General features: G+C 40.0%; 40 protein-coding genes, 4 long non-coding RNA genes and 1 other non-coding gene across 76 annotated transcripts in view; 27 read left to right on the top strand and 18 right to left on the bottom strand.

The window, feature by feature from the left end:
• The window catches only part of LOC135679450 (protein ASYMMETRIC LEAVES 2-like), a 1,718-nt gene extending 1,582 nt beyond the window's left edge, over positions 1–136 (bottom strand). Inside the window, exon 1 of the mRNA XM_065193214.1 lies at positions 50–136. The gene's annotated coding sequence lies outside the window, so the exon portion shown is untranslated. The remainder of the gene's footprint in view (positions 1–49) is intronic.
• A 466-nt stretch (positions 137–602) lies between these two features.
• Positions 603–5,877, top strand: LOC103992659 (uncharacterized). 5 transcript variants are annotated; one of them, XR_001979158.2, is made up of 4 exons: positions 603–767; positions 2,974–3,142; positions 3,388–5,280; positions 5,509–5,877. It is a non-coding gene; the product is annotated as an uncharacterized LOC103992659 (long non-coding RNA). The 5 variants fall into 5 exon arrangements; XR_001979155.2 differs by having other exon boundaries at positions 3,269–5,280; XR_010515260.1 differs by having other exon boundaries at positions 2,974–4,713; positions 4,793–5,280.
• A 2,678-nt stretch (positions 5,878–8,555) lies between these two features.
• On the top strand, positions 8,556–14,251 carry LOC135679449 (agamous-like MADS-box protein AGL11). 4 transcript variants are annotated; one of them, XM_065193213.1, is made up of 8 exons: positions 8,556–8,684; positions 9,226–9,422; positions 12,556–12,637; positions 13,294–13,358; positions 13,442–13,541; positions 13,614–13,655; positions 13,733–13,774; positions 13,872–14,251. In XM_065193213.1, exons 2-8 carry the CDS (start codon positions 9,241–9,243, stop codon positions 14,076–14,078), a joined length of 720 nt encoding a protein of 239 aa, XP_065049285.1. In that variant the 5' UTR covers positions 8,556–8,684; positions 9,226–9,240; the 3' UTR covers positions 14,079–14,251. The 4 variants fall into 4 exon arrangements, with proteins under 4 accessions (XP_065049285.1, XP_065049281.1, XP_065049283.1 ...); XM_065193212.1 differs by adding an exon at positions 8,947–9,038 and having other exon boundaries at positions 8,590–8,684; positions 13,442–13,655; XM_065193209.1 differs by having other exon boundaries at positions 13,442–13,655.
• A 616-nt stretch (positions 14,252–14,867) lies between these two features.
• On the top strand, positions 14,868–16,405 carry LOC103992657 (peroxidase 47-like). The gene is made up of 4 exons (XM_009412453.3): positions 14,868–15,257; positions 15,343–15,531; positions 15,600–15,762; positions 15,836–16,405. Exons 1-4 carry the CDS (start codon positions 15,042–15,044, stop codon positions 16,231–16,233), a joined length of 966 nt encoding a protein of 321 aa, XP_009410728.2. The 5' UTR covers positions 14,868–15,041; the 3' UTR covers positions 16,234–16,405.
• Positions 16,406–16,643: 238 nt separating this feature from the next.
• LOC135679447 (2-C-methyl-D-erythritol 4-phosphate cytidylyltransferase, chloroplastic-like) lies at positions 16,644–21,885 on the top strand. Of its 2 annotated transcripts, none has more exons than XM_065193208.1 (12): positions 16,644–16,899; positions 16,980–17,056; positions 17,153–17,221; positions 17,892–17,941; positions 18,055–18,134; positions 18,249–18,331; positions 18,842–18,919; positions 19,948–20,016; positions 20,551–20,619; positions 20,692–20,738; positions 21,214–21,304; positions 21,536–21,885. In XM_065193208.1, exons 1-12 carry the CDS (start codon positions 16,647–16,649, stop codon positions 21,602–21,604), a joined length of 1,035 nt encoding a protein of 344 aa, XP_065049280.1. In that variant the 5' UTR covers positions 16,644–16,646; the 3' UTR covers positions 21,605–21,885. The 2 variants fall into 2 exon arrangements, with proteins under 2 accessions (XP_065049280.1, XP_065049279.1); XM_065193207.1 differs by having other exon boundaries at positions 16,647–16,899; positions 17,892–17,947.
• A 141-nt stretch (positions 21,886–22,026) lies between these two features.
• On the bottom strand, positions 22,027–24,104 carry LOC135679446 (probable methyltransferase At1g29790). Its single transcript, XM_065193206.1, has one exon. It carries the CDS (start codon positions 23,455–23,457, stop codon positions 22,144–22,146), a length of 1,314 nt encoding a protein of 437 aa, XP_065049278.1. The 5' UTR covers positions 23,458–24,104; the 3' UTR covers positions 22,027–22,143.
• Positions 24,105–31,696: 7,592 nt separating this feature from the next.
• LOC135679445 (NAC domain-containing protein 35-like) lies at positions 31,697–33,675 on the top strand. Of its 2 annotated transcripts, none has more exons than XM_065193205.1 (3): positions 31,697–32,074; positions 32,146–32,414; positions 32,931–33,675. In XM_065193205.1, the coding sequence occupies exons 1-3, from the start codon at positions 31,879–31,881 to the stop codon at positions 33,498–33,500; spliced, it is 1,035 nt and encodes a 344-aa protein (XP_065049277.1). In that variant the 5' UTR covers positions 31,697–31,878; the 3' UTR covers positions 33,501–33,675. The 2 variants fall into 2 exon arrangements, with proteins under 2 accessions (XP_065049277.1, XP_065049276.1); XM_065193204.1 differs by having other exon boundaries at positions 31,700–32,074; positions 32,919–33,675.
• Positions 33,676–36,516: 2,841 nt separating this feature from the next.
• LOC135679443 (MLO-like protein 1) lies at positions 36,517–43,519 on the top strand. Of its 2 annotated transcripts, none has more exons than XM_065193202.1 (14): positions 36,517–36,806; positions 36,876–36,933; positions 37,030–37,259; positions 38,729–38,845; positions 38,947–39,001; positions 39,118–39,209; positions 40,294–40,368; positions 40,536–40,624; positions 40,770–40,819; positions 41,715–41,755; positions 42,346–42,555; positions 42,727–42,794; positions 42,877–42,937; positions 43,015–43,519. In XM_065193202.1, exons 1-14 carry the CDS (start codon positions 36,666–36,668, stop codon positions 43,234–43,236), a joined length of 1,509 nt encoding a protein of 502 aa, XP_065049274.1. In that variant the 5' UTR covers positions 36,517–36,665; the 3' UTR covers positions 43,237–43,519. The 2 variants fall into 2 exon arrangements, with proteins under 2 accessions (XP_065049274.1, XP_065049273.1); XM_065193201.1 differs by having other exon boundaries at positions 36,518–36,806; positions 39,112–39,209.
• A 350-nt stretch (positions 43,520–43,869) lies between these two features.
• Positions 43,870–51,499, bottom strand: LOC135679444 (guanosine nucleotide diphosphate dissociation inhibitor 2). The gene is made up of 13 exons (XM_065193203.1): positions 51,285–51,499; positions 49,142–49,204; positions 48,679–48,762; positions 48,079–48,186; positions 47,792–47,964; positions 46,382–46,493; positions 45,518–45,598; positions 45,377–45,439; positions 45,125–45,226; positions 44,707–44,831; positions 44,365–44,575; positions 44,215–44,289; positions 43,870–44,135 (listed from the first exon to the last, which is right to left on the bottom strand). Exons 1-13 carry the CDS (start codon positions 51,369–51,371, stop codon positions 44,085–44,087), a joined length of 1,335 nt encoding a protein of 444 aa, XP_065049275.1. The 5' UTR covers positions 51,372–51,499; the 3' UTR covers positions 43,870–44,084.
• A 4,996-nt stretch (positions 51,500–56,495) lies between these two features.
• On the top strand, positions 56,496–56,813 carry LOC103992651 (uncharacterized). Its single transcript, XM_065193760.1, has one exon. It carries the CDS (start codon positions 56,496–56,498, stop codon positions 56,811–56,813), a length of 318 nt encoding a protein of 105 aa, XP_065049832.1.
• Positions 56,814–58,342: 1,529 nt separating this feature from the next.
• Positions 58,343–61,047, top strand: LOC135680044 (ras-related protein RABA2a-like). Its single transcript, XM_065194034.1, has 2 exons — positions 58,343–58,619; positions 60,417–61,047. Exons 1-2 carry the CDS (start codon positions 58,449–58,451, stop codon positions 60,909–60,911), a joined length of 666 nt encoding a protein of 221 aa, XP_065050106.1. The 5' UTR covers positions 58,343–58,448; the 3' UTR covers positions 60,912–61,047.
• Positions 61,048–66,401: 5,354 nt separating this feature from the next.
• LOC135679442 (leucine--tRNA ligase, cytoplasmic-like) lies at positions 66,402–72,526 on the top strand. The gene is made up of 3 exons (XM_065193200.1): positions 66,402–66,538; positions 67,650–70,998; positions 72,170–72,526. Exon 2 carries the CDS (start codon positions 67,654–67,656, stop codon positions 70,954–70,956), a length of 3,303 nt encoding a protein of 1,100 aa, XP_065049272.1. The 5' UTR covers positions 66,402–66,538; positions 67,650–67,653; the 3' UTR covers positions 70,957–70,998; positions 72,170–72,526.
• Positions 72,527–74,373: 1,847 nt separating this feature from the next.
• LOC135679441 (inorganic pyrophosphatase TTM1-like) lies at positions 74,374–84,296 on the bottom strand. Of its 2 annotated transcripts, XM_065193197.1 has the most exons (12): positions 84,112–84,296; positions 83,196–83,557; positions 81,477–81,591; positions 81,153–81,348; positions 80,798–80,911; positions 80,489–80,662; positions 77,984–78,178; positions 76,588–76,710; positions 76,362–76,483; positions 75,742–75,859; positions 75,318–75,581; positions 74,374–74,918 (listed from the first exon to the last, which is right to left on the bottom strand). In XM_065193197.1, exons 2-12 carry the CDS (start codon positions 83,530–83,532, stop codon positions 74,709–74,711), a joined length of 1,968 nt encoding a protein of 655 aa, XP_065049269.1. In that variant the 5' UTR covers positions 83,533–83,557; positions 84,112–84,296; the 3' UTR covers positions 74,374–74,708. The 2 variants fall into 2 exon arrangements, with proteins under 2 accessions (XP_065049269.1, XP_065049270.1); XM_065193198.1 differs by lacking the exons at positions 74,374–74,918; positions 75,742–75,859 and having other exon boundaries at positions 75,395–75,581.
• Positions 84,297–86,092: 1,796 nt separating this feature from the next.
• Positions 86,093–96,925, top strand: LOC135679437 (protein WVD2-like 7). Of its 4 annotated transcripts, XM_065193191.1 has the most exons (12): positions 86,093–86,325; positions 88,187–88,321; positions 88,463–88,947; positions 91,669–91,811; positions 92,164–92,901; positions 93,347–93,685; positions 94,087–94,187; positions 94,253–94,351; positions 94,519–94,609; positions 96,139–96,228; positions 96,443–96,528; positions 96,629–96,925. In XM_065193191.1, the coding sequence occupies exons 4-12, from the start codon at positions 91,740–91,742 to the stop codon at positions 96,654–96,656; spliced, it is 1,644 nt and encodes a 547-aa protein (XP_065049263.1). In that variant the 5' UTR covers positions 86,093–86,325; positions 88,187–88,321; positions 88,463–88,947; positions 91,669–91,739; the 3' UTR covers positions 96,657–96,925. The 4 variants fall into 4 exon arrangements, with proteins under 4 accessions (XP_065049263.1, XP_065049264.1, XP_065049265.1 ...); XM_065193192.1 differs by lacking the exons at positions 86,093–86,325; positions 88,187–88,321 and having other exon boundaries at positions 88,388–88,947; positions 96,632–96,925; XM_065193193.1 differs by lacking the exons at positions 86,093–86,325; positions 88,187–88,321 and having other exon boundaries at positions 88,396–88,947; positions 94,087–94,151.
• A 731-nt stretch (positions 96,926–97,656) lies between these two features.
• Positions 97,657–100,544, top strand: LOC103992645 (uncharacterized). Its single transcript, XM_009412434.3, has 2 exons — positions 97,657–97,922; positions 98,972–100,544. Exon 2 carries the CDS (start codon positions 99,285–99,287, stop codon positions 100,464–100,466), a length of 1,182 nt encoding a protein of 393 aa, XP_009410709.2. The 5' UTR covers positions 97,657–97,922; positions 98,972–99,284; the 3' UTR covers positions 100,467–100,544.
• Positions 100,545–101,535: 991 nt separating this feature from the next.
• LOC135679440 (cytochrome c-like) lies at positions 101,536–103,672 on the top strand. The gene is made up of 3 exons (XM_065193196.1): positions 101,536–101,754; positions 102,124–102,257; positions 103,395–103,672. Exons 1-3 carry the CDS (start codon positions 101,643–101,645, stop codon positions 103,485–103,487), a joined length of 339 nt encoding a protein of 112 aa, XP_065049268.1. The 5' UTR covers positions 101,536–101,642; the 3' UTR covers positions 103,488–103,672.
• Positions 103,673–104,774: 1,102 nt separating this feature from the next.
• Positions 104,775–107,799, top strand: LOC135679438 (uncharacterized). Its single transcript, XM_065193195.1, has 2 exons — positions 104,775–105,960; positions 107,516–107,799. The coding sequence occupies exons 1-2, from the start codon at positions 105,184–105,186 to the stop codon at positions 107,645–107,647; spliced, it is 909 nt and encodes a 302-aa protein (XP_065049267.1). The 5' UTR covers positions 104,775–105,183; the 3' UTR covers positions 107,648–107,799.
• A 545-nt stretch (positions 107,800–108,344) lies between these two features.
• On the top strand, positions 108,345–108,426 carry TRNAS-AGA (transfer RNA serine (anticodon AGA)). Its single transcript has one exon. It is a non-coding gene; the product is annotated as a tRNA-Ser (tRNA).
• Positions 108,427–108,954: 528 nt separating this feature from the next.
• LOC103992641 (glycosyltransferase BC10) lies at positions 108,955–111,873 on the bottom strand. Its single transcript, XM_009412431.3, has 3 exons — positions 111,715–111,873; positions 110,761–111,364; positions 108,955–110,057 (listed from the first exon to the last, which is right to left on the bottom strand). Exons 2-3 carry the CDS (start codon positions 111,292–111,294, stop codon positions 109,416–109,418), a joined length of 1,176 nt encoding a protein of 391 aa, XP_009410706.1. The 5' UTR covers positions 111,295–111,364; positions 111,715–111,873; the 3' UTR covers positions 108,955–109,415.
• A 10,564-nt stretch (positions 111,874–122,437) lies between these two features.
• Positions 122,438–124,907, top strand: LOC135679435 (serine/threonine-protein kinase-like protein CCR4). Its single transcript, XM_065193187.1, has one exon. The coding sequence runs from the start codon at positions 122,438–122,440 to the stop codon at positions 124,751–124,753; it is 2,316 nt and encodes a 771-aa protein (XP_065049259.1). The 3' UTR covers positions 124,754–124,907.
• Positions 124,908–125,106: 199 nt separating this feature from the next.
• LOC135679436 (bromodomain-containing factor 1-like) lies at positions 125,107–134,720 on the bottom strand. Of its 2 annotated transcripts, none has more exons than XM_065193189.1 (8): positions 134,589–134,720; positions 131,566–132,460; positions 131,380–131,457; positions 130,434–130,665; positions 128,299–128,395; positions 127,614–127,743; positions 125,718–126,080; positions 125,107–125,539 (listed from the first exon to the last, which is right to left on the bottom strand). In XM_065193189.1, exons 2-8 carry the CDS (start codon positions 132,418–132,420, stop codon positions 125,354–125,356), a joined length of 1,941 nt encoding a protein of 646 aa, XP_065049261.1. In that variant the 5' UTR covers positions 132,421–132,460; positions 134,589–134,720; the 3' UTR covers positions 125,107–125,353. The 2 variants fall into 2 exon arrangements, with proteins under 2 accessions (XP_065049261.1, XP_065049262.1); XM_065193190.1 differs by having other exon boundaries at positions 125,297–125,524.
• Positions 134,721–138,896: 4,176 nt separating this feature from the next.
• LOC135679431 (adenylate kinase, chloroplastic-like) lies at positions 138,897–143,255 on the top strand. Its single transcript, XM_065193185.1, has 7 exons — positions 138,897–139,286; positions 139,599–139,697; positions 140,257–140,385; positions 140,472–140,606; positions 141,274–141,420; positions 141,594–141,668; positions 142,936–143,255. Exons 1-7 carry the CDS (start codon positions 138,912–138,914, stop codon positions 143,053–143,055), a joined length of 1,080 nt encoding a protein of 359 aa, XP_065049257.1. The 5' UTR covers positions 138,897–138,911; the 3' UTR covers positions 143,056–143,255.
• Positions 143,256–143,944: 689 nt separating this feature from the next.
• LOC135679433 (MICOS complex subunit MIC10-like) lies at positions 143,945–146,408 on the top strand. Its single transcript, XM_065193186.1, has 3 exons — positions 143,945–144,196; positions 144,895–145,037; positions 146,231–146,408. The coding sequence occupies exons 1-3, from the start codon at positions 144,022–144,024 to the stop codon at positions 146,240–146,242; spliced, it is 330 nt and encodes a 109-aa protein (XP_065049258.1). The 5' UTR covers positions 143,945–144,021; the 3' UTR covers positions 146,243–146,408.
• Positions 146,409–147,248: 840 nt separating this feature from the next.
• Positions 147,249–150,763, top strand: LOC135679434 (uncharacterized). The gene is made up of 4 exons (XR_010515258.1): positions 147,249–148,466; positions 148,922–149,021; positions 149,121–149,263; positions 150,518–150,763. It is a non-coding gene; the product is annotated as an uncharacterized LOC135679434 (long non-coding RNA).
• A 776-nt stretch (positions 150,764–151,539) lies between these two features.
• LOC135586534 (phospholipase D delta-like) lies at positions 151,540–159,897 on the top strand. Of its 3 annotated transcripts, none has more exons than XM_065193183.1 (13): positions 151,540–151,832; positions 152,314–152,376; positions 152,475–152,587; positions 152,677–153,658; positions 154,006–154,122; positions 155,191–155,385; positions 156,537–156,800; positions 156,874–156,942; positions 157,118–157,265; positions 158,104–158,252; positions 158,463–158,633; positions 158,777–158,974; positions 159,384–159,897. In XM_065193183.1, exons 4-13 carry the CDS (start codon positions 152,741–152,743, stop codon positions 159,675–159,677), a joined length of 2,523 nt encoding a protein of 840 aa, XP_065049255.1. In that variant the 5' UTR covers positions 151,540–151,832; positions 152,314–152,376; positions 152,475–152,587; positions 152,677–152,740; the 3' UTR covers positions 159,678–159,897. The 3 variants fall into 3 exon arrangements, with proteins under 3 accessions (XP_065049255.1, XP_065049256.1, XP_065049254.1); XM_065193184.1 differs by having other exon boundaries at positions 151,540–151,939; positions 152,314–152,344; XM_065193182.1 differs by having other exon boundaries at positions 151,540–151,939.
• Positions 159,898–163,426: 3,529 nt separating this feature from the next.
• LOC135679430 (TOM1-like protein 5) lies at positions 163,427–173,023 on the bottom strand. 3 transcript variants are annotated; one of them, XM_065193179.1, is made up of 10 exons: positions 172,864–173,023; positions 172,224–172,331; positions 172,023–172,101; positions 171,816–171,914; positions 171,598–171,711; positions 170,209–170,363; positions 167,741–167,816; positions 167,380–167,465; positions 164,773–164,934; positions 163,427–164,083 (listed from the first exon to the last, which is right to left on the bottom strand). In XM_065193179.1, exons 1-10 carry the CDS (start codon positions 172,878–172,880, stop codon positions 163,708–163,710), a joined length of 1,272 nt encoding a protein of 423 aa, XP_065049251.1. In that variant the 5' UTR covers positions 172,881–173,023; the 3' UTR covers positions 163,427–163,707. The 3 variants fall into 3 exon arrangements, with proteins under 3 accessions (XP_065049251.1, XP_065049252.1, XP_065049253.1); XM_065193180.1 differs by lacking the exon at positions 172,864–173,023 and adding an exon at positions 172,715–172,857; XM_065193181.1 differs by lacking the exon at positions 172,864–173,023 and adding an exon at positions 172,652–172,806.
• Positions 173,024–174,364: 1,341 nt separating this feature from the next.
• On the top strand, positions 174,365–178,097 carry LOC135679429 (LRR receptor-like serine/threonine-protein kinase RGI1). Its single transcript, XM_065193178.1, has 2 exons — positions 174,365–177,429; positions 177,542–178,097. Exons 1-2 carry the CDS (start codon positions 174,615–174,617, stop codon positions 178,000–178,002), a joined length of 3,276 nt encoding a protein of 1,091 aa, XP_065049250.1. The 5' UTR covers positions 174,365–174,614; the 3' UTR covers positions 178,003–178,097.
• Positions 178,098–180,656: 2,559 nt separating this feature from the next.
• On the bottom strand, positions 180,657–181,175 carry LOC135679776 (dirigent protein 1-like). The gene has a single exon (XM_065193759.1). It carries the CDS (start codon positions 181,173–181,175, stop codon positions 180,657–180,659), a length of 519 nt encoding a protein of 172 aa, XP_065049831.1.
• Positions 181,176–190,718: 9,543 nt separating this feature from the next.
• On the top strand, positions 190,719–193,288 carry LOC103993000 (putative UDP-glucuronate:xylan alpha-glucuronosyltransferase 3). The gene is made up of 3 exons (XM_018828976.2): positions 190,719–191,098; positions 191,165–191,808; positions 191,910–193,288. Exons 1-3 carry the CDS (start codon positions 191,034–191,036, stop codon positions 192,908–192,910), a joined length of 1,710 nt encoding a protein of 569 aa, XP_018684521.2. The 5' UTR covers positions 190,719–191,033; the 3' UTR covers positions 192,911–193,288.
• Positions 193,289–193,741: 453 nt separating this feature from the next.
• On the bottom strand, positions 193,742–200,162 carry LOC135585197 (transcription factor HEC3-like). 4 transcript variants are annotated; one of them, XM_065193174.1, is made up of 5 exons: positions 199,829–200,162; positions 199,613–199,752; positions 198,299–198,370; positions 195,718–195,790; positions 193,742–195,066 (listed from the first exon to the last, which is right to left on the bottom strand). In XM_065193174.1, the coding sequence occupies exon 5, from the start codon at positions 194,601–194,603 to the stop codon at positions 194,058–194,060; it is 546 nt and encodes a 181-aa protein (XP_065049246.1). In that variant the 5' UTR covers positions 194,604–195,066; positions 195,718–195,790; positions 198,299–198,370; positions 199,613–199,752; positions 199,829–200,162; the 3' UTR covers positions 193,742–194,057. The 4 variants fall into 4 exon arrangements, 3 of the variants coding, with proteins under 3 accessions (XP_065049246.1, XP_065049247.1, XP_065049248.1); XM_065193175.1 differs by lacking the exon at positions 198,299–198,370; XM_065193176.1 differs by lacking the exons at positions 199,613–199,752; positions 199,829–200,162 and having other exon boundaries at positions 198,299–198,758.
• A 646-nt stretch (positions 200,163–200,808) lies between these two features.
• On the bottom strand, positions 200,809–206,146 carry LOC135679427 (probable glucuronosyltransferase GUT1). Its single transcript, XM_065193169.1, has 8 exons — positions 205,768–206,146; positions 205,425–205,571; positions 205,079–205,143; positions 204,910–204,979; positions 202,789–203,010; positions 202,059–202,202; positions 201,355–201,490; positions 200,809–201,276 (listed from the first exon to the last, which is right to left on the bottom strand). Exons 1-8 carry the CDS (start codon positions 206,134–206,136, stop codon positions 201,047–201,049), a joined length of 1,383 nt encoding a protein of 460 aa, XP_065049241.1. The 5' UTR covers positions 206,137–206,146; the 3' UTR covers positions 200,809–201,046.
• Positions 206,147–208,088, bottom strand: LOC135679426 (pentatricopeptide repeat-containing protein At3g21470-like). The gene is made up of 2 exons (XM_065193168.1): positions 206,486–208,088; positions 206,147–206,285 (listed from the first exon to the last, which is right to left on the bottom strand). Exons 1-2 carry the CDS (start codon positions 208,086–208,088, stop codon positions 206,251–206,253), a joined length of 1,638 nt encoding a protein of 545 aa, XP_065049240.1. The 3' UTR covers positions 206,147–206,250.
• Positions 208,089–208,096: 8 nt separating this feature from the next.
• LOC103992629 (pentatricopeptide repeat-containing protein At3g29230-like) lies at positions 208,097–210,118 on the top strand. Its single transcript, XM_009412415.3, has one exon. The coding sequence runs from the start codon at positions 208,097–208,099 to the stop codon at positions 210,107–210,109; it is 2,013 nt and encodes a 670-aa protein (XP_009410690.3). The 3' UTR covers positions 210,110–210,118.
• Positions 210,119–211,401: 1,283 nt separating this feature from the next.
• On the top strand, positions 211,402–217,015 carry LOC103992628 (chitinase 2-like). 4 transcript variants are annotated; one of them, XM_065193172.1, is made up of 6 exons: positions 212,918–213,071; positions 213,768–214,228; positions 214,512–214,789; positions 215,318–215,647; positions 215,740–216,150; positions 216,270–217,015. In XM_065193172.1, the coding sequence occupies exons 2-6, from the start codon at positions 214,072–214,074 to the stop codon at positions 216,318–216,320; spliced, it is 1,227 nt and encodes a 408-aa protein (XP_065049244.1). In that variant the 5' UTR covers positions 212,918–213,071; positions 213,768–214,071; the 3' UTR covers positions 216,321–217,015. The 4 variants fall into 4 exon arrangements, with proteins under 4 accessions (XP_065049245.1, XP_065049244.1, XP_065049242.1 ...); XM_065193170.1 differs by having other exon boundaries at positions 214,512–214,819; XM_065193171.1 differs by having other exon boundaries at positions 214,512–214,819; positions 216,263–217,015.
• Positions 217,016–220,816: 3,801 nt separating this feature from the next.
• On the bottom strand, positions 220,817–224,041 carry LOC135585184 (U-box domain-containing protein 26-like). 2 transcript variants are annotated; one of them, XM_065193166.1, is made up of 4 exons: positions 223,706–224,041; positions 222,850–223,627; positions 222,243–222,692; positions 220,817–222,069 (listed from the first exon to the last, which is right to left on the bottom strand). In XM_065193166.1, the coding sequence occupies exon 4, from the start codon at positions 222,057–222,059 to the stop codon at positions 220,863–220,865; it is 1,197 nt and encodes a 398-aa protein (XP_065049238.1). In that variant the 5' UTR covers positions 222,060–222,069; positions 222,243–222,692; positions 222,850–223,627; positions 223,706–224,041; the 3' UTR covers positions 220,817–220,862. The 2 variants fall into 2 exon arrangements, with proteins under 2 accessions (XP_065049238.1, XP_065049237.1); XM_065193165.1 differs by having other exon boundaries at positions 222,850–224,041.
• A 315-nt stretch (positions 224,042–224,356) lies between these two features.
• LOC108951133 (pentatricopeptide repeat-containing protein At1g52640, mitochondrial) lies at positions 224,357–226,152 on the bottom strand. The gene has a single exon (XM_018828961.2). The coding sequence runs from the start codon at positions 226,150–226,152 to the stop codon at positions 224,641–224,643; it is 1,512 nt and encodes a 503-aa protein (XP_018684506.2). The 3' UTR covers positions 224,357–224,640.
• A 190-nt stretch (positions 226,153–226,342) lies between these two features.
• Positions 226,343–227,199, top strand: LOC135679425 (protein DMP3-like). The gene has a single exon (XM_065193167.1). It carries the CDS (start codon positions 226,434–226,436, stop codon positions 227,088–227,090), a length of 657 nt encoding a protein of 218 aa, XP_065049239.1. The 5' UTR covers positions 226,343–226,433; the 3' UTR covers positions 227,091–227,199.
• A 3,823-nt stretch (positions 227,200–231,022) lies between these two features.
• Positions 231,023–234,825, top strand: LOC135679421 (protein kinase STUNTED-like). Its single transcript, XM_065193160.1, has 10 exons — positions 231,023–231,627; positions 231,702–231,823; positions 231,910–232,016; positions 232,169–232,792; positions 232,874–233,122; positions 233,224–233,390; positions 233,479–233,555; positions 233,644–233,791; positions 233,938–234,087; positions 234,335–234,825. Exons 1-10 carry the CDS (start codon positions 231,268–231,270, stop codon positions 234,593–234,595), a joined length of 2,265 nt encoding a protein of 754 aa, XP_065049232.1. The 5' UTR covers positions 231,023–231,267; the 3' UTR covers positions 234,596–234,825.
• On the bottom strand, positions 234,068–236,088 carry LOC135679424 (uncharacterized). The gene is made up of 3 exons (XR_010515256.1): positions 235,931–236,088; positions 234,306–235,801; positions 234,068–234,204 (listed from the first exon to the last, which is right to left on the bottom strand). It is a non-coding gene; the product is annotated as an uncharacterized LOC135679424 (long non-coding RNA).
• A 449-nt stretch (positions 236,089–236,537) lies between these two features.
• On the top strand, positions 236,538–241,826 carry LOC135679422 (F-box protein At5g39450-like). 5 transcript variants are annotated; one of them, XR_010515255.1, is made up of 3 exons: positions 236,854–239,121; positions 239,699–240,474; positions 240,577–241,305. XR_010515255.1 is itself a non-coding variant. In XM_065193161.1 (2 exons), the coding sequence occupies exons 1-2, from the start codon at positions 237,288–237,290 to the stop codon at positions 241,514–241,516; spliced, it is 1,917 nt and encodes a 638-aa protein (XP_065049233.1). In that variant the 5' UTR covers positions 236,538–237,287; the 3' UTR covers positions 241,517–241,826. The 5 variants fall into 5 exon arrangements, 4 of the variants coding, with proteins under 4 accessions (XP_065049233.1, XP_065049234.1, XP_065049235.1 ...); XM_065193161.1 differs by lacking the exons at positions 239,699–240,474; positions 240,577–241,305 and adding an exon at positions 241,434–241,826 and having other exon boundaries at positions 236,538–239,121; XM_065193162.1 differs by lacking the exons at positions 239,699–240,474; positions 240,577–241,305 and adding an exon at positions 239,468–239,641 and having other exon boundaries at positions 236,847–239,121.
• Positions 241,827–242,307: 481 nt separating this feature from the next.
• On the top strand, positions 242,308–254,088 carry LOC135679420 (SNF2 domain-containing protein ENL1-like). 2 transcript variants are annotated; one of them, XM_065193159.1, is made up of 20 exons: positions 242,309–242,555; positions 242,633–243,339; positions 244,428–244,558; positions 244,664–244,718; positions 244,936–245,172; positions 245,277–245,332; positions 245,417–245,507; positions 245,827–245,964; positions 246,073–246,150; positions 247,097–247,306; positions 247,392–247,463; positions 248,802–248,882; positions 248,968–249,086; positions 250,672–250,783; positions 251,452–251,520; positions 251,654–251,748; positions 251,922–252,050; positions 253,277–253,327; positions 253,399–253,540; positions 253,619–254,088. In XM_065193159.1, the coding sequence occupies exons 1-20, from the start codon at positions 242,366–242,368 to the stop codon at positions 253,787–253,789; spliced, it is 2,934 nt and encodes a 977-aa protein (XP_065049231.1). In that variant the 5' UTR covers positions 242,309–242,365; the 3' UTR covers positions 253,790–254,088. The 2 variants fall into 2 exon arrangements, 1 of the variants encoding a protein (XP_065049231.1); XR_010515254.1 differs by lacking the exons at positions 253,277–253,327; positions 253,399–253,540; positions 253,619–254,088 and having other exon boundaries at positions 242,308–242,555; positions 251,626–251,748.
• A 312-nt stretch (positions 254,089–254,400) lies between these two features.
• Positions 254,401–260,498, bottom strand: LOC103992619 (probable methyltransferase PMT26). The gene is made up of 9 exons (XM_009412404.3): positions 260,343–260,498; positions 258,444–259,455; positions 258,214–258,363; positions 257,302–257,572; positions 257,122–257,232; positions 256,584–256,758; positions 256,216–256,488; positions 255,228–255,422; positions 254,401–254,894 (listed from the first exon to the last, which is right to left on the bottom strand). The coding sequence occupies exons 2-9, from the start codon at positions 259,431–259,433 to the stop codon at positions 254,666–254,668; spliced, it is 2,394 nt and encodes a 797-aa protein (XP_009410679.2). The 5' UTR covers positions 259,434–259,455; positions 260,343–260,498; the 3' UTR covers positions 254,401–254,665.
• Positions 260,499–261,473: 975 nt separating this feature from the next.
• Positions 261,474–263,039, bottom strand: LOC103992618 (NAC domain-containing protein 48). Its single transcript, XM_009412403.3, has 3 exons — positions 262,797–263,039; positions 262,441–262,715; positions 261,474–262,128 (listed from the first exon to the last, which is right to left on the bottom strand). The coding sequence occupies exons 1-3, from the start codon at positions 262,984–262,986 to the stop codon at positions 261,649–261,651; spliced, it is 945 nt and encodes a 314-aa protein (XP_009410678.2). The 5' UTR covers positions 262,987–263,039; the 3' UTR covers positions 261,474–261,648.
• A 635-nt stretch (positions 263,040–263,674) lies between these two features.
• On the bottom strand, positions 263,675–267,785 carry LOC135680043 (uncharacterized). Its single transcript, XR_010515399.1, has 4 exons — positions 267,657–267,785; positions 266,606–266,651; positions 264,294–264,328; positions 263,675–264,064 (listed from the first exon to the last, which is right to left on the bottom strand). It is a non-coding gene; the product is annotated as an uncharacterized LOC135680043 (long non-coding RNA).
• A 1,485-nt stretch (positions 267,786–269,270) lies between these two features.
• On the bottom strand, positions 269,271–271,557 carry LOC135679419 (protein DETOXIFICATION 54-like). The gene is made up of 2 exons (XM_065193158.1): positions 270,561–271,557; positions 269,271–270,194 (listed from the first exon to the last, which is right to left on the bottom strand). Exons 1-2 carry the CDS (start codon positions 271,497–271,499, stop codon positions 269,646–269,648), a joined length of 1,488 nt encoding a protein of 495 aa, XP_065049230.1. The 5' UTR covers positions 271,500–271,557; the 3' UTR covers positions 269,271–269,645.
• Between the last annotated feature and the right edge of the window lie 3,870 nt (positions 271,558–275,427).

The following is a 275,427-nucleotide window of genomic DNA, read 5'->3' as shown; positions in this document are numbered from 1 at the left end:
GTAATAGTATGGAAGGAGGAGATCATGCACGCGATGTAACAAAGCTTACCTTCCTTTCTCAGATTTGTCTCACGCTGCTGATGCAGAAGGCAGGAGAAGCATGTGGGAACAAAGCAGCAGCAAGATATATACTCACAAATCGATGGTGAGGACAGAGAGAGAGAGAGAGAGAGAGAGAGAGAGAGAGAGAGGTTTAATTACGTGGGATATGAGACAGAGAAGGATTGGAATAAGAGGCACGAGAATGTCTTGATTCAGACCTTTCTACTATCATCAAGAGATGTACTTATGTCATTATATATTAATACGATAAGAAAGAACAATACAATCTCTAAGGAAGGTTGTGCATTTAATGCCATGGTGGTCACTGCTACTCTTACGTACCCCCACACTCTTACAACCTAATGATGACTCACATTTAATAACCCAAATCTTTCAACCTAATATTTATCCCAATTGGAAATTACACGTATTTTACTGTATATGGCCGAATTTTTTGGTTTCGATATTTACCGGCTCACTCCCGTGGCCCCCACCGGTGGGTTTCACCGACATCAAATGGTATGGTATTCTAGTCGTTCATCGCGTCAACGAGGAGATCCAACGAGGGTGGGAATGGGGTGGCGGCGGAGGGCTCGGATTCGTCGTCGAATGGGGATCTTGGGAAGGCACGACGAGCAACTTTGCCTTCTTTCACCACTGCAGGAATGTGGACCGACGACGACGTCGAAGTGTTCGACGCCTTCGATCCGTTCTGAGGCCCCCAGGTTTTACTCGGTCTCTGTTCGTCCGATTCTTATTCGCTTTTTCGGTCCGGGATTGTTGGTCTTGTTCTTGTCCTAATCATTCTCTTGGAATGCTTCCGTAATATGGGTTCGGAAACAAGTAAAGATCCGATCTTTTCTTCTTCGACGATTGCGATTGATGATTTCTCCTCTATTTTATCTGATTATATCGTGTCGCGGGGGATTTGTTCGGATGCTGATAATCAGTGCCCCCTTTGTCCCACATCTCTATAATGCTTAATTACTGCATAGGTTTTCGTTTCTTTCGACGCTGGATTGTTCGGTTGGGAATCTATAGATTGGTTTTGTCAATGTGGCATATGCAGAAGGAATGTGTTAAGGATGTCGTAGTGCAGTAAATGGTGCGTTTTGTCTGCATGTTAGAGGAAATCACTCTCTTCCCGAGTCGTAGGTGTGTAAAACACGACAAAATTGAAGGGACAGTGTGGATGTAGAAAAGGGAAGATATTTAGGAGGCTTAAGGGTTCTAGAAAAAGAAAGAAGAGTAAACATAGGTGAAGAGAGGAACGGGGAAATGATGCAATGAAAAGAGGATGCTTTTGTCGGCTTATTTTGTTTTAGATAAAGTACTTGAAAAGGCAAATAATATTCTTTGGCATATGTTACTTCGAGGATTGTTACTTGGTAATATATTTGTTTACTTTTTGTCTGACATCATTTTCACTGAAAACAAAAAAAATAACAAATTTATATATCATTTCATTAGTCAATAATAAAGGTGCTCAAATAGTATAGATTAATATATCTGGGATTTGAAATCAGATTAGTTTCCATATACCAAGTATAAACATCATGAAATTTCGTTTGTTTTCTCTACTTTTTGTTTGAACTTTCTTTCAAGTATTTACTTGTCAATATTATATCTTTAAACGTGTGTTCTTTTTCAGTTGTTCATTATTTTTTGAATATAGCTACAAAGAACAAACAAGACCTTAATTAGCCATATGTATTTTTTATCAGCATTAAGATTTAGGCAAGTGGAACTGAGATAACCAAGTTAAGTGGGTTGGTTACTAGTTTTCATTTTTTCCGCATTTGAACTGACTTGCATTTGGTCTGACTCAAGGTTGACTAGATTTATAAATCTGGCCCAATTTGCCTGAATCAGTACCAGTATTGGGTCAAAGTCGGAAGATTAGAGAACTGTTTCTGTGTTTTATCATTTTCTCACCATTATGTTCTACATCTTCTACGAAATGCTAAAAAGTTCAATGCAATATGCTACCCGGGTTTTGGATAATTTATAATTTCTAGATGCATTATGGTTTGTTTGTTGATGCTGTTGTTATGATTGATAGGTGACATGACTTTACAGATATGTTTAATATGTCAAAAGAGTGAGTGAACTCCATTATGACTTTATCAGATGCATGGTGCAAACAGACTCTAATATCAGGATTTCGAAATATGGGTGTCTTAGAAGGCTTGGATCAACTATAATGTGTTGGTTACATTTGTGTCCTTGATGCATGCGAGATATTTTATGAATACATGAAAGTTCTTGGCAAATGGATGCAATGTGACCTGCAGTTATATCGAAAAGTTGATCTCAAGGACGCCTCATATGTTTTTCATGCATGATCATCTTTTATGCATCCATAAGAGAACTTTTTAAGGTTTCCCTAAATTTGGATATAGAACATGGGGTAATATATAGAGCCATGTATAAGCATCTACCTGGAACCAGATGTCCAAAACTTTGACTTTCTGTTTCTTTCCTGCATTTTCTATGCTTTGTTAGTTTATCTTATGCTTGTACTGACTAATACGTGTGCTGGGTCTGAAGAAATTTACTTCCTAATTGTTGCTGAAGTCATCCATTTTTTCCTACCTGTCTATGTTTTCCCTTATTTTGTGACGTATATGCTCATCTACGGGAAATCAAAGGAAATTAATGGAACTGATATTCCGTCAGGCTGCTTTGTATGGTGCATGTTGAACCTACTTAACAGAGTGAAACTTGCCTGGAAAGTAGTTATTTGGAGAAGTTCATTTCCTTTGTTACATATCTTTTATAATAAAATTGTAGCTATAATTCCTATGTCCAGTTTCAGGGAACAAACTTTGTTGGTGCATCTTTTAGTTAATCCCAGTATTTGAGCACTTCGAGTGATTCATAGCTTTGATTAATATATGGACAGTTGATTAGCCTATCACTCATTTGCAGGCTACTGGTTTAGATCCATGGACCTGCTCAAAGCTTTGGCAAATCATCAAAACCATGGTGAAAAACTGAGATTAACCTAAAGTGTTTACTTGGGTCACCCAGAAATGTTGTATACACTGTCAACATATACCGTCTTTGATGCACGAATGGAGGAGTACATGATGCACATGTAACACAGTTATCTCACAATAGATTAATTTCAGAATTCTCTTCTGCTGCATGATGTTCATGTCTATGAGACATGGATGCCATATTTTTGACAGCACATCATATGATTTTTTGTGTGTTCATGTAGGAGAACTGTTGGATTCCACATGCAAGTTCCTTTTGTAGGTAGCATGAAAGACACTCTTATAATGCTCCATTCTAATTCTGCTGATAGAATTTTTTGACTATATCATGTGCTGGGACAAGTGGACGAGTTCTAAGAGACGGAGAAAAGAAGCTGAAAAAGGGGCATATCGATTGTTCCAGGACTGAGAACCCACTGCCCTGCCACTGTGGGAGATTCCATCCATGGCTATGGACCATTCAACAAAAGATAGTATCACTGTGCATCAATAGAGTTCCAACTTCTTTTTGCAAATTGAGGGTGGAGGGAGCAAGTTGTCAACATCTATAGGGTGCTCCAAAAGCCTTCCAACCAAAACCAGGAAATTGCTTGAACCCCAAGGCAAAACACTTAAGAGGTCACAAGATCTAAAGAAATGGAGGAAACCGGTTCAAAGTGCATATTATAGAAGTTTTTAGGGAAATATCGCAGCTGAAATTTAGAAGGAAATCTTATGATAGGGTCTCCTGCATTTGTGCTGTTATGATTGCTCAGGAGTAAAGGGAAACATTGATCTCCATGAACTTCTTCACTCTTTAGGTTATCTCCATTTAGGTTTGGAGTTTATAAGAATATTTCATATCAATCACCTAATATGGTGCCTCTCTCCTTGTGAACTTCTGATAATGCACAGAGTCTTTCTCTGACCTTCATATGGAAGATCATATGAATCTGGAGTCTGATAAGTACTTTTTTTTCTGTTGAACTATGATATCACTCAGCTCAATAAAAAGGCAAGTGGCCTTCTGCATTATAAAGGCACTGCCTTGGAGGTGTTCACCAAATCCTTATTCGACAATCAAGGAACAGTGGATTTATGCAAACTTTAGGTTAATTAATTTTAGTATTAAGCTATCTCTTTATTAATACAAAAAAAGATAAGAAGGAATTTAAGAAACTATGATTATACAGTTTATCCTAAGAGGAAATCCAACATCTACTTTATCTCCGTATCAGATACAGAAGGAGAATTTGGTTGGTTTATGAGGTTGGATAAATCTTTTATATTAACTGGGAATTAAGTATTTTGGGACAGTGTTCTTTAAGCATAACATAAATTATTGCTCCTTAAAAAATTTCCTAATTTTAGTAAATAATTAAAGTGGCTCCATGGTACATGGTTAATTTTAGTTCAACATTGTATCATTTCACAAAGATGCACCTTAAATAACTCTATGCTGTATGGTTTTAGCTTGGATGATGTAGGGAACGACTATACCTCTCTGCTCACTATGCATGTCCAAGAGTTTGTGACTAAAGAACCTTGAACTCCATGAAACTTAAAATTCATGGTTTTTCTTTCCTCGCTGTCAATCTCGAAATCTGTGATCCAGTTCTTCAAACACCTGAGACCCGGTTGATTCTGTTGGATAAGGTCAGCGGGTGAGATCACCATCACCATTCTTCAGGTCAGTAATCCATTAAATTTTGCAGATTTATATGCGGAGAGCGTATAACAATTCTTCTGGTTTTGTCATGTGTTCTTAGATCCCTCATCAATGCACAGTCAGACTGCACTTGTCAAGCTGCTTGTATTGGAGGGCAGTACTCTGAAAATTTTCCATGGTAACCTCACATGGAATCTAACACACTGTCTTCATTCTCCAGCTTGGGAGGCTCTGTCCATGTCCCAGTGGCACTACTACCCTTTCAATTAATATCCTTTTTATGATCACAACTGCCTTTTTGCCATTCTTTGGGTTTTGTGGTCTCCATGGCCCCATGCCTGATGCATTTGCTGCACTGGTAAACCTGGAAACTTGAGGTCGACTTGCAACAACAAGCTTTTCACTGCCTGCAGGTGGTGGATGGCTTCAGCTGTTACCAATATCTATTCCATTGATTGTGCTACACATGAACCCCTGCTATGCTGGATGGAGTTGGGAGTTCTGAGTTGGATGTTAAACCTGTTGGTGTTGCACTTCTTCTATCTGATCTTTCTTTCTCAGGGATGGCACCAGACCATATCTTTTCAGGTACCTGCTCCTACCCGACCTGCTTAAGCATGATCAGAATATTCGTTAAATAGGTTTGCGATGAGTTGAGATGGAAAAATAGGTATCCAAGTTGGAGCTGAGATATAAACTTCACCAACCTGTTTCCAAATTCAAATCCAACTCGGATACCTATTTTTCAATTCACACTCGTCAAAAACCTGAATGGTAGGTACTCTAATCCTGTTTAATCTGGTTGGATATGTGCAGGTGCCGTAGAAACCTAAGCCAGTGTCATCGCTAGATGATTCTAATTAAAGGTGCGATAAGAGAGGATTGTGCCATTTTGAAGTAGACACATGATGGATACTGAAGCAATGTACTTGATCCATCCATGTCATGATGTAAATGAGAGGTAGATGGTATCACCTAACATGCTACTATTGAAGCATTTCACTTGTACTTATGTAACCAAAGATGGTCGGCAGACTAAGAAAACGGAAGAACCGGAAAACCCTGCTAACTTATTATTGTATCAAATGTTGTATTGAGAATTTCTCATTCACAAGATCCTTCCTGTTCCTGTACCTTGATTTTTTTTATGGATTGCTGTTAAGAAAGTATAATTCCTTTCCTGTATTTTTGACTTGATCTTGTGCCTTGTGCCTGCAAGAGGTTCCTATGTTTTTGACTTGTGACATCTTCATATTTACCTCATGTTCAGTAGCTTGATTGAATACATGACAAAACAGAACATATGTGAAATTTGCCATGTACCAGAATGAAGGTTTGTTTCAAATAAATCATGCCCAATGTACCACATTTTGGTCAAGATGCTTAAATTTTTTTCAAATGCAGAAGCTTGATGTAGCTGATTTCTTCAACAATGGCAATGTTAGCATGAAATCTGAATTAAATGAGACAAAATTATGCAACATAAACCAAGTGCAGACTTATTTGAATTGAAGGGAGAGAGAAAAAAAAAAACAATACAAAATTATTTTTAAAGGACAGAGTTGTTGGAGAAAAGAAAAACAAAGAAGAAGAAAAATCTATAATAATATCACTTGCCTCTCAAATGTCAATTGGAAAATGGGAAGGTATATTTCTAATGTGGTAACCAAGTAAAGAATATTTCACACAGTTGGATCTTTACCATAACCAAACAACATTTCACATGGTTCGATCCTTTTGATCTCTTGTACAAAAGAGACTTGCATCACCCAAAGGTTAACTTCCACTTATAGTCTGTGGGCTTCTCCCCCACACAAACCTAAATAGAAAGAGATGGTATCATGGAACATGAAAGGAGTCATTTGGTTGATCTACACATGACTTGGGGGTAAAAAATTGCCTATAAATATATATGTCCTCAAATACTTGTATTATACTTGTTTATACTTGGAAAAAATATTTGATTGTATTATTTTTATGAGTCATTTTTCATAGATCTTATTTAAACCCATGGTGCTTACTTAATATTAGGATGATAAAATTATATCTTTTTATTTGACAGAAAAGATAACTATCATGTGAAACCTTAATCAAGGTTTATACTGATAATTTGGCATGGATTCTTGATTTTGTAACATAAGATTTTAATTCATGTAAGCATAAGAGTTTAGAAATGTAGATTACATCAATCTCCATTAATCAACAAATTAATCAACAACTAACTTAGTTAGTAAAGAATTTAAAGTAATAAGTCAAGACCAATTATGTTTTATGTATTATGACTTTGATCAACATCAAGATATATATATATTATGTATAATGACATCTAGACTGCAGAGTCAATGAATGATATCATAATCCCTAAATCCATGTTTACAAGTTTTGGGTTGGTGTAAAAAAGCTTCATTGCATGAGAGATCAAATCTTTTGGTCCCCCAAATTGTTCATAGATAGATCATCAACCAAAAATAGGAAATGCTACTATGTTTGGGATGGTTGGAACATGTGGATTTATTCCCATACCCCAACATATCAGTTCACCTACTCATCATCCAATGCAATGGGTGTGTGGTCCATCAAAATGGGTAAATGGGTGGTGTGGTCCTGTTCTTGATAGGGATGGAAGAACCACTGCACATAATTGTTGTCATGTAGTTGGGCAATGACTTGATGCTTGTTCATGGTTGATGTTATTGGATTCTTCTTCACATACTTCTTCTTTGTATCATCCATCCTTCTCCCCTCCCCACCCCCCTTTTATATGAATATTTACATGAACTTTGGAAGTATATGCATAATATTTCTAATGTTATTATGACAGTCAATGAATTTTAGAGATGACATTTCATGCTTCACAAGATTATATATGAAATTATGTATGATCATAGAGATTGTATAAAAATATTTGGATAGTCTTTGGTAATTGAAGAATATTCAGATTGCATGGTTAGAATATGATGCAAGAATACTCCAATATACCTCAATGTTTCAACACAGCTCATACTGTACTTAGGACTCAATTAGAAACTCACTGTACACTATTATATTGTATTTTACAATATGTGTCATCCAGTTATGTAAACAAAAATTAATAATAATGTAAAGATATTGTTATAGTTTTCTTTAAAAAAAATCAGATGCATGTCCAAAATAGTTTTAGTCACACAAATATGCTGTAATTTGTGGATCTTAAAGTAAAAGTAAAATGTCATGAGCTCTTTGTTCTAATACAAATATCCTTTTATATATTTAACAAGCATTATAAGTAATTTTTTTCCCAATTGATTGGTGATTTTTGTGAACCCATTCTTGTAAAAAAAACATTAAGAGGATAGATAATTAATTTCATTAATATATATATATATATATATATATATAAATATATATAAAGATTACTGATAATAGCTTATTAAAACATGCTACTATATAATGGTCTTGGAATTAGATTTGAGCACATGAACTAGGTCACGTGCAAAAGGTGTGAGGAGGCGGGGTCCATCTGACAAGCATCCACTCCGTCGCCCTCGTCCGGGCGTAACGTGTTCCCGCCATGGGTCTGCTGTTTTCGACAGTCACAGCACGGCGGAGACCCACCGCGCAGTTGATGGTAAAAGCGATCCGCGGGGATAAGTTAACGGAGAGCCCGCTTCTTACCGAAGTCACGTGCGAAAGGTCACAGGAGGCGGAGATGATGTCACAAGCATCCGCTCCATCGCCCTCTTCCGCGGCTAACGTGCTCCGTTTTTGGCTTCTACGCCCAGGGCGGGGGCGGAGACCTCCGCGCGGTCGGTGATAAAGGAGATCCGCAGGGATAAGGTAACAGAGAGCCCGCTTCTTTAAGAGGAAAGCCACAAGATCCGATGCCAACCGCATGCAGTGCCCATTTCCTTCTCCCATTGTTCTCACCAGCTCAAGCTCTCCCCTTCCTTCCCCCTTCGTTGCCTCGGAACTCGCGAGTCTTTTCCCGTCGTTGCCGGTGATCTCAGCCTGTGGTAATGCTACAATCCGATTTCTTGCCTTCTTTTTCCGATTATTTCTTGCAGGTCTGTCTTCTTGGACTTCCTTCCTCCTTTGTCTGAAGTAGATCCGCGAGATATCTGAAGTCGCCTGCGCTCTTCGGTTCTTGGATTTGCAAAACAGCTTCTTGTGCTACGAATCTCTCGTTGTTTTGAGGCAAAGAAGGGAACTTTCTGATGGTTTCTTCCCATTTCTTCTGCCTTACATCTGTTTCTTTCTGGCTTTCCCTTGGTGGAGTTGCGCATGCTTGGTTATTCGACGGAAGAAGCTGGACTCTCAGTAAGAGAAAGCGAAGCTCAGACCGCAGTTGTTGTTACAACACGGATTAGGTAGCCGTGTGTTCTTGAACCTCAGAACATCTATGCACTCTTCTCGGAAACAAATCCCTGCAGGGTTTCCCTTGTTCTTCTCGGTGTGCTGTCTTCTAACCCTAACATTGTGGGGTTTGATCTGAGCTTAAGAGAAAGATTGAGTAACCCTAGCTGATGCATCCCTGTTGGTTCTTGTTGATGCAAGGAGAGGAAGGGAAACATGGGGAGAGGAAAGATCGAGATCAAGCGGATCGAGAACAACACGAGCCGCCAGGTCACCTTCTGCAAGCGCCGGAACGGGTTGCTCAAGAAAGCCTATGAATTGTCCGTCCTCTGCGACGCCGAGATCGCGCTCATCGTCTTCTCCAGTCGTGGCCGCCTCTACGAGTACTCCAACAACAGGTCTCTTTCCGGTTAACCCACCCACCCCTCTTTCTCCACCATTACGCAAGTACGCAGCTTTCTCGTCTTCCTTCAACCTCGTTCATGGATGGCAGTACATGCACACAACTTCATTCACAACATCATTTGACAGGGATCATTCAAGGGGACAAACTAAGCATACACCCTCTTTTTCTCCCTTCCTTTTTCACGATGATATAGAATTTCTAGTATGAACTCTCAACTCTTTCATTATTCTCCTGATAGAAAAGTCATCCTTGTTGACCTACATGCCCGTTCCTTTTTCAACCTGCCAGTTGACGTTGTCCTACCTCCATCATCCTCATTCTGCATGCAGCAGCATATCCGTCTTCAACAAAATCCAGTGGTGACCTGCTGATGAGCCATGGTATGATCTTTTGCCCAACAAAAAAGGGCATTTCTTAGGGTGTGGCGGATTTAGGGTTTTCTTCTTCCCTTTCCTGCCTCTTTGCCTCCTCTTTCTTGTGTTAGTTTCTGCCAGGGGGAACTTATCTTTACATCACCTGTTCATATATATATACATAGAGAGAGAGAGAGAGAGAGAGAGAGAGAGAGAGAGAGAGACCAAGAACTCCCTTTAAACATCATCTGACAGTAGGATGGGAACTACGGCCTTTCCCTGCCTGATTCCTATTTGATGTTAAATTGCTGCCAACCTGAAGTTCTCCTTCCTGTTTGAAGTTAGCTTGCTACCAGTGGGACATGTGTGCATGATGATGATGATTATTATTATTGCTTTTAAGATGTTTGCTTCATTATGAACACTAGTTCAATCCATTCGTCTCAGTTCCAAGATCTCCTTTTTATTTTATTTTCTATCATCTGACATCAGGTTTGCCTGAAACTTCCTCCGAGGCTTTCTCTCATCCTTGTCTCCAACATGATGAGCAAAAAAAGCTTTCTTCTCACTGAGCTGGAAATTTCATCATCTAATTTATTTTTTAGCATGAATCTGGGCAGGTCCAGAGGGACACCATAATTTTCTGTACTTCCACAACAAGAAGCCACCTCTAGCTTCAGTGCCCAGCATGTCTTGTCTTCTTCCCATGTATGCTTTGTCAGCAACTCAAAGATTCTGCCCTTTGATGCGACTTAACTGCCGGCTATCTATCTCCCTCCCTGCAAACCAGCATTTATACATGACACTGTGTTGTTTAGGAAGCCATCCATCATGTTGAATACCTTTGGGTGGGATCAAACTTTACATACATGTGGAGTCATTTTAAGATTTGGAAGTTGGTTGATTGACAAAGTGAAGAAAATAATACCAACTTATGTTGCAAATAAATTTGGTCTTATATCAAGAAGAGCATGTAAAATATTGTGAAAAATGGTCTTTAAACTATGTCGATTTTTTGGTAGGGAAACTAAAGACTCTACAAAGAATTTGTTAATGTTACTAATAATTAAAAAAATATAATTTTTTTTATCTTGTAATAAAAATCCTATCTATGGATTCGCTTGATCTAATAAAGTTATGTATACCTAAAATTTGATGCTTAAGCAACAACTCGACGCGAATTTAGGGTCTACTAATTTGCATGAACCGCATGATTTTGTATAAACGCGTATCTATTCATTTTTATGAAGACAACTCATGTTGCAAACTAATTACAGTAATAAGTTACGTCTAATCTAGGTATGTTAGATGCAATGCAAATGCTTTGCAAACTGAAAGTATTTCGTAATTTCAATCGACCAAGCACGGGAGATCGCTTGTTTAGTAGTTTATGAAGCATTCAGATGCGATGTTAGATGTGTTACTAATAATGCTAGCACATCTATTTAATCATTTCCAAGCAAAGCATATCAATTTTCACAGTTCTTATAGAATAATTTGTTTTTGTTATCGTTCATGCTATATAAAAAATCATTAATGCTATCTTCACATCACACTATCCAAACATTCATTTATTTCATGACCTCAATATCATGTTCACTCTTGTTTGCTTATTTGATCTCTAATAATGCCTCATGATTCTTTTCGGATGATCGTCCGAGCCAATTCGTTCTAGCAGATCCAATCCAATCCCATATATTTATATTTTTAAAGGCTAATTTTAGTTCTGATCCTGACTTGCTCGATCTGTACTATGTTCTAAAAGGTAAATGGAATTGAAGAACACAAAATATAAAGTTTTTACCTTATGGAGGACATTTGATTTGTTATTACACATGACTACAATGTTTCATTTTACACAGATTGTGATTTCTCAATATCATAGCCCATCATACATTTGCATTAGCAAGTAGCATTCTGATTAAACTTGGATGTGGGGATGTGCATGCGCATATTTGTATGGATTTATGGAATGGCAATATGTAAAAGGAACTCATTTTTGCCATGAGAATTGATTTGATGGATTAGCACCATTTGTAATTCCATTGAATAGAACACATATTTGTGGTATTGGTTTCTTTTTGTGGATTTTTAGAATGAAGAATCATGCTCGAAAACACAAATCTTTGGGTTTATTGAATATAATAGTGGATGGATCGCGGAAATTACTTCTTACTTGAAATATCCGAGTTTATTACTTGGAGCCTATTATTGCTTTTACACTCTTATTAGGTACATAAAGACTTTATTATATATTTATTTAGCATCATGCCATTTTGGAGGCATTCTATCATCCTTGTTTTAAAGGTGTTATGTCTTTCGTCTCAATATTTGAAAAAAAAAATAATAATAAATCGAAGATTTAATTAAAGATGAACCAAAGGAGTTCAAGCAGCTGATTATATTAGAAAGATCAAAAGGGAAAGGAAAATTCCACATGCAAGTGTTAGAAACTCTCTCTCAAAAATTCCACCATGCACTTTTATCCATTTTAGAGCTTCAGTCATGACAGATTGTAATATCTTGAAATTGCCTCACATTGAAATGTTAGAAAAAGTTTATGATTGCATGTCTTGTGATTAAAGGAGTCAGTTTGCACATCAAAAAACATGGTTTGACAACAATGCAAGTTGTTGGTTTTTAGCTCTTTCCAAACTCTCTCTCATGTTGAACACCTACTATTTCATGGTTTCATACTATCATGCTGAAGCTTTATTATCAGATTCTAACTCTCTCCATCTTTGAACTGCTGCTGCTGCTGCTGCTGCTTAGCATTAAATCGACCATCGAGAGGTACAAGAAAGCATATGCCAACACTTCCAATTCAAGCTGCACTATAGACACCAATTCACAGGTATGTAGTTCCAACTTCACCTCAGTTATCAATCAGTTCTTTTAGGACAATATCCCATGAACATATGTATGCTTTTAGCAATATGTACTACTTGTCTGAATTGACCTATTTACATTTGATCAGACATGTTATCCTATTTAGAATCGAACCAAATATGTGAGAATATGTGAGAATAAAATATATATATATATATATATATATATATATATATATATATATATATTTGAGTTTCATTCTCTTTTCTCCTTTATAATAAAGAGACTCAAATATCCTTAAGAAATTTAAATATCTTTGGTAATAAATGAAGAGTTGAGGATATTTCAATTGTATTTAAAGTCAAATAGACTATAACTTGTTAGTGTTTATATATCATGTAAACTGTAGTAGCTCTCATAAAACACAGCAAACAAGATAGCTGTAGATCCTCCACATTTTTTTTTCTCTCTTTTTCCTGAGAAAGAAGAAGAAGCTCATGCATTTCAATAGCTTCAGAATGGTACAGAAATCCCCAGCAGAGAAGTAAAGAGAAAAGCAAAACAAAAAGATAAAGTGAAAGGAAAAAAGAAGAAGAATACCTCATCTTTGTTAACTGCATCAGTGGAGTCACCACAAGTGAAATCATCATTGCTTTCCCTTTAATTTGACTGTGATTGCAGCAATACTACCAGCAAGAAGCAGCAAAGCTGCGCCACCAGATACAGATTCTACAAAATGCAAACAAGTGAGTCGTCTGACTCAAACCCTCATATCTGCCTTACAATCTCAAGCTTGCGGCTAAATGGACTATAAAATGTTTACCCTCAGGCACTTGATGGGTGAATCCCTGAGCTCTCTGAGCGTGAAGGAGCTCAAGCAGCTGGAGAACAGACTCGAAAGAGGCATCACAAGGATCAGATCAAAGAAGGTAAACCATCTGTCTGCCAAACATTCAGTGCAGCTTCTCTATTGTCCTAACGAGTTCAAGTTTTCTTCCCAGCATGAGCTGCTGTTTGCAGAGATCGAGTACATGCAGAAAAGGGTAAAAGGCTCTTGCGATCTTATCGGTTATTCCAATCGTTCGATCTCTTGTTAATTGCTTCTCCCACTGGAATGCAGGAAGTCGAGCTTCAAAATGACAACATCTACCTCAGAGCCAAGGTAACATCGGCAGAAGAACCCTAGAAACTCCCCCTCACTTCTTCCTAAGTTTCAGAGTACCATTCAGTCTTCTATCTTTTACTTTGGGAATTCTCAGGTAGCAGAGAATGAGCGGGCGCAGCAAGAAGTTATCGTGTCGACCGGAGCCGAATTCGATGCTCTTCCAACTTATGATTCGAGGAACTATTACCATGTCAACAACATGTTGGAGGCAGCATCCCACTACTCTCACCATCAAGATCAGACAGCCCTCCATCTTGGTTACGAAATGAAGGACAGTTCTGCTGCAAAGAACATGATATGAGCATGTCTGGTTCGTGAGGACTGTAGCTAGTAACCCTGCGCGTGCTTAATGCTAAGAGGAATGTGTGAGAGCTGTTACTTGACTCTGTAATGTACGTAGACGCTTCTCTATTTGTACTGTGCCAATAAAAGGTATCGAACCAGTGGCTACTACCCCATCGTTTCACTCTTTAATCGTTGTTCTGGTGATTTAGTATGCTAAGATCCATGAGCTGAATACTGTTTCCCTTTTTCCTGGTCGAAAAGGTCGATGCCAAATCTCCTCATCATTCACAAGCTACATCATGCTGTGGTTATACAGCATGCAACGAAGTCTGCTGGTATATATTCTCCTCTCGTGTGATGTAATAAAGCATGTCATGCTTAGTGTGAAGACTACAGTGCAACTCTGAGTTCAGAACTCATATGTGGGCATGCCTTCCAAGTTGCTGTTTGGTCATCATTACGCATCGCCATGGCCCCTGTGGTGCTCACAAGAGTGACTCCAATACCTTAGAGGACGATGAGAAGGTGAGAGAAAAAAGAGCATTGGGAACATGGGAACCAGCTGCAGCAGCTGCCCCACTTGTGTTGACTTTTGGACCGACTCAACCCTCTGCACCCTTTCTTTATTAAAGTTCTTCATCCCAAAAGCTTCCCGTAGATCAGATGTGCCCCATTCTAGAATGCGTCATGCAGTTCTGGTGGTCTTGCTGGTACCCACTACCGCTGCTACCGGTACTCTACTTGGATCATGTCGAGAGCAAACAAGTGGAGTGCGCACAAAGTTGGCTGCCCGATGAAGTGTGGCACCACTGTTGACCTCTGGTGGAGTATGGTTTCTTCATCCCCAATATCGGCATTGATCTCTTGGGGGAGAAGTTGCAGATATATAGACGCACCCAGATCATTCGTTCACAGAAGTTGCAGTAGCTCCTTGCTGTTCTCCTCCTGCTCTCGTGGCTAGAAATCCGGATCAGAGAAGATGGTTGCTTCTTATGTGGCGAAGTTGATCTTGCTGATTGCGTTGCTCGGGTGTGGAGCTAAGCTTGGTGCAGATGCCTTGAGCATGGATTACTACATGATGAGTTGCCCCTTCATGGATCAGATGGTGAGGAGCACAGTGTATCAAGCCCTGCGCAGAGATCCCACACTTGCTGCGGCGCTTCTGAGGTTGCACTTCCATGATTGCTTCGTCCAGGTTTCTTACAGACTGCTCTTCGATCGATAACCTAACGTAACACACTTTATTAGCCTGACTTGCTTTTCTGGCTGCACGCATGCAGGGATGCGATGCGTCGGTTCTCATCGATTCCACAGAGGACAACACCGCGGAGAAGGACTCTCCTGCAAACCTGAGCTTACGTGGTTACGAGGTCATCGATCGAGCCAAGCAGCTGATCGAGGATCAGTGTCCGGGAGTTGTTTCATGCGCCGACATCGTCGCGATGGCCGCTCGAGATGCCGTCTTCTGGGTAATATAACCATCATGTCTTCTCCTGCATCCAAGATCTCTGCCATTGACACCTCGTTTGGTTCTTAGGCCGGAGGTCCATTTTATGAGATACCAAAGGGCAGAAAGGACGGCTGGAGGTCCAAAATAGAAGACACCGTCAACCTTCCTGCACCCACCCTCAACGTCACAGTCCTCGTCAAGATGTTTGGTCAGCATGGATTTGATGCACAGGAGCTGGTGGCTTTGTCAGGTATGCAGTAATAAAAATAATAATAATAATTCTCAGTCAGTATCTGAGAATTTATGATGTGGGGGTGTTGGAGGGGCACACACGTTGGGGGCTGCAAGCTGCGCATCGTTCAAGAACAGGCTGAGCAATTTCGACTCCGACAACGGCGTGGACCCGACGCTGGACACCGACATGGCCAGGACGCTGTGGAGGGCATGCGCCGCCGGGGACGGATCCCGAGTGCCGTTCGACCGCAGCAGCTACACCTTCGACAGCGGCTACTTCAACGCATTGCGGCGGGGGCTGGGCCTGCTCTCCTCCGACCAGGCCCTCTTTGCCGACCCCCGTACGCGGCCCGTCGTCAACGCCTACGCCATGAACGACGCCATGTTCTTCCTCGACTTCCAGCAGGCCATTCTCAAGATGGGGTTGCTCGACGTCAAGGAGGGCGGTCGGGGAGAGGTCCGCCGGGACTGCCGCAGGGTCAACTGATCAATGCAGGAAATTAGCCTCCTGCATCGAGCTACTTATGTGTTCGTTTATGTATCATACACGCTATCTATAACTTGTTGCAGCGATCACTCTTGCATTTCCGAAAGCTCTTGAGCTGTAACTATGTGGATGTTGAGTTCATGAAGTCGATCTAATTCTCACTGTTCTTTCAGATACTTTAAAGTGATACCCGTTGCATTACCCGCCTTTTTGTGGCTAATGTCTCTTCTTTATTGTCCGGTCCTACCACACTGGTTGGCAATTCGAAGGGTACGAAAGTGTTTTGAGTGTAACTTGGACGTGTCGAAATAATTTTGTACTCGTCCACGCCGAGAGCTGGTCAAGCAGTCAACAGTCACGACAAATGATGCCAACGGACGGCTCGGATTCGTTTGGGAGATGAGACCGTCCGAATGCACTCACCCAACAGTGTTCTTCCTCCCCGACTCATCCTCTCTCTCGCTCGCTCAAGCTCGGGCTTCCGCGTCTCCCCCCGATTCTTTGAGCCAATACGAAGCCGCAGGAACCCTAGCAAGATGGCGCTTCGATTCGACATCCCGCTCTGCCGCCGCCTCGCCAGCCTCCCTTCATCCCCGAAACCCAATCCACCGCCTCCGTTTCCGGCGATTTCGATGCCCCCTCGGTCTGCCCGCCGTCGTGTTGCAGGCGAGCCCTCTTTTTGTCCAAGCTTGTTCTCTGAGTGAAGGTTTGGTGAAAAGATCGTTTCTTTCTCGCGTTTTCTTCAGGCGTAGAGGCCGGGTTCAACAAGGACCGGAATCGAAGCCGGATTAATTGCATTGCAGAGGGCGATGGAAGAAGCCAAGTCTGTTTACCAACTTGAAAAGGAGTAATTCTTGGTATCTGGTTCTTTTTCCCAGTTTAGTGTTAGAGTTTTGATTCAAGCAATTGTTTCTGGTAGAATGAAGCTGTGAAAGAGAGGAGCGTCTCAGTGGTTCTTTTGGCAGGAGGACAGGGGAAGAGGATGGGAGTAAATTTTCCTTCTTTTCACCTTTTCTTTTTCTCTCAACTTTATTAACATCACAAAGGATGTCCAGATATCAGTAGTCGGTTATAAATTTATGATTTAGCTGAAAACTAGCCATCTACTTATGTATTACCATTGTATTCAACTTTCTATGAACTATATACTGCTGCTATTCTGATCTTGGTCATGAAATAGACTTGTCAATTTTGTGTACCTGATCGTGTCATTGACTGATAGACTGGTGTAAGCCTCATCAATATTGACAAGTATATAATGCGAGTGAATTTTTTAATGCAATAAATAGAATGTTGCACATTAAGAAAATGATCTAGATGGTTCCAGTAACATATTCATGTGAAGAAAAGAATTCCAGAAATAACAGGATCAATCAGATCATTCAATTAAATTTATTTTTATTCATGTACCAGAGGTGATTTCACCATCATATTGCATTTCACACATTTTCTAAACTTTCCAAGTAGCCTTAATCAGGAAATCTGTCATCGGCCCTGTCAATAGGCTTCATGATTAGGTGCTGATCATAAAGTTCTAGATTCCATGTTGTTATTGTTGTTGTAATTAAAGTGATGCTTTGAATAGAATCCCAAGTAATTTATATTCTTTGATTTGGTTGTCACATAGATATCTTTTCCCTTTTCTGTTTATTCCACAGGCAAGCATGCCAAAGCAATACCTTCCCCTCTTAGGACAACCAATTGCACTGTACAGGTTCCACACTATGTTCATTACATTTGAAATTTCTTTGTAGTTTTTAATACAAATTCTACACTTACCTACTGGTACATGAGCAAGCTGTGGCCTTTTTTCTTTCTCAGTTTCTATACTTTCTCCCAGATGACCGAAGTTAAGGAAATAGTTGTAGTGTGTGATCCATCATACAAAGATGTATTTGAAGGTTTGAAAGTCTCATGGCACCCTTCTTAAACTTTGAAACCTTTTGAGCTTCATATAAGCTACTCTGATGCCCATTTTGGGGAGCAATGGAAATTAATGCTATTCTTTATTTCAGATGCTAGCGAAAAATTAAACGTAGACCTTAAGTTTGCACTTCCAGGGAAGGAGAGACAAGATTCTGTTTTCAGTGGTTTTCAGGTATACACCGACTTAGTTCTGTCTTTTGGTTTTAGAAGCACAGAAAGCAGTTTCTATCTCTTTACTGTCATTATACTGCTAAAATACAGTGTTTAGCTATGTATCTCATCTTTATACTTCCAATGAAGGTCTCCTTTTAGACTGCTAAAATACAGTGTGTAGCTACGTATCTCATCTTTATACTTCCAATGAAGGCCTCCTTTTAGATTTGAAATAACGGCATCTCCTTTTAGATCAGAGATTATTTTTTTCTTCTCTTATCATCTTACTGCAGTTCTTTTTTGCCAGCCACTATAACATTCAGATCAGAAAGTGATTCTTCATGTCCTGCCATTCTCCTTCATAACTATAATTTCATTAAATTGGAAAGCTGCACTTTGTTTAATTATTCTTTGTCAAATAATTACTTTAAAAGTTAAAACATAGTCAGCCATCTGCTATGATCAACAGCTTGTTTTTCTAGGTGTTATGTTTTATGTTCATTTATAGAGTGATTCTGGCAATTCACAGGAAATTGACGGAAGTTCAGAACTTGTCTGCATACATGATTCAGCTAGGCCACTTGTTTCATCTGGAGATATCAAGAAGGTTTTCATATCTTTTCTGTACAATCTGGGATGCTAAGATACGTTAGTCATTATATGTTTTGTTTGTATGCCTTGCTAACCAATTTAATATCCTAGTACCCTTTTCTGTTACTATTACAGTTTGAAAAGTGGTACAGAAATCCACTGTTCTGTGCTTCTTCCATTCATGTAATCTCCCTTCCTCCCAGATAGTGATCAGGGGCAGCGGTCAATAAGAAGTCAAAGCTGTTGCTAGCAGTGTTTGAAGACATGTTCGTTGTCATGGATGAAGGACTTCTAATAGGGAATAGAGGGGTATGCCTAGAAAAAGAAACAGGACACACGAATGGTGCGAATAAAGGGTTTCTCGCTTTGAATGAGTACTATAACCATATAATATTTTAGCCAGGTTTCATTGAAATTGTCTTGGATCTCATGACCACGTGGAATATTATTTCATGATGTACATTTCTTGTGATACCATTGATCTACGGTGTTGACAAACAGGATTATAGTGTGGAATAAGAGTTCTGGGTAATTGATAATGAGAGAGGCCTGCCGTATTTCCTAAAATTTCACTGATTGACATGAGTCATGACCTTTCTCTTTAACTCAAAGGCTAATAGGAAATGAGTATATGCTTGAAATGAATCCAAAGGGTATGTAAGTATGTATTTGGAATCTTATCTGCAGAGAAATTTTCTGCTATATAGTGAACTTGCAAACTAAAAGCCATAATTATAGCTTCTACAACTTCACAAGTCATACAGAGGACATATTTGGAGGGTAATGCTGTAACATGATTTTTCTTCAATATTTACATGGTTAAATGAGCATCTTAAATTGTTGTGATTCATTCTGCTTGATTAAGCTATGGAGTATTCCAGTTTAAATTACCATCTGGAGTTTATGTTTTGGGTCTTATTTGCCATCATCAACGTAACTTGCTAAAACTGTGATGTCTTTGACTGAATATTCTCTTGCAGCTTTTTCTTCCACAGAAGTCTATGCCTAATGCCGTAGTTAAAGACGTATTTTGCTAATTGCTAGGTTGTACAAGATGCTTGGGTGGTAGGTGCAGCTGTTCTTGGAGTTCCTGTAAAAGCTACCATAAAAGAGGTACCATAAAGCTTGTACTCAATAGATGATTATGGGAAAGATTGTTCAAGTTCCTTCTGAGTACAGAAATTTTTATATTGGTTTGAGGCTTCAATACTTTTTGATGCTTGTAAATAAGGGTATAATACATTGATAATTATGTGTTAATAATATTACAAACATATGGCAATGTAGACATATATCGCCAAAATCGAGCGATACATTCATAAAAGGTATAGTGGTATATATCGCCAGGTGAGACTTTGAATCAGCAGACATTTGTCAATGTAGAACTGTGAAGACTTAAAGTTTTGTGGTGCTGATGCAATAGGTAGAGATTGCAGGCCCTGCTGTCTTGTCATATATCATTATTTCTGTATTTTACTTTTCTCTCAACGTGTGAGTTGTGACTGTATCAGAAACTATGATCACATGATATGCTGCCGAAAAAATGTTTTCCTTTTCATTTTAAGGTTGGTGAGTTCATGGCATGAAACTAGTCTTATTTCGGAATAAGTTTTTTGCAGTCCTTATTTTCATAAGTGTGATTTTCAGGCAAACAAGGATTCCTTTGTGGTGAAAACACTTGATAGAAAAACCCTCTGGGAAATGCAAACTCCGCAGGTAGCTTGGTTAATGTTAAAAATATTAACATATGAGTTGGATTGTTCCTGAAGATCTTTGTTGCTTTTGTAGGTTATCAAGCCTGAATTGCTCAAAAGCGGCTTTGAGGTTGTGAACAGGTACCAGTATCGTAGTACCGATGGACTTATATTAACTGGTTGATAAAATGAAAAAATGAGGAATAAACTAGTGTTTTCATGCCTGCTCTTGTAACTAGAATTTGATGTTCTTCTGTGTTTAGTGCATTAAAGTAACAACAATTTTTTCACATATCTTTAACTCTTCCGAACATGTGTTTTCTTATAAGATATTTACCAAAGAACTTAAATATCCATGTTGGCTCACAAGTTCTTCATTTGATCTGTGTCATATTACCTAGTTTTGCTTATTTGAAATAACCTAGTTCGGAATAGTCATAGAACCAGGGTCGATGTCAAGCTGTACAAGATCAATATTGCATTTGGAATGCATGATGTCTTTCTATAAGAATTGCTAGTGAGTGCTGGCAATCACTAAAAAGTATCTATAAATAAAAGAGTATCTATAAATCAGATACTGATAGACCTTTGTTTGCAATTTGTAACCACAAAACAGGGAAGGTCTTGAAGTCACTGATGATGTCTCCATCGTGGAACACCTTAAGCATCCGGTCTTTATAACAGAAGGTTCATATACAAACATCAAGGTAGCTTACTTGTTCTCTTTGCTTGTTTGTGATACAAAATAGTCTGCTACTACACTGGTCCAGTGCAGACATACAACTCTCAATATAAGGTGTCTTAGTCTGAACCGGCAATGAAGGCAGCTCTCTGACATCACGTTTTTTAAGCAAATTGTGGCTTGTGACAGCGTCTGATTCCACTTCAGATGTGCAAATGATCTTATAAGCCTGTGCTTTTTCGTGTATTTGATGCAGGTTACAACCCCAGATGATCTTTTGTTGGCAGAGAGGATACTGAATATGGAAATAGCAGTAGCTTCTTAAGTCCCTGTTGTTCTCTCTCTCTCTCTTTCTCTCTCTCTCTCTCAACAACATCACAAAGTTGATTTTTTTGGAATTTTGTTGTAGATCAATTGTGTCTGTTGTTCAGTATAGATCGATTCAGTTGGTCACATATTTTAATTGAACCTTCAAAGAAATCAATTGTCAAGCCATTGTATGTTTCCAGTGGTTTCATCACATAAGTTACAGTCATGGTTGTCATATTATTCAAGTTCACAGAACTTACAGTAATATTATGTCCTTTGGAAAACAGATTTAGACTAGATTCTTTGAGCAAGATCTTGTTTGTTTCATCGTTCGTAGATTTATTCTGGTGCATAAATCTTTTGGAATCTTATGATCTAACTGGATGTCATTTTTGTCACCAAGATTTAAGAGGAATGGAGATAGGAATGCGGACGAGGGGGGCCAAAAGGAAGAGGTAATGTATGTATGAAGAGGAGCAATGCAAGAACAAGATGAAGGATGTCAGTCGAAAGCAACACATGGTAGCACTGTGGCATCAGCTCGTCGACTCTGGTCTATGTCGTGGGCTTCTCCAGCAGAGCAGAGAGGTACCACTCGTTCTTATCGAGACCGCGGTCCAGCTTGCGGCCGGCGCTCCATCGGAGCTTCTTGAAGCCGATGCGTTGGAACATGGGCACGTAGGTGGCGTTGAGCTGCGTGCCGAGGCAGAAGAAGTGGTCGAGCCAGAAGAGACCGCCGGGGCGCAGCACGCGGTGGATGTCGAAGAGCGCGAACTCCAGCATGGAGTCCGGGATCCAGTTGCTGAGGACGTGCATGGAGTGGACGATGTCGAGGGTGTTGTCGAAGAAGGGAAGGCGATGGGCGACGCTGATGTGCAGCGGCAGCAGCCCCCGCGAGGCGATGAAGTTGTTGAAGGGCCCGTCGAAGTTCATGGAGCTCGTCACGATGGTCACGTTGCGCTCCCTCATCCTGGCCGCGAACGACCCCGTGCCGCCGCCGATGTCGAGCCCGATGCGGACGCTGCCGTGCTTCGCCTCCAGGACCTCGTCGATCCCGTAGTCCAGCTCCCCGTTCTCGTACAGCCACCGGTCCTTCTCCCGCCCGCTCAGGTCGAAGCAGTCCTTGCAGTCGTAGGTCCCCTTCTCCATCTTGCGGTGGACCAAGCACGCGTAGTTCTTGCAGGTGTACGCGTCCCAGGTGATGCTGGCGTCGGGCGGGATGGACCAGAGGCTCTCTGGGAACGGAGTGGGCTCGACGTAGCCCACCGGGGACTTCGGGTGGCACCGGCGTCGGGGGAGCGGCTCGCACCCCTTCAGCATCAGCCGCTGCGCGAATGCCTCGTCGGACGGGCACTCCCCGCCCACCTCGTAGCTCATGTACTGGGTCAGCTCCTCCTGGTAGCGTCGGCAAGCCGTGCCGAGCGTCGGGTAGAGCTCGTCGGAGCCGAGGTTGGGGGTATAGCCTAGGGGTAGCTTGTGTGGCCCCACCGCCAGCTTGAGCTCCCCGGTGAGCTGGTGCGCCCACCCCTCCAGGTCCTGTTCCGCCGCCTCGTCGCGCCGGGCCTTGCCGACGTCGGTGAGGAGGGTCTCGAGCAGGGTGTTGGTGGTGGACAGCCGCCTGCTGAGCAGCATTACCTCGGCCTGGCTGGCCGAGAGCAGACCCTGGGTCTCGTTCAGCTCGCGGAGCAGCGCGCCGGAGTCCCAGAGGTGGGTAGCCGGCGGCAGCCAATTGATGCGGCCGGAGGAGCCGGAGAACAAGTAGATGGAGAGGAGGTTGGTCAACACCAGCACCAGCAGGATCTTGAGCTTCGACCGCATCGGACTCTGGCTCTGGCTCGGCTTCCTCGGGTAGTCATCCATGCTACCCATCTCCTCCTCTCGGTGCCGAAGATGCAAACAAAGTCTGCTATCAAGACCGATATCTTATCTCTACCTACACATCGTCCCAAAGAACAAGAACAGATGAACAGCTCAAGAAATTCTCGATCAGGAGAGGGAGAGAGCACGCATTGGTTGGTTCTAAGGAAGGAAGAGGGCGAGGACGAGATCTTAAAGGGACGGTGGCGTCGAGCACATGGTTACTGACTCGAGCTCAATAGGTGTAGGAGAAGGATGACCGTGAAGTTTCCCATGCCACGGCTTTCCCTCTACTTCGCCTTTTTCCCAGGGCCAGCTGTTTGAGACGGAAGCAATGGGGCGGCAGAGGCGGGTCTAAGACGCCCGCATCCCCATTTTCTATTCCTTCTCCCCCTCCTCGCACACCGCACCGCGGCGGTTGCCCCGTTCGAGGCGGGTCGGTGAGCGACGACTGACGGCCAAGCTCGCTCTGTTCTCGCGGGTGTCTACTATGCGGCTCGTCTGTGTCGGCCGAGCCATCGATCAGCGAAGGTTGCCTTCCCATTGGCCGATGAAGCTTCCGTAGCCAATGGAAACGCGCTCTTTCCTGATTGGCGTCTCGGAGGAGACGCCAAATCCGGCTCGGAGGTGGGCGGAGGGCACTACTGGGGAAGGAAAAGGCTCTGACCTACGTACTATTTGTTAATGTACATTATGGAGTTGTCATCGAACCTCTTAGGTAGATGGCGTATTATATGTACATGGTTTTAGATTCATGACACCATATTAAACAGGATCTTGAATTTGGAGGCACTACAATTATAAAATAATATCACATGTAATATAATCTATTAGGACAAACTATTCAAATGTCCCAATTAATTATATTGTGGGATCTGGTCTTGGTCATGTTATTTAACATCTGGCCAAGAAATCAGATCTCTGACTCATCTGATCATTAGACTCAGCTAGTAATTTAGAATCTAAAAGCATGTTTAACATGCAAAACAATTTTGCATTGGCTTCCTCCATGATCATGTATCTTTTTTGAGAATCTAAATATGCATATTTGGAAGTCTACAGAATAATCCTTCAAGAGATAATATAGTATTCTAATCATGCTGACTTCTTAATCAAGAAGTCAACAAACTGAGAGAAAGTATATCATGAATTTAGGATTATTTTTTCTTGAATAATTAAATTTTAGGTTATGGTAAAATGTGTTACTATAATAATAATGTTTATTATTATTAGAAAAAACATGAACATATGTTTTTTTGGCAAATTCTTAGTTCTTTTTTAAATATTTTTTTTTACTGTTATAAAATAATTAAGATATCCTTCTTATAAATATATTATCAGAATCTAAGATTTCATTAGAATTTTGTAGAATTAGATGCAAACATCACTCCACTAAGTTATATGATGCATGCACACACATTGAGTCATTCATATTGAGCCGGACCGGACAGGGCCGGGCCGGGCCTTATTATTTATGGGTCGGACGGTCTTAATAGGAAGAGTTGACCAACAACTCATTTCTGCGAGTCAAAGACGGTCAACGGTGTCAAGGTTCTGTTTGGGTGGTGCTGTAGTCAACGTCCAGCCCGCTCGACCAGACCCCCCCACTCTCTCTCTCTCTCTGTCTCTCTGAACCATTACGATGGGCGGCAGCCGCACCAACCCGACCGCCGGCTATAACTGCCGCCGCTGCTTCTGCTGCTGTTGCTACTGCCACGGTCAACTGGGTGGTAATGCAGACAGCGCGAAGCGAACCATCCCACCGCAGGCATTGAATGCCTCCAAGTAGTCCTACCACTTGCTTTCAATTCTCTCTCTCTCGCTCTCTCTCTCTCTCTCTCTCTCTCTCTTCTCATGAGGTCGGATTATTGATTGCAGACCTTGTGGTGTTGTACTACCATTTCAGACAATGCATTGATAAGCTCACAACCAAGCGTACGTCAACACATACGTGTATCTGCATGTAAATGTGAGATTACATGTAGAAAAGACTTCTAGGGTTACATTCTGTAGGCTGCAAAGTGAAGAACTGCACACTGGAGATATTTAATGAGTATTGCTCCTTGTTCTTATCAGGGACTGCATGCATATGTACATGAACTGACAAGAAGGAAAACAAATCAATGTGATTGCCAACACTGTAAACCATAAAAATCTTTCACCAACACCGATCGACAACCATCTTGATAAAAGTATACAACGGTCCTAATGGCGTGCCGTCCACGAACTCCGAACGCGTTCTTGGAACACATTATATGAACATGTCATGTCGAAAACAACCTAATAGCGAGCGAAAGAATCCAATTAATTGATGATAGCTATCGGTGTACGACCCAAGTTTTGAGCCATTCACTGCATTATTCAACACTATTAACTCGAAAGAGAATTTTTGCTGCAATTATAGTGACACCACTTGATACAAGTCTGTCATGATTCTGAACGAAGAAAAAAAAGAGAAGGTGTGCATCGATCACCAGCTAAGTGCATAACATGCATGGTAAATGATGTTATCTTGTGGATGCTGGACCAGTGCAAGCACACAGGCATGAACTGAGAGAGAGAGAGGGGGGGGGGAGAGAGAAGAGGGTTGGATGTTTGTGTGAAGTCCAAGCACACGAAAACAAATAAATGATCCATATGTATGTGAAGAAGACAGTGAGGAAACATGTATATGGCTCCTGGAGGCACAAGACTCCAGCGGAGTATGTGTCATTGACCTGTCAGTCTATTGATTGCTTGGCTTGGCTTCTCACTCAGCACAAAACGCGTGGGGTTTTGGTCCATTATTTCCAGTGGCTGAGCACTCACAGGACTATGCCATCTTAAATATCTTAGAGAAGATGGTAGTCTCTCAGCTAGGGTTTGTCATATCACTCTCAGGTTCAGTGCACTCTACACCTTCACATGAGTGTTCTTCACATAGATGATCTTTTGTTTCTTATTGCAATGCTCCATCAGCAGACTGTTGAACTGAGATACAGCAAGTGAAAGAAAGAAAAGCCATGTCTGAAGGAAGTCACTTAATAGTGTTAAATCTTTGGCTACAGAACTTAGGATGGGTTGTTCATCCTCTGAACCCTGGCTTTTGGGAGTTGCTTTCCTAATCTTGTTTGACATCTACATCCATCACTTGTTTTATGTGAATGACATGTTAAAATGAAATGACATAGCTATAGTAGCTATTGTTTTCTTTGGAGCAAGTGGACATGAGTTGTATGCTTTTTTCTTTTCTTCTTTCTGAGTAGACAGTTCAACAGATTTCAACTACAATGAATGCAATGGACAAAATGATGGGATAGAAATGAGAACTTACACTGTAGAAGGCACTACTGATCCAAAGTCCTCATCTTCTGCACTTACCCTCCAAAGACTGCTTGCTTATAGTTTGTGAAAGAGAGAGAGAGAAGCAAGACACAAATATAACATGGTAACATAACTTTGTGTTGCTCTAATTGAGGATCCTTAATTTGTTCTTTCTTTTAGCCTCTGTATGAGTGTTGATGCAACTATTTACACTTAGTGTTTCTTGTCCTGTTCATGAATTGCTTGTACAAAAATGCCTTCCTAAGGCCACCATGGCAATATCCAACTAGTTAAAATCTGATCAATAGCATGTGCATAGAAATTTCTACCAAGAGTGATGGTGACACCACTTGAAAAGCTAAAGAAATCAGGACTTTGGGTGGAGAGATCTAACTTGTCCTTCACCTAGGACAGATTCTTAGATAAGCCTTTAGTAGTTCTTATTAATTGCATCATGAGTCCAAGTAAAGACTATACATACATACATACGTACATACATACATACATACATACATACATACATACATACATACATACATACATATATATATATATATATATATATATATATATATATATATATATATATCTACAGAGGTTACATATGAGTAATTATACAGTGGATTCATTGTTCTTTTCTACAGAAGCTAACATTTGACCAAAAAATGATTACATTTTAATCATGAGAGGATCTTAAAAGCTTGCCTTATGTGCATGTAGTTGTTCTATATACATAACCTGTTGAGCTGCCTTTTGCTGAAATCTTCCTCTTCTGTTTATTAAGCTAAAAATGCACCAAATATGTACGAGCAGTTCAATCGATTCTGATGTAGATATTACAGTACATGAATAGGAAAAGATCATTCCTATCGAAAATGGCCACATTTCAATCAATGGGACGATGCTAATCCGCATTGAATCCATCTTGCATTTCTCTTCATTTATGTTTCTGTCCACTGCATGAATCTGAAAGATGAATGACACCAAACCAACGGAAGAATAAAAGGAAGTGTGTCATAAGTCTACTGTTGCTTGACATTGCCTTCCTCTCCACGAATTATTCTCTCCCTCTAGAAAGGAAGAGAAGAGGCGAGGCTTTTGCGGTGGTCACCTCTGCACAAAAGAGAGATGCATGGACCTTGAGAGGACCACTGCTTCTCGAGAGCATTCAATGGTGGTGACCTCTCAATCCTTCATCTTTTGTCTCCCTCTTCCTCTTTACCCACTTAATGACACTGATATGGTGCACGCGCCGAAGCCACCGAAGTCACTAAATTAGCTTCTTCAACGTCTGTCATTCACCACCACTTCCATCTGTTCATTGCTCTGCCATAAATCATGCAGCAAACTTGATGAATGCAAAGGTTGTACACAAGTGGAATAGGAAAAGTGATCTCGTATTGCATGGAATCCAATGTAATTTGAAAGAAGCTGTCTTTGTGTTACATACAGGCCATAGATTAGTTTTGTGATCAATTGCCTCTTCCTGTAGGTGCTGACTTCTCCTATGTCCTATATGCTTACTTTGATCTAGGTCAAATTGACTGGTGTCCATATGAATCTTTGGTACCCAAAGAAAAAAGTCTTTCAGTCATTTTCGGTCGATGATGTTGGAGCAAAAACAATCCCTACAAGATCTTGTTCCTCTTTTGGAGTCAAATTGACTGATACCAACTACAAGCAATGAAGCTTTATGATCCTTAGTGAAGTATGTTCAAACTTCACAAAAGTTGTAGGGCCATATTGATTTGTGGTCTGTAAAGCTAGCTTTGCATCCATTATGGATCGAACCACCTAATACGAAAGCTCCAAGCTACCAAACATTTCAGGCCACAATCTCACTATCATTTGTCTTCATCTCAATGCTCCAAAAGTTGTAAAATCTTTTGCAACTATAACTCTAAATTGTGTTGCTTGTGATAGTATGAAGCACCATTTATGGCTGTTTGTGTTACAATTCAATGAGATTGTATTATCTTAATCCAGTGTGCATATCCCTTGATTAATCTCCACAATATGATGAAAGAAACCCACACATCTGTTGTGCTTTGGCCACTTTTTTCCTAATAAAAAAGCCTGCCTTCACTTGGTTTATTTTCTTATTATTTTTGTGTCTTGAATAGGAAAGAAGAGAGAAGTTGGACAATCAAAATGAACACAGAGAGAGAAAGAGAGAGAGAAAGGATACAAGACAAGTATGCTTGTTGACAAAAGTGGGGTTTGACTTGGCATTATGTAATTATTACAGCATCTGCATTTTTCCAACAATATAAGGTTGAGGATACTAAAAGAAAAGAAGATGAATTTACATTATTATTGTTATTATCATCATCATCATCATCATCATGGTCCCATGACATGGGTTCTTGAAATCATGCTGCACAAGAATGGTATCTTTGTCTGCATGCTTTGATTATTTTCGGTCATGTGGCCGACATGAATGTCAATTAATGTCGAGGAGCTGAGCCATTGGGAAAATGATAAGAACCGAATCACTGCCTAATGTTTTGACTGCTTATTATCTTCATCTCTTACTACTAAATCATAGGCATACTCAAGGTTTTTTGCAGTCTAAATCTGCCACTTTATTCTTTCAGTGAACTTTAAGCTTTAAAGCAAGTCTTTGGATTTGATAGAGAGCAAACACTCAGAGGAAGTGATGAAAACTCATTTTTATTCCACATGATATATATTGCATGATAATGAGACCAAATTACTTTAATTCCTTATGTGCAGTCACAAGACTCAAGTCTTTGGAGCATTGCCAGATAAAAGATCTATGATCACAAGGAACTTTGACTTACGGATTGCCAAAGTCTTGGAATGCAAATGACTCCTTTCAATATCTTCTTCTCCCAAATGCACAACAAGTCCTTTTCATTGGAAAATCTTGTGAATTATGATGGCTATCCATTCTAAGTTTGTGGAGAAGATTTGTGGAATTCTTGTTGCTTCTTCCCATTTCCTTCATTGAAAGGCCCAAGCCAGCATGCTGTGACCTAGAAAAGACATCATCTCCCATATCATCACTAGAGTTCCTACTCCAAGGATAGAGTTCTCATGATGAGAACATATAATATGAGTTGGGATACCCCCATGGCTTGTTGTAGACCACATTTGCAGCTGCAGATCCTCTAAAAATTCCAAGATGCTTAGCCATCAAGTGATGGATGCATGTGTGGTGGCAGTAGAAGAAGGTAAGAAGAACATTCAAGGGAAAGCAATGCCTTGTGGTCGTCTTCTATCAACTTGTTGGACCCATTTAATGCAAAAAGGGTTATTTGAGACCTCAGTGAATTTTTTTTCTTAGTCTTTTTTCTTGTATTATTTCATCATTCATGCTCACACCCACGTCATGAGATCAAATAAAGGGAGAAAAATTAGGACTTAATTTTTCTATGTTTAAAGAAAAATCCGGTTTGATAAGAACAAAAGGTTTGTATAGATTGTTAAGAGGCAAAAGATAGTAGTAAAGAATTGAGCGAATTCTTAAAAGAAAAATCTCTCTTTTAATTTTTTTTTCTCATTTTCATAATTTTCTAATTGTATTTTTTTTTTTCATAATATCCGAAATAACCTTGACCACTTTTTCTTTGGTTATAGAAGAGTCCATTGGTCCAATTACAATATGTTCACACTGTATTTAGTATTTTTAGCAATACTAAAAAAATATTATAATGTAGTTATAGTGTTTCTTTTTAGTATCGCTGAAAATATTATAATATTATTTTTATAAAATTTGTATAAAATATTATGTTATTGTGTTTTCTTGAAAACAACATAATTATACCACTTTAGAGAGGAAAAAAAAGATGGCTGATTGATTGTTAAGTTAGTATGTATACAACCGAATACTGTGAATAAAAGAGAATTGTAACACATATTATGATTGAACAGATATGCATTCAATATAGTGACTCAAAATAAAAAATATTTAAACACGAAAGGTTTTATTATTAGATAATTCAATAATAGAATCTTTGTCTTTATGCCTCATTCTCACTCTTTTCATGGATGTGCTAGAATTCATATTGTTGCTTGGGGCCACTGTACTCTGATCCTTGATTCTCGTTGGTATTGTACCCAACGAGGTTCAAGAGCTTATCGACCTTAGTGAATAACGAGAGCACTATGACAGAAGTGACGATGTAGTGATCGGGCAACTACCATCGGCCAAGGTGGGGATGATGGGGCGACGGGAGAGCAATGCAGGTGTGGGAGTCGAGTAGTATAGGAGCGACAACAATCAAGCGGGTCTAGTGTGACTGTGGCTAGCAATGCAGGAAGGGCACTAACCGGGTGGTGCAAGACCGACGACGATCAAGCAATGTAAGAGCGATGGTAGTCGAATGGTGCAGGAGCAGTGATGATTGAGTGGGTCCGATGCGATAGGATTGAGCGGTGCAGGAGTGACAATGGCAAGCAGTGTAGGTACAACGACAACGAATGTTGCAAGTGTGGTGACAGTCGAGCGATTCAAGAGCAATGACGATCGAGCAAATTTGGTGGGTGAGTGACGAGCAAGTAAGTAGGAAAGAGGAGAGGGAGAGAAATCAATCAAGGCGAGAAGTATATATAATTATCCTTTTTATTCATTTATTTTTCACATGACACCACGTGCGATTATTTTCATCGACTAAGTTAATGACATGAGAAGAATTATGATTAAATATTTTCTCATATTATTTCGAATTTGAAAAGGATGGATGCTTTCTCAGAGAAACCTAAAAAGAGAAGCTTTTCTCGATAATTCGCCCTAAAAAAATTCATAGTAGTAAAGAGAATGGATATGTAAAAGTCCAATGAAGAATGGTGCGTACATGCAGCTGCGAAAGGGTTACTTCTCTCACGAGTCCTGTGAGGAGAGACAGAGACAAGACTGGTGATCTCGAAGACCAGGAAGGCATAACAGTGGGCGTGACATTAACCAGGCAGCAGTTTTCCCACTCCACAATCAGTAACACTGTTATACTATCCATTTGTGTTGTGAGAGTTCTGCCTGTTGTTATCGTCTTCCTCCCACTTGCACCGCGGCGAGGGTACGATTCACTTGTAACCACGTATTTATAGGATAGAGGATAGAGACGACGGGGGAGATCAAGGCATGTATCACAACAGGGTCACCGGTGCATGGTAATCGTTGCATCGGCCATGGGCGCAGGCGACGCTCACGAGCAGGACCTTCTCATGCCTGGATTCCGCTTCCACCCGACCGAGGAGGAGCTGATCGAGTTCTATCTCCGCCGGAAGGTGGAAGGCAAACGCTTCAATGTGGAGCTCATAACGTTCCTCGATCTCTACCGCTACGATCCCTGGGAGCTTCCAGGTTTGAGACCTCCGACCTGATCTGCATGGCTGTGTCTCGAACTGCAGCTCGCTGATGGATTCTGGACACAGCGTACGCGGCGATCGGGGAGAAGGAGTGGTTCTTCTATGTTCCTAGAGATCGGAAGTACAGGAACGGTGATCGGCCCAACCGCGTGACCGCCTCGGGCTACTGGAAGGCCACGGGAGCCGACCGTGTGATCCGGAACGAGAACAACCGGTCGATCGGGCTGAAGAAGACCCTCGTCTTCTACTCCGGCAAAGCTCCCAAAGGCCTCCGAACCAGTTGGATCATGAACGAGTACCGGTTGCCGCAGAGCGAGACGGATCAGTACCGCAAGGTAATTAGGGGAAGAACAGAGGTCACTGCTCTCCGGAACATTCACGCATGGCTTTGCTTCATGTTCGCTGCAACACAACTGAATTAGGGTTTCCTTCGTGCCACTGCTTCCATCAATTGTCAACTGCTACTCTCTCTCTCTCTCTCTCTCTCTCTCTCTCTCTCTCTCGTTCTCTCTCGTTCTTCATGCTTCCCCCTTAAGCGACCACTTCTTGTTGATCAAAGAAAACAAATTGAATGTGGACTATGCAGTAATTCTTGTCCTGTTCAGTTCTCCTGCATAAGAAAGAAGGAGAACAACAATCTCCTGCACTCATATCAAACCTAATAATTCCTCCTCATGTGGACTAGCCTTCTGTTTCCTTCATTCTTCTCACCAATATCACAAGTATGCAATAAGGTTATCTGCTACTTTCTTTTCCTTCTACGATTTGTCGTGAACTGTCTTGTGTTCTCCAACCATTGTTCTTTTACAGAAGAAAGGAACTGAAGGATAAAAGATCAGATTTTTTTGCAGGTCGAGATCTCAATCTGCCGCGTCTACAAAAGGCCCGGAGTTGAAGACCGTCCCCGACTCCCCGGCACGCTTGGTTCGAAGCCGTCAACGTCTCGAGGGACTGGAATGAACAGGAAGCACAACACTTCTCATCATCAGATTGGAGGAGACTCGCAAGAAGTTCGAGATGGAAGCAGCACTAGTCTGCCGTCATCCTCCTTACAACCTAAACCTACCGTCCATGGTTCCACGACAGCTTCGGTGGCTTCACTGAGCTCAACCACGTCCACCGAAGAAGATGGAACTTCGTTCCTCCAATCCAACAACATGAGTGGTGTAACCCCGACATGCTCACTCCTTCCTCACACCAGTCCGTCCATGGCCACTCAGATGATCGATGAACTCAACAGGTTAGTAGGTTTCAACCAGAATCGCATGAACAACCCCAGCCAGTTCCTCCATCCGCCTTCCCAAACCCAACTCCAGCTTCCCTTCAATGCTTTGCCTATGTCACTGACAACCGCCTCAGACAAGCTTTGGGAGTGGAGTGCCCTTCAAGAGACTGGTAGGGAATACACCGACTTCGAGTGATCATTCGTGACAGGCCAAAATTATTCGCATTATAGATCGATTTCTATACCAATATATGTGAAACTGTAGCATGTACTATTGTGGGTGAGTCCTTACTGTAGGAGGTTAGACATGTAACTGAACCAAACCTTTGTAAGCTCATAAAGCTATGTGGTGTGTTTTAAGTTTCTTCTTCTTTTGGATCTTCCATAATGTCTGTCTGTCACAGCTTCCGGAGGAAGAAGAGTAAGATGGGAGTCGATGAATGAGCTCAAATCTAGATCACCAATGTTTGTGTTTTGCCCATGAAATAATGATGCCATGGTTGGTACAAGACTTGCAGAGAGTTGTCCTCAGAGCGGGACATGCAACTGCAGGCATGTGATTGCAGCATTGTCTTCTTCGTTTCAGAAAATGGACGCGACCTACTGACATGCTAAGTGGTGGTAGCCAAAGTTGTGGGGATGAGACAATGCATGCAGCTTAATTCAGGTAGCTGCAGGTGTCTAAACCCTAACGCAATGCTAGTTCATATATACTACTGTATATTATTCTCAGTTTGGAACCTCTTTCTTTCAGGGATTGAGTATAGGATTTTGTGATGGTTTGGTTTGTTCATACCGATCATTTGTTCTTAAAACTTTCCTTAAGCTGTCTTAGAAATACATCTGCATATTTAGAGCTTATCATTATCTTCTGCTGGAAAGCATTTTAGAAAGAACAATAATGAAACAAAACTAGAGTGGATGAAGTAGGAAATTATTTTGTTGAGACTTTGCTTGCCTGACATTAGAAGCAGGAGAAAGAAATGCCGAAGGATAGAACTCATTGTGCTTTGATGTTTTTATAGATTTTGGAAACATGAATTATATCATATGCTGTGTACTTGTTGTTGGAATTTATCTATATTTGAAGAACAGAAGACATATCTGAAGAGCTTGTTTCTAGGACCTTATAGTCCGAGACTCTTTATCTTTCCTGATCACAAAAAAAGATAGGAAGTAATGATGCTAGGAGACGAAAGATGAGGAATGCCAGGGCTGAGGGTCATGCATTCTTGAAACATCCAACTCACAAGTATATTATGTACACTGATCTCTGACAGGTCTTTCACTGACTGCAGTTTGGAACTTCTCCATTGTCAAGGGGGGTGGGGGGCTGCATGGGTTGTGTCAGCACAAGGCAACAAGGCCAGGTGGTTGGACCAACTCAGGTTCCCACCTGGCACTTCCTGCCAGGTCAGACTCAATCTGAGAGTGTCAGATCCCCTGTCTGAAACTTCAATTCCCAGGATCAGATCTTCCTGCATGATCCAAATGTCCTTTATTAGCAAACTCAATCTTGTTCTGGATCTCCATATACTTCCTTTTTTTATCGCTATTGAACTACGTAAAAAGTTAATAAAAAAATTTATTTACAGTTTTTAGTAAAATATTTTGAGATTTTTTTTATATCTTTTATTTTATATCGTATGTCTCCTTAATTTATCTTCGTATCATCATAAATGATTTTTTCTCATCTTATTTTGTATGTCGAGACATTGAATCGAAACATACAAAATCTCTAAAGATTGGCCCGAGATGGGACAAGAACAGGCCTAAGCCCAAGAGGATATGTTGATGGCTTGGCATGTCTGTTTACTTGAGGTTCAACATTAGGTTCGATTCGATTGGCAACATTATGATGCCAATTGTGGTGGTGAAACTTAAAATATTGTTTCATCTCTGTGATCGACTTAGATAATTTGGCTAGTCAATCAAAAGAAAAGATGGTTGGATGAGTTGCATTTGGATTACCGTATCTCATTGAATTTGGTCGGGAATCAATTATGTTGGTGTTTGGCACATCAGCCATCGCGGAGGTCGCCATTGCTTTGAGATCCACGAATGGCGTTGATGATCACTAAAACCATATCTGACCACTAAAATTTCGCCTTTTTGAGCTATTAGCAGTCTCAAGATGCGGGTGACGTCACTGTGCGTGGCGTAGCGTAGCGTATACTCGTTATAACGATCGAGGACGACATATACGACACGTTACGTTGCGTCGAGTAGCGTGTACTCATTGTAACGGGTATCGTTTCGGGTACGAGAAACCCCGCGCCGTGGATTGAGGGGGACCCCCCGCCCGGCGGGACCCACTCGGACGTCATGGTCGGCGTGAAGGTGTCATCGCCCGCGTACGCTCACCGAACGAACCCGCGTCGCGTCTCCTCACGTCTTGTCTTCGTACGCTTACTCAAATCAAACAGCGACGGTCACGGGATCCACTCTTTCCGTCAAAACAGTACTCGTCGTGTCCTTCACGTGCTACCCACCGGTATACACGGCCGACGATTACGTTCCCGGTGGGGGGACCCACATCACGCGTCGTGCGTACGCTTTAGGTGCGTAGGCGCAGGATACAGCTGGGTGCGCCGAACCAACGTTCTAGAGAAGTGGGTGTGTCTCTCAAACGAATTATTGCACAATTAAATCGATATTTTTATTCGTTAAATTATATTTATATCAGTCACCTTCTATTTTATTTTTTTGACTTAGTGCTTTGAATTTAAGAAATATTTAAATTATTCCTAAAAATACTATAAATAATCTAAACAAACTTTTAACCTCAACTAAACTAATTATATGTATAAAAATATAACATTATAATGATAAGTAATAACAATAAAATAGGTGTGATATAATATCATTTATAATAGTTATTATGTTTTCAATATATCAACAAATTATTACAAATATTATTAAAAATATCATAAATGAGTTAAATAAAAATACTATAACATTTAAAATTGATAAAAGAAAGGGTAAAAAAATTTGATATGAAAAATTTTCAGTGATATTTTGAATATTTTTTGAATTAGGGATATTATTTGAAAAAAAATGTATCTTGTGAAAAATATGCAGAATATAAATATTTTCTTTATATATATATATATATATATATATATATATATATATATATATAATTTGCGATAATTTTCGCTGCATTTTGGCGAGAAAATAAAAGGCGAGTTCTTTTCCCAACCAAATAAGACACCCCAACGTCTCTTCTCGCTCCGTCGCTGATTCGGTAGCGTTTGGCTTCCTAAATTTTGGTCTCTTGTCAAGATCATCTCTGGAAACAGCTTTGGATCCTCTCGTCCAACTTGCTTCGACCGAGTGAGGAGACTCAGGAAGCGTGGGAATGGCGGAGGAAGGTGAAGCAGCAGCTGCGGGGGTCGAGATGAAGCTGGAGTTCACTCCCACGTGGATTGTGGCCGCCGTTTGCTCCCTCATCGTTGTCATCTCCCTCGTCGCCGAGCGCCTCCTCCATCGCCTCGGAAAGGTCCTTCCTTTCTCTCGACTCTGACCGCTTCTTGAACTCCCTGCATTGCTTAATTTGCTGATCTCTCAGGTTCTCAAGAGGAAAAACCAGAAGCCGCTCTTCGACGCTCTCCAGAAGGTGAAAGAAGGTGCCTCTCGCCTCCATCTCCCTTCGTTTCTCCCTCTTTTGTCGATTTATGGGTTGTCGTTTATGAAAGCTGGGATCTTGGGGGTTACATGAGCAGAATTAATGCTTTTGGGGTTCATTTCGCTGCTGCTGACGGTGTTCCAAGGAGTCATTCAAGGGATCTGCATCCCCGAAGGATGGAGCCTTCACATGCTCCCCTGCAAGAAAGAAGAAAGGATCACCAAGGCCCACTTCCAGACCGCCTTTTCTGCTGGCCATTTTGGAGGCGTCGGTCGGCGGCTGCTCACAGGAGGTGGTTCTGGCGCCGCCGCTCATTGCTTGAGCAAGGTTTGTTTGAAGCAATCCACGTTTATTCCTGTACATACTGTTTCGCTGCTCTGCATAATTATACTTCAGATATGGGATAAAGAAAATTTAATGAGTTCTTGAACAAATTCACAAAAGCCCCGCAATGGGAGCTTTGTTATTTCTCGAAAGATCGATCAAGGTTCTTGGTATTAAACTTAAGCTAGTTTCAGTGTCTCCTAATGTTGTTTTTGTGCAAAATCATAGTTTGCGAAGTCAATTGTGAAAGTCGGTTCTTTTTGCATCAGTAATGGTAATTTCATAAATAGTGACATGAAAAGACATGAAGATGTGGTTTAAAGAGATGGTTAATATATTTCGTTGTGAGAAAATGACGTTATGGTATCTTTAGATCTGTGATCAGGATGAAGGAATGTCGGGGACGGCTCATAGTATGATGTTTGGCAGGCAACTTTTATGTACCACAAGATGCTTGGTTATGCTTGTGTTGAATTTGGGGAAAACATATATAATAAGTTGGAGAAACCATATTGAACTGGAACCTAATGTTGATATAAAGTTAGGGTAATCTGTGCATGCATTTGTCAAATTTTAAGATAGCAGATGTTAGAGTAAAATGAGTAACTCAATTTGTAGTGCTTTGGTCGTATTCAGAAAAGATATGTTTGTACAGCAAATCATTTCAGACTAGAAGTCTCATGACATGTAAAAGAAAATTAAAACAAAATGTTTTGGTTAGGAAAAGCAAGAAAGGCTATAGAAGTTATAATGTGGTAATATTTGCCTCAATGGACCAGCCTCATATTGTTGGGATTTACAGCTTAAATGCTGCCACCGTCGAAGCTTAAGACTTTGTGGAACTCGTGATCCTATCGTTTGATGTGCTTTCTCTAAAAAAAACAAATGCTAGAAGCAACCTGAGGCAAGTTACATACAGGTATATGATGTACAATAAAGCTTTTTGTGTGTTTTTCATGAAACCTATACTAAGAAATTTTGAGTATGTGAATGGCAAAAGAAATTGTAATTCTTAGCCCTTGGTTCATGAGTAGAGGGTCTAGAGAAAAGAAACTAAGAAAGAACACTCACCTTCATATTCAGGTGAAGATTATATGCACCCATTTTATCTGTAACAGTTATGAAACATTCTTATTGATGAAAAAGAACTCCACTAGTGTTGTATGGTAGTGAATTGGATGCATGGATAACTCAATAGAAGTATATGCACCACTCTCCCTTTTAAAGATAGTAATTGTACTATGCCAAAAAGAATAAACGAAAACCTTTTAGGTTCTTCACTGGTACATATAACCAGATACTGAACATACTTTGGTGGTGGCTGACATAGCCTACCATTCAGATTATTCTATAATCACAAATTGCATGACATATCTTACTTCATATTATCCTTCTCCACCTTCAAAGTGACTCTTCAATTATGAACTATTTTGCAGTAGCACGTTTTTCCTGATCTCTTCTTTCTTTTTCAGGGAAAAGTCCCACTCTTGTCTCTTGAGGCAATTCATCAATTGCATATCTTTATTTTCGTCCTCGCGGTCACTCATGTTGCTTTTAGTGCCCTAACTATGCTTTTAGGAGGAGCAAAGGTATATTCTTTCATCAGTTTACTTGTCAGTTATTTTATGGATATGCTATGAAGATTTAAATTGAAGTATGCTAAGTATTAAGCCTTCTGTTTGTTTATCAGATACGTCAGTGGAAACAGTGGGAGGATTCAATCCAGAAAGAAATCACGGGAGATGGTATGGTTGGACTTTTTAGCTCAGTGTTGGATTATTGAAGTATTTTACCTTGTGATCTTGGATAGGTATCTGAGACCAAACTTTAGTTGCTGACATTAGTAAGCTACTAGGTGCAGCTCCTAAACAGGTCACCCATGTAAATCAGTTTCAATTTATCAGAGACCGCTTCAATGGCATTGGTGCAGATTCAGTGTTCACAAGTTGGTTGGTAAGTAATACATGATATACACAAGTGTTGACTCATCATAACTGTCTTGATACTGGTTCATCATGCTTAAAATATTTTCCTAAATTTGGACTAACTTTATTATTTCTCCTTGGTCAAATAAGAAAAAAATGAATTTGGAACGCGAATGTTGCATATTAACAAATGTGAAACAGTCTTGTCTATGATTTTAAGTACTCAGCTTGAATGCCTGTTTGAGGTATCAAATTATGTATGTCATAATAAAATGTATCATTGACCCAACTACCTTCACCGAACCTCCGGCTTTGTACATTCTATTATATTCCCTGTTCACAGGAGCAATACATATTTCGTAGAAATTTATGAGACTGATGAAAAGTTTATCCATCTTTGAGTTACACTCGTACACTCACCAAACAAGAACAGGCAAGCCATCAAATTGTCTTTAAGACATAATTAACGCATCTTTTCTTGTTTTCAAGTCTCTGACACTTTTGTCACAGTTCTACATGTATACTAGCAGTTCAATTTTCGTATCATCTTTGAACAGTACTTCCATGTTAACCTTCCTCACTCCATCATCCTTATAAATCTCCTTGCACATTGAATCCGTCTTTCATTCCTTTATGAGGCTTTGAAATTTTAGAAGTATCTTCTAGAACAAGTGAGTGTCATACTCTCAGAATAAACTACAACAACTTAAAGCTGGTGTTCACCAAAGTTTTCAATTTATTTATCTTTTCATGAATCATCACTAAATTTAGAAATACCAAGATCTCTTTCTGTATAGAGATTTAGTTTTTTGGTACATTTTTACATGTAGTTATCATCAATTTTCAGGAAAATTTACAAAAGTTACAATTCAGAATGATGCTATTTAGTCAGGTCCAATGCCCCAAATTTCAGCAGCAATTTTTTGTTTTCTGATATTAAATTCTATTTATGCATATAAGCTAATTTATTCTTGTCAAAGATCCAGCTTACAACTACAATATTGCTTGGATGAAGTTGTTCTTGATGTATTTGTTAATCATAAGATTTCTTCCAATTAACTGGACAAGAGACTCGAGAATTACCTTACTAATATATTTTGTTTTGCTTTCAGCATTCTTTTGTCAAACAGTTCTATGGATCTGTGACTAAATCAGATTACACCACAATGAGACTTGGCTTCATCATGGTAAGAAATTGTCTTGAATGCCAAAATATATTATCTATCCTTTTTTTTTTATGGTCCTTAAATTCACATTAAGTTGGATTGCTAACTGAAACTTTTCAAGTACATGCAAAGCTAATTTTGAAGTCTTGTATATCTTTTACTTAAACTTGAAATCCTTCTGCTCTTAGACTCATTGCCAAGGAAATCCAAAATTTAACTTCCACAAGTACATGATCCGGACACTTGAAGCTGATTTCAAGAAAGTTGTTGGTATAAGGTAATTATAATTATAGAATACTTGTTCTTGCTTAAACCTGTAATGCTGATTAGATTGAATTAAATCATTAGCATTTTAAATGACAATCTGATGCTGTTCAAGAATTTTTATCATCCTGGTTCTTATGTTTTTCCTTTCATTTCAGTTGGTATCTGTGGGTGTTTGTCTTCATTTTCTTGTTGCTGAATGTCAATGGTAAGTTACCACCATCTCATACCTTTCTTTCTGCTGGCCATTGCAGTACATAGTTCCTTCTTGTTTCCCGCTTTATTAAACTTGTAAACTGAATTCAAGATCATACAAATTCATATAATTTTTGTTTCTTACAATTATAAACTTCAGGTCCTCTCTAATTAATCAATGTTATTTGGTATAGATAAAAGAAAGAGGTTGGCTTTCTTTGTGCCAAAATGATATTGTCTTGTTTACATATTCTTTTTCTTTTCCAACGTGAACATTTTTGTTATGTTAAATAAGCATGTGATGATATATAGGACTAACGGAATCGCTGTCTGAATCAGCTTAACCATAAGAAATAGATAACATGTTTTTTCAATTTCCAGATAAAAGAAATGGGTTTTCTTACTGCATTTTGATCTGTCTAATTCCATATGTAATTTTTTGACTTTCTACTTTTCAGAAGTCTTGTGCAAGAGATATCAAGCATTTGTTGCATTTTTTTTAGCATAAATTTGTCTTTGTCTTATTGTAGCTAAAGAGAGAAATGATTTGATGCTCGTTATGATTGAATGGATCAAATTCATTGGAAGTACAATTTCATCTACTCTTTGACCTTCCAAAGAATATCAAATGATTAGTTGTCTGCATTTGCTGATCAAGTCAAGTCTATTATAAGATAGATTCCATGTAGGAAGCCTAATAGTAGGTATTTTGTTGTTTTGCAAACCGAGGACACCCTGTTGCCTTTATTGCTCTAGGCTAGGAAGTCAAAGATATTTATGTAGTGCTGCTCAAAGGGGATTTCAATTCAACTGCCGATTTGTCTTTTGCCTATTATGTTCATGAAAACGATTTGACTTCTAATTAATGCACATAAATGGCATCTTATGCATCTGTTTTGCCTGTGCAGGTTGGCACACATATTTTTGGATATCATTTATTCCTTTGATTGTAAGTATTCTTTTACAATAGCTTATAGATGTGGTATGCTCCATGTGATTAGTTTTACTCTGAATATGTGGAGTTTGGATATTCTTCAGAACAAGGTTTTAGATGCCACTAGGAGAACCATGTTGGTTGGTGCTGTATGGTATGATATTTAAAAGCATGTTTTAATAGTATGAGTTGCCTTGATAGAACTTGAGACATTGAAATCATTAATTAAGGAATGTTCAGGATCATGTGCCTGTAGAGCACCAAACACAATGCCCTTTTCGACGAACATCTCATGCGTCGATTGGTACTGGAAATAATAGTAATCACTGGAAGCACAGAGTCGTCTACTATTTCTAGGCAGCATGTATAAACTATATTTTTTAGCACAACTTCAGGTTTGATCTGATTTTCATCTCTTATTTGTTCTGAGGAAATCATATGAATAATCTGATCTGACAATTGGCTTTGAGAGCCGTTATGAGGCTTTCTTGATAATGCTTTATAATCGAGAGCCGCCCACCATGATTAGAGGTTGCTTGTTGGTGTTCTCACCAAATATTGCTAAGCAACTTATTAATCTTGCCTTGTTTGCTTGACTTTTGCAGCTTCTGCTTGCTGTTGGGACTAAATTGGAGCATATCATCACTCAGTTGGCTCATGAGGTTGCTGAAAAACATTCTGCAATTCAAGGCGATTTGGTGGTTAAGCCCTCGGATGATCACTTCTGGTTCCGCCGGCCCCGAATTGTCCTTAACTTGATTCACTTTATCCTGTTTCAGAATGCCTTTGAGATCGCATTTTTCTTCTGGATATTAGTAAGCAGCTTAGAAACGATTCACTTTTCTTTAAGCAAATCAGTATCATACTTCTCATCATAGATGATCAAATCCTCTATGAATTTGCACTGTGGTTTAGCATTTGGCTTCTGTACTTCTCTCTACAATAATTAGAAAGAAAGAAACTAATGGATTCCTCTTTCTGTGCAGACCACATTTGGCTTTGATTCCTGCATCATGGATCAAATTAGGTTTATCGTCCCCAGGCTTGTGATCGGGTAGCTTGCAGCTTCTCACCTTCTTGCTTTGAATATACTGGCTCTGTTATTGTTCTAAACCACATATTTCCGTCCTTTGTAGGGTTGTGATTCAGCTCCTCTGCAGCTACAGCACTCTGCCGCTCTATGCTATCGTCACCCAGGTAACAACACCACCAGTTAGCTGTTACTTTAATCGACTCGAATGATGCCGGCGCTGATCTTTTTCTTTGTAACAAAGATGGGGAGTTACTTCAAGAAAGCTATATTTGATGAGCATGTGCAAGAGGGGCTAATGGACTGGGCTCAAAAGGTAAAGAGGCGAAAGGGCAACGGACACGTCAGATCGAGCCAAGGACAGGATGAACCTTCGAGGAAGATCGAGCTGCAGAAGCTGGTTCAACAGACAGAATCCGACTTGGAAGAGGGAAGATCTGCGACCACCAGTGCAAATGTGTCCTGAACCGTTCCCTCTCTAGCTAGCAACTGCCTGGAGTTACATGCCCAGATATCATACTTGTACTCTTGTATATTTGTCATGACACAACATATGAGAGAAGTCATATATATCATGAGTTAGATTTCCAAGTTTGAGAAAGTTATACATGGGCATCACTTTTGTGATGGAGGTGATGGGAGGATGCCTCAAGTTGCTTATAAATGCAAGTACAGGAGATATACCTATGTGAATATTCCAGTTGGAGCTGTTCTATTAGTATCAGTACCAACATCCCTTTTTCTTCCAATTGCATCTTATGCCATGCTTGTAAATGCAGCAAAGACTGCATTGACTTTTTCTTCTCCTGTATTTCTTCGAGATTGACAATCTTTTGTGTTTTCTGAACACACATACATATATACATGCACACATGTTCGAAGAGTCTTGGAAGACTTATTTTGAAACGACTTTCTTATGATCCATCACCATCCAAGAAGGTGCTCAAATACATGCCGAACTTGATAATTTTATCAGCTTGTTCCTCAAATTTCAGATAGGAAAAGAGAATGTTTGGCATATACCATAGTAACTGGAGACGAGAAGAATATGTTCTCAAAAGGGCATGGAATCAGAGCACCACAGGAGCATGAATCAATATGAGATGGTAGCAAAGGTCCATTGTTAAGTACTTCAAATGATTCAACATATCACTATTTAGAAAAGCATTTGTAAGTCCCCATGATAAAATGAAACAACCAACCCAGCTTCACTTGTTTTTTCTTTTTTTGAGTGCCACAGGTCGTCAAATTGTCTTGTGAAATAACATAGTGAGAGCTCGATCAAGAAAAATTATCATGCACAAGTTGCGGCCCTCATTCCTCAGCAGCACTAGCGGCACTCAGATCCACGCTGAGATCAACAGTCTGTGGCGAAATGAAGGGCCTAAGAACTTGTTCAAATTCAATAGAAATTGAAATCAATAGAACCTTGCAAAAGTGGTACCTTTCCAGTGATCATCGTATACATTGAAAGTACGTCGGTGACAGTTGATTCAAAGTGGCTTGTTGCATCATAACTCTGCATTATTAGACTTGTTAAACCGTCACCAATTTAAATAAAAAAATGTAACAAAGAAATATCATGGGCACTTACGGCTGAGATGAAGCAATGATCCAGTGAAGGTTCATTGACAGGTTCATATCGATCATAAGTCTCAAAAAATAACTCATCTACTGGTCCAAGTAGGTCAATCCCGGGCTTCAGCTCCACCTCTGGCCTATCAGTCTCAGCTTCTGTGGAGACAAAGGCAATAAACTTCCCTTTGGGGGCAACATTATGAGAGTAAGAACAACAGAATAGATACCTGTCAAACCAAAAGAAATGGAATCATGAAATATAATGAACTGAAAAATTAAATAATAAAAAGGAAGATGTATTGCAGAAAGAATTTGATTGCATATGAAAAGAGAAATGATTTGATCTGGGAAGTCTCACATGTCAGACTTGCGTCCAAGTTGCTTCTGTGGCAATATAACCTGCACTGAATGAGACTCATCTGTATTTGGGATCGGATGGCTCATAATGGCGATTGCCCTTGCAACCTTTCCCACCTTCCTAACCTATCAATTGATAGCCGCTTAGCAATATGTTTAACAACTTCGAATCTTATATTAGCAAATTTGACATCACACTAGTCCGTTACAGCAGTCTCAGTAGCAATTATTCACCAAAGCAAGTACTTTGCAACTATACCACAATTATCCTCCTACCACCAACTATTAAACTACATTTCAATAGAAACTGAAGATGATTTACCTTGTTTGTACCTTGCAACTATACCATGGCTATCCCAGTGGATCTACCACCCACTATTAAACTAACTTCATTTAAATGTAAACTGAAGATGCTTTACCTTGTTTGGTAAGTAGGAAGGATCACATACAACTTTCTTGCATCGAGCTGTTTCCCCTTCTGATGTCACACCACAAGCTTTTCCTTCCATATCAAATTCAACCTGGATTGGTCAAAAAAATATTAGCTATGACAATGCAAAAACTAAATTAACCAGAGCATGGGTACTGTAGCAATAAAGATGACAATCTGGTGCCTTTTGCCTCCATAATATGTGAAGCAATGATAAGCATAAAGTGACACCAACAGATACCTTGCATTCTGGCTTGTTCAACATGTATGTCCCACCATAAACAGCACTAAGGCGAGCAAAAGCCTGTAAGTCCAGTGAGAACACAAGAAAATCAGAAGAATATTTTCTCATAATGCAGGATTGTGAAATTGAATGACAAACCTGTGGTAACTCTCCTAGTCCATATAAAGGATATATGTATGGTGAGCCTCCTTGAAAACGAGCTAAGGATTCTGCATAGAGCTATTACATGTAGCGATACCAACATTAGTACCAGCAACACACCACAACGAGCAACAAATCAAGTCAGTCTCATTAAGAAAAATCAGCAGTTCTCACTTAGAAAAACAACACGAAATATGCAGATGTGCATTAATTTGAATATAAAGCAGATAACTACAAAACAAACTAATAGACATACAGACACCAGACAAGAAGGACAAATCACTGAGTGCAAATGAAATTGACAAGGAAAAAAATCTAAATAAGCACATAGTAACAGCTACAGAGCAATTTTTTTATGCATCTCTGTGTAGTACCATAAGAAGGATTGTTTTCAAGTAAACAAAGAATCAGAACAAGATTTACATTGTTTAAGCTACTTGAAGTATTCAACTCTCTTCCCAAAATTATGTATATAGCTATTGTTAATTGTTGGTGATGCTTGTACATTTTCCAACCCATTTAGCAGTCTCATCTGTGAGTTAAGATAATAAAGAATGCCACTTTCTGTTGTTTTTCCAACCCACTTAGCAGTCTCATCTGTGAGTTAAGATAATAAAGAATGCCACTTTCTGTTGACTGGTTTGTGTTTGAATCCGAATAATGAAAGGAATCAAGATTGGTAGCACAAAGATTTTGACAAATATGGTGTATTTCTTTTACTAATACATTCAGTATTTTTTTCTAAATGTATGAAAAATAAATAAGTAATGAACCCACTGTTCAACAGAAATTGACAGGAACGATGATATGATAGTAATTGACTCCTAAATAACTTTGTATCATGGACATGGCAATAAGTACCTTCATCCTTTTCACAGTATCAAGTGCAGGTTCATACAGATATCGATCATCTCTATGAAGGGCCAAGGCGTGTCCAATGAAATCAATTGTGTTGTCATCCAAACCATACTTTCTGGCCAACAAAGAAACATCACATTTAGTTGCTAGTGCGAGGAACTAGGTACATTGTTATGACAGAAATGGTTAAGTGAACTGATGATTTCTAATGAAACAGATCAACAGTATACAAGTGATAATTCTCTGTCAAAAAGCAATGAAGAAAAAAATTTCAACAATCAAAAACCATAATCGAGATAGCAAATCTCAATTTATTGCTGCAAGATGGAGAACCCAATTTTAATTTAAGGTTCTCAAAAATTAAAAAAATGTCCCAAACCAAGGAGATTTTTAAATCCTAGACCCAAGTTGCAAGTATATAGAATTATTAAAAAAATATTATTGTTATTTATCATCCTTTCTGACGGACTGGGAAAAAATACAAAAAATTCAACATGCAAGGAAACCACTGATCAACTAAAATGTAACAGCAATTTCACAATGATAAACAAAATAGTAGTTACTGAAAGGATTAAGTGAATGGTAACAGATTTAACTAGTATCACGTAGACAGTACAAACTGTCCTTGCCAAGAAATTGACAACTACACAAAATTAACTCCTGGAGGAAGATTTAGTCATTAGTAGTTACCACATAAATTTTTCTTGTATTTCTTTTCATATTAAAAGTCATCTTCATAGTCTAACATTACATAGAAAAAGATATTGCTAAGAATCTAAATAGTGGACAACCAACTTCAGAGTGTTTACCTCCCAAAGTCTCTAAAGGGACAAACCCCCTCTGATTAAACAAAACTCTTAGTATCAAATCGAGAAAAAGAAGACATTCTGTTTGCTGTATGGCAAAACCCAACATCCAAGTCCTTCTTTAGAAAAAGTGATCCATCGAAACACTCCCACTTATGGTGTATGATACTGTACAATCTATCATTCATTTAGAAGAAAATTTATCCTTAAGAATTACTCTCCGTATGAGTTTAATTTGCCATTTGCCAAATCATTTGAGAGCATAATAGGTTATATACATTACTCTTTGCTTCTTCTTTCTGGCACGTATATGCATTGTTTAAAAAAGATCTTTGTCAATATCAAAGACTTATCCAAAACAAACAGAAAACCTCTTACATTTCTACTTGTCCGCTAGAAGTGTCTTATAATTACAACTCTTCTGATAAAACAATTATACCTTATATAGGAAGGTAAAACATAAAGGATGTTGAAGAATAAAACAGCATGTGAAGCTGCAGATAAACTTTCATTTACCAGAACTGCATCAATTAATACTATTAATGCAAAGACAAGAACTTCCTGCGATTGTACTAATAAATGCAATCAATGATTAAAGGATACCCACGAGATAAGTTCTTTTGTTGTCACTCTTGTAAGGTCCAAACCTTCATGCGTCTTAGGGTCATTTTCATCATAATCTTGCACATAGATGAAGAATTTTCGAGCTCGACGCTTCTCAAACAAGCCCATTAAAGGAGATCTCAATGCCTCCATGTCAGTGGCAGGAACCTTGTGGATCTATACCAACAGAAAAAGGAGCAGCAGATATTATATGTAAGCATTTTGAGAAGCCAGAAAGTGTGACAAATAACAACTTAATGATGACAGAAAAAGAACAAAGATGAATAATACCTTTCCTTTATTGAAGACGTAGCTACCATCCACAGCTTTGAAAGATAGATATTTCGTGACATCAGTATGTATAAGTGTGCGAACCAAAATACCATTGGCCATCATAAACTAGCAACAGGATGATTAATATGTTACTTTCAAAATCACAACAGAACATGCAGACTAACTGTGAGAAAAAACTGTAGAGTTTAAAGACTAAACCAAACAGTTACATCAAGAACTCCAGCACTTCGCCTAGGTGTTCAAACAGGTGAGGGACGTAAGGCAAGGCCCAAGCACCTCATATGGCCCTGAGGGAGGCACCTTCGACTAGCCCTAGTGGAGCCACCCTCGATTGAGGCTCTAGGCATCCCAGGCACCCCCTTGAAGTAGCCCAAGCAACCCAAATCACCAAACCCAATCCAAACACAATTCCCTCACCTAGCCCCCAATCCAATAAAAATCGGGACCAATTCCCACACCCTCCCCCAACAAAATCCAAATCTAACCCCCCTCATGCTCTAGCACCTCATTTTGATGTAATATTTTACCAAAGAGCATGTAATACAATGTTAATCTATGTGATAATCATGCTTAGAGAAATGAAAAAAAGGAACAAACCTTTGGAATCATATCAACATTGTAATCTCTACTAGCTCCTAGATGTGCTGGAGGCTTATCACTACCTCTGAACCTTTTCCAGAGCTGCCAAAGAAAGGAACAGTATAGGAAGTTCAGGAAAATGTAAGATAATTAATAATCAATTGATTGTCACTTCAAGTGTAACTCTAGATGAAAACAATATTGTAGAGAATAATTACATAATCCAATCTCCTTTTCTTAATGATCTCAGTACAAACAACTACTGACTCATAGCAATCCCTTTTCTTCTTTAAAATCACTGGAGAACCACCATCCTTTTTCATCTTAGGGTGAAATGGCTTCTCTTTTTATCAATTAAAAAATTCGATCTAGCATAGTTATGTAAGATCGGAGTGTTTGACAGTGACATCTAGGCAGGTCCAATCATTGCACTGGTTTATGATCTATAACATCCAATGAGATCTAGAATTCAGTTGCATGCCTGGACAAGATTGAGTGAGGTTGACTCTCCTCCATAGTAATCATTTCTATCCATGTGTAGAACCTGTAACACATGCAAGTAAATATGGTTTAGCAAATTACAAAAAAAACTGCTAAGAAGAAGAATATGCACATTTAAGATCATTCTCATGATTTCTCAGCAGAATATCTACATGTTTTTCCCCATACAAAAGTGACTTGCATGCCTTAATAGTATGATATAAAGCCAGTAAATAGAAGTTCAATAACAACATATATCCTCCTTTTTTATCTCAAACACTAGGAAAGCTGCTCTTCTTACTGGAAGATGAGGGCAAAAAGTATATCTTACATCAGCTAAGAGCCAACAAAAGAGCAAAATATTAAGAACAAAGTTAGAACTAACAATTTCCTCATGACAAACTTTCTGTAACTATATCATACTTTGACAAGGAAAAGGATGCTATATGGCTGCGATCTTATAAAAGCAAAAGATCACCAGATTTGGAGTAAAAGATTCCACAGATGTGGCATTACCCTCACTTATTTGCAACCAAGAAAGCATTTACACATATTTGCATACTGGCATCAAAAGTTCATCATTCATGGTATGAAATGCAACCAGCAAAAGGAATTAGAAGTTTGCAAGTATTTGATTGAATTAAAGAGTAGTTACTGGAACTTGAAATAAAAGCATACTTTCTTTGAGGCAGAACCTAAAACAATGGATACTAATTTTGACTCTGCAGCATGAAGTTGGAAGTGACATATTGTGAAGTCAAGAACTGTTTTGATCATACAATGAATTAGAAATAATAATCAACAAACTTTTTCATGCCTTTGCACCTCAATGAAAACAATGAATACATTATTTTAAGAGGAAGAACAAAAAAATAGATTCAGATTATATATATATATATATATATATATATATATATATATATATATATATATATATATATATATATATATATATAGCCAAGTTATGATGCTGGATCATGATCAAATAAATATTTATTTATCAGTATCGACAAGTTTGCAGAAAATGTCATTAAAAAATGTTCAACAACCTTTTTCTCAGTATCTTTGGAAGTTCAGCAAATTTATATTCTATAAACAACAAGAACAATAAAAATGGACCCAGCAACAATTGAATATACTAAGAAAATAATAAGACAGCTTGGTTAACAATTTAAGGCCAAGCAAGGGTAAGATGTTAACTCATATTTAAGAATACAGCAAATCTGCTGCAGTAGCTTCAAAAATAAATTAAAAAATGGAAAGTAAATAGAAACTGCAAATGCCTAATTGTTGGTGAAGCCATGGAATCTTTTCAGTGGGGGTAACAATTGAGTTGACTGTAAGTTCAAATGATAACAAGTTGCGATAAAATGGAAGTTTTATGAAGTCTACATAAAAATCAAACAAGCACCAAACTAAAGGAACATATTAATTGAAACAACACGACGAGCAGTTCTGTTCCTACTTCTCAAGCTTAACGATGACTACCATTGTTGAAGCTGCACCAAACAGAAGGATCGATACAATCATAATTGCATTTATAATGCATAACAATCAACTTCGGGTTGAAATCAACTCAAGTGATCAAGCACTTGTCAGAAGCAGCCATAAAGAACATCGTACTTCTACAGCTTTTGTTATAAATTTCTCGCCAGATCGATCCAACAACGCATTTCTAAACCCTTGCATCTAAAGGACATGTTGACCCCAAGTATGGTCTAGAATCCCGCTTCAAAATGAAGTCAAAGAAGCAACATGAAGTCCAGATGAAGCAGAGAAGACGCCCGCTTGGCAGAACATATCAAGATCCAATCATTCGAGGTAAATTCAGCGACGTAACATCAAGATCCGATCTGTGAAGGTAACTTCAGCGGCTTAACATCAAGATCCGATCTTCCAAGGTGAATTCAGCGACTCAACGAAACAACACCGGAACAAGCAGAAAGTGCCACCAAACTATCTGCGAGAAACAAACAATTCCAGAACACGACACCTAGACCAACACCAAGAAAACAGGGAACCCATGAACGAATCTTGGTCGTTGAAAAGGGGTCCTAGCCGGCGGACGAGCGTGACCATGGCCGAATCCAAACAACAGATTGAAACCCTAAAGAAAAGAAATCAGATCAAGAGAGGGGCGGGACCTTGAGGCCATCGACGGAGAGGAGGCCGCTGAGGATGCACTCCTTGAGCCCGGTCCCGAGGACGATCACGTCGTACTCCTCATCCATGGCGAGATCGAGAGAGCGACACACACGGCAAGGAGATCTCTCTGCTAGAGACTAAACGGAGAAGACGAAGGGGAGGCGACAGAACACAAGATGCCTGCTTTGCTCCGAGAGCAGGAATGACGACTCCTCCACGAAGGAAGAGACTCTTCTTCTTTATTACGGGTCCCTTTTGGGCTAAATTACGCATATATCCCCACCATATATTTCCGTATTATCTCTTTAGTTGAAACTCTAATTGATATAAATGTGATAAAAAAATAAAAAATAGTTCATTCATTTTAATTATCTTACATTAAAATTATTATTTTTACATTAATGATTAGTAGTGACTGATGTGAGTATAGATCTTAATATTTGAAGAGAATATATGATATATCCCTATGTTCCAAGGGTAAATAGGTCATTTTCGAGACGAGTAAGGAGACAGGAAAAAGGAAGGAAGCGAAGGAAGCGGCGTTTAAAAAGATGGGAATGGGGAAACGGATTGGCCTAAAGAGAGGTGACAGGGAAACGGATTCCATGAGCCCATTAGGCAAATGGGTTGGGCTGGGCCTTTTTAAGTCTTTTAACATATCATTTAATAATAACTTAAATTCTGATGTAGTTAATACAAACTAAAATATATTGAGGTAAATATGATCTCTGTAAAATAAAATATTGATTTACCCTCCAAAATTTGAACTTGACAATAATTTTGGATGATGTGGCATATATATTGAAATTAAGTTTTCATGGTTGAATCATCCCCTACTATGTATCATTCATTATTATATTTAATTTAAATCTTATTCATAATAATTTTATGTCTAAAAATCATCAACTTCTATCTATGTGAGAGTATACCTTTTCATATAAAAATATGTATATTGTCATTCAAAATGATTTATGCTGACTTATTCCATTATAACCTAATGGGATAATTGACTTATTAATTTGTTATATTTAAATTATTAATTTAAAATATTTAAATCTAGATAGTATACTCGTCAAATTCTTATGAACTTATTTTAGACCATAATAGAGTATACCTTTTCATATAAAAATATATATGCTATCTTTCAAGATGATTCAAATCTATCACAATCCGAATTGATGGGATAATCAACTCATTAATTTGTTAAAAATAAATTAATTCAATTCTTCTTTCATTTTTTATATTGGATTAAATTGGCACCACTTCATAGAATTCTGACACTAATAGTCAAATGATTCTTTTCCCTTCAAAAATATAATTATATGAGTTCAGTAAATACTTCATTCATCATACAAACTCATGATAGAGTCCAATCTTCCTTGAACGCTATGTTCATGATGTCAACAAAGAAGACTTCTGGTTGATCCCCTTGACATCTCCATGACACTCAAAAAGTTTGCCTTCCCTGATGCAGGTCAAGTCAGGACCACTAATTGTTGAGGAGAGAGAGGCTGAGATTGGTGAAGTGCATGACAGAGGCATGCTATCAGCACTATGACTTCTTCCCGTTGCAGACATCAAAATGTGCTTGAGGGGATTTCTGAGGGCATAATTATGTGGAAAGTGTCACAGTGTGGTAGGATGTCTCTGTTCTTCTCACACACCTAGAATCATTGTACAACAATCATCAGCTGGCAATACTGAGATGACAAACCATACTGTAATGGTCTTGTAAGAAATCACAAATGTCAACTTTGTCATCATCATAAATCTTGATTAGCCTCATACATACTTTACAGAGAAACACAAATTACAATCTGAGACAAGATCTATCACTTGTCCATAATAATTAAGAATTACTAAGAAGAATAAACTCGTCAAGGTCTTCACTTGTCTAAGAAAGCCATGGCAGAAGGTTCATTGCCTACACATGCACCAGAGCCTGAAGCTTCCAACCATTGTCGACAATGGAAGGACTGATCACATGCATCTACAAAGCAATCAGGAGATCAAGGAGGAGACACCAGTGCTTGAAATTCATCCCCTTCAAGTGCCACGCATTGGTTCAGCAGAAATAACAGCTTCAAGATCATGCGACCACCACCGATCAAGCTTGGAAACTTCAAGGGAGATCACAAGAGCCACCGGACTCGCAGCTCGTCAGAAGACATCTCCCTGGAGGCCAGAAAGTATGGAAGCCCCTGTTTCGTTGCATGCATTAATGGTACTCGATGATCTGCATTGTGCTGCTGCCTGCCATTTGTGTTATAAGTTTATCTCCTCTTTCAGCACCAAGAAAAAAGAAAGATAGGCTGCATATCAGATCTTCCACTTGTTTTCTTGTTCTTTTTTGTGCAGGAAAGAAGTTATTCTTTTCTCAACTGTGAAAGAAGAAGCCTTTTCCTGTGACTAAATCCAATTGTTTCATGGTCTTTACAATGATACACATGGCTTTCATTTTGATTTTACAACAGCATACAATATTTATGTGCATGATTTGTCCTGATCCTTAGCGACAAGCCTGTGAATTCATGAATGACTGTAACTCATGAGAAAGATCTGTCTATTAGTTGCTATATACTTGGTTATTAAAAATTAAAAAGCAATAAACATGTAAATGCACACTTGATTTCCATAATCTTTTGCTTAATTTTATCATTGGAGAGACATATTGGTCTTACAAGAAGAACTTGTGGTTTATATTTTTCTTCCTAATCACTATTCAAGGACAAAAAAATGTACAATCTATTCTCAGTTAGAATTTAAGCTTTGGGGAACAATGTCAGAGCTTTTCATATCTTGAAAATTTGGAAACTCTGCAAGATCAGGTAGAAGAAAATGGAAAACACAAAATTAGCTGACTCGGAAATTTAAACAACTGTATTATGTTAAATAATAGGAATCCAAGAAGTTGTGTGTCACTAAGATTTGTCAGAGTTTTATCAAAGAAGAGAAGATTTATCAGAGTTGTTTAACAGTGAAAGAGTGGCAACAGTTGAGAGACTTTGGAACGTAAAGGCATTTCAGATAAACACTAATGAAGGGTTGAGGGAAAAAAGACAATTGCACATGACAAGAGCAAAAAAACTGTAGCATATAACAAACTCTTAATTGGAGGATAATGGTTGAGGAAGAAAAGACAATTGTAAATTAGCCAAATAATTCTCAAATGGGCATCCATTATCTGTGGCATTTTACGAGTTCTTAATCGGAGGGTCACAGGAACATACATTTCTGAGAGATAGAATCAATTTATCAGATTGCCATCTAAATAGTAAATACATAGTAGTCTTTAGTGTGTCTTCATGTTTGTGTGTATTATATATATCTTCGCACGTATAATATCAGTGCACAATCAGTACTTGTGAATGCCAAAAAGGAAAAATTGTTCTGAACTTCATGGCAATATGGCAATCACAACATGATGTGATAAGATTTCAAACTCACCTTTAACATGGAAAAATTCCAGAATTGATCTGACTATAAAAGTATCTCAGATTTTTTTGTTTTTTTAGGTGCAGATGCAGATCTTTGTTCTCCAAGAATCAGTTTGATGTTGAGTACACCAGTCAATAACATATTTAAATGGACAAGAAAAGGAAGAACAATCAACTCCTACACATTTCTCACTAACAACCATATGCAATGACTTAAATTTCACAAATCTTTTAAAGGATAAATTAATTAAAGGTAACTATAGAAAGGAGTAGAGGTCTTAAAAGGGTTTATATCTAATGCAGCACTGAGACTTAACAATAGACAGGAAGGTGTGATTGCATGAAGAGGTTGAACTGAAGGTCATAGACTAAGCAGGGAGAGATTTTAAGGGAACTAATACTAAGTAACCTCTTTGGTGTCAATGAGGATGGAGGAAGACCACCAGAGCTGGTATGTTGCCCTCTAAGTTGTGTTTCTGCCCTAAGATTCAGAGACTGGAGTGCATCCACCAATCAATTTAGTTCACAATCACTTCTCATCCAAACTCCACCCTAATTCTTCCTTCTTTATCAGATAAATTGCATGTCCAGTCCATTCTATCCAGCATGGAATGGGGTCCCGATGACTCATCGAGCATGCTTCATTGATGAAACAACAACATCCGCAGGACAAAGCAGGATCCTTTCAGGCATGTGCTACGTAAAAGGACATGTCAAACAGTTCCAGTTCTAGATTTCTTCTACTTACTTTCCACCGACCATGGAGTCTGCTTGCGTCTCGTCAACATCATCGAGTTTCTTTCTTGTTTCCTTTGTATGTTTTCCTTCTGTGCACATTCTTCCTTTGGTTCTTCAGTAAATCTTTGACTGGGTTAATTCGTCCCCACCTTTCAGTCGACGAATCTCTGATCCTTGCACACCCCATCCTAGTCCGTCCTCCTTCATACATTCCCTAGCCAGATCGATCCGTTGAACATCGACTCTTTTGAAGCATGCCATGGTTCTCAGGCTATATATACAGCACCCGGAAAGCCACACCAAACCTTGCGCCAAAGGAAGCCTTCCCCTGTAGCGAAGTTGTCGAGATGATCTTGAGAGAGCTCTCAGGAATCTCGCCGATGGCGAACAATGGCTGGGGTTGGGGCTGTGCTCCGTGGCAATAAAGAAGGGAAAGTGTCCACTATAACGTTCAGCTCTGCAGAGTTAGTACAACGCATGGTGACACCGACCATTAGGACAATCCCTTGCCGTCGGATAGGACACGCGTCGAGCGCTTAGTCCATCTGGGTCGAGCTCCAGCCAGTCCTGGATCACGGCTAAAGCCTTCTTCTCTTGCAGGCAAGCTTGCAGAAACCCCACCTTTTCGCCAAAAGCCGCTCATTTCCCCTCTTCTTTGCCTCTGAAATCCTGATATTGCTACCGAATCTCCATTGAAGGGTCTTAGGGATTGATTTGGCGAGGGTTGCAGTGGGGTTACGGTAGTTCTTTGGAGTTCGAGGAGCTCAGTTTGAGCTCCAAAGAAGCCAAAAAGGAAAAAAGATCTCGTTTTGCCAACAGGTTTCTTTTCAATCTTCCTCAAAATCCAGAATTCGTTTTGTCGCCTTTCCAGGCCTTGTTTGCGCCGGGAATCTGTTCAAAGTCTGATTTTTTTCGGCCTATTTGCATCAAGATACCATTTTTTTTTGTGGTTTGCCAATCCAAAGATCCGTTCTTTTTGTGCCATTACACTACGTGGCTGCGAAAGATCGAGTTTTCAGGGTTCTTTTTCTTCGGATGTCGCTCCCATTCCAGCAGTTGCAGCCGCCTCCGCCGCCGCTGTACGTGGAGACCTACAGATCCCACGGCGGGTCCGTTGGGCCGGTGATCGCCGTGCTGGCGGTGATCATGGTGCTGGGGGTGATCGCGGGGATCGTGGGGCGGCTGTGCTCCGGCCGGACCATCATGGGGTACGGGCACTACGACCTGGAGGGGTGGTTCGAGCGGAGATGCGCTCCCTGCATCGACGGTAGGCTGGAGGCGCCCACGCCGCAGCCGAGGGCTCCCGGGACCGGTGGCGGTGCAGCAGCCGAAGCAGGCGGAGCGGCGGCCTGAGACCCCAGCTGAGGGCCGTGGAATCGTGAACTAAGACAGTGGCAGTCTACTAAAGCTTTCCATGTTCAAAAAAGTCACCTTTTCCCCCTATTTTTTTCTCTTTACTATTTTTTTTTCTGTGCTATTTTCTTCAGTATTCTTATTTTCTCTCTCTCTCTCTCTCTCTCTCTCTCTCTTTGCTCTTTGGCTATTTGGATATGGAAATCATGGAATGAAAAAACAAAAAATTGAGTTCTTTTAATGGATGTTTAGTTGGAAACATAGAACAGTGATCTTTTTTCTACTCAACTCACTCATCAATCTCACTCTTATCATTTTTTTTTCTTTCAATTTACTCCTTTAATTCAAATAATACATAATACTTCCGGTCTTGTGTGGTTGTGAACCATATAAATTCTTGGTGTCAATGTATACAGCTAAACAATATTTCCTTGTTTGTGGTGTTTCTTTTATCAGCTCTGTTATATTTAAATGAAAGAAGCATTTACCATTACAGTACTATTAATTATGTTGCATTATTATCTCTCTCTCTCTCTCTCTCTCTCTCTCTCTCTCCTCTTTTCCAATGTGTAAAATTTTTGTACTTTGATGCCTTGTTTTGCTTCCATTCAAGTTTAATTTGAAAAATAACCTCACGAAAGAATGATATTAAAAAATTAGTGAGACTTTCTTTTTTTTCTTTATTTTGCCCTAATTTTGAGGTCATTAATCTGAAAAAAATTTGCACACTCATTTATATCTTATGTGCTCAAAATCTGCCAACTTATCTCTCAACACTTGTCTTATTTATTTATGATAGGAAAGAAATAAATTCTGTCTTACAAATTTGTATGGGAGATTGCCAATTTCATCCTCATTTTCTCAATCATTTCATGTAAGACTTTGTATTATATCTCTATAGCATAATAAATAATACATAAATAGATTTTGATCAATTTAAACTCAACATTTAATCATAGTTGTCATATAAATATATAAGAATACATTTCAAAATATTTTTATTTAACAAACATTCCCTACATCACCTATATAATTTTTTTAAGATATTCATCTTACTTATTAACAAATTAATTTTTAATAAAAATAAATGATGAAGATAAGATTTGAATTCAAAATATTATCAAAATTTTTACCAATTAAATAAATTAGTATCTTCATCTTATTATTTTGCCATACTAATTTAATTACAGCTCAGTAACAAACTTATCTATTTGTTCATTGAACTATTAACAGCAAATTGATGCAAAAAATATATATCCTCAAACTGATGGCAACAAACAAACAATAAAAAGACAAAAATAGGCACATGCACGTCCTAAACTTCTAAACTTAACCGCAATGATATCCGAGACATGACTGGCGGAGTAGTTCGGGACCCGCATGGGTCCCAATGGACAATCCAATCACCACGCGTGTAAGGCGTATGCTTGGAAGGCAGCGAGTGGGGACGGATATTTTTGGAGCTCCATGCGAACTCGCTGATGCCAATGTCGGCGATGTATTTATCGGAGGAAGATGGCAATGGGGGGATACGATTTCGAACACGAGGCCTCTCTCATCCGACCCGAACCGATCCGAGTCTCGCGACCTTGACGACGAGGAGGAGCGATACGGAGGAGGAGAGACGGGAGAGCGATGGCGACGCGAGGGGAATCGGAGGATGAGTTCGATTACCTGTTCAAGGTGGTGTTGATTGGCGACTCCGGCGTCGGCAAATCCAACCTCCTCTACCGCTTCACTCGCAACCACTTCTCCCTCGACTCCAAGTCCACCATCGGCGTCGAATTCGCCACTCGCACCCTCCAGGTCGGATCCCTCCCCCCCAATTTCGTCTACCAGCTTCTCAATGCGGTTCCTATTTGATCTCTCGCAGCATTTCGTGCTTCCCTCGTTTAATTCCTATGCGTTTCTTCGAGCCTAATCGAGTTTCCATACCAATGTCGATATAAAGATTGGTTCTTTATATGATTTTACTGATTCTTGAATCCAGAAACTCGTTTTTTGATAGGTATCTCTAGTTGATGTGATTGAATTTGAAGTTTTTTCGTTTGATTTGTTACCTGACTATCCTGTCTTCTTTCTTTTTTATCGAATGGAGGTTCATGGATAATTCTACTTGATAATTCTACTAGATTATTGTAAACCAAAAGGCCACAGGATGGTATGTCAAACATGAAATTTACCTTTTTTGTCAACAAACATAATACCTGGTTCAGTGTTTTGCTTCCTTCGGGATGTTGCCTTCAAAGAATAATTGCTATGGAATTTATCTCTAGCAACTCTTCTGAGGCCTTACAAACTAAGATGTCCAAACAAGTGGCTGGGGCTGTGTCCACAATATAAATGCATTACTTCTCCTTTTTTTCTTGGCCAATTATTGTGTTGCTTACACAGAGTCATTCTGTTGTTGCACATACTTTATGTACTGAATGTTGCCTATTAGTTTGTTCAGACCCAAGACCAAAAGAACCTTTACCTTCCATGAGTGTTTGGCTGAAATCTATAGTGTGATTCTAGAACTGTCCTGGAGTTCAGATTATCTACCTAGAAAATACAACTGTATCAAGAAATGAATTAAAAGGTGTAGTGGTCATTCAAAATCTACAGATACAAGTGACATTCTTCAATGGTATGTGTTTGGGGGATGAGATCCAGGAGAAACATCAAGAATAACAATGCTAGAGCTAATAAGGAATCAAATCGATATTGGTCCATATATGCATACTAAACTCTGAGCCATGATGGTTTAAGTTTTATGTATCTATATCAAGCTGAATCACAATAAAAAATGAAATTTGATTGACATTATCTTTCTTATTCTGTAAACATGTTAGATGTTTGACCCATATGCATACTGAGAATACTGTTGCATGTAATGGAGGTTGCCGAACTGATTAGACAGTTTATCAAATTCTTGTTTCTTCATCTAGCTTTTTGTACTTAAATTTGGAAAATGGAACTGTCGGCATAAAGCTTGTAGCTTCTTTTTCTGCAGGGCATGTATCTGTGTATAAGCATATTGCTTGCTTTTTCCCTCAGAATGTGCTATGTTCAAGACAGCAAAATTTTCTTTTTAATTTATAACATTAACCATCACATATAATTAATTGTTGAAGAGAATCCACTAGGAAATATGACACAAATTCACCATCTTGTGCACTTGCTTTATTTAAGGCCATAGTGAACATATGAGTCTCCTTCGAATCTAATATCTAAATGCTAAGAAAAGCTTTTCTAATTCTAACATTTGTTCGGTTATATTCATGGAGGTGTTTATTGTGGCTCAGTTGGTTGTATGTATCTTCTTGAACTGCTAGATTGTCATTTTTCTGCCCATTGTAGAAATATTTTTTCTCCAAATACTCCTGCTCTCTTGCCTCCTACACCTTCCAAATGCCCTCACTGGACTTTGCATGGGCAGTTTATTTCATCAAATAAGTAACAATCAATACTATTAGCAACTGAATTGGTCTCGAGCAAGTACCAAGCTGCTTTGTTGTGTTTGCATGTTGAAGGTTTCATAATTACTATTAGCAGTTTTGTTGTATTTGCATGTGAAATTTAATACTATTAGCAACATATCTGTATTCGTGTCTTTCTCAGGTAGAAGGCAGGATGGTGAAAGCACAAATATGGGACACAGCAGGCCAAGAACGATACCGAGCAATTACAAGTGCTTACTATCGTGGTGCCCTTGGGGCACTCCTCGTCTACGATGTAACCAAACCCAAGTCCTTTGAGAATGCCAATCAGTGGCTCAAGGAGCTACGTGATCATGCAGACTCCAACATCGTCATCATGCTTATCGGTAACAAAACTGATCTCAAGCACCTTCGTGCGATCGCCTCAGAGGATGCACAAAGCTTTGCTGAGAAGGAAGGCATCTCCTTCCTTGAGACATCTGCCCTCGAGGCCATAAATGTGGAGAAGGCCTTTCAGATCATTCTTACAGAGATATATCGAATCATCAGTAAGAAGCCCTTGTCCTCTTCTACAAATCTCAAGCCACGACCTGTTGAAAGCATCAAAGAGGGTAACACGATTGTGGTTTCAGGGTCTGATGTTAACAATTCACAATCTCGATGTTGCTCCACATAGATGCGCTACATCTTATGACTCAAAAATCAAATCTAATAGACAAATCCAAGAACGATGCTAAAGAGTCTCTCTTTTATCTTCTAATTTCTCATGAGTTGTAGAGATGTCAATGTAAGCATAAAACTATAATCATATTATAGTTATGCAAAAAAATAATAATATCAAAATCTGAAAGTAAATAATAATATATTAAATTTAGAATACATATCTATCTCTTGATGTCATTCAGAATATATTTCTTCTGATGTGTAAATGTGTTATTGTGATCTAATGTTTCATTTATGGGTAATTTTATATTTACCAATATTTTTTTATTACAAAATTGATATCTAATTTAGTATATACTTAAGCATATAATAGATTTTTAATTATATATAAAATATTAGGGCATTGACTTTGATTAAAATTTTTATCTATAGTAATAGGTGTATTATTAATTAAATAAAAATTATATATTAAATCTTTCAATGATTTATTCATATTGAGATGCTCTTAACAATCTTTGAAATCTATTCATAAATATCTTAATACTAATGACTTTCAATATAATACACTTATTCTCACCGACTTGATTTCTTTCAAGTGAAGGAATATTTTTACGTTAGATCGTTAGATCGTATCCATTTCGTATGAGCAGAAACAATGGGAGTATTTTCTTTAAATCTGAAGAAAGCAATAATATCATATAATTTTATATACCAAAAGTTTGTTTAAATTCATAATTAAAATTTTTAATTTTATAAATTAAGATTTTCTTTTATATTTGCTTATCTTTTAGATTATTCAATATAAATTTTCTCATCTACATCTTCATTCATAAAATTTATTTTTACATCTATATAATATAACTTCAAATCATAATAAGTTACTAATATCATGATAATTTTTAATAAGTCCATTTTAAAACTAAAAAAATATCTTTGATATCTTTTTTATGAGTAAAATCTTTAATTATAAATCTAGCTTTATTATTCGATATTATTCTTTACTTTTTTTAAAGATCAATTGATAATTGACTCTTTTATAATTTTAACTCTTCTTTTATTACATTACTTTTTAAAATCTTCATTTTTCATAACTTATTAAAATAATTAGATAAACTTTTGATTCTTGATTTACTAATATTTTATATCAAAAAAATATAAAATAAATTCATAATTTATATTTTTTTAATACTATATAGAATCCTAAATTACGTTAATTAACCATATTTAATTGAACAAACTCATGATTGACTTATCAAAATTGGTCTCATAGATTTATGCCAAGCATCAACCCAATTAAGCTAATCAAGATTAGAGATAAATAAGATCAAAATTAGGGTTTAATTAAAAAAAGTTGATCAACATCAAAATTAGTCAAAAACTTAAATTCTAACCAAATTAAGTCTAAATCGGGCTATAGTTATAATAACAAATTCAATCATAAATTAGGATTGACCATGGTCAAAATTTAAATTTCTAACTTATGTCAAAATTAAAATCCATATGATTGATTTGAGGTTCAAACTAAATTTTGACTAAGTCAAAATGAAGATAAGGTCAAAAATCAAATTTTAGGTAAGATTTGGTTAAAATTGATCTTAACCATAATCCCGTAGTAGCCTAGTTCCCAACGATTAATTCTTCTGCATGGCTTTTCTATGGCATAGATTGCATCATCATCCACCAAATAGCGAACCATCCAAATTATCATCGTCCATCGTAATACAATAATCCATTGTCTACCCTATGTGCTGGTGCTAGTCATAGATGTCCTGTAAGCTAATTACGTGAGTGATGACACATGTGACATGATACATACTCTTATTATTATTATTATTTTGTGTTACTTATTGTATATATTGTGATGTTCATGAATCTGTGCAATATGAATGAAATCATCATGATAATAAGACCAATTCACCTTTAAATATAGATCATAAATAATCTCAGTCATAGGTTACTCAAGATGGACATCGAGATGATTGGATAAACTAGTGTGTTGTATACTCGTCCATATGATAGAGGTAACTAATCTTATAGCTGCTTGTATTGGGATACTAAGGATATAGTATATGTGCTCATTGTAGAATGAGTTCATTGATTGATTCACTCATGGAATGCTTGATGGTTGATGATATCTCATTATCAGACAATAATTTTATCGTTCTAATTATGTATCTGGTCCTTAGACTTGAGACACCAAGAATATCTTATATGAGTACTTCACTCTTTAATATCGGACTTATATGTTTGAAAGTTTTAATTCTAGCGTAATCGATTATCAAGAAAATATAATCAATCTTATGTGGACAATTGAGTATCAATAAAAGATCATCCATTATTTGTGTCATAAGGAAAATATTATATGTATTCTTACTTAAGCAAATCCTTAGTCAAGGTTATTCGAATTAAGAAAGAAAGAGTTATTCGAGAGAATCTAAGTAGAGCAAGACTTGAGTAGAAACTATATATGCTTGATAGCATCATGCCCAGTCTATGATCTCTACAATATTAGATGGATGAAGGAGACTATATATATATATATATATATATTAATTGATGACAGACAAGTCCAATGAATTAGATTCTCCTGTATCATTTGGGGATTACAACGTAATGGCCTAGTACATTCGTAATCGATAAGTCGAGTGAATTATTATAAAGATAATAATCCATTAAGTCAGAAGGAGTTCTAATAAGTATGACTCACAGCCAGCTCAATATTGGGTCTAGAGAGTCACACATGTATGATATGTATTGCGATAAATAGAGATACGAATATGAGATATCTACTAAAGTCTCACTTTTATTGGATATCCAATATGCTTTTGAATTAATGGATCCTATGAATGAGATCCAATAAGAGTCAATAAGATCCACTAATCCAAGAGGCTTGGGTATTAGATGGAGATCCAAAGAGCAGAATTCATTAGAGTTATGTTGACATGAGACATTTATAAATAAGATGGAACCAAATGGTCATCAGCTAGACCCTTTTTGGCTACTACCTCCTGTACTCCTCTCTCTCTCTTCTTCTTAGTTGATAACCCCAATTAGAGGGCGTGTGTATAGTAAGAAGGGTCAATCTTTTTTTGATCATATAGTATATATGGAAAGGAGGATTGTGTAACAATTTGAGGAGCAAATTTACAACGCCTACCGTGTGGATCGCCACTAGAGAGGACAATTGACCTCCTTCATTCTCTTTTATAGATCTGCAAGTTTTCATAGATATACGATCTACCTAGATAACACATCTTTTATATATATATATATATATATATATATATATATATATATATATATATATATATATATATATATATATATATATATATATATATATATATATATATATATATATATATATATATATATATATATATATATATTTATTTATTTTGTAAGTTTTTTGTGCACCAATCTTCCCACAACAATGATAAACTTTTTATATGAGAAATATGAGAATTTATTTTCTATTCTTCCACTGCTCATAAGAAGCCCCTCATCACTACCTAAGGTGTTGCAACTGCTTATGCCCAACCAATGTCACACACAACTATCTCACCATGACATCTTTATCGTGTGATTACCACGTGACCATCGCCCTTTTACCAAAATGTTGGGCTAATGTCTATGAGCAACACTCAGCCTTGTGGCCTTTGATGACCCTACCATAGACAAGCACATGTTTAGAAAAAATCCTCCGATTGTGCACCTTATCTGTGACATCTAGATTATGTCGATAACTTTCCTATCATGATATCTCTTACCTCACTACAACATCTAGTGTCCTGCAATGACACTTCCATGACGACACCTAACAACACTCCTTCCCTATGATGGTCATGAGACTCTTTATCTTAGCTCCTAATGTCGTGATGCCGCCATCACCCTCGTCCACCACTAAAACCAACTTAGTGCTAGTGGCTAGAGTCCTATTATCATGACTTCCTAGGATGCCACTAATAGTCGTTTGCTGCCCATAACAGGATTGACGACAAAGCAGGTCATCACCCTATGTCGTACTAATGTAGATAGTAAGTCATTTGTCGACACAAGTGGTCGCTCACCAATGACCACCTATCATGGAACCCTCAACATAACCACCCTTAGATGCCACCACACACAATACCACTATGGCTTATGCAATAGCTACATGCAGTATTGTCGCCTACATAATTATCGCATACGATAGAGCCAATGACCAAGATAGGTTGTTATATCATTGTTAATAATAAACTACCGACATAGCCCATCACCAAGATTAAGTAACAATTTTCTATCTACGATTCTATCTGTGTGAGCGAAAAACCTTCATCGCACGTAAGCAGGTGACTACGAGATAAATAAAATAAATTAGATCACTTTGCTTATATAACTTAAAACAAATCTAATACAAAATAGATCTAATGTTTTTATGATTTTAGGTATTTAATTTCAAAATAATCTTTAATATTAATTATAAGTGTAAAATTTATAATTATGAAAAAATTTAATGTCAAAATTTGAAAGCAAATAAAATAGACTAAGTTTAGGACATATACCTCTCGATATTATTCATAAAATTTTTCTTTTGATATGTAAACATATCACCATCCGACCAAAAGAAAGACCAAAAGGAAATAACTAAGAAATGTAGTAAGAGATGTAAGTAAGACTCTTAGGTTATTCTTTCTTTTTCTATCCAAGACTATTATCTATTCTTCATAGAATCATTATAAGAGATGTAAGAACTAAGAAAAAATAAAAAAAATTTATAATTTCTATTATGCATATAATCCTATCGATTTACAACTAAGAGCAAATGATCTATTATAAATAATTAAAAGAGTTTCTTCCATTAAAATCAGTCTAAACCCATAACATTCTTTTTATTTATCGATAATCCTTGTCAAAATTCAACCAAAAATTTAATATATCTTATTCAATTAAATAGACGACTACCTAATCTAATAATAAATCATTATATATCTTGTTAATATATTGTTAACTTGTTGGATTCTGTCTCATTGACGAGAAAACATCATCTACAGCAACAAGAAGGTCGCAAAATCTAAATTATACATCATCTATCATGTCCATCTATTACGTCCTGATTAGATAAAGAAGAATGATATTTTAACCATTGTTAGATTAGATGTTTCTCTTTCTACTTTATTAGGGTTGGGAAATGAAGTCAATTTAGCTTATTTTCATACCTTATTTTCATTCCACGGCAGTGACTCGATGTCACGATCAAATCTGACCTCATCAGATAACATTATTGGTTACTGTCTTGTCGAAGAGAACAGATTTAAGATTCAATTGCGGGCTTTCAGTTTGGATTTAAGATTTAAGATTCGGTTTGGATTTAAGATTTAAGATTTAAGATTCGGTTTGGATCGACCGAAAGCCCCAGATCGACCCGGTCTGAGACTTGATATTAAACGCTTCGGTTCGGTTCGGTTCGATAAGCCGAGTCAAGCTCCGGTCCAACCGCTGTCCGTTCGCTGGGCCGGAAACGCTCGTCATATCCCCTCCGCAAACCCTAAGTCAAAACGCCACCCCACTCGTCTCTCTCCTGGCGCCGTCTCACCTCCGCTGGGGAATCCTCCGGAGACCCGTCGCTTTGCTCAGATTCTCGAATCGGATTCATTCTCGGTGCGAAAATTGTTCTCCTCTCTGTCTTTGGATTCTCTTCGCGTTAGTCGGTTGCCTCGCGTAGCATAACTGAGATGTTTTTTTCACTTTGATTTGTGCTGTGATGTTAGATCTTCCTGCTTATGTTGTCGTTCTGCTCTTCTTCTAGTTGTTGTTGGTGAGAAGGGAAAGCAAGTACGTGCTGTTGTGCAATCGGTTGCAATATATGTGATGATATTATGTACTTTTATGACTACGGTGTTGTTTGTGTGGAAAACCTGTCTGAGTTCGTGTTGGTTTTAAGTGTTGTTTCCAATTGTGGATTGGATCGACTCATACGCATATTTGGTGAGCAAACACAGTTTCCGGATCATTCTTGGTTTGTGTTGCCGTTTTGCTTATAAATGAGATAGAATAGCACTGCGGCCTAACAGCCAAATGAAACTAGCAATAATTGAGTGGACGAATTTTTATTGACCATCCATTTCTTTGAGGTTGGTTTCATCCAATTTACTTTGTTGATGTTATTGCTGCCATTTCCTGTACTCTGATTTTGCAACCCGGTGATTAGAACTTATATTCTTTAAGATGATGAGAAACAACCCAAACTTATCGTTTGCTTGTACTTGTTATCCGTCTGTGGAGATATTGCAATTGAGCATTGCTTGATGAAACAAAAGTTGTCTGAAGAAAAATCTTTTCTTCACTATAGTTTGGATCTTTTTTGTTTGTTGGAGATCAGAAGTAGACCCTAACAATAGCTTTTTTTTTTGCACTGTTATTGGAGTTGTAGTTATTATGGTCTTGTGTCTTTAATAGGTTAGGTTTCTTAAACAAAGCGGTTCACTTTCATTCTGTTACCTTTCCTCTTGTAACAGAGCTGCTTATTGGAGTTTTAAATTGGATGTTCTTGGTAGAAACTAGAAAGTGTGAACAAAGTTGGAAGAGATTTATATAGCCTTAGTTGTCTTGATCTTTCACATTTTGTGGTTTTTTTCTCTGTGGCGCTTTGTTACTTGTTTCTCTCAGAAAGGTCCTGTGTTTTACATTGAGTTGAGAAAGACCTTTAGAGTGATAATTATTATGTATCTCCACATGCTCATTTTGTCTAAACTCACACCGTTGTATTTAGAGAAATGACCTCGAATGCTGAGGAAGGTAGGAGCTATGCCAGGAGAGACCAACTGCTTAAGATACAGTCAGAGGTCCAAAAAAGATGGGAAGCCCACAAGATTTTTGAGGCTGATGCTGGAAGTAAGCCTCCCAAGAAGGGTGAGAAGTTCTTTGGGAACTTCCCATACCCTTACATGAATGGCCTGCTGCATCTGGGACATGCCTTTACTGTTTCCAAGCTTGAATTTGGTGCTGCCTACCACAGGCTACGTGGTTGTAATGTACTCTTGCCGTTTGCTTTCCATTGCACTGGAATGCCTATCAAGGCATCTGCTGACAAGCTTGCACGAGAGGTTGAATTATATGGGAATCCTCCAGTGTTTCCTTCTGTAGAGGAGGATTCCAAAACGGAAGGTCCTGATGAGAACAAATCTGAAGAGGGTAACGTGGTTGCCCCTGATAAATTCAAAAGCAAGAGGTCTAAGGCTGCTGCAAAATCTGGTGGATACAAGTCTCAGTGGGATATTATGAGGAGTTTTGGTCTTTCAGATGATGAGATTGCTAAATTCCAAGATCCATGTCACTGGCTAAGCTATTTTCCACCTCTAGCAAAAGAAGATCTTAAGGCTTTTGGATTGGGCTGTGATTGGAGGCGTTCTTTCATAACTACAGACATGAACCCATTTTATGATTCCTTTGTTAGATGGCAGATGAAGAAGCTAAAAGACATGGGAAAGATTGTGAAGGATATGAGATACACAATATACTCTCCATTGGATGGCCAACCATGTGCAGATCATGACCGAGCTTCGGGCGAGGGTGTTCAACCGCAGGATTATGTTCTGATCAAGATGGAAGTACTCCCTCCTTTCAGAACAAAGTTGAAAGTTTTGGAAGGTAGAAGAGTATACTTAGCAGCTGCAACATTGAGACCTGAGACGATGTATGGGCAAACAAATGCATGGGTACTGCCAGATGGTGAGTATGGTGCCTTTGAGATCAATGAAACCGATGTTTTTATTGTAACATACCGAGCTGCTTTGAACCTTGCATATCAGAATCTGTCACGGATTCCGGAGAAGCCAACTTGTCTGCTCGAGCTGTCTGGTCATGATCTTATTGGTTTGCCCTTGAGGTCTCCTCTCGCCTTTAATGAAGTCATTTACTCACTTCCGATGCTTACAATTTTGACAGATAAGGGTACGGGCATTGTCACCAGTGTGCCCAGTGATTCACCGGATGATTACATGGCATTGAATGATTTGAAACTGAAACCTGCTCTGAGATCAAAGTTTGGAGTCAAAGATGAGTGGGTTCTTCCATTTGAGGTTATACCAATCATTAATATTCCAGAATTTGGAGACAAATCTGCAGAGAAGGTGTGTGTTGATCTTAAGATCAAGAGTCAGAACGACAAAGAGAAGCTTGCAGAGGCAAAAAAGCTAACCTATTTGAAAGGATTTACTGATGGTACAATGCTGGTAGGGGATTTTAAAGGAGTGAAAGTTCAGGAAGCAAAGCCATTGATAAGGAACAAACTTTTAGAAACAGGAGATGGAGTGATGTACAGCGAGCCTGAAAAGAAAGTTATGTCTAGGTCGGGTGATGAGTGTGTTGTGGCTCTAACGGATCAGTGGTACATTACTTATGGTGAGGCTGAGTGGAAGAAGGAGGCAGAGGATTGTTTAGCCCAAATGAATCTCTACTGTAAAGAAACAAGAAACGGTTTTGAGCATACACTAAGCTGGCTGAATCAGTGGGCATGTTCACGGTCTTTTGGACTTGGTACCCGTCTTCCCTGGGACGAGCAATTCCTAGTTGAATCACTTTCTGATTCAACTCTCTACATGGCCTTCTATACCATTGCACATCTTTTGCAAGGTCCTGATATGTATGGCTCTGATCATTCGTCTGTGAAGCCTGAGCAAATGACTGATGATGTCTGGGATTATGTCTTTTGTGGTGGTCCGCTTCCAAAAACTGACATCCCTGTATCTCTTCTTAACAAGATGAAGCTAGAATTTGAGTATTGGTACCCATTTGATTTACGTGTATCTGGTAAAGATCTTATACAAAACCACCTCACTTTTTGCATTTATAACCATACAGCACTTTTGCCGGAACATCATTGGCCTCGTGGTTTCCGGTGCAATGGTCACCTTATGCTGAATTCTGAGAAGATGTCAAAATCAACTGGAAATTTCAGGACCCTTCGTCAGGCCATAGAGGAATTCTCCTCTGATGCCACTAGATTTTCCCTTGCAGATGCTGGTGATGGAATGGATGATGCAAATTTTGTTTTTGAAACAGCGAATGCTGCAATTTTGAGGCTCACTAAGGAAATTGCCTGGATGGAAGAAGTGTTGGCTGCTGAGTCAACTTTGCGAGTTGAACCCCCTACTACTTATGCTGATTTTGTATTTGCCAATGAAATAAATATTGCAGTCAAGTCAACTGAACAACACTACAATGATTTCATGTTCAGGGACGGTTTGAAGTCAGGTTTTTACGACCTTCAGGCTGCCAGAGATGAATACAGGTTCTCTTGTGGAGCAGGAGGTATGAACCATGACCTGTTATGGCGGTTCATGGATGTTCAGACTAGGCTCATTGCTCCAATTTGTCCACACTATTCTGAGCATGTTTGGACGAATATTCTGAAAAAGGATGGCTTTGTAGTAAATGCTGGTTGGCCCCTGTATGATGCCCCTGATCTTACCCTTAAGATTGCTAACAAGTATTTGCAGGATTCAATAGTGTTAATGAGGAAGTTGCTCCAGAAGCAAGCATCCGGTCCTAAGAAGGCTAAAAAAGGGATTGCAGTTCCTGTAGCAGAAGAAAACAAATTGACAATAGGTCTTATATATGTAAACGAGCAATTTGATGGTTGGAAAGAAGAATGCTTGAGGATACTTCAAAGCAAGTTTGATGGAGATCGACGTGCATTTGCACCTGATCAGGAAATACTGGAAGCATTAAAACAGAGTGCTGTTGGACAGGCTGCAAACTTTAAGCAGATCCAGAAACTCTGCATGCCTTTTCTAAAGTTCAAGAAGGATGAAGCATTGTCTGTTGGTCCACAGGCCCTGGAATTGAAACTGCCTTTTGGTGAAATACAGGTTCTTCAGGAGAATTCTGACTTGATAAAGAGGCAACTGGGTCTTGAACAGGTTGAAATCCTGTCTGCATCAGACGAGGTTGCACGAAGCAAAGCAGGTCCACATGTATCATTGCTGACTCAGAATCCCCCTTCACCTGGCAACCCTATTGCCATATATATGAGCAAGTTGGAGTATTCTACGGCGGAACTTCACATTGTCTCCTAAAGAAGCATTCCCGGAAATTTTTGCTACGAAAGACTGCTAGAGGTTTGCATATCATTTCTGTATTTGTTTTCCAGATTGAAATTCATAGCTTTTATAGTCTGGAGCTTTCATGTTATGACTACTGATAATGTTTGTTTTCTCATATTAATAACATGGTTGCTGAATTTTTATGTGTATCTTTTATTGTAAAAGTACGTTATAGATGCTGTCTTATGGTATGAATATCATCTACATTTCAGCAACAGTTGTTATGATTACTTAACCACAAATGTGGAAGCATATGCCCAATTACGCTCTGCTGTTTCTGATTTGTACAAGCTAAATATACTGCATATTTGGATTATATTTCGTAACTTATTCTTATTCCTGTTATTGTTTACTATTACATTTATAGAAATGCTACATTGGTATTTCTAATCAATATCCATCTCTTATCGGAGTATCACTTCAGTAGGTTCTTAAATGATTATAAACATTTTGCCATACTTGATAAAACTCTGAATATGGCCAAAGCTTAATCGAACCTCTTTTAATTCTAAATGCTTTTTGCTTTTAGATGATAGGCTATTGTGTGAATGTCTCGTTATGAATGACTGCTTTATGGCCGGTACCTGTACCATTCATTACAATTACTTTCTAGCACATTATTAATGACACTTGATTTTGAAGTACACCATTCTCAAAATATTACCTAGATTCAAGCCAACTTTAGCAGACACTGTGACTAAAAATATAAAATGTTAGTTTCACGATTTTGGAAATATTTGTACTCGGATAAATTTTCAAAAAGGCAAGGCATACAATCTGGCGTTACCTTTCTTTTTTCCGTTAAAGAACTTCCAAAATTAGTTTTTCGATTTGGGAAATAACATGAGCTGCCAACCAAAATTAGTCATACTAAGAGCTATCTTGTTTACATTTCTATGCATATAATCAAATTGTACCGCACTAACATTTTGAACAGACTTCAAAACATCAGCTATAATGAACCTTAGGCGCTAGGAAACTCTGCCGGTATCATTAATAGAGTAGTTCCTCCAGTCCTTGATTCACTCTTCTCAATCACTGTATGATGATGCATTGTGCCAATAAAGAATGCAATAGAAAGCTATTATGGTGATGCATCTCTACCTGCATCTAGTTCTAAAGATTGTAATTTAACTTCCCGAATTGTAGTCCTATGTTAATTCTCTGCTTATGTCTTTTTTATCAGTGCATGAAAAAGAATTTTCACCAATCCAGAATTGGATGGATTGTTGGTAATACCTGCGTGAAATTTGGTTCCTGCATGCTGGCTTCACCTATTTATCCCTACACCTGACCAGCCATATCCATGTTCTCTGGATCTATTAAAATGCACAATGGATTTGTTTTGATCTTTGCAACTATGGAGCTTTGGGGTATGTTTTTGTGTTGGCAGCGTAAGTATTGTTTAAAGATTGGCTCTTGTAAATTAGAGCTTACTGCAGTGGGTGTGTATTTAGGGCTAACAATTAAGCTTTTATAAGTTCGATGTTTTTTTTTTAAATATAATTGTGTTATGGATCCAAATAAAATCCTTTTTGTGTTATTATCCGATTTATGAGTTGTAAAGTTTCTTGCATTCAAATGCTTGTGATGCACAACATAACCTACGTTTTTACGCGGTAACCGACTGATATTATCATTATTATGTGATCCAATGATTATGTTAGCCTTACTAAATCCATTATATATGCATACGTTTTTATGCGGTAACTCTCTCTCCTTACTAAATCCATTATATATGCATACATTTTGAAAAGAAAGAAGTGTGTATATGTAATGGATTTTTTTAGAGTGATAAATGTGTATCATTATACATGTATGAATGTTCCATCGAGTTAGGTACTCTGAACAGGTTATTGGTGATAAGCTGGAGAAAGATAACGATGACATCAAGTTATCATGCCCCCTTATGACTTGGGCGACACACGTGTGTTATGATGGTTGGGACGATGGGTCGCGATCCCGTTAAGGGTGGTCTAATCCCAACAATTGGAATCGTTAATAATCATCGATCAATCATACGACGATATCTTTTATTAGAAATATTTTTAAAATATTTTTTCTCAAACAACGCTCTAATTTAAAAAGTATTTATATATTGAATTACAACTAATATGTCAATAAAAGTATAAATAATATGTATATGTTACCCTCACTTCATAATTTGTGATGTTTATGATTTATGAATATGATAAATTACATGTTTATGTTTTCGATTTTTAAGATTGAAATATATTTTTTAAATATTATTATATAAAAATATAATAATTATGATAAAAATATTTTATATGTATGCATATATATATGATGATGTGCGATATAAAAGTGCTCATGCATAGATATATTATTATGTGGAATGCACGTATATTTTACAATGATGTAAGAGTATACATATATTCTATTCTATGCGGAGAGCATATATGTATTATGACATATAATATAAGAGTGCACATATATATTTTATAACGTAAAATATAAGTGTACATATATACAGTATGATATGCAGTATGAAATTATTTATTATGACGTAAGATATGAGAATGCACATATATATGCTATGATATAAGATGTAAAAATTCATAAATTTACTATATTTCCTACATGTATATATAAATATTTTAAATTATTTTGACATTAAATTATACACTTACTTTACATATATATTATGTTATAGAATTATGTTTACTAAAGTTATAAAATAAAGCGTTTATTATTAATTATTTTATAATAATAATTTTAAAATATAATATACATGACATAATGCATGCTCAAATGAATAAAATCATAAAAGCTGATACTTACTAAGTAATTACTCAATATAAATCATATTTTATAGGTATAGATATTAATACCTCATTCAAGTGATTTGGTAAAAAATTAAACACATAAAAGCCCATGCTAATATAGATATAAACAATGATATAAACATTAGGTGTGCATATAAATTTTGGATATGTTATGCTTATATTTTTCTTTGGTTAAATGATATAAATATGTATATATATCAAAAACACTACATACAAAAAAAAAAATCATTTTATTTAATAATTAAAATATATTAATTTTAAGATTATCTATTTTTTTATTATATTTAATAATATCAACAAAAAATATAATATCCTTTGTTCTGATTGAAACTAAGACTAGGACTGTGTTACACAACATCACTAGACTTGCAGGAAACAAGAAATCTGTAAACATTACGCTCCGATGTGAGATCCCAATACAACCGATGAAGAATCATAGGTTGCGAAAAATCCTTCAATCCATAGAAGCTGATTACCAGTGCATTTATTAAAAATTTAACAGCAGTAAGCTCCATTCTCAGCTCAGGAAACTACTACGGTGCTCAAGAATATGCTCAGGAAACTAATATGGTGCTCAAGAATATGCATGGAAGAGAAAAGGAACAGTAGTCAGCATAGGATCCTTTATCAAATGTATAGCAGTAATTGTCCCTGCAGACTTTCTTAACCATCAGTCATATATATATATATATATATGTGAGTGAGAGAGAGGAAAATATACTTCTACATCCGAAATGTACAAATTGTAGTTGAAGCTCTTCATAAAAGAAAATAACTCCTACAAAATTTTATCATCTGTTAGTTCACTCTGGACCTTCAAGCTGAGATATTATACCTTATAAAAGTAATGAATTAAGACTTCAATGGGAAATTCTCAAGAGTATCTGGTGAGACTGAAGTGGTGCTTGAGGCTCCAATTTAATTCCTGTTCAGATTTTTGAACAGGAAAATGCCAATGCCACCTATTGCCAGTATGAGAACGGGAGTTCCAATCTTCATATCAAGCAATCTATTTCCATTATCAGTTCTGCCTTGCAGGGTTAGTACAGCCAAACGGTCATGAACTAAGTTAGAGAGGTTATCCAACTGATGCATAATTTGACGTTGTCCTCGGGTGATGAGCATTAGCTGCAAATGGCAAGAAATGACAACATCATGTCAAATATTGATAGCATATCCAATCAACAAACAAAAATTTTAACACAGCATGATTACTTCAAGTCTCTACCCCATAAATTCAGTTACTATTATGGTTACTGTAATTCTGCAACCATATGCCTGCCCCATTGCAAACAAAGGATTGGTGAATGTGTAGGATTCAGTTGTTCTCTTCAAGACAAAGCAATTCCATTTTATCTAAGGGTGTCCAAAATGGGTTAACAAACACCATCAAATGTCAAGACTTGGGTAATCTTGGAATTAAGTACAATACTTGTAACATAGCCTAAAAGAGGATTATTATCAAATACCAGAATGCGGCTACGGCAATTCATTTCTGAAGCAAAAACTGATCAAACTTGTCCTTACCTCCTCCATGAGGGGAGAATCCTTATTCAGTTGGGTGTAAGATGATGAACTGGGCAAAAGGGTACCATTGCCCAGGTTAGACACAAACACCGATGTTGGGCCAGAGCCATTACAAGCTTCAGTTTGGAGGGCCAGGTTCTGTTGGCTCATGGAATTACTTTGTGAACTAACTATTGTATTAAAATCTTCAATTTGTGAGCTCAAATCATCCATCCTTTCATTTAAAGTTGATAACTGCTCTGAGAGTTGGTTAACGGCAGCATCCTGCATAGGATTGATTGGTAAAAATACAAGAAGCACAATACATCATTAAATAATTTGCAGTATTAAGTATAAACCGTTGCAAAATAATCCAAATTTAACTTGTATCAGTAAAGTTGGAATTTTGAATCTCTCCTAGATGCCTGATCAAGGACAAGCGCACCTGGTTGATTGCAGGTGAATCTGGAGTTTGTCTATCAAACCTTCTACTGTTGACTGCAAGTCTAGTGAGTTTGGCAATATTCTTGTCCCTTTGCGTTGAAAAGGAGTGGGACATTCCACTGAAAACATCACAAATGTTAAAATAATGACAAGCATTACAACTACGAGAATTTAGACACAATCATAGAAACCATCATGACTAGTGGCACCAGATACGGAAGAAATATCTAACGGAATTTTAATTTGGTCAGATCTCTTCTGCAGCATCATTCTATCAAGATGTTTCTTGTACTATGTCCACAATGACCAGACCATACAATAATTTTGGCAAGACTAAATGCATGATTAATCCCAGACATTGTAAGAGATATTAATATACAGGGCCAGATGAGACTATTACCAACATGCACTTAAGTATTCAAAGTCCATGTTATTAGATCATAGGTCTAGACTATATCAAGAAATATTTGATCTGGAAGTTACTTAAGTATAATTCTACAGAACAAATGAATTCAGAATTATTTTCAAGTGTACATCTGAAGTAAGGTAGTGCTTTGATCAAGTTACTTGTATTCGAAGCTAGGTAATGCTTTAATCAAGTTAACTAAAATTGAAATGAACCTTTTAAGATGTTTAGTTCTCATAGCAACCCTATCAGCAGATGCCCGCGAAAGTGCTTCTCTTGGACTGGAAACCAGATCATCATCTATACTGAGCTTTGTCCTCAAATCATCTGGCAATGCCTGCACATTAAGAAAAAACCAATATGTGCATAACTAGAATTAAAAAAAAACTAAAATATCATTGAAACTTAATCCAGAATGAACTTTACTGAAAGAAATAATACCATGACTTCATTCACAAGCTTTTCTAATTGAATCTGCTCTATGTAAGTACGTGGAATGTAAGCGCCTTCCAAACCCAGTTGCTCTGCTACTTGCGCAACTAACAGACGCTCTTTTCCTTGCACCTTCTCATAAATATAACAAAGTTTTAATTGAAAGAATAACTAGTTTATGACAAACAAAATGGATGTTAAGCTAAAAAATATTAGTCGATAGGTAATGTAATTGGGCCAAAATGCTAGTAGAAAGGCTATGTAAATTAGAAAATATAAATGATATTAATAACAACATATAAACAAGGTAAGTCTTCTTTTCTTCAGAAAGATCAACCTGACCATGAAAAATGGTCATGAAAAACATAAGACATGCTCTGCAATACTTCGGATTGGTGGATCATGAAAAATGGCTAAAATTCATATGAAGCACCAAATTCTTGCATGAGGCATCACAGGGTATAGAATTCCTTTGCTATAATGCAACAGAAAATATAAGACATGCTCTGCAATTCTCTATAAATATTATATGTAAAATACTTTTAAAAAGCAATCAAGTTATAACAAAAGACCGAGCAACAATTTCTCCAAGAACTGGAGCTTAACCCACAAAACAATTATACAATGAATGTCATAAATGAAAAGAAGTTCAATTTAAACATAAACTACATTTTTTAAAATAAATATTGCAAGACTTATACTATTGCAGGATACTGCTTTAAATGTCACATATATTTAAAAAGGTTTCCTTCAAATGATGAAATATCTCACTACTTTCCTTCACATGATCAAAAAATTTTAGGCATCCACAGGTAATATTTCAAGCTGTCTTAATTTCTTCTCAAGCTGACTAGGATATATTTGTCCACTTCATCATCTAGAACAAAGGATTACAATAATTTATTATTTTACTTATAAAAATGATTGGATATGTTCTTAAAGACATGATGTGACACTTGGCTGATTATGGCATCTGCCAAAAGTTCCATGAAATAACAAGAGTCCATTATTTTCACCAAGTCCAATTAACAGAGATTTGTTTTCATCAAATATTGCTGAAATTTGCATTAATACTTAGATTAATATAGGCTCGTTCTATAATGATGTCATCACTTAATATTGAAACTGAAGAATACATTACAGTTTGACACACAGAGGTTCCTACTATAAGATCACATCAAGAAATTATTGAATAGCGAATTAGTAAAAGTTACATCATGGTCAGTAAACTAAACTACAGAATGGTAGATTTGGTAAATACCAATTACTAGAACATATTAATGCATCTTCCATTTATATCATAGTCAATGCATCTTATATACACAAAAACAAGTAATGCATGAGCATGATTTTAAGTGGCTCAAAAAATATAGCATAATTCACAATAAATGCAAGATCTAGTTACCTGTATGTAAGTACGTTTAAGTTGTTCTAACCAATCAATTTTCACGATCACCCTGTCGTCAGAGAACACATGGCTGCTTCTTTTCAGAATGGCTGCAATGGTATAGCCTAGTGCCATTAACCCACCAAGAAGTCGCACACTTACTTCAAAAGTGATTCTTGGTGATATAATGAAGGGACTGTCCGTTACCCATTCCTGAAAAAGGTCCAAGAGTCAAATTAATTAACTGATTTTATCAGAATGGATACAGTGAAAAGGTCTAGTGATCAATCAAAACACATACAAATAACAAGCATGTGAAATGTATAGATTTCCTAAAATGTGACACTGCTATATACAAAGTCATTCATCAAGGCCAGAATCCCGATGATATCCCATCGGGCATCAGCACATGGGAATGCCGAATACATGTTGATTGAATAAAAAAGCAATAAGTAATTATTTCTAGATAACATGAATTTACATGATTCACGGTGGCTTCTCCTAGAAATTAGGAGCTGCTATTAATAAAACTTCAAAAAGAACCAAACACACTGAACAAAAAGGTGTAATATGAAGTATAAGGCATGACAAAGGGGATCAAGATAATCTTAATGTCTTGCAGTAACCTTTACGGAGTGTTACCCTTCAAATATCAAGAGATGAGATAAGCATGATCAACAAGAATACAAACCTGAAAGCTGCCATTTTTAAGAATATTGGCTCAAAAGGCATGTATGGCATACTAAACCTGCTGTATTGCAGGTGGTATCACCGAACCTTGGGGCAATCAGCATATTTTCTCACCATCTTAAACCATGTGTGTTATCTAGAGTCATCAGCAGATCTTTCTCAATGCACATCAGTAGGGCAGGCTTATCAAACAATTTTTATGTCAAAACAAACAAAATAATAAATAGTTACTCAGATTATAAAGAGCACTGATATGGATTGTCACAACTCACAAGAGTATTTCAAACTAAATGCTTATTAGTTCAATCAATTAAGAGGAGAAAATCTTGGGAACAGGGATCTGGAACATATGTGGTCTGTGCAGTTTGTCAAACTTGAAAAACAAAATTGATCTAAACTGGACTGAAGGATGGCCTTTGGTGCAGTTATAAGCATGATAGCCAGCAACACCAACAATGTTACTCTGAAGAAAATTATGGAATTTATATGATTTAAATTCAACCTAGATGAAAGAATTACAAAAATTATTCACCCAATAATTAACATAGCTCATGTGCCCCTAGGAAATTAGAGTAAATGATAATTCAACTTCATTCTTGTGCATTAAAATTCCACCACAATCCTCAAGATACAATCTTTCCAGCTATGTGGAGGACAAAACAGGTTGACTGTGAGCAGCTCACAGAAGATGCCAATCTTACAGGATCATAAACTGATTGATAAATTTGTCATCTCATCAATGGGATACATATTTTGGTGAAAGTTTCGATCAATTTACAATATTTTTCAAAAGAAAAAATTGTTACAGCACAAAATTACATTACATGCCTACAGTACATCAGATAAAACTCATGCAAAAATACAAGTGAGTTTTGTTGGTTGCATATCAGATTGAACTACAGTCAATAACTAATTTTCAAGACCAACGGCACATACTAGTATCAGGCTTCAAATGCTGCCAAGCATTTGTGGACTCTATATTTCAAAATCAAGCATACAATCTCTTCCCACATTAGTTGCAAGTGTTTATTTTCGTGCGAAGAAATGATAGAAATCCACATCTTATATAATGTAATATGCTGCAATTGCAGCCTACAACTAGAACAGTCAGTCCTCTAAAACAGGAGGGAAATTGCATCCTATGAAAAGTAACTAGAGATGCACACACTCAATTCTGTTGAAATATAATTTTAATTTGTAGTAAATCACAAAAGTAACCACAAGATTTCCATGATATATGTGTATCTCAAGTGCATGCATAAAGTATTATTCATATGAGATTCCCATAATTGCAGCATTACACCGTTAGTTGTTATCCGTAGGAGACCAAGAACCCAACCATGAATGCACCAAGTTTTACATGAAGCTGAGAGCCCATATATGACCTCATGGATGATCACAGAGATGTAATTTTCATGATTACCTAATTAATTAAAATAGAGGTTAGAAAGGAAAAGTGGAAGAGTGTGATCCATGTGATCCATTCACTTCTTGATGAAGCTATTGCACCTATCTCCAAGCTGAACTCCATTTGGTGAAGCAGGACCAAGTTTATCTAACAACTATTGCAACTACAACTTGAGACCATCTTAGGGTCGACAGTTCTAGAAGCTTACAAAGTTGAACAAAAGAGACACAAACAGCTCGAATATCTAGGTTAGTCAGAATTAGTAAAAATGCACAAAAAATTCAAGTCCACCTAAAAAACACAGAATTTTGATATCCATGATCAAAAGCAAATTTAAATTTATAGATATTCTAAAACAATGACATTATTTCAGGTCTCAAATTTAAACTCAGCATAGGAAATAATATATCAATTAAACAACAAACCTCAAACATAAGATTGTACTTCCCATCCCTGTTTCTCATTCTGAGATAAGATTGGCATGCTTCAGGATCTTCGCCTGGTGGCAATAGATACATGTCGTATGTTTCCTCTGTACCTTCATTGTGTTCTTTGGAAAGCACAGCCTTGATCTGGTCCACCGAAACAGTCCTTGATGACTACAATAATAGAAACCAGAAAGCACTTAGTGCTACAAGAAAAAATAAAAAGATACATCAGTATAAAGCACAGTTTATTAATTCATTTGTGACATTAGCAACCAAATTTGCAACAAAACAAAAATAAAAAATAACCTTTAAAATATAAGTTGGGTTCTGGAAGCCTGTGAAAGGATTGAACTTGTTGGAGATTTTTATATGCGCTGTTCGCAAGTCTGGCTCAATGAATGCCTTGTACATTGGATAAACCTGCATAAATTATAAAGTAATCAAGATACTACATATGGGTAACTTCAATACTTAATTAAAGATAGAACAGAAACAATAAAGATTTAGCAATAAACTAGGAATTCCATTGAAATTAATGCTCCAAGAATAAGGGATTCAAGAACATGCAATTCTATCAGTGTCATAGCTACTTCGTTCCAGCAGAAGCATCAGCTATAATTTAAATTTTATATTAATGAAAACAAAAATGAAGATAAATAACCGTTTCTGAAATTTGATGAATTATTTCTTCGGGTTCTTGTCCAGCACGCTGTATGTCCCTCAGAACCCTTTTAACAAGATCAAAATGTACACCACCAGTCACAGAAACACGCAGATCAAGCAAAGGGCGCAACTTCTCACTCAGAGCATAGATGCCTTCGAGAATGACAATTCGAGAGCTAGGGACATCAACGGTCCTGTCAGGAAGACAATCAAAGGCCACATACATTTATCCCAAGAAGAGATATCTGACAGCCCTGATGTACTAAAAGATTCACTATGATGATTTAATAAAAAGGAGCAACTGACTGTCTAAAAAGGTTACCTGTATCCAATGCGACTGCTCAACTTGAAATCATACATTGGCACCTGAACAGATTTCCCCTCTTTTAGTCCATGAATGTTTTCCAGTAAAGTGTCATAATCTGTGAGCCGCGGGTCTGCTCAAAAATTACATGTATTAGAATTTTTTATTACTTAAATATAAATTATTTGATAAACCTAACAGGTGCAAAATGAATATCAATTTTAAGGATATTTTAAATGTCTTCACATACGGTTAACGTCAGGTTATTAAACAAATAAATAATGCATAAAAGTCTCCCATGAACTGATAAAACAAGAAGAATAAATCACTAATTAATTAACACACAAGAAATTATGTACAAAACTGAATGAGTGTTCAGTTAAAAAAAACTCAATAAACTAGCCATAAGTACCAAATTCAGATGATAGCATGTAATATTCAAGGTCTACAGGCAACAGATGGGGCATTCGTAATGTACAACTCCCATCTTGTATGCAATATATCAATAAGTAAATAGATTTGACATCAGAAACCAAAATAAAACCACATTTAAACAGCAGATATTATCCCCATAACCTGTGTGCAAGTTCCAATTTCCACCACCTTAGTTGTCCATCGACATCATGTCCAATTAGACAAAATTAGAATTCAAATTCATTTTTTTTACAAGTTCTTGATAATATAAACTTCAACAGACTACTTCAGAACTTCTTAAGCAACCAGATTTTGCCAAATGTTACCAGTTAAAGACTATACAGCTTTCAACCTCTTAAAGATCAAGATACATAAAAAGATGAACATCAGCAAGCATTTTGTTGCTTAAGCATTCAGTGCAAGGAACACTTAACTGAATAGAAGTGAAAAACTTTTTTTTTTAAATCTGTTCCTACCCTCAAAAGTACATAGGTTGCACCATTTTTCGTATTGTTAAAAAAAAAACACCTATGCTTGTTAACTCCTTTTAAATATCCTGCCTAGCTCGAGCATCAAAGGAAACTGAGACTGCACTCTCAAGTCTATTGCGTTCCTTGCATTTAATTACCATGGTGTACTGAACTCTTTTTCTCAATGTCCAATAAACTAAGAAGGAGCTGCACAACTTCCTCCTAAATGAGCAACACTTTTTCCCATACTTACAAAGATGTTTTAACCCCTACAACTACATTACTTTTGTAATATGTGTCTGCCAAAAGAAGCATCAGAGTCAAACTGCCACTGAGTAGAACTCACTAATGTCCACATCTAGTCCCTAATAAAAACATAATAAACATGATATGACAGTTAAATTCCCTATTCAAAAGGTACAGCATATTAGAGAAGTTCTAAAGCGATCAACATGGAATATATGCTTTACTTAAAGAATAGCCACAAAAATTTAGGTCAAAGCATCAGAATAGAACATCTTATATAATCATGATTTACAATAATTTTAAAGTAAAAGACAGCAAATTATGAAACTTCCATTCTTCTAATCAAGCCTGTGCCTAGAAAATAGCTACATGAGTGTCTAATTTGCATAATTGGATCAAAAATCAATAAGAATGCATCAGTAAATAATCGACGACAATCAATCAAATTTCCATGTTTAAAGAATTAAGCAATAGATATCCAAAAATAAGGCGGTCAATATCATCAAGAGAATTCAATATGTTCAACTGGTATATAGGAAAAAAAAATGTAATATAGCAAATGCAAAATGATCCAAAGAAATAAGATTTCTTAGAGAGCAGGAGTCACCATCAAAATTTCCATCAATGATACGACTTGAGTCATTGTAGTTGTCCATGGATATGATAGCAATGTTTGGCATGAAATTGAGAACCTTCTCTGTGAAAACAGTCTTTCCAGCCCCAGAAGGGCCAGCTATGCCCACAAAAATGATTCCATCATTTTTCTGGGCCAACAACTGGCACGCACGAATTACAATATAGAAACCTTTTTCGAAAGATAATGGCTCTTGAATCGGAACGATTTCATAGCGACCAGAGTCCTTTCTCTTTACCAACTGAACTTGGTCCCGTAAGAGACCTTGCCTTCGGCGAGGTGAATCAATGGAAGCATCGCCATCAGCCATTTACAGAAACAAACGTGGAATATTTCTGCAATGAAAATAAACCAAGCATCAACATAAGTAAAATGTAATGAAACAGCCGTATGGAAAACTAATTATAGAATATGAACAGCATTCCATAACCCACCACTACTATATACCAATCTCAGTAAAACCATTAATAGATGGCAATCTGAGCGTATAAAGGCCACGGTTGATTCCACACATGAATGAAATATTACCCAAAAAAACATTCTCTGTCTATGCAATTATCTATTCGAAATACAAGAACTACAAACCGTTAAAAGGGGAAAATAGACATAGAAATATATAGACACATCGCCCATCAAATCCATAAGACCGAGGGGCGCACAGACAAATAAAAGGTTTGAGCACGCGAGAATCCACCGAATAGAACGAACACGTCTCTCGAATCAGAGACCGCCGCCAATGATTATCTCACGGAAATCATATAAGCGATAAAACCAACAAAAGACCTTCGTAACCTAATTTAACGGACGATTCGACTGCTGCGAAAATTCTCCCCCATTGTCCAAAAAAATCAGGAACAGATAATTGATCAAACACGAGTAATCAACTTACAGCCGCTGATATGAGGATCGCCACCGGAACCCGGAGAAGTTACTCTACACCGTTCCCTAGAAGCGGCGCAAGCGACGAGGCGAAGGCGGTGGGCAGGATATTTTAGGGGCGGGCGTAGGCGGAGGCGGCGGTCGGGTGGGATCGGCACAGCAGTAGAGAGCGGGGGGATCGCGAGGAGATTCCGAACCCTCTCAATCGTTGGCGTTACGAACCCATGGTGGCCCTTTAAAGAGCCCTTCTTGGTCAAAAAGTTAGTTTTCGTACCCATTTACTTACCCGCTCAATGGGGTATGCGTAATGATTGCACAACAAGATGGGACCCCGCTTTGTAGTCGTAGAAGCATGGACGTGGGTCCGATTCTTCAAATACGGAGAATACCGTTCCTGTTGGGTTTTACTGTGAGAGGACTCCGAACCAACGGGATAAGTGATCAAAATATACACTGGTGCATTTATCGTCCCAATGTCCATACCAAGAAGTTTCGCGCCCCACGTGGCGCTAGCATCGAGCTGGATTGTGGGACCCTTAAGTTGGATTTGTGAGAGCCGAGAAAGCTCGTGGGACGAATCTTTGGTGGGTAAGGTGTCTCGAGAATAGGAGTTGGGTCGGATCAAACCGGAAAGACGCGGTCCGGTTTGGACTCGCACAAAGGTGACTAACTCCCAAAATATCTTTCGTCCAAAAAACGTAATGCCAATTATAATATGAAATTGACCTCCTTTCATTTTGTTCCTCGGACTGCACGCGATACACGCCAACCAAGAAGTCAAGTCAACCTGACCATCGTCTATCATTAAAGCCGCAGCTTATCGATGTTGATTTGACTGGAAATTTCAACCATGTTAGGTGGGGCTTTGTCATAATTATCATATCACTTGGAAGACGATATATCAACATCAACCGACTACCATGGTAGACATACTGTCATTTCTCAATTATCCATGTTTATATCATATTTTAAGTTATCTTAGGCATAGGAAGAACTTCACGAGAAGTGTCTTCGATGTAATTTAGTTCTTTTTTTGGATCTATTAATCTAATATCACTTGATTCAAAAGCAAACATACAGTTATAAATAAGAAATTATAGAGACATATTCTAACCATGTGGTGATGCATGATTGATCGGACGACCATTCTAATCTCGTGATTAATGTATAAGATTTTAAGAATACGTTCACAATTTAGATTGGACTAATTATTGTGAGCATCGGATGGATGCGATGAACACATCGACATGATTAAACTAAAAAACCTAAGATACATCTTAAAACTGAACAATTCTTCTCGTTAGTATAATTCGATCGATCTAAACTCAAAACTAATTTTAATTGTCAATGAGGTATTTGTGGGCAACATCGATTATAATTTAATATTGTTGAATTTGATGATGTCAAACATGATATAGATCAAATTATACGACGTTCGAGGAAGAGAATCAGAATTATTTATTGAGCAAGATCCTTTTTTTATTACCTTAGACATCTCAATCGACGATCATAGGATATTTTTCTATATCGGGCCGATTAGATGAACAACTTTCGTTATGATTTGATGGTAACATGACAGGCGAGTTTGTCAACGTTCAACAGTTTTTGATTGAGGTCAAACACTCCTTTATTCAACTTCGATACCAGAGTCAAAGTAGATGTTTCAGTTTGATCGTGGAAGGTGAGGAACGGTTCTTAGAAGATAAACCGAACCGGTCAATTACGCCGGTTCATAGAAGAACTGGTTCGGCTCATCAAAAGCAACGATTGTATGAAGTGTGATTCTTCTGAATTAATCGTCATACAAATCTACTAATTAATGCATAATTATTTTAATATTATCTTTATTTAAGAGAAAAAACTATCTAATTGTGCACGAGAGGAGTGGAAAGGACGGCTGTGCCCTCCCGCTGAGAGAGGCTCCTGGAACCCTGTGGAAGAGGCCTTTGCCGGTTTCTACTCTCTCCGCCTCCGTTTCCTGTTCCTCAATGTGTCCACAGCCTAATCTTCATGCTCTCGACGTCTTCCTCGGGTTCCAAAACCACATATTTTCTCTTTCCCAGGCTCATCTCCTCCTACTCCGCTGCCAATCTTCTCACCAACGCCCGTTGCATACCCGAAAGCTGGAGCAAGAACATACCTCTAGTTCGGGACCTCCTCCAATCCGTGCCTGCCCTCCCTGGCTGGCTCTGCAAAGACGCGATTTTTTTTCTACAAAATAAAAGTGAGTACTCGTCTGTTCTGCGAGCTTGCGAGCTAGACGGGCGATTTGGGTTAGGATGGGTGAAATCATGCTTTTTATATATGCGCGCCGAATTGCACTTCGATTTGTATGTTTGGATTTCTTGGGTGAAGTTTCACGAGGACGGTGTTTGATGGAATGCCGGTGAGAGATGAGGTTGGTGAATTTGCAGGCCCAGGAGCAGAGGAAGGGTGGGGACAACGATGAGGACTTGGGGGGGGGTCAGGAAAGCGCCCAGTTTGGCTTGGGCTGACTTGGGCAATGGATTTCGTCCGTTCCTAGTGGGGGATATGAGTGTGTCGAACGTACATATTGGCACCTGAGATCTAGAAATGTGGATTTACTTTTAGGATCTGATGGTAGGAGAGAAACAAGGCTGAGATGAATTCTTGGTTCCCAGCTTCTTCAAATGGTGTCTCTGGAGAATGTGATTGAAGAATATTCTTAGACCATCTTTTGCTGAAAATTTTAGACGCATGCATGTCGAGCTTGATTTGGATAATCTACAGAGGCATTATACTACGTGGAGATTTCCACATGGAGCCAAATTAATACATTTGTTAGTATTATTCATCTGCATACTGATGACTGATGCATCGTCTACTGTGTTCTTCAGGAGTCGTGTGTTGCAGATTCACAAGCAGTGCAAGGAAAATGACTACTGCCTCATTGTGATTGAGTAGATTGATCTTCTTTTTTTAGAGAAAGCAGCGGGGCACTGTTTAGTGGCTGATCTGAGAGTCTTTATGGTGGGGATACAACAATAGTTACTCCCTCATACACTGATTCTAGTGCTGTAAAAAAGAAAAAGCAAATGGACAATGTTTGTAGGACCTATGGTAACATGCCCTATTTTAGAAAAGATGATGACAATATTCCATGAACTTAAGGAATTATGATCGGTATGTGGATCTAGATGCCCAATTGATACTGCTGTGACCAATGCTTGCACCCCAGACTTGGGAAGTAGCAAACAAGAAGGTGATAGATGAAGTCACTGCTTTGTTTATATCTGAGAATAGGACACAATCCAACCACTCCATAGTTTAAGTGGGTTATGAATCTTTTACAATATTCCAGTAGATGCTGATATTTTTATGTGGATAATAAAATTAAAAGCATCTAAGATATTAATTACTTGAGATGTTCCTCTCTCAAGCAGAGGCAAGCATTGATTTGAAGACTGTACTGCTGTCTATAAATCTAAAATGCAAGTGCTCTCACTCTGGATCATCATGTGATTACTTGTTTTATTAGTTGTACTGCTAATTGATCAAGTTGTTTAATGCAGTCTCAAATCCTCATCTATAGGTTCCTCATTCATTTTTCAATGTAGCAAGATTCTTACATCTCAACTGAAGCATATTATTCAAGATTGTCTTATGTTCCACACTGTAAATTCAAGCACTTGAAAAATCCTCCTCTTGCTATGATTAGATTAAGCATGGATATTAACTGTATGTTTTTGGGAATTGCATGATTGTGTGTGCATTTGGAACTTGGTCAAAATCACTCATTAAGAATAGAATGTGCATCATCTTCCAGATCCAACTTATGAGCCACACATGAACTGATGTCATGTTTACCAAAGTTGGTGGTTAAACTGGTTTTCTGCAGTAATTAGATGTCTTACCTGAGAAATATATTTCCCTTGCAGCAACAAGTTCCAAAAGCTCAGGTAGGTTATTCTTAACTCAAGATGTTTTATATTTAGAACATGAGTTGGATATGTAATTTCATGTTTCCAGTCATTCTGCCTGGTTGCAAAACAGTATACATTCAGGTGAATCCTACCAATCATGGTGGTGGCTTAAAAGGTTGCTGTTGTGATGGGCCATGACAGGAAACGACAGTTGTTGATGAGAAGATTGCTGCATTGGCCTAACATGAAGATTTCAAGCCAAGTAAGCTTCCATGTCAATTCAACCATTTCATAACTTGAGCTCAAATCAATGTACAGTCCTGAATCCCAACTAAGGTAAGTAACAATCAATTTCTCAATCATAGGGTGCTTTGCCTGTCTGGGACACAATTTTATCTTTCACATAGGTGGGGAAGACTATAATTCTCTTGTCATAATTAATGAAGATATTACTTCTGATTTTTCATGCTTTTTAAGATCCAGAACAAAGCAGTGGATAGCAGAGGATGTTGCAGAGTACATCACAATAAATAAGTCACAGGGCACATGGGTTCAACCAGGGTGAGCTCTCGGGCATCTCGGGTCAAAGAAATGTGGTCCCCGATGCGTCTGTTCACAAGCAACGCAAGAAGTACACCCCTCGGATCCGACGACGCAGCGCGACCCACCCCTCGAGATCCGCTGCATCGACGGTCAGATCTCTACCGTCTCTCCTTCCTCCCGCCTTTGATCTCCGTCTCCCCCATCTATATATCAACAGCTCTCTCTCAAGTCCATCGCTGAGATCACACAGCTCTCCCCATTCCACTTGGGTCTCCCCCCTCCCTCTCCCTCTCTCTTTCTCTCTGCTCGAAGACTGACTTCGAGGTTTTAAGTTCTTCTTTCTCCTCCCTGGGCTCGGATGCCGGATGCAAGTGCTCTTCGTCTGCTCTTCGTCGGATCACATCTCTTTCTCCAAGAAGGTACGCGATCTCCGGATCTCTCATCATTCTTGTTTTTAGTTGCAGTTGGAATTGCACATATTTCTTTCTCTGGTCTTGGATCAAACTACCTGGTTTCTTGCTCTTATCTCCAAAGAATTGAACTGGTTGGAGGACGATTTAGATAGTAGTGGGAAAGACGACGGAGGGCCATCGTTGAGGGGAAATGCATCTGAATCGAGGTAGGAATAGAACTCAAGAATTCGATTTATCTGATACTTCTAAGCGGATGTGCCGATCTGGTAGACGGGCTCGATCCCGTGAGCTCGTCAGCGAAGGTAACTCGTTGTTCTCTGGGAAACGACGTAAGCTGCTTCGTCGTCTTCCTTGGGAGAAACGTTTTCGTAGCGGGGAAACGCGTTGTGATCGTTATCCCGTGCGCGCCGGAAGGGCTTGGGCTGATGGACTCTGCTTGGGCGCTTGATGGCTAAACCCCAACAACTAGTGCCGGGGTGGTGATTTGGCGGCTCCGTAGCCGTCCGTCGTAAATTCGACGGATAGGGACGGAGAATTGACCCCATGGCTTTCCCCCTCTCTTTTCCTCTTCTTTATCGTGTGTCTTTAGAGTGAAGGTGAAGAGGGGAGACACCGGAAGTAGAAGCCTGTGAAACTTTGGGTGTTAGCTTTTTCGCTTGGTTGGATGCACCGAGAAAGGTATGATGAAAGCGAGGTAGAATAATGATGAGTTAATGATATGTGGGGCTTTAGACATGTCGGGCGAACGAGAAAGAGGGTAAAAGCGTGTTAAGAGGGAAAATATTTGCTTCATATTTGATTGTATACAAATATTTGCATTAGACCATTTTGGTGCCCACTAAATGGGTATTTGCATTACACCCTTTTCTTTATATCGCTATGTGGTGCCCACTAGTCTTTGAATTCAGCACGGCACGAACCACAACCACAAGGACGACGCCAATCGTCAAAAGACGTGGACTAAACACCTTTTTACCTTTTAGAAATCAAGGTGATATGTAATTTTAGTTGACTGGACGAACGCACATGGAGTCGAGCTACTAATCTTAGTTGAATGGAAGTCGATCGAACAAGAAACTTCCACCCGTAGAGGCACGGACATCACGAGGTTGGAAATAAAGCAAAAGGTTTGGCGATGCTAATTTTGCATGGCAACAGATTTGTACTGTTATGCTACACCATGAATGCGAGACCTTTACATTGGGTAGATAAGCTGTTACTGTCTATTATAGCTGTTTTCTGTTGTCGTTCTTATCCATTATTATAGCGAGTTCTCTGTTCGGCTTACACATCTTTCGGGATCCGAGTCATCTAGGCGTCGTAGTAAATGAGGCACTGTGCCGCAGAGAGATAAGGTGGTGACAAGGTGGGCCTGCGGCCAGCTAAGCGATGCTTTAATCTGAGCAACAACTCCAAACAATGCCCTTCGATGCCACGCATGACCCCGTCTGCCTACATCACTCCACATAAGAACAAAAAACCACACTAGGGAATGAACAGGAAGAGATCAAAAGACGGTCACGGCAAGAAAGAAAGTGAAACCACGGAACACGGGCGGTCCCAAGGGGTTGACAGATCCGACAACCCATTTACCCGATCCAAATTGGATCAGAGAACATGGGCGTTCGATATCCGTTGATACTTGCTCTGTGGACCTATCGCAAGCATAGTATCTGATCCGACCTTATAACTATCCCGAATCCGTTTCTTATCTGGCTCTACATCTCATCCAAAAAATTATCACCATCGTAATATGTCAATGGGTTCCGGAATTAACATACCGTACAATCATCGCACTCGTACTTACTGGCTTCTTGTTGTTGGCTTTCGTCGAGAACTAAGAGCGTACAACAAGAGATTAATGCGGCCAGAGACTTGTCATAGTCACAACTGTCCCTTTGTCTCCTGGCCCTTTTATTCCGTCGTCGGATCCCTTGATCGGGAGTGAAAGTTCGAAGTAATGATTTATTTTGCATTTTTGGATATATATAGTGCTCCTGTTCGTGCTTTCTTCTCCATAGGGAGGAGTAACCATTCAGGGAATTGATATCCTCCACAATATTTTTTCTCTTTTAAGTCGCGATATATAAATTTATCTTGGAGTTGGTGGTCTTCTTCGAACATTGTTCTGGGGAAGATCTTGTCCTATTCTTGAATCAAAAAAGTTCCCTGATACATAATTTCATTCGCAATGCGGGTGGCACACGAACAGACCTCTAAAGGTTATCTTTGATAGCAGATATCAGCCCATAGCCTTCAGCCCACGGACTGGGTTCATCCAACCATGATAGTGGGTGAATTGTGCAGTTTCTGCAAGATTTAACTGAAGTTCCACTAGGGGAGAAACACTGTGCCGTCAAAGACAAGGAATGGTGGCTTCAAAACGACCATTCTTATAAGACTCTTCATGCTCTTAGTTAAATGTGTTGCTCCTAGTGGAAATGGCGTTTGGACTTCTGACTAGTTGTACATACCTGCTCAGGGACGTGGGAGTGGCATTATTAGATTCCTGACATTAGAAGTAAAGAGGTCTAACGTTGTATATATATGCAATTATACAATTTCTTAAAAAGCTAACAAGAACTGCATTATTTCATAGATTTGTTATTTTCGTTAACGATTTCCAGCTTATTTAGTTTTATTATTCTGATGCTGCAGCTTTCTTAAAATTTTTTGTTCTTATATCCTCCATGACTGATTGCGCTGACTTTCTTGACCATTATGTAGAATGACACTCAGAAAGTGGCGGTTTTGCTTCCATGATTAGTTTTGCAACTTTTTCCACTTAAAATAATTAAATGGCAACCGATGTTGATCAAGCTTATCAAGGATGGTCACAGGGGGAATTGTCTGATGGAGATACATCTCAAGTAATTTTCTCTGTTATCTAGTTTCTCTGTTATTAGTTTTTCCTTTAGTTCCTGTTCTAGTGGCCTTGGTCTACTCCAGCATGTCGTGTATTAGCTCTGTCTTTATCCATTTGGTTCTCAGTGTTGTCTGATTCATTCGAACCATAACAGAAGCCAACAATGCTTAACATAATAAATCTTCAGATGATATGATAATATTTATGATAAATGTTTCTAAAAAGGATCAACAAAAAGAATGCCGTAATCTTGTTGATGATGGTTTCTCTACTCTACTAGAAAAAATATGTGCTTCCATTCCGTAGAGAGTTACAGATAGCATTATAAGATAATTGTGGTTGACTGGTCCTTTCAGGAAATCCCAGTTTCTCAAATGCTTGATCATGGTTCCATTTCTTTTGGAAGATTTCCAATTGAGTCATTGTCATGGGAGAGGCGGTCAGTTTTTACTCACAATAGATGTCAAGAGGAACTGGAGAAGTTCAATGGTCTAGTTGCCAAGAAGAAGGCATATTTTGAGGAGCGCTATAGAAGAATTCGAGCTATGAAAGCTCAACAGAATGTTCGACAGAATCAACATACGGAGCTCACATTGGATTATGGTGGTGATGGTAGTATGTCTAGCCAAAGCGGTGAAGAAGATGGAGCAGCTTCACAGCATGAAAGATTCAGAGATGGGGCATCAAACAATGTTCATTCTATCCCAGAAGAGACTAAACCTGGAGTAACCCTTGAGCAGGAAATTAACTGCAATGAACCTCCTCAAGAAAGGTGCTTTAATCCAGACTCCACATTGCCAAATCCTGATTCCTCAAGAGGAATTCCAGAGAAGACTGAGCAAGATAAAAACACTTTAGACACTACTATGCTGGTACAACCAATGGAAACAGAGTCCTCATTGCCCCTTACAGGAGATTTGAAGGAGACTAAATCAAATTCTAGCAGCAAACTTGACAATAAAGAGATCTTGCTGAAGCCTAAGAGCCTTGAATCAAACATTGAGCCTAGAAGAGTTGCACCGGATACTAAGAAAATTAAGTCTGAACAATTGCAGTCAATTAGAAAACCTTTGCACCATAAATCACTTTCTAAGGTACGTCAGCGGAGACTCTCCTGCATTTCTTTTCTTTGGCCTTTTTTGTCTGCATTAATAAAACTGGGTATTTTCTCTTCAATAATTAGCACAAGAAACTCTAGAAATGCCAAGAAGCTTTTGATTGAATCCTAATTACATATTTTGCATTGTATCTTGGATTTGTTGAGTACTTTGTACTTGTTACCGGACACTAGAAATTTTGTTGGAGCATTTCTGAGTCTAACATGGATTGTGTTGGACAGATTCATCTAAATATTAATTGTTGTTGTTGGCTTATGATGTTCTGGTTATAATTTTCTACCCTTGTTTTGATTAATGGATAGCATTTGAATATTAAAGGTAAATGTCAAATTAATAAATAACAGACAATTTGTTCAAATAATAATGCTTAAACTTCTCTGTATTTTATATGATCGGATTCCTTCATTTTTTTCATGTTCAGGATCCTGCCGCAGTTAGAAATGGTTTAAATATGAAACAAGAAACTAAGTCGAATGGGGTTCACTCATCAAAGGGACTAAAAACTCCATCACAAAAGACGGCCAGTCAGACTTTGAGCAAGATCATAGCTAGTAGAGTCAAAAGCAATGCTATGTCCACCTTGGTTGATCTAAATCAACCTCTTACAAAAGCACGCTCTATTAGCACCACACTGGGTCCATTTACTCTTGTAATGGAAAGAAGAGCAAGAAGTAGAGGAATTTCAACAAAGCTGGACTCTGGAAGCTCAAACATGCTAGCATCATCACAAATTCAAGCAAAGGGTGGATCAAGTGTGCAGGTGAAATTTGTCAAGTGCTTAGTGCTAATGACTACTAAATGTGGTGCTTATTAAAATAGTCTTATTCAGTGCTCAACACTTATAACTACTAGGTATGGTGATATTCCAATATGATGTTTTCCTAATTAAGTTTGGGCTTTTTTTCATGGTCAAATTGATGAATTCTTTAAAGAATCTCAGGCAACATAATGCTGAACTACAGGTCTTGGAGAGAGAGAGAGCAAATTTTCATTAGCCACTATTCCATGAGCATAAATAACATTAGCCATTATTCCACATATTTTCTGTCTGAGCAGTATTTGGACTGATTTTGTCATGTTTGTATCTGATTTTTCTTTAACCTAACTTTTTTTTTCCAATTGATTCCTGGTCTGCCTATGCTTATTCTGCAATTTTCACAGGACATGAAGAAAACAGCTTCTTCATCTAGTGGAATGACAAGTAGAAGAGGACCTGAAACTAAAAGGTTGATTAAAAAAAGGATATTGTTGACATCTTTCAAGTAAGATGGCTTCTGCTCTTTAGATGACAAGAATATTGTTCCTTATTATTTTGCTTTCACTTTAGAAACTTAAAAGAAGTAAAGAAGAAGCCTTTAGCAGTGGACAGCCACTATGCAAACTTAAAGAAAATTGAGGCACATGTTCTTGGGCCACCCGAGTCAAGGTGATAGTTGTTAAGAGAGTTTATATTTTGTCTTGCTGAGTTACCTTTTTGGCATATAAGATTGCCTCTTATAAACATACAACTTCATCTGAATGTCTTTGAATTTCAATTTCACTAGTTAATTGGACTCTTTAGAATCTGAAACCTCCTTTGATCTGAATATCCAGGTCTAGTGAGCTTCCTGCTAGGAACAAGTCCATATGTAATGTTGGAACTGAGCCCCATATTGCAACTGCCGAAGGAATGAAACGAAAAGAGGTAAAGAAAATTGGATTATTTTTTAATCGTTCTTCTCGTTTTTCAGTTGCATCACTTTCGTGTATTTGGAAAAAGTTAATCGCCATACGAGTGTTACATGGATATTATTTTATATTCTCCTTACAGTTTGAACAAAATTACTAATTTTATGACACATTTATTTTGTCAAATCATTTGAAGGTTTTATCATACATCAGCAGAGAGAAGGAACTTTAACTCCTCTTACATATATTCTTTAAATATCATAGTTGTAGACAAAATTATAAATAGCACTTTCCTCTCTGGCCATGTTACAGAAGACACCATGAGGTTGTTGAAAATTGCATATTTATTGAAAGTATATGCTCGAAGATACAAGAAGCACATATGAAAAGGGTTCTTTTGTTTTTTCTCCTTTTTGTAGTTCAGTTAACTTCTAGCTCAAAGTGTTTTCTTTTTGGGATTAGGCATGGTGTCTACCATAATATCAATAAAGTGGGTGCTAAATATGATTTTCTCATTGCTCTATTTTAGAATTATTTCTAGCTTCCAAGAAATGAAAAGATAGAGCTTTGCCATGATCAACTTGCTTGTTTGTGAATACCATAAAAACTTCTTCACTGTTGGTTTTAGTTTGACTTCAATTCATTGGGAAACTGTATCTGTCGACTTCCACTATCTTTATTCAAGATCGCGAATTATAAGGTCGGCCTGTCACTGTCACATAGTTTTACTTGGTCTAGGTGCATCTGAACCTTCTATTAGATTTTTTGTTATTTTTCATGTGGGAATCTTGGCCTTTTTGTTCTGACTGCTGCCTTTAAGTGACTTGTTCTTGCCAAAGACTGAAAATGACTGCATGGATTACAATTGCAGGCAAATATTCACATATTCTAGTTCTTATTATGGAGATTTAATTTTTGCTGTAAATCCGGTTAACAGAGTCTACTGATTTTTTGCATATACAAACATTTTATATATTCAAGTGTTTGATAAATGCATCTAGAAGTAGAGAATATTTCGTCATGTTTTTCCAGGAATCACAGAAGTAGAAAATAGTTGGGAATCTATGGTTGTTTCTTCTTCTTATTGTCATTGTTTATATGTGTCCATGTGTTTGTCATTACGGAACCTACATGCTGCAATTGATATTATTGTGGTCTCCCATTGGTATAAGCAACACATTAACTATTTTAAAAAAAAAAAAATTCACTTAAAACAATTCATCAATTATGACTTCAAACATGAAGTTAAGAAAAGCTTTTGATGCATGAAAAGCATGTCTAGAACTAATAGAATCACATACTTTGTAAACCTAGATTGCTGTGCTGTGCTTAGTATGCCAGCTATGGCAACACATGGTTAGGGCAATTTTATCTATGCCAACTGGCACAACACTGTCATATGCCGTGAAAAGAAGTGTGAGCATGTTATAATAATAGCAGTGTTTATTCACTGAATAAGCCTTTGGAACTTTTTGCAGAACGTGCACTTTCTTTTACTGACTCTGAAAATTGTTCATAATGAATCTCACTGAAATGTCCAAGCAGGGAAATGCTAGAATGAGGGAGTTCCAAAGAGGTACTATAAAGACAACTGGCCCTTCTAAGTCTGGGAATATGCCGATGGATACTAAGCAGGTGATCACTTGCATAATCCAGCAATATCTATATAAATGCTCTTTCAGTCCTTGTTATTGTGTTGCTAAGATTAATAGATCCATGTATAATTCGGCTGTTGGACTGATGTTATTTCATATCTTACTTGAATCAGATGAACAGATCCTTGCTTTTCACACCATGTTTGCACTACTGGTATCTCCCTGTACTCACTCTGTACTCCTGAAAAATGCAGGCACTTGCAGGCCGAGGAGCTGATGTATCTCGTGGTGGGAGCAAATCAAAGCTTGATGATCCATCACTGGATGGGAGGAAGACAAGGTGCATCATCTTCCTATCGCACCGACCCAACTCCTTAGATCTTAAATTTTCCTGCTCATGTGTATCGAATCAAAATGCTTTAACCTATGTGTAACAACAGCAGGAGAGAGACACCGCACTGGCGATGAGTCCTCGCAACTTGAACGCGTATACTGGCACCTTGCTTGCTTCAGCTGCTTTCCTTCACTTGCCGCTCGCGGTACGGATCTCGTCACCTCTGCTGTCTCTTGTGAGTGTGATTTGGATCTATCAGTATGTACCATATACATCGTTTGGTCATTGTAAATTTGCCTAATCCGAACCTCTCACCCTTGTCGATTTCTGTATCTAGATATTCGCAAAGCCATATGTTTCGTGAGATCACATAATGGTGAAATATACTTCTCGTGCTGGTTAAGTTTCGGTCCGTTGTAAAGTTGCAGGTGGTCTGATAATTATGCATTTCAAGTTCAGTCGGGAATATATATATATAATATTATGGAAGCCAAATAGATCTCAGCATCATGTGGAAAGATCAATAAATAAAGAATAATGTTAGTGTACACGCAACGATGACTATTTTTAACTCCACTGGCAATACAAAAAGCGCAATCATAGGAACAGATTGGTTGTCGCGACTGACGGTGGAACCATGCAACGTTCCCTGGTTGGTCGATGTTAGTGTCATCCTTGTCAAAGATGACATACTTAATATTTGTTTGTTTCCGCACTTTGTTCTTATAATTGGTTGCCTTTAAACTAATTAAAAAAATAATCATTTTACAAAATTAGAGGGGTTTGAAAGAATAGACTTCTATGATTAAAAACGGTTGGTCCTTCAGGATTTCTTTTTTTTTTAAATGAATAAAAATAAATTATATGTTTTAGCTCTATGTCATATATTTTCTACAAATAAATTCGATCGTATATTCTATGATCGGGGGGAAGGAAATGGTCATCTGACAAACGACGGCCCGAGCGCCCGGGGCGGTACGTTGTCCCCACAGCCACACGACAAGAGCAGCAGCACCACCGTGCCACCTCGGTTCGGCGTTCCAACCGAACCACCACTTGCGGACACCGAGCCGCCTGACAGCTGGAAACAGCCTGTCCGCGACCCGCGGCCAACAAACCCATCTCTCTCTCATCTCTTGCCACCTCAGACTCGCTGTCGCTCCAACTCTTTCTCCTCCTCTTCGTCCTCCTCCTCTTCGTCCTCCCTTCTGGGCTTTGGCACTCGCCCCTCCGTAATCCCTTCTGCTGCTCGCCAGATCGGGCTTCTCCTTCCCGCAAGCTCTCTTTCGAACCCTGCGTCGTTAGATTTGGCCCAGTCTTTGCGTCCCGGAGAGCTCGAGGTTTAGGGTTCTTCCCCTTCCCCCCGTGGATCGTTTCATGTTCCTCTGATCTCGGCCAAGGTTCGTCCTTTTTCATCTCTTTTTTGTCTCTTAGTGTTCTTCCAGTACTCATTGACTTTTAGCGGTTTGATTTAGATAAATCGTTCGGGTTAACTGTTGCAGATGAACCCTTTTTCTTTTTCGCTAGATTACGTTGTTTCTTTCTTCGCGAGCGACGAGCTTTGTGTCTTGCCTACGTTGTGAGGGTTCTATTTTTCGCTTCTATAGGTTGAGAAATGAGCCAAAGTCTTGGATCATAACTAGTCCTGAAGCTGTTAATGAAGTTTCTGCTGTAGCTTTATGATCTATTGAGCTTCTTAAATGTAGGTGGTTGAGTTAGGAGGTTCCCAAGTGTTCTATTTCGTTAGTGCTCTTGAAATGAAAGCTATCTCAGTACGTTGCCCCATCTTAGAAGTTTTTGTGTGTTTGAGCGAGTTAAGCAAAACATAAATGTCAGGAGTTCCTTCTTTTAATCGAGGTAATGTTGTTTACTTTCCTGATGCGGAAGGAGTTTAATGCTATAGGTGATTGCAGGCTGTAGCTTCATCCTTATTATCGTCAAATGAATCAACTTTCTGATACCTGTGATGAGATTCCACCTACGTTTGGGTTAACATCTTGCTATCTTCGAACACGGAGAGCTATAGCTATCTTGTTACCTTGAGATTAGGCAATTAGGGTTGCGATTGTTCATTTAGCTATCATGCTAGACCTCTATGATTCTACTTTGTCGGAGAAACGGTAGCTTCGTTTTGTGCATATAGAATTATTTGACACTGAGATTCTGTTCGTTTCACTGAGCAGATGCATGCTGCTTTCATGTCATGATTTGCTCCCGGATTTTCGTCTGGTTGATCAATGCTTATGTGATCATGCACCTAAATCTGCATGACCTCCAGTCAGCTTTTTGAGTGTCTAGAGTTCTTGCTAGTGTGTGAGCCCATTATTTGATTGTTACTGATAGGATTGGTTCTATCAGGATAAATGCTCAATTTTCTATTTATGTTTTTGTTGTGATTATATTAGATTTTTGGAGTATCTGCTTACCCAAAAGCTTAAACTTTGCTTAGGTACCATGAATCTGAAGGTGCATGTTATGGATTGGCTGACTGGACTCCCCTGACTGGTTCATATGTTCAAGTTACAGTTGTTGGTGTGGTTTCTTGTTGTGCAATGAAAGATCTTCTCTGGCCCAAGTCATACACCATTGATGAGGTTTTTGCAAAAGCTCAGGCTTTTCTATAATAGACCTCAGATTGGTTGTTACTGTCTCGAGGAGTGCAGTGCATCAGCAGCACCAAAAGGTATCAACTTTTGTTGTACTTGTGGGCTCTTAAGTATCGATGCTAGGGGAGAGTATGCGTGGAATTTGTGTTTCGTGTGATGCCCCTGACCAGATTCAGTGCCGATGCATTTGGTGTGGTGACCATTTCTCTTGTCATTCTGTTTGATATCCTTGCTATACGATGCATATACCAAGTTGCCTTATTGCGGGTGCGGATCCAGCGACGAGATTTTCACCGGCTTGGTTACTTTAATGGGCCCTGGGTTATACGCATTTTTCTGGCCCTAGTAGCAGTTTTGTGGAGCTCGAGTGAACTAGCTAGATTAAGTTTTTTAAAAGGGAGGCTTTTTTCCAGCATAACATGGCAGAGGAATATGTGCAAGCTCTACATCATCTTCAACCTTGGTTTCTCAGAACCTACAGTCTTCCTCACACTTGTGTTCCTCTTACGTGCCTCTTTGCAGAGGAGGGAGTCGGGTACTCTAAGCCAAGGATGGAACAAGAAGACCATTGGTTATGTGTTCCTTTTCTGCCTACCGATCTTCATCATGCAAGTTATCCTGGTTTTTGTTGGACCCAAGGGCTTCAACGAGGACAGGAGTGATGGGAGAGCAAAGAAGTTCAACTACTTCACAAGAGCTAGTGTCTTGATTGGAGATGAGTGTGTCTGCACTTATCCTCTGTTTAGCACTATTCTTCTTGGGCTTTTTCATGCTGCTCTGATCAGCTATGCCGTATACGTTGGACTGCATATATTGTCTTCAGCAATCAACAAACGGTTACTCCGAAGGCTCTATTGGCTGGTATCCTCAATTATTTTTTCTCTTCCAGTGAGGGTGCTCCTCCTTGGTCTCTCTGTCCTACCTCATCCGGGCAACTTGGCTTATGAGGTGATTGTTTTCTTAGCCTTTCTGGTCATGTTGTTTTGCGCTGTGATTGGCATCGTTATACTGGTCTACTTCCCAGCGGAAGATTCAGTGGCCCTGAGAGACCTAGAGGAAAGAGAGATGGAAGAGGTACCCTATGATGATTATTACTATGACAGTGCTTCACTTATAGTAAGCCAGAACTGCCACGACACCAGGAGAAACTCTGATGCCTCTACAAAGCGAGGCTCCATATCTTTTCGCACGATGATCAGGGATGATCCCCCTGCTTTGGATGGCTTTGATGGGACCAGCATGTCCTTTCAAGGCGCTCTTCAAGTTGGTTCACCCTCAGGTTCTTCTCCAACACCCGCAAAGCCCATGCTGCCGCTTAGAGAAGTCCCTAGATACTAGGAAGAAACTCCCAAGTGCAGCTACCCCCTTTACATTTGTGGTTTCATTTTGAAATTAATGAAATTAGTTTTATGGTAATGAAGTAAGTTGTTTAAAATTTTGATCAGTGGTGATATGTTAATGGGGACGGACCTTCATAGGGTCTTCTTGCATAGTATCATAATGGTGAAAAAACATCATGTGAGCTTTATGCAGGCTTGATTGGATTGTGAAACTAGTAGGGCCTGTGGCGATGGCATATGCTGAGAATGCACCAGAAACGTAAGACTTTTCCAACCCCTTGACTCATCTGATGACAGAAGATTTCATATATCATTCTGGAATGGTAATTTCATGTTCATATATCCTTTGTTCGAGTTGTGATATTTTTAGGTTTGGTTCTTAGTTTGTTGAGGCAATTTTACATTGTTCCTTCCACATTCATTTCTCATCTTTGCCTTTAGTTTCCGAATTGTATGGAGCCAATTTCTTATTAACAATTTTCTTTGTAGTATCTCATCTCATCAGTATCTTCTCCTCCAATCTAAGCTCAAAATTGGTGTTATGGTGTCTTGACTCATCAGTCAGTATCTTCTTATTCTTCATCCGATGATTGCCGACTAATGAAATGTTTAATAAGCCAAAAATTACAGAATCAGACGCAAAACTATGTTCATAAACTTCATTCCGATTTACTCCAAATATGCTTTATGTCAGAATATATTGTCTAATTTTGCTCCGATGGCCATTACTGTGAGCATGAAGACGTCGAGTTCGAATCTAAGATTGTCTAATTTGAACGTTTAACCCTAATTGAAATATCATCACATAATTAAGGAGAAAGAATTTGTGGACTGAGCCGTAATTTAAGTGAATGAAGAGGGCTTTTGTGCCTCTCGACCACATGCTTTGGTTCTTGAGATTACCGTGGCCTTCGGCACCACGCTTCCGTACACGTGGCGCCTGGTCAAAGTTCTCTAAATATCTTTTATGACTATTATACCCTTCGGTTAGTTTCATTATCTCCGTTAATTCATGGTTAGTTTCGACAACTCGTTGCCCGCGGGTCACCATAAATAATCGTCCGCAAGCGGAGAATTCGGCTTTGCCTGTTGGAAATTGCTCGGAAGCAAGAGGGGGAAATAGAGAGACCCTAACCCTAGGTTAGATAGAGAGATCTCGTTTGGACGGCGTTCGATGGCGTCGTTCGCGGAAGCTCCGCCGGGCGATCCCAAGGCCGGGGAGAAGATCTTCAAGACCAAGTGCGCGCAGTGCCACACCGTCGACCAGGGCGCCGGCCACAAGCAAGGTAGATCAGACCTCTCTTTGATCCTTTTCCCCTGTCTTTCTTCTAGATAGATTGTTTTCTAGAATCATTGACGAGTTGTCGTTTGCGTGGTCGCTGGTCGATCTACCGTTGTTTCCTTTGATGGATCGGTGCCTGGCTATCGTAGATCTGGGTTTTAATTATGAATGATATGTAGGGTTTAGACTTGTTTTATTGATGTTGCTTTGAATAGATCTTTTGGGAATCTTTCTTGTTCTGGAGAACCTCTTGTTGAGCGTTGTTTGATATCAAATCCGTCTTTTTCTTTGTCGAATTTTCTCTCTAGTCTGTATGTGTGAATAAGCTTAGTCTTACTTAATCTTGAGACGATTGTCTTTTTTTTGCACACAGGACCTAATTTGAACGGCCTTTTTGGAAGACAATCTGGTACGGCATCGGGTTATTCTTACTCTGCCGCAAACAAGAATAAGGCTGTTGTATGGGAGGAGTCAACTTTGTATGATTACTTGCTTAACCCTAAGAAGGTATGGATTTTTGGCTCTTCTTGTAGCTAGCTGTGTAACATTTATACCTTGATAGCATTCGTTCTGCCACCCAAGACCATTCTCCACATGTTCTACTCGTTGACTAAGGTGTCAGTATCAGCATTTTTTTACAATGACTTTGATTAAGGTTGCATCTGATACTTACACTTATGATTTGAGTTTGTCTTCTAATGCTAAAATTCATAAAATGCTTGTTTTGGGGATCGAGAAAAGGGGAAATTAAACGTAATTATGCTGGTATATTCAGCGTTTCTATCTCCAACTTAATTCGTCCTTGATAAAATATTCATTGAACTTCATTGAAGACCAGCTGTCGAGTGTTGTTGGTTTCTCTAAAGACAGTAGTAGTAATTGGCGGTCTTTCAGAGGTTAAAATAAACTAAAATTTAAATTAATATTCTGAAAAAGATGAAGTACAGGAGTAGAGGGGGAAAAGAAAAGGAGAATAGATCAATAGTTTGTAAAAAACACTCTTTTGTATGTTGTTAATTTAAATAAACTCTTTAATTAATATAACATTTGTTTTAAAAATATTTTTAACCTAATGTTTAAATTCTTTTGTATATCATTAATTGTAAAATACATAAAAGAGATTGTATTTTAGAATTTATATCTTTGAAAAATTAAATATTTGTTTCAATATGTTTAGTCGGATCATGTATTCTCAGCTTGTATTATAAGTTCTGAATTGCACACAGGAAATACTGTCTTTGGGGGCTGTTTGTACTGATAATGGTAGGTTTTGGAAGCTATTATCAAAATGGTTATTGTCAAATATCAGCCAACATTTGTTCATGGATATCAAAACATAATGCATTTCCATTCTACTGTCTTTAATTTGAATTTCCAATATGTATTCTTAGATGATTCATAGCAACTGGGGTGCTGTAATGATGTGTCATATAATAAAATAGTTTTAGGGATTGCTACAATCCCTAAGCATAATTCATGTACAAGTTTATCCGATGGTTCTTGATTTGCAAAATGGGACATCTAATAGAGACTAAGAAGGATTGTTACACTTGTACTTAGATGAATCAACATTTCCATGTATATGCTACCACTATGATGTCTCATATGTTCTTTTCCTAAAAGGTATTTTACTTGTTTATGCAGTATATTCCTGGTACTAAGATGGTATTTCCTGGTTTGAAGAAGCCACAAGAGCGTGCTGATCTTATCGCCTATCTCAAACAGTCGACGGCTTGAGTGTTCCGTTATCATGGCTAAAACAATTTTTGTTCATCAATAAGACCATTTGTTGCCATGCTTATGACAAGCATTTGAGCTACAAAACATTCTTTGCAAATTCTTCAATCAATTGCCCATATGTTTAATTTTGTCTGCAATAGCTGACAGCTAAATTTTCTTTAAATATAAACTGGAGATTATTACGTGACAGTAAGTACATTATGCTATATATTTCTTCATGTGGTACAATTGGGTATGATAATTGTGATGGTTCTGGTTTCTTATGGGACAGTTATCTTTGCTAAAGGATTGCAACTTATGATGATTTGTTCCACATGTTCTTTCTAATGTTTAGGTGTCAAGACTGAATGTCTTAATTTGGGGCAGATACTCTTTATTGGAAATATCAGGCTTACATCAAACACAAGTATTTAAGAGTGTTTGGTGCTCTTACATTGACCGACAACCACACCATATGGGTTGTTACTCGGTTTTTTTGCTATTTTCTTGGTGATGTCGATGATATAGGTTGGAATACCAGATGCGAAATTAGTATTTGACTTGCGACTTTTGATTCCAAGGGTGATCATATGTTTCCTATTTGTGTTTTTCTGCTTTTACTAATTATGTGAGGTTATCTCAATTGGTTTGCAATTTTCCTGTCAATTTGTAGGTTCTGGTTCCTTCTTTTGATTCCCGCATACTGCTTTTTCGTGCGACGAGGCCGGTTTGAATCTGAGCTATACCTGGTGGCTGGGCCATGATAAGAGTAATATCTAAAGATTGATGGTATAACGTATCAGATCTTTGATGAACTGCATGTGTTTGTTTTTTTTGTCATTCTCACCATCTACTGTTTGTTTGTTCGATTTCTTTTACAACGTGATGTTACACAAAGGTGAACTAATAGCCAAATAGCCGGAGGTACCCGACTGCCGACAACATCAAGGTGTAAAAACTAAGCAGAAAGCAACAGTCAAATGATGATTCTCCACGTTAAATAGCTCGGTTTTGGTGGCGCCGCAGATTAAACCCGATCCAATGGCGTAGCTTTCTTCTTCTCTTGCACGCCGACCAGTTCCGTGCGGCAATCGACTTAGGAGGTGGTGTCTCAGTGAGACTTTGGTCGGAATATGCACCAGTGGATGAATCTTGGTGATGCTGAAAGCCAGCAGTGCACACCAACACATTAAGTATACTGTTGAGCTACACTGGACTTTTTGGACTGCCAAGTTTAGTCCTCTTTGCAGCAATCTCCTATATATATATATATATATAGAGGTGGGTCTCATTAATAGCTGCCGATGCATTTGGCAATTTAGGCGGGACCCGCAGTTGCCGCCAATTGCAGGTGTCGCTTGGTCGAGACCTGGACCCCAGAATATAGCGGTCCTCACATCACAGAGCCGTTCATTGACATGGATCTCATGATCGCTAGTACTACTCCCCGCTTGTCCGGTCGGAATCATCGAGATGCGTGCTGACCCGTGATGAGTGGCTCTCCTGCGATGGGACCGCTTCTGTTTGGATGCCCCTTTTTATCTCTTTCTTCTCACCGGCTCAACAGGACGAAGAAAGGAAGCGCGAAAGAAGATGACGGCCGTGTCTGCCCTTCTCTGATGCCCTTCTCGACCCCTCACTTGATCGCGCGCTTAGTTTAAGGGCTTCTCATCTCCTCCTTCGCTCTCTCCACCGCACGTTCAGTTTCGCCGCCATGGAAGGGCACACCGACTTCCGCGACTGGGAGATCCTTCTCGCCCCTGAGGCTGGAGAGGGTTTCGAGCCCTTGGACGGCGCCATCAAGTACGACTATTTTTCCCTTGATTCTCAGAACCCGTACCGGAAAGTAGCTGCCTTCGACGGAAATACCCACGAGAAGGAGATGGAGGAAGCACGCGCCGGTTCTGATTACGCTAGCTTGGTCGATCAGGAATCCGTCTTCTCGTTTCACGACCGGCCGAGGAAGGAGGTGGGTTATCCCGGAATGGAGTTGCCTAACATTGATTTGGGCGGGCTTCGGTCGGATGAGTCGCCGGACGGGCAAATATCGCGTCTTGACGGGGAAAAGGGGGAACTTGGTGATGCCGGATGTTTGGAGATCGGAGAACAAGCTGATAATAACGACGATGAGAAAGGAGTGGGTCTTCAGGGGACTGGGGGGGCCGAGGGGAGAGAGATGGAACATGAGAATCCTGGCGACGAGGAGCCAGGTGAACCTGTGAAGACTGGTGAGTGCTACGGTTCTGCATTGGAAATGAGCGAAAAGAACAATGGCTCGGAGAAAGCTTTGACTGAGGGAGGGGAGAAGAGACGGTTGGTCTGGTGGAAGCTCCCTTTTGAGCTTCTAAAATTCTGTGCTTTCAGGGTGAAGCCAGTTTGGTCCATCTCCATCGCTGCAGCAATCTTGGGGATTCTGATGCTTCGAAAGCGATTGTATAGGATGAAACCCAAGACTAGAAGGATTCCTCTGAAGGTCAGCCTGGATGAAAAGGTAAAGTCTTGCTTTGTTAACGTTGCCTCATGTTTCCTCTTGAATATTAACTTTTTTCAGGGAGAAAATTTGGGGCTCGAACCACCAATTTTCTTCATCATCGTCATTTACTCTCTGGTCAATAAGCACATGAAGGCACATTCTTGACTGTTTGATGCAATGCTGTCATTCCTGGAAGTTAATTGCTTTGATTTTATGATTCTCCGTAATATATCACTTGTCTGAACCTTTATAATTTGATGATGGCTATTTGTTTGTGCCACTTTTCGTGTTTTAGAGTTCACCTGTCCTCTTTGGTTGATTTAACATATTTAAAATTATTACTTGCTAGCATTGAATATTTTGTAACTTAATTATTTATGTGCATCTATTCTGAATTATAATAAACGGCATACGACTTTTGTTTTTCGCTTAGTATTATCTGCTGAGTGAGAGTGTATAAACCTAGATTGTGAGGTAATATTCTGATGATTATGCACCTTAAATGGAGTGAAACATGTTCATCTTTAAGGGCCAGGCCGGGATGGTTTTTCTTCTTCTTTGGTTTCCTTGCCTATTATTACCATTAGTACATTCCCCTCAAACAAACAGAAAATTTTGGGAGCTTGTATTTTTTTTTCTTTTAGTTTCTTTTTTACCTTCCCTCGAAGATAGTGAACTAGCATGTACGTGACATTTCAAAGCATGTAAGCGGTATTTATTTTATCTGTCTTAACTGCACTCAAGTGTAGTCAACTATGGTCTAGTAGCATTCTTACATCAGACTGGTCACTTGCTATCTGTAGTTAGCATTCAAAATGCAAAATTCTGTAGCAGTCATTTGTTAATTGACCATCTGGTTCCAAGTAGAGAATGAATAAAGATGAAAGATGGTTGACGATGGAGAGTTCTTGGTGATCCCAACACTAGTGAGATGTGCGGCATTTATGCATATTGATGGAAACTTTTCATCTATTGGAAGGATGAGCAGAATATACTTCTATTGGCACCTTGATGTCGAATCCTACATTTTCTTATATTTTCCCTGCTTTTTAGCTTTTCTGCAACAAGCCTCTGGTTGCTCTATCTTTCTAGCTAGGGATATAGGCCAACATTTGGCATTCACTCCATTTAACAGTTCTATTGCTTGTTGACTCTAGTTTTGTTTTGAATCATCTTATGTAAACAAAAGTCAACCTGCTAAATTACTTGCAGTATTTGATGTTTGGGATAATTCATGTTCCAAAGCCTAAACACATGTTCTTAAATCATTAATAAAATGATGCATGGCATTGTGCTAAATCCATTGGATTCGTGGCTCAATATTATCTTTGGGTAGGTAAGGAGTTCCCTCTTTACAACTTGCTCTCCATTAAATACTCTTCTCCTCTGAAATGACTAGCTTGCTTTGTGGTTTTTGGTTGCTACTGCTACTTGTCTGGCATATATATAGAACGGCATGCTATGCCAGAAGATAGCAATTGCTAAGTGAAGCTGGTATAGGGTGATTTATAGGAAAGTAAATGTTATTAATGAAAATAGGAGTCTCCTCTTCCTGACAATCCTTGTGTTGCAGAGGGCATCCCAGGTCAAAATCAATGCAGCCCGTCTCAACGAAGCTTTCTCAGTTGTGAGGCGCGTTCCGATCATAAGAGCTTCACTACCTACCGGTGGCTCGACCCAATGGACCGTGGTGGGTGTTCGGTGAGGTGCATCACTGTTCCACCAACGGAGGTGTTCCAAATTAGTTGTTCCTCTTACTGTTATCCATACAGATATAGTATAGTATTCATGGAAGTGTGGAAACCATCAGTTACCACTAAAAACATAATCATGTAATATAAGCTCATGTTCTGTGTTTCCATGGATCTCATGTGGCTTGTTTTCTCCCTTCTACAGTAATCATCATCTTCCATATGCTCATGGCGGCATCTGTTCGAGGTCAGTAACTAAGTTATTGATGTTTAGTCTAAGCCATATATTTATACAGACTGGAAGTAGGCTGCGTATATACCAGAATTTTGCTAGTTAATTGCATCTGCACAAAAATGAGATATAGTGATGCTTAGCTGCTCCTATTTCTTTCTCATCTACAGAGAACTCTTTCCGGTCGTTATCTTTACAGCTTAGATATTAGTTGTGCGAGCATGGTATGGTATTTTTTGTCTGCTATGTATCTGTGATGAGATGGTAGGAATTCAGTGCGCTTCTAAAGATACGATGATTTGGCCGATTCCATGTAACCTCTACAGAATCCAATTAGAAGACTCATCCTTTCTAGTAGATGAGAAAGAGGGCCATCTCAACAATCTCTTCATCCGAAACCAGTTCGACCCAATCTAGTAGAGATGAGAAAGAGGGCCATTCTCTATAAATAGAATAAAAGTGGGCACATATTCACCCAAGTGGTCGTGCCGGAGTGGTTATCGGGCATGACTAGAAATCATGTGGGCTCTGCCCGCGCAGGTTCGAATCCTGCCGACCACGCGTTTTGTTGTTGGTTGGATAGTATGAAGAAGGGTCCTTTTTCTTCATCGATTTTTGACGTACATATCCTTGTCATGAAGGATTAAGGACCGAGTCCTTCTTGAACTAGGCATGATCAAGCTGTCATAGCATGGGGTGGAGGCGTGCGATGAGTTATGTGAATCTTGATGTCATCATGTGTCTTCATCAAGAAGGTCCTCTGATTCCCCAAGGCAATTTTTTTTGCTAAAAAGATTAAATTAATCTTGCATAATAAAATGATTCATCACTAAACAACAGCATCTTTGGTTGCAACCATGTGCTATACATGAGTTAGGAGATGCTTGAGGTGTATCTCTACCTTATCCAAAGAATCAACAGGAAGCATGTTTGTGCCTACCTGTATGTATCCTGGCTGAAGCTTGTAGATTGGTTCTACAACTACATTAATGTAGCCAAGTTTGACATTGCTACACAATTAGTATTGAACATCCTATCATTAAGCAGTTAGTATAAACAGCATCTGAATGTTAACCTAATCTCATCCGGTTCTGTAAAGATATGCATTGAAATGGATACTCTGACAGCAATCAACCACTCCTAATCAAAATGAATGTTCTTCTAGCTTGGCATACAGTCTGATCAACCACTCCTAATCTAATAGTTACACCAAAATTGTGGAGTTTGAATCCCGCTAGCTTTCTTTTATTTACAATGATAAAGTGAATGATGAGTTGGTATTCACAGAATTCAATGTCTAAACAAATCAATTGAAAAATGCATTATACGGAACCTCGGTGAGGTTGAATATGACACTGGAGGCCCCTAGCTAGCTAGCTTCTCATGATGTCCTGTCAACAATTGAAGGAGTTGGAATTAAGCTCATCCTGGATCGTGAACCATCCGCCGCTAAGGATACTCCATAAGCCATCTCACTAACTAGAGGAGAAGTCGCCTCATGGTACCGGTGATTATCTCTGAAGATCGAGGGGAATACGACCGGTATGATCTCAGAATCCCATTACCGTGGAGGTAAGGTTGAGTAAGGGAGCCAAAGCACTAGGAGCAAACTTCCTTGCAAAGAGGAAGCATATGGAAGTTGGCACTGAGTTGTACAAACAGAAGGTCCCATTGTTTCTGATGGACTGGATGAATTCCACTGTGATATTTGGAGCACCGTATCTAGCTGGGTGTGATCCTCCCCTGGACCAATCGACCCAAGTCAGACTCCGATTCGCATTCAAAGCCCCATGGAACATGTTCAAATATGTCGGTATGTAGTGCTCGTCAGGGTAGCAAGAGGGCTTGCAATATTTTCGGAAGAGCGGATAATACTTGTGTTCTGCAACTATATTTGTCGCCAATTCACGGTTGAGCTCGAACCACTCAGAGCCTTTCCTCCACTGATACAGCATGATCTTGGGGGCCATGCGCCAGCTATAGCGACCGCGACCTTGTCGGGTGTTCTCATCGTACGACTCGACGAAGCTGTGGGCAGAATTTATGAGGTACTCGTAGACCGTTGGGAAATTATACACTGGAATGCAGCTTTCAGAGAGCAGAACAAAGCGCTCATTCGAGAAATCCAACAAAGCATTGGCCAAGAGACGCTTCTCAGCATCTACCAATGTTATTGACCCCCATGATACCTCCTGCAAATAGATGACAAAGCACAAGGATATTAGATGCAGATGAGTAAAAGAAATGCCTTGCCGAAAAGATGTTTCAAGTTGACCACAACTTCATGATTGGTTTACACAATTCTCAAGTTGCTGTTATGCTATTATTTTGTATGTACCCTAAGCTCATTCCTTCCATTTTTTTTTCCCCTTCCTTAATCATTTGACACATACAAGAGGATCTGTTTGAGTAAATATAAGCAAATCAATCTGCCTACAGTGGTAATTAGTTTATCCATCTTGCCCATATCTACCTTTTTAACATGGTGTATTGATACTCAATTCCCAAAGTGCTTCTCTTGAAGAACATCAAGATGATGGCATTAATCTTCTTGCAAAGAGCAAGCTATCACAATTGGCAGCCATGCGGTTGGCTCTATAATTAAATTACTCCGCAGCACCAAAAGCACTAATATTTTTGTCAGGCAAACCAACCGTATATAGCATAAGAAAAAATAATTTGCACCATAACACATTAAAACTTTAACACCATTGGAATTGGATTTAATATGTGTGCCAGACAAAGACCAACAATTTCAATGTGATGATCTCATGACCTAGAAACCGCTGTAATAACAAAGATCAAAGCTGCTATCTTATCAAGTATTCCCTATTCCTAACACAATGACCGATAAGGAAGAATTGTGAGAATGAGCAGAGTTTAAGCATCTCTCACCTCGCTCGGGATCTGCCGGCCATAGAAAGCAGAAGTCCCTGAGACATTGAGCTTGTAATCTGGAAGCGTATGCACGTAAATGGAATACAGCCCTTTGTGGCCTTTGAAGAACCTGTCCCACAGCGGCACAAAAGGCAAAGGGCCTCTTGTCATGAACAAAAAGGCCACCTTTGGCACCCTCTGAAATGGATACTCATCCATCTTCGGTACCATTGACGCCCTCCAATTGAGCTCATCATCCGTCATACTGTGAATCAAATTGGTCGGCTGCGCGAAGCTCTTGAAGCTCGAACCCTCCTTGTCACAATTCGCTTCGTACATCGTCCTCGGGAAGAATAGCTCGGTCTGGGAGTTGAAGTAGCGAGAGTAGTGTGCGCTCACCGACAAGCCCAAGACAATGCCCCCCGTGAATACGACCAGAAACGAGACGAACCTCACCAGTCGTCCGATCGACCGGTCTTTCTGTGGTGACCAGGAGAAGTAGTCCACCTCCTCATGATCTGCCTTGGATTTCAATTTCATCTCGTTCCACATGTTTGCCCCTTCTCACCAGATCAAATATAATGAACGACTAGTCCAGCAACGATCGAAGTTGCAGAGTTGCCTGTCAGAAAAGGGAGCTCTTTTGGGGTCAGTTGGAAGATGAAGTCTTGATCCAAGAAACCAAGTCTCCAAACAAGCAACAAAAAATCGGACACTACGACAAGATCTTACAAGAAGAATGCGGCAAATAGAATGAATCAGAGGTAACAACAAGGTGCCGAAGCAGAAGCGCTAGCAAACATCAGCCAGAACCCTAACTCAACACCAAAACCTACTCCAAACCGACCCCAATCTCCAACAAAATCAAAATTTTCCGTCGATTTCCAGGCGAAAACCAAAGAACCTCCCCGGAAAGCCACAAACCCCACGGAAAGAGGTTGAATCAAGAAACAGGGAGAAAGGAAGGCTTACCTCCAGAATAATCCACGCAATCTCCCCCGGAGCTCTCAGATCGATCGAGCCCAACGTGCGAGGATCCAATCGGAGACCGCGGCAGGAACTTATAAGGGATTCCGACCTCGTCTCTTGACTTCGTCGCTCCCGATCGCCCCAAAGTCTCTCCGCCGGCTTGTCGGACCCGAGTCCTTCTAACATACTGACGAAGCCAAACGGTCGGCGCCCACCAAGAGTCAAGACGCGCTTCCTACGTACCCACGACTCGCGCGGATTGTTTCATTGGTTGGAGCCCGTAGGACCCGAAGAAAAGGGTGGTGGGTTTGATCGTGGGTGGAAATCGGAACTCTGCTCGGAGAAAGACTAATTCGAGCGCGGATGACGCGGACACGTGACGCGTTGTCGCTTCGAGGGAGCGAACAGTAAACGGAGAAAGAACGTCAAACGTAACACAAGTAAAGGCTTTACGGTCTATTTCTTTTACGTGTGTTTGAAGGTCGAATCGTTGATCGGACGTCGTTGTGCCTCCGATGGCTGCCGGTCATTCCAGGAACCATCTTCTCTCATCAATGGTTCCATGGACTTTACTCGGTTTACTTTATTTATATATATATATATATATATATATATATATATATATATATATATATATATATATATATTATCTAAGTGATTAATATTTAAGTTATAAAATAATTTGTTTTCTTTGAACGAGACAGTGTTGAATATATAAATTATCATATCATTCATTTCAACTTATAGACTACTTATGTTTGATATTGTTAGTGAACATTTGTGTCGTGATCGAGGTATCAGCACAACTCAGTTCAATCCCGGATATATAAGGTTGCCCATGTGAATTCTCATGTGGTGAGGGCGAGCATCGGGTCAAGTCGGGTTTGAGCCTCGTCCCTCGAGTGTGGTCTTCTCTCTTGGTGAGCAGCCTACTTCTCCGTTGCTGGATTCCTATACACAGGTCGAGGTCGGGAGGGGGATTTTCTGACTCGATTCCTCCGAAGTTTAAGTTAACTTTAGGTGAAATGAGATAGAGTTGAGTGTTTGAAGTCTCCCCCTTCGGATTAAGGAGGGTTAGCTTTTATACCTGCGAGGATGAGTTGATCGTATGAGGTCAATTAACTATGGCCGACTTTAGCTTCTGTATGAGCATTGACCGACCTGCACGGATCGGTGCCGCATGGCGTCGCCCTGAGCTTTCCGGGACAATTATACCGTGATGATATTATTCGTACGGAGGAGGCGGCAAGCGGCTGCCCACCACGTGTGTGCTGCGTACCATATCGTATTTGAGGTTCTACGTCTGCATCGTCATATCTGCTTGTATGGGTCCACATGGGTAATACCAAAATATACCATATCAAAGATGTATATTTCTACATCCTTATAAATATTTTAGTGCAAACATCATACAATCTAATTGTTAAAGAATTATATAAGGAAATCGTAAAACGTGATTTGTATATCGATAGCTAATGATCACTTGAAAGGGAGATTCCAAAATGTCATGTGATTTGCATATTGACGACTGTGACCTACCTTGGCGTGTGACCACTTATTATGTTGATGGCATAGCTCCTCTATAAATAATTCAACGGTGCTATGTTGAGTGACATACTCAAGAAGTTACTCAATTCAGTTTGATGTTAGTGTCTTTTCCATGCCTTTTGTTCTCAAGATCTTTCTTTGGTTCGAGGATTTGACATGAGATTTAGCCACAATTGTGTATGTAGCTTTGCTTTCTTATGATTTTTCCCTTTTCCTCTTAAATGTGCCCACCTCTCCCATGTGGTTATGATATCTGATAGCGAACAAAAGTACCAAGGCTGATGAGTCAATATGGTTAGGTCTGCGGAGCTTATTGCTAGGTGAGTAGGACGATAAGGTGGCCATGCCCTCGGGAAGGAATATTGGCCGACGTTGGTTGGGATCTGGACTGGCTTGTTGCTCTCCTTTGCGCGACGGAAGGTGTCTCTTAGGTCGAGGTGTCCATCGGTCGGGAGTGGCCGTTTGGGAGCAACTCAGACAAGTGTCGGGCTGGCGGAGGCGGCTGGACCCTTATCTGAGGATGTTGATCCAAGTTTCACAATTTGCCGTTTCGAGCATCGTTTGTGGTGGGATGCGTCTCTCCGACTCCGGGATGAATGGCAGTGCGTCCTTGTGTACTGGGTGACAATCCCCGGATTGAGATGCTCGTCGCTCGGGGGTGTCCGACTTCCTACAAAATGGCCTTCGTTGGGAGCTTTCCGATTTTGGCCCCTTCGATGAGCAAGTTAATCGAGTATTCCATATTCCATTTTTTTCTCCCCCTTAGCCGAGCGTCAGCCAGGGGCTTTTATACCTGTGTGTGAAGGTTGGTTTTGGCCTCAGATCGGCGTGGCCACTGACTTTCCTAGGGGTGGGACGACTTCTTTCACGAGATGACGTCTTTGGGGGTGCTTGAGTGGCATCAGACGACTCTGCCCCAGGAGTAGACGACACTACCCCGAACTCTCGGGGTGGTCAAGTCGCACCGTGTATTGGTACCGAACTTGACGTGACATGCACCCCGTGGTTTTGACGGCATGTAGCATTGCGTTAGTGGCTGACGATGTATGGTGTTGTCGATGATTCATCTAGAGCCAAAATGTGCCCTATCAATATCGATTGATCTTTCTTTGTTCCGACGATTTTGGTACAAGATTAGGTTTACTTTCTTATGATTTTCCCATTTTTCTTTTTGAATATGTCCTTCTTCATGCTTAAGATATTAATCAATCTTTCTTTAATTCTGGAGTTTAACCTAAGATCTTGTTAAAATGATATATATATATATATATATATATATATATATATATATATATATATATATATATATATATATATATATATATATATATATATAGGTTTCTTCTCTTAGGTTTCCCCTTCTACGCGATATTTTATCATTTCGTACTCGCTCTTCTACTCCACCTCCGTGCTTTGCTACTCCTACTTCTTCTCCACCTCATCTCCTTCCTTCACCTTCTCTCCCTCCTTACCCTTAATCACTCACTTCCTCCACCTCCCCCTCTCCTTGCTCATTCTCTGCCTCCGTTGTGTCCTCTTTGCTCTCCTACTCCTTCGTCTTCATCTCCTTCCCTCATTTTTGGTTACTATCTATAAAGGAATTAGACATTTATCTATCATAAATTCATCATATAATTAAAAAACCTAGTATACTCTTTGTTACAATAATGCTTTAATATAATTGTGAAAGTTCAAGATGACCTGATCGAAATTGGATTGAATTATACTACTAAATGAATTGGATTACACTCATTTCATAGAACCTATTAAAGAATATATCAAATTCGTAACTAATTATCCTAAAGTTATAAAACAATCACTAAAATCTTTAAATCACGTTCTATTGGAATTGTGAAAGTTTAAGGTCGTTCGATGGAAGTTGATTCATTACATTCAAAAATAAATTGAAATACACTCTATTCATAAAAAAAATTGGTACATCAACAATAAATTCTATCTTAGTTTTAGTAAGATTTAGCGGTGGGGATCTTTTTGGCAAAATAAAAAAAAATATATTTTTAACAAAAAATAATCATGAGGGAGCATCATCCAATAAAAAACCAATAGTAATAAAGGATATTTTAGTGTCACCCCATGACGACAGTCGATAGCCATCTCGAAACAAACGTGATACTTTTGAATCGACATAACACATGCATATAAAAGTAACACAATCGACTGTATCTTTAAACTGACTTAGGCTTCGAAGGGGTCTAAGTCAGGAATCCCCTTTCCCAGCATTGACCTGTTATGCAGGAACTCGACGTCAGAGATGACTTTAGCTCCATTTCAAGTTGACCAAGAGACACCAATGTCGATCCTCCGTTTCTCTCCATTCAATCCTCTGAGTGACCACATGAACACCTTTTTGCACGATCGGGACCGAAACAAGCCATGCCGATTATTGGGTCACGACATAAAGGACTACAATAACTAGTAAAGACTTTTTTTTTGATAAATTACCTCAAACATATTTCAAAGTTCAGAAGCTCCATAAATTAGTTAGTTTCGAAAGCATTATTCAGGAATAATAGGTCATAACATTGGAAGTATATATAATTATTTGTATAAAAAATTTAATAAATAACTCATATTTTCACTTCATGTGTTTAACCTTATCGTTCTTCTATTTCTTATTTATGTCTTTGTCTATCAATAGAATAATTATATTTGCGCTCATCAATTATATTTAATAAATAACGCATGCATGGATGTCAATCAAGTTTAGTCCACTGTTAAGTTTACATGTAATATAAGAATAACCTTTTCTTTTCATTTTGTAAAGCTAATATGATTGACGAAGTTAAAACACACAGTACGTTTACAAATTTCCACAAACAACTAAAAATTTTCAAAGCCTCCTCGAGATCACAAGAAGCAAAATAATAAAAAAAAAACTCTACGAGGACGAGTCATATTTGTTAGAAATCTTTTAACTATGAGTACGACATATTAAAATTTTTATACTTATGAAAATAAAATATTTAACCTATTGTTTTTATAAGTATAGAAATTTCTCATTTTCGATCTCTCTCTTACAGATAAATATTGTCTAACAACATTGTGCCAGGGATCAATAGAAGACAGATGAATTATTCTGAAAGCATGACACCATTATAATCCAAAGAACCTCTTGCAAGCCCGTAGCAACTTGCCTTTCTTCCTGGAACACCTCATCTGCTGTTGCTGCTCCATTAACTGATCCCCATCGCCAGTGTCATGGATTCTCCAGTAGCCTTCTCTAGCCGAGGATGACTTCCTCATGGAGAAGGCCCTCCTGATCCCTGCCTCGAGGGTGGTGGAGCTACTACCCCTGATGACTTCAGCCCTGAACCTTTGGGAGGAAGAGGAGCAGGTCCTGTTAAGTATCTCTCCGAACCTCTGCCCACACTCCTCCTGCTGCCATGACAAGTGGCCATGAGGCTTTGGATCAGCTCCCTTTTGTCGAACTCTTTGTTCAGGCTCTGGACCTTCTTTTGGTGGGGGAGACGAGGCAGTAGGGTCTGAGAAATCCATGGAGCTTGACTTGGCGGTGGCGTTTGAGCTCACTCCACTGAGGTTACATAGACAAGTCACAGATGTGGAAATTGCAGTGCTGGTTGTGGTGGTGGTGGAAGCAAAGGGATGAGCAATGATGAGAAGATTGTGAGTGAGAGTGTGGTGGGTTGTTGGAGATGAATATTACTGCCATTGGAATTGAATTCACCATATATATATATATATATATATATATATATATATATATATATATATGAAATGCATGATATTTTTTATTATTGTTGTTCTCTTTGGTGATTGGGAGTTACTGTCCTAAATAACATTTAGTGAGAAGGAATTTTGAAAAACAACATATCATTCTTTTTAAATTTAAAGATAAATTATAAAAATAAGATTCGAATTTAGATTTTTTACAATTATCTATCAAAAATTTTATCTAAAAATAAATCAAATTCTTTGCTTGTCTTTGCAGGTATGTGCTGGCGATTAATTGCGTGGACCACTGTATTGACTTTTAGGTGAGACGTGAAGTATGAATGCGTGATTAGCATTTGGTATTGGAGTATACGTGATGTGTGATATACCTTTCAACGTTGACATTTCCATGCATCCATTGGAGAAGCATATTTCAAAAAGTGTTGGGTCCATCTCATAATTGGGCTCGGAGATGATTTAGACATTATGTTCAAATCTCTGATTTATTATATAAAAATAAAAAGAGGAAGGGGAGACGTTAATTGCAATAAGCTCTACAACTATAACGGTGTCGATATACAATTATAACAATGTCTTCTCTAAGATGCTTTTCTTATATAAGATCTAAATTTTTTATTTGATGAAATCTATCTAAGCTAATGATGATATGTTATTGTTGAATCAAGATTTATATTATTAATATTATTATGATCATCTAGTTATTTAGAGAATATTCATTATAAATCTGTTATCATTGTTAGTAATAATGGAGGTTTGAAACGGACTATGTGGTTTTTCTTTATGCTACTCTAGTTAATATTTATTTTTGATAATAAATTGATATTATGATGAAGAGTTCATTTTGATACACAAAAAGAAAAAAAAAATTATTTCATCATAATATTTTTTTTCAAATCAAAGTCAGACATAATTTCTTCTTCTTTTCCAATTTTTTTTTTCTCTTCACACCTTCTCAATTTATCAATTTAAATGTATTTAAAGCTTATAGTCATATTGAATTCTTTCTAAACTTTATTTTTTTTTCAGTTATTGGACATTCAATTAAATCAAGTCTTTCTTCTGTCCCTCTTTTTCCATTGTCTAATTAAAAATATTTATATCGTGATGGGAAATGTTGAAGCTATTTTGGATTCTTTTCTAACAACTTAAAGCTCATTTGTTAAGATGCATAATTTCTTTAGCTTTTCTAACACCTCTTTATAGAATTGATGATTATTTTGATCACAAAACTCATACTAATAAATATATGTTTAGAAAAATTCAATGTGTATAGTCTTACTTCTATAAGTAAAATAAATTATTTTATCATGCTAACGAAGCTTAGACTCAACCTTATATGGTCTAATTTTTTTTTAGATGAGGAGTAAAAGACTTATAAAGATAAATATGAAACGAGTGGTATCTACCGATCCAATTCGTATGTAGAAAAAGAAAAGTAACAAGTCATGTGCTTCATTGCACATCGCCACCATGCACAGTCACCTATAGAGATATCTTTTTCTCCTCCTTCCTCATTTTTTTTCTAACTCTTTCCTTCGTTCTTCTTCATTGTCTTCTTTCTCTCCTTCTTCATTCGTCACTCATTCCTAATTTTCTTTTCTTTCTTTCTCTTTGAAAGATTGATACCCCAATGATCGAAATAGATTGATACCCAAAACAACTATCCTCGATTTATAGATATTTGAGGTATTCTCGTATTCTACAAAGATTTGAGTTATGTATATGGGTTCTTTATATGTGGGTCCCTCCAATTCCACGTATTTCCAGGTTGATCCATGTCTAATCGCTACTAACATCATCACACCAACATTTCCGTCTAGTGATGTATTGATGCTATTGCTTCATGTTATTTTGCAGCTGAGAATTAGGAATTGTACGTATCTACATATATATATACGTAAATGATCCAAAAATAACGATGATAGGATCTTCAAAACGCTGATATGGACGTGTATTAATGTTTGCTTGGTATGAACAGAGAGATCGATTCGAAGACTGCTAAGACTGGTGGAAATCTCGAGAGGTCGTTCCTTTTCCATGCCAATTCTTGGTCCCAAAAGTAGAGCTGCCTCATTTCCAATGTCCGTGATCACACACCAATGAAAAGGTTGCCCCTTTGACTCAAGACTTTTGGAATCCCATTCTTACTTTGGCTCGGTAGGGTTCACACGGAAGACATATGTTACCTTCGATTTTGGATATTTTATGGATTTTAAGTCAATCGAGATCTTTTTTTTTTTTCTTGTTGGTCTCACCAGACAGTGATATCGAGAGATCATATATCCGATAAAATCTTTTCGATACTTAAGTTAATTTATTGCTCAGCTGAATCTACGTATAGCTCAGCTGAATCTACGTATATACGTGTCATTATATCGCAATAGGTTTAATGATTCCAAGTGTACCTTAGTGAATTTTGTTATAGTCCGGTATGTGACTCTTATATTGAGATCATGGTTAAATGTTATGAATGATTATATGTATCATCTGATCATAAAACCCGATAATTACATAGTAACAACTTGTTGAGTCAACTCCAATATGTGTAATGTTATCGACGTCACATGACTCGTGAAGTAGGAGGTAATGACATGTTAACCAAGTGCTCACGATTTTGACATCATGTGAGTTAGAAAGTTTATATTAAATATAACTATCAATTAATCGTAAGAAGTGTTTAAAATATTTATACAAAGTCTCCTTCAAATTGGAGCAGTAAATCAATGAACATTTTGTTGTTTATGGGGCACGAAATAAAACAGGAACAAAGAAAATTAATCTGAGAGTAAATTTCATGCCATGAAACATTTTGAATTTTTTGCTCATCCAAATTCTTTTGTTGAATGGAAGCAAATGGATAGATGAATTAAGTTGCATCGAGATCTGAGTTGACCAAACTAATAATAACAAGATTGAGCTAATCTGAAGCTGTGAATACAATGCTAATGTTTCTCTTTCTAGCTCGGATTTGACCTGTGCTTGGAGTCATTGTGTTGGAGGAGGAGTCGTCGTTCACATGCATAATTGCGAAGTCGCCTTCTCCTTTGAGGTGTGAATCGCTTCAGCTTTTTACTTAACCATGTCGGAGAGAGGATCTCCACATCCAAAAAGATAATGTTTGGTGGAATTAGGTGAGTATGAAACCAAAGGCATGACGCTGACATTGGTGACATATCTATCACAATTTTGTTCTTCTTTTTTCACCTTAACTTTCTCGTAATTGGAGGGTTAAAAGATATTTTGTTTAACATCATCGATCATAAACCATCTTATTATATAGACACGTATATGTCTTGTTAAGTCTGATGTGTATTTTACGATTAGATAAGACGAGATAATTTGTTATAATGATTTTTGAGGTACCGAAAGATCCTAAAATATTTTGTTATAAATTATAAATAAAAAAATTAATATTCTTGATTTTAATGAAAATATTATCGTGGTCCGATAATATATATATATATATATATATATATATATATATATATATATATATATATATATATATATATATATCATATTTCCTCAATATATCATCTTCACTTGGTCGATAATCTTACTCATTCTATCAATATGTCGTATAAGGTCTAAACCTACAAGGCACCAACAAAGGGATCGATTCGACTCCATACGACCGATCATATGGGAAAAGTTTTCTCAATATGTCATTACTACTTATGATCCTATAGTTGGTTGAATAATGCGAATAATTGTTCCCTGTATTAAATACGACCTCAATCCAACAATCGTATGTCGTACTATAAAAGATTCCCTAGATATATTCACAAGGAACCTCTCTATGATCAATTACATTTTTGAACTATACATTTGATCCAACTCTTCAAATTCATACTAACTTTCACGAAGACATTATCGAGCATTCCCTGATAGAGTTTTATAGGGTTTCAATATGAATCATCTAGACTCCTGATGCCACGATTCAAATAACCAAAATATATCACGTAGAAATCTCAATCACAGAATATAATATGTTTCATTCATACATCATCTTCGCTTCGACCGACTTGTTATATAAGATCCAAACCTATAGGGCACCAACAAGAGGATCGATTCGACTCCATAAGGTTGACAATATAGAAAAAGTGTTCTCGACGAGCCGTTATTGTTTACGATCCTATTAATGGTTGAACAGTATGAATAATCATTCCATGTATTAACTATAACCTTAATTTAATAATCGCATACCGTATTATAAAAGATCCCCTTGATATGTTCAAAGGGATCTCTCTACGATCAATTACATCTTTTGAACTATGTATTTGATCAACTCTTCAAATCCATACTAACTTAAGCATCGTAAAAGACATTATCGAGCACGCCCTAACATAGTCTTATAGGGTCTCAACTCGAATCATATATATCAACCTATGTTGAGCGTGAAAATAGCTCTGAGTTGGCTCCGAACCACTGCCATGATTCAGACAACCAAAATGTCATGTAGAAATCTCGATCACAAAATAAAAATAATCCATGTCGTTGACTCAAAGCAACTAATGTTAATAAAACATAGCATTAAACATTAGAACCTATCAAATGTACGCTTTCCCATTCTCTGTCAACGGAAAGAGACCACTTTTCCTTTCGAAATCAAATAACCAAACCACAGTCTTAGTTGATGCAAATATAATCAACCTTATCAAACAGGAAGTCACTGCAGCAGATGCATACCGAGCAATTAAGAACAGTCCTGCGACATCATGTTCTTCATCGCCATGACCTCGCGCTGCGCAGATCTAATTAGAAGAATGGAGGTTTCTTTCTTTAGCTCACACCTGTGATAGCAAAAGCTCGACAAAGGTAACCCAAACAGCTGCGGCCATAGAGACCAACATGTTGGAGAAGCAGCTGAGCTGAGCCTTTCGACCACAGAGAAGGAACGGTTTCTGAGAGATCGAACTGCAACCTAAATAATGAGAACAATAAGAGCCTTTTGGAGAGTAAAGTCAATTAAGGTTCACGATTAATCTTCAGATGTCACTGTTGATGGGACGATAGAAGCCAAATTTAATGTCCTTTGATGTTCACTGTCACTGCACAACCTGCAATCTCTGCTGGAACAGTCTTGGCACTCAGATTCTGACCCTTTCTTGCGGGGGGGGAGCCTTCCTAGAATCTCGAATCCGTCCGGTGATTCTGACACCGCCGATGGACTCGACATTAGAGGTTCGAATGGGATGTGGGGCGGGGAGGGGTGCTTTGTGTGTGTACGTGTGCGAGGAAGGGTGCGCCAAATCCACGTTGGGGAGCGCAAAAGGTCTCATTCCTTCCTCATTGCAGTCTGCAAAACCGCGTCCGCAGCCTCTCTCTCTCTCTCTCTTCCCTTCTCGAACAGAAGAAGCTTCGGCTGCTACAAAACTTACTCCCTCCTCCGTGTCTCTCCATCCTTTCCAGTTACGATGAGATTCTCCACCAGCATCAGCATCACCAACACCCCACCATCCCAATGTCGCCTTGGCTACTCCTGATCTTCCTGCACATCCTTTGCCTCTCCACCACTCCATCCGTGCTATCCTCCGCGTTCTCCACCGTCGCCATCGCCCACTTCTCCGACGTCACCTTGGTCTGCGCGTTGGTGCCGTCGCTGATCGCGGACCGGCGGTACGAGCTCAACTGCACTAGCGCCTCCAGCCGGCGCCAGTGGACGTACCCCGCCCGTCGCATGACCTACTCCGCGGTGGCCGCCGGCGACGGCTTCCTCTGCGGCCTCACCGTCCCTCCCGACGGCTCCTACGCCACCATGAGGTGGTGGGAGTTCCCTGGCCATGGATCCGAGAGGTACGGGAAGAGAGTCTACCGAGGGCCGGCGCTCACGGCGCTGGCCTCCGGCGACAAGCACGTCTGCGGCTTAATTGGCGGCGCGCACCGGCCGCAGTGCTGGAGGTGGACCGAGCTAGCCATCCCCGCCGGGATGAGCTTCTCCGAGATCGCCGTGGGGCGGGACTTCGTCTGCGGCCTGCTGGGCTGCGGCGCCATCCGATGCTTTGGGAAAGACGCGGCGGTTGTCGGGAAGGAGCCGACCGGGAACTTCAGCATGGTGGCCGCAGGGACACGGCACGTGTGCGGAGTCTCCGACAGCGGTAAACTGAGCTGCTGGGGTGCGGGTGCGCCGGAATGGGATCCGACCCCACTCGACATCGTCTCCATGGCGATGGGGGAGAACAAGACCTGCGTGCTGCGGTTCAATGGAACAGTCCTCTGCTGGGGGAAGGGCTCTCAACCGCCGGACCACCTCGCCAGCGAGCAATTCATCGTGATTCAGGCGAAGGGCGACGCTATCTGCGGCGTTAGGTTGATCGATTACTCGCTGGTGTGCTGGGGAAACGAATTGTTCCGGAAGAACCACACCGTCTACGACCGCGTCCTGCCGGGGACCTGCTCGCCCATCGCGAGCTGCGGATGCGGTGTGCTGCCGGATTCCGGCACAATGTGTCCTTCCGATGACGAAGGGATCTGCCAATCCTGCAAGCTCCAACTCAGCCCCAATCCTCCCAGCAATCCACCATCGTCTCAACAGGCAAGCAGCAGCAGCAACAGGGGGAGGGTGTTGCTGATGGTTCTTGGATCAGTCGGATTTGGCCTGGGGTTATGCACCTTGTTGGTGTGTCTTGCATTCAAGAACCGGAGCAATGGCCGACGCAGGCGGCCTCCGCTGGCGGCACCATCATCGCAGGTGGAGCCTACTCTCGGCGGTCTGTTAGACGGCGCCAACATCGAAGAGGTCTCGATCCAATTCCTCCTCAAGGTCACCGACAACTTCTCGGAGGCGCACAAGATTGGCTCCGGCAGCTTCGGTGCGGTCTACCGCGCGACGCTGCCCGGAGGATGCGACGTCGCAATCAAGCGCGCAGAAGTGCCGGCAGCCGCGGCGACGTCCATGTCGCGGCGGAACGAGCAGCAGCGCCTGCGCGACGCGGAACAGCGTGAGCGCGCCTTCAGCTCCGAGCTGGCCCTGCTCTCGCGCATCAACCACAAGAACTTGGTCCGCCTGCTGGGCTTCTGCCGGGAGCGCGGAGAGCGAGTGCTGGTGTACGAGCACATGGCCAACGGCACCCTGCACGACAATCTCCACCGGAAGCCGATCGCCCCGCCGTCGCCGCTGAGCTCGTGGCCGGCGCGGCTGCGGTTGGCCCTCGACGCGGCGAGGGGAATTGAGTACCTGCACGCGTACGCGGTGCCGGCCATCATCCACCGCGACATCAAGTCCTCCAACATCCTGCTCGACGAGGAGTGGACGGCGAAGGTAGCGGACTTCGGGCTATCAGTGACGAGCCCGGACGACGAGGAAAGCGTCGCCGCCGGCACGGTGGGCTACATGGACCCGGAGTACTACCGACTGCGGCGGCTCACGGAGAAGAGCGACGTGTACAGCTTCGGGGTGGTGCTGCTGGAGCTGGTGACGGGTTGCAAGGCCATACACCGGAGCCAGGAGGCGGAGGGGACGGAGGAGGAGGGGGAAGGCAGCGCGACGCCGCGGAACGTGGTGGAGATGGCGGTGCCGTGGATCGAGGCGGAAGACATCGGGCGGGTGATGGACCGAAGGGTGGCGCCGGCGTCGGCGGAGGAGGTGGCGGCGGTGGCGTACGTGGGGTACGTGGCGGCGGAGTGCGTGCGGGCGGTGGGGTGCGATCGGCCCACCATGGGGCAGGTTGTCGGGGCCCTGCAGCGGGCTGTCGCGACTTGCGGCGAGGAGAAGCGACCGGATCGGGCCGACCCAAGCCAGGCACGCAGGCAGCTATCACGTGCGCACAATTCTATGTGATGAAGTGCATCCGTATATATATATATAAATATATACACAAACCCAAGCCTCAACCTTTGGATGATTTAACATTCTGCATCAACCTTCGTGTTATCCGGGCTTGCTCGGATTGATTATATGATTCATCAGCATCTCCCCTCATCCACAGCATCAAACTCGATAAATGCAACAAATAAAGTATAGGGATCAGAACTACACTACAGGTACCGATTGATTATGATTGAATTAGCTGCAGCAATACCATTGTCTTGATGAATCACGTTGCACGAGCACCATTGTCTTCTCCAAGTCTACTGGAGCAGTTGATAAGCAAACACCATCTGCAACAGTATATTCTGCAGATTAATACCAAATAACGCCAGGAATAACCTTATTCTAACACATCAAACTCAGCTTTACTACATTGTTGACAGATCCTTTTGTCATGAAAATTTATGGTTATGACAAGGAAATCTGAGTCATTATATACAGTTTTAGGACTCTTCTATTAGATCTACTAATAATATCCCAGCATGCATACCTGTGATACATACACTAGGACAGTTATCGGTTCACAGGACATGCTCTTGAATTGGAGAGGAAAAGAAAGGAACACACGAATTATTGTTTCATGAATGCTTCAACGGCAGAATGAATGGGGCCGTTTCGAAAAGAAACATTATGCCGACTCAAAGAATGGGGGCCGTTCCAGACAGACTTAAGGTTGCTTGGGAAGAGGCTATTGCATAGCCGCAGAACCAGATGGTTCTCTTGCATCTTATTCAGCTGATCCTGTTCAGGTGATTCCTGCAGTCAAATCATCAATATGAAAAAGGAGGCATCAATCATCAAAAGCAAGCACGCATCACCACTACTGCCTTCACTGATAGAAGACTCTTACGACTCATCATCGAGGAACAAACACTCAACATCAATCATTTATGATGATGCATTTAAATATCAAGCAAACGCAATCAAAAATTACCTCTAGTTTTTCTGTCATCTGCAAATAATGATGTGCAGATGTTTCCTTGCTCTGGATAACTTTCTGCTCTTCAGGTTGTGTTGCTTCTGTGCACCGTCCTTTCAACTGTGATTTAGAGTCCTCAGTTCCATTCTCAAGAGACTGGTGGCAAGATTGATTATTCCCACCATTTTTATCATGGTCAAACTCGTTTTCAGTGTCCATTTCCTGCTTCTCCAGCTGCACAGAGTCTAGTTGCTCAGAAGTCTCGAACTTTTCTTCATCATCAGCTTCATCTGCATCGGCATTTGGATCAGTCTCTGGGGAATGACCCAAACTAGAGGTAGCATCCTCACTGCAAGGGTTATCTAAAGGAGAGCTTTCCTGAAATGCAAAATCAATTCAAACAAGTTTACTAAATGGAAATTTGAATTAATGTCTAGAAGCTGTGAGAACAGGAAAAAAAAAAGACTAGAATTTAGAATGAAAATAAAGGGGGAGATAACCTCAAGATCCATTGAATAGTGCGAGTAGTGTGAGCAAAAAAGACTTGGTACATAACAGCAATGTATGTTAGGTTCAACTTGGTCCTTTGATGTAGACCAATGATTTGAAATTAAGTGCTCATAAGAAGAATGGCTATTAAGCATCTACAGAGTACTGTGTCACACATCAGAGTTCAAAACATTGTATGTTAAGTTTTTTTACACCAAAGGATAGACAATCAGACATCGGAATAGAACAGTTGTGGGATGCAACTATCGACAGGAATGCAAATCATGATTCTTCAGTTCAAAAATCAAAATCTAAATCACAACTCAGGTAAGGCAAATGAAATTATGAATAAACATAAGAATTTTATCGCCTACATTTTCAGCATGAGATATCCTTCAAGAGTTTCGAACTTAAAGTTGTGAGACAAGTTTGTTTGTCTCGATTATACCCAATATATTAGGATTCGTAATTTCCTACAAAGACAGACCAAAAACCATTATAAGAAGCTAAAAGGCTACTGCAACCATGCAAACCAATGTGAGTTGACATGTTTAAAACTAGAAAGGGCCTTCTAAAAATGAACTGATACCATATAGTATACAAGACCTTCATGAACTGATACCATATAGCATACAAAACCTTCGTAACATTTAGAATTACCAACTAGGTGATTAAGAAGGTGACACCATCAGGTTTCATTCTGTGCAAGATAATAACACAATGCAATCAATCAAAAAAACATCGATTCTGCCAAATGAGCACCCCGACTTGAACTTATCAGCATGGAAAACAGACCAGGACATGTCAATATAGAATACATATGCAAGAAAAGAACACACAAGAATAAAGTCTGACATGATTAAAACTCATGAAAATGAAAGATAAGCACCATGCAGCGTCGACTAGACTGCCACTCGACCATATCACATCCAAACTAATTTGATCCTATTTAACTTCGTATGGACTAAACTTTTGATTTGATGACCAGCCTTTCAAATCTGTAAGATGCTTATCACTGGCTATTGTTTGAATAATGTGTTGATGTGAAATCCTCAGTGGACTATATCCTCTTTCAACTGTGGTGAGATTCTTTCTTATAAAGTTTCCTATGGTTATTATGGGAGGATGGTCAAAACGACAAGCTAATATCTCTTTTAACTCTCGTACATGTTCTTGTGAAGGCCAGAACCATTGATGACTTCCAACATTCTACAAATATTATCAATATAATCCAACACAATGTAAAGGTGAAGCCAATCTAAAGTTTGATTATACAATCAGGTGTTTCAGCACATAGAATTAACTACAGAATGTTGCAAACTTCAAAATAAAACTTCATTCACATGTCGAATAAAACTGTATATAACTAAATACCATGCAGAGTAATAGGGATAGCATAGCATTAGCAATCTTGCTACCCACCTCTAGCTTTAACTCTCCAGATATATTAGGATCACTTGCATAAGCTTGACTTTCAACAGCTTCTCGTTCCTTTCTGCGACGCCTAACAACACAAACAGCACAAAGACAATCGCTTTTGTGCTGATCGATTCTGTGATATAATACACCAAACTTAGTTCAAGTATGTTGATAGACAAGATCAAAGGATTTATAAATGACCTAAAGAACTATATGCAATATCCATCTGGTCCTCAATAATAAAAAAACACATTAATATGTTTACTGCATTCATTGATCGTCATTAAAGGAAAAAATATGCTTGTAATCCAATATATGCAACAAGGTAGTTGCAAAGATGAAGCAGATAAATCACAATATGCATTTTTCAGAGCAAGGAAATGCCAACACTAAAATGTTCCTTTTCCATTTCTTCCTCTCCTCATTCTTCAACTTATTATAGTATTCTAACCTTATTTTGCATGTATTTACCTAATAAAATATCTTTTTCTTCTCACCTTCCACTTCATCTCTCACAACAACAGACCAGACCACCCACAAGAAACTGATCTTTCATTCGTCTACGGAGCTTCTCCTACCATCAGATTGATTGAACAGCCGATATCTCAACTTGAAATCAGACTAAAAGCATAACAGCAAATAAAGAGATACTAGAGAACTTAGTTTCTCTTGTTTAAAAATGACTTACCCATAACGTCGCCGTTTATGCTTTGACTTGCTTTTGGGATACAGCTTATCCTGACCTGATTGTGAAGCATCCTCAATTTGAGTGCTCTCAGAGACACCTATAGAGATGTTCACATCTTTTAATATTCAAATGAATGGTATGACTTCCAAGAAAAAATAGTCATACATTGATGCAGAAAAAGGGATAAATATCCCCGTGATAAAAATTCAGCAGTTCATTGTCAACCATAAATGTTTTACACATGAAATGATCTCAAATCTAGGAACTAGAGAACTACTATACTGCACGTAATAGAATTTACCAACATAAACATAACAGGAAAATCATAAACGAATTAAACATACATGACCAAAGTTAGTAATCCAACGAGTCACATCTGCAACAAAGATAACATTGAATAGAAGAACAGAAATAAGCTATGAATATTACATAAGCACATGAACCAAGGAATTCTCAACCAAAGGTATGGCCTGAATAAACTGCTATCAGCTGGCCTCATGAGAAGCGAGAAAAAAGAAATTGCTTAATTGAACAATCAAAGGAACCATTCAACAAAAGCTTAAATAGAACATTAAGGAGGAGTTCTAGTATCAAGAAGCCAGCATTATTCAGACTAAAGTTAATCACATCATCACCATTCGACAATTATTTTTTGCCTCCATTACATAACTATTATTGCCCTGTTGTTGATGATTTCACTATCCAAATTTATCTTAAACTTGCATTCTGGTAGACAGAATTACCTACCAGATATTTACGGTTCCCCTTTGAACTTAAGACTTCTTTTCTATATATGCTTACCGATTTTGAACATGTAGTGAAAATCACATACTATTCATGTAAAACTAACTAAACAAGTGACAAACTTATCATTAACACATCAAAAATGTGAATGATTAGATTATCAGAATACGTTGTGCATTAATTACTACCAGAAAATCTTACAACACTAATATAGTTTAAAACATCAAATCATGGAAAATAAAATTTGGGTGATCAGTATAATGATCTTTCATATTCTTACGCCAGCCTATGAATGCTCTTTGTACCTCTTTTGCATCTTAACTTTGAACTTATAAAATAGAATAAAGTACAACCTACAAAGAAATCAGACTGAAGCAAACCCTTCATCTCTGATACTAGCTACATTTGCAATGAACTTTGAGCTCCAGTGCTCCACTATGACTCTAAAAAGTATGCCTCCAACTTCAACATACTAAAACCTCATGTTCAGATTTCAGGATTTCATGTTTTGGATGTATTAAAATTTATATGTAGCTATTGAAGTTAATTTTGTGCATGCAAAAAACATATTTATATGTCAAATAAATCATTGAAAGAACATTTATGAATCCTCTATGGTGTTATCAGCACATTATATGCTTGCGAAAACACTGGTATCTTGTATCTCTTGTGTCTGACACAGTGACACTCGAACACACTTGTTCTATTTGAAACAGTACAAACATCAATTACTTCATCGGCTGTAAACATTTCCAGAGTTTTCATTTAATCCATCCTTTAGGATTCAGAGCTTCTTCAACCATGAACAGTACACCTGACAAGCATCCACGGGCCCAACCAAGTTACTGGTACCACACCACTAAGCATACAGCTCATTTTCCTTCTTTAATTAATTTTTATCAAATGATACCAGGTGGTGCAGGTATACCACCCAGTATATTTGGTATCATACCAGCCCAAAAAGCTGTCAAAACCATTGTCCAACAAGTAATTAAAACTTTGTCTTGACAAAAATATTTAAACTGGTTTGCCCATCCCTGAACTTACCACAATTTCTTTTTCCGAATTAGGAAATTGAACATAAAAAGTGATGTGCACTGAAAGCTTTAAAAACTATAGCTGGTCACAAACTATGCACAAACATTTAACCAATATTTTTTCTTTCTGAAGGATGCAGGCACAGTCAATCTTCTGTAGCAATAAAGGAGTTCAATAAGATAGGATAACATAAGTGAAACAAAAGTCAGGCACAACCAATTGTTAACCTAATGGTTTTCTGGAGCCCATGAAATTGATTCAACTTAGTCTGGAAATACAGCTGTCTGCCATACTATCCAAGATGAGAAATCAAAAAAAGAAAAAATTGTAGCCAGAAAAAAAATGACCAATACCTGCTGTATCAGAATACAACCCAGCGGCCAGCCAATACTTTGTGAAATTCTTTTTCACCCGTTTCATAAGGTCCACAACATAATCACCCTTATTGTTGTATTTAAAACAATTGTCCCAGATATACTGCACATCCTTGAAAACATCTTCTGAATTCATGTATTTAAGACCATGTTCTAGGTTGTGAGCTATAGTGCCGAAGTCCATAGGAGTGTCAATAATGTCAAAATAATCCTGGAAATGATGATCCAAATGTTGGTAAAAAACACATTGTATGAGTACAGATATGTTTCATTGCAAACACCAAATACATTCTACCATGAATGATATGTTTAAGGATCCAGCAGTGTCAATGGACTTACCTGACCCAAATCGGACCTAATAAAATGGACATGCATGAATCCATTAGGTTATTTTCTTGGGTATGGATTAGTTCAAACATGATGGTGGGTACAAAATATGTCTTACACTCTTACTCAAATATAATAATTATTGAACTTGGATTAAATGTGTGGTTCGTGTTCTACATGGATACAGATACAACAAGACGTAATGTCCAAACTGTTTGGAGTCGGTGAGTCCTACATATATCTCTCCCAATAAAACCCTAGATGTAAATCTAGCATGCAATTATAAGTTAAAAGCTAAGTCTAGCATGTTAAAATTTCCAATCAAGCACTAAAAGAGAACTTATGAGAGAAACATTGTCAAAAGAGGTTAATCAGATTTATTTATGAACTTGCATGCTCATGGATAATAAAAAAATCTGGCCAAGTTGATATGTGAGCATTCCTTGGGTAAGGAAGGGGGAATGATTTTGAACTGCTAAGTATGATCTTAATTCTTGAAGTATCCATAAGACAACAGACATAAGATAAATGAATGATTTTGAACTGCCTTATATATACTAAATAACTGTGTGCTGGTTATTACTTATGTGATACTCACAGGTATTCCCAAAGCTACAGGATCAACTGGGGTGTTGAAGGGAACCGCCGCATCCATTTTCATCACTTTCTTTATCACCTGAACCGTAAAAAATTAAGAGAATTTTCTTCCAATATCACCAGGTAGCAAACTAAGAAGACAGGATTGTGCTGACATACTGATCATTTAAACAATAGTCCGACTTACCACCAGGGCAGCACTCAACTCTTTCTCATTATGACGAGCATCATTGTAGGGCTGTGTTCTTTCCTTTTGTCTTGAGTTCCTGGGCACTGGTAAGTCCTGCGTTCTTGCAGGATCTGCAACAACTGAATTCTTCTTGCTCAGCATCTGTGGAGGAATAACAAGTTTACCAAGATTCCTGTCTTGCATGATTTCACTTGAAATACCTAAACCTCTTGAAGATTTAATCCTAATGCTCCCTGCTTTTCTTGGCAATTTCTCCGAAACAGCATTGTGCATCTCTGATGTCTGTCCATCTGAATAAGTACTCTCCTCCTTTCCAGAAGCTGCTTCGATAATATTTAGTGTAACTTGTGGGTTGCTCTTTTCTGTTTCACTTGGTGTTTGTGCATCCGAACTACTTCTGTGGGGTTCAGATATTCTGGAAGACTTAAGTTTCACTTTAACACGACTGTGCCCTGCTTTTTCAGATGGTCTATCATTGGGCATCTCAGTATCAATATTTGACATTACACTAGGTGTATTAGACCCATTGGGTGGTTCAGGATCAATTTCAGATCCAAGCTGATCATCATCAACCTGTTCCAAGTTATCTTCTTTATTTACAGAAACAAGGTCAGGTGATGGATCTTTGACCAATTTAACCTTCTTCCCTTTCTTGTGGTATGCTTTGTGACCACGCTTCCTTTTCATGTCTTTCCAATTACTTAGAGGAGTATATTCTTCAGATGATGACGTTATGCCAGTGGCTGCATTGTCCTCAAACAGAAGAACAGCATTGTCTCTGTCTGGAGGATTATTGGTGCATATTCCAGTTCCCGGAACTTTAAGCTTGATTTTCAGTATGCACTTCTCCATAACCCAGCATCTATATATGATGGCCCCATGACAATCAAACCTTCTCAAAAAACAAGAACAAGAGAGTTATAAAGTACCATAAATAGACAATGAAAGAAAGTGAATACAAAGAGTTTCTGGTGTAGTGGCAGCACGCTCATGAGTCATGACAGCATTCTTCAAGAGCATAAAAGGAATACATACAAAAGATTCTTTTTTTAGAAGCACAGCATCCAACAATGAAGCCCACCAAAATGGTGACATCGGACAAGCATTTAACCATTAAGTATTTCATCCTCAGTTCAATAGTTAAAAAGCCACAATTCACTCACTGAATTTCCATCATAGTCAGATTGTTAAACCAGCAACCTGAAGGAATTATTTTTTACTAACTGATTTGGCAACATGGAATCTAGACTGAATGTTCTTTAACGTACAGATACTCTAGCAAACTTCCCTTATCGGTGTCTACGACACTCTAATATAATCGCGCTAATACTTTCTATTCAGAATCAATTATGTAACAGTTGGATGGGAGATCAGGATACTGAGCTTTATCTAATGGACCAAAAGCACATAGAAACAAAACCTAATGATTGTATTCAGATACGTAAACACACAGAATTATATATTTACATGCACACACAACCACACATATATATACACAGATACATATGTATGAAGGGCATCCATTATAATATACCTATACCACATAATTACTAGCATGGAAAAGCATGGTTGACTAAATAATGGCATTGGTAAACATGGTCGTTACATGAATTCCTTGATATGCATGCATTTTGTTCAAATAGAATCCATCCTATTGCCCCAATAGTAAGATTGATCACATAAAGTTACAAGTTGTACTTTTATGCACAGATAATAGCAATTGTTTAAAACATCATAGAGAAAATGACTATATGTTTTTGCATTGTCAATACAACTAATCCACAAATCATTCCAACAACTTGTGGCCAAATTCCAAAATGTTCACATAATTGATGGACAAACAGAGGAAATTCTTTCCTTTAATGTAACAGAAAAGTAGCCACATCCAATCAAATGTATTAAACAACAAATTTGTCTCGCCATAGCCAGAGAATGCTTTCCATAGAGCTGCCACATTAGGCTTTAAACAATTAATGGTTGCTGAGTGAAAAAAATGGATTGAGCACAAAATGAGAGTAGTATCTAAGAAAAAAAACTTTCCCCAGCTAAAACATTTAATTGATGGCCAGCATGCTGGCCTTGTTTATACATGCAACATTCAAGGTAGTGAAAAAGCAATAGACCTACCACGAAGATTCTTAAAAAAAAACATGATATACTTTGAAGAAATCAATATGATTCTTTCACTCACTTTGTGTTCCTACCATGTTATTTTTTTTTCTAACCAATATTCTGTAAGAAGAAAATACTTATGATGAACAATGCAAGCATCTTGAAACGGTTGTTGCAATGCCCAATACATGAACATAACATTATTATTACCAACAAATAAGATAATAACAAGATTAATAAGTTAGAAAAACACTGCCTAGATTTGATACTAAAGAAATGGTCATAAAAGGCAACATAATTCCAAAATTAACATAGAATAGTGGAAGAAATATAAGAAGAATTTACTCTTTAAGTTCTTGAAAGTAAAGGATAACACCAAGAATTTTCTTTTGCTATACAAGACTTAGTTCTCCGTGAACCAATTCCACAGCAGAATGATATTCGTGCTGTTTTCATCATGAAAGACGATACTAATATATATTTATAGCTTAAATCTTTGGGACAATCGAATTGCGGCATGTTATAAGATTTGTTGCTGGAGTTGCGGAACTATTTACTGGGAAGGAACACCAGCCCACAAAAGCGACGTTTTCTTACTAGCATGAGAAATCTTTCATGAGTTCTTTGAACACAAATACCCACAGGGGTGTTCGTTATTCGGATTCTTTTAAAACGAACAGAAACTCTAGGTTAAGACACTCGACGAAAGAAAGGTTGTCGATTAAGGAACCGAGGACCTTCCCCGTTGACGGTTGTGGCACTCTCAGGAGCTGCTCCGACTTGTTGGGCGGCTAAAAGCCGGGGCCAGGCGGACAAGAGAGGAGCCAATAACCGCGTGTCCGCCGGACCACTCATCCGTGCGAGGGAAAGAAAGATATAGAGAAAGATAGGTAAAGTGGAATCTTTACCTGAAGGACGGAGGCGGCGTGCGGCGGCGGTATATCGACGGCACGAGATCCCGACGGCGGCCACGAAATAATCGCTAGTCCGCGCGACTTAGGGCTTCAAAGCGGAAAAGGGGAATAATGAAACGAATTGGGCGACCTGAGCGAACCGGTCTGGAGATAAATTTTATTATAAACCTGACCGAACCGGCAAATAAAAATCGGTTTATTTTTTGTTTAAGTGAATTCGTTTTCAATTCTGTAAAACTACATATGATTGAATTCTTTTGATTGGCTCGAAATATTACTTGTTACGACTTAAATATCATGGACATTTAGACAAATGAGTATTTTATTAATATTTGATTGTGAGTACATCGTCAGTTACTCATTATCCGATACATGATCATCACGTCGTATCTAATCTAAGGTAGAAGAAGATGATGAAGGTCACCTTTCTAGTCTATCTATATACACAAGGGTCCAAGGCAGATAGTTTTGACTATCCTTCCCTTGTTGTATCCTATACAATCAAATATAGAATAGAGAGATGATCACCTTCCTGACCACTCGCATCCACACTCATATGTCTTGGGGTTTACAAACTTGGGTGTTAAGAAAGATCAGGTTAGGAAACATATATCGACCTTGATCTTCGTGTAGGTGGCACCTTGGAGCTTGACATTTTTACCTCACAAGTGCCTCGAATAACCCTATATATATGAGTCCATACCACGTTGAGCTACTCAACGACATCTTCCTGTAATATTTTGGCATTAGAAGGAGGGCCTGATGTCATAGAAACGTCCAACCGTCGATCATCTCAACGAATGCTTAAGAGAGGAGGCTTTGCCCTCGACCCGTAGTACTTTCACCTAAGGGGTGCAACAGCCACCCTTTCCACATATAGATGCATCCATCTTGATGCAAAAATCGATGCGATACTAATGTTTATTCAATGATTCGAGTCTCTCATCCCTAGGGATGAGATGTCTATTCAATAATCGAGTATCTCACTCTTAATGATTACTTAGAGACATGTCAGGAATCAACCATAATGTAGCTCAACATCAAATGAACATTTCTCTTGAGGTACAACCGGTAAAGCAATAGCCTCGCAAGTTTGCTCATGACCATTAACAAATAATTAATGATGAGATAGGCAAGCTATTAGGAGTAGAATTTATTCCCAAGTTATAGTACCCCAAATGGCTCACCACTATTGTACTTCTAAAAAAGTCTAATGAAAATTGGAGAATGTGTATTGACTATACTGATCTCAACAAGGCATGCTCGAAGGACAACTATCCCTTTTTTGGATTGATCAGTTGGTTGATGCTACCTTAGGTCACGAACTCCTCATTGTCACTTATGCATTCTCGATGTATAACTAAATCAGAATGACATTGGGGGATCAGGAACACACTTCCTTTATCACTGACTAAGGTATATATTGCTACCGAGTCATCAGAGATGTGCCCACCTCAATCGATCAGAGAAGTCCAATAGTTAACGAGTCGGATAGTAACACTCAGTTGATTCTTATCCTAATCTAGTGATATGTGTCTATCTTTCTTTCGGGTATTAAAGAACCTAAAAGTTTTCCTATAGACTAAGGAGTGTCAGGAGGCTTTCGAAAGGTTGAAGGACCACCTCGCTTAGTTGTCACAGCTCACCTCCTCTATCTCAAGTGAAACTCTAAGCCTACCTCGTTGCCACCAACCTAGCTATTAACTTGGTGTTAGCATGGGATGTCTCAGGTGCTTAGAAGTCTATCTACTATATTAGTCATATTTTGAGCGGACCCGAAGAACAATACCCCCTATCGAGAGGTTCGTATTTTTTTGTTAGTCTTGGTAACAAGAAAGCTCGACCCCTATTTTCAAGCTCTACCGTCCATATGATGGATGCAGCTGGTCTCATAGCTGCTCGTGTAGGGACACTAGAGATACAATACAGGTGCTCATTGGAGAATGGTTCACTGATTGATCCGCTTATGGAATGTTGGATGGTTGATGATGCCTTATTGTCAGACAGCGATTCCGTAGTCCTAGTGGTGTATCTGGTCCTTAGACTTGAGACACCAAGGATGTCCTGTATGAGTGCTCCACTCTTTGATACCAGACTTATAGGTTTGGCTATCCCAGATCTAGTACAGCTGGTCATTGGGAGTGGTAGTCGACCTTACAAGGGCTATTGAGTGTCGATAGAGGATCATCCACTCTCGGCGTCATGAGAGGAATATCCTATGTGTTCTTGCTCAGACAAATCCCTTGCCAAGGTCATTCGGGTTGAGAGAGAAAGAGTTCTCTGGGAGAATCCGATTAGAGCGAGACTCGAGTAGAAATAGTATGGGTCTGACAGCACCATGCTCGATATACGGTCTCTGGGATATTAGATGGATGAGGGACTATAGGTACACGGTAACTAAGGACAGACAGGTCCAATAGATTGGATTCCCCTGTATCGTCTAAGGACTACAGCGTAGTGGCCTAGTACATCCGTAGTCGATGAGTCGAGAGAATTATTACAGAGATAATAATTCACTGAGTTAGAAGGAGTTCTGACAGGTATGACTCACGGCCAGCTCCATATTGGGCCTAGAGGGTCACACACATATGATAGGCATTGCGATGAGTAGAGGTTTGGATATGAGATATCCGACTGAGCCCTTGTCTTATTGGATGCAGATCCAATACCCACTAGGGGAGGACCCATTAGGGTTTGACAGGGGACCTCTCTAAATAGGAGGGATTCAGAGCCTCATAGGCTAGAGTCTTTGCTTGCCTTTCCTATTCTCCTCTCCCTCTCCACCTCAGAGCAGGCCTAGAGTTTTGAGAAGTGTCGTCGCAACCCTACTGTGTGGATCACCACTAGAGAGGAGGATGCTTGACCTCCTTCACCCTCTCTTAAGGATCTGCAAGAAAACATGGATATACAATCTCCCTAGGTAACACAATCTACTCAATACGCAGTTTTAAGTTTCGTGGATTTTGCGCACCAATCTTCGCATGACGACGAACATCTCTTTGAGAATCGGGGAATTTGTTTTCTTGTTCTTCTGCTGCGCATATGATGTCGCCCCCCAAGATTTCCCAACATATCAAGCATGATATTGCATAACTAATGATCGCCTATATCATAGGTCTTTTAGTCAATCATTCCTCAAATGTCTAATATCATAATAGGCCAAGAGGGTGCTTGTCGAGATGCAGAAGAATATTTATGAGGAGCATATTAGTGGATGAACCATCGCCTTCAAAGTACTTCGATAATAGTTCTAATGGTCGATCCTACACAAGGATGCAATAGGCTATGCCCAAAGATGTGATAGTTGCTAAAAGTTTGCACAGAAACAATATTAATCGATAATCTTTTTAAGTTCGATCAATTACAGATGACCCTTCACCCAATGTAGTATGAACCAAGGTTCGTAATACCGTACCGTACCAGTGTTTCAACCTGGGCTCGGTACCGGTACGGTACGGTATACCGAGCGATATACTTAGGTGTGCCGAGTACTGTAGCTCTGCTACAGTGCTATAGTGCTGCAGTGCACTCGGACCGGTAACAGGAGGTCCGTGTACCGGTAACCTGTCGGACCGGTACGTACCGCCCGTACCGGGCGGTATAGTTCGGTACTGCAGACCACTATGAACATCTTTGGACCATTTCCACCCGCCTCAAGCAAACAAAGATTTCTTATCATTGGAGTTGACTATCTTATAAAATGGGTGGGGGCTAAGCTAATGGCATCGATCACCAAGAAATAAGTTGAGGGATTTGTATGGAAGAATATCATTACTTGTTTTAGAATTCTGAGAATCATCATCGGATAATAAAATTTAATTCAATAATATGAAATTCAAAGAGTTTTGTCAATCCTATGGAGTTCAACTAAGGTTTAGTTTGGTAGCTCATCTTCATACTAATATCTCGTTAAGGACACCAACCGAGTCATTCTCAAAATGTTAAAGAAGCATGTCGTTGGAGCAATTGATTTTTTAAAATTCACTCTATTTTATTTTTTATAAAAATAAATCTATGATCTTATTAATTGACGAGACAATTCAATTAATAATTATTTCATCAATTATTTTTTTAAAACATTTTTAAAAATATTTATCTGACTAAGTTGTCAGATAAATAGATTCGGCAACTTAATCAGATAAATATTTTTTTTAAAAAAATATTTTTTTAATTATATTAAATAATATATATGGTGTTCAAACGTGACTTCGAACATGAAATCTATTACTTTGTACAATAAACTAATTTCAATCATATCAACTGCGTTACTGCGGCATCGATGGGAAAGAATCAACACCATCAATATTTTCATCAAAGATGTCAATATTTTGCACAAATCTCCTGTTCAAATTGTACGGTGAGATTCGTCACGGTGAAGTCCGGGCAGCAATTTATGGTGAGCAGCAGCACTTCACCGTCGGCATCCCCCCGATTCGTCTCCTGTGCGCCGAAGAGGAGGGCGGAGAGACCATGGCTTCTTTGGCACTCCCCTCCGTGACGGCTACACAAGCTGCAAAGCCCGGTCCTCCCCCGGCTCTCTCACCTCCCACGCCCAATTCGGTCAGAGCCGTCATCTTCTCCCAGTCCTTGGAGACATCGAGAACAGCTCTCCGTTGCCGAATCAACAAGGGTCGCCAATTTTCCTCACGGCCACTGCGGAATCCGTCAGCCGTCGCGGAGCAGTCAGCCACGGTCTGTACTCGAGATTTGAATTTGTTTGATCCTGAATGTTTCGGATTGGTTTTGACGTCAACAGTGCGTTCTTTAGGATTTGGCATCAAATTTCGATTTCATTTTTACTCCGTTGGATGTGCATGATTTGTCAGGGACAAAAAACATGGGGTATCTAATTAAAAATTAGGGATAATTATTCCACTCCGGATCCATATGCGTCGTCTCTGAGGGAAAAAGATAGGATCTTCATATGATTTTTTTTGGGGTCGATCGAAGATATTTCTTTTCCTGATAATATGCTCTCCTATATTTTGTTAAATTTGTGTTCAGATTGTAGCGGCCGTGAAAACTGAGGAGCCCTTGAAGGTTATGATATCCGGAGCTCCTGCATCTGGGAAGGGAACACAATGCGAGCTCATCAAGAAGAAGGTAGGTGCAAGATTCTAGCTTTCAGTACCGCTGATTTCTCTTTACAGCTTACTACTTGTCTACGCAGAACTTAGTTTCCGCTCGAATGCATAGTAGTAGAAACATACGCTGGAATCATGCAACAAGTATGACAAATTAAAGGCTGGCAGCGTCCATCTTACAGATATTTGTTGTTATAAGTAGATTATGACGTCTCATTCATGGCTTTGCGTAGCATATTGTTTTAAGAACTGTTGCTTGTGTAGTTTTTTTTGAGTCCATGTCTGTTTTGATTACTTTTCTTCAGTTATCGTTATTTCTATTTCGCAATATAGATGTTATGCTGTTTAAAATCCATTTGTTCATTTGTTTCTAAAGGTCATCTTTCAATTGCTTTGCTTATAACTTTCCCTAAAATTAAGCAATCTTCTTAAACACTATTTTTTTTTTTTTGAATACTCTTGAACTAGATTTTATTAAATACTTCGTGGCCCCTTTCTCCAATGATGAGTCTAGCCCTATGCTTTTGAACTGCATGCAAAGAGAAGTAGATTGATTCAGGTAATGCTTGCATATGCAGTATGGGTTGGTTCATATAGCTGCAGGGGATTTGCTTAGGGCAGAAATTGCATCTGGGACTGAAAAGGGGAAGATTGCCAAAGAGTACATGGAGAAAGGGATGTTAGTCCCTGATGAAATTGTTGTCATGGTATGCAACTGGTCACTGGATCCTGTGCCATTTTTTTTCTAGTAATGTGACTCTTAAGGTCACTGTTGTGGTACTGTTGATAACAGATGGTGAAAGAACGCCTTCTCCAACCAGATGCTCAAGAAAATGGTTGGCTTTTAGATGGATACCCAAGAAGTTTCTCACAAGCAAAAGCTTTAGAAGATCTTGGAATCCGGCCTGACATTTTTATTCTTTTGGAAGTGAGAATTCCTCCTTACTGATGTATATTTTTTACTTTGTTAACTGCATATAGATTTCTACTGTATATCCCTCCTTGTTGACATCTTACCTGCAACAGAGCACCAAAAAACAAAGAATCCTCATTCCTAGGAAAGAGTGTTCTATTGTTATCCCATGAAGTTTCGAATGCTCCATATTCATGTTTCTTTTGATTAAATATTAAAATACTGAGGATTGTTAGGGTTGCATGAGAGTTAATTTTCTTTGTCTTGCCTAGGTTGCTTCTGAATTGAACCTGGTTTTCAAGGACATTCTAACATGAGGTTCTATCCATCTAAAATTTATTCATTTTAAGTTTGTTTAGATTAGGTAATGCTAAAAAATTTCAAGATTGTTTACATAAATGATGTGAGATTGATGGAGCCTTATTCACTTTGGTTATGTCATAGGAAAAATTTCCAAGGTTTATATGAAATACTTTTGCTGACCTACGTTTTGATATTCACTCCTGCAGTTTGGATTCAGGAGAGAGTAAGAAAAAGAAAATTCCAAACGTATCCTTTCAAATGAGAAATATATCTGAGTGTCTCATCTTTTCTATCAGCCCCTAATACAGTTTTCTTATTATAACTTTAAGTTTCATTGGTCAATCAGAGGGATAAAATGCATAACATCTACTTAACACAGGTTTCTGAAGAAGACCTTGTCGAGCGAGTGGTTGGCAGAAGGCTTGATCCTGTTACTGGAAAAATATACCACCTAAAGTACTCTCCACCTGAGAATGAAGAAATTGCTGCAAGGCTTACACAGCGTTTTGATGATACTGAAGAGAAGGTATTTTACTGAGAATATCTTTGGTTGGATTCCTGGAGCTTCTTCTGAAGTTCAAAATTTTCATCTCTCATCAGTACTTACATTAGTTCATGTGATTTCAGTTGTCAAATAATTCAATTTTGGGACGGATCTCTAATCCATAGCATTTTTTATAATCCTTTTTGTAAATATAGGTAAAGTTGAGATTGCAGACTCATCACCAGAATGTTGAAGCTGTACTTGCAACGTATGAAGACATTACAGTCAGGGTATGTCACTTTCTTGATCCATCATTTATTCAATCAAGTAGGCACAGTGGACACTTGAATTTGTATGCACATGCCCTCCTGCTTTGCTCTCTTACTCAGTTACGATTTATTATCTGTAATTTGTATGGAGCCAACTCTAATCAGTTACGATTTATTATCTGTTGCTGTTGAAATAAAGCAAGTCATACATTCAACTGGGCAACCAATTCTAAAGGGATGATTGTAATACGATCAAACAATTTAGACATGATGTTCAAATTGATTCCTGTCTCTTACACTATATTTATTTGCTTTATTGATCAAATAGATGATAAACTAATATAGTCACGCCACCTTTTGAAAAGAGAAAAAGCAAAAGGGTAGTTAATAAGTGAAATTTCTAATTTCAAGAAACATTTTATGCAGGAAGCATGGTATCCATGGCTGGTTTAATAAATACACTACCTATTCTCTGGTCTATTATTCCTAGTTGGTGTATTAAAAGGTCTCTGAAATTGGTTGCCCAAGGCTCCATATCTTGCTATATTTGGTGTGAGATGTGTCAATAATTGAAAAGTGGCCAAATATATGGGATTACCCCTTCGACATGTCTGGAGGTGCTTTAAGCACAGTGATAACTGATATGTTGCTGCACCAAGGCATCTTAATGATCGGATGTGTATATTGTCTTAAACTACCTCAGTTCTAGATGTATGTGGTCTCCATTCTGGCTAGGCTGGAGAATAATGATTGCGATTCATGCAACTCTGAAACATGACTTCCATGGCAAAAGTGGATTTAATATGTAAACCAATCTGCTTCAGTAAATTAGCAGGGCCAGTGCCTCATGTTACCCTATTAAGATGTATTTACTGCCTTGAGCTTCTGCTTGAGCTCAGTTTAAATTTATTGAACAAAATTGTAGAACCGCTTGTTGGGGGCCTTGGGGCTACTTTAATGTTTTTTGAAACCGGTTTTTTCATAGTCACTTTAAACACTTGCATTTATGTAATTGTTTATCTTGCTTTTTTACACTGACCTTTTGCATAATTTTGGAGGCCATAAATGGCATTATCTTAACTCTTTCGGTTGCCAGTGTTCCCAATTGAAGTGCAAGATATGCTGCTTTGTCATATATTTTGGTGGATGTGAATTACTTTTCAAACTCAGAGCAAGTCAATTTAGATAGATCTTTACTGTGCCTAAGCACGATATGTGGCATCAATTGGTTGCTATTGTGTTTGATGAATGCAGCATACTTGACATCAGGTTTTGGGTGTTACTGCAGATAAATGGAAGTGTTGTCAAGGAAGATGTGTTTGCTGAAATAGACAAGGCATTGTCTTCAGTGATCGATAAGAAACCAACAAGTAGTTCTGCATCCATGGCTGCTGGTGTAACCCATTAGATATGCAAACAAACAGTTGAGGAAAGATGCATTACTGTTTACTGTTGTAAGTCTGTATTAAACTCGTGTATCCTCTAAAAGAAAGCTTTTGCAGAATTCTTTTGTATTTTTCGACTCATCCGATATCTTTTTGAATTGAAACACAATGAGATCATTCATGTGCATTGGCATCTTTGAAGCAAACAAGTCTTTCTGTTGAAGCATCCTCTTACTAATGTTATCTTTTCGTAAACATTGACTGTGAAATCTTTTGTCGACCATGTATCGAGGGAGTAGGAACAGCGGTGGAGACCAGCTTCCTCCGATCGGATCAGCTTCCTCGCGTCATCTGAATGTCAATGCTATATTATTCACATGACAGTGATGTGTCGATGTATGTTGTTCATGTGACGTTGAAGTGTCGATCATGTGTCTTACCGGTGAGCTATTGATTGGTTTTCTTGGATTTGTTTACTAGTCTATCTACTTGTAAACGTTTGACTGTCATATCTTTTGTTGTTGGCTATGTATCTATGGAGCAGGAACGGTGGCGGAGGCCGGCTTCAGCAAGATTTGTCGACTCGGCTTTGAGGACAACTAATATTGATGAGGAGAGTTAAATGACAAAAGCTGTTCATTGCTTCTCTTCGCTCTCCTCATGTTGGATCCGACCCGATAAGAAAAGCCTTGGAGCTCTCTCTGGTCTCACTTTGTCCCAACCCGATCTCTACACTTTTTGTTCTTCCCTTCTATTGGATCCACATTCGGAACCTTTCGTTCTTTCTTGAGCTCGGACTCGGGTCGTATGTTGATCTTACCCGATTTCTACGATGGTATCCATGTTCCGGACCTCTTATTTCCATATTGGATTCGGATTCGGATTGTATTGATCCCACCCGATACCTCTTTGCTTTCTCGTCTCCTTATTTTGATCCTCACCGATCTATAAACCCTACTTTCCCCGTTTTCTTTGCTCTGGCATCAGCGATGGCTGAAGAGGCCGCAGGAGGAGGCGGCAGTGTTAGCGTCAGTGAGAAGAAGGATGCGCCTTCGCTTCGGGGCTACGACTTGGATCCGAAGTTGGACGCCTGCCTCGACCTCTCCATCCGCCGCCTCGTCTACTCCTCCGTCGCTGGTGCCTCGGCCGCCCTTCTCTTCTTCCGTGAGCCTTCGCACCTCGCTCTCTCTCCCTGTCGCTGAGCCCTATATGATCTTTTTGGTTTAAAGTGGTGCTTTGATCATCTTTTGGATGCAGATGTTAGATTTGGTTAAATGTTATTGCTTTCAGTTGACCTGTGTTCTCTTAATCTATACTTTGGCACTGAATTTATTGGCCAGATCCTTTCTTGGTTCTGTTTTAGAATCTCTTGGTTCATCCATTTGTTCAGGTCTTTCGTGTATGCGTTCATTTGAGATTAGGATTTGTTGAATAGAACCTTCCTTTGATATTTCTATAATACACGTGATTATGATGGATAGGGGTTCCATAACAAAATATTGTGGTTTCTTGTGACATTTGCAGCATTGATTGGAATTTGATGGGCGAGGGCTACTTCTTTTGATCATTTATTTCTCATTGAGAAAATTCGGCTATGCTATGTGATAGGATAGGTGTTCAACTGTTTACAAATTCTTAGAAGGTTTAAGAATTCTGTAGAAAATTAAACGAAATATTTTGTCAGTATTCATATCAGCAAGCTAACTAGTAATTCTAAGGGAAATAACTAAATAAGAGAAATTAAGTTAGGTGCTAACTACTATTGAGTATATTACATATTCTGGTTAATTGTTTGACTTTCTTTAATTCGTCTGATATTTTTGCTTAATGATGTTTTCTTTCTTGCAATATTACCACCTTAGGGAGTCGAACTACACGATGGGCATCTGTAGCTTTTGGTGCTGGTGTTGGAATTGGAGCTGCATATACTGAATGTTCTTACATTCTCAATGGTTCTTCACCAAAGCGGCCACAGAGGATTTCGCCTTTCCCTTCTCTTTCTCAAGTATGTTGTATTTTATTCCTTGTGCATTTGTAATATTAGCCTGTGGCTGAATCTGCCATAACCTACTTTAGTTAGTTATTTTCTTGATATCTCTGGTTAATTTTATGGATGAAGGATGGTACCACCCATTAGTTGAATAGTGAACATTTGCTTTTTTGGTGTAACCCTATCTTCTATTAGTTGCATATGGTTACCATGAAGCTACACTTCATGTTGCAGAAAGGAACTAAGTTTATATTATTAAAACATAATTCTTACATGATAAGAGCTTTCTTATGACTTACAGATGGCGATGTGAACTTGATTTCTTCCCCACTTTTACAGTCCAGTCATATGGACCCACATCAAGTACTATTACCTTTTGGTAGATCACATAAATTTGGGATTAACACTGGAACTGTGATTGGAATCAGTTTTCAAGATTTGGTAGATCATATAATCAATTGGGGATTGACGATGAAAAATTGAGATTGAGATCAGATTATTGGTACAACTAAATAAACTGTTAGAGCAGAGTTGGTTGAAATTGGTCTTGCTGAGTTTGATCAAGTTTGGTGTATGTTAATTTGTATCATTCAGAATTGACCAAAAACTACTAGGTCTGTTGAGTCAATCAAAACTCACTAGAATATACTAGAATCAACGTAAATCTCCTAAAAGAGGTCTAAATCAGCTTGGTCTTAGTTAGAAGTGGGCTATGATCAAACAAGAATCATCACGAGTTGGTCTCATGAGAAAACTGATCCATTGACTCGTAGATTTGAACCATGTGAACCAAAAAGTTATTAAGCCCAAGTTAATAACAGTAGGTCTATCTAGCCTTAGGCTAAATTGGTGTATCACAGTATTCCCCACTCAAAGGCTCGATGGCCGGCCTGCTTGAAGTCCGAATATAATGTGTGACCATGTTATAAATTGTCATGACCATGCTAACAAGGACCTACTGGTGTTCTGTTGAATAAGTTCCTGGCATGTTATGATGCATTTATTATATTGTTCGCTTGGTCATTCACAAGGTAGCATCCTCCACAATGTAGTCGTAAATTTTAACCATACAAAATGTTTGCTTGTATGCTCTTTCCTGTCATTTGATCAACATCATTATCCTCATCTTTCTGCAGTGTGTAAACTATTGATACATTTTTCTATCTAGCATGCTAATGCTCTGGTACTTAATTTATTTTTCTTGACAGGAGGAGAAGTAAAGAACATTATGGTTGAGGAATTCTTCGATGTTACCTGGAAAGACCTTTTGTCTTGCGTTAAGGCTTTCTTGTGGCTTTGGTTGTTGCTTTTGGTTTGATCTTTGATACCAAATAAAACAAGCCCCTTTAAACTGTTTACTTTCAATATATAATGTGTTTTAGAGAAGTTCCTCTGATGATTGCACCCAAAGAAAACAAAGAAGAAATCCTCCAGTAGTGTGATCAGAACTGGAGCATAGTAGATCAGTGCCCAGAGTTGTTCAGTGTGGCGACTTTGTAACTTCGTATTTTCTTGAATTTGTCTTGGATTTTAACCCTAGGATAAATTCGATAGGCTCCAAGTCTCTGGCTACGTGAGCCATCAACGGCACATGGTCGAGCTCCGATCCCTTAGTGTTGATAGGATCTTACATTAAAGTTTGTTACCCGATCCACCAAGGGTGTTTTGGGGTCCAAAATTAGGATCCTGCCCAATAATTTCAATTTGATTCAGGTTTGTTATCTGAACTTATATATTAACGGCTGATTTTAAATGAAAATTTGAATATAAAGTGCCGCTCCCATTTCTTGTTGGCGGCGTTCAAAAGAGCGGGGGTTTCTTTCAAAAATATGCTATATCTCGGTAGCAAGCTTAAATCTGGACCGTTAGAAATAGGTTCGTCGGGAAATAGAACTCTTCTGGATCGTTAGATTTTCGGTTCCTGATCAGCGTGGCGGTTACAAGCGAGGAGGATCCGAACCCGTTTGGAAGCAGGACCCCAAGTATAAAGCCCGATTCCTCTCGACGCATCCTCTTGTTCAAGCCATGACCTGGCTATGGTCTCTGCTTCTTCCTCCCTCAGCTTCCTCGATAGAAGAGGGGCTGGCGGAGGAGCTGCGGTTTCATGAGGATGGTGGAGGCGTCCCCTCCGTCATCGGCGCCTCGATCTTTGTTTCCGCCCTCGTTGGTCCAATCACCTGGGTTCTCGATTTCAAAGCCTCGGCCCTCGACGCAGTCCAGGTTCGTCTCCCTCTCTGACCAATTAACGCAGGTCCCTTTGTGCGATTTGTTTACAATTCGAGGATCTTGCAGTTCGAAATGATCTTAACGGGAGATCTTGAGCAAGAGCGCTCGTAAGGTGGGTTTCGTGTTCATGGATTTCTTTGTTGGATTCCGTAGGTTCTACTGAAAATATCGCATGCCTCGTTTTAGATGACTTGAGATTAAGGATCTTAAGGCGACCATTCTCTTTCTTGATGATTGCTGAGATGTTGTTTTCGTTGTGACGGTTGTTGATGGTGCGTACGTGGTGATTGCATGATAGCCTGGGCTTTCATGATGACGATGATTTTTTTTTTTTTTTGCAAAGGATAAGTTACGAAAGCGAAAATTGAGCACTAAGACTTTGTGATAAGCTGTAAAAGTCCTTATCAGCTAAGCTAGCTAGTACGTTCAAGATATATCGGATGAGGTTTTGAGTAAGTGAATCTGGTATATCACTATCAGATTAAATATTAAAGGTATAAAATATATCAGATGAGGCTTCAAACCTTTAACCTTTGGTAAGTAGATTTGGTGCACCACCACTAAACCAATGTTTTAGGTGTAGACTTTGATGATTCACCATGGTGTTTATGGGGGCTTTGGAACAAGAGCTCTTGTTCAGTGGATGTTTCATTATGGTTTTCTTTGTTCTTTTGATTAATTCTTTAGCCGATACTGACGAGATCTAAAGAGTGTTAGTTTTGATGAGTTTATAGTTCCTACATGCCAAGAATTGAGGCTGGCCTTCTTTTTCTTGGTGATTGCTGAGATGATATATCTGTTGTGATGGCAGTGACGGCGTCTATGGGGTGATTGTGGTATATTTTGATGTTTTCTATTTATTGAGATCACATATCTCAAGTCAGATGTGTTGTTGAGTTTTTTAGGCCATATCTTTTAATTTGTTGTGAAAATTTCGCTATTAGCGTGTCCTTTAGAAGACATCCTTGCGAGTGCATCAAATGGTATCTTTTATCATAATCGCATCAGAATTCTGCTTTTCTCTATTGCTCCCTACAAAAATATTCATATCCTAATTGTAGCCTTTCTGGTTTGTTTAATTAATTAGTTTCACTTGTAGAAACTTAATTAATTAATTTTTTTGTTTCATTCAGAGAAGAAGGAAAAAAGAAGCACATTCTTGATGATATTCTACGGATGTCCAACCAGGACGACTGTAACTCCTATAAACATCCAATGGTACAGACTGTGAAGAAGTGATATATTAGTCTACTAATTCTTTAACCTCGCTTCTCCTTTTATCACAGTCCCATTACAGACAATTGTAACTTCCCCTTTTATTTGTCTTTAATGTAAGTCTACCTAGCAAAAACATGTTCATTGGGGCATCCAGGTTAATCATCATGTCTAGCCAAAAAATTCACAGTATGAAAATGAAAAGTCACTTGGATTCTTCATTGATACTAACAGGAAAACTAACCTTGCAAACCTCAATGTGGCTCTTCATTAACTTCATGAGGTGTTCATTCCATCTTTTCACCGATGATTTTGATGATGAAAGAGGCCGAGATAGAAAATTCACAAGTTATAGATGCATATTTAGTTATCCAGAAAGAAGAAATAGTTATTTATTAGCTCATATATGGGCCGTGCATTCTGTACCACTCATGTAATGACCATTCATTCTGTATCAGCTACATGAAGACAGCAGGACCGGAACCAGATGCTGTAGTTCGTGATTGAGCTTTGAAAAAAATAGTATAGTGGAAAGAATTATAAAGCAAGAGCAGCTAGGTATAATTTTTGTGGTCTTCTAAGCTCAATGTCAACAAAAGAATAATGTTGCCGACCCAAATAGTTGGACATTATGGTTTGTTATTGTTGTTCTTGTAGGTAGGTATCTTTTTTGGAGTAATTATGATGGTCACTTCTGAACATGAAGATTCTGTCATGATTACAGAAGATGAAAGTACATGGGTTGCATACGAAATGCTGTTCATGTGGCTGCATATGTGGTTATGACAACCTTGGATAAGGTAAATGAGACTTGAAAACTTGATACATCTGTTACTGGAAGAGCATATATAGCTGCATATGGAAAGATGATTTTATAAGTGAATTGTGTAACTTATATGTAGCTTATGTGTATCTCTTAATTCTTAAACCTTGATCCATTTTCTAGGAGTATCATTCCATACTAGTCTAAATCCTCAAATTGACAACAACGTATTATTATTTGTTGCTTAAACTTGATAATTCCTTATGGATTATGTGCTAGTTTAGCTGCATCTGCACATCAATTACTTCATAGAAACTGTGATTGAAGTAGGAGAAAATTTGAGGGAAAAGGGTTTAGAAGAGTACTACTATCTGGACAAGAATGGCAAGCAAGGGCTTCTCTGCCTTCAGAGAAACAGGTCTTTATGGCACATCTTGTGGCATGTTGTGCAGGTCACTTGCTTTGACACCCATGCATGTTGCTGAGAAATTTCCAACGTAGTGTGACATGAGAGATTAGAGAGCCTTTGCATCCAGATTTGCAGGCAGGGTGCATGTCCTTGAGAGAAAGTTGCAGGCTAGTATTATGGAGAGGGCTTCAGATTAATCAAGTTTGGCATTGTTATTATGGTTAGGATATTTTTTTTTCCAACTCCTCTAAGCTCTATTAATTCTTGGTGTTTAATGTCCTTTCAAATTACTTCCATAAATATATTAATTCAGGTGGTTTGCTCACCTAGAAGCCGCATATCTGATACAAATCTTCAGCATGTATTCTCACTTAGAAGAGAGTTCCAGGCTAGTGAGAAGCATTTTTTTGTGCTTTTGATGTGGTCTAGTATTATGGACCGGGATTCACTTCAATCAAGTTTGTCATTGTTATGATGGTTAGGGTATTTTCTTTTCAACTCCCCGAAGCTCTATTACTAGTTGATGTTTAATGCCCTTTCAAATTAATTTGATAAATATATAATTTAGGTGGTCTATTCACTTAGAAGCTGCATATCTGATATGAATCTTCAGCATGTACTCTCTAGTTTGTATACACACTTGTATTCAGCATGCTTCCCACTATCCTATATACACACTTGTATTCTCAAGGTCCGTGTAACAGATTATGTACAGGATCTAATCCATATACCCATACCTTTATTTGCTTCTTTTTCTTTCTTATTGCACCTCCACAGTGCAGCTTTTAGAACTGAGTACATAGGATTGTGTTGTCCAATTTTAATTCTATTGCATACCTATAGTTCTTAGGCCCCTTTATTTGGATGAAAATTTTCTTGTAGGATTGTGTTATATATCTGCCAACACCATGACAAATCAGCAGCCGAGCAGCATACTGAAGAAACAGTGGATCATGGTGTTACTCAGTGGTAGATGCTTGGTTCGAACTCTACAGGCTCACAATTGTACCAAGAACAAGTGCCAAACAAAGAACTGCCTGAGGTAATGCTCTACTTTAAGCTCCGACATGTACTAATTCTTGTAATGTAAGCATCTTAATTGATTCGCGCTGCGTCTCTATTTTTGTACCTAATTGGAAATTGTGACTTGATACGATTTGTAATTTTTCTCTTTGTCCTAAATCCTTGCGACAAAGAATCACTGCTATCCTACTCGAATTTTCTCCCTGACGGTGCATATTTGTTGTGTTCAAGTGGATATAACGAGTTCCTATCATATTGCCGGTACCTTTTGTGGTAGCTAACCATTGCTTTTATATGTAAGCAGAGGCTCCCAAAAGTTATCATCAAGGTAGTCGAGAAGATTGTCGAGCTGCCACCAATGCAAATGGCTGCGGAGGTACCATGAAACAAATGTTACTTTAACCTCTAATAATAGCCAATAAAATGAGATAAGAGTCTAACCAGTGTGTTCGTCTTCACGTGGTTCGGTTCGTGCATAGGATGTTAGTGCGTGAATCTTAAAGGCGTCGTCAAGTGTCGGACGCATCATTAAGCGTGATACATGCAGATTACACCTTCAGATGGAAGTGCTTGATACTGGTGGGTCCGAACTTATCTTCACCGATGTCCTGATTCTCTCCAATTCTTGTCATGTCTCAATCGGTGAATAAATACCAATCTTTATGAGATAGAGATAGAGAATCCAATTCTCGTCGAGTGTTGGAGAGATACATCCTAACTTTCATTATCATGATGTTTATTAACAAACTTAACTTAAAATTATTTTTATAAATTAAGAATTAGAATTAAAATAAAGCATTTCACGATCGCGGTGTTCCTCAGGAACTGTTCTGCGATTTGGTTGGGAAGAGAACCTTTTCGTGGGCCGCTCGCGACGGCGAGAATATCTGCTTTGCCCGTCTCCTACCTTTCGTTTGATTGGAGGAGCAGTGGGGCCCACGATGGCGTGTTGCAGGTAGGTGAGCTGGTCCGACGTGACCGAGTAAGTAAGTGGTCTATGTATAAGGGATCGATTTGAGCGATGGGGATTCCCGCCTCCCTTGTAGCCGAAGTAACCGCTCCACCAACGGCAAAGTGGCCTCGTCACCGTCGTGAAACACCGGTCTTTATTTAGTCTCTCTCTCTCTCTCTCTCTCAAATTCTTTGCTGGCCAGCTCCGGTGTCGATTACTCAGGTATTCTCTCCCCGCGCCATGCTGATTTACTTACGAAACGTGCAGATCTTGGCGACACCATAAGCTGCCAAGCCGGGAAAAATACAACCTTCTTACCGACCAAGCAGGTTCACGTTCAATTGTGATGTTGTTGAGCTTCATCTGCTTTGATCCCTCGATGTTCTTTACAGTTTCCTTCTTGAAATCTATTTATACTTCATTTTCCATTCAGTTTGTGACCAATTTCATCTTATTTAGTTGTTAATGGTTCATCTTTCCGTAATTTTCTTTGGTTAATGGCACAATTTTTGAAGTTGGTTTTAAACGGTATGAACGGTGGATGATTCCTTATGGTCTCAGTTGTTCTGAATTATCGTAATGCACTTTGTATTTGAGCAATGTTGTTTCTCATCAATGTAAATTGGTTCGTTGCACCAACTTGGATCTTGAATGATATACTGACCTTCCTTTCTTTGTATTTGGGCAATGCTGTTTCTCTCAGCTGCTGGCATTGGCGTTGCTGGTCATGCAAAGTTGGGTCACCTCTACATTGAATTTTGTCCTTGTATGAAAAGACAACTTTTTAAAAATTGTTTAACATAATTTTCAAGCCCTGTTCCTGTGGATGCTTAATGTGTGAAGATTTTTATTTGCATTGATCAGATTTGAGTCAGCGGAGCGTGGACTGGTAACGAAGGTTGCAAAGAAGAATATAATTCTTCATATGCATGCCTGGTTCTTAAAACCTGCTGCATTTGAGGATTGAAAACTACAAGGTACTTGGTAAAGCATCAACATATACACAACTATGGTTCATTCATCCATCTTGTGGTTCGTTTTCAGTAAAAAAGTGAAGCATGTGCAGGTGGTGGTGGCTTACCGTGAAATCACTCTCAATGACTAGTGATTGAATTGATGATTTGGATCGAATGGGAAAAGGATCTTCTGCACCTGGGATCACCAAGTTCTTGCATGGGGACTTGGACATCTGGATTTTAGAAGCCAGATCACTTCCAAACATGGATTTAATGACAGAGAGGATGAGAAAATGTTTCACTGTGTATGGAGCTTGTGGTGTACCCTGTGGGAAACCTGATAATCACAGAGGCGTGAGCAAAATCATAACCAGTGATCCCTATGTTTCTGTTTGTGTATCCGGAGCAACAATAGCTCAAACACGAGTAATTCCAAACAGTGAAAATCCAAAATGGGAAGAACACTTCCGTGTGCCAGTCGCCCACCCTGCATCAAAGATTGAGTTTCAAGTGAAAGACAATGATGTTTTTGGAGCACAACTTATTGGAGTAGCTGTGATTCCAGTAGATAAAATACTCTCGGGAGAAACAGTCAGTGGTTGGTTTCCAGTGGTTGATCCTAGTGGGAACTCAACGAAACCATATCCAGAACTGCATTTTTCCTTGCAATTCAGAAATATAGAGCAAAATCCTTTGTATAAAGATGGAGTTGGTGCCGGTCCAAATTATTCTGGTGTGCCTAATGCATACTTCCCTCTTCATAATCAAGGAAGTGTTACCCTTTACCAGGATGCCCATGTTCCAGATAACATGCTGCCTAATATTGCACTAGATGAGGGGAAGACTTATGAGCAAAACAAATGTTGGGAGGACATCTGCCATGCAATCGTGGAAGCTCATCACCTTATCTACATAATTGGATGGTCAGTCTATCACCGAGTGAAGCTTATAAGGGAACCAACAAAGCCAGTGCCAAATGGCGGGGAATTATCACTTGGGGAGCTTTTGAAGTACAAGACACAGGAAGGAGTTCGTGTGGTTATGTTGATTTGGGATGACAAAACATCACATGACAAGTTTCTTTTGAAAACGGTAACTAATTTATAGTTTGATGTCTTTTCATTTTGTGGTTTAGACTTTTGCTTTACGGATATAACAATTACCAGAGTGGTTTCCTGAATCATAAGCTTTTCATAATCCACTTATCTGATAGTGAGAAGAAAGAGAAAATATGTTTTTTCTGGCCTCTGATCATAACATTTTGTTATTGTTCTCGCTGTTTGCTGTGTGCACGTCATAGATAAAACAAGACATATCAAATTTAGTTTTTGTGCCTAGGACCTCAATCTACAAAGCGGCTCAGCTTGCAATACTTTCAACCTTTAAAATCCTCCAAACGGAATTTGATGTGACTTAATAAGTCCCAAAGTTGAATGCAGGATGGTGTCATGCATACGCATGATGAAGAAACTCGCAAGTTTTTTAAGCATTCAAGTGTACATTGTGTACTGGCCCCTCGTTATGCCAGCAACAAGCTCAGCATATTCAAGCAGCAGGTGAGGCTTTTTTCTTTTTCTTTTTATTGTTTGCTTCCTATGAAACCCTATTAAAAGTTCTTTCTACTTCTAATAGGTTGATCAAATATCATCGTAGATAATCATGTTTTTTCTTTTGCAAGTCTAATTGTTGCTTCCCTTCATCCTATTCCTCTAGTCTTAACATGCAATTTTTTTTGAATTTTTCTCTTTGTTTTACGATATTCAAATACAATATATAAATTACATTTTTGTCATTGCTGCAACCAAATGATTCAACTTTGCAGACATATCAGATTCTGTTAGATACAAAAAGTAAGATGCATATTTACCTACTTCTCTAGCAGCAACAATATCCACGATCTCTTGAAACACTTAACTCCAGTTATTCATAAAAGAGCAAAGTTGGCACTTGGCAGTAGATGCGGAGGCTCATGGTGGGAGCCCTATGTAATGCTACCAGCTGTCACATATATGCAGTTAATAAGCTATATGGATCCTTAGAATGTTCAACCGAATGCATCTGAGTTTTTAGGTATAATAAGAGATAAACACACAATCTTACAATGTATTTAATGAGGAGGAATAATCTGTTATACACTTCAAAAGTTTTGATAGGGAAAGTTAAATGTTGAATTTCATTTCGCATTTTGTTGTTGCTTCCTGTTGTAGGTTTAGAGAAAAATTCTTTGTACCTTCTGACGGTATTCAGTTGCATGAACTTCATGCATATTTGGCTCTTCAAGGAAGCATTTGCAGGATCATAATTGAAAAAAAGTTGCATGAATTTTAGGAGGATATCTCGTATTTTATATACCAAGCAAAATAATTATTAGTTGGAAGAGAAAATTGAATTTTCTCATAAACTAAAAACATGTAGGAGAATGCAATTTTTATAAATTGATACTTGTCTATCAGCATGCAAAATTCTACCAACTGTCAGAAAACTTGCAGCGATCCATTTTTTTAATCTGAATGTTTGGTCTGTTTTTGCTTGATTGATGGTAAAAAAGATGTCACCTTTTGCTTTTTCAACTTATGGACTACATAACTGATTATGAAGCTATTGACATGATCTTCTTATGTCAGGTTGTAGGAACTCTATTTACACACCATCAAAAGTGTGTCATTGTTGACACTCAAGCAGGTGGAAACAATCGGAAAATATCAGCCTTTATTGGTGGACTTGATTTATGTGATGGAAGATATGACACACCTGAACACAGGCTCTTCCGTGATCTGGATACTGTTTTTGGAAAAGACTTCCACAACCCTACATTCCCTGTAAGTACTGAATGTCAGTAATTGCAAAATGGTTCTATCCGTTATGGAATCCAACTCCATAGTTTTTAGTCGTGTGATATTAACAGAACTTATTTGTTTTTGTGCTTATACAAGAACTTAACATAGAAACAGAGAAAATCTGCTGCACAAATGTAATTTGATTCTACATATTTCAATTAGCTTTCTACATAGAATTGCAAATATGACAAGCTTCATATTTGGTTGACATAACTGATGTGCTATATCATAATTTCAATAGTTCTTTATGTAGGTATTATCAAATGTAAATGATGCTTTAAAAATAAGTAATCTAGATGATGACATTTTGAAAGATGGCAGGCAATAATAATTGTACTAAACTCTTTTTCTCAAAAGAAAAGCAAAGTTTCTTTCACAAAAGATGCTTAATTAATCAGGATAACTCTAGGTTTTCTTTGCACTAACATTGCCCTTAGTTCATTCATTTCTTTTCCTTCTCCCAAAAGTATTACTAGTAGCGAGCGGTCCATGTGCTGGTCCGCTAGTGCACCAGTACATACTACCTGGTACAGGCGGAATGATATGAAATTAAAAACATTGCTTTCGACAAATTATCGTCTCAACATTTCATTCTAATGTTGTTTCCTGTTGTTTTGTTTCATATTAGCATGTCCCCTGCATATTGGTTATTTATCGGTTTTCCATGGAATTAAGATTAAAGTTTACAGGATAAATATGCAACAGTAATTTGTGTCGATGCAAGGAATGCCACCTTTTTTTATAATGTTCTTAAGATGCTTGTTGAAAAAGTGGGTTTATATTTGTTAGGTTCATATTGGAATATTATCATGGCTTTTTGTTTGCTTGGGTCCCATTGAAATATTATCTCTAAAAGAAGTCCAATCTTGAACTGCAATAAGCCACAACTTCACTAATAGCATCCACATATGTTTGTCATCTCTTTGTTATTTTCATCTTTGATAAATTTAGGATCAATTTGTCTTCTTTCATGACTTTCCAAAATATTTAACTTCTTGTTTTGAGAAGTACTTGCAATATGGATCTTTGCAATATGAATTTCTTCTAATCCTTCATTAAGTTGACAAAATTTAGGTGTTTCTTATTCACCTGTATGCAATTGAGCTTCTATGTTATGTTGAATAAATAAATAGGGTACCAACCAAGGCCCAAGGCAGCCATGGCATGATTTACATTGCAAAGTTGAGGGTCCTGCTGCACACGACATCCTGACAAATTTTGAACAACGATGGAGGAAAGCTACAAAATGGAGAGATTTCAAGCTTAGAAAGGTCACACATTGGCATGATGATGCCTTGATTAAGATTGAACGAATCTCATGGATTCTCTCCCCTTCTGCCTACAAATCTGACACTGAGACTTCTGATGAAAAGGATCTTGAAAATTGGCATGTGCAGGTCAGCTACAATATAAGCTTGTTTTTCGGTTTAGTTCTGGCTTGATATTGATGTAACTGTAACTTGCTTCCAGATTTTTCGATCAATTGATTCAGGATCAGTAAAAGGATTCCCAAAACACGTACACGAAGCAGAGGGAAAGGTTAGAATGTAGGACCTTCGTGATTTTCTAAAATTTGATTACTTGATAACTTGTTGCCTGTCACCTCTACTAAAAGTTGCTCTGTTCTCATTCACAACAAACTCTTCTTGATTTTGATTGCATTTCTTTTTGTTCATGCAGATCAATCATGCTAAAATAGTATTTCCTTTTGCAGAATCTTGTCTGTGCAAAGAACTTGAAGATAGATAAGAGCATACACAGTGCATATGTGAAGGCAATAAGATCAGCACAGCACTTTATATATATAGAGAATCAGTATTTTGTTGGATCTTCTTACCATTGGCCATCATACAAAAATGCAGGTATGTACCATCTGTGTTTGTGTGATATTAAGCGAGCATGTGTTATGTAACTTCTTGAGGGAGACAAAATAAACCATGTAGAAGAGAGAAATGATGGCTGTAGGATGATGATTTTATTTGGATCATACATATCTTGATGTTAGACCAAAAAAAATTATCTTGATGTTAGCGCTTTGAACCACATTTCAACATTGAAAATTCCATGTTAACTACAATATTTTTCATTATCCATTGTTTTTCTCGACCATCACATGCTGATCTGCCTAGCAGTTGAAACTGGAAGGAAAGTGATAATAAAACCTTTAACGACATTGGGTACTAACAAAGTCTAGGGACATTCTGTGATCATACTACCATGCTCATGGCTCCCAAAAGCAAATGGCTTGCAAAGGAATTATGAGAGAACTTTATCATCAAGTCAGATTACTGTTTTAGCACATCAAACTCTTTATGGTTGGATACTTGGATTACTATCTACCATAACCATTTTTTTTATATGAGAAGCTCCTTAGATGTATTTTAACTTTTTAATTAAGAATTTGAAGTAGTGGTAGCAGAGTTTCTTTCTTGGAGATATACATTTAAGATACTTCTGAAACTCAGACTGCCTTTTATGCAAGAATTTTGACCGTTATTTATATATTATACTATTTCATGCAAGATTGACTTGCATATTCACCAATATGGTAAAATGTTAAATTTACTAATTGATGGTTGCACTAGGCTTCTATCTTGCTATTATGACAATCTCTTCTGATGGTCCAAATTCAGTGTGCAAACATTTAGTGATGGAAAATATGAGGAAATCATGTCATTTCTGGTTTTACATTTGAAGCAGGTGCTGATAATCTGATACCTATGGAGTTGGCTCTGAAAATTGTCAGCAAAATCAAGGCAAAAGAAAGATTTGCAGTGTATGTTGTGGTACCATTGTGGCCTGAAGGAATTCCTACTAGTGCTGCTGTTCAAGAAATACTCTTCTGGCAGGTTGGTTCGTTCTTATAAATTCTTCCACGTATCATGTTTTCACGAATTTTCTTCGTTTTCTTTTTCACAAACTCGATATATGATTCAGCTATAGCATGAGTTATCATTTTCCGGCAAGGATTAGAGCTTGTCTTAGTTATCTTCTCCATTATAAGTGATGATATTTTTCTCTGTGCAATTGGCCATGGATTCTCAAATTTCACTTTGCAGGGGCAAACAATGTCTATGATGTATAAAGTTGTTGGAGATGCCCTCAAAGAGGAAGGACTTTCTGAAAGTCATCATCCTCAAGATTATTTGAACTTTTATTGTCTTGGCAAGTGTGAACCTGTTCTAAAGGAAAAATTACCAGCTAACCAATCTCCAGAAAATTCCACACAGGTACGTGCAAGAGTAACAGTTAATTGGTGTGCGTCTCGTTTTGGCTGAGGCTTCCGTACCTATTTAAGACTGCTATAGCGTAGAAAAATGATTATATACTTCTTTTTTAACTGAACTAACAAGTCATATTTCTATTGTCGCAGCGCTTGTCTCAAAAATTCCGCAGATTTATGATATACGTGCATTCAAAAGGGATGATTGTTGATGATGAATATGTAGTCATTGGATCTGCAAACATTAACCAAAGATCTATGGAGGGTTCAAGGGACACAGAAATTGCAATGGGTGCCTATCAGCCACATTACCGGTGGGCCGAAAAGCACACCCATCCTCGTGGACAGGTCGGTAGTATCCATTATTTCTATGTACTGTCCTTTCAAAAAAGAGTTTTTAGTGCTTTTGTGTTGTTGTGATCTCTTATCCCCATGTATGATCTAAAATCCGAGGTAATCAATCAAGTAGTTGTGTATCGGAAAGGGAAGGAAAAGATCATACTGCTCTTTTATCATGCATGATTTGTTTAAGTCGAGTCGAATATTAACGAGGAAGTTGACATATATGGCAACCAAGGTCAACAGGTGGAAGAATACTAGGTTGCTGCAAGCATGCCTTCAACAAACATTCAAGTTTGACATATTTTGCCTGCTTGATAAGTGATACTGCCATCGACTTTTAAGATACAATAGCATTTAGATACCCCTAGCTTGCAATCAAACTCTTGTGTAATAATATATTTGATCGTCTTGACAGGTTTATGGATATCGAATGTCGCTATGGGCGGAGCACTTGGGCATGCTGGATGACCTCTTCCGTGAACCGCATACCATGGAATGCGTCAGACATGTTAATAAAGTAGCAGAATTCAATTGGCAGTCCTATGCGTCCCCTGAGATCAAGGAGATGAACGGCCACCTGATGCGGTACCCGGTGAAGGTGGAGCGAGATGGGAGAGTCGGTCCCTTGCCGGGGCATGAGAACTTCCCTGATGTGGGCGGTAAGATTCTGGGAGCACACTCCACTCTTCCTGATGTGCTAACGACGTAGCTGTTGCATGGATGGGAGGGGGAGTCAAATCGCTAACATGTATCAATCACCAAGACTTAATTTAAGTGGTGTACTTAGCATTTAGAAGCTTGCCTTTTACCACACCAGCTCATACTTTGACCTGGAAATATGTGTATCTTTACCGGTGGAGGAAGCAGTATACTTAATCTTAGATAACGAAGCTATATGAATGCCCAGTTGCATGTGCATTAGCACGTCAGGATGACTGTGTGACGCTGCTGGCTGGGAAAATGTCTATACCTCACTTATTGATATCTCATCATCGTGTGAACGATATTTTATCGTCACGTAATTAATAACTCATCGTCATTTTAATGAAATAGTAACCAGAAATCCTGCAGACTTATTTATGCAAAAAAAAAAAAAAACAATCAATGAACAAAGTTCATGTCCTATCATAGGTGTACGAGTGAACTCATTTTATATGGTGCGAAAGTCGAAGGAAGCTTCGAAACATATGCATCTTATCTCGATAAAATATTTGATAGAAGAACTAAGCAACTTAACTTATGATGGCAGAGTTGGGATTAAAAGGTCATAGTACAGGATAAGAGGATGTGGAGACGGGTACTCTTGAAGAATATATCACAATGATACCATTCAAGTTGCTATGAAGGATTTATGCTAGGGGGTAGAGACCCAGGATCCAGATAATGACGTGCCAATTTCAATGAAATTAGTAGACTTTGAGAGTTGTAATGTGACGGGCTACTTAAAATGGTGCTTTGTCCGGGTGTGACCTGAGAATGAGTGAACGAATGTTGAGTACCAACAAAAGCAAACACAATCGAAGGTGGTGGAAGCCTTACGATATGTTGGCAATTGTCATATATGAAGATATTATAGTCTGAGTTCATCTCACAAAAATCATAATGCAATAGAGATGTCACCAAGAGGTACTATGGTGTAAGAGATCATGGTGAAATAGTTCAAGATAATATGATACACACTAGAGAAGTCCTACGAGGGACTTGATCATACAGACGTATGATCGGGAGCTACTTGGAGCTCTACTTCGTTGAATAATATGACAACAAGAAAGGCTATAGATTCAAAGAGAGAATGCTATGGTATGGCAGAAGTGGGTTTTACATGCATGCATCGAATTTTACATCGAATAAAAGCCTTGATAATCAGCATATTAGGGCTATGTACCACCAAAAGAGATTTCCAAGTGCAAGTTTTAGTAAGTCCTATAGGAGGGACTTGATCATACAGAAGTATGATAAGAGTGGATGGAGAGTTGGACTACTCTAGAAGTCATATTCGATTAAGGAAGCTCGATAAGTCAGAGGATAAGGCTGAGTAAATGAACGTTACAACTAAGGAAGCAAAAGAGAATAAAATTGACGCGAGCCCCACAACATGATGGTGGAGGCAGAGTTGTAGTATGTCTTTCCATCGACTAAGGATAACTACTCAAAGAATACAAAAGTGTTGAAGCAGGTAGTTGAAAGGGGTGAGGAAGCGACGACGAGTCTAAAGGAGCCTAACTACCCAAAACCAAGCATTGGTTAGAATGAAGGTAGATTCAGATAAGTATCATAATGCCGTAGAGGCTAATCTACTAATCACGAAGAAAGAGACATGAATGCGAGGCAACATATAGTAGGGCTATAAGCATAACAGTGACATAACACCGTAGAGGCGGGACTTCCATAGAGTCATCAATCCCTTGCTCTCATGGAAGGAGAGCACTTAGTTATGAAAGGGGTCGAGGAGGTGGAGAATATAGAGACAAACACCAAGTACTCAAACAAGGTTAAAGAACAGAAACTTAGGAACTTCGTAAGACTAATGTTAATGAGCTTCTCATCGAAATAGCCGAAAGTGAGTGACTTTGGGTCAATGTAGGAGGGCTTGACTAAGAAATGAAGTAGGCAATACGCGGTGTTGTACTTTTCTACTCATAGAAGTAGATAACAAAAATCATGAAAAAGATGATGCAATCCTAAAGATGATCAAAACTGTTGGAGTTTGTTCTAAGTCAAGGTAAACTTTTACTCTTTTGGGGTAAATTTTTTTGCATTTTAGAAGTTCGATGATAGTAAGAAGATGAATTATAATAGCTAACTCAAAGCAAGGAGGGTAAATACTTCTAGTGCTTTAGAATTGTGAGTTAAGAGTATGCGAACGTTAGTAACTAGCTCGATGGATGAAGTACAACCCTCGAAAAGATGGGCGAAGTTAAATAATATTTATTTTTTTAACCCTTAAGAGAATGGATAAAATCGACTACCTCAATTTTCTTATTTATTTAGCACAAGAGCTCTGTAAATGTTCAATAACCCTTTAAAGAAATAGGAAGATAATAGTTGTTAAATTTTCACCAAGAGTGGTGATCGGTATCACTAAGAGTAAATTGTCCATTTTATTTCTTAATAGAATATCAATCAAAAGTGAAAGTGATATGAATCTACTTGGATGTGACAATTAAATGGAAGAGGAATCGATGGACAAATTTTGCGAATGAAAGACTTTAAAACTTTAAAGTTTGTAAGACGATATTTGTTAAAGCTCCAACAGGCATTCACCTAGTTCAAATAATGCGAGACGTTTAAAAGATTCGCACATAACAAGGAAGGTCATTTCCTTAATCTAAAGGATTTGTAGAAACCAACAAAGATCAGCATTACTTGACCAACCCCACGCTAAAATCAAAATTATTGATGAGTTGAAGCATCGTGGTTGAATCAAAGTTCGATTACTCAACAATATTAATTGGGAGCCAAGAGGCACATTACAACTAGAGCAGAAGATTGAAGATGTTACAAAGGCAATGAGATGCAGCTTTCGCAAAGGCTTTGACGAAGACATCGAAGGAATATGTGGGAGAGAATGTTACTAATAAAGTTGTAGATAAGATGCTCGATGTAATACTCATATATATTCAAATCTTTTAATTTTGTTCATATTTTGCACAATAAATAAAAGATTTACAGTAGGCTTGGCAACCCATTTTATTAAACTTTTATTATCGTTTAAAGCTTGTAAACTCATATTATGTGTAATCATCAGGCAAAACTATCTAGAAACTTTGTCTATCTAGAAACATAACATCCATATAGTTATTTTGAGAATTTTCTAGTTTCATAGAGTGGTACGAAATCTCAATCAGACACAACATTCAAGAGTAACTCGGGTTGCATATGATTGGATAAACCTTTGTATTAGTGTCTAGGGTATGATTGGATAAACCTTTGTATTAGTGTCTAGGGTTGGTTCGTAATTTCATGTAAGCACTAATAAAGACTTAACCGTAGTAAACTACCTTAGAACTCTTTGTTGCATTCAAAGCTAATTTAATCTATATTTATAATTTATATTGTTTACCAAAATGACTTTTTATGAAACGATTTATTTAACTCAGTGTTTTCTTTTAGGTATACCCATTTTACACGTTTAACCACAACCCCGAAATACAATATCTTAGACCTCATTATACATCCTCTAACATGTAAGTTTTTCCTGAGCACGATATTTGACCGAATCCCATAAATCTTTTACTGACTTAAACATCGAAATATTGAATAGACTTTATCGGGTACACCCGACAGTTTTTTGCAAAATCTCTTACCGAGCTCACTCAACTCCTGATATCAAGTTTATGACCAATCTGCACTCGAATAAAAGTACCTTGCTGTAACCTTGATATAAAGCTTTAGCATCGAAAATGTTGCTTGAGCATCAAAACTGATGTTTAAATCACCTGCAAGATCAGATTCATCTACAAATCAACATGCAACTCTGATGATCTATTCTAAACATCATGAATGTTTGAGTTTGGTTTACACACTACGACAAAGCCTGCAACAACCCTCTGGAATGCTCAAGAGTTAATTGGTAACTTTCGTCCATAACCATTGTTTCTCTTGCCATCTTATATACAAAACACCATCATTTCCCAAACAAGCAAGCTCAGATGAATTGCAATAAATGGTCAGCACAGATAGATCTGGCGTTAGAACGTTGAAGCAGATGGCCTCTCCAAAGAAGTTCCTATCTGTCATCAATCCCGAAAACCAAATACATCTCGTTCACTGCAGTCAGTGCTGCAACTCCCAGAGCTACTAGCATTGCGGCTGTGCAGCGATAGGTCCCTGATGTGACCTTCCAGATCCGAACCATCCATCCTTTTATTATCAAGAAATTTGTCGCCGTCCATGTTTTTGTTCAACTGAGGTGATAAATGGGCTGGTGGATGCTGTTTAATCCCTGGATCAGATGACTGCCTGCATGTCGGACTTGGTCTACTATCTGCATTAGATGGCTGTATGCGCAGCGGTCTAATTATTGGTCTGCCCATATTTTCCTCAGGAATGGGTCTGAAATAAATTACAGAACTTTCTGAATGATCTTTGGCACATGCTTTTCCTTTCCGTATTCTGTAAAATTTCCAAGGAAGAACAGCATAATAAGATGAGGTCAAAGCATAAACCTTGGTTATATTACTGGATAACCTACTACACCTCCACAAGATATTATTAAATTGCGAAAAGAACATTTGCATTTTCAAGAGATGTAACAAGACCAATGACCTGTCACATGGTTTTGTCATTTGAGAAATTAATTTGGTCTTATTTCATAATGCTTCAATTCTGCAGCAATAGCGAGGATAAAACTGTATAAAAAATGGGCGGGCTTTTAATATATGATAAAAGTGTTCGGGAGACACAAACTGGCCAAGACTTGAGAGGTATAGATTGCTAAAATTTGGTTGCCGGTTTTGTATTAGTAAGCAAGGTATGATCTCTATCACCTAGGAACCCCCAGTGTCGAAGACAATTTGCACAAGGTCATAGATTTAGACTTAGATATATGTGCAGAAGTTGCAAATTTCTACAACCATTTCAAATCATGACAATAGAATGACAGGATTATGCTCTACACTAAAAGATGATTCATTCTTAAGCTGGTTGAAGAACTTGGTTCAGCATAATTATGAACCTCAGTATGTCAGCAGTTTAAACATGCACATACAGCATGATAGAACTAATCATTCCCAAGGTACTTTATAATAACAAGTTGCTGCCACAATCTCAGACACAAAAAACATGAAGTTGAATGGTGTTACCTTCGATAAAGACTTTCTGCATCTTCTTCCTCTTCTCCTTCCTCATTGACGCAAGAAGTTGGAGTAGCTGTATCACAAACTGAAAGGAGGCTATCATGGTGAGTTAGCACCTGATGTAGCTGCTCATTCAACTCAATGGCTTGAGTAACCAGTTTCTCATCCCTGAAGGTATCAAGAACATGAAGCTTAAATTTGTGGTAGCACCAAATAAATTTTTACATAGAAGAAAGATCCAAAACAAGATTATGAGTTTCACCCAGTGGATAAAAGGCCATAAAGGATTCTGATCCTAAACTTGGATTGGCTCCATGGGGTCATAACAAATAGCTTGTGTCATGGAGCAAACAATGTTTTAGATGGTAAGATCCAACTGATATTTTTTTAAATCAACAATTGTGATTGATAAAATCTTCCCCTGTTGCAAAACAAGTTATTTATGGTAGTAAGTCTTGAATGCATTAAAAATATGATTATGTTATTTAACGTTTAAGTAAAGAGAAGATCAAAATTTAATAATTTTGAAGTTAAGATTATGCATTCGTGAAAATGTAACCTTAATTATAGTGGGCAGTGGGCACCAATGACAACATCGCATGATGAATATTTACTGACACCTGACACCACTTCACAATGATTAAATATCTTAAACCAAGATTTAAGTTACTGGATAGATCTATTTCCAGATCACATACTTTAGTTCAATTTCATATGCTATTAACTTGCAAGTAAACTCCATCATCCAGATCAGACTACATGTGAGTTACAATATTCAATATCAATAAACATTGTCTCTCAGATCTTTCCATTGACACAAAGCAAAATGCATTCTTTATAAGATCTTGCATTATTTACTCCCATCCAAGCCTTAAAAGATGGTTCTTTTGTGCAAAGAAAATTTCAAGCAACTATTCACTATTCATTGGATGAAGTGCAAATATGAATTTGTTAACAAGCTAGAATACTCCTTTAAGAACGATATCTAATCCATGGAACATTGTGTCTAACATTTCCCATCCTCTAGCTGGACTAGACCACTGACATAAACTATTAATTCTAAGCTTTTACTCATTTACACACATAATAAGAATGATGTTCACAGAGAAAAATTAGATGGAACTTTCTAATAACAAACAGGTGTAATGATAAATAACATACTGATGGCTGCTTTATCAGAAGATGATTTATGAAATATATTCTAATATTGCTACTTTAAGCAGACAGCAATCTTGTCATCAGGTTAGTTTATGAGCAAAGAATGCCCAGCTCGCAGATTTATATGATACATTAGAGTCAATTGAGACTCCAGGCATCCAACACTGGGTGAAATACCACAACAAATGAATAAAATAAGTAAAAGGACAAAAAAGAGAAATTTTTAAAGGAAAGGGAGGAAAGTGTGACTTCTTAATCTCTTCAATCTCCTCATCTTGTTGTGCCTTTAACAGACAGGAGTTGAAAATAAAGATCACCTCCTTCCTCAAAGTCAAGATTCAAGAAGAGTATAAACACAACCCTTTTGACTAACATAAGCTTTGGGCCTGAACCAGGTCTCTACCAGTGAATCTGATAAATGACTAGTTTTCAGTCAATGCTAATTGAAGACAACAATATATAGTGGTTCGGCTTAAATAATTTCACCTGAAATCAGGTAGAGCCTGTACAAATGAAATTCCAGAAGGCAAAATTCTTTCTTAGGAGTAACCCATCAGTCTAACAATCAAGAACATTTCACCTGAAATCAAGGATTTTAATTTCAAATGATACCGCCCGTATTGGGCGGTAACAGTTGATATTTCGATCATGATCGCCCGAAATTGATCGGTAATGGTCGATTTCGACCATCGCCACCCGCTACTGGACAATATCAGCCTAGTTGTGGCCTGGCTACAGCGAGGGAAGAAGAATCGTCAAGGGAGAAGGCGCTCGAAGAAGAGGGAGAATCGGGAGAACCTTGACGCTTCCCGATCCAACGCCGCCCTCCCTCGACGTTCCCGTTCCCGATCCAGGGGTAACAGAGAGACGATGGCTCGACTTCTTCTTCGTCGTGTTCTTCACCGAAGGCTGGAGATGCCTTCGCCGAAGGCCGGAGATGTTTATGGCCTTCAACGTCTTTGCCAAACGCCGTAGATAAGGAGAAGAAAACGAGGCAGCATACACCTTTTTTTTATTTTATATTATATTTTTTATTTTTCTATATTGATTTTTATATTTTTTATATTATACATACCGAGCGATATCGAGCAAAGCTCGAAACGTTGGTACGATACGAAATTACAAACTTTGCTTAAAATCAGGCAAAACCTATACAAATGAAATTCCAAAAGGCAAAATTTAGTCCTAGGAGTTATCCACCAGTGCAACCAGGAAGAATTCCTTCCAAGCCAAATCTAACGAAATGAATGCATGAGAAACTAATATGGAAGAAAACATATTGCTTTGCTGGACCTTGCATATCAAATATGTCTAAAATCCTGCATAAAGAAAGAGGTTGAGAATTCACTACAAGATGTGATGCAATAAAAAGACCCAACTTACAGCTAAATGAAATCAGAGGAGGCCTAAGTAAAGCATTGATGCACATAGGGTGACAAGATTAGAACGTCTCACCGTGAGGTCATCACTAGGTGCATGATTCGCTGCTTCTGAAATGAACATTGTTCCACTAGATCTAAGGTAAATTCATCAGTTGCTCCCTGCAACAATATCTGTACTTATAAATGTCTATCTTCAAGATGCAAAAGCAAATTTGGTCCTCATTTTTCACAAAGCAACAAATCAGTTAACTCCTAAATTCTAGTCTGCTGAACATGATGGAAAAATAATACTCCTAGTGGAAAAATTACTGTTATGAATATTAACTTTGAACAAAGTACTTACTTTAACCAGTTTGACTGTTATATTAGGAAATGTGAACATATTCATAGTGTATAGATAATGAAAAAACAGACAAAGGTAATCTAATCAATACCTGTGGAATCTTCGGATCTAAAGTATTCAGCACATCCCGTAAGACTTCCAAGACGCTGGAGGCTCTATGTATTATACTGGAAAAAGAAAAGCATGACAAATAAGAGACACTCAAAGTAACTTAGATGAGGATTATACACCTTTGTGCAAATAACAAGATTCAGCAGAACAAGAAACTAGGCATTTTGTAATTATTTCAGTGGAAGAAATAAGCTCTTTAAGGATCTGGACAAAAAAATAGCTGGCACATATTACATACGTGTCATGCTTCCTCTGTATACACAGAAAAATCTCATGCTTAATCACTTGAATTAGATGCAATTATTCATTTTCCAACACACTATTATTACCTCAACTATTTACAATAAACATTAGATTCCAATTTAGCAATAGTTTGAACAATTTAGTGACAAATGGTTACGATATAATCCTATTCTGTTTTAGTCATTTGTGATTGCTAGATTTGCTTACATGATGAATGTAATGTTGGTTAAATGATAAATGTTACGTTGGCTAAATGATGAATGTGATGTCAACTCTCATATACTGACGTTTTCATATTACATAAGGTCATACTATAATGTCAAACGCAAGACATCACATCAGAAAAGGTATGATCCAAGATACTTCATTTTATTGGATAGAGTCAAGGACTATCGTACCACCCGAAATGGTACAATACAGGTGATACGTATCGGTCCAGGCGTGGACCGATACACAGACCACCTCCGTTTCGGGTGGTCCAATTACAATAATAAAAGATTCAAGAAAGTGTTGGGGACCTATCCAACTCAGTATTAAAAAAGGAAAAAAAAAGGGGCTCACGAACGTGAGCCCTCTTCTTGCATAAGATGTCTGCCTATACACGAGCCCTCTTTTCACATAAGATGTCACTGCCTCATCGCCACCGCTTCGACACTCCTTGCTGCTGCCGCTGCTGCTTCAATGCTTCCTCACTGTTGCCACTACCGCTTCGACACTAGTGTTGCTCGCTGCTACTGCTGCTCTTCTCCTCCTCTTCTTTCTTCTTCTTCCTCTTCCTCCACTGCTTCCTTTTTCCTTTCTCTACACCCCTTCCTCTTCTCCCTCTACACTGACACATACTGGCGTACCATGTGTCAGTACATCGATACAAACCAATACATACCAGTCCGATAGATTGCTGAAACGGTTCATATGCCCGAAAAGGCAATCCTTGGATGGATTATCATTGAACTGAATTATTCAACAGTGTATTGGCAGTTAAATCTAGCAACCACTGCATTGCAAATGTTGACATTTCAAGTACAACAACATTGTATGATATATATTACTTTGTTTAAAGTAGACACCATGCACCTGCATTTTCTTTCTCGTCCAGCAATGGTGTCAAGCATGACTTCAAAACCAATTATTTCTTTTTGGATGCCAACCAGCACAGTGTAACATGGGTCCAATGCTAACTGGTACAAGTTAAGCGTGATGGAACACATGCTGACACACCCTTCCCAAAGCAGAGCCTTTATTTTAGCACAGTATGGTACACATACACTTTAAAACAAACATAAATTTTGCATGATGAATTTGAAATTCAACCAGCATAACAACATTTACTTTGTAAAGTCTTCCATTGCTGCTTTCATAATGCCTTTACTAAAGTATGCAATAAATTGTTTTTTTTATTATCATGTTTATGTTTATTTTATTGGAGGATCAGACATCCTCACTAGTGGAGTGTTATAATGAGATCACTGGCCATGTATTTTGACATCCATACCCTTATACTGTCATAGACGAGTAGTCCTACAGGTAGGCATATGTGTATAGCCAACACTTCAAAGTGGAAATATATTTTTCCAGGTAGGATGTAGTTTCGAAGTTCCTATGGTTAATTTTGACCAACCAGGGCATTAGGACATTCAAGACATATTAAAGACTCCTGTTACAAGATATTAGAAAATATGATATGTATCGATAATCAATTAACACTCAACCTATAGTCTCTGGCATCAAGCAGCTGACATAATATCAAACCACAGGGCGATGTTGTATGCTCTATCTTTTTTGTTTTTTTGGATGCTCTATCTTAGTGAGAGAGCCAAGTAGAGTGAAAAGTCTATGGATGTGCATCCATCCAGAGTTTAGAAAGTCTTAAAAGTTAGAATCATTTAGTTAGGGATCTTGGAGATAGTGCTTAAATAGCTCCTGTTTCCAAAGCTTGTATCAATAAAAAAGCAAGCAATAAACTGTATACAACAACCACATAATCAGGTCCCGGTTCTTGACAAATTTGAAACCTTGCTTCCATGGTTTGATGTTAGACCGAGGTAAGTAGCATGTGAATATTTCTAATACCTCAGGCAGGATAACCTATGAAATCTTTAGATTATCCGCTTCAATCCATGCAAGCAATGGAACATTTTATTCTCTATCTGTTAGAAAAATACTAAGATAACTATGACAAAAGAAAAAATTACCAGCGCACTGTACCTAGAGTCAGGCACCAACTGAGTGGTCACTTGCTTTTCAATATTTTCACAATTATGAAAATGAGATTCTTGAGGAGAACACTTTGCTTGATTCTGAGGAGTAGATTCTTCATGTAGCATAACATGTGGGTGTTGAGGAAACTGTACTCCAGAGGACTAGATAACAGAAAGAGAAAAAGTTAAAGAAACATGTGGGCGTTGAGGAAACTGTACTCTAGAGGACTAGATAACAGAAAGAGAAAAAGTTAAAGAAACTATCTCCAATGATCCTGCTGGACAAAAGGTTAATTTAAGAAGTAGAATACTTATCAATGAAGCAACTACCACATCAAGACAACAAGATATCCAACTATAGTCAGTTCATCTGTCTTCCTCCTATTCAAGATACAGAAATTTGATTGTCATTCAAGCCATGAATGGTCTATTTAGTGGACTAAGAAACATGGCTGAGGCATAGATGGAAGTACCAAAGTAGATTATGCCACTGAAGAAGACATGCATGTCTAGTACAAATTTAGTAAATCAACTTTGGATGCCACAATGGAAACTGATTCTCTATGTTTAGAGGTAAGGGCTGGTCCTCCAACCCCCACATTGGTGGGAGCATCGTGGCACCAGGTATGCCCTTTTTTTTCTTTAACTTTGGATGCCACAGCCTATCAAACATGAGACGGCTGAACCTTGCCTTTATCACAAATTTTATATATACACCAGAACTCGGCAAGTCTCAGTACAACAAGATCATGCATAAAACATATTAAAATAATAAAATGAATGTGAAAGACAAATTACAAAACAAAACAAGAAAAAAGAAACAAGATGCTACTTATGATTTCAAATGCACATTACTCAAACTATCACATTTAAATTAATATGCATAGCAAGCTTGTTCCTAGATCATATGAGAAATTAATTCAGAGTAATCAAACAATTGAAATGAATCTTCTATCATCAAATGAAAGACAAAAAAAAAACAGGAAGAAGCGATACTAAGGGTAAGTCTGTTATAGTAAAGAAAGATTGCTCTTGGTTGATTTCCTGATGCTGCCCTCCCTTGGAGAATCTGTAGTTTGATTCAAGATAGTTGCTATCTTCTAAAAACCTCCTTGGAATTTAAAATCTCACATGTATTAAGGGAGGGGAAAAGGTCAGCTAATTGGTTGGCAAATTTGGCCCGAGAAACTGCTTCTAATGTTTTCTGGGAAGGAAGTTTACCTCCCAATTAGGGTTTTTTTGGTTCGCTGTGATGTGAACATGCTGGGTTGTATTCGTTCTGCTTAGATTTCTAATATAATTTTCTTTTCTTTGGGAAAAAACACTCAGGAGACTATACTTGTACTTGGGAACAAGGTCAAATTATAAGCTTCTGTAGGACTAAGTGAATACCTACCACCAGGTCGTAGTATGCAGTATAGTACTGTGGGTATCTTCCAGAAACTCCACCAAGAGCTGTCTGGGCAGCATCAAGAAGAAGAAATATTCTTTCTCCGACAGGCAAATCTGTCTGCAGTCATAAAACATCATGCTTAAGATTAAAAAAACAGAAATTGAAAGTATAATCAGCATTTGTTAGGAGATATCAACATTTCTAAAAGATTAAGATACGACCTTTTTCTTCACAATCTTCACTAAGATCGGTAGCAGTTTATTATCCATCACTTGTTTGTGAATATGATCTCCACAGTTATTTATTAGCATTTCTAGCAACTGCAATGGCAATTCAGGACCAGAAAAGTAGAAAATTGTTGATCATCTTTCGTAGTTTGATGCAATATTTGGATGAAAATTAGATATGAATCAAACACGAAGACGCACCATAACAGAGAAAAATTGAGTATTGACATTTTTATTCTTCAGCTGCTTTTTTATGGATTTGATGACACACTTGGATTGCCTGATGAACGATTCATAAGTAGTAATGTTGAGTCATAATGCAAGACTGAAGAGAAGGTACTGTTAAAATACACGAGCAAATGGATAGGGAAAACACAAGCAGCAACCACAATGGCATATTACCCTGGATCACGTGTAACAAGCTCACAGATCTCGATGTTTCTCGTCCAATCCATCTCCTTCAATCTCTCACTTGTGGCCAAAATTACCATCTCGGCGGCCATTGGCCCCCTGCGAGAAACAAACCATAAGGGGAACGCCAAATGGACATCAATTAATTCTCAAGATAAGACCCACAACTTCCTGTCTCCATCCGGAAGCAGGAAGCCCTAAAAGCAAGAGATTGGCTACCATTAGAAATTTAGGACAGAAAAGAGCGAAACAATCTGACAAGAGAAACCCCAATCTTTTCTATACGAGACAACGAAAACAGAGAACAACTTTCTTTCCACTGCAAGTTCCGGAGACGATCACAGAAACTGGACGTTTCGTAACAAAATTAGGCAATTTAGAGAGCAATCACAAGAACAAAAGAGGGAAAAGAACGGAACTCTGAGGAAGAAGTCGAAGATTAAACTCCGAAGCAACCAAAAGATGCCCAACCATCAACGAACCTAAATCAACTCGAAATGCAAGACCTCGAAAATGGCAGGTCATACAGGAGAACAAGATCGCAACCACATAAGAAATTTGCAGCGGGCAAAGATCGTCAACAGAGAAAACAGGAACCCTCGCAAGTATCAGAGCGAAGGCCAGAAATAACCCCAAGAATCCACGCATTTCCACGCCAGTGATGCGCGATCTCAGTTAGTTCCCAAGGCTCTTTTGTTTCCGATCGATGATTGGGGGGATTTCGGCACCAAGCGACTGTGAGAGGGAGCTCACGGCGTGAGGAAGAGACGAGTGAGACTTAGGAACGCGACGACAGCTATAAGACGGTGTTCCTGGAGAAGGCGAGGGACCGGCCCAACGGTGGTCCTCCTTCCCTGGCCGTCTGATTCACGGGCGGGGCATCCATCCGACCCGCCCGATGGAGGGGCGCGAGGCTCCGAGGTACCAAACAGGGAAAGACGAGTTCCGATTCACCATGGCTAAACCGGACCCACGGATTACGCCCAATGGAAAGATATCTGCGACCTGATTGGTGCGTGTAAAGGGACAGGTGATTCGGAGTTTTAGTTGGCGGGCTCCTCCTTTCGGGCCCGACATCGGTGGTGGCGAGCACATGGATTGGCGGCCAGGGTGGGGCCCGCCCCCAGTTGGACAGCGCCGTCCTGTGGGACCGGGGAGCCTCAAAGTTTGATGTAGCTTGTATTTTTTTATCATTATTATTATTTATGGTGGTTTTAGTTGGCAGGCTTCTGCGCGGAGATGATTGCAATCGATTTCTACTAGTAATTTCATTATTTAGAGGCAATTTCATGGGTTTGATGCATGTGGACTTGCTCTAAAATAATTGATTCATTAACTTATTAATATAATATATCTGTAAGTCTTTATAAGTCAATTCAAATGATATGTGTAGGATTAAATCTGAAGGAAAGGAAATTAAAATTTTTATCGCTCATGAATAATCTCTTTCTCCTGAGCTACGATACTTGAGTGGATCTAGTGATTCTTGTACTGATGACTGTAAGCTGATACTGACTTCTTATGAATCCTGTAGCTTGCTAATGATCTAGCATGGATTTTAATGATCTAAAATGGTGGTGTAACTTTCCATTTGGACTCAATTCAGCATCTGCTGCTTTTTCTTTTTAGGATCACTCCACAATCCAGACCAACTCACATTACACTGAGGTGGAAAGATGGCTATCTACCAAGCTCATTCTGTTCATTGCACCTTTATGAGGATCCCAAAAGTCCCTTCGCTGTAAAAAGGAGTCCCTACCTCCTGCAACTTTTCATGTGGTCCTCTTGGTTCAGTGAGAGCATTGAGCTTGAGGATAATGGCATGATCAAGATCTCAGTGCCATATGGACTAGTTCTTTTGAGTGATTTGGCTGTCTTTAGCTATGAGAACACTTGTATCGGTGGAAGAAACAAAAATGGTGATTGGTGAAAGACACTATGACAGTTCAGGGAGGGTGACTTGCTTCCACAACTCCAAAGAAGAACAGATTACATCCGTCCACCTTCACTGTGAAGACCGTGCAACGGGAAATGGCACCATCACCTAACACAGGACTTATTCCCTGCATCATAAGTATCCAAAGAGTAGCAGACAATTTCGATACTTCCATTTCATCCTCCATTACAAGTCTGGAGTGCAAGTAGTAGACAGATCTTCCCACGACACAAAAGTAGCGGCCAGATTCTTTCATGTGCTTCCTTCATCTCGGTTCTTCCCGCCAGAGATTTCTGAGGACCATAGAAAGACATGGACCACGATATCAAGAATGAATTCTTCACTGTTGAGATCGCTCTTCACCACCATGTCCAATAACTCTGGTTCCGACCTATAAATGCTTGAGCAGTAGCTGAAGCAGGAAGGAGAGACTGCTTTGTTTCAGTATGCCGACTGCAATCTTCCGGGCCATCTCATTCTTATCGGTGGCGCTCCTGCTTCTTCCTGTTTCTGGCCTGAACCATGAAGGCACCGCCCTCCTCGCGTGGCTGTCGTCCTTCGACTCTTCTCTCTCCTCCGCTCTGTTTTCCTCGTGGGATCCAACCCACAGCAATCCATGCAGATGGGCTTTCGTTTCTTGCTCCAGCAGCGGTCTGGTTTCAGAGATTTGCATCAGATCCATCAGCCTCCACACCACTTTTCCCTCCCAGATTCTTTCCTTCAGGTCCCTCGCCAATCTCGTCCTGTATGACACAAACATCACCGGAGAGATCCCACGGATGATTGCTAATCTGACTTCTCTGCTCACGCTGGACCTCAGATTCAATGCCCTCAGCGGGAAGATCCCACCGGGGATGGGAAACCTTTCGTCGTTGCGGTCTCTCTACCTCAGTTCGAATTTACTGAAGGGTCCGATACCGCGGGAGATCTGCAACTGCTCGGAGCTCAGAGTGCTCGAGCTTGTCGACAACCAGCTCACCGGGACGATTCCAGCAGAGATCGGACGGCTTTCTTCTCTGGAAATCTTCCGTGCAGGAGGAAACTCCGGTATATCCGGAGAGATCCCACCGAGCATTTCGAACTGCAAAGGACTAGTTCTTCTGGGACTCGCAGACACCGCAGTCTCTGGCCGCATTCCATCCGGCATCGGGGAATTGAGAAATCTAAGAACTCTCTCTATATATACCTCCAATCTGTCAGGATCCATACCACCAGAAATAGCCAACTGTTCGGCCATGGAGTATCTGTTCCTCTACGAGAACCAGCTTAGCCAGGGGATTCCATCCGAGTTGGGCCTGCTGAAGAGTCTCAAAGTGATCTTGCTTTGGAAGAACAGATTCACTGGTGATGTGCCGGAATCAATCGGCAACTGCACTGGTTTGACGGTCATGGATCTGTCCTTGAATTATCTGACGGGTGAAGTTCCAAGCTCGTTCGCCAAGCTGATGTCTCTGGAGGTGTTTCTGCTGTCTTACAACAACATCTCAGGAAGAATCCCAGGTTTCGTGGGGAACCTTTCGAGACTGTCACAGTTAGAGCTAGATAATAACAGGTTCTCCGGTGAATTGCCAACAGGAATCGGACAGCTGAAAGAGCTGACTCAGTTCTTCGCATGGCAGAATCAGCTCCATGGAAATGTACCTTCCGAACTAGGTGGCTGTGGAAAGCTCGAATCTTTGGATCTTTCCTACAACTTCCTCACCGGTTTCCTGCCGGTTTCTCTGTTCAGGATCAAGAGCTTGACGGAGCTCATGCTCATCTCTAACGGCTTCTTCGGTGATCTACCTCCGGATATCGGAAACTGCACCAAATTGGTCCGGCTGAGGCTCGGATTCAACAGGTTCTCAGGCAGAATGCCAGCGGAAATCGGGCACCTGCGCAATCTGAGCTTCCTCGAACTGTCCGAGAATATGATCTCCGGTGAGATACCGTCCGAGCTCGGAAACTGCACTCGACTCGAAATGATCGATCTGCATGAGAATCGGATTCAAGGTACCATCCCTTCCTCGCTCGAGCACCTTCGGCAGCTTAATGTGATCGATTTGTCGAGGAACAGGATCGCCGGACCGGTTCCTGAGGTGCTGGGTAAGCTCAGAACTCTGAGCAAGCTCATGCTGGGTGGGAACTACCTCAGTGGTTCGATCCCGAAGACCTTGGGCCTTTGCGGGGACTTGGAGTTCCTCGACATGAGCAGCAACAGGATCGCCGGTCCGATCCCGGAGGAGATCGGTTACCTGCAAGGGTTAGATATAGTGCTCAACCTGAGCTGGAACTATCTCTCCGGTCCTCTTCCTCGAGGACTCTCGAATCTGTCGAAGCTGACCAGCCTCGATGTCTCGCACAACATGCTGACGGGATCGTTGGATGTGCTCGGCGGGCTCGACAACCTCGTATTTCTCGATGTCTCTTACAACAATTTCTCGGGGTATCTCCCTGAAACGACGTTCTTCCGGCAGCTGCCGGATGCTGCCTTCGCCGGTAACCAGCAGCTGTGTGCCAACCGAAGTGACTGCCTCCTGCAGCTCAAGACGAGAAGCAATCCTTCAAGACGAGCCATCCTGAGCTGTGGGATTGCACTAACAGTTGGCCTGGCAATAATGATAGTTTGGCTACTGATGTGGACTCGCAAACTAGCCGAGAAGAGAAGGAAGGAAGGCCATGGAGACTGGCAATGGGACTTCACAGCCTTCCAAAAGGTGTCTTTCTCGGTCGATGACGTAGTGCAGGGGCTGTCGGAGACTAACGTCATCGGAAGAGGTTCTTCAGGAGTAGTCTACAGAGTGGAGACCGGAGCTGGCCTCACCATCGCCGTGAAGAAGCTGCGGGCGGAGAAGAAGAACGAGCAGCTTCAGGAGAGGGATTGTTTCACCACCGAGGTGAAGATTCATGGCTCCATCAAGCACAAGAACATAGTGAGGCTTCTGGGTTGCTGCGTGAACAGACACGACGACACTCGCCTGCTCATATTCGATCATATCAGCAACGGGAGTTTGGACGATTTGCTTCACGGAAGCACTAAGATGACGGTGGCGTGGGAGTCGAGGTACAAGATCGCACTCGGTGCAGCTCAGGGATTGGCTTACCTCCACCACGACTGCAATCCTCCCATCATTCACCGCGACATCAAAGCTCGGAATATCTTAGTCGGCCTCGAATTCGAACCCTATCTTGCGGATTTCGGACTCGCGAAGCCTGTCGATCGTTCCGGGAGGACGATGCCCTGCGGCGTCGTCGCTGGCTCTTACGGCTACATCGCTCCGGGTAGGGAAGACGATTCCGACTCCCAAATCTTCAATTGCAACGCAAAGATTTAAGCCCTTATATCTTGTTCTTAGACGTTGAGCTCTATTGCGATTCCATGGTTGTGACACAGAGTACAGCTACAGCCCAAGGATCACCGAGAAGAGCGACGTGTATAGCTACGGCGTTGTTCTCCTGGAGATCTTAACCGGCCTGCAACCGAGCGATGCGAGGATCCAGGGAGCGCATATCGTGGACTGGGTGCGGAGAGAACTCAGGGCAGCTAATTCTCCGGCGGCCGCCGTCCTGGACGGAAGTTTGAGGAATCAAACGGACGTGGAGGTGCAGGAGATGGTCCAGGTGCTCGGCGTGGCGCTGCTGTGCGTGAATCCGGCGCCAGAGGAGCGGCCTTCCATGAGGGACGTCGCCGCTTTGCTCAGGGAGATCAGGATAGTGAGCCGACATCTGCAGGAAGCCGGTGATCACCCGGAGAAAGGCTTTGAAAACTGTGCCAATGCCGCAGCATGCAGTAGCTTCTCCCGAGCCTCAGTGCGCATGATAAGCTCATCATCTTCGACGTCATCTTCCCTGTAGTCGTGGATCACGAGTGGCTTCATCCAACTGCATCAACTCAAGATGTTTCATGAACTTGGCTTTGTAATTTATTGATTCTTTTTCTCGTGGTTTTATTTTTTGGTAATCCGTGCTAAAGATCTCGTAACATTAAGCCACAGGATCATGCAATTTGAGTTCAAGTCTTCCAAATTTGCCACTTTAGATCATGTACTGCTTACATCTGCACATCAGAATGCTGTACTCAACACTTCTTCCTGACAAAAGAATTCTCAGCTGCAGGGTCTGCTGCCTAACAACTGCACCAGCACCTGGCAGTGTCCACAGAGATGGAACAGCAGGGGATGGATGATGGTGCTTGGCCCATTAAATTCTGGTTGTCTTGGGTGCAAAGTGAGGAAGGACCTTGAGAGAGAGGACTTGTGGACACCTTCCACTCCACATTGCCGAAGAACATTGCATGACTGAAACTGAGCTCATGTGGTTTCATGTGCTATGTTCGGTAAACTGGTGGTCACCTTCTGTGGTCCAGTCCAGTGAAGCAGCACCCCCACAGCCTTTACAGTTGGCTGCCCTGAGCAAGCCACCACCTTGCCTGCCACCTTACCAAAGTGACTAAGTTGAAGCATGGACAGCCATCTGAGATGATTGGGTGCAGCACATAGCAACTCCTGCTGCAAGGTTGGGCACAACTTGAATGATCATTTGAGCTTAAGGTGACATTCATGGCCTCACACCATCAAGGCTCGTCCATGGATTAGGCACACAGGCCTAGCATGCCATCTTGCTCAATCCACATCAGTTAGTATGTTTGCACCCACACAAGTGCTTGGGTGTGGGTGCAAACATTTCTTGGAGGTCAGCTTGGTTCTTCAGATTCACAAAGAACAACAATTCACTGCAGGAGAAACATCTATGTTTCATGTATTAGATGTGGTTCATATGACTATGAAGTTTTCAACAAATACTGACCAGGATATCAAACATAACAAAGAAATATATTTTGCAGTGGGGTTTATGCCTCCCAGCATCCAACTTGCAATCAGAAAAATATGAATTCAACCATCACATGTCTCCAGAAGTGTTGGGAAAAATACGTTAAAACGGAATATTTTTTTTCCTCTTTATCAAAATGAGTTTCTCGTCAAAATATCAACTTGATATCCAAATATAAATATCATCAATACAACATAAATAATAGAGAAAAAATCAATCACACGATGAGACTAAATCTTTTAATGTGAAAAATTCAATATGAAAAAAACCACGGGACCGTAGTCCACCTCAAACTTTCACTATCAATAGTAATTGATAACAGGTTTATAATAGGTCTTCTCTAAATAACTAGAGGATCATATATCTTGACTCAAGAATAGTATATCTTCACGTAACATGGATTTTCTTATAAGAGAATTCTAGATCTCATAAAGTAGATATAATAGAAAAATACCTTAGAGAAGGTAAACTGTAGATCAACACCATTAGGATTGTAGAGTTTGCTGTAAGAATTCTCCACATAAAATTTGGGCCGAAACTGACAATGTTTGACCACCGATCGTCAAACAAAAAACTCAAAAACCTAATCTTTCTTTTTTTATTTCTCTCTCCTCTTTCGTCTGCATGCCGCGGCACGCTCACCTGCACGCACGCACGCTGCATTTACTAATTTTACTCTTTCTCTCTTAATGATTGATTTCTTTGATTTGGATTCAAACAGCCCAATTTGCCCAAGCCCAAGTATGGACTTGAGATGGTGCAAAGACTTGTTCAACAATCAAAGAGCACCCTATGAAAGGTCATCACAATAGCCAAGCTCCAGGGTTTGATTTTCTTCAAGGTATACAACAAGGATGTCTTAGAACTTCTATAAATCTTCTAGCAAGTGCATACGATTAGAAGTTCTAAATCGTATGCCAGAAAATTCTATGTGATGGTTTACAGAACTTCTATAAATCTTCTAACTAGGTGTCCAGAAACAGAGTTCATAATTCCATAGTTCTTGAAGCAGAACCCAATTCTCACCGTGAACTACTGGCCATATCATGCTACGTCCAACACTGACAATGAAGAACAACAATAGATTGCAGTTTGAGAGGTTGTGAAAAATCAGAAAACAAGAGCTGGCTACTGAGAATGCAGTCCATGGCATGACTCTTTTAAGTCCCTGAAAAGCTTTTGAGGAGATGTTCTTGTGCATTTAGCAAGGTTTGCTTCCTGTGGCTGGCACGCTACTGGAAGAACAACTCCAATGTTTCAAAGATGCAGTTTCTAGTTTATTATCAAAGTCAAAGGACAACAAAATCTATATCAAAGTCAAAATAATATGATCACCCTTTGGTGAGTATGCATGATGATCAACTAAGAAAGAGACTATCAAATCATGAACTCTTGCACTCTATTCTCTAACAGCTCAGCACCAGAACTAAAAGAAGAACAAATCAGACAGTTTGGTGATGAGTTTAATTCCATGAATTCATGAACAAAATCCACAGTCGTACAGATTGACATAAAAATGTTCATTTCTGACACCAGTTGAAAATGACAGATAAGATAGAAGGGTTGCTGTTTATTGGAAACACACGCACATCAATCGTTACTCCATACATATATTCCAAGTAATCTTGATCTTGACTCTGTGTGGAGTCGGTCATCGAAGACTTGGTAGCACAGCCAACTCAATAATGCTTGACGTAAAGGTCAAACTTGGCCACCAACCGCAAGTCATCGATGCTGATGACCTTGCTGAGGGAGTATCCCCTCGCCATCCGGAACCGGCCGCTGCCTCCGATGATGGAGCGATCCACCTCGCCGGCGGCCGCGTACATGCCCATCATGGTGAGCGTGCTCCCGTTGTACTTCCCGGCCGTGAACACGAATTCGGTGGCGGTGAGCAGGCCGCTCCGGCCGTCGGGCATCGCGAAGACGCCCACCCCCTGCGCCCTGCCCAGCAGCGTCGAGCTCGGGTCGGTCCCCTCCCTCAGGTAGTTGTCGAACACGCCGATGTAGGCGAAGGAGGGGGTGGACGTCAAATTCTTGTAGTTGGCCACCGTCGTGTTGGGGCCGCTCCTCGTCTCGTGGAAGTAGAAGTGCACGTGGGTGAACTTCTCGCCGGAGGAGCCGTCCACGAAGGCGATGGCTGCCGAGAGGAGCAATAGCAGGAAGACGGGGAAGGTTGCCTGAGCTAAGGCAGCCATTGTAGTCAGTGGGGATGGAAGCGGGTGATGGCTTGTAGGCTCATTATATAGTGCCTTATTTATGAGAAATATATGTCAATTGTTGACCAATTAGTATTATTATTATTATTATTATTATTATTATTATATTCTTTTTGTAAAGTGACATTTGAGGATTTTGCATTTGAAATACAAATTATGAATTTTCTTTATTTTAAATAACAAATGATGCAAATTGTTATGTCTCTACTCAAACAAAGTAACCAGTCAAACCAAAATTTGAATTTTCCAACAAGTAGGAATTCTTCATCACGTGTCTATAAATCATAGTCTTCACTTGGTTAGGTAGCCATGTAATAAATCTTGCATTGCAATAAAGTAAATCCTTTTACTTTCGAGAAATTAGCACTTGAAAGAATATTATTATTTTGGTTGAGGTATTGTTCATCCATGCGAAATTGATGATACTATAATTGGGTAATTTACCTAGAAAAGCCCTCAATAATAAAGTTTTATCAGTTGATATCCCTATATTTAATTTTTATTGGGAGCATCTTTTTTCATACCATGATCAAATATCTTTTATAAAATAAAATAATAGTTCATATCCATTCACCTCATTTGTCTCTGATTTGTTGGGTTGATTTGATTTGTCTGACTTGAATGAGAATAAATTAGTACAATAAAAACTTAAATATTTAATTTTTTATTATTTATATTTTCTTTCTTTTTCTCAAATTACCTCGTGTTACCCCCATTTGACCAATACAATAATGTCATCTACCAACCTTCTTACTGGTGGTGGTCGCCATCATTGTAATCTCCAACATTATCACCTAATCTTCGTCCTAGTCTAACCTAACATTTAGAGAAAAATCCAACTAATCAACGTACAATCATGTCATAGTAGTTTATGATAAGCTTTAATCGATTATGTTTATTGTAACTTGAGTGTAAGCGATCACAATTTCACTCCAAACCTCTAGTGTAACAATATCTAGTGATAGTAGTATCAATAAACTAGTGATGGTATTACCTATACGTAGTACTCTACTGACCTAAGGTGTGGTACCACCTTAGACCAAGAGATAGTGCTATATAGAACTACAATATATTTTTAAAAAAAATGATTATTTTAAAATAAAAATAAATTAGATAAAATGATTACTAAACAATTATGTTATAATTGTTATAAAGAAGTTTCGATAGGTTTGAAAAAAAATAAAAAAAAATATTACACTTGCATTACACTTAGGTTATACTTGCATTACATTCCATCATATATTCAATCCTACACATCCTCTATTTAGATAATTTAACACCCTAAAATAAAAAAAGATGATACTAAACATATTAAGATCATGACGGTTTTGTAGAAGTTTGGATATGTTTAAAAATAATTTAATGATTTATACTCGAGTTACACTCGATCATATGATCGATTCAATGTACAAATCTTATGTTTCGATAACCAATATCTATTTTGATAATCAATAATCTTAAATTTTAAAAAATAAAAAAGTGATGTTGCACGTGTTATGATTGTGTTATAATAGTTTTGAAGAAGTTGGATATGTTTGTAAATAATTTAATGATTTATACTTTAGTTATACGAGAGTTAAACTCGAGTTACACTCAATTATAGGTTCAACGTAGAAACATTATACAAATAACCAAAATAAATAATTTAAATAAAATTAAAAGTAAATCTTTCTTAAGAATCATTTCATCAATAAATTACATCAATGGCTAATTTTCAGTCATCAAAACACTTTTAAAACATGTATAAATGTATATGAAAATTAGGTTTTTATAACATATAAAAGAACAAGAAAGGCTTTCTAAGAAATTTAGTATATTTCTTAAAGCATATCTAATAATGTTGATCAAAATTAGTTTACTATTTGACAATTTAAAACTGAAGGTGTCGATTAAGGTTAAGAAATAAACTAATAATGTCAAGCACAATTAGATATACTCGTTATGTTGGTCAGGTTGCATCAACTAATAATATTAGTCAAGTTTGAAGAAACTAATAACATGCAGAATTGCTGAGAACAATGTCACTTTCAGCCTATATATTGATGTCAATTATTTGTAGTTGAGAGGAGGAGGAAGAAGAAGAATGATAGAAATGGGAGAAAATACAAGTGGGCAAGAGACACTGACTTCTTAATTCTTTTGAGCAATTGATGCTACCTAACACCTTGTTTGATCGATCCTTTGATTTGACATTTGACAAGTGTTATGGCTAAAGTTTAAGTAATTATCATGGATCACTGACTTTATGCTTTGGCCATCCGAAATTTATTTGAATTAGTTGTTTCGTTTCATTGAGCAATTGATCATCTATCATGATCTGATACAAAAACTTACAAACTATAGCAGCATAGTTGACTCGATTAATCCTAACACAAATTTATAGTGACCACCGAGATAAGGTAATGCCAGAGAGGAGCAAAGGAGGTGAGGTCGTCGCTCGGTAATGTCGATGGCTTGATGCTGCTACTAGTGAAGTTGGTGTTGCATTCAGCAAGTCAAAGAAGAGAGGATCAGCTCGACGCTTGATGATGTGATGTCATAGATTAATACATTATTGTGAGGTTTTCGTCGCTCGATGATGTTAATGTCGAAGCTAACGCTAGAAAGAAGAGGATGCTACCATCATTCATGGAGAGTAGAGGTTAGGATAGGAGAGGAGTGTTGATCGTTGCACCTACACTGGGCTATACCGTCGTATAATCTCTTTTTTCATTTGTTCAAAATCGACTCAGAACAGATTAGCGTCGAAACTCAATCTGACCGAACTAACCCTTGAATCAGTCAAGTTTGAGTCAGGTCGCTCGATTCAATAAAATTGATCTACTCGGGTATTATTAATGTTTTTTAAAAAAGGGACCCTAATCAAAATCAAATATGATAATGTCATAATTACTCATAATAATTTAAAGATATTTACATGATCATGGAGTAAGTGTGATCTACGTTATTATTCTATCTCCCATCTAAAGCATATGCGTTGTGTTGGTCAACTATCTATCCTTTTCCTTGGCCTTCAAGCTTCAAAGATGGTGTGCTTGACCGAGTGATTCATCTTCAAAACCATCACAGGCCACAATATCTTTTCTTTCGTTTGACTTGTGGATATCACTTAGATTTGACAAAATAGAATAGAAGTCCAAAAGAGGAGCAGATGCTGACGAAGCCACACAGACGGGCGCGCGATGACTTTTGACTATTCAAGCGATGAGAAGAAGGAACTCACGTTGTCATGGGTTGTGGAGTAGCATTCAGCGCAGTGACATCGTTTTGCTTGGCAAAGGCAGGTCAATGTCATGCATCGACTAGTCTTCGCTGCTCGTAACACAACGTCAGATCAACGTGGAACTCCAACATGATTGCCAGAGATACGAACTTGACAAGAGGAAGAGGTGATGGCAATATGGTATTTGGAGGCATCAGCGTGGGCTTTGCGTAGAAGACAGTTCCGCTAATAAACCGGCATTGTTGGTACAAGATTACGGTAATCAATCAAAGTGGGTCAAGCCGACCCTATAACATATTTCGACTTGTTGCATGGGTAAACGAAGCTTGTTGAATGGATCCACACCTCTCTCTCTCTCTCTCTCTCTCTCTCTCTCTCTCTCTCTACGTGTGGGAGCCACGTACCGTGACGTGAATGACAAGTAGGACAATGACACCTCAACTAATACATATATTTTCATCTCCCGAACATACCAAAGTCTTGGAAAGATCACGCTTTGCTTTGAAGGTGTCCTTCCACACTACTCGTTCTATTTCTCCAAGCCATCACCCATGGAAGGGAGGTAGGCTGGTGAGAAAGAACACGATACGATGTTGGTAGGTAGGTTGGTGAGTTAAGCACATGATGTGATAGGAAAAGCTTGACATTCTAGATAACTAATTCATCCTTAACTAGTCAATCTTTGAGGCAAATCAGACAGAAGTTGATGATGTAGTGATCCTCCAACTCCTTAAGTTTGATTAATTAAAGGAATGATGAACGAGTCACCTTTACCCTCAGATGTGCCTTTTGCGATCTACAAAGAATATCGATTTCAAGGAAAACATGTGAGCGAATTTGTTATAATTACCGACTTATTATTTGTTTCTTGAGAACAATCTTAAAACACATCTTTGAATGCAACACACTACGTTTACTATATGGACTGTAGAGTTCACAAAGTCTATAAAAGAAATCCAACACTTGCATAGCATGCAGATCATTATTATATATGTTTAGAGGACTTGGAAGCCTTGATTTGGAGACAATCTCATAAAACTACGTTGGAAGAACTCACAATCACGTACTTAATGCTTAATAATAATAATAATATTGATGATCATCATTGTTTTGTTTACTACGAGTGAAATCTTCTCCTCCTTTCACTGTTCACTTGCTTCGTACTCGAAAGGACAATTGGGAAAGCTGCATGCAAAAGTCTCTTTTGCACCTACTAATGGTTTAGAGTGCAACAAAGCTGTAGTTGATAGAAGATAAGATTTTCCTAAGAGGAAATTGATAGAAGATAAGATTTTTCTAACTATATGAGGAAATTTCTTATTCTGTTGAGGAAAATCCTCTGTTCTGTTAGGGAAATTCTCCCTCCTAATTTGTATAAAGTTAATAGATTCAAGCTCTTATCTTCTATTATTTCTATCCGTAGTACTATACGTAAATTTGCTTGTCTTCCTTCATGAATCGATATTGATTGGCTAAGCAACGTAAGGGCCAAATAGATCCCATCTGTGGGTGTGTTGTGTCTCACATGATCGTAAACTATATGTGCCATCAGCTGTGTCTCCTATTTCTGTTGCTGCTGATGCTTCTCTCTCTCTCTCTCACTGTAAAGAACGACATGATATTTTTACTTGGCATAGGGAAATGTTTGTGAACATGAAATAATGGAAGCAGTCATCACAAAAGTGATTTAGTAGAAAGGTGTTATTCATATATGGGATTGGACGTAAAGTCATCACTTAACAATATTAGTATTGAATTCTTGACATGACATCTAATAATACATTGGACTTGAAAACTCTTACACTTATTAAGATTATTTTTTATCTTATTAAAATCGTTTTCTTATCTAATTCATAAAAATATACTCTAAAACCTTCACAGTGTGGATGCGTTCAATCGAGTTCTCCTTGTCGGACTGTCGCTGTTCCCATATTTTGTGGGCGGCCTTCTCATTTGGTTGGCTAACTTTGGAAGAAGAATCAATGATCTTTTGTTGACTCCTACAGTCAATGCTCGTGTGACGGTAAGCTTTCATCATCTTGGAACTGATTTAGAAGTTTACACTGCATGAGGGATTCAATGCCAAGCAGCAAATTACCACTATATCAATCTATCCCCATTTGTATGTCTCTGCATGACGTGGGAAAGGGTTGAACATTTGTGTGTGAGATAGAAGGAAAAGTCTCCATGGAGAGGGCAATGAATAGTCACCTCTCCCTACGAGGACATGACATTGACATCATCTGAAATGAGAAAGGGCAGAACCCTCAGTCCATTTCAACTTGGCATGCCTCTTCAGAAACATGGCTACATTTTGTTTGCTGTGAGGAGTAACACTCACCGTGTGATTCCCTTGTGTTCATGGATACCTCTATTCTTCCTTGATAAAGGGGAAACAACACAAGTGCTACAATTGATGTTTATCTGACATCAATTTAGACGCCTAATCGTGCTTATAACTGGTCAGCATATGATGATATTGATGTTCGATTGTTCGCGCTACTCTCCACGTTCGAATAGCATTCGATGTTTTGACGAAATCATCCACGGTGAAATAACTACTCGCTAAATGAGAACTATAAAAGGCCTCATGATGCATTCACTTAGATTCTCTAGTAAACCGTTCTTAATACAAGCCTTGATGATATCATATGAATTGCTATAAATAAATAAAACGTATGACTAACATAATGGCAAAAATTTGATAACTACAAAAAATTTAATTCGAAACTATTACTACTTACTTGTTGAGCAATTTTGTGTGGCTGATGGGTTAGTATGGCTCGGTCCGATCCCGAGTGCGTAGAGCTGCCCACGTGATTGCTCGAACTAAGGTGATCGATGTCAAGTCTAGTACAGGCTTCATCTCCAGAATCAATCTAAGGTAGAGTAAGGAGTGTCTCTTCCTCTCCTGCCGGGTTACTACTCCTTCCTCACCAATTTCCTGCACACGAGTCGAAGTCGGAAGAGAGATTTCTCGTCTCGATCGATTAAAAGCTTAAGTCAATGTTAAGTGGTGTTAAATGGAGTTTGAGTGTTCGAAGTTTGACCCATGAGAGATTGGCTTTTATATCTTTGAACAAAGATCGACCGTATATAGTTTGTTAATGGCCACCGACTCCTCGGGCAATCGGCTCGTACCTTTCATGTAACCATCGATCGACCTGCATATATTAGTGTTGTATAACGAACGCTATTCTAAGCTTTCCGGAACAGTTTTATACTATGTAGCATCATCTTGTACGACCTTGGATAATGTGGGAACAGGCGACCATTCTATTTGAGTCCGAGGTATCACATTGACGCAGTGTATCATATTAATCCTAAGGCTCCACATTGGTGTCGACATAGTTGTTGTTGCCACAAGAGTGGTACCAAAATATACCTTATCATTACTTTATAACTAAGAATATTCTCATATGCGTTACTTCTCCGACCTTAGTTTCATAGGTCAAATTATCTGACTCAGCATTCTTCAGTAACATCATTATTATTATGATGATGAAAATGACCTCGAATCAAAACCAAATCTAACTTTAATACTTGTTATGATCATCAATCCATCAGTAATTTTCTGCCTTTCACATGTAATCAATTCCAACTGATAACCTGAAGGTGTCATATCAACTGTTCAACCAAGTGCCAGAAACCAATGCCAAGATGATGCACTGCTGATTTGACATTGTTGTTTTATGTACAATGGAATAGAGTGGGCTCTGTGGGGCTGAAAGCCATCTCCTGTAACATGTGCAATTGATTGCATCAGTTCTCCATAGGCAGATGCATCTCTCCAGTTATGTACTCTGAAATGGAGAACTGGCCACATTTATTTATAGTGAGTGATCAATTGCCAAGTTCTGATGCAATGAAAAGAAGAACAGCTATTAATTGCTTTCATTGCAGCTGAGGCAACCCTCCTGCCATACTTACTCTTTCCTAGAAACAAAGAAAGAACACTTGTTGTGATCCAAAAGAGAGGTGCTCAGAGACTTGTGGGCAAGCCACACTAACTCTCTCTTTTTGTCAATTGGTGTCATCAAAGGGTAGGTTTCAGAATGTTGCAGTGCACTTTCTGTTCATCTCCTATGCTTCAATGGGAAAAAGCAATGAAATTTAGATAGTGGTGGGCAAGTTTTAAGCAATCTTATTTATCATATTAAAATGATTCTTGGGAAGTCATTATCTTTTTGCTTTGGAAAAAGATGACCATTTTTTTTATAATATATATATATATATTTTACTATGAAGATTATTTATAAAAAATAAGATTATATACATTAAACCGTCTTTTGTATATCTCGCGTTAGATAAGAGTTTTATGCATCGGATCACTTATTTAATATTTTTATGAATATATTTTTAAAATATTTTTTTTTCTCTTTCTAAGACTTAACCATAATATATTTTTTCTAATATTTTCATCGATCATATATTTTAAGGGTACGAGAAAAAAGTCCAGGAGAAAACATGAGATGAGAGTAAGTAGAGAGCTTTGAGTAAATAATAGAGAAAACTTTATTCTCAAAATTATTTTCGTCGAATTTAAGGAAGAATGGTATCTTTAAAGTAATAAATCCAATCGAACCAATTAAAGATAAAAAAAAAAGTTAAGGTGGATATTAGATTAAGACTAGAATGACTACAATCCAAAAATCAAAAGGCAAAAAAATAAAAAAAATAATTTATTATAATATGTAAAAGTTACAAGAAAAGAAAAAAAACTAATTGGCCACTAAAATTAGAATCATTTCACTGCACTAATAATTCTTTGTATTAATTTAATGATGGCACCTTTCGGATGTAATGAGTATTTTAATCATTCAAGGAAGTGTCAGTGTGTGGATATCACTTCATATTGTAAATATCGATCTAAACAAAGAATATAAGATAAATAATCATATATATCATCTTAAGATCATAAATTCAACAAGAACAAGATTAATGAGTTAGCTACTTCATCAAGTCGGATCATAATAAATGAATGATATCATAGTAGAAAATGATTATCCGTAAATCGATAAATTGCTGAGGTATGAAATCGTCATATAATTTTAAAAAAATAAATATTATATAATAAGAAAGAAGTGTATAATAACCTAAGCTTTGCTCATGAGAAACTCAAAAGAGAAAGCAAATCAAAAGGCCAATTTCACCTCCAAATACAGTCCATCTTATTACACCTTACAAAACTAGCTAAAATGTGTGTCACTTTACATGGCTCAAACTTACTCTATTTCCTGAATGATCACCATGTTCATAATTGCCATGAAGCCAACCTCCCAAATCTTGGTGAAGGTGAAAGGCATTCCCCTGCCTTCCTGGGCAGGGTAAAAGAACAGCAATAAAGGAATCATAATCCCCCCACCAATATCTCTCTCTCTCTCTCTTCTTCTTCTTCTTCCTTGAAACTTGAGCATTTGAGCTGGACTGACTACAGGATAATTTCTTCGGGTTGATTCTGCTTCTCGGTATGTCTCTCTTTCTGCCATCAGATTTCCTGTTGGACATTGTAATTGCTCATTCTTCCATTGGATTAAACATAATAATTGGATCATTTCCTCCATGAATTCAGTTTGGTATACAGATGCATCTATGTAATTTTGATTCAACTCTGTGTGTGTCTGTGTATCCACAGATGAGAGAATGATGTTTCTCCCCCATGGATGCCAGATGAAATCTGTGTTGCCAACTTCAACACCCATGAAAGGCCCTCTCTCTTCGTCTCCCATTTCCACCGACTCCCGGCATCGGTTGGCATCCACAGAGTAAGTAGTTCTACTCTCTCTCTCTCTTTGTATCTTCACAAGTTGGATTCCATTTTGTCTTGAGAAGTGTGACTGTTCTAAGTTCATCATGGCTCACTAATGATTTATGTGCTATGGAAGAGATGGAGATAGCAACATCTTCTCATGCGGATTCAAAGCTGTGACTTCTTTACGTAAGAAACTGTGTTTGACTAGGGGTTATATTATTAGAGCTAGCTCCAGAAAATTTGTCAAAGGATAATTTTGACAACCCAACAAAAAATAATAAAGTAAAAAAATAAAAAGAGATAAGAACATCAGATTTATATGGTTTGATCAATTGACCTACATCCGAACGAATGAGGAGCAAAATATTATTATAAAAAAAGACTATTATAAATACCTTAGGAAGATATTGTTATAAAATATCTGAAACTATTAAACAAGAAGAACTAAAGCAAACAATTAGTTTTTTTATAGTGAGACTCGTCAAACTAACATATATGATTCCAGATTTGAGTGCTGATATCAGAGCCAACATCTTAAACCATTGGCTCGGCTTTCAGATCTTATGGAAGCTTTAAAGTTGAAAGATTTCAAGCTTTCTCCTCGTTGCTGTTTCAACAATTTCATCGTGCAAACTCTGTCTTCTGCATATTGGCATATGGATTTCAATTCTCCTTTCTCGGTGAAGCCTTTTCTGAACACTCTCATGTGTTCTCTTCTTGTTTCAGGGATGACACAGGCAAAACAAAAGCCCAAAAGCTGAAAGTTGTCGGAGGAGACGAGCGCAAGTTCCTATTTCCAGAGTGCAGCTCCGGTCGCAAGCTTTCGTCTTTGAAGCTTGCTCTGTTCGTCCTCGCCTGTTGCATGGTTCTAACGCTTGTCTTCTCCCCCATAACTCGCAAAGATCAACCACTGCACTCAAGTTCAGGGTATAGTTTTCTCTGGTCTAATTGAGTTGCCTCGTGCTTTGGTGACACCTTCATTTCTTCAAACAGGTCTCGGTTTGGAGACGTTGCACGGATTTGGCAAACGACGCTCTCAGATCCTCGATATATCTCGCGTTTGGATGTTGATTGGGGCCAAGTATCAAGCACTCTCGAGGATATCGACTGTGCCAGAGAAGGAAATCTCAGAATTGGCTTGCTAAATTTCAACTTGTCCGAGGTCAGATCTTGGCAGCAAACACTGCCGCCACATGCAGAGCTTTCCTCGGTGCATCTGGATCACGCTGACACAAACCTCACCTGGGAGCTTCTCTACCCCGAGTGGATCGACGAGGAAGAGGAGAGTGGAGTAGCGCCCGCTTGTCCCTCTCTTCCTCAGCCTCGCGTCAAGAGAGGGTCAGAAAGTTTCCATCTTGTCGCCGTCAAGCTGCCCTGTGACAGGTCAGGGCGCTGGTCCAGGGATGTCGCCAGGTTGCACCTGCAGCTTGCAGCAGCCAAACTGGCTGCTGCCTCTGCGGCACTCCGTGTCCTTGTGCTCACCGATTGCCTCCCTCTTCCCAACCTCTTCACCTGCAGAGATCTCGTGAGGCACGAAGGGAATCTTCGGCTGTACAAGCCTGATCCAGCGACACTGGAGGAGAAGCTTAGGCTTCCGGTTGGGTCATGCGAACTTGCAATCCCATATGAAGCGAAAGGTCAGTCGTTCGACTACATGACTCTGAGAGCTTTGTGGATGCACGGCCATTAACGAACTCTCAGGACGATTCACGAGTTGCTCTCCGCTGCGTGCTCGCAGTGCGGATCTACACGGAGGCCGGGAAACGAGAAGCATATGCTACGATACTGCACTCGGCAGAGCACTACGTGTGCGGAGCGATCGCCGCAGCCCAAAGCCTTCGCTCGTCGGGATCTGCGAGGGATCTCGTCATCCTCGTGGATGAAACGATCAGCCGACGCGATCGAGGCGGCCTGGAAGCTGCAGGGTGGAAGCTGAGAACCATCGAGAGGATCTGCAACCCCAAGGCCAAGCGCGACGCCTACAACGAGTGGAACTACAGCAAGTTCCGGCTGTGGCAGCTCACCGACTACGACAAGGTGGTGTTCATCGACGCCGACCTGCTGGTGCTGAGGAACATCGACTTCCTCTTCGCGACGCCGGAGGTGAGCGCGGTGGGGAACAACGCCACCCTCTTCAACTCCGGCGTCATGGTGGTGGAGCCCTCCGACTGCACGTTCCGGCTGCTGATGGATCACGTGGACGAGATCACCTCCTACAACGGCGGCGACCAGGGCTACCTGAACGAGATCTTCACGTGGTGGCACCGCGTGCCGAGGAACATGAACTTCCTGAAGCACTTCTGGGTCGGCGACACGGAGAGGAGGAAGGCGAAGAAGAACGGCTTGATGGGGGCGGATCCACCGGCTCTGTACGTGCTGCACTACCTGGGGCTGAAGCCGTGGCTGTGCTTCCGGGACTACGATTGCAACTGGAACCTGCAGTCGTACCGGGATTTCGCCAGCGACGCGGCCCATGCGACGTGGTGGAGAGTGCACGACGCATTGCCGGAAAACCTTCGGGGGTTCTGTCTTCTACCGACGAAGACGAAGGCGTACTTGGAGCACATCCGGAGGCAGGCGGAGAAGGCGAAGTACCCCGACGGGCACTGGAAGCAGAACATCACCGATCCAAGATTGGGTGTTTGCGCCGAGGAGTTCTGCTCTTGGGAGAGCATGCTGCTGCATTGGGGTGAGGCCAACTCGCCCCATGATTCTGCTGCAGCTCCGCCTAGCTCATAGCAACATCTGTCTTCCTTCTCCTCCGTGACTCTTGATGCGATCAGGGTAGATACAGAGGAAGACGATCTGACACATGTTCTTGCTTCATCTTGCATTCTACCGAGACTGCTCGATTTAGGACGGCCATGGAAGAGCGCTTGCGTAGCTCACAATCTGTGCCATCAGCAAGAATTCACCAAGCAAATCTCAGACTCATATTTTGTTCTAATTCCTGCCATAAATTTCACAAGATTTCTCCACTCTGCATGGAAGATTTGAGTGATCATTTGATGCATCGTAGTGTCTTCTGCATGGAGGGTGATAGGATTTGGAACAGTAATCATGTAATTAGCTAAAGAACAGTATCAACATGCGAGTAAATTCTTGACTGTGACGACATGGGTGTATATTTCCTCAAGTTGGCAAGCAAAAAGCTGAATGCCATATCATTCATATAATATTTGGTCCCATGAACACACATTGAAGAGATGTTTGTGAGGCCATGTGCCAGTCACATGTCAAAGAATGTAGATCTATCTATCTATCTATCTATCTATCTATCTATCTTCTACCACTGACACAAGAAACATACATCACCTCCTCTGTTGTACAGTATGAAACAAGGATAAAATAATTGATATAAAAACTGTATTATCCCCCTTAGAAATTAATTTTCCTATTATCTCATAGAAAAATTTAGAGGTACCATCATATAATTCTACAACCTAAATGCTTAAGCTAATCCCAAGATATCATTTAAACTATTGTTGGAAGAGGGCCTTACAATTAGGAATATATTATGCAATGGTGTGATTTTGATGTGCGAGTCTTGATAGAGAATAGTATCATTTCCCAAACAAAGAAAATGAACTCTCAATGCATATCTTAAAATGTTTGTGGTGGAGAGACTCATCACTTGAGCTGTTAATTAGATGTAAGTCTTGTTCTTTTCTTCTGATCTTTCTTCCTGGACATGAGCAATCATATTTAGGTGACTGAACACACAAGAATGAGGCAAGAACACAATGGGAGCCCTGTGTGCACCTTCCTATTGCACCCCAAGCATTACATCTTTAATGCGTAGCTCGTACACTATCCTCGTTGCACCTTATGACTTGGCTATATAGTGATCATCTCCACCCATTGCTGCTTACTGGCCGCTTGCAGCTTAGTAGTGCATGGGGCGGTGGCCGCCCTGGACATGGGCGCCAAATCCTAATCCCGGAGGAGGTCCCATGGCGGAGGAGGAGGGCGACGAGGAGGAAGCGCGAGCCTCGGCCGTCGTGGGCTGCAGCTGCTGCACCTGCCGCTTGAGGAACTTGACGTAGCGAATGGCCTCGTCGAGCATGGTGGCGGTGTCCATCTTGGTGCCGCCGGGGACGAGGCGCTGCAGGATGCGGAAGCGCTCGCTGATCCGCTCGCGCCGGTGCCGGGCGGCCACGCTCTGTGGGTCGTCGCTGATGCGCACGTTGCGGCGCCTGGGCTTCCTGATGGTGGCAGGGTCGACGTCCACCGGCTGCATGGCGGCGATCCGGTACATCATCTCCTTCACGGCGCCCAGAGCTTCTTCTTCTTCCTCTTCCTGCTTCCCTTCCGCCTCCCTGCGGGCGTAAGCGAAGCATGGAGAATTGATGTGGGGTTGGAACTGAGTCGCCATGCGCATCATCTCGAGATCCCAAGAGCTGCTACCGGAGTAGTTGCTGATGTTATCCATGGAGTGCCAAGGAAGAGAGATGGAGGACACTGCGGTGGATCCAAGAGTGATGGCAAAGAAGAAGAGTATATATAAGCCGATGAATCCAAGAAGTAATTGGGAGAATTGGGTGGAAGATAAGGGGAGGCTTTTATTACAGTGAGACAGAGGTGGAACTCTTTTGACAGTCACATAGGATGTGCGACATGCTTTTACATTTGGTTTCTGAGTTGAGATATGGTGAGGGCAATAGAATAATGGCGTTGTGGAGAAGAATAAGGAAGCCACCAAATGATCCCATGATAGCGCTGCTGCTCCTCGTGAAGGATGATTGCAGGCTTTTTGCGCCCACACACACACACACACACACACACTCTTTCTCTCTCTCTCTCTTCCCTAAAGTCCAAAGGAAGGCTAGTGGGCGAAGATCCATTGGGAGCTCAAATGCCAAGCAACTGCTAAGAGTGCTTCCAAGTAGTGAAGGCTGCAACGAATGGTTAATTCACTGGTTCAGATCACAACAAAATGTTCGATATGCTATAAATAGTGGATACTGCCTCATCAACTTTGTCCTAACAAAATTGGAGAGACACTCAACTTTGTCCTAACAAAATTAGAGATAGCAATATGCAATTGTAAATGCTAAAGATGGATAGATGGAACAATTTTCAACTATTTAAAATCAGTTACATAAAGATCATTGAGCTCTACAAAAAAAAAAAATCATTATTCGTAAGATCTGGACAATTTTTATACCGACTGTTAATGATCTGAGGTAACCCTCCATTTTTTACTACATGAAACTTGAGACCAACATTGATATGATGTAAACTGCCTACAATAACTAATGAGAGATATGGAGGGCTACAAGATAGTGAGTGATCTCTTGGGAGCAGATATAATTGTTTTTGAAGGACAAGTTGGTCCGATCCTACATTCTACAGTGCAAAATCTGAGCCGCACTGCCACATACACCTTTTTCTTTGTAACAACATTTTCTCCTTAAAGCTATCATTCTTTCTTTTTTCCTTTTAGAGAAAGCTTGAGACAAAAATAGAATCTCATTCATCACAGGAGTAGCTATTTATGTTTTACTAGATGTCAATGAAGAGAAGTAGTAAGTGTTGAGAAGTACCTGAGTCGATTGAATGCAGTAATTCTGCCAAAGAAAAAGTCCCTCATTTAATCCACCATCAATAGGATTTTTACTGCACATGGAAAGTACAGTTAAAGTCAGGAATTGATTTGAATGGAGAGTAGTGTAAAATGGCAGGGAAGGAAGAGTAGCATATATAGATTACTGTTGACATGCAATTTAAGAAAGCCATTGTGACAGAAATGATTAAATCTATAAAATGCAGAAGAGACAACAGAGTCAGACTGCTATTCTAATTTCTTAATATGAATCAGACAGAATTCCAACTTAGTACTGTAGAAACCAGGTAAGTAACATATAGTATTCGTTGTTGTTGAATACCTAGATAAAATGAAGCTTAGGTTTGATAAGGTTTCCAAAACTTGTGGCAGATAGAATAATATCATGCAATAATCTCTGATGATATTGACATCTCATATCTACTGTCAATGTGACTATGGATTTCTATAAACTGGTCCATCCGTAATCTACATGGATGTTTACAGAGTATGAGTTCCTGAAAGAAAAGCCACCATATGTTGTTTTGGTGGTTGTTCAGCATGGTGTACTCTCACATGTCACATGATCGTTTCAGTATCATCAGCACTGAAGAGCATGATCGAAAGAGGAACAGAATCAAATGAAAGAGAGAAATATATGGACAAAGAGGGGCTGCCTCAAGTCGTTCACTTTATTAGAGCCTAGTAAAGGAAAGACAAGTTCCAAGATGAATTGGACAAAATCTCACCGCATTCACTTTCTGCACGTGAGTGGAAAAGAGAAGTACAAAGCAAGCTTCTGACAGTATTCGGAGAGGGGGAGGAACACACACCGGCTTTGAATATAATGCTCCCTTCGAGCTTCCAAAGGACATGAAATTTGATGCATGTAGCTATCAACTCACCAAATTGAAGAGGAGAACAGGATGGTGTCATTGATGGTTGAAAGAAAGAAAATAAGAATCCTTAGAACGAGTAAAGTTTCTAGTTGTTTGCTCTCTCTAGTATTTTCACTTTCTTGTACCTAAATGTATCAAGACCAGAAGGGAAAAAGAAAAGGAATTTAGTTGTTGCTGAATAAATTACAGACATCAAGTTAAGCTGCACACCAAATCTATGATTATTAAGTAATCAGCAAAGTTCCTCACCAGTAGAATATATATGCCTCGAAAGAAGTCAATGCAAAGAAGGCCATCATTTTCTTATGCTGATACATAGTAAAAGTTTTCATTTGTTTTATTTTGTTTCAGGGCTGAGAATTACATAAATGTCTTCTATATGATAAATGATGCAAAGATGGCTGGTATCCTCCCAACCTTTTCAATCTTTTAGTACAAGACTGCATCATTCTCTAAAAGTTTCTGTGGATAAATAACCCATGCTGCATGCTCCATTGCCAGAGCCCAGCCTATCCCCCTAAATGGCACCGAGTATTAGGCTGTCATCTATAAGTCATCGATGCTTTGGCATTAAAGTACATGTATTAAGCAATACATGGATGCCATGAGAATGCCACATAGACATACTTGCATGGACTTGAGATGTACATGTACTGGTAGAACTTGACTAATTCCTGGTACTTAAAGTTTGTGCAGAACATTCATTTACCCAAGTTTTTAACAGTGTCACTTGCTTTCTACCTAGAGAGTTATGCTGGTGTACTAATATGCAATGCTAGTATTGTTGTACACTTATAACCAAACGTTTTTTATACTATAACTGAGTATAAACGACTCACATATATGTATATTATTAATAATATGGATCGAATAACAAAAGAGAAGAGAGAAATCCAAATACCAATAATATAAAAGAACTGAGCAACGAATACAGAAAAACTTTATCAACTCAAGAAGATGAAGAGCTCTGTATCCCCCTCTACTATTGCTTATTCATATAATTTGGCCACACATGAAAGAAGTTTCTACCTTTTCTTATAGAGCTAAACTCTAAAGAGTCTCAATTATTTATAACTTAATATTTAACCAAACTTAAACTCCAAACCAATATTCTAATATTCTAATCGTAACAAATTCAACATTATTTTTAATGTTAATAAATATGTATGGAAACACGATGACATCTACAATATCAGCCACTGACATATTAATGGCAAGAATTGATGGAGGAGGGAGACCCATACACAACTCAGTTAAGGATAAGGAGGTGCTGAAGAAACTTGAGGAAAAACAGTGAGATGCAAGAAGTCAATGCTAAGGTAGAGGTACTACAGAAATTTACTTGAGATATTCTTGGACATGAGGTAGGTTGTGTCCTAGAAGTCTATTTCAGAGGAAATCAACAAGTGTTTATGGTAGCTAGAAACTTGCTGGCTTGGAAGTATTAATAACATTTTCCTAAGTTATTTGAAGTATGAAAGACTCCTGGGTTTAACTATGGCAATCCATGTGATGGAGAAATAGCCTTGAATATTATAAGTTATTTGAATTACTTATGGACCAATGTAATTTATATTACCTTCATTTGACTCCAAGCTGAATTGTAAAGAGAAAAGAGGAGGAAGAAGAGGGGGGGGGGGGGGGGCGGAAGTGGGGAGAGAGAGAGAGAGAGAGAGAACATACAATGTGCTTCATAAAGTCCAGAGGGATCCTCTGATGGGGCATAGAGCAACTCAGCTGTGTCTTCAGTAGAAGCTGGTGATGACAGGAATATTTTATTAGTGTCAGTAGAATTTATGAGCTACAGATGGTTCTGAAACTACTTATCTTCTCTGAAAAGGTATTTCTAAAAGACTTATTGCACAAGAGAGACCATAAACAATTGAGACTGGTGACATCCTTGGATAAGGGTGCTCTGAGGCTTATGAAGGTACTGTGGTACTGTGATCATTTAGATTTATTTGATTATTATAATGTGATTGCTTCTATGTTATTATTAGTGGCTTTAATTTTGGTTATGGTGTATATGACAAAAAATCACATGACATACATGTATGTATTTTACCTCATAGGACTATGGACCGAGCTGGTTCAAGGACACATCATTAGACCACAACTAGTCAATCTCATGGCATTCAATGGACTGATTCCTCTCAGGTTTTGGACCGTAACAGTTATGCCACTTGATCCTACTTCCCATCTATGTATTCAATACTATAAAAGGATTTCTAATGGCCTTATTAGAGGTAGACTTTGATGTCATGATAAAATTGCTCCTTTGTAATTAAGGTGATCAGGATTTGAATTGTAGAAATATTTTTCTGCTCTTAAATATAAGGTTGGATACATTGATGTTTCCCAGACCTCAAAACTGGAGAGAGCTGAGTACACTAGTCTGTAGTATTCACAGATGAGGTGCTGACTGTTGTACCTATATGTTCTAATTACTTATTGACTTTTACTTCAATAAGCTGGAAGGAGTTCTTTTGTACATGGTTGCGATGTTTTGTCTTATAATAACAGTAGAAATAGTATCAACAATATTAATAACAGTGAGATGATATAACACACACTTTCTCTTAAAAAACTGGTAACTTCATGGCAGCAGCAAATGTAAGATAGCAGTGGTTGACAGAATATTTTTGATTCTAGTAGAGCTCACATCTAAAATTACAACATAACTATAATATTTAGAGATGATGATTGACAAATGGCATTGGATGCAGCATCAAGCTTCCCATAAGAATATTTAACAATTATCTTTTTTTAATCAAATGAATCATTTGTAAAAGTGAGAGCTCACTTCTGTAACATCAACTAAGGGAATATATCTGAAAGATCAAAGCAATTAGTTAGCTGCGATCTTTTTTCCCAAGGGAAAAAGTTGATTTTCATATTTGTAAACGTTGATCAATAATAACATTGTGGATTTACTGGAAACACTCAACCCCAAACAACATACAGAATGAATGAGTTAAAAAGGAATGAATGGTTTACCCTAACAAGCTGCTTCATTTTATGGACAACTCAACTCTGGTCTTCAGCAGCGCCTGCCAGAAGAACCCAAACAGAAGTATGACATGTGAAGAAGGAAACATCGCCATTCCAGAATGTTATCTGACGACATGTTTTTCACCCTGCACATCGAAGAAGGGAAGAGAGGTTAGATACCACATAAAGTTGATCATTCGAGACTTGTTTAAATCAACCAACCCCTGCCAGACTGCCGAAGGTTGGTCCTCGCGCAGCGCCGCCCGCCATTTCCGATGAGCTGAAACCCTAGATCGAAATCGACCATCCTGTCGTCCAGCGCAGATCAAAATCGACCTCGATGATCGAAGCGGATCAGCCACTTCCATCCAAGAACGAATGGCAGGCGACGAAACTACCGGTTCATGATCCCGATCCAATTCCAGAGGGCAGCAAGAAACGAACTTCTACCGTGGGAGAGCTTCGAACCCGAAGAATCAACGTACGATCGTCGACGCCGATTTCCGCAACAGGCTCAAAATTTCACGCGGAAAACGAAGAGTCGAGAAGAGGAAGGGACGGTCATACGGTCTTTTGGCGTATTGATTATTTCTGCATTTATTTTTAAGAATTTTTAATATTCTTCAATATCTTTTTTATAAATTATATATATATATATATATATATATATATATATATATATATATATATATTTCATTATCGAGAGACGTCGAACGACGGAGTTACATCATCATCCACCGATGCAGAGGGGTGTCTGATGTTGCAGATGAATCGTGGCGTCAAGCGATGCTGGATGATTGAGTAGCAATGAGTGAGTTAAACGTATATAGGATTTTGATGGACGAAATAAAAAATCAGAAAAAATATATTGATAATTGAGAGACAATAAATAGTAAAATTATATATATATTTATTTATTAGGTTGCCAATTGTTGGGTCCAATTCCTTGTTATAATCATGCCCTACTTTACTATTAGGGCATACACTACGTTCATAATGTAATGACTGCATCCGATTACGTCATTTGATTGCATTTCTACCCTGCAGCGATAACTTGAGCTAAGTGTTGGATGTCCAGTGTAGCCACTAGCTAGCCAAGGTATTAATACTAGAACAGTTATGACCAATTGTAGGGTTTAGTCAAAAGTATTTGGCTGATTCGGTACACAGATGGCATGATTTATGATATATAATCTTGAATATTGAGGCAAGAAAAATATAATATGCTCAAAAGTTAAGCTTCAAGATCACATCATCCAAAAAAGAGAGAATACCACATGGGTTTGACAGACTCTCTTGTGAAAGTAATGGTAGAGTGGAACCATATAAAACAGTTCCAGGTTTGGTGTAACTGTCCATATACATATATTCGAGCAAAAATGATGGAAATATAGAAATGAAGCAACTCCAAGCAAAATCTCCAGAGCTAATATGTGATGATCAAGGGAGGGGAACAGGTGGCCTCCAATCATCGAACTCAACAAGGTCTCTGTTAACGACGGAGCCATTGTGAAGCCAAAATGTTTCTCCAGACTGGTGAAAACGCCTCACCTTTCTTTGAAGCTCCCACATGATACCTACCATGGCGGAGCATGGCTCGGTTTCTGGGGCATATACCCATAGGCATCTCACCTGTCTCCCACGAGCTATCATGGCTTCAATCACTTCATCTGGCAGTGTGAAACATTCAGGATGATCGGACGCAGTTGGAGAGTCAGCAGAAATAAAAGCACCCAAGAAAAGTTAACCTGGTATCGTCTCTAGGTATTCCAAGAGTTGTGTGCTAATCCGAGTAGATGGCCACTTGATGGATATCTGAGTATAGTCGATCACATTTTGGAAAGGCAGCTCAACTTGATCTGATAAGATGACAGGGACACATTCCTGTATTACAGCTCATCGAATTAGAGACTCAGCAGAAATATGTATCCACAAACCTCTGTTACGATAATATAAATGCAAGGTTTAAAAGTGCATGCCTCTTAAGATTTAATAAGATGATCCGAACCAACAATAGAAGTGGCAAGATTGTTACTATCCTCTAGTTATTTGGATATCATGAATGACTTTATATTACATTTATCACTCTAAACAATGATAATCATTTGTATGACGTATGAACACAAATTTGGTAATACTTGGATAAAAGAGTACCAATCTTTAGTTAAAAGATCTTAATACCAGAAAAAGTGTGCAGTGACAAGTATGTTGTGGAATAACAATTTGATGTCTATCATGTACAAGCTTGTGTTTTGTGAGTCTTAACAGCAACCACTAGGCTGAACTTACAGAAACATCGGTATCATGCATGTGCTTGTGTTCATACATGATTGTGCCTATGTGAGTGTGTAATCATCTGCATGTTTTTCTGTTTGCATCTCTGCATGATTGCACACACACACACACACACAACACACAGAGAGAAGAGAAAGAGAGAGAGAGAGAGAGAGACCACAAAGAATGACTCGTAAAAGCGAAGTGTCCATGATGACTCGCCACGTGGAGCTAAGCAAAACTTAGCATTCTTCAAGTGATTGAAGTAGTCAGTCCTTCCCAACTTGTTAGGCCCTGTGAGTTGCAATTCTGGAGATTCCAGCTGCAAATGAAATCAATATGCTTGATGTTCAGGAAATCAAATAATACTGAGAATGAAATCAAAACACTCTTTAATTCAATAGCACATTTCCCATTTACTTTAGTTAAAGTATCTTCTTTGCTCTTATCTTGCCTCTTTTGTTTGCAGATAGAAGAACAAAATCTTCATAAAAACATAAGCACCAGACACCTCAAGTTTCTATATTTCCAAAAGCCCAACATACCAAAAGCTTTTCTGATCTATCAGAGTTCAACTTGTGCGATAATGTTTATGGCTTCTACCCAAGAGAAAAATTTAGTGTATTCCAGCCTATCCTTGAGCAGAACATCTTGTATCATAATCTATATTGTGCATATATCCAAATATATATGGCTAGAAAACTTGAAATCCCTTCTTCCAAGAATAAGGCTTTTGTTTATGGATGATTTCCATGTATTACCAGCTTTAAGGTCACATGTAGCTCACGGTGACTTGTGCTTATATGTGTAAAATGAGTATCAGTCAACCTAATAAGTAGCATGGGATTTCAAGTTAGGAAAACAAAATTTATGTATGAAAATTAAATATATCATAATAATAGACTAACCTTATCAGGATATTGTTTAGCAAGTTCCACCAATCGAAGGCGACCAACCTTACCCTGGGCACGTCCTAAAAAGTTCGCCAAGTGCTTCCTCTTTGATAATGGAATAGGTTGGACCACATTGGAGCCATAAAATTTGGTCATTCCATCATCAACATTTCCAGGAATGATAATATCCTTCCAAGTATTAAAAGCACTAATGTCACGCTTATCGGTGCGATCACCCTAAAAAAAAAGATAACCATCATTTCAACAATTACATATGCCCGGTCAATAAAATAATGAAATATGAATACTAAAATAGATGAATGTAAAACTAAGATACACCAAAATTAATATTCTACAACATGCAACACAAATGACTAATATTTTTAGTAGAATCACCATAAAAAGATAGTGGGGAAACCTTAGAACCAAGCAATAATCAGAAAAGACTTCACTAGAAACATAAGCTACTTATACTTTATTTTTTTCGTTCACATCAGGAGCATCACAATGAGCTTGCAGTCCTAAAATAACAATGTAGCATGATTTCTCTAAGCTAAGGGACAATAACTAAAAATTCCAACACAAACATAAAACACTAGAATCACGCTGATACACATAGCGACCTTAATCTGATATTGTTTGGCTCACAGCTAATGGGGTTGCTATGAGGTGATATTTAACATTAAAGAGAAGAGAAGAAACAAAAAGAAGAGGAGAAAACGAGAAAACGAGAAAAAGAGATAAGAGAAGAAGAAAAGGATAAGTATAAAAAGGAAAGAAAAGCATTGAATAAGATATTATCGATAAAAAAAGGAAACATCTTGCTTGTCATTCTGAAAATCAAACACTAACTTAGATTTTAGATGAGGAATTGCAGACTTTCTGACATACATCTCTTTTAGCCTTGATGAAGGATATAGACACAAATGTAAAAAAGCTTAATTTACATATGAATTTAAAAATATGGCCAGTTTAAGATTTTTACCAAAACCTGCATATCATCCAGTCAACTATGCTAATGTAATTACACCAAGACAATGGTTGAGAAAAAAGGAAGCACACTGGTGGAGGAAAAAACATAAATTTCTGAAGGATAGAAAAGTAAATTGAGTATATAAATCATTTTCTTGAACTAAAAAATATGAAAATATGTAGAAAGTTGTTATTCTATAGCCTGGTTTCATTTCCTAGCATTGGGATCTTCTCTCAAATTCTCTACCCATTTAAGAAAAGAGATTAAATATCAAAGGCAAAAGTTTAAGCAGTTCTTCCTATCTTTTCGTTCCACAAACAAAATAAACCCCTCCGAATTGAACTTTTTATCTCACTTACAAGAAACAGAAATTATTCTTACGATGTAGGGATTAATAAAGATACCATGATAGATCTTGAAGTGCTTACTAGTTATCTGGTTCAGTGGTTCCAAACCCCTATTTTCCATCAAACACAAAAGAGAAATAAGGAAGCTTAGTTGTCCATTTGAAAGAGCTAGTTTAATCGTGTTTGTGTACTCCCAATAGTTTTTGGTGATTAATTTTAAACAACACTAACAACGTCACTGGAAGCAACAAAGTTTTTAAGTTCCAAACCATTTATGTTGAATGCATCAATCTTTCTCCTTTGTTTAGGTCCCATACATGTAGTTTTTATTCTCCACCTGATGATGCCATGAATTTGAACTAAGTCACCCCTTCAGCCCTTCTTACAAACACACTAACAGGTATTCACTGGCATTTAAGACAACTTGTCTTATCTTAGTGTTATTTGCAATCTGCTACTTTTTGAAACCCTTACCAGACATTCCAATCCAACCTTGTCTTAACTACTATAGATTCGAACCAAATGAACTAATGTAAGCAATTAAACCACCTCCGCAATCAAATAAATGGTTTGCTTTCGAGGGAAGGTGCTTAATAAAAATTTAACCACGACACTTCAGCAACAAAAATTATAAATCAGAAACATGTAGGAAGACTTGTGAATGAGATTAAGATAATAACTATATACCACCAATAGTAGTAACAATCTTTTTGACAACTAACATGGACAAAAGATATTAAAAAACTATTCACCTCATCATCTTTTTTCTTCTATTTGTTTATGCATATGAAACCCACATAGGACAAGAAATAATACCTCTGGAGTCAGAATTATTGACCTATTCAAGAATGTTGCCCAAGAGCGAAACAGGTGAGCACCAGCCCCACTGCACTTCTTGTGAAACAATTGTGATTAAGCACAACACAGCATGTTAAAATAAAGAGACGCTTAGCTGTATTTGAAATAAAAGCAGAAAATATAATACCTAGGAAAGACAAATATGTGATCGCGGCCTCCTGAGTATCGAAAATATGGCATTTGACTGAGAATCTTAACATCAAACACAAAGCAATGAGCAATTTCATCATAAAGAAGTCTAGGGAAAAACATAAATCTTTAGATAAACCAATGGATCTACTACCTAAGTTGAACGCAACTTACACAAATAAACCAAAATTGCATGGACTCCAAATAAGACCAAGGAATAAGTATAAACAAAATCCCCTCTCTTGACAACCAATGAACAAAAACGGTATGCAAGTACAAGATTCTGAAACTGTAATTGCACTCGAAATTGTAGAAAGAAAGAAAGATAATCAAAATTAATCTACCTTTACATATGTCTTGTTGATTTCTTTATCGTTCAAACCACCCATCATTCTCACACATTTGACATACGACGGAACAAAGAAGAAATCGGCTTCCTGCTTGTGAATTGTCCGGAATCTTGACTTGAGAAGCAGTTGGTGGATCTTGACCTATATAACATCAATCAAACCAAATCAACTTCAAACTCGAACAATCAGAAGCATATGGGCATACATTTAGGGCTTCTCCTTTTAGGAAATTGGTATCAGAGATTTCAGATAGCAACATATTATCCTGTTAGTGACAAAGAATGCGAGGAAAGATTAATTCGAATCTTGATATATGAGAGAGGGTTAAACGGCAGACTTGCGTTCCCCACTGGCCCTTGACGCAGGCGTCGGGGGAGATCCGGCCGTCCCTCCCGCGCATCAGCTCGCGAAGGCCATCGATCTCCTTCTCCTCGTAGACGTAGATCTTGAGGTCGAGGCGGGAGCCGTAACCCCGGTCGGGCCAGAAGAGGGAGCCGGCCCGATCGAAGAGGGCCGCGGAGGAAGCCACGGAGGCCAGACCGCCATAGGAGAGGCCGCAGGAGAGACGATCGAAGGCGCGGGTGAGGAGAAACGTGGCGGCGATGAGGGCGAGCGCGCCGATCTGGTGGACCCGTCCGCACGGCACCTGTAGTGCTCCGGCGCCGGCGCCCGGCCCGAGGTTGCGGCCGCGGCTGATGCTTCCCATTGGGGCAGATCGAGCGGAGTGGAGCGAATCAAAGTGGTTAAGTGGAGCTCAACAAACTAATCGATTCAGAACTCGATCGAACACCAACTCGAGCTCGAGCTCAACTCCCACCGATTAGAGCTCGAATTCAAATCGGTACAGACCTCTATCTGCGAAGAAAGAACCGCAAATATAACTGAGAAAATTAAGATACTTTAATAGTTAACCGATAAATGCCTTTTTTGGCCTAATTATAAGAACTTAATGATTAATCACATCGGTTTTCATGATCTCATTAGAGTGACATAAGACGTAATTAATGGTAAGCTAATTAATTAATTTGATAAACCTAAGAAAATAGGTTTCCAACCCCTCTTGTCTTCCCCGCCAACAACAGAACTGCAACCAGGCAACTTCTGGATTCCGTGCTCCTGCATTGCCCTCCTTATCTTCTCTGCTTCTTGCCATTTCTCTGAAGCAGCATAAATGTTCGATAGAATCACGTACTGCGCATCGCATCCGGCAACCGAGTTCAAGCGACCCACATGGCGGATCACCTTATCGGCCACCTCGGTCTCCAGATGCAGCTTGCAAGCTCCGAGTAATGCCCCCCACACCACCTCGTTCGGCGCCATCGGCATCTTCTGGATCACGTCATAAGCTTCCGCTACCCTTCCCGCTCGCCCCAACAGATCGATCAAACACCCGTAGTGCTCTACTCCCGCGGCCAATCCGTACCTGTCCATCTTCGCGAAGATCTCTAGCCCTTCCTTCACAAATCCTGCGTGCGTGCAAGCGGAAAGAAGAACGAGGAATGTGATCGCGTCGGGCTTCTCTTCCGACTCCTCCATTGCCGCGAAAAGCCGGAGAGCTTCTCTGCTTTGACCATGGCTAGCGAGGCCCGAAATCATGGAGTTCCAGCACGAGGCGTTCCTTTTGGTCATCCCATTGAATATGCTCCTTGCTCGCTCGACATCCCCGCACTTTGCGTACATATCAACCAGCCCATTCAGCACGAAATAATTCATCTTGATTCTCCGCCCATTGATCAGCTCGTGGATCTCTCTACCATGTTGCAGAGAACCCAGCTGCCCGCAAGCTGACAGCAAGCTAGCCATTGTGAACTCATCAGGTTCGAAACCATCCCTCCGCATCCGCCTGAACGCTTCCAATGCCTTCTCGCAGCATCCAATCTGGGTGTAACCCGCGATCAGCGCATTCCAATTCACCAAGTTCCGCACGGGAATTTGATCGAACAGTCTCTGGGCCTCCGCAGCGTCGCCCTTCTTGAAGTACCCTGTGATCATCGATGACCACACGAAGGCATTCCTGCACGGCATTTGGTCGAACAACGTCCTCGCTGCATCCGTCTCACCGTTAATAATATAGCCATGGACCATAACAGTCCATGCCGGGACCGTCCTCAGCTGGTCCGTGATCTGGTCGAACAAGCGCCTCGCGGCAACGGTATCACCGATTCTCGCGAAACCTTCAATCAACACAACCCAGGTCACCGGAGTCTTTCCGGGAATCCGATCGAGGAGGTCCAAAGCTGGGCCCATCTCACCAACCATGGAGTATCCGCTGATCATCGCATTAAAGGTCACCGCATTCTTCTCCGGCATTTCCTCAAACATCCTTCTAGCGTCTGTCGTTCGATGGCATTTACAGTACATGGAAACCAAGGAGGTCCCGACCAGGAGCTCATGGTCTATCCCATACTTGACCGACTCCGCATGCAGAGATTGTCCAAGCGCGACGAAAGAGAGTGAGGTGCATGCCTTGAGGACCAAAGGCAAGATACGTTGATGGGCTCTGTTTGGTAGATTTCGGGTGTATATGAGGAGAGCTTCCTTTGGAAAGCCATGAGAGAGGTAATCTCTAAACAGCTGAGTCCACAGCAGTGGATCCTGTGTTGCTTTGGTTAGAAGAGAGACATGGAGCTGCCTCACGTAGAGGTGGCCTGGCGCCATTACAACCAATGTTAGGGCATTATGGTAAAGCTACTCTTACCGTCTTCTCGAGCTTATATAGAGCAGCAGGTGCACACATTCTCCAGTTTACCCAGGTACGCTTCTCAACTATAATAACTGTCATGCAAGCTTCATTTCCGGGGAAGATGGAGCAGAAGATGCTCCAAATAATCCAGAAGGTCAAAAGTTTGAGGGAGCTGAAGCAGATTCATCTCCAGATTATTGTACATTCTCTGGGAGAAAACAGTTTTATCCTTGCCAAGCTCATGGATCTCTCTTCAGCTTTCCACTCCCTAAACTATGCCATGCGGATTTTCCAGAATGCTCGAAGCCGGAATGTCGTTGTGCATAATACCATGATCAAATGCTTTGTCGAGAAAGGATGCCAGAATGAAGCCTTCTACGCTTGCAACAAGATGAGGGCTTTGGGAATTCCACCGAACAACTTCACCTTCTCTTTCCTCCTCAAAGCCTGCGAATCCTTGGAGTCTTTGAAGTGGAGTAAAGGAGTTCATTGCCTAATTCTAAGATTTGGATTTGGGTGCTATATCTTTGTTCAGAATGCCCTCTTAGGTACTTACGCAAGATGTACCAAGGATATTGACTTGGCCCGTCAATTATTTGATGATATGTCTGAAAGGGATGTGGTTTCATGGAATTCGATCATTGGGGCGTACATGGAACGTAGGGACATGGCACGGGCTATGGCTATTTTTGAGTTGATGCCTGAGAGGAATGTTGTTTCTTGGAATTCAGTTATCACGGGTCTTTCTCGGATTGGAGACATGGCCTCAGCTCGATCGGTGTTTGACCAGATGCCAACGAGGAACACTATTTCGTGGAATACCTTGATCTCAGGATATGTGATGAGCGGTGATGTTTCGGCTGCAAAATCGATTTTTGATCAGATGGAAGACAAAGATGTGGTTTCTTGGACAACTATGATATCGGCTTATACCAAAATTGGTGATTTAGAATGTGCAAGGAAGGTCTTCGATGAAATGCCGGTGAAAAATGTGGTTTCATGGAATGCAATGATAGCAGGTTACAATGAGAACTGTCGATTTAACGAGGCACTGAGCATGTTTCAATTGATGTTGCTAGAGTGGAGGTTTCCACCAGATGAGGCTACCCTCACCAGTGTCATCTCAGCCTGTGCTCATTTGGGAAGTCTTGAGCATGGAAATTGGATCCACTCCTACATAAAGAAGAACAACAGTCACCTAACAATTGCACTGGGAAATGCTCTTATTGATATGTTTGCAAAGTGTGGGGACATAAAGTATTCCGAGTCTGTGTTTAAACAGATGCCAAGAAAATGCATCATAACGTGGACAACGATGATCTCAGGCTTAGCTTACAATGGGCAATGTAGAGACGCTCTGGCCCTTTTCGAGAGAATGAGCATGGAAGGAATGGAAGTTGATGATGTTATCTTCATTGCTGTTTTATCTGCATGCACTCATGGAGGCTTTGTTGAAGAAGGTCAGATCATATATAAACAAATGGTGGAAAAATATGGCATTCGGCCAAGAATGGAGCATTATGGATGCATGGTAGACCTCCTTGGCCGTGCAGGGAAGTTGGAAAAAGCACTCAAATTTATTCAGAACATGCCCATGGAGCCCAATGCTGTTTTATGGGCAACTTTGCTCAGTTCTTGCGTTTCTCATGGAGCTCAAGAGTTGGTAGAGTTTGTCAGTCAAAAAATTGTTGATTTAGAGCCACTGAGTTCTTGCTATCAGGTTCTGGTTTCAAACTCCGGTGCAGTAGAAGGAAAGTGGGACAGTGTTGTGAATGTTCGTGCAATGATGCGAAAGGAGGGAATAAAAAAAGTGCCTGGTTGTAGTTCAATCCAAGTGGGTGGAGAGGTCCATGAGTTCCTGGTCAAGGATACAAGGCACAAGAGGAGGAAGGAGATCTATGATGCCTTGGATGGATTAACAGAGCTAATGAGACAATTAGGCTACACGCCTTTCAGAGGCCAACTTGGCTTATTGTATGCTAATGCAGACTTGTAGCTGTTGACATGCCGAGGAGAAAGTATCATCTGTTTGTGCATGAGAAGCTTCGTGCCGAAATTGACAAACAGCATTTATATATAGGCAAAACAGAGTGTCCATCAACAACATAATCGGATGCATATTCATCAGATTTCTAACACCATGGTATTAAGAAGTCTAAGCAATCATATCTGCAGTGGTTACTCATTGTTGAATGATCTGGTGTTTCCTTCTCATCTTGGTGGGGTGTATGGTGGTTTGCATAGGCCGATCTGTTTAACTGTGCTGATACAAAGATCAACCATGCACCTGCCTGTCAGCTGCTTATTCTCTGCTCAAGTCAAGGAGTTAGTTCTTTGTGATTGATGTGCAACCTCAAGCAGTCATTTGGATTACCTGCCGCACTGGATGTTTATCAGTATGTGTTTGGTATCTGAAACTTTCAGAAGAAGTGTTTCTATTTATATAATCTTAACTTTCAGGTAATTTATGTATAGTTCTGCACCGTTCTTTCTAAATTCTAGATCCAAATTTTCCCTTAATACCATAGAAAAAATGAAATCTATTGTAGCTAAGTTCTTTAGAGCTTCTCAGCTGAGGGCATTAGTCCTTTCCTTTGTAGAACAATCAATATTTGTCATAAATCTCCTACTTGTTTCCTGAATCAGATATGGTACCAAACATTAGGCCATAAATGCAGTCTCAAAATTTTGAATTTGATATATGGATGTTCACAGCTTTGCTTTTATGAATGCAAACTGCAGAGTCTTTGATAATACAATGATCAAAGGTATCTCACTTTCACTTCCTTTCAGATCAACAGTAGACATCAAATTTCAATTCCCTTTGTTCATCCTAATTCATTTTCTTGGATTATGTTGTTTTCTATGCTCCAACAGCCGATTTAACCTCCTTTTTTTCCTTTTTCTTCGTCTCGACAAGGATTCTTGAGGCTCTTGAAAATATTATTAGTTCTGTTTGTTCGGGGCCAAACAGTTGCCAATAATTTACATCAAACTGTACTTCAGGTTGTAGTGGTTTATTAGCATTATTAATTCTCAAATATTGATGTTCTAGAAAAGCAGTCTTCTATGTAGAAAGAACAGACGAACAGTGGTGCACATAATTACTATTCAACTAGAACTTTGAGACTATATGCAAGCCATATAGTTCCAAAGCTATCAAAACAAGAGGCAAGTCTCAGAGGACTCTATGGAGGAAAAGGTTAAAAGAACCTTCCTCGCATCCTCAGCTCCATCAAAGCACAAGACACTGGAAGAAATAATATCATATGTCCTGCCATATATTTGATGAGCACAGGTGAAGCTCAACGAAGCCGGCTGCAGACAGAAATAATAGTATATAACTCTTACTATCTGGTTCTCGCCGTGCTCAAGGTTGAAGCCATGGTCAGCATCAAGCTCCTGCATCTTTCTCTAGCAGCAGTTCTCCTCTTCGGTTGCCAATCCTGCGGTAAATTCTCTTCTTCTCCCTCGGCTCGCAGTAAGATTTGTTTGCACATAGATGAGAAATTTAAACCTTTCTTTGATCCTTGCATGCTCGACACATCGTGATCCACCGCTGTTTTACTTGCAGCTTCATCTTGTCTGGATGATCAATGATTTGATGCTGTGTAAACTAATCTTCGCAGATGGGAAGGTGATGATGGAATATATAGGAGCCACCGGGAATCCGGTGAGGCTCTCCGACGTACCGGTCGATCCCAACATCGACTTCCACTTCATTCTGAGTTTTGCCATCGACGCCGACCCCTCCGGCGCCCCTCAGAACGGCGTCTTCTCCCCCTACTGGGCCTCCACCCTCACCCCAACTGCTGTCCGAGCCATGAAAGCCGACCACCCCAACGCCAAGTTCCTCGCGAGCCTCTCCGGTTGGTGCCTCGGCGACAAGGTCCTCCGGTGGTACAACCCGACCGACCCCTCGTCGTGGATCTCCAACGCCTTCGCCTCTCTCAAGTCACTCGCGGCCGAGTACCACCTCGACGGCATCGACATCGACTACGAGGTGTTCCCGAAGAATGACACGACCTTTACCTTCTGCATCGGGGAGCTGCTCACCCAGCTCAAGGAGCAGGGCGTGATCACCGTGGCCACCATCGCGCCCTACCACGACATCGCCTGGCGCTACGCCGAGCTCTTCCGGCGGTACGGCGGCGTCATCGACTACGTGAACTACCAGTTCTACACCGAGCGTGTGAGCCGGCCGAGCGGATACCAGGAGGCATTTGCGCTGCGGGCGAAGCAGTTCGACGCGACGAAGCTGCTGCCCAGTTACGAGGTGAACGGAAGAGGGATTCAGGGCGACTCGTTCTTCGACGCCCTACGGCTGCTCGAGTGCAAGGGATTCGAGGTGAACGGGGTGATGGTGTTCTCGGCGGATGCTTCCTCATCCAACGGGTACTACTACGAGAGGAAATCTCAAGCCTTCTTGATCGACAACAGCACCAATTGTGATGCTCGGCTCTGATGTCTCCAAGTGTACGCGACCACCACGATGCAATCTTCGGGTCAAATCCGACTCTTATCCTTATCGAGACCTGTTACGATTTCTAATTGGCCAATGGGAAGCAGAGGAGTGCCAATCGTGGCTTCGGGTCAAACTCTTGTCCGAATTCGACTCTAATCATCAGTTCACATCTGATTCATGGACTCGGTACGGATTCTAATTGGCCAATGGGAAGAGGAGGAGTGCGTCGGAAGCTCATCGTAAGCACCATGCAATCGAGGATTCGGGTCAAATCCGGATCCGTATTTGATTCGAATCATTGGGTTTTCTGTTTGGCCAATGGGAAGAGGAGGAGTGCGTGGGAAGCTATGTACGAAACGCGTCACGACTACCGGCACGAGTCGATCACGTGCCTATATAAACCTCGCTTCCTCCCCTCCCCCCCTTTCCTTCTTCGTTACCCACAGGGTCAAGGGCGGCGCACTGATCTACGCTTTGATAGAGCTCCCCAGGCGTACGTTTGCCATCCCTAAACCTTCGATCTCGTAATCGCATCTTTGTTTCGACGATCGATCTTCCGTCTTCGATCTGTGTTCTTTTTGGATGAGTTGGTATCGAGCTTGAGTTCTTTGTTTGTCCGCTGCATCGGTCCGTGTCTGAGATGATCGGCGTCTTTTGCTTCGATTAGATCTTGTGTTTTTCCATGCTAGAGTTTTGGTTCTCTGTAGATCTGTTCGTTGAGGTGGGTTGTGCTGAGTCGTTCGGTCAACCGATCCGGTTGATCGAAGTCAACGGATCTGCTATGTACTTGTTCCGATCACTAGTAGCGTAGGTCTGTATGCATATGCAGAGTTTATGATCCTTGTGATGTTTTTCCGAGTCAGATCAGACCGACTCTGAAAATTCGGGTGTAGATCTATATGCCTATTTATTGACTTATATTCTTTGTAATCTCTGGAAGCCCTTTTCTATATATAGGTTTTGGTCCCTTCTCCTGTTTGAGCATCTTGTTTCTTTGGAGCATCAATCATGTTTATCTCATACTGTAAGATTTTGTGTCTTTGGTTTTGGTTTCATCACCTGATGATGATGATGCTGCTGCTGCCGCCGCCGTATTTACTTTAGCCTGAGTTTTTGCCTTTTCCATTTTTATCACTTGATGCTTATTCAGTAAATAATCTGGTTTGTAACATGTAATTGCTGCTGACAGGGTTCTGCTTGCATATCAAATGTCTTTTGACATCAGAACGGACTATCCTAGTTTTATTTGGTGCGACTTTCGGTTCATATGCCGTAGTCTGTTGTTTTGTTGTCGAAGAGCATTATTTCGGCACTGGACTTGATAATTCAGAGATTTTGGCTCGGAGCTGAACTTAATCCAAAGGTTTCCATTTCTGAGCCAACAAAGGTTTTCGCTGCTGAGGATACTTTTGAGAAGCACAGTTATACTGTTATTGCTGTTTGGCTATATCAAATTTTAAGTCTCATTATAGTATTATAGACAAGAGATCGTGATGGCTAAGACCAACCTCCCACCGGGCTTCCGTTTTCACCCCACTGATGTTGAGCTTGTTTGGTACTACTTGAAGAGGAAAGTAATGGGAAAGCCTTTCCGGTCTGAGGCTATTTCTGAAGTTGAGCTATACAAATTCGCCCCTTGGGAACTCCCAGGTAATCTTATGTCACTTTCGTATCTGATCCTTTTTGGATGGTAAAGATGTCATCTTACTCTCGGTTGCTTGTAAACTTCAAAATACCTAGAATTTTGCCAGTGTATAAAATAGTGCTACATGGATAAAATAATATATTATGGATTGTTTCTTGGCAAGTGCAATGATCACGAGGGAGCCACCACCCTCCAACATAGATAACTATTCCATGAAGTTCTTTTTTGTTGTATCCTTTTCTCTCTTAGGTTGGCATTGATTCTTATCAGCCTTTCTGCCTTGCACAGAAAAATCTCGGTTGCGCACAAGGGATCTTGAGTGGTACTTCTTTTGCCATCGTGATAAAAAATATTCAAATGGCTCTCGATCAAATCGAGCAACTGATGGTGGTTATTGGAAGGCTACTGGAAAAGACAAATCTGTCATTCACAACTCTTGTACGGTTGGTATGAGAAGGACTCTAGTTTTTCACGAGGGGAAACCACCAAAGGGGACAAGGACTAACTGGGTGATGTATGAGTACCGACTAGAGAGCAGGGAATTGGTTGATGCTGGATTCGCACAGGTTAAGCTTGCTTCCGATACTTATTTAAAGGTGTCATGTATGATCTTTGTTACTGCATTTCTAAAATGTCCTCGGGGGATAGTATTTTATGCATACAGTGTCTTTTATTGTATTGGTTGCTGAGTTGTATTTTTACGTGCTTTATTGTTCCTTCTTCCTGTTAATCACCTGGGCACTTAATTCTTTTGGCTTGGCACCTATAGACCATAGGGTATAACTATCCACCGGGACTGCTTGGCCTGTCATGAGTCTGCATTCCATGAAAGATTTTTTTCAAAGTAGCCTTATAAAAACTAAAAGTAGGTTGAAGGAGCCACTATCAAACAGTATGCTTTTCAATTGGAAGTCACCATAGCTACACCAATTTATGGGGATGTTTTTCTTTTCTTACAATTACTTCTTGTTCGATATCACTGCAAGGATGCTGCATTCAATTTGATCTTTTCTTTTGCAAAAGCTATCGATCTTGTTGTTGTACTTAATTAGTTTACAATTTACTTACTAGACTTTCCTTGTTATACAATACAGGACGCCTACTTACTCTGCAAAGTATTCCAAAAGAGTGGTCTGGGTCCTAGAATTGGGGAGCAATATGGTGCGCCATTTAACGAAGAGGACTGGGAGGATGACACGGCTATTGAGAGTTCCTTTCCTCTTCCTTGTGTATCTTCTTGCCTGAGTGCAGAACCATTAGATAACCAAGCTATACAGGCGGATCCAGTTAGCAAACAGCCTATAGCTTCCAGTGCTGTTGAGTTACTTTCCGATCATGATCTTCTTGATGTTGATGGAATATTGCTGGAGGAGTTGGCAGAGTTTCTTAATAGCTCTCCACTCGTAGAGAATGCTAACGGCAAGGTACTCATGGTTCACTTCTCTTCTGAACTTTTGATGCAAATGCATGATTAGTTATGTTGTATGTGATGCGTCTTTGGTGGTCTCCTTTGCAGATGCCTGATTTAACCATTCCTAGCATGAATGTTAATGAAGCTGCAGCTATGGACCCTGAAGGAGTATATAATGAATTAGACGATCTCTCTACTGGGGAATTGATTTCTGGCAATATCGATCTAATTGAAAACATTCTCAATGAAACTGCCTTGTGTCCTACGCTACAAGAACTTGATAGTAAACAGTATGTTGAGCTGAATGATCTTATTGGGGATGGAAATCCCTATGTGTCTGTCGAGCCAAGTACTCCATTTGCCCCAAACCCATCTGGTCATTGGCCCGATTTGGAGAATCTGAATCACATCCTTGATCCAATCCCTTACTTTGATAATGATGTTTATGGTGGTATGCGTGGTCTTCCTCATGCAGGACCTGATACAACAAGCCAACATTGGTCACCGGGCATGCAGGTATATTTTTTCTTTCTATTTTCTTTTTCTGATGCAATTGTTTTTCTATAATTAATATTTTTAGGTTTTTTTTTAAGTAGTTGTAATTAAAGTTTTTTGGTTCTGGAATTATCGATCAGATTGGAGATTTTGGTGAATTTGTGCCCCCACTTGAACGATCCTCTTTCTGAGTATTTATCATCACTTGCAAGAACACTCTCCAGCTAAATTCCTGTGGCCCCTTTTGTCTATATGGGTTTCAAGCATCAAAAGCCAAGTGTTTGTTATAGCTATGGGCCAATATTTACTGAAAGGACGATGTCAAGAAAAGAAAATGGATTCACACTACTTGTGAGTTCTGCCTTAGAAGAGATGCTCATCAGTAAATTTTGCAGCGCTTCCCTGATTTGTTTTGGTTCTTCAACCATAGTACAACTTATTTCTTACAAGTGTCTCTGGAATCTGGTGGAAGTTGAAACACTGCAATTTATTTCGTGGTATCTATTTCGGTGTTCACCAGATTTACCAAAAGTGAGTGTCACTCAGAGCTTCTCATGGCTATAGACAACACAGCTACTGTTCCTATCAGGCAGTCTATCATCCTTCTCTTCCACGAAAGCCGCCTCTATTCTCTTTCGGCTTCTCATGGTGTATTACCAAAAGCTGACATTCAAACTTCATGGGGGACGGTTGTCTGCCTGCAGCAGCATTTATTTCAGAATGGATGTTAATGGGAAGTCACATGCTACATCTTGTTTATGTACTTATTCGATGTTTAATGATGCAACGCTTGGCAAAGGGAGGGGGCCAATAATTATAGTGCTGGTTTGTGTCCTGAACTGCTACTTGATAATAAAAGACGTCTATTGTAGAACATTTAAGTCGACACTTTTGTCTTCATGGTGATATCTGAATTGAATTTGACATCTTTGGTTGGGTGAATGTATCTGATGGGACACTGCCAGTATGCAGCTCAGCAAGAAGAGTGGAAACCTATGTAGCATTAAGCGGAAACCTTTGCATTCACAATTAGCTCAGCATGGCGGTGCTGAAGTTACCAACTCGGGCTAATTGTACTTAGTTACTTTTATCGTTTTGGTTTTTATACTTTAAAAAATATATAGAGTGACATTTAAAAGATGACGTAAGGGGTGGCAGAAAACGAGCTGCGTTTCATGACAATAATATCTATTCTTTTCGTGACACCACCCATCTCTACCGGGAGCATATTGTTAACCTTATCGTCACCCCGATAAGGTTGACCTATTAGATGGATTCAAATCTCAACCCGAAGCTCTTATCGCTCTCCCGTTGTTGCATCATCATCCCTTCCATCACTTTACAACTACATTGATATCAATACAAATGTTGAGTGACGATGTGTTGCATCTACGTCAATGTTGATGTAAACGTTAAGCGGCCCTTATAACCCCAGCTTTAGATAAAGACTAATATTCACTCAACGAGTCAACGACGAAGCGACCACCATCTTCGCCATAGATGTAGCGATGACTACCACCATCGACGCTAATGTAATTTTCACTCGAAAACTATGTTCATATCAATGCAGATGCAAAGTAACACAAAGTGGACAACGATAAGGCTGATGATATGCTCCTCGTAAAAGCAGGTAATGTCACGATGAGAGCAAAACTTATCACCGTCAAAAGCAATCAAGTAACTGCACCAGCATTAATGCCAACTACCTTCTTATTCGTCACTAAACGTTAAAATTATTTTTTTTATTTTTTATTTTTATATTTTCATCGATAAAACTGATATTATTATGATAAATGAATCTAGATATTTTACTGTTATAATTATAAAAATATCAATATAATTAAAAAAAATTATAATCCAAACGCTGAGAAGTAACTAAGAACGTTGCAGCTGCGGCAAACGTGAGATTGCTTTTTCGAGCCAACTGACATTTATTTTTTCGGAAGAGAAATCGGCATGGATGCCGTCACAGTTGTGCGAGTTTGACTCCTCCAACCACCGGTCAAAAAAAAACGGTGGAAAGATACAATCTGTGATGCCGTGCCTCTGACCAGTTCAGGGGGCCAACCCCGATCCCCCGATTCACGCTGAAAGATGAGACCTCCTTAAACTAAAGCAAATGATGCAACCTTATCATCACATCTTCCGCCGGCTGGCAGTATCTTCTCCGCGGGTCAAAATATTATCTGAGTGGAGTTGGTGTCCTCCCACTACATGGTTCTCTCTCGCCACTTCCTGCTCCTTGTAGCCCTCAAGAAGAAGAGATCGATCTCCAACAGTTCCAGCTGGGAGCAGAGTACTCATCAATGCAGTTCCTGTATGTCAACAGTTCCTCGTTGACATACAGGAATGACTTTTTGTAATATCCAATGTTCAATCTGTCATATATATAGTACATATCCACATGCACAACACCCAATCCTAATCTAATGTTATATCGTACGTCTCCAATTTTCTACGATGGAAAAGTGGTCTTCCCTCTCTCTCTTCCCAAAGACCTAAATAGCCAGATCATGTTTGGCCTTAGTACCAACTTCAATGGAGCTTCAACAGAGCTCAAGCGAAGTTGTCAGTCTCGTGCTTGTCTGACAGATATTAATAAAAACAACTCCCAAGTTTGTGGAATAAATCTATTTGTTTAACTAAAAAATTGAATCCTCTCTGCCATGATGTATCAGTAAAGCATTGCCTAATCAAATAATAACTGCGATGGAGAAAGATCTTATGCAAGCATGAGAAGACTTGTTCTTAGCTGTTGAATACAATGAACACAACAGCAAAGTTGCTGCAAGAAGACATATTAGCCATCAGAAACTCTCATCACATTTGTGCTGCCAAGAAAGATAGACTCTGGAAATCCTAGAACAATTCAACTTTGAAATCATCTCTTAGTAAGTAAAGTACCCTTTTTAGAGCTTTTACTAGGATTCACCGTAAAATGTATTTTCATGCATCAGTCGCTTAATCATGCTGATTGCTTAAGGACATTGACTTTCTAGATTGATAATTTTTCAAAGTTCTACTTTGTCCAAAATCTATCAGTCATCATCCATCTTATCGGAGAACTGCTACAACCATAACAACAACCTCTATGCCTCAGCGGAATAAGATTGAAATTGAAGGATATTACTTGCACTATATTTCTTTATAAAAAAAATTATTAACATTAGGATTAGTAAAGATATGCAGAAACTTAATTTAGACAAGTTAACGATCACTAAATCAAACTGAAAATTGCATATTTAACATGACAATTGAGGTAGCATGAAGTTGAATTATCTTGTAAACAACAAAAGATGTTATATAATAGGCAGAACCTGTGAATTAACTTACACAAAACATCCTTTAGTAACCTACATGAGCTCAGAAAAGAACAGTTCTGAAGGTGGACAACAGAATAATCTTAAAGTATACAATTCCTATCCTTTCTCAAAGACTTGTGGCATTTCTTAAAGTTTCTTGGAATTGTACAAAATAAGACACGAGCATGCACAAACATTTCTTACGCCATTAGACTGTCATTGTAATTTTTTTTTGTTCATGAATATGTCAATCGTCCGATACGAAACAAAAGATTACATCCCATATGAGCCATGGGAAGATTATACCACAGAAGATTACCTCTACATAGTTTAAAGGGTTGCATTTCTTAAACAAGAACATAAATTACCATCTCAAACTAGCATAGAAAAGGGCAAGCTTACCACCATGCAAATTTTTGATTGATTGACAGACAGTGTCAAAAGGCAAGCTCAAACCTCTTGAATACTCTAGAAATCCTTTTAAGATATCTGAGTAAACCACATCCAAATCCTGATTTCTGCATCAAAAATTAAGAAGAACTTAATACAAGAGGTATTAATGCGATACACACACAAAAAAAAAAATCAAATCCGAGTGTGGAATCGTATCCCGAGTAAACCTTAAGGCAGTTCTTGATTCTTGGGTTGGGTAAACTTGGTAAAACCCTATCTACACAAAGAGGTACCGACGGCAATCGATTCTCGTTGCTTTCTTCCCAAGAAAATGATCGAATTGGACGACCAGCTTTACAAACCATGAGACCTAGTCACAGATAAACCTGAATTCGATTCTTCAATCTTGAGTTGGGTAAACACCATAAAACCCTAGACAGGCAGTGCTTCAGCAATTAGAATAGATGATGGATCTAAATGCGAATCCGGAATCTTGAGTTGGGAAAAGACCATATAAACCCTAGATGGACAGTGTGTTTGGATCCAGAAGAAGAAGAAAGAAGTTGGGATTCAGCGATTAGAATAGATGATGACGGGTGGAGAAGGTTGCTTACACTCCGGATCAACGATGCCAGTGCTTCTTGAGGCGGACGATCGCCATCGGCCCGCGTGCTGCACCGAAGCCCTTCGGCATCTTCCTTCGTCGCCGCCTCTATATTTATATCCTCCTCCCGAATCCCGCGCAGGCTCTCGTTCGTTTGAATTTGAGAAGTGGAGAAATAGGCTTTGAGATCCGTGAAAGGATCTCATCAGCGCTTTAGGATATGTGCGTAGCCCACACGAAGCCGAGTTGGGCCGCATGCACCAATTGGGCTGGTGCGACAATTACTCCAAGCGTGCTTGGAGTATCTCATCAAGGAACTAATTAGACACCGTGAAGACAAATCTCTGCTTGGAGTGGCCAAGATGGAGGCAGAGGAGGCTTCATCGACTGCAGGAGAACTCGTGATTCCATTTCACAAGAAGTATGCACAGAGATCACAGGACTTGTTTTTTGATTACAGGTATAAGCAGCTTCAACAGAGCTCTGGCCTTCGTCTTGGCCTGGGCGCTGCTCTGGCTCTGCAGCAGCAGCAGTAGCTTCGTCAAAACCCCGGCGTCGATGGCTTCTCTCCGCACCGTCCCGGAGTCGCAGCACACCAGCAGCAGCGACCCGACGGCGTGCTCACTGCCTCGTTGGTCGGAGGGAACTCGGAACACCATCTTCACCAGGGTCGCGATTGCGTCTGGGTTCTTGTTCATCTTCCTTTTGCCGATCTCGAGGCCCAGAAGAAGCTCCAGTGTGGCCAACGCGCGCGCGGCGCTTCGGTTCCTCGACCTCGGAGCACATCCCGTGTCCGCGAGGTAAGCGATGAGGCCGTCCACAGCGCCTTCTCTGATCGCAGTGGCTCTGTTGGCTTCCGATGAGCACAGGCTGCAGACTGCTCTCACAGCGGCTTCGGAAGCCTGGGCGTCCGATTTTTGCTGCAGAAGCGAGACCAGGATTTGCAGAACCCGCTGCCGCCGTCCTAACATGAGGCACAGCTCCTGCGTCGCAGAACACGCAGCGATCGTCTCCAACAAGCAGCACAAGGCGGTCTTGATCTTAACATTGCTTTGGTCCAAGAGGAACACTAGCTGAGTCAAGCTGCTCTCCTTCCTCAGCATGTTTAGCGACTCCAAATCCGCCGAAGGCAACAGATTCAGAACGCCATCAAGAGCTAGCTCTGTGACCTCGGCATTGTGGGCGACCGGAGCTTGGAACAGCACATGGAGCAGCAACTGGAAGAAGCCTGCCTGAACTAGGCTGGCCTGCCTTACGCTCGACTCCGACGACAATACCTTGATTATTCTGAGTGTCTCGAGCTTTGTCGTGAGGGTAGAGGTCGGCAATCGGAGGTTTCGTTTGAGCTCAGACAGTGAGATATCCATGCTGTTGATTGGATCCATCAACACTGAACCGTCACCGTGGATAGAGGCAGTGAGAAACCACTGTTCGATCAAATGCCGGAGGGTGTGGTTGGGAACGAGCGACTTGTCGTGAAGCCTCTGCATTGTCACCGGGCATGTTGAATTCCCATAGCCAAGCCATTTCTCGATGCTAGCTCGGTCGTATGTCTGTCCCGTGCTGAGAGTAACTGGATCGGCAAACAATTCTAGGCTAATCGGACACCTGAACAGTTCAGGGATGCTCATCCTGGTACTCCTGTAGCAATCACAGCATCAGAACAAGCAGCAGCAAGTGCATGTTTCTGCAATTAGAATGTTCTTACTTGGACAGAGATGAAGTTTTCATGCACTGTTCTATAAGGCTGACAGAAAATGAACAAGGAAAGCAAAAGATGAGTATGATATCAAGATCAAGTACAGAGGCCTTACACTCTGGTGGAGGGAGTAGCTCTGATAGGATAAAAGCTGTCTAGTTGTTTCTGAATCAGATCCCAGGTTGCACTCTTTTAACTCAGCAGGGATGGCTCGGTAGGACACAGCTTGGAAGGGAAGGGAAATCCTGATAGCAGTGTACAGCTGCTTGAACAGGGTTTGGATGAGGGATGCAAAGAAGACAACCACAGGAACAAATAAGAGGAGACGAGGAGTTTTGTCCTGGTGGGGAAGAATCGGATAGCAACTACAGATGCAACAAAGACTGGGGGTGGCAATTGCTTGTCAGTATCCTGCGCAGCGTAATCAATTGAGGTGTTGGACAAAATAATTGGACGATCAATCTGAATTAGCCCAGTCAAAGTTGGACTAATTCAAAGGGGCTTTGGACTTATCTGCTCCTTTGAGAAGAATCACAGTAGGCACAGTATTCTTGAGACTGACAACCTGCGTGTGGAACACCATACAGTGAACCGACAAACATATAATTACTTTGGCACAGCTACCATAGCATAAACTTGAAAGCTGTCAAAGAAAAATACTGTCTGAAGAAGTAAAAGAATATGATAGTGTGGTAATTAATAAGGTTGCACAATGGACAAACCTTTGTGTTGGATGTTGAATGTTGTGGCCAGAAAATGGTGAGACCTATTGAATGATTATTCTGCAAGGTCTTGATGCTCTTGATAGCTCAATATAATATCAGACCAATTAAGCCTTGCCCCATGGAAAAGGTTAGCTAGGAGGATTCTTTAGGATCTCATTGTTGGATTGGATGTGATTGTGAGGAGCAGGAAGAGGAAGGAAGTCATTGGTGTTGCAACCGAGTCTAATTTCATGGATTCTGCTGGCTCTCAAGTTGTACTCTGGCATAATCTGATCACACAATTTTGGAGTGTGCTCAGATTGTACTAAAATCATAGAGGATAGGTAAATTGATATTGGCCCTGTCATGATAAGTTCATGATGAATCCACTGCATCTGCTAACCCATCCAAAAGCATGAAGTGGTGGGTTTGAGGAGAGTTACCATCATTATGCTGTTCCATATGGCAGACAAGACTGTGCCCAAAAGTATCTTGATAGCCATGAATCTCTCCTCCCACCAATCATGCAACTTATTATTGGAATTCCTTCAACCCTGTGCTGATGAGGAAAGGAACTGTGACCGGGCTACAGCTGTGGAATTAGGATAAAGCAGGATAGAAACAACTTGCAAAGTGTTCTCCCTTCCCAGGCCACCCATTTCTCACACGGAAGAGGACAATGGCTACGAGATGACAGAATGGTTGGCCCTCGTCAAAGCAATGTGTACAGCAGGCTTTTGCTTTCACTCGTGCAGATCTTTCTTTGATGTCCACCTTTGGTCAGTCACATTGGACACTGGAATATGAATGTGGGATTTACTTCAAAGACTAGCAATCAAACATTAGCACCCAAAAGTGTCGTTATCGGAGATACCTGCAAGTGTAGCCCGCCCCTCAATCATAATAATAAGACTTTGACCATGCTGATGGGAAAACAGGAATTTGGAACAGGATAAGTGCACCACAGCAGCTTCATTACCATGAACATGACACTCCTCGAGTGATCCATGTTGCCCGACATATTTCTGGTTATAGCATTCTTTGGGTTCTGGTTCTGTTCATTTGATGATACTCTTAGTTCAAAGTGATTGGCTAGATGATACTTCAGACAGAAGCAACATACAACAGCCTTCTTTGCAGGAGCAAAACAAGCAGGTAGACTTTGCAGTTCAAGCACCAACAAGGGTTTTCTTGTAAGCCAAATCCAATGCTTCTTACACCCCTGCAATTGATAGATTGTCAACTCAGTGCCAAGAGCTTCCCGGCTACTTGTGCCCTCCTTGATATTTGCATACTACAATAAGAAAAACCAAGATTCCTCAAATTCATTCATGCACAAAGATCAATCCAGACATGTAAGATACTGCCTGCTTTATTAAAATGAATAAAGAAATTTCTTCTCTTCTTGATGTCAATGAATTGTCAATTTGTTGAAACCCTTATGGCACACTGCTACTCCGCTACAAAGTCATCCTCCATTAGTTTAGAGGGAAAAGAAAACACCGCAAAAAATTGTTTAGCTTCCTTTGAAACCACACCATCAGGGTGTCCATCTGATTATAACTAAATCTCCATCAATCAATCCGACAATATGAGTTATTACATACACAGAAAAGCCTCTGCCGCATGGAACTTTCATCTTCTTCTGATCTTCTTGATAAGGAGCACCTCAAATTGCCAATCAATATGGGCCTCCAATAGAAAACTGATCAGCCACAAAAAGGTTTGACTTTCACTGAAACAGCTACTTTGACTGCAATGAGTGACCTTTCAGAACAAGCCTTTGAACGATGACCAAAGAATTGACCCTTATTCTTCTCGAGTATGGCCAATTCGTTTCCTTCCCTCCATTGCAATCACGAGCTCCTGTATCGTGCAGGAAGTGCTTCGTCTCATCTTATCTGCAAGCACCCCAACTTGTTCTCTCAATCCGATCTCAAACAATTTATCCCTTAGCATCTCGCAAGTACTAAGATATGGAGGAATTCCCTCATCAACCATCATCTCAAAGTACCGGAATGCTTCCTCGACCTTCCCCTTCTTCTTACACAATCCATGGATCATTACCGCATATGATGAGGCCGCAGGGTAAAACCCTCTCCTCTGCATCCCATCCCAAACTTCCATTGCTCGGTCTATTCTTCCGACACCAATTAACATCTTCAACAACATATTATAGGTGTGTCGGTCAGGTGAGCAGGCATCCTTGTCCATCCTTGCTAGCAGCCTTAGCGACTTATTGACCTCATGCAACCTACAATGAATTGCCAGTATCGAGTTATAGCTCCAAGCATCAGGCTTCGCACCTCGCTCGATCATTTCATCTAGCAACTCATAAGCTTCGTCCACCATCTCATTTCCACAGAAAAGCCGAATGATGCAGTTGTAGGTGAAAACATTCGGCACAAGGTTATGCCTTCGAATTCTGTCGAGCACCCCTATGGCGGCATGCACATCATTGGCCTTGCATGCAGCTCGGATGAAAGCAGCATAGGTGCCCGCATCTGGCTTGAGCCTGTGAATCTTTTGCATCTCCTGCAACTGGACGTGCGCCTCGCCGAGCTCACCTCCTTGGCAGAGGGCTAAGATCAGGGAGTTGTAAGCGGCCACATCCACCAAGCATCTTCTCTGAAGCATTTCGTCGAACAGCCTAAGGGCTTCTTTCGGACCCCCACCATCGCCCCAGCCGTTGATCAAAATGCTAAACGTCTTGTGATTCACATTAAAGATGGACTTTGACTGATCGAAGAATGACTGAGCGGCCGCAACGAGACCGTTTCGACAGAGCGAGGAGAGGAGATGATGGAAGTCCTCGAGGCCCGGCTGGATGCCGAAGTCGGGCATCCTTCTGAAAGCACGGATGGCGTCGTCGGGGAGGCGGGCGCGCGCGTAAAGGCGGAAGAAGAGCCAGAATGTCTCGGGTCGGGCAACGTCGCTGCCACGACCAGCGTCGCGGAGCTCGGAAAGCAGGGACCAGAGGAGGGGGAACTGGCGGGCGGCGCCGAGGGCATGAACGAGAGCGAGGTGGGCGGCTGGGGAGTGGTGGAAGCCAGGGATGGCGGCGGACCAGAGGAAGAAGCGGTGGGCGGGGGAAGGGAGGTGGCGGCAACGTATAAGAACCCCCTCGGCGACGCCAGGGGTGAGGGCGGGGGCGAAGGGGCGGAGCGCCGCGGCGAGGTCGTGGTGGGGCGCACGGTGGTCGCTGAGGATACGGCAAATGTCGTCGACGAGGGCGTCCGAGGTGGAGAAGGTGGACCGGCGGCAGCTCAGGTGGAGGACGGCGCAGCATTTGGGTCGCCAAGCGATTCCTCCGACGGCCATGGAAGGCTTGGGCAACTCGATAGGCTTTAAATCCTTGGTGGATTCGTTTCCACCAACGTTTGGGTGTCGGGTTAAACCCGGACCCGTTAACCCAAACCGCTATAGTTGACCAAGTCAATATCTTCGCTTTCAAGGCAACCCGGTCCAACATCACACCCAATACTAATCTACCACCGAAACCTGCCGCAGACCTATAAGGCCTAGACGAAACCACGAGCGCGCAAGACCGGGAAACCCCTCTCTCTCTCCTCTCTCTCTCTCTTTCTCGCTCTCGGATCGAGATGTCGCTGAGAGCCACATCTAAAAGATCCAAGGAACCACCAGCAGAAAGCAAGGCTCCAAGGCATGAGGAAGAGGCAGCGCCACCTCCACCACCCGCTTCCTCGTCTCAACAAGCCATATCGCAGGCGCTGGCGAGCACAGCTCACCTGGCCAACCTCCTCCCCACCGGCACCCTCCTCGCTTTCCAGCTCCTCACCCCGGTGTTCACCAACAACGGCTCCTGCGACACGGCCACCCGGCTGATGACGCAGGCGCTCCTCCTCCTCCTGGCCGCTTCCTGCTTCCTCGCCTGCTTCACCGACAGCATCCGGAGCGCCGCCGACGGGCGGGTCTACTACGGCTTCGCCACCCGACGCGGCATGTGGCTCTTCAACTACGACTACGTCGCCTCCCCCTCCGCGGCCCTTCCCGACCTGTCCAAGTACAGGGTGCGGGCGGTGGACTGGGTGCACGCGGTGCTGTCGGTGCTGGTGTTCGCGTCGGTGGCTCTCCGGGACCGGAACGCGGTGAGCTGCCTCTACCCGCGGCCGAGCCGGGAGACGGAGGAGGCGCTGAGCGTCCTGCCGCTGGGAGTGGGAGTCATCTCCAGCCTGTTGTTTGTGGTCTTCCCCACTCGAAGGCATGGAATCGGATACCCCGTCACGAACGGGAGCTGATGGATCGGATTGGTGTAATTTCTGTTCTTTGATCTTTGATATGGTGTTTCGAGGACGAATCCATTTCTCTCCTCAGACGATTGGAGTTGAATCCCATTCATTGTTTTGATGCTTGACGTCTCAAACGTGGATAGATTGGGAGTATGCATTGGTTCTTTCAAGCGCCAACTACCACCACATTATTCCATGCAAAGAAATGCCACATGATGGACTATTATTAGATCAATAATTCCAATTATTTTATTCATTTTTCTCGATAAATATCTCAATTATTAGAATTATCTAATAATTTACTTATATTTTTTTTCTATAAACTGATCATAGGATGAATCAATTATATTTTTTTGATATTACTGAAAATATTATAACATGATGTAAAAACCCTAAAACTAGACTAGTTTATCGGTTTATAGAAAAATCTAAAAATGGATTATAATTTTCAAAAAAAATATTTTATTTTTGAAAATATATTTTATTCTTTTATTGGTTTTTGATGGGAATGAGAATACAAATGACGTGTAGAGTTAGAATAATGTGTGGAGGTGTTTCTGATCCAACAAGTATAATCCTAATTATTGCAATTTAGCAATAAGTAGCAAAATTACAACATGAAGAATTCCTACTTACACGCAATTGCAATAAGAGAGAAAGTTGCATCTATCTACTTAGGAGACTTAGAATTTGAGAGAGGAAAACTTGGAATTTTCTTGCTCGGTCTCACTTTCCCTCTTTATTTTTGCTTCTCTTTGTAGGTTGAGTATGTTTGTGTTCTCTCTTTAGATCTTTCAGGATGGAGGAAAAGAAGAAAACATGAGCAAGGAAGTCTTTTTGGTTTTGATATTAAGTGACAACTATATTAACATTACATGAGTAATATGTGATCGATACATAATCGACAGATGATCAATACCTCAATAATTATCGCTCATAATCGACGTCGATCACTGGAGCAACAGTCCAAAGATACCTTTTTGTTCTTCGAGTTATTAGTCAAATCATCTAAACCTAAAACTAATTTTAACATCGAAAAGATATTTGTTAGGAATGCCCCTCGACTTAGTTCTATAGGGTTCCACCTCTTCGAAGTTGATAGGGTTCAGTCTCCTCAAAATCGAATGAGTTCAATCAAAATTGAATCGTAACAAATATGAAAGGATTATGTCTAAATCTATATCTAAATCGGATAATCAAATTATACACTAATAAGTTTAATATATTTTTTTATTTTAACTATAATTACTTTTCACATGCATCGATTTTTTTTTAATTTTATAATTATTTAATGGATAGATAGTAGGAAAATTAATTTCTTAGCCAATTTTGTCATGATATTTACATTTGATTTTATGTGGATAGGAAAATGATCGATTTTTTTTTTTTTGAAACAGATGAACACAATCAAATTTTCTTTAGCCGATTTAACCAAAATAATGATGTAATGTGTTATATATATATATATATATATATATATATATATGTAATGAGATATATTGAAATATATACAGTCCAACTAAGTTTTTTTATGATATCCGAACATGTAATGAGTATAAATTTTATATTCTTTCCTCTTTATTTTATTAGTTTTTAATTAAGCATATTTAGACAATAAGCTTGCATATGAGAGGAGATGTTAATACTTATAAATATATTAGTATATTTCTCAACTACTAAACATATATTCAAAATTTTAATCAAAAGATTTGTTCTTCTTGTGTTATTCCAAAACCTTTGGTCATCTTCCATCAAGAACTCAGCTTTTGGCATGATGATATGCTCCACAGACAACTTCCACTTTGGTTGCAGGTGCATTGATGAGCAATGATTAGCATTTTCATTCCAGTTTCTTTTGAATGTTGATCAAGCTTTAAATCTCTCTCTCTCTCTCTCTATCTTGCCAAACCACCATCTCAAAGTGGTCTCTCCATCTCTCTCTATCTATGAGCAATGCAAGGAATACCTCAAAAGGATTTGTTCTACTGTAGAAAATGTGTCTTAAAAGTGAGGTTTCACAGTCAAATAAAACTGATAGAAATTTCAAACTGAGTTATCTGCAATTGATATATCAGATACTGTCTCCAAGCTGTCTCTCTTTTGATGAGCTGCTCTCTTCTTTCATCTCCCTGATCATATTCCCAGCAGTAACATGTTCCCAGGTCATCATTCTCACTACAGTATTCATGTCCAAACCAATAAGAACAAACACTCCACACATTTCTAACTTCAAAAAAAAAAAGTATAATTTTCATGCAAGTCTTTCTCCTCATACCTAAATGTTCATCATCTCTCTGACCATTTCTGTTCTCAAAACATGAGCAATGTGCAATCACAGGAACAAAATTGACACACACAGTGCTTCAATCCTTGCAACAAGCCATCATCTCTGACCATTTCTGTTCTCAAAACATGAGCAATGTGCAATCACAGGAACAAAATTGACACACACACAGTGCTTCAATCCTTGCAACAAGCCATCAAAACCAGGTTAAAAGTTAGGATCCACATGACAAGCATTTCAGCAGATGCTTCTTGCAGCTTTTTAAAGAGCAGGACCCCATGTGGTGCCATTGATGAGACACTTGTTTAATTCTCTTAGGACTTAATGCATCAAGCCTCCACTACCTACTCATCTTGATGAAGACATCACTCTGTCTGACCTGCAAGAAAAATAATAATAATACATGAAGCTTACACATGGATAACATTTTATCTGATGTCTTCACTGTTGTCTCATTTTGCCACACACATTTATCTACAAGCTAAAATCTTTCTACCATCATCATGAATCCCTCTATTTGTCATGTGCAGTCAACATTTGAGTGGGTACTGTTAGCTATTGATGGATGGTTGGGACTTAGTAGTCTTTGAAAGCAATCCCAAGGAAGACTGATTCATGTGCTCATTCAAAGAATTCCACCTTCCTCATTTTATATTTTTCATAATGTGTAAGTTGTTAATGTAGCTAATGAAGAACCTAACTATTGTAATCATCATGAATAATTTTTTTTTATTCTAAATTTTGACCTTACTAATAAAATCTTACAATTTAAAAATATTAGTATGGATAAGAATATTGTTTTTTTTTTTAGTTAACATCTAAACTTCATTTGTTATTGGGATTTGCAATTCTTTAAATAGATCATAAAGCAAATGATAAAGACATATTCCTACTTCCAACTGAATGGAAGGTTAGTAATGAAATAAAATATTGACCAAGAATTAATAAAAGATGGGAGAGGAAAAAGTAATCAAGAAACATAAGTTCACATGCAATAGTTTGAGAGCTACCTCTCACCTTCAACCTTAAGCTAATCTCTATTAGCAGTGATGCCAATCAAAATGTATATATGCATGTTGGGGTTATATATATTGTTTGTGATTATTGCTTTAGAAGTAATTATGGTGGGTGTATTCTTAATTTTATGGCACATTATTATATTAATATCAATAGATTTATTATTTTTCTCTTATATTTTCCAAATGAAAATAGGATTTGTAAAAGTTTACTTGGATTCTCCTAATAAATAAATAAAAAAGTATATTAAGTTTAAATATACTTTATCATTTGACCATGTCAATTACCCATTAGAAGATAGAAAGGGTTGACTAACTTAATGACTTGTAACACAAGCAAATCTTACGTTACTTATATCCCTTTCACTTCTTAGTGGTTACCATTACAACATAAAGCTTAGTAGAAAAGAAAACGCCTCCTAATAACAAACCCAATATTGCTATAAACTCTTATCTATTAAGCTTTTAATAATATAATTTATTTTCATAATTATTCTATCATGAGAGTGAAAAATGTCTTGAATTGATTTAATCATATATATATATATAATTATATAATTTTCAGCACTTCCATGTGAATTTATTTGAATTTTTCTTTGCATAAAATATTTGTGGGAAGGAGATTATATGAATAATTTCCATTATGGCAACAAAAAGAAGCTGCAATTAAATCCGGCCATTTTCTAGCTTTTTGTGTGTTCACCGCCTGCTTGAACGGAGAAGGACAAGCCACGAACAAAGCGAGAGAATTGCATGGAAGACTGCAGGTGATGGGGAATTGAAGGTTTGCCATCTCATTCTGGTTCCCCCCACTCCACACTGGGAAGAAGGAGAGGAGGAGGCGGATAGAGATCACCGGAGGCCGCAGCGGCAGAAGACACAAGGCATGAAGATGGCGAAAGAAGAAGCTGCTGAGAAGAAGAAGAGGAGCGAGAAAGATGAGACCTTTGTGGAGGAGGAGCAGGAGGAGAAGGCACCGGAGAGAGGAGGAGGAGGAGGAGGAGGGAAGACTGTTGTGGTTGGCGTTAGAATGGACTCGCAGAGCCGAGAACTTCTCACTTGGGCGCTGGTCAAGGCCGCCGCCTCCGGGGACCTTGTCGTCGCCCTTCACGTCCTATCATCCTCCGGCGGTGGTAGTGCCGCAGCGGCCAAGGATCCTGGTGGCCAGCCCGTCGCCGTGCTCTCTGTCGCCAAGGAACTCGACGCTATGCTCGCCGTCTACGAGGGCTTCTGTAACCTAAAGCAGGTCGCTTCCCCTCGACCTCATAATCCGACCTTTCCCCCCATTTGCATTCTGCTCCTCATCGATTGCTTTGGCAGATCGACCTAAAGCTGAAAATTTGCAAGGGCTCGTCCATACGCAAGGTTCTGGTAAAAGAGGCCAAAGCCTTCGCTGCGTCACTGCTCATCCTCGGGGTCACCAAGAACAGCCGCGCCATCGGGTGAGTCTGTGCCTCCTTTGAGTTCTTTGCTTGCTTCTCCTCGTGCCCAAAAACTCTCTTTTGAGACTCTTTTTGTCCTCTGTTAGGTCTTCTTGGGTCTCCATAGCTAAGCACTGTGCCAAGAAGCTACCAAACGACTGTTCGGTGGTGGCATTGAGCGACGGGAAGATCGTCTTCCAGAGAGAAGCAGCAGGTTGGTTTGTTGCCGGTGTCCATTAGGTTCTGTGTTATGTTCTTAGAGCTTAGTACTGTTAACAGATAACAACAGATCTCAGAAGAAGTCAAGTAATCATCCAACTGAGGTTGACGAGAACAACGATTTGTTCTGCTTGTTCCCCATTGTAGGCCCGAAGAAGCTGAACGATACAGCCTCCGATCCTTCGTTTCCACCAGAAGCTGAACTGAATGGTTGTATCATTTCCCACGCCGCGAATGGCTTATCTGCCGGCAATGGCTCACCAAGAAGCAATTGTTCAATCTGTGCACCTGAATCCGATCCTTCTTCCCTGAACGAGCTGAAGGAGGAAGAGTCATTGGACTTGGTCCCAGTGGAGAAAACTGAAGCTCCCACGAGCAGCACTGCACTTACCATCGTCAAGGATTTACCTGAAGCCAGACCTGGTTGGCCTTCTCTTAGAAGGCTGGTCTTCACCAACAGGAAGAGCCTCTGTTCGGAGAAGCACAAGGCCTCTGTGGTTCAATGGGCAAAGTGGCTACCGAGCCGATACTCGTCTGTGCATCCCGATCGCAAGTCCAAGAAGTCGGAAGGAAATACGACACTCGACCTAGACCAAGAGAGCGGAGCCATTGTGCCAGTTGGGGCCGATCTGCCACCAACCCCTTTTCTTCTCAGTGATGCAGAAGGGAGGCTGCCCGAGGAGTTGGAGTCTTTTCGAAAGAAGTTTTCATCTGTTTGCAGATTATTCAGCTACGAGGAACTCGAGCAAGCAACGTCCAACTTTCTGCATGGTTGTTTCCTAAAATTTGTCATGCATATAATTTATCGTCAATTCATGAACATTTCTAATGTTAGTCGAATTTGCAATGCAGAGAATTTGATTGGAAAGGGCGGGAGTAGCAGTGTTTATAAGGGCTGCCTTTCCGATGGCAAGGAATTGGCTGTGAAAATATTGAAGCCATCTGAAGATGCAGTGAAAGACTTTGTTTCAGAGATTGAGATTATCACCACCTTGCATCACAAAAACATTATTGCATTGCTTGGATTTTGCTTCCAGAATAATAGTCTAATGTTGGTCTATGACTATCTATCACGAGGTAGCTTAGAAGAAATCCTCCATGGTATGCATTTGACACCCATTAATTGCTTATTTTCGTCCTTGATTTGCTTCACTTTCTCTAAATCACATATCTTATTCCTTTTTCCGATTTCTTTTTGTTAGGTGAGGAAGTGAACAAGCATGTTCTCGGTTGGGCTGAAAGATATAAGGTGGCAATAGGTGTTGCGGAGGCACTTGATTATTTACAAGGGGGTGGTACTACTGAGCCCGTGATTCACAGGGATGTGAAGTCCTCAAACATCCTTCTCTCCGACGATTTTGAGCCACAGGTGTTGTATTTTTTCACAATGCATTTCTTATATAGTATTTAGTATTTTGTGTATGCACATGACATTTTTCATCTTTTGCGAGTTTCAGTTGTCTGACTTTGGATTGGCGAAATGGGCATCAGCATCATCTCAACTGATTTGCAGCGATGTTGCAGGGACTTTCGGGTCGGTGTTCTTTCTGTAGAAAGTAGACAAATTTATTTTCTGAATGTTAGATCATAACATTTTTCTAAGATAGCACACCCGATGACAGGTACTTAGCTCCCGAATACATTTTGTATGGAAAAGTTAATGAGAAGGTTGATGTCTATGCCTTTGGCGTTGTGCTTCTCGAGCTCCTCTCAGGAAGGAAGCCCATCAGTTCTGGTTGTCCCAAGGGCCAAGAGAGCCTCCTCATGTGGGTAAGTTCTCCATCGGTTTTGCTTTCCTAAATAAATGAATGAGGTTTAAAAATTTTGGATGTGCATTTACATTGTAGGATTGCTTGATCTTTTGTGACACTAGTCCAACACCCTTTTTCTTATTCTTATACCCCATGTAATTGCAGGCTAAGCCAATCTTACAAGATGGAGACACAAAGCAGCTGATTGATCCACGCTTAAAGAATGAATTTAGTAGCGATCAAGTAGAAAGGATGATCCTAGCTGCTTCACTTTGTGCAAGGAGGCTTCATCATGCACGACCTCATATAACCCTTGTAAGATCTTATTTTCTGCTCAATATACAAATCTTCTTGATAAGTTCTATCATACCGTCTCAAGTAGCACAAAACTGGGGGCTTCGAGAGGTACTGCAACTAGTCATCTTCATAAACCTACATGGAGAAAGAGTAGAGGGTTTTAGTCATGGACTTGAAGCCAATTCCGAATAGGATATTGAAGCTCCTTAACATTCCGACCGCCTTTGCCTTTTTACCTTTTGTCATGAACCATCTTCAACCACAGGTTTTGAAGCTACTCCAAGGAGACGATGATACTGTTGGATGGGCACGGTCAGAAGTTAACGCTCGGGCTGACATGTTAGATGATGAAATGCCAAACCAAGAATCGGACATCCAATCCCATCTCAATCTTGCATTACTGGATGTGAAGGACGACTTGAACTCGATCAGCAGCACCGATCACACATCCGATTCTCTAACCTCGAGCGCCTCTGCGGAGAACTACTTGCAGTGGAGATGTAGCCATTCATCAAGCTTCGACTAATTGGTTCTGAGTGCATCGCCCACGTAATCTGTATAGGGTTTTATTTCTCTAATCTCCTTGGGTTTTATGTGATTACAAAATCATACAGAAAAATACTTGTTGGTGCCTCATTGCATCTTCGATTCCAAGCCCCTCGAGAGTCATCTTCTTTTCTTTCAAGAAATGTCGACAACCTCTCCATTGTTCTCGAACAGAGATGGAGGAACTAATAACAGAGTTTGATTGTTTTATGTAGTATCTAACAAGGATGTGAACACCACTTTCTAAGATCTTGTGTTTAGTTGGCATGTCTATCAGCACTGAACTTGCCACAACTCTTAGTGATCAAGCACAATTGAAATGCTATAACTGGAATGAGACAGGGAGAACTTTGCATCAAGACCAGACAAAAGAGACTACATGAATTAGATTGATGCTCGACTGTTGTTAGTTTGTGATATTCTGGCACTGATCAAAGCCTGCCAGCTGGTCGATCGTCACGAAGTAGCTGATGTGGTGGATGAAGGACAAGTCATCACCTTGTCTGGCAGCGGGGTGACAGTCTGTTGGCTACGGGTCGACCCTAGCAGCCACAGGGGGCAGTGGTCCCCGGGCAGCTGAACAGATCGGCACCCCCCTCCTATCGGCCTCTATGGATGACAACCTATATAGGTAGTCGCTCGTGTCGACCTTATTGGTCACCGAGGTTGACAAGCGGCCCCTCCCCTTTTGTTAGTCTCTGTGGACAATAGACCATAAGGGATCCTACGAACTAGCCATCCACATAAATGAACAACAAAGGGAACTAGCCATCCTTTTATTCCCTTACTTTACGAAGAGCTAATTTAATCGTCGGAATGGTCAAATTGAGAAATCCTTCTTTTGACATTGACTTTTGTGCAAGATCCCTGAGGAGACCGGAGCTCATATCGGATGCACAAAGACCACCTTATTCCCCGTAGCGATCGTATCGCTCACCCATCACGAGGGTTATCGAACGACTTTACACCTTCGGGTCAAGATCGAGCTGTGCCAACTTCTAACCGAGGGCGTCGAGACAGCAACAGTTTGGCACCTCATCAGTCTCTTGAATGGCCATCGGTGCCGATAACTCTTCCCCAACTGCGGAGAAAGCTCAGTCCAAAGCCATCAGCTTCACACTCTCTCTCAAAGGCAAACCACACGGCCACGAGATACTCGGCGCTTGCTTGTTCGGCCCACTGTAACCTAGCCCACCACATGAAGCAGAAATCAAAAGAAAACGAGATCCCGAGATGAATAACGTCAAACAGATGGTGCGCAAGTTTGCATCTCTCGCGTCACCATCAAAGAGCAGTCAGTTGTTGGGAAACGTACATAGACTGTATTGTGGTGTCTTTTAATCACGTCACAACAGCTGAGTTTTCTCTATCATTCCATGGTTTAGTGAGACTGCCGAGTCGTAGACGTGTAAGAATAGCTTTTCCTCTCTCTTTTGGAATATGCTACCGTAGTTTCCCCACTTCTTCGGCGAGGCCTCTTCATGGCCGGAAAGGCATGTAATTGAATCGGCATGCAATAAATATCTCCACCTGAAGAAGAAGAAGAAGAAGAAGAAGAAGAAACAGCATCAAGTTATTTGTGTACAGTAGTCAATGCAATAACTTGGTTTAAATGGATGCCATTTCGGGAACGGGGAAGATGAAGTAACCGCAGTTCATGGTGGTACCATGTCAAGCTTATCCAAATAGTCGAACCCCATATGTCGGAGACGGCGGCAATATTTGCTGGCTACTGTTGAACGAGAAGGAAGTGATCAACAACCCATTAGTTTCTTGGACTTCGAGGTTTCTTCCTCCTCTCTCTCACCTCCCTCACCATGTTCCAGCTGACAAGAATCTCCCTTTTTTTCGGCAGTTGAACAGTTGATATGTGCGATTTCATGTTACCTCAGTTTCATCATCATTGTTGACCTGTGCATCCGATTCCGGTGTGCCAATTCTTCTCTGTTAGCTGGAAATGGACCGTAGTGGGGAGCTGAAAAGATGGGCGGATTGAGATAGACGATGCAAATGCCACTGGTGTGGACGCACACTTGGAATCTGGCCTGCGAACCATCTCCAGCTAGTGTGAAGGAGGAGCTCCGTGTCATTGATATGACTCGCCACTGCATCGAGAAAGCAGAGCATAAAGATCATTTAGATTTTGCAGTTAACTGCCATTGCACGCCGCTGATTGACTAATAGCTCTTTTATTCTTCGGCCTCTTCACCGCTACAGTGTCCGTCACTGTCTGACGCTTGAAGTTTTACTTTGTGAGCCGTTCCCCCACGCCAACGCCACTCCTCTACTGGACATCAGAGAATAACCTCAGAGATTAGTCCGCAAGCGTCCGCCCGAAATGTTCACACCCATGGATTCATTATTAGGCACTGCTTGATGTAGAGCGCTCCTCTTGTGAGCGTCTGCTTTGATTTGTTATCGAGACAAGCGAAGAAAGGTGCCGTCTTGGGCTCTTCCTTGGCTTCGATCGACAAGAGAGGAGAGGAGAGGAGTCACCTTCGCGTGCTTCTTCTCTGGTTTTTTATCGGGACGAGCGGAGAAAGGTGCTGTCTTTATGGCTCCACGGTGAGATAAGGGAAGAAAAGAGCCACCTTGGGCTCTTCCGTGGCCTCTGTTGTAGTTTCCGATAGAGAAGAGAGAAGAAAGGAGTCAGCTTTGGTGTCTCGGGAGCTATGTCCGGCGAGGCGGAGAATTGTGGCTCCGTTCTTTTCCTGGGGCTGCCGGACGACGTACTGGCGCTCATCTCCGCCCGTCTCCGCCCCCGCGACCTCTGCGCGCTCGGCCTATGCTGCCGTGGCCTCCACGTCGCCGTCGCGGCCTCCGAGAAGGCCTGGCTCGCGCAGTGCCTTCGCCTCGGCCCCCCGCCCCACCTCCTTCCCCGGTGGCGCAGGGGCGTCCGCTCCTACGGCGCCCTCTGCCGCTTCCTCGCAGCCGTTGCGCCTCTCCTCGGCATATGGGTGCACCAGAATCCGGAGCTCGGCAACGTCGTCTGCGTCGTGTGGGGCTTCCTCTCCGTCGTCGGCGTCCGCGTCATCCCCCAGGAGCTCGGGTATCTGGGCCTAGACGCCGGGCCTCTCCTCTGGGCGCCGGTTTTCGAGATCCTCGCCGACGCCAATGGCTCGCCCTCTCGCTTCTTCCTCCATGGCCGAGACTGCGGCGAGGACTGCCTCCACCCGGGCTCCGTTCGATCCATCGACTCCTCTTGCAACGTCCTCTTCCTGGAGGCCGATTCCCGTCCCCAAGATTCCGCCTTTCCTCCAAGACCGCTCCATTTGCCCCCCGCCCGGAGCTTCTCTTCCGTTTCTGGATCGAAGGATCCAGATTTGGCAAGAAAATATTCCCGGTCTCGCACCACTGTCGCCTTCCGTTCCTCGGTCGCGCCGCCTCCGCCTTGTTCTTTCCCATCCTTCAGCCGATTGCCGTTCAGCGACCGCCGCCGGCTTCTAGAACTGGTGGCGGCCAGAATCCGCCTCAAGGTCCCCCGGGATCTGGCCGCTGCTCCTCTCTTTGAACGTTCTTCCTTCTGCGATGATGCCAATCTCTTGGCTAATCGAAGGTTGGAGCTCATCGAAATGCTCAAACTTAGCGGAGGGTGGATCGATCGGATGGCGGCAGAGTTAGCATTGAGCTTGACGGAGCATCGGAACGCTGCAAGCAGCAACGCCGTCGACCACCGGACGAGAACTGCCACTGACAAAAGAAGAGCCTTCTCCTCCGTGGCCGGGTACTTGAAACAATTCATGGGCAGGTCTACCTCTCCTAACGTTCCCTGTTCGATTTCAAGAAACGGGAATCCTGTGGGCGGCGGCAAGAACAAGCACGCGCAGCTCCACGAGTTCTTGAGGTCAGGCGACGTGATCGGGCTGAGCTTAAGAGCAACCCACATGAGGGTAACCACGTACAGGGCGTGGCCAAACATGCACGACAGCAGGTTTGCGCTGTACAAGCTCCCATTGCAGGCCCCAATGGCGTGCCAGGAGCACGCAGGCCTGTGGGGCGGCACCTTTGGCTGGCCACCGGGACAGCCCTCCGAGGGCAAATCAGGGAAGGCCTTGTTCTTCTTGTTGCTTTCTTACGAGGAGGTCAACGGCCACCCCCTTCTCATTGCCACCAAGATACTGGAAGGAACCCACTATGTCCTCCATCCCAATGGCTCCGCAATGTTCATTGTGAAAATGGATGAGACCACATCAGAGCCATTCCCATGGGAGACCGACGGCGAATCTCTTCAGGTGGAAGTGAAATCTAGTCACTCAGGGGAGGGGATCGCGAATGGTTACGGTTTCCGATACCCAGGATCCAAGCCTGGCTCACTGTTTGTGCTACAGAATGGACTGTTGGCATTTGTGTGGAAGGAGTCCCAGTCCATCTTGACCTTGCAGAGGGTGGACTTGCAGGAGCTGCTAAAGAAAGGAGAAAGAGTGCCGGTGCTGCCACCAATCGCAAACTTTGTCTATCTTACAAAGTCTTACTCTAACGTTTTCACAGGCTTCCCTATCAACTCAGGTCATTCATCCTCTCCAAACTATGATTAGTCCTGTTTATTGTGCCTATCCCTGTATTTGATTGAGATTACGAGATGATCGGCAGCTACCAAAGTTTTTATGATCTCGAGTTTCCTATGAATCTGTTTGCAGCTATAATCACTTAATTTTGAGTGTATTAGCTTGTTGCACTCTAAAAAATAGTGTAGTTTATTATCCTATTTGACCATGTTTTCATTGGTCTCTAAGCCACTCCATGATTCTGAACCATAGAAAGCTTTACTAGGTTTTCAATATGCTACTTGATGTCCTGCCTGATTTATGTGGTCTTTTGATTTATAGCATTTTGTTCGGCCATGTGACTACAGAAAAAAAAATAAAACATGCTACTGGACGACTGGACTTTTTTTGGAGAAGAAAGCACCGGAGATAGCTGTTCGATAAATTTTTCATGAAATCTTTGTGTGATAAACCATGTAAAATCCAAAAGTTTATATGAGATATCATCCTGTGTTACACAAGTGAAATCCTTGAAAGCGAAAGACTTGTGAGTATTCTCAAGAATTAATCAGTATATGGATGATGGACATTGTTTTCAGAATTATGAGGCCTGAAAGAGTCAAAGTGGCATGTGGCGGAAATAGCTTGGTATGCTTGTGACAGAACGACAAGTCATGGACACTTTGGAAGATGTGGGAATTAAATAGGCAGAAGTTGAGAACGACGGCAAACAAAATGAGGCATAAGAAGAGGCCTAAATGGAAATCTGTAAATTTCCTTGTGAAAAGCAAGTCTACTTAACAATTTCAGCATAGGATGTTGTCATCGGTATATATAGATGATACAGCTGATACCTGTTTTAGAATTATGATGATGCTTGAAAGAGTCAAACTACCATGTTGTGAGATTAGCTTGTTATCCTTGTGGAAGGATAGTCTGATGAAATTCTAAAAATGCAGTATCGTTGAGAAAAATGACAAAGAAAGTAGTATTGTTTGAAACCTAAGAAGCAGCCTCACAGCTTGAAGTGTCTGCACTCTTTATTGATCTGTTTGTAAAAGTTACACTTAACAGTTCTATACTTCTTTGAGATGACTTAGTGCGAGCATCTGGTGACGCTGGGAGAATCTCATGGTACAACAAGTGGGGAAGCTGGTAATATTTGCACATGAATAATATTTCATGCACATGAGAAGCAACAAGTAGAAGGAGAAACATATTCTGAGAAGAATTCTGTACTCTCTGAAAGAGAATTTCCAACGTGAACTCCAATAACTAATCCAGCAAGACCTCCAGGTTTGGACAATAGAAGACGTACGAGCTTTGGATCGAAACTTCGGAGTTATGAGGGTCAATTAATAGCTAGTATGATCAGGTAGAAATATCGTACTAGGAGTCCAGATATTAGATTGAAACTTCTTGTAAAGAGTTATAACTGTGAGAAGTAACATAGCTTGTTTTTCTGTTGTGGGTTTAGGTGAATATTCGTATTGATGTTATTGGCCTAATTGTCATGGAACTGGCATGTATAAGTATCTACGGCTGCAGCTGCAGAGTCAAGGGTTGGATGTGTTTGGGAGAATAACAGAGCCAAGGATGCACAGAGCACGAAGACCATATAAAGAACTTAGTCTGACAGAAACTATCTATAAGTTGGATGCAGGAAAGTCGTATGGAGGAAGGTTAAATAAAAGAAGCTTGATAGTTTTGGGAAGTATCAACTTTCACATACATGAGATCCAGTTTCGGTAGCAACCAACATCTCTCAGAGCTAGTTTAGCCAGAATGTGTTATATTGCGCTGCTATGCTTAGCGTTGTTACTAAATACCATGTTTGGAGTTACAGAATGTAGTGTTATTACAAACCTTTTTGGTCGGCTGCTCGAAACTTCACAGCTTATGCCAATGTTGCCTGAGCTACAACAAGGTTTAAGCGTGCAGGACGAGAATAAAATCAGATCATCTTTCATGCTAGAAATGAAGTCCGACATTGTCCACCATTTTGTTGCTGGTGTTGATTTCATAACCTTGTAATTGTTTTTGAGAGGCACCGTACATAGCATAGATATGCGTGGACAAGATGACAAGGTAACGAATACAAGTAGCCTTCTTTGATCAGTGCTTAAATATTCTGTTCAACTGGAAAAACTCTTTCAGTCATGTGACATTATGTTGGTAGCACTTTTATTTCAGTCTGTTCTCCTGCATGATTTCACAGTTCATGCGTCATTTAGTGTTCTTCCTGTGGCGGCACATTTCGGTATGTCGTTGATACAGTACCGAGTAGAACACATGAGAAGTCAGGAAAAGGCTAACTGCTATCATCTTGTTCAGGTTTCTGCTGTGAAGCAAGGAATGACAATGATTCTGCTTCTGGATACAGATTCTGTTCCGTAAATTATTTGATAAAACCTTGATTTCTCGGAAAATGATTTGGTTCTTGCCAGTGATCCTGCACTGATCCACCATATTGCAGTAAGTGTTCAGTGTAGCTGTAGGTGGCTCCCTTCTCCGGAATCAATGTGGAGGATGAAACTGCAACTAGTGTTCAGTATCATTCTAGCAGAGCTTTTTGTTGGCACTGCTGCTTCTGTGGATGTCCAGTTTTCACTGGCTAGCTATGGTTAAAGAAAGCAACTTCTTCAGCTCCAGCTGAAGGGAGCATGACTTGTGATCACCAGTGAAGTTTTTTCTGGAAATGCTAAGGAATGGATCATCTTACATTCATCTCCTGCAAATGTGTTTTCATGTCTTGGGATCAATATATATTTATGGTTTTGGATTGAACAGAAATCTTTCGGTAATACCGCAATAGTTATCTTTTACATCTCTCTTTTACGTCTCGGTCCCTATCCTTTCAAAAATTATATTGGGATCTTAATATACTTTTAATTTTTTTAATTTTTAATTTTATATAAATTATTTTTAATTAAATTTTAATATTTTATTTTTATAAATATATAAATTTTAATATAATTTATTAAAAATATATGAATCGAGATATTAAAGATAATTAATTATAGAAGATAATATGTAATTAATAATCTTGTTCATTCTTATTGTTCTCATGGAGAGGATAACATATGATACCACAATTTCATTGTATATTAAGATATGTATATTAAGCTATGATATTAATCCTCAAAGTCTTTTGCTAATATCGGATTTTAAGATAATTAATAAGGAGGAACGGATTGGAACTTTGAATTTGCAGCGAGCGGCAAACCGATGTCTCGACGCCGTCGATACCCCATAAAACTACTTATATGCGCTCCCCTCGTCGCTCTTTAAACGCCAACGTCTCCTCCTCGGAGGCCAAGAAATCGATTGCAGCGCGAAAGGGGAGAACAGAAGCCCCTCTTCTTGTTCTAATGGCGGAGGAGAGGAAACCCCTTAGCCTCAACGAGCGCAACGCGCGCCTCGTCCACGACCTCTCGCGCTCTCGCCCTCGCTCAGGTAATGATTTCTCGCAATCCCACGTCTTCCGATGGCATCTTCCGCGGATGGTCATTTCTTTTGGGGATCTTGATCAGAAATTAGGGTTCGTAAGATCAAGATCGAAGGCCGGCGGCGGCTTTGCAAGATCTCCTCCTCTGCAGACGCCGAGAGCCCGGATGGGAAATGGTTGGATTCGCCTCCCGGGGAGAACGATGACGGCGAGAGTATTCGCGATATCCTTGATGATCTCACTTCCCGGCTGGATTGCCTCTCCGTGGAGAAGCCGAAGCCGAGGTCGAAGCCGATGGTCCGCGAGCCGGAGCCGGAGCCGTCCGTGGAGTATGAGAGCGCCACCTCCTCGTTGTCGCCTTCATCGGTTCATTCCAGCCCCGGTGTCGAGAAAGAGGTTATCGAGAAGGGAAAAGAGGTTAAAGATAAAGCGGCGAGAGTTTTTACTTTGGATGATGATGTGGAAGGGAGAGAGGAAGAGGAGGACGACTGTGTGGTTTTAGGAAGCGGTGGAAAGAAGCAGGCGCCGAAGGGGGAAGAGAACGAGGGTGAATCGGGTGACTTTTGGAGTGATGACGATGTGGAGGATTCGGGTCGTGATGGTAAAGATGGGGATGACTTCACTATGGCTGGCAGTGGCACCGGTAAGTCGAGGACGTACAGGCTTCCCGAGAGGATTTTCAAGATGTTATACCCGCATCAACGGGACGGTTTGAAATGGCTGTGGACGCTTCACTGTGGTGACACAGGTGGGATTCTTGGGGATGACATGGGGCTTGGCAAGACTATGCAGGTGAAATGTTGGATCTTCATTTTCTTGGTTCTACTTCTATGAGCTTCTTGAGAAAGGTTTACATTTCCTTGTTTTCCACACTTGTTCAATTTGTCATGCTACCTTTGTCTTATAATTGTTGAGACTTTACGGCTTTGTTGTTGTACTTCTGTCTTATGATTTGTGCCTTTGCAGGTGATGTGTGCTCAATGTCATACTTGGCCTTCATAGGATCATACCTTATTGCTTGACTTGTTCTTAGCTGCTAGTCGTCTAGGTCTTGCATTCAGCTTGCTTATTGCTGGAGTTGCCATGAGTAGGAGATTGACATTTTCTTGAAATGAGCAACTATCGTTTGTGAGTTAATTTAAATAATTGATTCTTTAAGAAATCACACAGTTCAGATGTCTTTTGTTAATTATTTTCTCATTGCTATGTCCGAAACAGGACATGATTGATGTCCTTATGATTAGACCTAAGGATGACCACTATCTGTGTTAAACTGTCGGCATGCGTTCTATTTTCAAAAGATTTTCTGGCTTAAATGCAGTGTCAGGCTGTGCATTGACCCACTTCGGACCTCGGGTTGGCAAGATCCTCAAGCGCTTGGCGTCCCTTCTGCATTTAAATTATTTGCTGTAGTTTTATGTATATATTAGGATCAAACATTCTTTTTATGCTATTTAAGGAGATTTAAATAGCTTTCTGGACCATAGGCATATGACAATCGTTATGGAGCATTTCAGGTTCTCCGGAATAGGTATAGCTATGCTGGTCGGCTGTGTGGAGTTTAGTCCACGTTCTTTTCCATGTTGAAGCATTCTTTTGGTGCTACCTTTTTATCTTCGTATACTTTTTTAAATTTATATCCATCATTTCCCTATTCTTTGATATTGAAATCATTAACTGCATCTTTTTACCGCTATATGATTGTTCAAGTTGGAGCTATATGTGTATAGACACATAATTAAAGGTCTTCAAAGTAGACCGAACTTTGAACAATAAAAGTTTGACTTAGATGTGCAAATGTGATATATTATGCATTTTTATTTAAAATGCATTATAAAGCCTTGTGAAATGCTCAGGTTATGATTTGAAACATTGTTCAGGTTTCTGCTTTCTTGGCTGGACTATTTCACTCTCGCTTAATAAAGAGGGCATTGATCGTTGCTCCAAAGACACTTCTTGCTCATTGGATGAAGGAACTATCTGTTGTTGGTCTTAGCGAGAAGATTAGGGAGTGAGAAACTGTATATATGGTTTCTTTTAACATTTGGTTTTACACATATTGTTAATACTCAGTACATTCTTTTCCCCTTGTTTGTTTAAATTTCTTCTAATGTAGCTACTCTGGAACTAATGCAACAAGCCGCCGCTACGAACTTGAACATGTGCTTAAGGTATTGATATAAATTATAATTTTCTTCTAAATTTGCACTGAAATTCTTATCTTTATTCTTTATTTGGAATATTTGCTCGAATGATCATCCTTGCTTATCTATAGATGTCATATTCATGATCTACAAATATAGGAATGTATTCTAGGTCCCGCAGAAATCTCTTTAGGCCTATCATAGACCCTTGGTTAAAATTTGATGACTCTTCTGCGTTTTGCAGGAAGGTGGTGTACTTCTCACGACATATGACATCGTACGAAATAACTCAAAAGCTATAAGAGGTGATTGGTTTATTGACGGAGATGAAAGCGAGGAAGACAACTTGTGGGATTACACTGTGCTTGATGAGGGACATATCATAAAGAATCCTAAGACACAAAGATCGAAGAGCATATCTGACATACAAAGTTCTCATCGCATCATAATTAGTGGAACCCCAATTCAGAACAATCTAAAGGTAATACTTATTTGGTTTACTCCTTATGCTCGTCTGTTTTCAAAGTTCTTTTTTAATATCTTGAGTTACGGGCTTCCTGATAGCTGAATTTTGCTTTTTGATAGGAACTATGGGCATTATTCAATTTTTGCTGCCCAGATATCTTGGGTGACAAGGATACGTAATGAACTATACTTACTGCTTAATGACTTTTCTTTTTTCTTTGTAGCATTGATAAAATCTGACTGCTGTTTGTTTTCTTTAGGTTCAAAATAAGATATGAAAACCCTATCCTTCGTGGAAATGACAAAAACGCTTCTGACAGGGAAAAACATATTGGTTCCACTGTAGCTAAGGTAGGATTTTCCACGTTGGGAATGGGATCTCCATCTTATCTTTAGTAATCTATTTCATTCTCGGAGAATCATTTCCGGAGAATACTCAACCTGTAACTTCCAGACACCCGAGTCAAAAACATTTTCTGTTCTGGTTTAGATGATCATACACAAATTGTGTTTTAAAATTAAGCTCTATCATACTGATATTGCTTTTGTATAAACACATAAACACCTGAAATATTTTCATTGTGAACATGAGCCTCATTATGACTTTTATTACATGCTGTTTTGTTTAGGATTCTGTGACTACGATATATATGATTTTTCTCATGTATAGGAGCTAAGAGAGCGAATAAAGCCTTACTTTCTCCGTCGCTTGAAGAGTGAAGTATTTTGTGAAGATGATGGAGCTAACAGTGTAAAGCTCTCCAAGAAAAGTGAGATAATTGTTTGGTTAAAACTAACAGCTTGTCAGGTACTTCTATTATTTTCTTCACCTCTTTGTTTTTAGTTCTTTTTTTCCCTAACTTTACCTAGCCACCCCCCCCCAAACAACCCCAAAAAAATGTTCTTGTGGATGCAGAGGCAACTTTATGAAGCTTTTTTGAATAGTGAGCTGGTTCATGCGTCAATGGAGGGTTCACCCTTAGCTGCTTTGACAGTAACTATCACCACTTTTGTGTCTCGTCTAAGCTAATGTTTTGCTAGAAAACTTATTTTCTGCTGTTCAATTAAATTAATGTTCTCGAGCTTCTTTTTCTTTTACATGTATGTTCTGCACAATTTTTGACCTATCCTTTTTCCCTTTATCGTTACAAAATTTTTATTGAAAGAATCATCCTTCAGAAAATTTTGGGTGTTCAGTTATCTTCTCCATATGGGTTTTTTTTTTTTACAGTTCTTCTGGTGTTGTTTTCCTGAACCCATGGAAGAATGACTATGAATTGTATTAAAAACAACTTCTTTATTTGATATTTTCTAAAAAGCAAAAAGCAAACATTCAATATCTTAAATGTCAATGGAACTAAATACTAATTAGCACTTGTTCGTAATATGCATTGATATCTGTAGACTATAGTTTATTTGAAGCTTTGGTGCCTGGCTTCCATTCAATTTCTTTTAACCTTGTTCTCGCTAGATATGGAGTATATAGTGTATTACTGTATCTTCATGCAGGAACCACCTCGATATGGAGTATATGTCCACCTTCAAAGTGGAAATCTTGTGGGTTGAACATAAGGAAACAAAGCAACTTGTAAAGAGTGTGCAAGAGTAGATGCTAGGTCTTAACAGAGTGAAATTGAATTAATTCAAACTTGCTGATTGGTCCTTTGCCATTGCCAGTTTGCCACTAAGATGAGATTTCTCATAACCTAATAATAAATTCTCTCAGCCACTTTTCTGTAGAAAATGATCTCTTGTGGTTTGCCTTTTCCCATTACTTTATATGCTACATGTTTGGATTTTCTTTCTTGTATTTAAAATAGTAAATGCATAGAAGTGATGCTAGGTGAATACTTGGGACTTTTTTTTATTCTTTGATATTTGTTTTATTGCTGCAATATCTTTTTTAAAATCTGACCAAGTATTGTTGTCTTTGGAAATAGATATTGAAGAAAATATGTGATCATCCATTGCTTTTGACCAAGAAAGGTGCTGAAGGTGTACTTGAAGGGATGGATTCAATGTTAAACCGTGAAGAAGTCAGCATTGTTGAAGCTATGGCTATGAGTTTGGCAAATATGACTGACCAAGATAGTATTTTACAAATAGATCATAACATGTCATGCAAGATATCTTTCATAATGTCTTTACTGGTTAGAACATTGTCATTATTGTTAGTATATTATGGCACACCAAGAATGCTTTTAGATTATCATATCCTTATTTCTTACCTTGCAGGAAAATTTAGTTCAAGAGGGACATGTAGTACTCATCTTCTCACAGACTCGTAAAATGTTGAATCTTATTCAGGTTGTTTTTCATAATCTGCTACTAATTTTTGCTTGTTGAGATTGATGCTCTGTATGATTAGGCTACTTTTCCAGGCCTATTAGATTCTTGGTAAGGATGGTTTTAGTTGTTGCACTAAGGATTTAAATCTCAGTCCCTTACCTATTCCTTAATCTGTCTATGATATGATACTGGTGCATCAGACAGTATACCAACATGTATCATTCGCTCGGTACCATTTTATGAAATAATAGAAAAACTGACTGAATGTATGGTATTGATATCGAGCTTTATGTTCCAATGTTGGTCAGACTAGTAAATACTGTTTCATGCCATCAGTAGGTCCAGATTTGGAAGTTTGGTTGTGATTAGCTTCAGTAGCACCTATTAAATGTCAATTTGTGGAACCTTACTATCCAGATTGAACATCGTTGTGTATGTCATATTGTTGGATGTTTAATCATCTATTTTGTAGAGTGTTGCTGCTTTTTAGCAGTTTGTTAAGATCTTCACTAGCTTCTTATTGTATGAGTCAATTTCTGGGTGGTTTTTAGCTAATGATAGGTAAGGATAGCTGTTAGTACTATGTCTTATCTATTTATCAATTCGACAGACAATTAAACGCAAATTGAATGATTTTGTCTGGGATGTTTTGCACTGCCTGATATCCTAATTGTACTGGGTTTACCAGATGGTAAGCCTACCAAACGGTATAACTTTGATTTTTTTTAAGAAAAATTGATAGCTATGACAACTATCTTTTTTGTCACTCTTCCTCGTCCAGACTCTCTCTCTCTCTCTCTGTCTCTCTCTCTCTCTCTCTATCCCTCGTGTTCCTCCTCCCTGTCTTATCATTCCTCCTCCTCCCCTCTTTTCTTCTTTCTCTACAGTCTGGTACTAACCCAGAATGAGTCAGTATGCTGATTCACACTGATACCATTTATGTATGGTCATCCTCCAGTATCAGCACCATATGAGATTTTAAACCTTGGGTCAAAGTGACTTTTTATAAGGCTTTTATAGGTTTGGTGTTTTTAGGTGGCATAGGCAAAATATAGAACTATTGATGTCAAATTTGTCCAATAAAAAATTTCTAATAGCATTTGATTTGAATTTGTTTTAGATTTTTCTTGTTTTGGTTATAGTTGACAGGCATAGAGGGTCTTCTAAGTTAGTAATTTTAGTCTGTCATGATGTAGCTTCTCTCCCATTTAATAGCAGGGAGAAGAATTTCCCACAGCATAAGAATATGTATCATAATCCAAATGTTGGAAAGCTCTTGTCGAACAGTGGACTTTAGATTGTAATTTTACCTGCAATTCGTTACAGCACTTCTTTTATTAGTTTTGTTCTATGCAGGAAGCAATTACATGTGAGGGTTACAAGTTTTTGCGAATTGATGGTACTACAAAAATTCATGAGAGAGAGAGAATAGTCAAGGTTGATTCATCTTTTTTGAACAAATGTATCATCTTTCATGGTTTCTTTTCTGCATTATGTCACTAGTACTGTTTCTTGTTTTTAGGATTTTCAAGAAGGTCCAGGAGCTCCAATTTTTTTATTGACATCACAAGTTGGTGGACTTGGTCTTACACTTACTAAAGCAGATCGTGTTATTGTTGTTGATCCAGCATGGAATCCAAGGTCAGTCGGACAGCTTATATTTGGATAATAGTTCTTTGCGTAAACATATCAATTGTTGATCTTGTCATCGTATATTTGTTTTTTATTTGAACTTATGAGTGTGATGACCCTTTGTAACTTAATGGGTGAGCTTTGGTATCATGGTAAGGTTGTCCTTTGTGATGTAAGGCTATGTAGGTTATCCCTCCTCAAACCACACGTTAGCGGAATGTCTTGTGCACTGGCGACCTTTAGCATACTGGTCTTTTTAGTTAGGTTCTTGTTTCATATTTAAATAATTCATAGTGGTCAAGTTCCAAATGTTGCATGATGATGTTGTAGCTAAGTTTTCTGAATTCATAATAAAGTATAATATGCATTTGTTTTCTTAAATGGATTATGTGATTAACATCCTTATTTTAAATGCTATAAATAAGTTGTAATTTAAATGCATGATTTGGAAGATGTCAATTTGCAAGGTCTTGAGATTAATCCTGTCATCATCTCTTACCATTTGCAAACATAAAAAAAGAAGGAAAAAATGGAATTTGTGCATATATGCTTTTGCATATTGCCACTATGTGTCATGCCTTGTGAGAGCGTCCCTCTGGAACCTTTATGTGAAGGGTTAATTGGCTATTATAATGCTGCCATTGGGATATCATTAGTTCTGAGGAATAGCAAATAATTATACTCTTGCAAGGTTTTCTTGGGTTGAATAAAATCAAATAATTCAGAAAGATAGAGTGACATATAAATGAAGTCTTCGGAGATTTTTGTTTTTATTAGGTTTGTTCAACTTCACAATAATAAAAATTGTAGAGAGGTTCTTGTGAATACTTCTTATTGCCCTTTAACAGCCATGTAGAGTTATGTAGTTGTGAAGTTCTGGAATGTGTTTGTATTCGTAGAACTGATGTGTGTTGTGTTCTTTTCTAGTGTGTTTCACTTAAAACTTTATCATGAAAAGGGGAGATTCATTATGCATGAATTCATGTACCATTCTGAAACAATAAACAAATACTGTAAAACTGGTTTTTTGCCTTACAAGTGTTAGTCATCTGTTGTTAATGTTTTTAGTTCTGCCAAATATTCATAAGATAGCCTTTAAACATGGTTGGTTGTTGTTCCATTTGCGAGCTAGATGTTCTCTGTGCAAATTTTCCACTTTTTTATTTTGTGTTTACATGTTACGGAGTTGTTATTAATTGAACTATGTAACTAATATCTTAGAATAGAAATATTTTTCATGTATAGGTTCTTGGGAATTTTGCTAGTTATATATGTATCGGTTAGATCAACCACAAAAATTTCTTACATTTGTGAATTATTAGTTCTGGTTCTTACATTGGCTTCATGAAAGGAGGAAAAAAATTCTTAGTGAAATTTTCATTGTGCTACTGTTTAAGCTGCCTGTAGCCACCATGTGCCATGTCAATGTTTTTTATGGGATTTCTAATATGCATTTTATTTTACTTCAATTTTTTTCCAATGAATATTAATTTTTTCCCTCGTTTCTATCAGAGTGGGTGGAAGGTAGCAATTATTTGATTTTTTTTTCTTGGTTTTTTTGTTTAAGTTTTGGCTTTCTTTGGCTATTGTGCAGTATGGATAATCAAAGTGTTGACCGTGCATATCGAATAGGGCAAAAGAATGATGTCCTTGTCTATAGATTGATGACTTGTGGAACAATTGAAGAGAAGATTTATAAAATGCAGGTCAGACCTTGGAATCTTGTTTCCTTTTACTGTTTTGAATGTGTTAATTAGCTATTCTTTGTCTTATGATCACTCTTGTTTCTTGGATAATATCCCATACAATTTTCAGTGATTATAACAAATTGTTTCGTTATGTTTCAAGCAGGGTCTTCCGTACCAAATTGTACCGCCCGGTATGGGCGGTACGTACCGGTCCGACAGGTTGTCTGTACGCGGACCGCCTGTTACCGGTCCGCGTGCATTATAGCACTGTAGCAGTGCTACAGTACTTGACACACCTGGGTGTACCGCTCGATATACCGTACCGTACCGGTACCGAGCCCAGGTCGAAATATCGGTATGGTACGGTATTGCGAACCTTGGTTTCAAGATTAGTTTATCGATCATAACAGTTACCTTTTTCACTACTTTATCTTCTTTCAATTTTCTTTTCATTGTCTTATTCATATAAAATTTTTATGCAACCCACTGTTGTGTCTGAAGAGTTCTAACTGTATTGTTATATTCAAATTTGTAGTAATAACTCGATCAAAATGGTTCTGATGATGCCTGTTTTCAGCCACTTTTTGTTTGAGATATAAGTTCAAAAGTGCCAAACCTATGCTGACAAATAATTTGTTAGTCTTGTTGCTGATTTTGTACTTTATTAAAGTCAATAAATATTGCAGGTCTTCAAGGGTGGCTTATTTAAGACGGCTACAGAGCACAAAGAACAGACTCGATATTTCAGCCAGAAGGTATTTTCAGAAAATTTTGTTAAATTTTTTTCTTTTGATATGAAACTATTAAAATGTCGTACTGCAGTCCCTCTATAAATGAATACTTCTTTCATTTTGTAACAGCATGTTGATTACTGTATATGGTATATAGGATATTCAAGAGCTTTTTAGACTCCCAGAACAAGGATTTGATGTTTCACTCACTCAAAAACAGCTACAAGAGGAGCATGATCAGCAACATAATATGTACTGATTCTTTTCAGCTTCACAGTTTGACGAGCATGATCAGCAACATAAGGATTTATGCTGTCATCAACTAGTGATCATATTTTGATAAATCTTCAAATTTTGGTTTTTAAAATTTTACAGACACATGGATTGGTCGCAATTTAATAGTTCTCATGTTTCACATTTGTCAGGAATGCCTATTTGATGAAGCATATAGAGTTTCTACAGAGACTAGGTATTGCTGGTGTTAGCCACCATAGTTTGTTATTCTCTAAGACTGCAGCGGTGCCAACTGTTCATGAGAATGACAAAATACAAAGGTCAGTATTCACCTTACTTGTCATAGCACTAGCTTACTTTGTCTTGATATACAATTTCATGCATATTTGTTCCATGCTTGAGTTTTCTTGGCATAAAACTTTTAATATACTGATATTTTTTTCTGATATCGTTACAATGCCATTTCATATCTGTGCCATGCTTGAGCTCACTTTCCTATGGTTATTCATTATTAATTCATTTTCATGATGATATATTTTAATGTGCTTAACTTTGTCCTTGCTGATTGGTGGCGCTTCTGATCACTTATGAATAAGGATAACTATAATTACAAATAATTATATTTTTGAAAATTATGACATACAAAGTTCCTTTTAATGTTATAGGAAAGTGTATTATCTCATTGTTTAACATAGATTTAGTTTGAAATGAGTCGCTATCTCATATTTGTGACTGGAGTTCAAGAAGTATATTTTTGTTGGTAATCTTATATTTTAAACTAGTATTATGTAGAAAATTATAACACACCAGTTTAGTCATGCATAAAAAATGAGAAAAGAATTAGATTGGTTTATAAAAATTGCTTAACTTGGTCCTAAACATTTTGGTTTAGTATTTCTGGATCAGTGATTCAAACTCAACAAGTTGAGTGGTGAGAAACAATATTGTAATAAAGATCAATAACCATATGGTCCATGATCTGTTGCATTCTTTGGTAGTACTGTTGCTCATTTATGATGCCCTTGTTCTTTGTCATAATTTTTAATATGACATATATGCATATCAAGGACCAAATAGCTGACAGATGGAAATTGATGATGTTCCTAAGCTGTTGATTTTAAGATTCTTCCAAACATGATGTACTGGGCCATTGCACAAAGTCATCAATACCATCAGGCACAAAGCTACCATCCTATGTAAGGGAATGTAAAATGACAACTTCTAAATATATAATCGACTATTTTTTCATATTTCATAAAATATCTAGACATTAATGGGGATAATAGATGTTTCTACAAACGGAAACAGAAATATTTTTTTTTCCCTTTTCATATTTCATTAAATCCATTTTTGATGATTGGTCTGCTATAATTTGCAGTACAGAGACGCTAGTTATACATAATATTTCATCGTCATGATACGTGCCTTATTCGTTTAATGCAGTTATGATGACCCTTAGCATTGAACATATTTGAGAATGTAGTTGTGGAATTCATCAGTACTTTTTCTTCTAAGGTTGACTGTATTAACCTGTTACTGTGTGCAGTGTTATGGGGAACAAAATCGTGAGAAATTCACAGTCTGGCTGGTCCAATGGGTATTATGCTCAACTACAAAGTTATGGAGAACATGTCTTACAGACATGCTAAAGTATTTCTTTGTTTACAGGGCTGAGCATGCGTTCAATCCAAACGATAAGGAGTTCATTTCTAGGAGATACACTCCTAAAATTTTGACAAATTCATCAACGGCCAGTCCAGAAGATATAGAGTCAAAAATTAAACGCCTCTCTCAAACTCTAGGAGACAAGGTACAAGTAATTTTTGGTAATTCGGGGTAGCAATATATGACTAGTTACTCATAATCTGGTTAAAAAATTGGGTCATAGGCATTGGTCGCTAAACTACCAGATAGTGGAGATAAGATCCGGAAACAGATTTCCGAACTCAGACAACGGCTTCAGACAGTTAACAATGCCTCTTCAATACGAAGGAAGGAACCAGAAGTAATTAGCATAGATGATGTCACGGAGGAGTTGAACAAAGTCATTTTGATGTGATTGTGTTTTCCTCATCATTTTATGAAATATTTAAGTGATGTACTGCATCACTTTATTGCCAAAAGGTTTTGATTATGTACCATATTTAAGTGATGTACTGCATGCATCACTTCTTTATAAGGCCAATTTGCTTGGCGGCTCTTTCTTTAATCAGATCTTGTGTCACGGATTGAAAGTTGGATGTTTGGCCTCATGTTATCCTCCTCAATTCTAGTTAGTGAAATTTTATTATTTGACATTAGAGGTGTACTTTCTGTATGGCTGACATGTATGAATATGATATGCTTTTCTGATAAGAACATGATCAGATTCGAGGGTCTTTCTTTTGCGGGTACAGTGTACAGAGAACGCATACCCTTAAACCATAGAAGGTCACGTTACAACCAGACAAGAACTTAATGAGGTACAGAAGCTTTCACCATCGAGCCAGCTAATACCGTTGCCTAACATTACAGTTGCTACATTGATGTGATCACTTCCACAATATCACATTCATGAAAGGTTTTCCACAAGTTCTATATTCGATGACAGCACATATTGATATTCTGCAAGTCACAAAAACCACAAAACAATTGGGACTACTTGCACATGTATGTATCCTCAACAAGATCAGATCAAAAACGCCAAAGCTGCTTATCATATTATGGGAAACATGGGGACTGGCATTAAGCTAATCGCAACAATATTAGATTATTTATCCCTTAGTAAGAATGGATAAATATTTGATTGGTGGAAAGAATTCATAGTTTTACAGTTAAAACTCTCTGATTTGAGAGCTCCTCTTCTTTGATGCGAGTTTGGGTGTGACAAGCAGCAAAAGTTAAAGATGAAGAAGCAGAACCAGCAAAATTCATTCCATCCACCTGCAAGGAGGCGTTAGGACAACGATGACATGCTGGTTTCAGTATCTTGCGGCCGCCACATTGTCTTTTGAACACACAGCAATCCTTCGTTATCCTTTGAGTAAGTCAGTGTGATCTCCCAGTGGAGAGACTTTGCCATGTTCTCTATCTCGCTAATCACATCGGCGTCGTCCCTAACAATCAGCTTCCCTTCAGGTCTCAGTACCCGGTCCACCTCAGCAATTACTGGCAGCAATCGGCACCTACGGCGTAATGCCACAGAAACAATTAATATTAATCAACAAAAGCAAGTATCGTAGATTCTGAGTCTCATGACTACGCAACAGTTCACCCCCCTCTATCGATAACAATTAAGCAACATAGACGAACAGCAGTCAAATTATTAGAAAACACAAAGTCTAGATTTATCATCTTTCATTTTTGCTATGAATCATAGACAGAGGAGCAAAGGTATGCTTGATAGACACAGAATCATTAGTTCATGTTACATTAAGCACTGAATGCTTGATAATACTATGAAGCATAATTCATGAATTATAAACTTTTATTTGAAATAAGAAGTGTCAGGAAATAACCTTTTCTTAAGTTTGGAGAATAGATGGTCCGCATGGAGAAGATCATATGTTCTTGGATACGTGCTAAATGATTCACACCAGTCATGATACATCCCAAACAGTCCACGTTCGTAAATAATAGGAAGTGTGTCAGGTGAATCAATCGAGACAATATTCATTACCCAGACTTTCATGTCCCGCAATGCTGCAGCGAAACTGCAAATAACAACCAGAAAAATGTATAGAAGCTGAAAGATTAATAAGGTCGGTAAAAAAGGGCATGATACTGTCTCATAAATAATAACAAAAAAAGGGTCCGAATTGTATCAGGAAACAATTGAAAAATGATTTTCACAAGACAAACAATAAAGCATTAAGACACACGACATGGATAGTTATTGGATTCAGCATCAAAATTTCCAATCAACATAAAGCATCACGGTTGTAAGAAAAAAACCAGAGAAATGATGAGCATTGAGTTACTCGATTTAGCATAGAATGAGAGATACTATTATAAGTTCGAAAATTCTATCTTTCCTGAAAGTAAGAAGCCCCTTGTCAAGGAAGAATATCCTATAAGTTTAATATCAGAGCCAAGAGTTCTGTATCAAACAGGCTTCTAACTATGGCAATAAATTCTTGAATAGGTTAACTTTATATTAGGTAAGAACCGACTAAAAGAGGAAAAAAGATCTAAATGACCAGGTGATCAATATAAAAGACGTACAATCTAAACAACTAGCATGCATAAGGTTACAACTCGGCAAACTCTAATTGATCCAGGATAATCCTAGAGGACAGTGGAACAATAAATTCGGATAGAGGAGTTATGTTCATCACAAATATCCTAGCAAGTCAAAGTGACCAAGAGAACGCAGCCTTAATTTTGTTGAAGAAGAGCACAACGCTCTAATCGCTCAAAAATTAGCACTAAACTCTAATTACCCAAAATTTATTATTTTACAGTACATGTTTTTACAAAAGTAGAACGATCATTCTATTTGCTTACCCTCCATAGACAGATCTCATGTCCATGACATTCCTCACGGTAGACCAGTTGATTCCCATCCCGTTGACATAAGATTTGCCAACTATCTGTTTCCAATGCTCATAGTCTGCTTGAAAGTCTTCAGGTGCAGGTTTTCCATAAACCCCAGTCTGTGATCCACTCAGCCAGTAAGGTGTCTTCTCAAGCCTTTGTGGCCACTGTTCTGGCCACACTGTGCCACGACTAGTCGGATCCACTGGCAATTTGTGCATGCATGCTTGCAAAGGTACGTTCCTGAATGCATATAAGTAGGCATCAAATTTAATACAAATGCTAACAATTACCAAATGGACAGTCATTTGATCCACTTCTGAAGATAATAAACATACCAAGCTGCATCCGGATTATCAGACTCTTGACACAGAGGAGGGTTCTCTTTTGCTCTTTTTTCATAGCACTTATTGTCAGAAGGCTTTCTGTAAACAGCCAACCCTACTTGGTTTAGTGTGTCATTTTTCCTTGTCACCATCTCCCAGCACATAGATTTCGTCAAGGCAGACATAGCTGGAATGAGTTTTCAAAACAATAACTGGTTACAATTTTCAGAAGTTATATAAACTTGAGCATATGTTTCTACAAGAATGCATTTCATAAATAGCAGGTGAAGACTATGCATGTAGTCATGTCAACCATTGATTTTAAGTTGTCCTCGAAGGTTGTAGTTTCAAGCTTTTGATATTATACTTTATAGTCAAATGACTGAAAATTAGACTAAAATGATTTGCTCCTAGGTGAAATTAAGATTGTGAATACTAAAAAAAAAAACAAAGTACAAAGGCACATTGTCCAAAAACTTGACCGTTACTGTTTCAACAAATCTATTGCAGCATAGCTAAATAAGGGGAAAAAATGATTTGTAACTTCTACCTTTCCAAATTTCAGCATCTTCCGGAAGGTCTTGGTACACTGGAGTGGCAGACCAGACAAAGTAACCACCAGGGCGCAGCAACCGGTTCAACTCCAACAAAAGCATACCACCTGCAAGTTATAAGTTCAAAAGTCGATTTTATAAAGAAAATAGCAACAGTGTGTGTGAAGACAAACTACCTTCTATGTGCCACGGTACTCTACAGCGGGCACAGTGAACAACATCGAAGACCTTGCTCGGGAACGGAAGCCTTTCGGTTCCCATGACTGCTGATATTGCTGGAATTCCTCTCTCAAGAGCAAACTGCACTTGGGCCTCATGCTCATCTTTGGGTGCAAATGACATGGCCAGCACATCTCTGTCAAATAGAAATCCACCAAAGCTTGCCACTCCGCATCCGACATCCAAGATGACACGGCTACGTTTTCCCCATGCAATGTTGGGCAATGACTGCAATTACAAGTGAAATGAAAAAAAAAATGCTTACCAAGTGTAGTTAACATATATATGCTATAAAATTAAAAACACTCCATTCATAAGAAACTAGAAATACAAGATGCAATAACTTTGGAAAATAAAGTCAACAGCCATTACGGCTGTAACAAAGAGACCTACTTAATTTCGCCTAAACAATTTTGCATATACAGAACCAAATAGGTCATGCCATACAAAATTGTGATGCAATTTGTCCACAATCTAAAAATTATACATTTAAATTGATCCATAACTGGAAGGCTTCTTTTACCAAAATTCACAAGCATGAACACAACAGGAACAGTAGAAGATAACATATAAGTAAAAGAAGCACAAAGAAGACCCAATCAAGAACCAAAAATCCTCGAATACGTAGAGAGCATGGTCAAGAAGGGACTAACAAACAAAATAAAGGACAAACTTAGTGCACAAGCCTCCCACCGATGTGGGAGCATAAATGCATGCAACGTTACCCCTATAATTGAGAAGTTGTTTGGGTGACTCAGGTCACCCAGATCGCAAATGAGCAAAACCCTGATCCACCCAAGAAGATACTAACAAATGCTCAAGTCAAAAAGAGTGCAAGTAGCATTCATGTAAAAAGATCAGTAGTGAACCTCTTGGATGAAATCAATGTAGTGAAGTGCACCATGTTTAAACTGGGTTCCACCACCTGGAAACGTGAGATACTCTCCTGAAACTTTCACCCAATTTTGGTGTCCTTTTACTGCAGCAAGCTTAGCATGGGGGACATTGTTGTACCATATCTGCGGTGATCATAAAAGATGGAAATTCATTAAGCCTAACAATATGAAGAATCAAATGCAAACACAGACAAAGCAAGTACCTTTTCCCTGCTCTTGGGCCACTTAATTGGTCGTCTGTATCCATCAGGAAGAGGAACGAGGCATGTTGGAGCATTATCAGGACAGTGCCTCTCTCTGTGTTCATAGTGTTTGGTACTGTGAAGCTTCTTAATAGCTGCTTCATTGTCAAGACAAGGGATATAATCTGCTCCAGCTTTGACATTACACAGTTTCCAGCTGTATTCTATAGTTTGACCCTTGGATGAAGAAGAAGCTTGGATCTCCTTCTCATTCTTTGATTCTACAGCTTGGGTAGACCATGCTCCATTCTGTGTACTGGTCTCATTCAAAAGCTCCGTCTGGGCCCCAGAAGGAAAAACCTCATTGTTACCCTTGTCCCTTGACTGGCTGCCATCTTTGTCTTCATCAGAGCTTTGATCCACTTTTTCCTCTATAACACCGTCAGTTTTCCCATCCTCAGTTTTATCACCATCGGATTTCTCGTCTTGCTCTGGCTTGGGCTTATGTTCTTGACCACCTTCCTCATCACCTGTGTCATTTCCCTCTTTGGCATCTCCAGCTTCCTCAATTGTCTCCCCACCTTTGTTCCCATTTGCATCACCATCATTCTGTGTATTCGATGAATCATCTGAGTCATTATTAATATCATCACTTCCCTTGGTAGGATTTTCCACTTCAGTTTTCTCTTCCAACTTCTCAGATGTTTTATCTGACTCAGAATCTGATTTATTAGGCATGTTGTTTTCACCACTGCTGCTATCATCGCTAACTGAATCTTCACTCGTATCATCTGAACCATCTTTGTATGGGTTAGAACTAGTCCGAGAAACCTTATCACTCATGTCGGATTTGGTGGCGGGTGAAGGCACCTCTGCTGGAGCCATGGCTGAGGATGTCATCATCCATGCCCCAACCAAACAGAGGGCAACAAATACGACAAGAGTCATTGTCGAACAGTACGACGACGATGTCCTCCTTGTGTCTGTACGTGAACTTCTCCCAAATGCCATCTCTGACTATGTGTGATTTACCCTGCAATTATTTACTTGAAATTATGAGATGGCAACAAAGTTAAGAAACATAGATGAGCTCTCCATCACTCTCTCTTCGACGACAACCTGAACAATCACGCTCATCAAGTACACAATGACGCTAAAATCTAGCAAAGGATAGGAAACATGGATGAGAAACTTCCTGTTATCGAGGACATGATACAGATCGGTCATAAAGCTTGATATTTCAATGAACTGTCCATTACAAGGAGATCTATCAAATGCTAAGTTAAGCTAAACGACCACAAACATACCAAAACAACAAACTGATCAAGAATTGCGTGGGTGAGGTGAATCTAATATTTCTTAGTTACTGGAAGATGGACTTGACGAATGAAGTATCTATATAACACGATAATGAGAGTGACCAACTTTATGAAAAAAACAGATTCCAACTTTCTCACTCACCATCTCGGAAAAGGCAAATGACAAAGCCTCGATGACAATTTGAGATAAAATCAGTTCCAGAATCAATCACACAGAACGAAATCCAAACCAGAGAACAGAATATACAAGATGCGAGAAGGGTAAAATCGAGCATATCTAAACTATTGAACCAAGTATTGACCATAGACCGAAACGAAACCATGAAATCGGAGCCGTCAACTAAATTGTATCAGTTCTACTGAAATCAAGCAGCACTGACCAGATCAAAAGAGAAAACATCGCCAAGCTAAAAACTTTCCCATCATTAAGCAAGAAGCACAGAAGGGGAAGCTCACCAGAGCTAAAAGATCTACGATAGGGCTCACGTACAGTAAGTATCAAAAGCAGCAAAAAGAACCAATACAGCGGGCAAATTGACACGAAAACGAAGCACGAATGTGGAATCCCGAAGACCAAACAACAGGAAGCATGGATTCGTACCTCTCCCTCTCTCCCTCTCGGGCTGCGAACCACTTCGGATCTAAGCGGAGCAGGATCGAAGGCCAGAGAAAGACGACGCCATGAGGGTTTGGATCTCGCTCCGCGTCGAGTGAGGCCAGTTTATAGAGTCCGAGAGAAGGTGTGTTGGGGAACCGCGCATTATTTCTTATTTCCGATAAATAGAAATGATACGTTTTTCCCTACGCAAATTCGTACCTGCCTTATGACTTGAAGATACCATTGGGCTGACGACTCGTGCTGTTGTGGGCCACTCATTGGCCAATCACAAGTCAGGTAGTTGTGATGCGAACCCGGTTTCTGTCGGGACTCTGTCGCATATGTTCCTGCGATCCAGTTTAACAACCGGAGAATAAAGAAACAAAGATGCAGATATAAATGAGCTAAACTGTCTTTTACGGTAGGTATGGTTTAAGTTACATACATGCGAGGGAGCACAAGATGTCGAGAAGCGAGAGTGGAGACACCACGGCAAATCCAACGGGCAAATGTCCACTTGTGATACATCACCGAAATGACAATAATGCCAATCGCGTCCACGGACTCAACGACAACTCCAGAAGCGACGGCATCGATGTAGTATCGGCGAAGGCACGAGGATAATAGAGTAAATGTGGTGGTGTCGGTGGTCTGTGGGGAGGCCACCGAACGCACGTGCCCCACGGGTGCCGGGGCGGTGGTAGTCGCCGACACTGGTTGGCGTCCGTCAACCGGAGAGAGAGAGAGAGAGAGAGGCCTTTCCTATATTGTTTTACCCCGTAACGTGCGGTGTGATCGTATGATCTTTTGGCAACGTGATGATCACGCGCAGAGAGAGAGAGAGAGAGAGGCCTTCTCTTCACTGTCGATGCCAGCTTGTAGGAATGAATGATACAAACGTTGTGTATGCGTTGTAGAATAGACAGGAGAGAGAGAGGCTTTAGTTCACTGTCAATGCCAGCTCGTAGGAATGGATGATGCCGGCAATGTGAGAGAGAGAGAGAGAGAGACAGTAGCTATGGACGATGATACCAGCGTTGTACGTTTGTGCTGGAAAGGGAACGCCTGGGATTGTGGGTTGTCTTCAGATGACAGCAGGGGCTTCAAATGATTAGATCTGTAAACTTTGGAGGGTTGGAGAGTGAATATTTTGCCATTGTAGTGTATACCCACCCATAAAGAACCAATCTACATATACACACGCATTGATGACAATTTATGGATCTACGAGTCAACTCAGACCAACGCGACGGCCGCAATCCTCGTCCAGCCGATTCCACAGTCGGGCCCCGAGTCCACTCGGTTGGCGCTACGTGCTAACGTAGTGAGCGTACGGCTCAAAGGGGTTCTCCAGGTACACGAGGATGTCCTGGAACGAGTCGCCGAACTCGGACGAGAGCAGACCCGGCTCGGGGTGAGGGAAGACCGAGTTGGCGGCGGGAGCGAAGGCCCGGTTCCACTCGGTGGGGCGCCACCGTGGCTGGCTCTGGACCTCCCTCTCGCACGTGAACTCTGGCGACCGCACGTGCTCCGAGCAGCTCGAGTCGGCGTGCAGCCTCGCCATCGAGTCCGACGTCGCGAAGCTGTCCGCGAGCTCGGCCGTCAGCAGCGGCCCAGGGGCGATCCCAGCCGGAAGCGGCAGCGGCGCGTGCGGACCGAGCGCCGGCTTCCTATCCTCTGGCGGCCGGAGGCACCTGGACCCGGCCGGCTTCCGGTCCCGGGTCCCGAACTTGTCCGAGCCGTTGCTTCCTTTCTTGTTGTAGATACGGCACAGCACCCAGTCGTCCAGCTGCAGACCACAACACGTCCCAAATGTTAATATCGTTCTGTTTCCGTCAACCTGCTCATACTTGTTTTCTTCTTTAGAGTCATTTCCTGTGACCACTCTCACTCACTACCGTTCATTATAATCGCGTTAAATGGTACAAGCATCCAACGCCTCCCTCACCCTGCAGCAACCTGCGAAGCCAACGTTGGGCAAGTTGTAGCAGGGTGGTCACCCACGCCCCCGGGCTTTGGCTCTTCGTACCAAAGGGAGACACCTCAGAGAGACGAGAATGGATTAGTACGGTGACAGGCGGCAGGAACGGTGTATACGTACCCGGAGCGAGTTCTTCCTGCGGGGCGAGCGGTCGACGTCCGCGAGGCGGTACTCGTGCATGATCCAGTTGGTCTTGTGTCCCCTGGGGGCCTTGCCAGAGTAGAAGACGAGGGCCTTCTTGATGGCCACCGGCTTGGGGGCCCCGACCGGCTTGTCCGCCCCGGTCGCCTTCCAGTATCCTGATCCTGCCGCCCGGTTCGGCCTCGACCCGTTCGGGTACTTCCGTTCCCTCGGCGAGAAGAAGTACCACTCTTTCTCCCCGTACGACGCCATCCCTGTCACGACAGATCACAGGTTGATCACCATCCGACCCAGACCACGCAGGCATCACACGCGGTCGAGATCAGAAGCTCTACCTGGGAGTTGCCAGGGGTCGTACTTGTAAAGGTCGAGCTCGGCGACGATGGGGACGGCGACGGGGAGGCCGGCGGACTTGCGGCGGAGGTAGTGCATCACGAGCTCCTCGTCCGTGGGATGGAAGCGGAACCCGGGCGGCAGCTGCAGACACCCGCCGTTCATCGCCGGTTCGCTTCGATCAGCAATCATCGTGGAGCTGATTAACAGGCGCGACGGAGCTTTAAAACTCGGGAAAGCAAGACAACGCGAGGGAGAAGGGACGGGAGGCCGAACAAAGACAACGCGGTGGCAGACCGGTCCGGGCCGGGGCCCCGGTCGACACGTGTCGCGCATAGGCCATCCCAAAACGTACCTGGCGAGGATTGCGGCGGGATTCTGTCACGGCTTGCGTCACCGGTTTTGTCGCGACCCGGTCCGAGCCGTACCGGCGGCCGGCGGTCCGACCGCTGGCAGATCGACACGTAGCGATTCGGGAAAAGAGGGCGGCGTTGGCTGTGCGTTTGGGACGTGGGCGGATAAGGATGGATGATGGATGATGGATGATGGGCGGGCGCGAAAGAGATGAGGTATGGGAGATGACCATTCGATTGGAGACATTAGAATATATGACAAAGGATGGGGATTCGGAGGAATGTTTGGCACGTGAGGTTGAAGTGGAAGTCTTGAGCGAGTCTGAACGATGAGGAATATAAGCAGGGTCTGTTCGAACCGAACCGGAATTGAAAGAGATTGGGTTCGATGATTTCGAATCAAATTGAAACTAGAATCATATTATTCCTAAAAATTGGAAGCAGAATCAGAATAAAATATAAATAAAGTTCATGACATAATGATTAATACTTTACTTGAATTTATATCTTGACAGAATACAAACGACGTAGACCAAAGAGACAGGAAGGTCATGCAATGAAGTGATGACCATGTCATTCGGATGGTTAATATATGCAAATGCGAATGGACCCACGACAAGGTGTGCATGGCATATATCATCGCATATAGACTAGGAAGTAGGACACCATCGTTGGTGTTCTTTGGACGAGGTGCAAAAGGCATCATCTACACATCACAAAGCTACTGACTACTCCTATAGAAAAAGTTCCATCATTTGGACAAGGGAGCTTTACGAGAGTTGTCGCCAACGAGTGCTGTCAAAACACAGGACTCGAGATAGGATAAACTCAGAAGCCATTTGACCTTGATCCTCCTCTTCATTCAAAGTCCATGAGACAAGGACATTATTGAACATGATCCCAAATACCTGAAGTCCCTAGCACCAAAATTTCAACCCAATCCATTAGGTGATTCTACGACAAAAGGAAAATACTGATGCAACTTAATATATTTCTATTTATCTGTTCTTACTAGTAACCTGTCAATATAGATTTCCTCTGCATATTGTATAAAGTATTTGAACCAAGATCAACATTTCGGATAAAATAATTAAAGATGCACTTTAATGTAAGAGAAATTGTAATCTCTAATGGGAAGGAACTTACTGCAGAGTCAACAGCACGAGTGGAGCTTAGATTGTCTGCATACAAATATTTGGATTAAATGAGATCACAAGATACCAAATTTCTAATGCATTGATCTGTTTCATGCAACTTGGATGAGATGAACTAATTCATTCTTCATAAATCAACTACTGCAAAGAGCAAGTATCAAAATAGATATCTCATTGATTAAGACCACTGTTGTTTGCATGCATGTGTAACAGGATTTGGGCATCGCAATGGTGAGCAGCTGTTCCAACATTGCACATGGTTCTAGGCCCTTGCAGTGCCCGCTTGTTCTCCTTTGAAGAGGTCTTTGGTCGGGTATTGTCTCAATTAATTTCATGTTCTTGTGGAGGTGAGAGTCTTGTATGGTTGATTCATTTCCGGAAAAAAGGAAAGATTAAAAGAGAACAAGTACAGAGCACATGGTTGTGACCCCAGTCGATGACTAAGATTTCTTTAGTTTGACTAAGTGATTGGTTATTTCAGAAACCAAAGGGATATCTACAACATGTTGAACTGTGCAAAGCAGAGGTATCCAAGGTGATAATTTGTCGCACTAGAACTCTGTGGCATATCAAAGGACTTTGATATGCAAAGTTTTGATTTAACTGGAATCTGATTCCATCAGTGGTATGCTTACGGTTAGGAAACTTGCTGTAGTTGGGGACCGGAGTTGGGTTCTTAGCAACAGATTCTACCCACTGGCACTTCTGTGGTTCTTCATCTAATGTTTCAGCTGTTGTGCATGACTAATGTCTTCACAACATGCATGGACCACTTGTGTGGCTCGTCTTCAAGTAATGTTTCAGCTCTGGTGCATGACTAATGTCTTCACAACATGCATGGACCAGTGCTGGATATGTGGGTGATCACCACAAGAGTGGACCTAGTTTCCATGTGTTGTAGGATTCAAAAACATAATCCCATTTGCTAAGGAGGTTGGTAATTGGTCTCTTTGGGTTTCAGAAACGACAGAATATTTTGGACTCTCATCTGCTTCTTGCATTACAGATATCAACCTGATCTAAAGGCTCAAACAGAGTTCTATAGTGGGCAACCAATGCTCTAAGCAATGCCTAGTGCTCTAAAGAAAACCTAAAAGAAAGGAGAGATTTTTAACAAGTCCAAAATTCCTAACCATGACTAACACCTTGAACAATATCTGGTGCAAATTTGCCGACAGCTATAAATATCATCGAAAAGATATTTTTCAACAAGTCCAAAGTGCCTAACCATGACCAATGCTATTAACTGTATGCATTGCAGATTTGCCAACAACTACAAATTATTATCCAAAATGTAATCATTAAAAGAGTTACAAGCACTTAAAAGAATCATCATGCAAAACAATATTTAAGCATTAAGGAATGTGTTGCCCTAACCCATTAAACACAAGATGCATATGGATTTTGACAAGAGCATATGTAGAAGCAGGAACAATAGTTTCAATTTCCTCACCATTTTTTTCTGAAAAAAAAATCATAATAATATACTAGAATAGATGTAAAGCATATAAATGGTAAAGGAATGGAGCTAGAACTTCTGAGCTCACTGTTTTCTTCATTTGGGCATGTGTCAGAAGTAGAGAGAGGGGTTCAGATAATCCTAACATTCCTTGCCTAAAGCGAACGATAACACAACAACATCAACTGAACGGCAAGAAAATATCTTGATTATAAAAACCATAACAATTCTTCATTTATTCTTAAGTTTTGATATAAACAACCTTAGCAACAAATTCAATTGTATAATCATATGCAAAAGGGTTATGCATGAACTTGTTGGATTTCTAGAACCAATTTTTACAATTTGCTTAACATCCTTTGTCTTCTCAGTAGAGGTCAAAATAGGTTCTCCATGGAGTCAAGAATGTTAGCACTTTCCCACCACTTCATTATGACAAAAGACAATCATTAGCACCTACAACTCCCACTAATTCACTTCTTAACCAGTATCTAATACATGTGTGATTTCCTTTATGTCTTTGAAATTGCTTGATAGGATTTGAAATGAAACATTAAAATCAAGTGAAATAATAAAAAACAAAAAAGCAAATTAATTTTTCTTCATTAGAAAAAAGAACATCGTCTTGATAGACAGCAAACTGTGCAGAAGATAAGCTTCATAACAAGTAGAAAATAAAATCAGAAATGGATACATAAGTCAAAATGCAGACCTACCAATCAACAAAGAGAGCTATTCCTATAAAATGACTTCGGTAGCCAGATAAATCAACAGAAAGATGGTGATATCTATTAATATATGATGAAAACCCAAGTCAATGAAAAGGATGGGAGTGTTACACATACCACTGACCACCGACTGAAGTTGGCACTCTTCAAGATTTGTTTTGGCCTGCCGAGAAAATGATAATTCATGTAATTAAAATTGCAGACAGAACATACTCAAAATGTCGGACACATGTTTATGTATCAACTAGGCAGAGCAACATGCACTCATCCACTTCTAGGACTGTAAAAGCTCTCTTAACAACACATGATAAAAACCGGATTGATGGGAGCATCAACCTGGGCATAGTGCCACAGGAAACAAATATCTCTTTATCTGGTCATGTAAACTAATCAAAGTCATGCTTTTTAGTGCACTGGTGGCTGGTGTGTGGTAGGAGGAGTGCAAAAGAGAAGTTTCTGACGAACATGTCTTCTGCTGTAATTTTCACCACCCAATTGAAAAGATTATTGAGGAATAAAGATATCAATTGACAATGTTGCATTACTAATCTAAGACGAAAATGAAAAAAGAAACTGTGAAATCTAACAATGGCTCAGTAACAATGCTTGCCAAAAGGATCAACCAGCAACAATGCATTTGAAAGCACTTGGATTTGGTTACATAACAAAAATATAACCTAATCCTTCGGTTCCTTCTTATCAAGAACCACACACCCTAGTTCACTGAAGTAACTCACACGACAGACAAATCTCATGAATGCCTCTCTCCTTGATGACCAAACTCATGAAAGAACATCGTATTGATAGACAACAAATCGTGGTTGCTGACCGTAGTCTGAGGTTGTGGAAATGAAGGTCCCCAGACTCTGACCAAGTAGGTCTCTCATCTCGCAATGGGTTCACTGCTAATCTTGATTTAAGAAACCGTTTTGTTCACCATAAAATCATTTCTTATCTCACCTAGGGCTCAATGCTAATCTCGATTCAAAAAAGCATCTTGTCCAAACTAGAGATCCATAAAGATATCAAGAATCGATTCCGAAACAATGTCAAGCAATCGCAATTCGCAAGAAACCAAACCAGAGGAAATCCGTTCCGATCGGACAAACAAGCGAACACCTGAACCCACCCCCCCCCACCAAGGGCAAGAGACGAACACAAGAATTACCTACGAAAGGTGGCGATCCACTTCCTCGAGGCCATGAGGAATCTGCTGTGCCGGTCATCGTTTCCCTCTCACCGGCCCCGGGGCGGCATTGGCGAACTTCTCGAGATCGGGAGCGGGATGGGAGAGGCGGGGCGTTAGAAGAGCATTCGAACAAGCGTGCGTATTTCCAAAATTACATAAATATCCCTCATGAGTCCGCTATTTTCTTATTTATTCAAATAAATTAAGAGCAAATTCTTTTAAAAATAATCCATAGATTTTTTTTTAAAGAATATCCCCAATTTATTTCTGTAAAACATCCCTTATTTTTTTCTAAAATACGAGATTATCTGTGACCTCTACTCTCGCCCTCGTTCACTCTCATGATAAAGGAGTTTGTCACTCGTTTGAAGCTTTGTAACACGAGTTACCTCTTTCGATTTGACATACTAATATGTGGTCTCTTTGAGGTTTTCATCGTCATCTCCCTCATGTACCTTCTTGGTTTCTTTAGCATTATCTTCGTCAAAATATCGTCTCCTAGTTCAATAAAAATAATAACTTTCTCCTCTCACATCACTTTGATCACTTGTCACTTTTATTCTTTTTTCGCTCGTTGTCACTATTTGTTCTTTTACATTGATGTCGTCACACGCAATAAAAAAGGATCCAAATGTGATAATAGACGACATGGAGATCATCTTTTTCAGTGGTCGTGAGGAAGAATTTATCGGAGGCCCTATAATCCAAGCTAAGTTTATAGAAAATAAGATAAGCACTATGAAAATAAAACAAAAGAGAATTAGAATTTTTTAAATAAATATATCCATAAATTAAAATAATGCTCTTTAATGCCAATATGACATAAACAATATTGTGATCGCTTATCACATCACGCCATTAGAAGGAATTAAGATCGTCTTTAGATTATTTTCTAGTTCTTAGACCGATTTGGAATCAAATCGAAATAACCTAATTCGATTTTAGACTCTACAAACCAGAAATGAACCACTTTCGATTCGGTTTGGAACTGTTAATATGATTTGATTTATGATGAGATCGATTCCGGTTCGAATCGAGTTTAGGCTCGTGGATATATATTGGCGTTCTGTGGCTACAGAATTGGGTTACCTTCTGCATGCATGTATTCTTCGTGGGGATACGGTGAATGACATGCATGGTCATTTTTGTATTCGTCTTTGCAGGAGCAGGGGAACAGAAGGTGGCACTCGTCTTCCAGTCCCACAACAAAAGGCTGCAGGAACCACATGAAGCCCCCATTCAACCCTAGGAATGGGTACTTCCATTGTCTGCATGCTCCCTTTTGAACCCACGGGACAGGGAACTGTGTGTGAAGAAGCATTACTCGTATGCTTGTAATGATACACCACCTTTACCAAAGCTGGTTATTCTGCACAAGGAGAGAGAGAGAGAGAGAGAGAGAGAGAGATGGTGTCATCTGTCATGGAGTGCAATGATCTTCTCAGTAGATATGGTTCCCGATCCTAAGAATGTCGCAGTTGGCATCTGTACTACTGAATCCGGCATTTTTACTGCAGATGAGTGGCAGGCGGAGCAGGCATGATCATGAAGTTTTGTTTTAGAGGAGGAAAGAAGAGTAGGCATATGGCTGTGTGCAAAAGAAAAAGGATGGGTGATGATGATGCCCTCCATTATCAGGATTCCACCTTTAGAAGATGATAACGCAATATGCCACCAGCCACTTTGAAGGCATCATTCGATTCAGAACCTTAGCCTGACAAGCTCTCTCGATCTATCCACACGCACCTGTGCTTGGCCCTCCCAAGATATGGACATCTCCAACACCACAGTAAGACGAGGGAGAAGAAAGAACCTTTACAGCAGAACCAACCCAAAAGCAACAGTAGTCATCCTTATCACCCAAAAGCTTCTTTGTGAGCTTCCCTCCCCCATCCTTTACCAACCACAACCGCCAAGCAAGTTGATCAAAGAGGGTCATGCTCTTGAGCCCGAGATTGATGGTCCACTCTATACTTGAACGGCTTCATCATCATCACTGTCGGTGATCATTAGCCCCATCCCCTCCTCGGCTATAACCGGGAACTCCAAGTTGGTTAGCTTCTTCGCACGCAGCGCCTCCACCTGCCAGTCGGTGCGCAGGAGCACCACGGCCAGCACCAGCACCACGCACACCGCCTGCGCCGTCAGGAGGCCGTACCACAGCCCGCCGAAGCCGACCCGGAGCTGGAACGCCAACCCGACCGCCACCGGCGCGCCCACCAGGTAGAAAGACAGCAGGTTGATCCGGGCCCCCACGGCCGGCCTCGCGGTCCCCCGTAGCACGCCGCACCCGGTGGTCTGCGGGCAGTTGCCCAGCTCGCACAGCCCCAGGAGCGGCAGCGCCGCTGCCGCTAGGCGCAGGACCGACGCGTCCGCCGTGAACAGCCTCGCCCACTGCTCCCGGAATATGGTGGTCCACACGACGTGGATGACGCCAATCACCACCGCGCAGCCGAGAGCCACCAGCGCCGCCATCTTTGCCCGGTTCGGCCTCCCGGCGCCCAGCTCATTGCCCACCTGCATGGATCATCACAACATCAGGCCTTGGTATGCAGACAGCAGAGCTGCAAACACGGCAGCACGACAACAACACGCATCTTAATGTACAAGCTTCGAAGATGACCAATGGAACAGTATCAGAACCCTGCGTGGCGACTTTTGATTGGTACAAACACTGTAGTAACTCTCTCTTATAGCGCTTTCTAGAAAGCCATCGAAAAGTTGCCCGATATGGCAAACGGAGAGGCCGACACGAGAGACTCAACCGGCGAATAACCCCTGCGTCCGATGCTCCGGCGCAACACCGTCGAAGAGAAGACACCTGCGACGGTGGGCGAACAAATAGCCGACCGAGAGAGACAGGGGAGGACGAGGTGAGCTCACCCTGGTGGAGACGCAAGCGGCGAGAGCCATGGGGACGGTGTACATGAGGCTGGTGGTCTGGATGAGGACGGCGGTAGCGCCGACAGCGGCGGTGGGGTCGGGGAGGTAGCCGGCGAGCACGGTCATGATCTCGTACCACCACCACTCGAGACAGACGCCGACACAACTGGGGAGCGCGAGGCGGAGCACCGGGGAGAGCCCGCGGAGGGCTGCCCGGGACCAGCCCCGCCAGGTGAGCTCGCAGGCGCGCGACACGCGGAGGTAGCCGAGCAGGAAGAGGGCCATGTTGAGGTTGGTGACGACGGCGGCGAGCGCCACGCCGGGGACGCCGAGGCGGAGGACGAAGACGAGGAGGACGTTGAGAGGAATGTGGAGGAGGACGGCGGCGGCGGAACAGGTGGCCATAGGTCGGGTAATGCCCTGGGAGCGCAGGAAGACGCGGAGGGGCTGGAGAAGGGCGTTGGTGAGGAGATCCGGGAGGGAGTGGAGGCAGTAGGTGGCGGCGACAGCGGTGATGGCGGGGTCCTGCCCCAGGGCGACGAGGATGGGGCCTAGGTTGACCCAGAGAACGGCGATGGGAACGGCGACCAGCAGCAGGAGCAGGATGGTGCGCTGGAGAGAAAGGGAGATGAGCTCCCAGTTGCGAGAACCGTAGGCCTGGGAACAGAGCGGTTCGAGGCCGGAGGCTAGGCCGAAGAGCACGGAGTAGCCGGTGATGTTGGTGAACCCGATGGAGAGCGCACCGCCGGCCAGCTCCAGAGGACCGAGCCGCCCCAGGCACACCACCGACACCATCGCCCGCAGGTAAACCAGGCAGTTCAAGGCGGTTATCGGCGCCGCCATGCTCCACAGCTCTCGTAGCTCCCCAGCCACTAGCCTTGCCGTCCCTCCGCCGCCCCCACCCACCGCGGCCGCCTCGCTGTCTCTTCCCTCCGCCATCGCACGCTTCCAAAGAAGAGCTGTCGCCACGAGCGCAGAGGTGACACGATCGCCTCCGTCCACCCGCCGCTTTAAAAAGACGCGAACTGCTTCAGCGGTGATCTTAACCGGTGTTACATTCCATAAAGCGACGGAGATGACGCGACCTGACCGAGCTCTGCATGGTCTATTCCGCACCAGCCTGCGTGTGGCGGCGTGGGGGAAAGCGATGTATGTTTGCGCACGAGCATGAGCGACTGTGTGTCTCACGTGCGACAAGACGGTGTGGGAGAAGACTAAAGTCTGACGGCGTGGCAGCGTGGGAGAGGGCGAAGTCCATCATCACTCACGTCGACGTTTTTCAGGGTTGCGTCGGTCGGAAGACGGAGGTGTTATCATCCATCGTGCATGGTAACCTGTCATTAGGGTTTCCAAAAGCAAGGAGGAAGGATGACTCCTCTGTTCTTCCTGTGTCAGCCATAATGACTGACGACCGACGACAAGAAGGTGCTGTTGCACTCGACAAAGGCTGTAGAAGACAACATAAACATGATCTAAACTTACATAACCTTCACAGTCTAAGATCATAACATGATCGAAGCTTAAGCAAGCTCAAAAGTTCTCATTCCATAGCAGCTTACACGTAATGAGATAGGCACGAGAAAAAGACCCCACCGCAAGCTGAGCGGTCCTCTCTCGAGCACAGTCGTCTCGGTTGTTCTTCTCATCTACCTCAAACAATTCAAGTCCCTCACTCATATCACGCTGCAGCGAGTTGGACGAGCATGCCGGAAAAAGACATAGTGATTGACCCCCGTCGTTGCTATCCGCTGCACTCAATGAAGTGTGTGTTCTACTCATCCACCTTCGCACGATCGATTTCGTCGGATCATTTTATGTTCTTGCGGATAAAGCATGGCCAACTTTGAGCTGACTTTTCTTGTATCATGAAAGTTCCATCAAGGCTTCCACAAGCACACGACTTTTTATCTCAACCTTACTGAATCAAACCAAGTCTATATATGACTGCATATACATCATCAGTTCTTGGAGGTTTATCGAAGAAATATGTTGAGCTCAGGTTTAGCAGTCTGAACTGATCCCACATATGAGAAGGGTATATGAGTAGGTTAATGTAGCCAATGCAACCTAAGTTGTTGCTGGTGACTTCAAAGTGCAGAATGACAACATCAAAGTGGGAAATAAAATAGACATAAAACCATTAAGGAAGTGAGAGACAAATAGGAGTGCACATTCCCTAGCAAGCGAGCCAATTGCTGGTCTTTCGAGTGATGCTTACTTTGCACAACATGTAAGTTTATGCCTTTCTCTTGTCCTTGCACTCGATTCTTTTAAGCAGCAAAAGGTTCTTTGAAGTCACTTAATGGTGCTAATTATTGGAACAATATAATGTTGGTCAGAAGTGGTTCTTAATGGACCATGTCACTCATAGTGGATCTACCTAATTAGAATGATTAATCAGCTCATCACTTGCTCGTCGTATTCTAAGAAGAATATGGTCCGAAAAGATACTCTTGTTTGCTTTAATTGTGAAGATAATCTAAGAAGACGGGCAACCATTGCATGATCACCCATTGATGAGATCATGAGACCCACCCATCAATAATTAGCTGTGGCTATGAGTACAACCCTTTTACTATATTTTTGTTGAAATCTTTTAAGGATGTTTGTAAGTGAAATATTCTATCATAGAATAAAGACAATCTGTAGTATGTTTAAGAAATATATTTTTTTTGTATCATAGAATATTTTTTTCGATTAATTCATTATAAAATATTATTCAAACATATTTATTTATAAAAAATATTTTTTTTCATTAATTACTTACTTGAGCATGAGAAACACATTCAATTTTAATCTTTAAATAGATACCCAAATCAAATTTAGCATTTAATCTTTTGATAATCATGTAGACTTAAATCTAATTGATCAAAACATCACAAATCTCATCTCACGACGATATTTTCTTTTTCTATTTAGATGAAAAGCCTCTATCTGAGACGGTGAGGGTCATCTTACGTCGCAGAAATCAGTGTAGATTCTTCCGTTGAGCGCTCAATGGTTTCCTTCCTCACGAGATTAGGGTTGCATGGACACGAAGACAAAGCCTAGACCGTGTCCGGCGCGTGGCAGGAGATCCCCCACCTTCACAGGCCACCGCTTCCGAAGAGAATCTTTGGGTAGATCTCAGTCGGCCACGTCAGCAATGAGGCGTCGGTGTAATGCCACAACGACGTCGACCTGCACGCAACTCAAAGCTCGGTTTCGATGCATCGGTACGTCCGCTTCCCTGTTCGTCCACGTCTCATCGTTCACGTGAACTCGCTCCATCGACTCCGTCTCCTCCGAGCTTCGTCGAAGCTCCCGGTCAAAATCATGTCAGCCAAGTGTTCGACAAAAGTTCAGGTCTGTGATGATAGCAAAAGCACCAGAGCATGCCTTGTGTTTGTTGGGAGATATGTAGCATACGGTATGGCTGCACAAACTCCATGTGAAATGCCTTAGCAGGTAAGGTGTTCGATGGAAAGACTCCGTCGCCCTTCCCTCGAGCTCCTCACTGTCAACGAGCTCGGTACGGGGATGTAATTGGACATGAGTTCAACCCCAGCAATCCTGTCCTGCAAGCCCAACAGCTCCATGATTCATGTCTCTGTTTCGCCACTATCTTGAGGACATCGCGGCAGGCGAGCGGGTGAAGAGGTTTCAGGCCCGGCTATCTGACGACGGCCCGTTATGAGCCATTTCAGCCATCTTCCTCCTGCTCTCTCTCTCTCTCACTCTCTCTCTGTGGAGAATGAAGAATGATGGATATGTTAGCATGCTCTGAAGACTTGTATTACAAGCTAATCAGTACAACACAGCATCTTTGGCGACCAAAGCAAACCCACCGATTCTTGGATTCTTGAATCGGTTTCAGAATCCTCTCAGTGTGTGTAATGTGTTCCATTTCGCGGTTCCATTAAAGATGTGTACTCCCTCTGGCACATGGGAAAAAGGCCCCTTTCAAAGTGGGTTGGTCCAATGCTTTCTTCTTCTTGCATCATTATCTCTTCTCTTTCTTCTTGGTGTGAGATGAGCAAGGTGGTCCTCATGGCCTCCTCAACATATGACCACAGCACCAAAAGGGAGATGGATGATGGAAGACAATGAAGGGGAAGTAATCATGCAAAGCACATAGAATTGACATGCTTTGGACTATGGACCAAATGATGCTGGGGGGGATGAGGAATAAAGCTTAACAATCAACTGAGATGCAATAGCCAATACCAGCACTTGACAGGACAGTTTATGCTTCTTCCAACCTCATAACATCGAATCATCATTTTTCTATGTATTTTCTGCATCTTCCAACTTCCTGTCTGTCACCAACTTGCTCTTCTTTTCTCTTCTTGTTTGCTCTATTGGGGTCAGATCATGAACTCCCTCTTCAAAGCAGTCCAGATATTTGTTTCAGATTCAAAGTTTGTCGAGGACATCAACAAGCATCAGTTCTCTTTCAGCAATTCTCATCTACTACACTGCAGGCTGATGCTTGTCTGCTCCAGCAACAAAACTTGGATGGTGCTCCATGGATGCTGATGACAAAGAAACAAGCAGAGGAACATCTTGGCTACTGCTCCGTGGATGATGGTATAGAGTGTTAAAATAAAGAGATAAATGAGTTGTAGAAGAAGAAGTTGAATGTTATTGACATATCCTCAGTCTTTATATACAGGTTAGAAGGAGAAGTTTCCTCAACGGGTTAGAGGATTTCCCTCAACAGAGTAGAGAGATTTCCTCAACAGTTAGGGAAATCTCATCTACTTATCATGCCCCCGCAAGATGGTGCTCCTATCAAGGAGGCCAATCTTGGACTGATGTAATGCAAACAGCTTACGAGCTATAGGCTTCGTAAGTGAGTCGGCCAATTGATCAGCTGTATGAACAT

This window comes from Musa acuminata, chromosome BXJ1-7 (assembly GCF_036884655.1).
Source record: "Musa acuminata AAA Group cultivar baxijiao chromosome BXJ1-7, Cavendish_Baxijiao_AAA, whole genome shotgun sequence".
Taxonomy (NCBI): domain Eukaryota; kingdom Viridiplantae; phylum Streptophyta; class Magnoliopsida; order Zingiberales; family Musaceae; genus Musa; species Musa acuminata.
This window is presented reverse-complemented; position numbering and strand designations above follow the sequence as displayed.

Bases quoted from the DNA above. Each gene is read 5' to 3' on its own strand.
- LOC135679449 (XM_065193209.1), top strand. From the start codon at position 9,241: ATGGGGAGAGGAAAGATCGAGATCAAGCGGATCGAGAACAACACGAGC. The intron at 13,656-13,732 runs GTAAAAGGCTCT...ACTGGAATGCAG, and splicing joins TCGAGTACATGCAGAAAAGG to GAAGTCGAGCTTCAAAATGA. The intron at 13,775-13,871 runs GTAACATCGGCA...GGGAATTCTCAG, and splicing joins ACATCTACCTCAGAGCCAAG to GTAGCAGAGAATGAGCGGGC.
- LOC103992657 (XM_009412453.3), top strand. From the start codon at position 15,042: ATGGTTGCTTCTTATGTGGCGAAGTTGATCTTGCTGATTGCGTTGCTC. The intron at 15,258-15,342 runs GTTTCTTACAGA...GCACGCATGCAG, and splicing joins TCCATGATTGCTTCGTCCAG to GGATGCGATGCGTCGGTTCT. The intron at 15,532-15,599 runs GTAATATAACCA...TTTGGTTCTTAG, and splicing joins CTCGAGATGCCGTCTTCTGG to GCCGGAGGTCCATTTTATGA.
- LOC135679447 (XM_065193207.1), top strand. From the start codon at position 16,647: ATGCACTCACCCAACAGTGTTCTTCCTCCCCGACTCATCCTCTCTCTC. The intron at 17,057-17,152 runs GTCTGTTTACCA...TGTTTCTGGTAG, and splicing joins AGGGCGATGGAAGAAGCCAA to AATGAAGCTGTGAAAGAGAG. The intron at 20,620-20,691 runs GTAGCTTGGTTA...TTGCTTTTGTAG, and splicing joins GGGAAATGCAAACTCCGCAG to GTTATCAAGCCTGAATTGCT.
- LOC135679446 (XM_065193206.1), bottom strand. From the start codon at position 23,457: ATGGGTAGCATGGATGACTACCCGAGGAAGCCGAGCCAGAGCCAGAGT.
- LOC135679445 (XM_065193204.1), top strand. From the start codon at position 31,879: ATGGTAATCGTTGCATCGGCCATGGGCGCAGGCGACGCTCACGAGCAG. The intron at 32,075-32,145 runs GTTTGAGACCTC...TTCTGGACACAG, and splicing joins CGATCCCTGGGAGCTTCCAG to CGTACGCGGCGATCGGGGAG. The intron at 32,415-32,918 runs GTAATTAGGGGA...ATAAAAGATCAG, and splicing joins AGACGGATCAGTACCGCAAG to ATTTTTTTGCAGGTCGAGAT.
- LOC135679443 (XM_065193201.1), top strand. From the start codon at position 36,666: ATGGCGGAGGAAGGTGAAGCAGCAGCTGCGGGGGTCGAGATGAAGCTG. The intron at 40,369-40,535 runs GTAAGAAATTGT...TTCTGCTCTTAG, and splicing joins TGAGACTTGGCTTCATCATG to ACTCATTGCCAAGGAAATCC. The intron at 42,795-42,876 runs GTAGCTTGCAGC...CGTCCTTTGTAG, and splicing joins GTCCCCAGGCTTGTGATCGG to GGTTGTGATTCAGCTCCTCT.
- LOC135679444 (XM_065193203.1), bottom strand. From the start codon at position 51,371: ATGGATGAGGAGTACGACGTGATCGTCCTCGGGACCGGGCTCAAGGAG. The intron at 49,205-51,284 runs GTCCCGCCCCTC...CATGTGTTACAG, and splicing joins TCTCCGTCGATGGCCTCAAG to GTTCTACACATGGATAGAAA. The intron at 44,576-44,706 runs GTGAGACTTCCC...TTGGTTTGACAG, and splicing joins CTTGGACGCAAGTCTGACAT to GTATCTATTCTGTTGTTCTT.
- LOC103992651 (XM_065193760.1), top strand. From the start codon at position 56,496: ATGTCGCTCCCATTCCAGCAGTTGCAGCCGCCTCCGCCGCCGCTGTAC.
- LOC135680044 (XM_065194034.1), top strand. From the start codon at position 58,449: ATGGCGACGCGAGGGGAATCGGAGGATGAGTTCGATTACCTGTTCAAG. The intron at 58,620-60,416 runs GTCGGATCCCTC...TGTCTTTCTCAG, and splicing joins TCGCCACTCGCACCCTCCAG to GTAGAAGGCAGGATGGTGAA.
- LOC135679442 (XM_065193200.1), top strand. From the start codon at position 67,654: ATGACCTCGAATGCTGAGGAAGGTAGGAGCTATGCCAGGAGAGACCAA.
- LOC135679441 (XM_065193197.1), bottom strand. From the start codon at position 83,532: ATGGCTGATGGCGATGCTTCCATTGATTCACCTCGCCGAAGGCAAGGT. The intron at 80,912-81,152 runs GTTATTTATCTT...TAATTTATGCAG, and splicing joins TTCATCAAATTTCAGAAACG to GTTTATCCAATGTACAAGGC. The intron at 76,484-76,587 runs GTATTATTTCTT...CTTAATGTGCAG, and splicing joins AGCTTGTGAATGAAGTCATG to GCATTGCCAGATGATTTGAG.
- LOC135679437 (XM_065193191.1), top strand. From the start codon at position 91,740: ATGGCAACCGATGTTGATCAAGCTTATCAAGGATGGTCACAGGGGGAA. The intron at 92,902-93,346 runs GTACGTCAGCGG...TTTCATGTTCAG, and splicing joins ACCATAAATCACTTTCTAAG to GATCCTGCCGCAGTTAGAAA. The intron at 96,529-96,628 runs GTGCATCATCTT...GTGTAACAACAG, and splicing joins CTGGATGGGAGGAAGACAAG to CAGGAGAGAGACACCGCACT.
- LOC103992645 (XM_009412434.3), top strand. From the start codon at position 99,285: ATGCCCCTGACCAGATTCAGTGCCGATGCATTTGGTGTGGTGACCATT.
- LOC135679440 (XM_065193196.1), top strand. From the start codon at position 101,643: ATGGCGTCGTTCGCGGAAGCTCCGCCGGGCGATCCCAAGGCCGGGGAG. The intron at 101,755-102,123 runs GTAGATCAGACC...TTTTGCACACAG, and splicing joins GGGCGCCGGCCACAAGCAAG to GACCTAATTTGAACGGCCTT. The intron at 102,258-103,394 runs GTATGGATTTTT...TTGTTTATGCAG, and splicing joins ACTTGCTTAACCCTAAGAAG to TATATTCCTGGTACTAAGAT.
- LOC135679438 (XM_065193195.1), top strand. From the start codon at position 105,184: ATGGAAGGGCACACCGACTTCCGCGACTGGGAGATCCTTCTCGCCCCT. The intron at 105,961-107,515 runs GTAAAGTCTTGC...CTTGTGTTGCAG, and splicing joins AGGTCAGCCTGGATGAAAAG to AGGGCATCCCAGGTCAAAAT.
- LOC103992641 (XM_009412431.3), bottom strand. From the start codon at position 111,294: ATGTGGAACGAGATGAAATTGAAATCCAAGGCAGATCATGAGGAGGTG. The intron at 110,058-110,760 runs GTGAGAGATGCT...ATCTATTTGCAG, and splicing joins GCCGGCAGATCCCGAGCGAG to GAGGTATCATGGGGGTCAAT.
- LOC135679435 (XM_065193187.1), top strand. From the start codon at position 122,438: ATGTCGCCTTGGCTACTCCTGATCTTCCTGCACATCCTTTGCCTCTCC.
- LOC135679436 (XM_065193189.1), bottom strand. From the start codon at position 132,420: ATGGAGAAGTGCATACTGAAAATCAAGCTTAAAGTTCCGGGAACTGGA. The intron at 128,396-130,433 runs GTATTGGTCATT...ACATCTCTATAG, and splicing joins GTTGTATTCTGATACAGCAG to GTGTCTCTGAGAGCACTCAA. The intron at 127,744-128,298 runs GTAAGTCATTTT...ATTATATCACAG, and splicing joins CATAAACGGCGACGTTATGG to AATCGATCAGCACAAAAGCG.
- LOC135679431 (XM_065193185.1), top strand. From the start codon at position 138,912: ATGTCAATATTTTGCACAAATCTCCTGTTCAAATTGTACGGTGAGATT. The intron at 139,698-140,256 runs GTAGGTGCAAGA...TTGCATATGCAG, and splicing joins GCGAGCTCATCAAGAAGAAG to TATGGGTTGGTTCATATAGC. The intron at 141,669-142,935 runs GTATGTCACTTT...GTGTTACTGCAG, and splicing joins ATGAAGACATTACAGTCAGG to ATAAATGGAAGTGTTGTCAA.
- LOC135679433 (XM_065193186.1), top strand. From the start codon at position 144,022: ATGGCTGAAGAGGCCGCAGGAGGAGGCGGCAGTGTTAGCGTCAGTGAG. The intron at 144,197-144,894 runs GTGAGCCTTCGC...TTACCACCTTAG, and splicing joins GGCCGCCCTTCTCTTCTTCC to GGAGTCGAACTACACGATGG.
- LOC135586534 (XM_065193183.1), top strand. From the start codon at position 152,741: ATGGGAAAAGGATCTTCTGCACCTGGGATCACCAAGTTCTTGCATGGG. The intron at 158,634-158,776 runs GTACGTGCAAGA...CTATTGTCGCAG, and splicing joins CTCCAGAAAATTCCACACAG to CGCTTGTCTCAAAAATTCCG. The intron at 158,975-159,383 runs GTCGGTAGTATC...TCGTCTTGACAG, and splicing joins ACACCCATCCTCGTGGACAG to GTTTATGGATATCGAATGTC.
- LOC135679430 (XM_065193179.1), bottom strand. The intron at 172,102-172,223 runs GTAATATGCCAT...ATCGTTCATCAG, and splicing joins CTTGTTACACGTGATCCAGG to GCAATCCAAGTGTGTCATCA. The intron at 171,712-171,815 runs GTCGTATCTTAA...TTATGACTGCAG, and splicing joins TGAAGATTGTGAAGAAAAAG to ACAGATTTGCCTGTCGGAGA.
- LOC135679429 (XM_065193178.1), top strand. From the start codon at position 174,615: ATGCCGACTGCAATCTTCCGGGCCATCTCATTCTTATCGGTGGCGCTC. The intron at 177,430-177,541 runs GTAGGGAAGACG...GTTGTGACACAG, and splicing joins TTACGGCTACATCGCTCCGG to AGTACAGCTACAGCCCAAGG.
- LOC135679776 (XM_065193759.1), bottom strand. From the start codon at position 181,175: ATGGCTGCCTTAGCTCAGGCAACCTTCCCCGTCTTCCTGCTATTGCTC.
- LOC103993000 (XM_018828976.2), top strand. From the start codon at position 191,034: ATGGTTCTAACGCTTGTCTTCTCCCCCATAACTCGCAAAGATCAACCA. The intron at 191,099-191,164 runs GTATAGTTTTCT...TTCTTCAAACAG, and splicing joins CCACTGCACTCAAGTTCAGG to GTCTCGGTTTGGAGACGTTG. The intron at 191,809-191,909 runs GTCAGTCGTTCG...GCGTGCTCGCAG, and splicing joins AATCCCATATGAAGCGAAAG to TGCGGATCTACACGGAGGCC.
- LOC135585197 (XM_065193174.1), bottom strand. From the start codon at position 194,603: ATGGATAACATCAGCAACTACTCCGGTAGCAGCTCTTGGGATCTCGAG.
- LOC135679427 (XM_065193169.1), bottom strand. From the start codon at position 206,136: ATGGGAAGCATCAGCCGCGGCCGCAACCTCGGGCCGGGCGCCGGCGCC. The intron at 204,980-205,078 runs GTATTATATTTT...CAAGAAGTGCAG, and splicing joins CACATATTTGTCTTTCCTAG to TGGGGCTGGTGCTCACCTGT. The intron at 201,491-202,058 runs GTCTCTCTCTCT...GCTGTAATACAG, and splicing joins TTTACGAGTCATTCTTTGTG to GAATGTGTCCCTGTCATCTT.
- LOC135679426 (XM_065193168.1), bottom strand. From the start codon at position 208,088: ATGGCGCCAGGCCACCTCTACGTGAGGCAGCTCCATGTCTCTCTTCTA. The intron at 206,286-206,485 runs GTTGGAAACCTA...CTTTCTTCGCAG, and splicing joins TGGCGGGGAAGACAAGAGGG to ATAGAGGTCTGTACCGATTT.
- LOC103992629 (XM_009412415.3), top strand. From the start codon at position 208,097: ATGTTAGGGCATTATGGTAAAGCTACTCTTACCGTCTTCTCGAGCTTA.
- LOC103992628 (XM_065193170.1), top strand. From the start codon at position 214,072: ATGGCTAAGACCAACCTCCCACCGGGCTTCCGTTTTCACCCCACTGAT. The intron at 215,648-215,739 runs GTACTCATGGTT...TCTCCTTTGCAG, and splicing joins TAGAGAATGCTAACGGCAAG to ATGCCTGATTTAACCATTCC. The intron at 216,151-216,269 runs GTATATTTTTTC...ATTATCGATCAG, and splicing joins ATTGGTCACCGGGCATGCAG to ATTGGAGATTTTGGTGAATT.
- LOC135585184 (XM_065193165.1), bottom strand. From the start codon at position 222,059: ATGAGCATCCCTGAACTGTTCAGGTGTCCGATTAGCCTAGAATTGTTT.
- LOC108951133 (XM_018828961.2), bottom strand. From the start codon at position 226,152: ATGGCCGTCGGAGGAATCGCTTGGCGACCCAAATGCTGCGCCGTCCTC.
- LOC135679425 (XM_065193167.1), top strand. From the start codon at position 226,434: ATGTCGCTGAGAGCCACATCTAAAAGATCCAAGGAACCACCAGCAGAA.
- LOC135679421 (XM_065193160.1), top strand. From the start codon at position 231,268: ATGAAGATGGCGAAAGAAGAAGCTGCTGAGAAGAAGAAGAGGAGCGAG. The intron at 231,824-231,909 runs GTGAGTCTGTGC...GTCCTCTGTTAG, and splicing joins AAGAACAGCCGCGCCATCGG to GTCTTCTTGGGTCTCCATAG. The intron at 233,123-233,223 runs GTATGCATTTGA...TCTTTTTGTTAG, and splicing joins CTTAGAAGAAATCCTCCATG to GTGAGGAAGTGAACAAGCAT.
- LOC135679422 (XM_065193161.1), top strand. From the start codon at position 237,288: ATGTCCGGCGAGGCGGAGAATTGTGGCTCCGTTCTTTTCCTGGGGCTG. The intron at 239,122-241,433 runs GTCATTCATCCT...CATCTTGTTCAG, and splicing joins AGGCTTCCCTATCAACTCAG to GTTTCTGCTGTGAAGCAAGG.
- LOC135679420 (XM_065193159.1), top strand. From the start codon at position 242,366: ATGCGCTCCCCTCGTCGCTCTTTAAACGCCAACGTCTCCTCCTCGGAG. The intron at 244,559-244,663 runs GTGAGAAACTGT...CTTCTAATGTAG, and splicing joins CTTAGCGAGAAGATTAGGGA to CTACTCTGGAACTAATGCAA. The intron at 245,173-245,276 runs GTAATACTTATT...GCTTTTTGATAG, and splicing joins CAATTCAGAACAATCTAAAG to GAACTATGGGCATTATTCAA.
- LOC103992619 (XM_009412404.3), bottom strand. From the start codon at position 259,433: ATGGCATTTGGGAGAAGTTCACGTACAGACACAAGGAGGACATCGTCG. The intron at 256,759-257,121 runs GTAGAAGTTACA...AACTCATTCCAG, and splicing joins AGATGCTGAAATTTGGAAAG to CTATGTCTGCCTTGACGAAA. The intron at 256,489-256,583 runs GTATGTTTATTA...ATATGCATTCAG, and splicing joins GATAATCCGGATGCAGCTTG to GAACGTACCTTTGCAAGCAT.
- LOC103992618 (XM_009412403.3), bottom strand. From the start codon at position 262,986: ATGATTGCTGATCGAAGCGAACCGGCGATGAACGGCGGGTGTCTGCAG. The intron at 262,716-262,796 runs GTAGAGCTTCTG...CTGTCGTGACAG, and splicing joins CGACCCCTGGCAACTCCCAG to GGATGGCGTCGTACGGGGAG. The intron at 262,129-262,440 runs GTACGTATACAC...TGTGGTCTGCAG, and splicing joins GCAGGAAGAACTCGCTCCGG to CTGGACGACTGGGTGCTGTG.
- LOC135679419 (XM_065193158.1), bottom strand. From the start codon at position 271,499: ATGGCGGAGGGAAGAGACAGCGAGGCGGCCGCGGTGGGTGGGGGCGGC. The intron at 270,195-270,560 runs GTGAGCTCACCT...TGATCCATGCAG, and splicing joins CCGCTTGCGTCTCCACCAGG to GTGGGCAATGAGCTGGGCGC.